Source organism: Natator depressus, chromosome 28 (genome assembly GCF_965152275.1).
Source record: "Natator depressus isolate rNatDep1 chromosome 28, rNatDep2.hap1, whole genome shotgun sequence".
NCBI lineage: Eukaryota > Metazoa > Chordata > Testudines > Cheloniidae > Natator > Natator depressus.
In genome coordinates this window covers 6113975-6397582 of record NC_134261.1, presented here as the reverse complement: position 1 = coordinate 6397582, position 283608 = coordinate 6113975, and the positions used below count along the sequence as shown (strand labels likewise).

Here is a 283608-nt window from a genome sequence, read left to right as displayed (position 1 = left end):
GTCCCATTTCACACGTTTCCGATCCTCCGAGCTGAGGATGAGCCGTGTCTGGATCGAGAATCACATTGGCTGAGGAGAGAGACATTCAGAGAGTTCCAGGCAGAGCTCGGCCCCGGGGGAGGGTTTGATCATGTCCGTGACAGAATCTGCCCCAGCTGGAGAGTGACTCAGGGCCTCTCCTTCCTCAGAGGTGGACTAAGCTAGAGGCCTCTGGGGCCCTGAGCTAGAGGAAGTGCAGGCCTCCTCACCTCACCTTCCACCTGCAGCTCCGGCCCCATTCTGCCTGCCGCCCCACCCTTTCCTGCCCCTTCCCCGGGGCCCCACCCCTGTCCCCCCCATTCTGCCCCCCACTGCAGCCCTGCAATCTTTTTTCTACTTGTAACCCTTCTGCCTGTCAGAGTTGGCAGCAACAAGGGCCGGGTTCAATATCTAGGGGATCCATTCCAATAACACAATGCAAACCGGCTCGAGCCCCCACCCAGTGACCTGGGACAAATATATACCACCCCCGCTGGGCGCCTCCAAGAGGGAATACTTCCCCTCTCGCAAGCACATAGTCTGAGTGTAGCAAAAAGCCTTTTAATAACAGAGAGAAACAATGTGGCATTATGTTGGGGAAACACCACCAACAGGATTCGTAACACAACCCATGAGCAAAAGCCCACCCCAAGCAAATTTGGGGCATGCCCTTTCCCTTTGGTTCTTGAGTCCAGCAACCCCAAATCACCCAAAGTCCCAAAAGTCCAATGACCCAAAAGTCTCTGTCCCTGGTCAGGGCAGCCCCAGAGTTCACAAGTTTATCTGCAGAGCTTTACCTCCCAACCTGGGTGGAGATGGGGCGGGGGGGGAAGAGAGGTAAGGGGCACCTTACATGATCTGAAGCTGACCACCCCACAGCTCCATAGGCCTTCTCTCCGCTCCACCAGCTGCCCCACAAACTGCTTTGCTCAGCTCCGCGGCCCACAAACAGCTCCTGCCGTCCCACGAACTGCTCCACCAGCCTGTCCACAAGGCACTCCAGCCATCCCAGAAACTGCTCTACAATATATCTTCAGGCTCCCCCACTACCTAACACAATGCTCAGTGATTTCAGCTCTTAGGTGAAGTCAGCTTGCAATAGGGGAGCCTCAGTGCTGGTGCACCATTAGCCCAAAGTGAGCTCAGCAGCCTGTAACTAGACTCCTAACAGAATCAAAATTAGCTCTGATATTCCCCAGTGGAGAGAAGAAGAAGCACAATTAGCATGTAAGGCCCTTACCCAAGGGCCCACACCATCAAACATTAATACTTATCCCCAGCCTCTCTCAAGTCACAGAGTTTTGGAACCCATGTCCCTTGCCTAGCGAGTGCTACTTAGTTGATGGTGAGTCCCTCCATCATAACAAAAGGCCCAGTACAGTTCCAAGCACAGTTCCCATAATCAGGGTAATAACAATTTATTCTTCCTGCCCCAATAACAGAGACACTGGGGATCCCACAGCAGCCAAAGTGACCATTTGGACAGCTATGGCCTCATTCTAGGCGGGGTGGGTGTGCCTATGCAAATGAGATCAGCTCCTGAAGTTCTTTTCCACAACTTGCCACACCTCACCACCAGATGTCAGGGTGAAGCTTATTCTGACACTGCTTACATACTTTCTGCCCGCCACCCCACAGCGGCCCCAAGACCGGAGAAGCTTCTGTCCCCCTGCCATGGCCCCAGGCTGCAGTGGGGAGTGAGAGGCCCCCCAGTCCTGAGGCCATGGCGGGTAGCAAGACCTCCTCCAGTCCTGGGGCTGCCGTGGGGGTCCGGGCACTGGGGCTTCCCCTGCCACCCCCAGCACTTTGGTGGGGGACCAGAGTTGGGGCACTGGGGCTTCTCCTCCTCATGCTTCTGCTGAGGACAGGATCAGGGGGCACTGGGAACTTCCCCAACACCCCCTGGCTCTGCCAGGGATGTGGTCAGGGGGCATGGGGGGCTTCCCCTGCTCCCGGCTTCTGCTGGGGAGCAGGACGGGGGGCTTCCCCTGCCACACCTGCCCACCTGGTGTAGGCATATTCTTAATATTTGTGATTCTGTTCATAATAAATTGTAAACCTGCAATATTGATTTATAATGTTTGTAAATCTGCATTTATAATTCTTCTATTTGACATAATTGTAAACCTGCAATATTGATTTATAATATTTGTAAATCTGCATTTATAATTCTTCTATTTGACATAATTGTAAACCTGCAATATTGATTTATAATGTTTGTTAATCTGCATTTATAATTCTTCTATTTGACATAATTGTAAATCTGCAATATTGATTTACAATTCTGTATTAAAGCTTGCAAACCGTACCTTGCAAACTGCTCAATTGGCTCTGCTTTCTCTAAATTGATACTTTCTCTCACCTGTTATTAAGATTGACGCTTGTAAAACTAAATGGCTTAATTGATTCTGCTTTCTCTGTATTGACGCTTTCCATTGATTGTAATTGAGATTGAAGCTTATAAATGTAAACCAATCAATTAACGTGACTTTCTCAAATGGTTATGTTCCATTGGCTTTACTTTGCAAACGGATACTTTGTGATAGAGATTGACATGCTTTTTTGTAACGCCCGCGAAGAGCCGCGAATTGGAGCGGCGCTCATCGAAATGTCACATAGAGACTCCCACCCTCTATAGTTTGGATCAGGAATGTTAAAAAACGGGGAGTCTCAAATAAATAACACCTTTGTATGATAAAAGAAAGTCAATACCGAAGGAATGTTAAGAGACAGGGAGTCTCAAATAAATAACAATACTCAGTGAAATGAGAAATGTGTTTTTATTAATGTAAGGAATGTATGTGAGTGAATGGTGGGTTTTGAATAATCAGGGAAGTGCCAGCCTAGGAATTTAACATCAATTGGCTGAAGAAGACACCAGGTGGAGACAACCAGAGAACCCCACCGGAGGGCAAACTGGGATCCACCCGACCAATTCAAAGGATGAAGAAAGCTGATGAGCACCTGACAGCCGTCCTGGAGCCGTCATGACGAACAATATGACAAAGCAAATTCCACGGACTGGCATAGGAAGAAATTCCTATAAAAATGGACACTAAGGACTGAGAACTTTGAGTCTCCAGTTCTGCCACTACCCTTCAGGAGCATCGGATGCGTATCTGACACGGACTCGGCTCCACTCTCGTGTACAGGTTACCTGGCCAGTACTCTGTCACGAGCAACTTCTAGGCTGGTAACTATAATCCCTATGCAGAACTGGTATGAATGAATGAATATATATATATATATAGTTAAGTAAGGAATAAGTAACAATACGACAGTGTGAGTTTTATATTTCTTTTTATTATATTTACAATAAATGTGGCATTTTGCCTTGTCCCTTTAATAAGATCCTGCTGGTTTTTATTTTATTGGTATAACACTGGTGCTGCTGCTGGGGAGTGAGGTCGGGGTGCGGGGGCTTTCATGGCAGATTTTTTCCAGGGGCCCCCATTTGGCTGGGGTCCCTGGGCATGGGCCCTGTAGGCCCAGTGGCTATTCCACCACTGTCCTTCCTCCAGGATTTAGCCAGCTCTGAATAGGGAGCAGCTCTGAGATCTCAGCAAAGTGCAGGGAAGAGTCACTGCCCTGGCAGAGATGGGCCAGCCATGGTACAAAAGGATCAGTTGGGCCAGGACTGAGACTCAGGCTCTTTCATCTCCTGTCCCCCTTTCCCCAAGGAGGGGACTAGAGACCTAGGTGCCATGGGGAGCCCAACAGAGTGGCCAGAAGCTGAGACCCCTCTGGTCTCATTGGCACGGCTTACCTCCCCCTGCCATTTCTAGTCCCAATCTTAAACTCTCACCTGTGTCTGAGCTATTGAAGACCTCAAATTGTGGTTTAAAGACTCCCAGGAGCAGAGAATCCTCCAGCAAGTGACCTGTGCCCCATGTTACAGAGGAAGGCCAAAAACCTCCAGGGCCTCTTCCAATCTGCCCTGGAGGAAAATTCCTTCCCGACCCCAAATATGGCGATCAGCGAAACCCTGAGCACATGGGCAAGATTCACCGGCCAGACACCCAGGAAAGAATTCTCTGTAGTAACTCAGATCCCACCCCATCTAACATCCCATCACAGGCCATTGGGCCTATGTACCATGAATAGTTAAAGATCATCACTGTGGGGAGAGAAAAGATATCCCTGCACCCTCAGCCTAGGTGACAGCAAGGGCAGTCAGGGGGAAAGGGCAGGAGAAGGATGGAGAACAAGCAGAGAGGTGACTGGAGACCCGAAGGAAGAGATGACAGATGAGAGGAGAGAGAACAGTACTGAATGAGGAGGGGATTGGGTCAGGGAAGGCAAAGGGCAGTAGCAAGAGGAAGATTATAGACAGTTTGCTGTGTGGCTGTGAAAACAGCAACTCACCTGCCCATTCCTTCCAACCAGCCACCATCACCAAACCTCCAGTCCCATCCACCTGCCTCCTCTCCTGATCCCTCCACAACAGCCCCATTCAACTGACTGCCTGCTGCTCTCCCCCCGACCCTCCTGTTCCTGCCGGGCACTGCCTGCCTTCCGGTCCCTTCCAAATGCCGCCCCACCCCTCAATTTTCTGGTCCCTTCTCCCCAGTCTTGATGTGTCACCCTCTTTGCACTGTCATGACTTTCCCACTGTGCTCTCTCTGTCTCTAGCACCCAGGTCCATGTCTCTGTGCACAGTTTATTTCCCCCATGTCTCCCCATTTGTTACTTGAAATGTCTTTGTCTCTCTCTAATCTCTGAATTTTAGCTTTTATCTTTCATTTTACTCTGTTTCCAGTCTCTGAATTTTTAATGCTGAGTTGTTGGGCATTTAAGGTCAGGCGTTTAAGGATTCCGTTTTCTCCTGTTCCATGGTCCATGGCTCTGTTCCCCAGTGGGATGTGTGGAGGAACGGCCCTGGGGAGCTGGAGGGTAGGACAGCTGTCTGGGACACATCAGTGGCTGGGTGGCCAGGCTGGGTGGCGTGCCAGGAACCTCTGCAGGTGGGACGGCACACGAAGGCAAAGGAGGGACAGGAGGAGGAGATACAATACTGTCCAGATTCGTTGCTGTACGTCAGGACATGTCTGCACAACCTCCCTCCCCTCACGATGTGAAATGCAGGATGTTGCCCGGCTGCCTCCATGAGCCCAGCTGGCTCTAAGCAGGTCAGGTGGAAGATACCGGCGCCCCCCTGGGCCATGGCACCCTGAGCGGTGGCTGATCTCGTCCACCCCTCATCGAGCCCGGCTTGTGAGCTCTGCCCTGAACGCTGACATCCCCTCCCATGGCCACAGCCAGGGGAAAGAAGCGACACGTTCGAACTGGAGGTGAGATTTGGACATTGATAGAATCTGAACTTTAGTTGCCTTCTTCTACAGGTGCTGCAGTTCTTCCCAGACCTGAAATCAGCGTTGAGGGCTCATCTGAACACATGTCTTAACAGAATTCAGTGTTGTTGAGAGGTCACTCGTCCGGAATGAAAACGGACCATCGTCTTTTTGAGAGGTTTGTCCCCTGTCTAGCACTCGGTCAAAACCAGACCTGGTTTTGTTCAGTGTTGAATGCCCCCTCCATCTTTTAACAATGGTGTCCCACAGGTGGTGTGAGCTTGCACTCACTATCACACCGGCAGGGGTGTGGTCACACCAGACGGGGTGGGCCCACGCCATTCCCGGCAGTCAGGAAATGTACAGTATCACGTGAATGTGTGAGTGGCAACATTAATGACATAAATAAATAAAATCTCAGTAACCCCCAGTACCCAGCGTGTGAGCATTTCTCTGTCAGCGGCCACACTGTTACCAGACTCTTTTTTATGATCAGAATAGCTAGTGCCTATACGGGTGTTAATAATTATAAATTAGACTTTCCCTTCTGTCCTGACATTGCAAGCCTGCTAACAAAGACCCGGTTCTCTTGCCATTCGTGTCACTGGCCAATCTCCCCTTGAATTCCATGGGAGCAGGTCTGGGGCCAGGAAGGGGAAATTTGAAAGGGGGTAGGAGGAAAGTGTTTTCTTTTGGCTCCTCTGAATATGATATGAAGGCTAGAGGGCAGCTGGGGCATGGGAGGAGATGGGATATTTCCCCTCCAGAGTAGCAAGTTTTTGTCCCTGAAGACAGTCTGTTGGGGTTAGGGGTCAGCATCCTTAACCAAAGGCAGAGAATGAGCATGAATGTGTTGGCTCCGGGTGCAATTTTCAAAATCTCCAAAGTGCTTAAGCCCTATTTTCCAAAGGCACCTAGGAGACTAAGTCCAGTAGAAACCCAGTCTTCTCTCCCCACCACCAAACTCATGCCCATGTTACCCTTCATCTAGTCTACTGACCCTGAATAGAAGCAAATGATAAAGGAAACATTTCTTTTGCTCCCATTCCTCTGCTGGCTTGTTGATTTCCCAAGCTGGATGGTTCATCTTCCTGTCTGACACTGGCCAAGGCCTGACTAACTCAGCAGACACATGTTAACACACATCACACACCCTTTGGCTCAGCCTGATGCAAGATCAGCCCCATCACACATTGACTGCAAAGATCACAGTGTTTCTGGGGTTGGACCGTTAACCAGTCCCCCTCGTGTGTGTGTATTATGATACAATCTCCAATTACATGATCACACACTGGTTTTGGCCACAGGACCCCTGCCTTATTCTTTCGCTGCCCTGGATGGAGGCACTAGGGGTGAGAATTAAGGCTGTAAAGGGAAGGATCAAACTGCCATTTCCTAACTAGCAAGTGTCTGACTCATTGTAACCTAAATCATTTTCTGTTCAGGGGTTTTGTGTAATATTCTATACGTTTACCATGTCCCCTCTCGCTCCTCTCTTTTACCCAGGACTTGACTAGCCTGAAGAAGTTTGTATCAGAGGGAAATTTTGCTACCTCACTTCTTGTCATGTCCTCCTTGTGCACAGTAGGTTGTAGGGCTCCTACTAACAGGTCAGGCTTCTGTACCAGATATGGCAAGACGTGTCTTTTCTTAAGAGCGAGTCTGCCCTTGAAACGTTGCATATATGCTCACTCGGGAGGGGCTTTCCCTTCACTGTGGTTAATTCAACTCCCCAGCTAGGGTAAGCAGACATCCCGGTATTATCGGGACAGTCCCGATTTTAGAAGATTTGTCCCGCCTCCCGACCTCACATCGGCCGGGACGCCCTTCGTCCCGACATCGGGACCGTCCGGGCCGCAGCCGCGGCGCCGCCGCTCACCGCTTCCCAGGGCAGCTCCCGCCACCTGCCCGCCCGCCGGCAGGAGCGCCGCATGCTGCAGGGGCGGGTCTTGCAGGCGCCGGGCGGGGGCAGAGAGCCCTCCCCCCCGATCCAACCCAAGAGCCCTCCGCCCCCCCCCACCCCGACCTGACCTGACCCGTGACCCTAGGAGCCAGAGACCTCCCAGCAGGGCTGGTGAGTGCGGCCAGGGAAGGGGGCAGGGTCAAGGCTGGTGCAAGAATGTTTTGCACCCTAGGCAAAACTTCCACCTTGCGCCCCCCCCTGAGCCCTGCAGCAGCTCCCCACCCCCCCCTCCACCCTGAGGCGACCCCCCTGCTGCAGATCCCAGCTGCCGCCCAGCCTCCTTCTCTCCCCCACTTTGGCCTGGGCAGCCGTGCGGCAGCTCCCTGCCCCAGCTCACCTCTGCGCCGCCTCCTCCCCGAGCACGCTGCAGCCGCCCCACTTCTCCCACCTCCCAGGCTTGTGGCCCAGTGGTTGCACCGGCCCTGGGCAGGGTGTGATGGTGAGTGCCCGGGAGGTGTGTGTGGGGTGCTGGGCTGGGAGGGTGTGGAGGGCACTGGGCAGTGTGGGAGGTTTGTGTGTTTTGGGGTGCGAGGCAGTGGGGGCCTGTTGGGGGGTGCTGGGAAGTGGGGGAGATCTGCGTGTGTCAGGGCACTGGGCAGTGGGGGGGTCTGTGGGCGACATTGTGTCGTGGTGATGGTGGGGCTGTGGAGAAGGGCACTGGAAGGAAGGGAGGGGAAATCTGTGTGTATTGGGAATCTGTCTCTTCTTCCCCCCCCTTCCCGGTCGCCCAATGTGTCCTGATATTTCATTCTTGCAGTTTGGTCACCCTATCCCCAACAGGCGGTACCTGGTCAATGGAAGAATTCTTCCACTGATCTAGAGCTTTCTACGCTGCCGGTTAGGTCAGCTTAAGAACGTTGCTCAGGGCTGTTCACACCTGAGCATTGTTTCTGGGTCGACTTAGCTAAGGGCAGGTCTACACTGAAAAGCCACTTTAATGCACGGCTAGCTTGGCTGTTACCCGCTCCGGTAAGCGACCTTACCGCTGGCACCACCTAGTAGCTCAATATTACAATCGTTTTATCATTCAATTACACGGCTCCTGTCTCTGGGCTCCACGATCATTAATAAATAAATTAAACAACACTGGACCTAGTATCTATAAACTTGAGGAACCTGCTGTTAACCTTTTCTACGATAAGTGATTATTTATTTCTGTTCTTTGGTTTCTGTCTTCTGCACGTTTTTTACCCTTGACAATACTTTGTCTCACTCCATTACTACTTAGGTTCTTGAATAGCCTCTTGTGAGGGACTTCCCCAAAAGCCTTTTCAAGGTCTAAGTATAGGATGTCACCTCATTCTCCTTTACACACTAGTTTACTGATATGATGAAAGAATCCTAAGAGATTAAAAGTGAGTCATGATTTTCATTTGCAGAAATGTTGCTGACTCGAACCTATCTTATCATGATCTCCCGGGTGTTTTGTGATTCTCTTTTTAATTATCGTTTGTAGTGTTTTGCCAGGTACAGTTGCAAAACCTCCCAGTGTGTCATTCCCTGGAGCAATCCTAGGTTCCTTTAAAAATATAGGTATCATGTTTGCTGCCCTACAGTTCTCCAATCCATCTCTTCAGACACCTGATCTCCTTCAGAACTCTTGGATGTGCCATATGCAGCTGGTGAAATTTTACTTTATAATATCACTTTCTTCTGCTCATACTTCAGTCTCTGATAGTACCTGATGTAAAGAAATCTTTTAGCTTCTTAGCAACATCCTTCATCTCCTCCCTTCCCTCAACCCCAACCACACCCGTCTCTCTCACACTTCCCCATTGAACATCAGTGACATGATGATTGCATGGTTGGTGCCAACCTGAGTTGCAGCCCCCTGGAAGAAGTATCATTCCTCTCAGGGCCCATGCTCATGATCTCCTGTGCATCCCTCCATTCTTCTCCCACTCCCTAGCCCTAAGCTTACTCATCCCCCATTACACTCCCTTCCTGTCCAACCTACTCCAAGAAATTCCAGAACTGTAATTACCTGGACAGACTATGATCCTTCTCCAGTCTGAAACCAAACACAGAGAGAGGGATGAGAACTCCGCTGAGCAAATGCAACAATATCAAGGCTTTGCGATGAAGAGCAGCAGGCTTAAGCTGAACCCAGGCAAGACCAAAGTGATTCTGGTCAAAAAGAGGGAAATATTTTGAAGAACTAGATGAGACACTGCCCCTTCACTCCATTGAATTTCTACAGCCCCCATTCACGAAAGAGGTGCAAAGCCTCAGGGTCCTATCTGACCCCTCCCTATGCTTAGGTGACCAGATAGCGTCAGCGACTAAAGATACCAGCTTACTAGGATGCTCTGCATCTTCCTGTGGACAAGGACCTGGCCACAGTGATCCCGGCCTCTGCCACCTCCAGCCTGGATTACTGTAGTTCACTGTATCTGAAGCTGAAAGTGAAAGCTCCAGCTGGTACACAGTGAAGCTGCCTGCCTTTTCCAGGGCTTAGGCCACTATGAAAAAATCAGCCCCATATTCAAGTCGCTCTGCTGGCTCCCAGTCACCTTCTGATGCCGTGCCAATTTCAGGCCTTGGTCCTAAGCAGCAAATCAATTAAAGAATCCAGCCCCAGACACATTAATGATCAAACTTCTATGTTAGAACCGCTGCCAGAGCTGTGCTCCTCTGAGCCGGTGCTGATCACAAATCCCAGGACAATGTGCACGAGAGCTGGAGACGAAGCATTCTCGGCCAAAGGGATCTGGCTCTGGAACAAACTTCCAGAGGAGATCAGGAGAATCGAGAATCTGGCCACCTCTAGGAACGGCTGCAAAACCTTCCTGTTCCAAAATGCCTTTCCACTACAGCAAGAATGAAACTCTCAACTCTGATACATCTTCTAACCAAACAAAAAAAGCAAAAACCCTACCCCAAGCAGAGTTTTTACTGTCAAAAGGAGAAGAGCCAGCGACTCCAAGAAGTTGTCCAGGGACTTTGTTATCTGTATCGAATTTCTCTACAATACCTCACTCACCTTGACATGACTGCAACTGCACTAGAGAGAGAGAGAGAGAGGTTTCAGAGTCCCAGCCGTGTCAGTCTGTATCCGCAAAAAGAACAGGAGGACTTGTGGCACCTTAGAGACTAACCAATTTATTTGAGCATGAGCGTTCGTGAGCTACAGCTCACTTCATCGGATGCATACTGGGGAAAGTATAGAGAGAGAGGTGTATGGGGATAGATAGATAGACAGATATTCAATACAGACGGCCCCTGGGTTAGGCCAGACCTGACTTACACAAATCCACACGTATAGAAAAAGTTCCGTAAGCTAGAAATAGCAGGGTTTTTTTTTTTTGTTTTTTGTGGTTTTGTGTGTAATGGTCGGGTACACGTTTCCTACTTACACAAAATGTGAGTTACGCAAGGTGTTCCGGAACGGAACGATTGCGTAAGTCGGGGGGAGCGTCTGTACCATGGAAAAGGCTGCATTAAAGAAAAACTTACCAAGTTCTCTTTGAAGGTCACCTAAGTAATACAGAAAGAAATATACACTAATTACATGCTTCCTTTAGAGGATAGAATTAGCACCGGTGCTGACTTTCCAAAGTGCTGGGGGGTGCTCGACCCCCGGCTCTTCCCCAGGCCCCACCCCCACTCCACCCCTTCCCCCATGGCCCCACCCACATCCCACCTCTTCCCACCCCCGCTCCACCCTCTCCCCTGAGCACACCGCATCCTCGCTCCTCTCCTTCCCTGTCAGCCTCCTGCACGCTGCGAAACAGCTGATTGTGGTGGGCGGGAGGCGCGGGGAGGGAGGGAAGAGGCGGGCAGAAGGCACTGGGCGGCTGGGGGAGAGCTGATAGGGGGGCTGCCGGTGGGTGCTGAGTACCTACCATTTTTTCCCTGTGGGTGCTCCAGCCCCAGAGCGCCCACGGAGTTGGCATCTATGAGAATTAGCCCCAGCCTCCCATTTACAGCCTATCCCTCCCAAATCCATTTATCCCCTCTATGAGCAGGGAAACTACGGAGGTCTGGGGGTCCCTTTCCGACGCACGGGCAGGGCACAGAGAACCTCTAAAAGCCTTCCGTAGCTGCTATACTCCCCTTGATCTGAGGGCTTGTCTACCTGGGCACTTTACAGGGCTGCAACTTTCTCGCTCAGGGGTGTGAAAAAACACACCCCTGAGCACAGCAAGTTCAGCGCTGTAAACTGCCAGGAGAAACAGTGCCCCAGCGCTGGGAGCTATTCTCCTCATGGAGGTGGGTTGGTTTTTTTTTATAGTGCTGGGAGAGCTCTCTCGTCCCCTGCAAGGATTCCACAAAAATCTGCAAAAAGAAAAGGAGGACTTGTGGCATCTTAGAAACTAACCAATTTATTTGAACATAAGCTTTCGTGGGCTACAGCTCACTTCATCGGATGCATTCAGTGGAAAGTGTAGAAGATCTTTTTATATACACACAAAGCATGAAAAAATACCTCCTCCCACCCCACTCTCCTGCTGCTAATAGCTTATCTAAAGTGATCACTCTCCTTACAATATGTATGATAATCAAGGTGGGCCATTTCCAGCACAAATCCAGGTTTTCTCACCCCCCCACCCCCCACCCCCACACACAAACCCACTCTCCTGCTGGTAATAGCCCATCCAAAGTGACCACTCTCTTTACAATGTGTATGATAATCAAGGTGGGCCATTTCCAGCACAAATCCAGGGTTTAACACGAACGTCTGGGGGGGGGGGGTAGGAAAAAACAAGGGGAAATAGGTTACCTTGCATAATGACTTAGCCACTCCCAGTCTCTATTCAAGCCTAAGTTAATTGTATCCAATTTGCAAATGAATTTCAATTCAACAGTTTCTCGCTGGAGTCTGGATTTGAAGTTTTTTTGTTTTAATATTGTGACCTTTAGGTCTGAGATCGAGTGACCAGAGAGACTAAAGTGTTCTCCGACTGCTTTATGAATGTTATAATTCTTGACATCTGATTTGTGTCCATTTATTCTTTTACGTAGAGACTGTCCAGTTTGACTTCACTCCCATTTCTCTGATGCCCTGATATGTGTCATAACGTATGTTACAACAGTACAGCATATCAGAGAGTCATTTTCTTTGTCACTGAACAAAGAATGTCATTATAATGAGAACAGGGTTGTCCATAAATCCACACGGTCTTGCTCTCTGTTGTTCTTTTTCTCTATATTTCACTGTGGATCTTTTGCAAAAAATCCTCTGTAGTCCCAATTCCTGCCACCTGTTGAAATGAAGGGCACCGATATCCTCACCTCATCAGCCTCTCTCAGAGATTGCTGATGCTATGCTGAAAGTGCTAATGGCTACCATGAGGGGGTCCTTTTGATCCAAAGAGAATCACAGCCCCTGTTAAAGCCAGGGGGTGTGCGCAAACACCCTCTTTGGGGCTCAACAGGAAGAGCAATGAAGCCTCTTCATGTATCAGAGTAACAGCCGTGTTAGTCTGTATTCGCAGAAAGAAAAGGAGGACTTGTGGCACCTTAGAGACGAACCAATTTATTTGAGCATAAGCTTTCGTGAGCTACAGCTCACTTCATCGGATGCATACTGCGGAAAATACAGAAGATGTTTTTATACACACAGACCATGAAAAAATGGGTGTTTATCACTACAAAAGGTTTTCTCTCCCCCCACCCCACTCTCCTGCTGGTAATAGCTTATCTAAAGTGATCACTCTCCTTACAATGTGTATGATAATCAAGGTGGGCCATTTCCAGCACAAATCCAGGTTTTCTCCCTCCCCCCTGCCCCCCCCCCCCCAGAAACCCACTCTCCTGTTGGTAATAGCTTATCTAAAGTGAGACATGTAGTGAGAGAGCTGAAAATAATAGGAGCTAAAATCCAAGGCACTGGGCCGGGTGGCGTGGCTATCTGGAAGAGGCGCAGAATCCCTCTGGTCTCCCACTTCATGGGGACTGCAACACTAGGTGAATTTCACCCTCAGTGAAGATGAAGTGAGCTGTAGCTCACGAAAGCTCATGCTCAAATAAATTGGTTCGTCTCTAAGGTGCCACACGTCCGCCTGTTCTTTTTGCGGATACAGACTAACACGGCTGGGACTCTGAAACCTATTTTAAATAATGTTTTCTTTATGATTTGCTGCTACCTACATACTGGATTGTTATCAATTCCGTATCTCTGATATTTCATGTGACTTTCAAGTTGATGTAACCTTTTAATTATTATTTATAATTAATACGAATAATAGGGGGTCAATTAAGAGAAAAACTGAACTAAATATTTTAAAAGATATTTCCCTAAACATTGGTATATAAAGCAAAGAGAAATATGTAAAAGTGAATTTGGAATATTTTCAGTTAATGCAGACTGAAAGGAGTGTTTTCATTATATCAATTCCTAGAACCAAGTTACTAATTAAACATTTTATTCATGCTGAATAATTTTGTGTCTACACGACAGATAAGGATCAAAAAGTAACTTGTCATTTGCAAGGATTTATCATTCTAAAGTTTTGAATTCCTTATGAGATTAGGGCCAGATTTTTAAAGGTGTTTGGGGCCTACCCCGTTGATTTCAATGGGAGTTCCGTTTCCAAATATCATAAAAAAGCTAGCCCTTAGAGCCCAGTCCTGATTCCTTCTATGTGATGTATTCCCATTCACTTTGCTGGGAGATGTAGGGGTGCAAGGAATGTAAGAGCCGTTTCTAAAATTATCAACATTATTCTTTTAGTGATATGACTTGTGCTTTCCAACACCCACTGAAATCAAAGTCACAGCTCTGATTGATGCGAGTGGTCCAGCATCAGGGCTTCAAATGTCTTCTGGGTTAAAAACATGAAATTTGAGGACAGAAATTTGTACAAAAGGTTTCATTGCAGGAGGAAAGAGTATGACACTTACTAATTACTGCATCGTGTGCCTCTAAAAAATAAACAGAAATAAAGATACATTCTTATTAGGAGCATTTTTCCTTGGTTATAGGGTTGTCTGAGTTTTGTGAAAGTTGCACAGTGATTATATGCTTCATGAGGCTTCGATGGGTTTAATGTTTTCAACACCAAGAGAAAAACATTTTCCTTTCTCCGTCTCTTAGGTGTTATTTCTCACTAGTGCCAGCACTACATTTAAGGCTGAAATTTCACGTCTATTTGAACTCCTGTTTTCTACGGTGTATAGCTTTTTCATATGACCTATTGGGGTAATTTATCAGGCTTAGTCTCACCCCAATTCCTTTTTAACATTAAATGAAAGGACAAACAACTGCTCCCAAAATGAACTTACCCACAGTCTCTGTGATGATTCAACTTTGACCAAACTATTTACTTGTCAGATGAGGACATTTGGGGGCACGCAGCCTTCCTGGTCTCCCACTTCCTGGTCTCTCCAGTGCTGAGAGAATTTCACCCTCAGTGAAGATACATTTTAAAGAATCTTTTCTTTATGATTTCTCATTATCTACATACTAAGCTATTATCAATACGTTATTTTGTGTCTACACTAGAGACAAATATCCAAAAGTAACTGATTATTCTTAAGGACTTATAGTTCTAAAGATTAGAATTGCTTATGGAATTAGGGCCAGATTTTTAAAAGTATTTAGGTGCCCAACTCCCACTGATATCAATGGGAGTTGGGTGTCCAAATATTATTAAAATGCTAGCCCTTAGAGACCAGTCCTCCTTCCTTGCATATCACACAGTCCTGTTGGCTTTGCTGGGAGTTTTAGGCATGCAAGGAAAGTAATATCAGGCCCTAAAATTATCAGTATTATTCTTTTAGTGATGAGAGTTGTGCGTTTAGTGTTTGATCCCACACCCACTGAAATCAAAGTCACAGCTCTAACTGATGTTCGTGGTGCAGTATCTGGGCTTCAACCTTTGTCTGGATTAAATAATTAAACTTGAGGAGACAAACTTGTACAAAAGATTTACTTCTTAGGAGGAAAGAATACGAGACTTACCAATTTCTCTACCCCGTTCCCCTAAAATAAACAGAAACAAATATAAATTATTAAGATTTTTTCCCCTTTGTTACGCAAGTGTCTGCATTTTGTGAAAGTTGCACAGTGATTATATAATTCATAAGCCTTTGAGAGGTTTAATGTTCTCAACACCAGGGGGAAAAAGGGTTTCCTTTCTCCATTTGCTACATGTTTTTTCTCACTATTGTCAGTACTCAAGTTTAGGATGAGAGCTGATGTCTATTCAATCCCCTGCTTTCTACGGTGCATAACTTTTTCATATAACCTTTTGGGGTGAAATTTATCAGGCTTTGTCTCATCACAATTCCTTTTTAACATTAGATGCAATGACAAACAACTGCTCCCAAAATAAAATTACACATACTCTTTATAATGACCTGACTTTGTACCAAATATTTACTTGTCAGTTGAGGAAAAGGATCTTTACTAATTCATAGTGTCTACTGGGACTGAGGAGGGTTCCCCTGCATTGCCCAGTGGAAAATTTCATTCTTGTTCTTTTTTCATTTATTAGAAGAACATTTCTTGCTAATTTCACTATATTTTCTCCTATAACATTTACCTTTTATTTTCAGTAAATAAACAGAGAGGCCAAGGACACCAAAAAAACCCACCAGGATCACACACAGAGCCACCAAAAAGAACAGGAGGACTTGTGGCACCTTAGAGACTAACCAATTTATTTGAGCATAAGCTTTCGTGAGCTACAGCTCACTTCATCGGATTCACCCTTGGGAAAAAGTGATCTGAAAAATAAAACCCCAGGATTTGCATTAGTTTGGAAGCAGGGACAAAGTCAATTTTTTTTGGATTGCACACATAAATAAAAACTCCCCAGCAACGCTTGAGTGTCATAAGAGTGAAAACATGACGTCATCTACACTAAAGACCAGAAACAGATTTTAAAAATGACTCCAACCAACACAGCTTTAACAATGATTTACCTGTGAATGAACAGGCCTGATCTGATTCATTGGTATTCAGAGATTCATAGAGTTCAAGGGAAAATTCTTTGCTCATAAAACACTGTTGACTTCAGCGGAGTTATGCCAGCAAATAATTTGGCCCTGACTATTCAGCAACTTCCAGAAATTGCCAAATTAATGAGAATATTTTTGCCATGCACTACTTTCTCCAAATATTTGGATGAATCATAATCACACTTAATCCAAAGAGTAAATGCAGCAAATGAATTAATATTCATTTGTTGTTCTTTAGTTTACAACATTTAAGTCATCTCTGTAGGGTGGACATTTCAAACATGCCTAGGACCTTCTCCACACATGATTTGTGCACTGGTTTACTGAAATTGGTGCAACATTCGTGCAGTCATTCTTAAATTAGTCAATAGATGACCACATAAAAAGACTGCCCCAATTTAACTAAACTAATTAACAGAACCTTAAATTGCAAATCAGCTTCATAGTGTTCTATACCCATTTAGCATAAATCAGTAAGGAACTGACTTAAGCTAAATATATAGGACACTCTGAAACTGAAATAAGAGTGTTCAGACAAGAGGTATCATCAATAACTAAATAGATAATCAGGGCAACTTCTGTGAGTAGACAAAGGCAAAGTGAGTGATGAGCACAAGTCCCATTGAATGCCAATAGAAAGAGCACCACATAAGTTGTGGACATTTCATGTAGTGAAAAGAGAGCAAACAAACCATATTATAAAAATTGCTACATTCAAAAACTGATTGAGGTGAAGTTAGGTTTGTAGGAACAAACTGCTCCAATGGTTTGATGAATATTCATTCTCAAAATCATTCTTTTTTTTTTTTTTAAGTAAGAGTTTCAGGAGATGCAGAGTTAAGATTTAATTTACATGAAACCCAAAACACTGATAACTCCGAATATTCAAAATGAAGGTAATTAGATTGCTTAAATTTTGACCCTGTTAAAATACCAGTCTCCCATCTTCTTTGTTTGTATGTAGATTGTAAAACAGGGGTGGGCAAACTTTTTGGTCCGAGGGCCACATCTGGGTGGGGAAATTGTATGCAGGGCTGGGGCAGGCGGTTGGAGTGCGGGAGGGAGTGCGGGGTGTGGGAGGGGGTGCGGTGTGCAGGAAGGGGCTATGGGCAAAGGGTTGGGGCCGAGAAGGGATGCGGAGTGTATGAGGGGGCACAGGGAAGGGGGTTTGGGTGCAGAAGGGGTGCAGAATGCAGCAGGGGGCTAAGGGAAGGGGGTTGGGATGCAGGAGGGGTGCGGGATGCGGCCGGGGGCTCAGGACAAGGAGTTGGTTTGCGGGGTGCAGGAGGGGTTTGGGCTCCAGCCTGGCGGCACTTATCTGGAGCAGCTCCAGGGTGGCAGGGGTGCGCACCAGGGCCAGGGTAGGCTCCCTGCCGGCCCTGGCCCCGGCCGCAGCCTGCTGCTGCTCCGGGAAGCAGCCGGCACCACACCCTGTGGCCCCTGGAGTAGGGGGGGCAGAGGGCACCGTCCCCCGCAGATCCCATTGGCCGCGGTTTCCTGTTCCTGGCCAATGGGAGCTTCGGGGGAGGTACCCACAGGCAAGAGCAGCATGCAGAGCCCTCGCCCAGGGCTGCAGGGACTTGGTGCCAGTCGCTTCCCGGAGCGGCAGGGCCTACAGCGCCATAGGGCTGGCAATCCCACAGGCCGGATCCAAAGCCCTGAGGGGCCGGATCTGGCCCACGGGCCATAGTTTGCCCACCCCTGCTGTAAAATCTGTACCACAGATGCTTCTGTTCTTTGTTTCCTATCTTTTGTTTTGTTTCAGCGGTGGTGATTTCTGTGTGGGTTTGGCTGGTAACTGACCTGCTATATAAATTGTTGCTTCCTTTTCTTGATTGAGAAAGGTGTTCCTGATCCAACGGGACAAGTTTTGGTTTGAATGTTCTTTTATAATAACAGAATTTTCTCTTTCAAACAGGCCATTATCCCCCAGGGATTTTGCTTCAGAGAGTGATGGTAATTCTTGCCCACTGAGATCTCTCCACAGCACCTCGGGCTCTGGATACCACCCAGTTGATTGACAAACCACCTGGATCCCTCCATCCTGGTAACTCTCCACAGAGATAAGAGGATTGGAGCCCAAACCCAGAAGAAAATTACATCAATGTGTGTTAATTCCATGACTTAGCCGTGAATTCCCAAAACTCACGTACACAGAAAAACAAGTAAACGAATATTTAAAATAATTTCACTGAGTCAGTGAGACATATTGCCCTCTCAGCCCAAGAGCAATGGAATGTTGAACACATTGGGAAATCTGGCCACTTCATTTAAATATCGAAATGGGCTACGATTTTTTTCAAAAATCCATTTTTAGTGCCTTGGATAGACATTTTGTTGGCTTGCTTTTGAAATTAATAAATCTAACTTGCTCCATGGTTACAGGGTCAAAGCAGCAGGGGACAAATGCTCAACCTTACCTCCTAGTGGTAAATACAAAACTTCTATCCCCCACCCCCATTATTTGGCCTCCGCCAATCACAGAGCTGCAGGTGATTTTGACTGTACCCCTAAATAACAACCAGCAGTGACCACATCAGAAGGCCATATAAACCTAGCAGTCCCACCTTAGCCACAGGTCCTCAAGATGCCTGCAGAGAAATTGGAAGGCCATGAGCTTGTCTACACTTGAAAGGTTACAACAGCACAGTACCTATATGGAGGACTTCTCCTGGCATCAGAGGTAATACACCTCCCCAAGAGGCAGTAGCTAGGTGCACAGAAGATTTCTTCTGTTGACCCAGTGCTGTCTGCATGGAGACTTAGGCTATGTCCACACCTGCAAAGTTTTTTCACTGACAGTTTTGTCAGTGATGGAAAAGCTCTGAAATAAAAACACTGGTTTGTGTTCACATGGTTTCCCACAGGCAGCCGAGCGCGTTTACATAGGCAGCGATTGCATCACCATGAAAGGAGTGCACTGCGGTAGCTATCCCGCTATCCACTGCTCCAGGACGCAAAGCACCTCGTTATTGTGGCAGGAATGGATGTGTGTGTGTGACAGCCACCGGAAGCAACCAGTCCTGAGGCAGGGGGACAGGGAGACCCCGACCTCAGCCCCCGCCTCCTTCCCTGACTCTGCACAGCACTTTCTGTCTGCCTGCCTCTGTTCGCATTGTGGGAGGCAGCAGGAGCATTCCACAACAATAATTTGTTTTATGTCCTGGAGCAGGGACAGCACCGGCTGTCAGAACAGAGTTACAGGAGAGGGGTGCGTACCTACAGGCTGAGTTGCAAAGAGCAGCCACTCCCGCTCTGCATTGTGAGACAGTTCCTAATTGTCTAGTGTAAATCAGACCCATATTTGTCTAGAAGTCCTTTCCCTCCTAACTAAGGGCCCCTTTTGGAGTCAATCAAGAACTTCTTTTGGGCAAGGAAATCTCTTGACCATTCTGCAAATGTCTTTAACGAAATGTTGGAAAAGTTTTCAACATATTTTCCAAAGTATATGTCTGTGGTCGTGTGGTGAAATCTAGACACCCTGTGTTACTCTGCAATAATTCACAAGTTCTTAGTCACAATTGTTGCACTAGGAAAGAATAAAACCTGCAGCCCATGCTAAGATAATACAGGCATGAGCTGCTGACCTGCTACCTTCAGTTCCAACAAAGCTTCTTCATAAAAAAGACCATCTTGAACAAAACAGTTGTATTGTCCTTCATCAGAGCTTCTGATATTAAGAATCTGCAAGGAAACATTCCCCCGCAGAATGCCATCTTTCAAAATCTCCGTCCTTCCATGATATTCTGCCATCTGCTGCCCATACAGACCCTTGCCCTCATGATAGCGGTGAACAACTGAAGAGAACTCAGATCGGAAGCATCTCACCTCCATGTTCTCAGCACTAATCCTGGGGGACAGGTAACAGGGTAACACAATGGCCTTAACCACAGTGGCAGACAAGCTTTGGTAAAGGTGTCACTGGCAACTCCACTTATATTCATTTTAATATTCCATAGAGACATTTCAGTGCCCTATGAATGGGCGGAATGATCTGAGTACACAGACTGTAAACCTGAGCTCTGTGATCTGTTCTGGCTTTCAGTGTATTTCTGTCGTGATTCTCAGTGCTGGTTTTAATGCAAGAATGATGATAAGGGTGAAATCCTGACTCCACTGAAGTCAATAGCGAAACTCCCAAGATTTCACTCTAGTGTTTTGAGACCCAGCTACTTTGGAGATCAGCTCTCTCCTCATATGACACAATTTTCTCTGAGATCAGCTGAAGTTCCTAAGCTAACCGTTTTTCTCCTCTGCCCCCCTCGTCCTGTTTTTAGTGGGACTGGGTCGCTGCCAGGATACTTTCAGTAAAGGGTCTTGACTTGTTCTCACTGAGCCCAAATCTCTTCAGCTTCAGGCCAGGCCTCCTGGGTGTTTGACAAAGGGTTAGGTCACAGAGGATGTAAGCATGTAACGTAGGGTGCTCAGATACTGTGGTGATGAGAGCCGTGTAAGTACCGAGAGAGATAGAGATACTGAGTTGCATTACGTGCAAGTGAGTAGAGAATTACTCCTCCTGAAGGGCTGGGGAGGAAGTGGAGACTTATTCTTGACCAGTATTGATTGAATCTGGAATTTGTAGTTTTTGTTCAGTTTTGTATAAAGGAATAGAATAGGCATGGCTACTAAATCACTGCGATGAAACAAATCCTATAAGCAGCAGTAGGAGCAACGGGATTCCGACCTGATTCCAGCTTGTGAATGTGACAAGTAACGAAGAAAATGATCAAACCGGGCAGAGAAGAGCTGCCTATGGAACTAGGAGAGAATGAGAGAAGCGAGCTGTAGCCCACGAAAGCTTATTCTCAAATAAACTGGTTCGTCTCTAAGGTGCCACAAGTCCTCCTGTTCTTTTTGCGGATACAGACTAACACGGGTGTTACTCTGAAAATTCATCTTCCCTGTAACTTGATCTAGACACCAGGACAGGGAAGAAAAAAAACATTTTACAGTTAAAACCGATTTGTTAAACAAAGTAACTAATATCCATAGTTAGTGAATCGAATTGATTGTTTCTGGTGACCCTGTTCTTCAAGATTTTAGAGCTGGTGTAGATCATCCTCTCACACCTTATTTTTATTGATAGGTTGGAAGAGGAAAACAAGCTTTCCTGCTTTTTCAACTCCCAACGGGTTTCTCACCTTTGAATGAGCTAGTCCTTGAACAGAGCTAGTTGGGTTCACAGAAATGAAGAAAATGTTTTCTCTGCACCTGCAAAGAAGAGGCTATTACTGTCCAAAGCTGTTTGAGCCCTTCAACAAATTCCAGTTCCCGGAGCTTAGCCAGTGACCGCCACCAGTTTATCCATCTGACTTTCTTTGAAACTTCTGCAGCAAACATGTGCTCCTTGAATATTATTTTTATATATAAATACAAATGATATTGTTAGGCAAGAGTTAAAAACTCAGTTAGCGGCTACGGCAGAAACCCACGTAACCAACAAGCAGGCCTACCAGAGGCCCAAGGACAATGGCAGCTGTAAACACTTGATAACTTAAATGGTCAGATGTCCACCCAGTAACTCAGCCTCTCAGTGAGAAAGAACAGTACAAACCCTCCACAGCTCTCCAGATACCTGTGAACACTCACCCCCACCCCCACCCCCCACCCCTACCCGTGCCCCTTCACCCTAAGGGTAGTCATAGGTAATTGAATCATAGAATCATAGAATCATAGAATATCAAGGTTGGAAGGGACCTCAGGAGGTCATCTAGTCCAACCCCCTGCTCAAAGCAGGACCAATCCCCAACTAAATCATCCCAGCCAGGGCTTTGTCAAGCCTGACCTTAAAAACCTCTAGGGAAGGAGATTCCACCACCTCCCTAGGCAACGCATTCCAGTGTTTCACCACCCTCCTCGTGAAAAAGTTTTTCCTAATATCCAACCTAAACCTCCCCCACTGCAACTTGAGACCATTACTCCTTGTCCTGTCCTCTTCTACCACTGAGAACAGTCTAGAACCATCCTCTCTGGAACCACCTCTCAGGTAGTTGAAAGCAGCTATCAAATCCCCCCTCATTCTTCTCTTCCGCAGACTAAACAATCCCAGTTCCCTCAGCCTCTCCTCATAAGTCATGTGTTCCAGACCCCTAATCATTTTTGTTGCCCTTCACTGGACTCTCTCCAATTTATCCACATCCTTCTTGTCGTGTGGAGCCCAAAACTGGACACAGTACTCCAGATGAGGCCTCACCAATGCCGAATAGAGGGGGACGATCACGTCCCTCGATCTGTTCGCTATGCCCCTACTTATACAATTATTGTAATCAGAATGGTTTCTATGCGTATGTTCTGTTCCTGTCATTATCATGTTTCAGAGGAGCAGCCGTGTTAGTCTGTATCCGTAAAAAGAACAGGAGGACTTGTGGCACCTTAGAGACTAACCAATTTATTTGAGCATAAGCATTCGTGGGCTACAGCACTGAATGCATCCGATGCAGTGAGCTGTAGCTCACGAAAGCTTTTGCTCAAATAAATTGGTTAGTCTCTAAGGTGCCACAAGTCCTCCTGTTCTTTATACAGAAAGCAGTTTCACACACCTAATAGTGTAAGAAACTGCTATCTGTAGGAATTAGCTACGTCAGATTAAAAAAAAACCAAGGCGTCCTTGTGGCACCTTAGAGACTAACCAATTTATTTGAGCATGAGCTTTCGTGAGCTACAGCTCACTTCATCATGTTAAGTGTTCTCTCTCTCTCTCTCTCGCTCTGAACCAATGTTTGTCTCTGTAAGCACAAGATAAATGCAAATGAATTGATAAGAAAATGTATATAACTGGTCACTGTTAACACCATACTTTTAAAGCTGTCTATCAGTCTTCCCAGTGCCGTGAATAAACCTCTTCAGTATTGTCTCTGCTGCCTGATTCTTGCGGAAAAGAATCTCCTTGCTTCACAATATTAACAGATTATACTGAATTTAGGCCTTAACATCAGTTGTCATCATTTTAAATTAGAAAACGAAACCAGTATTTAACTAAAATTTAAAAATCCAAGGTAAAGAAAAACCTCTGGTCTAAATTAAAAACATCATCTTTTAAAAATCAATTTTCATCCACTCTGAGCGTCTGATCTTTTCTTCGGACCCCTTTTGCCAAAGAACTACAGCACTTTGAGCAGTTAAATTAATAGGTGTGATTCCTTGGTTTGCGTAGATTGCATGAATTATTGTAGAAAGCTGAAATTTGTTTGTTTGTCGCTTTCAAAAACTGAGCAGCAGCGCTGCCAACCCCAATATTCAAAAATCAAAAGTCAGTGTAACTCCCACCCTAATGTATTATGTCTGTGTGGTATAGTCTGGTTTTGTATGGTCTCGTCTTGTAGCCTTCATTAGCCGTAAAACTGCAGAATGCTATTCGAGTATCCACAAAGAATGTGGTATGTGGCAAGATATGTATGCTGTAATTAATTTTAAAATGTACGTTTGTTTCTTTATGAAAATCAATACCAAAAAAAAATCCCCCCCCCATACACACACACTAATTTGTAAAAAAAAATTACAAAGTGGGTCAAAAAAGATACGTGATTGACTTAAAAATCAATATAAAAAATAACCATTTTAGTTCCTATTTCTTGCTTTTGGTTTCTGAGCCCTGAGGGTGCACTCATGTCATAGTCTTAAACTTTCCTCTGCAACCAGAGGGGCTAGAAATTTACTTTTACTTTAAATGATATCTGAGATTCAATAAGGAGAAATGCAAAGTACTCCACTTGGGAAGGAACAATCCGTTGCACACGCACACAATGGGAAATGACGGCCTAGGAAGGAGCCCTGCGGAAAGGGATCTGGGGGTCATAGTGGATCACTAGCTAAATATGAGTCAACAGTGTAAAGCTATTGCAAAAAAAGCAAACATCATTCTGGGCCGTATTAGCAGGAGTGTTGTAAGCGAGACACGAGAAGTAATTCTTCCGCTCGACTCCGCGCGGATCAGGCCTCAACTGGAGGATTGTGTCCAGTTCTGGGCGCCACATTTCAGGAGAGATGCGGAGAAATTGGAGAAAGTCCAGAGAAGAGCAACAAAACTGATGAAAGGTCTAGAACAGGGGTCGGCAACCTATGGTACGCATGCCAAAGATGGCACGGGAGCCGATTTTTAATGGCACGCAGCTGCCTGCCGGGTCCCAGCCGCCGGCCCCGCTCAGCCCGCTGCCGAACCCAGGCCAGCCACGGGCTGAGCGGGGCCGGCGGCCGGGACCCCGGCAGGCAGCAGCGAGCCATTAAAAATCCTGCCCCCTCCCGCGCAGGGGCAGGGTGAAGAAGCTTGGTCCTGCTGGCTGCCCCCTCCCCAGCCTCTTCCCACAGCGTGCTGGGGTCCTGCCCCTCCTCTGCTACCTCCCTGATGCCAATCAGCTGATGGCCCTTGTGAGGGAGGGGGAGAAGCGTGCTCCCTGCTCCGGGGAGGGGGCAGAGACGAGGTGGGGACAGGGCCGTGGGGAAGGGGGTTGGAATCAGGGCATATCCCCTCCAGCCCCCTGCCATGAGCCGCTCTGGGCAGGGGCCTGGGAGCACCCCCACGACCCTAGCCTACACCCACACCCCCAGCCCTCTGCCCTGACCCCTGCACCCCTTCACACACACCCAGCCCTCTGCCCTGACCCCTGCATCTCCCACACACCCCAGCCCTGACTCCAGCACCCCCCTCACATGCCCCCAGTCCTCTGCCCTGACTCCTGCACCCTCCTCACACACCCCCAGCCCCCTTGCCCTGACTCTTGCACCCCCCCACATTCCCACCCCCACCCTGAACACCAAACGGGAGCTCCTGCACCCCCCCCCCCCCCGCATTCCCACCTGCACCCGTCGCACCAAATGGGAGCTGCCCAGGTAAGCACTCCACCCCCAAACCTCCTGCCCCAACCCTGAGCCCCCTCCCTCATTCTAGCGCCTGGCCAAACCCTGCACCCCAACCCCCAGCCTGCTCCTTCACCCCCAGCCCTGTGCTCAGTGCACTCCCACCCTCAGCTCAGTGCAGAGAGAGGGGAAGAGAAGGGGGTAGAAAAAGGGAGAAGGTAGGTAGAAAAAGGGACGCCAGACCGGCTGCGGGCTGAGCGGGGCCGGCAGCCGGGACCCTGGCTGGCAGGAGCCGGCGGATGGACCCCAGACCAGCAGCGGGCTGAGTGGCAGCAGGCTGAGAGGGGATAGCCTCAATCCATTTAGTAAAAGGATCAACAATCACCAGACAATACTGATTTCCCCTTGTTGTCCTGTTGCCCAATAAAAATCAATTTGCAGTCTGGCCCATGGTCCCTCTAATTCTTTCCTGGGTATCTGGCTGGTGAATCTTGCCCACATGCTCAGGGTTCAGCTGATCGCCATATATGGGGTCGGGAAGGAATTTTCCTCCAGGGCAGATTGGAAGAGGCCCTGGAGGTTTTTCGCCTTCCTCTGTACAATGGGGCACGGGTCACTTGCTGGAGGATTCTCTGCTCCAGGAAGTCTTTAAACCACCATAATTTTTACTAGTTTTACTCCCCTCCAATGGCTTTTCACACACGAGGAGATGCTCTGTCACACAGTGTATAAATTTGACTTTTTTTAGTTATGTCCTGATGTTATACCAATAAAATAAAAACCAGCAGGATCTTATTAAAGGGGAAAAGGCAAAATACCACATTTATTGTGAAGACAGACAGAATCCTAGTAAGCAGTTAGTTATAGCTATAACACTCCATTCAATCTCATATTTATTCACACATTCATTCATACACACACACAGACACACACAGGTTCTGCAAAGTTGTTATCATGTTACCAGCCTTAGAGTTGTTCATGCCAAGCCACTGGCCAGGTGGCCTGGACATGAGGAGGGAGCAGGGCCTCGTCAGATGCTCATCTGATGCTCCTGGAAGTTGGTTTGCAGAATCAGGCCCCAAAGTTCTCACTTTCTAGAGGCCATTTTTATAGGAATTTCTTCCTGTGCCAGTCTATGGGAATTGTTTCATCATGCTGTTGCTGAATCAATCAGCAGATGTCACATTCCTGACGGCTCCGTGCTGCCAGATGTTATCTTGTTCTTTGGTTCTCCCATTCTTGAGGCTGTTGGGTGGATTCCAGTCTGCCCTCCGGGGGTCCTCGGGTTATTTCCACTTGACGCCTTCTTCAGCCGATGGACCCGGGATTCTTAGGCTGGCACCTCCCTGATCATTCAGTTATCAGCCACACCAAGCATCCATCCACATACATCCTCTATCTCTATTTTAATCCCAATTGTTAACAAAGCGAGATGAATACAACAAAAGGGCGGGGAGGCTCTGGGTGCTGTTTCTGTTGTTACAGAGTATTGCTTTGAGTCTCTCTCTGTGCGAGTGGTTGTTATTACAAAGAATTGCGTTGAGAACAGACTCTGTCTTAGAATGTACTAACCCAATTAGCAGCTTGCAAGTTTCACACACAGAGGGAGAGAAACAGGACCAAAAACCAAGAGACCTCTTCATTAGTAATACCCTGGAATTTAAACTATGGGGAATCAAACTCATTTGTGATTTTAATACAGAACTTCTTTAATATGATCCAACATTGAAGTCCCTACTCAGCAACACTCTTAAACACGTGACCAGCTTTAGGCACATGCTTAATTCCCACTGATTTCAAAGGAGAAAAGGATGCAGTTTTCTGTTTTGATTGATTCTGGACATAATTTTATTTTATATGGAAGCAAAAGGATTCAGCCCCACCGTCAAGAGACAGAAAACTGCAATGACAACAGGCAGAAAACTGGACTGATGACAGCTAGGTTTGGTGCAGTAAAGTTCTTCCCTTACTCAAAATATAGGAAGTTGTTTGTTACAAATCTTCCCCTGAAAACAGTATGGGGCCCAGTAATCTTGAATAAAGCACAGTAGCAAAAGAAATAGATTATTAATTCAACAAGATGTAAAAATCTCACATTACATTGCTGGGAAAATAATCTGCAGTGTATTTGACAGTGAATCATTTTTAAGGTACATGTCATGTAAATCTTGGATGAAGGATTACAAATTATCACAGGATTATTTAATCATTTTTAACAATCTGTCCAAGCAATAAGAAGCATGTATGAGCGGTTATAAGCAGTTATTCTGAAGCAAAGTTAACCCACCTGGTTGGTTCTTCCAACAAATTTTAAGTCTTCAGGGTGTGGTCAGACCTTATTCCTTTTGTTGAGATAGTTACATGTTAATTGACTACTCCAGTTTATTAAGATGCTCAGCTAATTCTGGCTATAAAATAGCTGCAGAGTTTTCTCATCGCTTCTCCCTACTTTTTAAGAAACAGGTTTTTGTTCCAAACTGATAAAATGTGCTTTACCCTTGCAGCGTTTGCCGAGTTGGAAAGTGAAAGTAACACCGTAACCTGAAAGTTGCATAGTTTCAGACCCTGTCATGGGAGGAGATTAGAGTCTTCTCTTAAAGAAACAAGAAACTGCCACAGTCCTGCTGAGCTGGAATTGCCTGCAGACTCAAATATTCAGGCATCCGAAGTTACCTGACGCCAGTAATGATTTCAAAGAGAATCTTCTGTCTGCTTTTTTGTGGATTGCAAAAATACCGTTGTTAATATAGAGTTAAGGTTTCCCGATGAAGCTCACATGCCCTTCCAGAAGGTCAAGTGCATCAATAGTTATTTCCTGGGTTGCTGTAGCTGTGTGGGTCCCAGGAGATAGAGAGTCAAGGTGGGGGAGTGGGACACTCTGTGCCTCTGGGGAACATCCTGCGCCCCCTTGTTCATCCTTATAATAAGATTGTGTGGCATCCAATGCAAAGTTGGTCATGTCGGGTGTCTTTGGAAGGCTCATGATGCACTGAGCATCGTTGTTATAGTGATGTTATAGGTTGTAATTTCATGTATGTATATGAGGCTGAAAATGTGTCCTCATGGCTTAAGCAAGCCCAGGCAAAACTCTCCAGGAACAGAGGGGCAGTTCACACCTCATCAGGGCAGGGATGGGACAAACCCAGCCCAGCCTCACAGAAACAAAGGACACTGGCTTAGGCAGCAACAAAGGATCTGTTGGACTCTCAAGTGAATCACCCCCCTTCCCTTGGTCAGTCAGGGACTATGATGAGGTAATGCTCACCTGACCCTGAAAGGGCGGGGCAAAGCCAAGAGGGAAGAAAGAACATGATAAAAGGGAGAGACGTTTGCCATGCTCTTCCTCCTCTATCTACAGTCATCACCACCAAGCGACTCAAGCACGGATCAAAGGGGAGGGCCTGGCTGAAGGGCAACCAGCCAGCCTGTGGTGAGAAGCATCTAAGTTTGTAAGGACGCTGAAAGCGTTAAGATCAGCTTAGAATGTGTTTTGCTTTTATTTCATTTGACCAAATCTGACTTGTTATGTTTTGACTTATAATCACGTAAAATCTATCTTTTATAGTTAATAACTCTGTTTATTCTACCTGAAGCAGTGCCTTGGTTTGAAGTGTGTCAGAGATTCCCCGTGGGAGAACAAGCCTGGTACATATCAATTTCTTTGTTAAATTGACAAATTCATATAAGCTGGCACCGTCCAGCGGGCATAACTGGACACTGCAAGACGGAGGGTCCTAGGGTTGTGTCTGGGACTGGAGATATTGGCTAGTGTCATTCGGTTGCACAATCCAAGCAACTTACATGCCAGAGGCGTGTGTGAAGATCCTGGGAGTGGGGGTTCTCACAGCAGAGCAGGGCCAGGCTGGCTCCCAGAGTCGAGGATCAGAGTGACCTAGCAGATCACAGGTCCAGATAACACCAGGGGAACGTCACAGTGAGGTAATGTCTTTTATTGGACCAACTTCTGTTGGTGAAACCAAATGCAGATGGAGTGTCTATTCCACAGAAACAAGCCCACACATGTCAAATGTTATAACCCCCACCCCTTCACAACCCTTTCATCCTTACTCACAAGAGTGCATTCAACACTGTACTTTCACTTACTTATAATTAAACACACAGCCAGCTCTCATATCCCACCACCCTGCTGCCAATCTGCATGGCAAGAAGACCCCTGTCCCCTGCTGCTATCTCAGCCTCAAGTCAGCTTTCAAGCTACACCCAGCAGAGTGGCGCAGCGGAAGCGTGCTGGGCCCATAACCCAGAGGTCGATGGATCGAAACCATCCTCTGCTACTTGGTTTTTGGGGGAGGGATAGCTCAGTGGTTTGAGCATTGGCCTGCTAAACCCAGGGTGGTGAGTTCAATCCTTGAGGGGGCCATTCAGGGATCTGGGCCAAAAATTGGGGATTGGTCCTGCTTTGAGCAGGGGGTTGGACTAGATGACCTCCTGAGGTCCCTTCCAACCTGATATTCTATGTTACACAGTCCTGAAGAATAGCTCAGAAGCTTGTATTTTTCACCAACAGAAGTTGGTCCAATAAAAAATATTACCTTCCCCACCTTGAGTCTCTAAGTTCATCAAAACTCAAACGTCTGAAAACTAGGAAATGCAGAGTTAAGGTACACACCATCACCACCTTAACCCTGCCCCTCTGTTGCTGGGAATAGTCACTGGGAATTATCTGCATGCCCTCCAGCTGCATTCACTGTGTTAGGTGTAGCTGTATCGAATGGTGGAGGAATTAGTTGGAGCATCTTGGGCAAGGTGTAATTGGGATATGAGGAGATTGGGGGATTAGTCTGAGGACTGTCTCAGAGCTGTGACAGTGATATGAGATCGGAGTTTGAGGCCCCCATGTCTGTTATCAAAGGGCAGAGGTGCAGGTGTACCTTGAGGGATCCAGTTACCCAGTATGCATCATTTCACCACTGAGTTGGGTAGGTGGAATCAGCAGTGGGGCACAGGTAGGGCTCTACCAAATTCGTGGTCCATTTTGGTCAATTTCATGGTTATTGGATTTCAAAAATTGTAAATTTCATGATTTCAGCTCTTTAAATCTGAAATTTCATGGTGTTGTAATTATAGGGGTCCTGACTCAAAAAGGACTTGCATGGGGGTCGTTAGGTTATTGGGGGGGGGGGGTTTGCAGTACTGCTATCCCTTACTTCTGTGCGGCTGCTGGGCGGTAGCCCTGCCTTCAGAGCTGAATGCCTGGCCAACAGCTGCCACTCTCCAGCCACCCAGCCCTCAAGGCAGTGCAGAAGTAAGGGTGTCGATACCGTGACCCCCCTATAATAACCTTGCAACCTCCCTGGAACACTCTTTCAGGTCAGGACCCCCCAAGCTGAGAAGCACTGATTTCCCAACGAAATCTGTACAGTATAGGATAAAAGCATGCAAAAGACCAGACTTCACAGGGAGAGACCAGATTTCACAGTCTGTGATGTGTTTTTCATGGCCGTGAATTTGGTAGGGCCCTAGACATAAGAGGCCTTCTTGCCATGGGGATTGGCAGCAGGGTGGTGGGGTACGAGAGCCGCCTGTGTGTTTAATGATAAGTCAGTGAAAGTTCAGTTTTGAATGCACTCTTGTGAGTAAGGGTGAAAGCGTTTTAAAAGGAAGAGGGAGGGGAAGGATTTCACAAGTGCGGGCTTGTTTCTGGGGAGTAGACTCAGTGTTTGAGTGCAGAGAAGGTGCAGGGAGCTCCTGGCCAGGACAGCTCATCTCAAACCATTTCTTCGCAGAAAGAAAGTGTTTTGTTCTGTGCTACAGTTATGTGCCCTATGCCCTGAATGCTATGCACAGTCTGCAAAGGCAGAGTGAACGGGTGTGTGCGATGGGTGTATTAGATCACCGCTCAAAGAGGTCAGAGTTAACGCTGTGTTGCCAGGTACATTAACTCTGTATTTCCTGGGTTTCAGAAAGTTTATTTCTGATGAACTTGACGTTCGGGAAGGGTAGGAGAAGTCACTGGGGAACTTTAACTCCATGTTAACAACATTGTAGAGTTCTTTAGTTGGTTGGTTGGTTTTGTTTGTTAGTTTTGCTATTTAATTACCTAGTTTCTTTTTATAATTGAAAGAGAAAGGCTTGTGGTAAGAGTTTGAGGTGATTTAGGCAGTTTTACTTCTCACCCGTGTTTTGTAACAGATACCCTACTGTGGCTAGGAAATAACAAAAAGGCCTAGGAAGAATTTGAGGTTGACATCCCCCTCCTCCCATTCCTAACCCCACAAATTCCTCTGCCACCCTCCCCATATCACCACTCACATTTCTCCAAAATAATAACAAAAGAATAATAAAACTTAGACAGAGGTGGATGTTACCCACATGATTACAGATTTTCACCCAGGGTGGGGTCCAAACTTCAAAGTTGGTAGAATCGATGACTTTTATGAAATGCTGTGTTTTTCTTTTGCTTTGTGGGGTTTTTTTTAAAGTGGCCTGTATCTCAGGAACCCTTGATTAAATGGCTCTAAATTTGATTTACTAACCCTTCCCTACCCTGCCTTCCCACAAGGCATAGTAAAGTTCAGGACAATCCACATAAGCACACAATTTTGGAGAGCTTAGAAGAGTCTTCGTTTTTAGAGGCAGGATGGATAGAAATGGCGTCTCCACCCATCCAGCTGCAGCATAGCAGGGGCAGAGAGATGTGAAGCAGCCCATTGAATTCAGTGTGATTGTCTCAGCTAAATGAGAACACCATGTGGAGAGTCTGAAACAATAGGTCTACAATAGGATAAAGAGCTGTAGGCTTTTGTTGTTGTTTGATGGGCTGGTTGGGGTTTTTTAAGTGTATTCAGAACAGAATAAACGCGAACAATGATATAGGTCTATCAGTGGATGGCGATGGTAAAATTGTTAATAATGATGCAAAAAAGGCAGAAGTGTGTTCAATAAATATTTCTACTTTGTATTGGGAAAGAAGCTGGACGATGTACTCATATCACATGGGGATGATAAAGTATTTTCCAGTCCCTAGATGTTGTTCAAATCCATCCCTAGTTATTATGGAGGATTTTGAGCATCTAGGAATAAATATGTTTAAATCATCAGGCCCAGTTAACTGGAACCCAAGAGTCCTCAAGGAGATAACTGAGGAGATTGCTGGCTCCCTGATGCTGCTGTATAAGAAATATCGGAATATCTGGGAAGTTCTAGAAGACTGGGAGTTGTGACAATAATGTTGTGACAAGATTCAGAAAGGGCAAGTGGGTAACTATAGGCTGGTTTGCCTAACATCAATACAGAACAAAATAATGGAACAGCTGATTTGGGTTCAACTACTAAAGAATTAAAAGGTAGGAATATAATCAATGCCAATCAACCTGATTTTATGGGAAATAGGTCATGTTAACCCTGATTTCATTCTTCGATGAGATGATAATTTGGTTGATAACAATACCTGTGTGGCTGTAATAGGCTTTTTTAAGGGTTGTGACTGAATCACATGATCGTCTGAGTTTTAAAAATGCATTAGGCAATATAAATAAAGCCTCCATTAAGTGGATTGGGAACTGGCTAACTGGCAGATCTCAACAAGTACTCGTCAATGGGGAACGACCATTGAATGGGTGTGTTTCTAGCTCTGCGGGGATCAGTTTAAGGCCCCATGTCTGTCAACATTGTCAGTAATGAGCTGGAAGTAGACATCTCATGCCTCTCCGTACTGGTGAGGAGGGCACAAGCTAAAGAAGGAGGACACATGACCACCCATCTGTCTCCTCCCCGGCCCTGTGCCCAGCCACGCTATCCCCGCCCCACGTGACCTGTCGGGGCTTCTATCCTTCTCCCGCTGTGCCTCCCACCACCGCCAGGACATTCGCCCACTCTCCCTGGCCTCGGGGCCTGGGCAGGGAGAGGGACAGGGCCACTTTTCATGCAGCTGAATCTGGCCGCTCCTAATCGCTGCCTTTGTTGGAGAGGGGCAGCAGCCCACTCCCTCCCCAGGTGCATGCGGGGGAAGGAGGGGCTCCGTCTCACTCGACCCCTGGCCCTCGCAGCCAGTGCAATACTGTGGCAAAAAGGTGCTAAAGAGAGCTTTGAATGTGTAAGCAGTGTGACAGACCCAGACCAGTGGGGTGCAGGAGTCTGGTCGTATTGGGATGCAGGCAGCGGCCAGGCAAAGCCTGCCCACTGTGAAAGGATCCTCCCACAGCCTAAGAGGGGGGTCCACAGGACCTGGAAAACCAAATAATTACGGGGGACAACTAACGAACAACAGGGACGGGAGTGCGGTCAAAGGGTCAGACGGAGGGAACCGGACAGGGACACCGAGCAGAGGACCCCGGACAGCGCCCACTGCTCCTCGAAGGCATGAAGGGAGTCAGTGGATGCCGCCCAGAGGAACTCTGCCTGGAGGCGTGAACCGACCGAGGATCAGAAATAGGCCCCGCAGTCACAGGAGACTCCATCGGCCAACCTCCTCACCCTGGTTTTATAGATGGCCACTTTAGCCAGGGCCAGGAGGAGGTTGACCAAGAGGTCCCACTCCTTAGTGGGGCCACGGACAGGGAGTGTGTAGATAAGGAGGTGAGGGGGAAAGTGCAACCAAAACCTTAACAAAATATTCATGAGGAGCCGGAATAGGGGCTGCAGCCTGGCGCACTCCAGGTAGATGTGTGCCAGGGTGAACCGCTCCAAGTACACGCCATGCTCATGGCCCCGTGAAGGAGCCGTCAACCGATATCCCCAGCGGGCCTCGGGACCAAGGTGGAATAGAGGCCGGCTCACCGGGGTTCCTCACCCTCTAGAGGTGGCAGGAGGTCCTGCCACTTTGTGTCAGGGCGGGACACGAGGGTGAGGACATGAAGGGTGTGGAGTACGAGCGTGTAGAGATGTTTCTTTGGCATGGTCTGGAACCGGACTGGCTGCAGCTCATGTAGCCAGCTCACGGTGAAGGGGCAGGGGGGTCAGTCAGGTCCGGAGGGCCTGGCATGGAGGGTGGGCAGGGCACGCCCTCCCATAGGACCCGGTCGAAGTAAACCCGAGCAGCGGGCGGCAAAGTGGCCCTCACCTCCTGAAGTACGCGCAGGGCAGTACGAGGTCTGGAGAGCCCCATGCGCTGAGCGAGCGTCAGGGGATCCAGCCAGTCTCCCCGGTCGTAGTCCAGGAGGTCTCTGACTTTGGTGACTTCTGCCAGAACCAACCTCTGGCGCACTGAGGGGGACTCCGCCACCCGCAGACAAAGCTGGGGGTTGTGTAGCAGGGGCTCTGCGAGGAGATCTGTCCCCTCAGTGGCCGCCACGGACCTGGTCGCCGAGAATAGTTTCCAGGTCTGGAGGAGGTCCTGGTAGAAGACCGGCAGCCCGGAGAGGTCTCGCAGAAGACCTCTCGGATGGAGATAAAGGAGCTGCCGGTTGTATCGGAGCCCTCGGAAGCGGCGCAGGAAGGCGTGCGCCAGTACGCTCCACTCCGGACTACCTGCACCATAAAGGAGCCTCTGCAGGGCCTGGAGGCAGAAGACATGGACCTGAGTGTGGAGACACTTCAGGCCCTGCCCTCCCTCCTCCAGGGGTAGATGGAGGACCCCTGCAGAGACCCAGTGCATTCCTGACCAGAAGAACTCCAGAATCAACGTCCGGAGGTTGGCCAGGAAATCCGGGGCCGGGACCAGGGTGTTGAGCCAGTACCAGAGCATGGACAGGACTAGTTGATTAAGCACCAGTGCCCTCCCTCGAAGGGAGAGACACCGGAGTAGTCCTGTCCATCTCCAGAGCCGCTCTACCACCCTGCCCTCTAAACCGTGCCAGTTCTCTGGCGGAGACAGATGCGTGGCAGAAAGGTAAATGCCGAGAGAGAGCAGCGGACCCGCGCTCCACCGGATGGCCTGAAGCGCGGGTGGGAGGGAGCTCGCCTGCCACCCATCCCCGACCACCAAGCAAGAGCTCTTGACCCAGTTGACCCGGGCAGAGGAGGCTGCTGAGTAAACGGGCCTGGCAAGCCTTCACCCACGCCAAGTCACCCGGGGCCTGGACCATGAGGAGCACATCGTCAGCGTATGCCGACAGGACCAGCCTCAGCTCCAGGTCCCGCAGCACCAACCCTGTCAACCTCCTGTGGAGGAGACAGAGGAATGGCTCGATCGCCTGACGTACTCCTCGCCCGAAGCTGACCGGTTCAGTCAGGGTCCAGTTGAGCCTGACCAGACACTCTGCGGAGGCGTACAGCACCTGGAGAAAACTCACAAACTGGGGTCCGAAGCCAAAAATTCTCAGAGTGTTCAGGAGATACCCGTGATCCACCCTGTCGAACGCCTTCTCCTGATCCAGGGACAGGAGGGCGAACGACAGACCGTCCCTACACCTGAGTTCCAAGAAGTCCCGGACCAGATACAGGTTGTCGAAGATGGTGCGGCCCAGGACTGTGTAGCTCTGGTCTGGGTGGATCACGTCCGCCAGCACGGACCCTAACCGCAGCGAGATGGCTTTCGCTACGACCTTGTAATCCGTGCTGAGGAGCGAGACGGGACACCAATTTCGTAAATCGCAGAGGTCCCCATTTTTCGGCAATAAGGCGAGCACGGCTCGCCTGCACGAAAGAGGGAGGACACCGCTCTGCAAAGACTCGGCCCAGACGGTGACTAGGTCTGGGCCGAGGACGTCCCAGAACACGCGGTAAAACTCCACGGTCAGCCCATCCATGCCCGGAGATTTATTGGTAGGCATGCGATAGAGGGCTTCCGAGAACTCGGCCAGAGTGGAGAGGCAGCTCTAGCCGGTCTCGGTCACCCGCGCTGACCGTCGGGAGTTCATCCCAGAGCACTCTGCAAGCGTTAGGATCCGTTGGATCCGGGGATAAAAGGCCTGTGTAGAAGGCCCTGGCCCTCCCGCACATCTCCGCCGGATCCGTGAGGGGGGTGCCGTCCTCTGCGAGGAGGCAGGTGACGTGCTTCTTGGCCTCCCTCTTTTTCTCCAGGGCATAGAAGAAGCGGGAGCCGCAATCTATCTCCCGAAGGAGGCGGATGCGGGATCGAACAAAGGCACTCTGGGCCCGATGGTCCTCGAGGGCCTGGAGCTCCTCCCGCTTCTCCCAGCATGCCCCGCAGAGGAACGGGTCCTCGGGGCTGGCGGCCAGACGCCTCTCCAGCTCTAAGACCTCCCATTCCAACTGCCCTATCGCCGCATCCCTCCGTCGGCTGGCGCCCCGGGTGTAGTCGCGGCAGAAGAGCCGGGCGCGCACCTTCCCCAGGTCCCACCACCGCCACACCGAGGGAAAGGCATGCAGCTGCCCTCGCCAGGCCAGCCAGAGCTCCCGGAAGGACGCCACGAAGCCCACATCCTCCAACAAGCTCTTGTTAAAATGCCAGTAGGCCGGCCCCGGCCTCTCCGCGCAGAGGGAGGCCGTCACGGTGGCTAAATGATGATCGGAGAATGGGGCCGGCTGGATGCTGGAGGAGTGGGCCCGGGAAAGGTGGAAACGTGATAAGTAGATGCGGTCCAACCGGAAGTGGTGCAACCGATGGGCCTCCACCTGGACAAAGGTGAACGTCGAGACGTCGTCCGGGTGGTGGTCGCGCCAGACGTCCACCAGGGAGTGATGGTCGACTATCTCCTGGAGGATGTCCACGGCGGCCGGGCACTGCTAGGTTCCCGAGCGGTCCCGCTCCTCGAGGGTAGTATTAAAGTCCCTGCCCAGGACCAGGCACTCGTGAGGATCCAAGGTGCCGAGAAAGGCGGACCGCCTGCTGAAAGAAACGCAGCCGCTCTGGGCCCGATGTCGGGACATAGACGTTGACAAGATTGACCACCAGCCCCTCCAGGCAAGCTAATCAAGACACCGGGAGCCAATTAAGAACTTTCTAGAATCAATTATGGCAGGCAGGCGAATCAGGACACCTGGTTTAAAAAGGACCTGCCATCAGTTAGTGAGGGGGTGTGCCAGGAGCGGGGAGGGAGAAGGCGGGCTGCTGGAGGACTGGGGAGTACAAGCGTGATCAGGCTTCAGGAGGAAGATCCTGCAGGGAGGATAAAGAAGGTGCTGGGGGAAGACCATGGGGAGGTAGCCCAGGGGATTGTAGCTGTCGCTCAGCTGATACAGGGGACATTGTAGACAACTGCTACCCACAGGGCCCTGGGCAGGAACCCGGTGTAGCGGGTGGGCCCGGGTTCCCCCCAAGTCCTCCTAACGCCTGATCGGACACAGAGGAGTTGACTTGGTCTGTGAGAAACACCAGAAGGGAAGGTCTACACTGGAAAGGGATCTGGCCTGTCCCCGACCCACTAGGTGGGACATAGAGGCTGTGGGGATTGTTCTCCATTTCCCCCATGCTGACCAGTGATGAGGTTAGCTGGGTGAATGGCAGGTTTGAGCCTCCAGCAGAAGCGGCCAAACTGGGGGCTGCCGTGAACCTCTGAGGCGAGCAAATCTGCCAAAAAGCGCAGGACCCACCAAGGCAGAGGAGGAATTTTCTCACAGCAGGGACTCGATTACAGTGAATAATTATCTTCCTAGGGAAAAAATAGGGTTTCCTAAAGGGCTATTTGATCTAGCAGAGAAAAGCGTAACAAGAATTATTAGCTAGAAAGTGAAGATGACATACTCAAATTAGAAATCAGGCACAACTGTTTAACACGAAGGGTGATAAACCTCTGAAACAAACTGCCAACGGACGTGGTGGGTTCTCCATCTCTTGATGTTTTAACTTTTGGACTGGATGTCTTTCTGAAGAGATGACTTAGTCAGACACAAGTTACTGGACTCAACAAGGGATAACCGGCTGAAATTTAATGGTGTGTAAGGTCAGAATAAATGATCTAATGGTTCCTTCTGGCCTTAAACTCTGTGCATCTCTGAAAGTAGATGTGGTTATATTTTAGCTACACTGTTATCATTAAAAGCTCAGCATATCACCAAAACTGCCCATCCTCACTGGAGGAGGTAAGAATAAGCAGGTTCAGCACAGGGACATGTGCTGAGATCTGGTGAGTTGAAACTTCCCAGCGTGGACAAGCTTAAATTTGCTGTATGTTAACTCTTGATATCCTCAAAAAGAAAAGGAGGACTTGTGGCACCTTAGAGACTAACCAATTTATTTGAGCATGAGCTCTCACGAAAGCTCATGCTCAAATAAATTGGTTAGTCTCTAAGGTGCCACAAGTCCTCCTTTTCTTTTTGCGAATACAGACTAACACGGCTGTTACTCTGAAACCTGTCTTGGTATCCTGGATTTCCACGGTTTTCGTGGAGGAGCACTCAGCACTTGGGAAGGGAATGAGGCAGCCCTGGACAAGTCTAACTCAGCATTAATGAAGGGTTTTGTTAGTGAATTTTCCAGTTGTTTGGTAAAAATCGAAATAGTTAGAACTTGTCACCGGCTCCCCCCCGTCCCCTGCACCCAGGCCAGACACTGACTAACTGTGGGAAGGAGTTGAGGATGGGCAGTGGCATTCCCAAGGATGCCTATGGCTGTGTCCCCCTCGGAGCTGGCTCTGGGCACAGTTTGCACAGGGCAGTGCAAAGAGGTGCCAGGCACTGGGCTGCTCCTTGCAGGTCGTGGGGGGCGGGGGGGGGGGAAGAGCAGAGGAAACCACACCCACAGCACAGGGATTCCCAGACAGCTGCATCCCCTTTGGGAAGGACCCAGGTGTCCCCTCCCTTTCCCCTTCCCCCCACCCTCCTTCAGCTTTCCCTTCCCTTGTCCTGCTCAGCTGTGAGAGGTGTGCACTGCCCTACTCACTGCAGTGGGTAGTGTCTCCCCCTTCCACCCATGTGCCTGGGCCCTTTTATTAAAGATACAAAAAAGAAGAACAAACAGTTGAAATATTTGCAAAAGGAGAGGGATAGGACAGAGAAAGGGAAGGTAGGGAAGGAAAAGGACACAGGGTGTGTGTGACAAGGTCACATATCCTGGGGAGTGTCTGGGATTTAGCCAGAGTCAGTGGAGGTGGTCCAAAGGAGGCGGGTATAATAGTCCAGGAGAGGCTAAGCCATCCCTGCTGCCAGACACCTGGGCTGTGACGGCCTCGCCTCTTCCCCTCCTTACTGGGAGTGGGTTTCCTTCCACCAGGGAAGTTTTCACTTATTTATTATGAGCCAGGCAGGTTCCTGGGCAACTGAGGAGGTGGTATCTGCTCTTCAGCTTTCTGGGTCCCTAGGACTCCCCAGGGAAATTGGCTTTGGGGAGGGGCAGAGAGCATGAGTGGCAAGGATCTCAGGGGAATGGGGGGTGTGGAGGAGAGGAGGGGTGCTGAGCGGGGAGGGTGGGGGAGGAGGGACAGGCTAGCAGCACTGCGGGGGGGCTGAGCAGGGAGGAGGGGGAAGGAGAGGAGGGACGCATGCAGTGAGCAGGGAGGGGGCTGAGTGGGGGAGAGGGGAGGAGGGACTGGTGAGCAGTGGCGGGAGGGCAAAGTGGGGAGGAGGGGGAAGTAGAGGAAGGATGCCCATAACTCATGGGAAGGGGGCTGAGCGGGGGGAGGGTGCAGGGCCTGGGACCATAGGTGCCGACTCCATGGGTGCTCCGGGGCTGGAGTACCCATGGGGAAAAATTAGTGGGTGCTCTGAACCCACCGGCAGCCAAGCTCCCCTCCCCCCCCGCCCCACCTCCTCCCCCCAGAGCACGCTGAGTCCCCGCTCCTCTGCCTACCTCCCAGTGCTTCCTGCCGCCAAACAGCTGTTTGGCGGCGCTTAGGACTTTCCAGAAGAGAGGGGGGAAGAGCAGGGATGCGGCACGCTCAGGGGAGGAGGCGGTGAAGGGACACAAGGTGATGTCATCTGTTCTCTCCCTGGCTCAGTCTGATCAGTGCATCTCTCTGGATCAGGACTATGAAGGCCCAACAGTGTAATGGTGGATTCTGAGGTCCCAAGAGAAAGTGGGGGTGGCAGCCATGATGGTGAAGTTCACTCTTTCTGGCCCACACATCTCCCAGGCAGCCAGCATCTCCTAATTTTCCCCAAAAAATTTCTTCAAGAAAACCCCAAGGGGAAGTGGTGGGTGGAATAGCCCATCCCTTCATTATTTTGTTCACCAGCTAGGTCTAATTTAAGAGACACCCGTTCTGGTCCATTGATTTCCCATCCCACACTTCTCATGTTTACCAGGCATAATCTTAACACAGTCCTTGACTTACATCAGGAGGCCTGTCTGTTTGGATTGATTAAGTCTGCCTGTTTCACACTAAAACCGGCTCTAGACATAAGCAGACTAGACAATTGCTTTGGGCCCTGAGCAGCTCAGGGGCCCCCCAGTTGTGGAAATAATGCAATTCGAATTCTCAGGGGGTGGATAAGGGCCACCCCTTCCAGTCCTGCTTAGGGCCCCCAATGGGATAGCACCGGCTCTGTTTGCAGCTTTTCCTGTCAGCATTTATTGTTATAGGTTATTGTGATATTTATTAACTTTCGCTCGCTTCTCACAGCTCAGCTCACAATTTGGGTACATTTGTAGCCCAATTATCACAACATTCCACAGTGAGGGAATTTAGCATTTTTCCAAGATCCCAGAGAATTCAGCAGGTTGTTGCATGCAGCCAGGCACCATCTTGTTTTTTGTCTCCCTGGCTTGCTGGAACCTGTTTCTTGCGGAGAACAGCACAGAAGCTGGAGTCCAGAAGATGAGAGTCTGAGCCAGGCTGTCTGAACAACATTGGAGGAGCTGAGGCCCAGAGAGTGGGGCTGGGCCACTGGAGAGCAGAGCAACCAACCCTGTCCCCCAAAGAATCACTGGTTAATTTTGTGTCAATGAGTCTTTTCAGCCACAAGTCCTGCATGTGTTTGGAGGGCGGGGATGGGAATGAAGAATAGTTCAGGTTTCAGAGTAGCAGTCGTGTTAGTCTGTATTCGCAAAAAGAACAGGAGGACTTGTGGCACCTTAGAGACGAACCAATTTATTTGAGCATAAGCTTTAGTGAGCTACAGCACTGCATGCATCCGATGAAGTGAGCTGTAGCTCACGAAAGCTCATGCTCAAATAAATTGGTTCGTCTCTAAGGTGCCACAAGTTCTCCTTTTCTTTATACAGAAAGCAGTTTCACACACCTAATAGTGTAAGAAACTGCTATCTGTAGGAATTAGCTACATCAGATTAAAAAAAAAAACAAGGCGTCCTTGTGGCACCTTAGAGACTAACCAATTTATTTGGGCATAAGCTTTTGTGGGCTAGAACCCACTTCATCAGATGCATGCAGTGGAAAATTCAGTAGGAAGATAGATAGATATATACACATGCATCTGATGAAGTGGGTTCTAGCTCACGAAAGCTTATGCCCAAATAAATTGGTTAGTCTCTAAAATGCCACAAGGACGCCTTGTTTTTTTCTTTTTTTTTGTTTTTTTTGCTGATAGGGACTAACACGGCTACCACTGAAGCCTACATCAGATAGCAATTTTTAGCAAAGTAGTACCTGTCGCTGCTACAGGTAGCAAATTCCTACCGATATAGCTGTAGTGTAAGACGCTGCTACCCATAGAAATTAGCTACATCATATCGCAGTTTTTAGCAATTTAGGACAAGTCAGCAAATAAGAACAAACCTTATGTTCTTGGTGGTGATGGGGGACTTCAACTCCCCAGACATCCGTTGGGAAAACAACACAGCAGGGCCCAGATTATCCAACAAGTTCTTGGGACGCACTGGGAACAATTTTTTAGTTCAGAAGGTGGAGACAGCTACCAGGGGAGAGGCTGGTCTAGATTGGATTTTCACGAATAGGGAGGAACTGGTGGAGAATTTGAAAGTGGAAGGCAGCGTGGGTGGACGTGATCATGACATGGTCGAGTTCATGATTCTAAGGAACGGTAGGAGGGAGAACAGCACAATAAAGACAGTGGAGGCAGACGTTAGCAAACTCGACGAGTTGGTAGGTCAGATCCCATGGGAAGCAAGTCTAAGGGGAAAAGCAATTTAAGACAATTGGCAGTTTATCAAAAAGACATTATTAAGGGCACAAGAGCAAACTATAACACTGCATAGAAAAGATAGGAAGAGACCACCTTGACTTAACCAGGTGATTGTCAATGGTCTTAAAAAAAAAAAAGAGTCCTACAAAAAGTGGAAACTCGGTCAAATGACAAAGGATGAACATAAATAAATAACACAAATATGTAGGGACAAAATTAGAAAGGCCAAGGCACAATACGAGATCAAACTAACTAGAGACATAAAGGGTGACAAGAAAACATTCTGCAAATACATTAGAATCAAGAGGAACACCAAGGACAGGAAAAAAAGAACAGGGGGACTTGTGGCATCTTAGAGACAAACACATTTATTAGAGCATAAGCTTTCATGGGCTACAGCTCACTTCATCGGATGCGTAGAATGGAACATGTAGGAAGCAGATAGATATATACACAAACAGAGAAGGTGGAAGTTGCCATACAAACTGTGAGAGGCTTCTTGTCAACTGTCTAAATGGGCCATCTTGATTATCACTACAAACTTTTTTTCTCCTGCTGATAATAGCTCATCTTAACTAATTAGCCTCTCACAGTTTGTATGGCAACTTCCAACTTATCTGTATGTATATATATATCTTCTTACTACATGTTCCATTCTATGCATCCGATGAAGTGAGCTGTAGCCCACGAATGCTTATGCTCTAATAAATTTGTTCGTCTCTAAGGTGCCACAAGTCCTCCTGTTCTTTTTGCGGATACAGACTAACACGGCTGCTACTCTGAAACCAAGGACAGGGTAAGCCCATTACTCAATGAGGGGGGGAAAACTAACAGAAAATGTGGAAATGGCAGAAGTGCTCAATGACTTCTTTGTTTCGGATTTCATCAAGAAGGTTGATGGTGACTGGACGTCTAATGTAGTGAATTCCTGTGAACATGAGGTAGAATCAGAAGAGGCTAAAATAGGGAAAGAACAAGTTAAAAATTACTTAGACAAATTAGATGTCTTCAAGTCACCAGAGCCTGATGAAATGCATCCTAGAATACTCAAGGAGCTGACTGAGGAGATATCTGAGCCATTAGCGATTATCTTTGAAAAGTCATGAAAGATGGAGAAAAAACGAGGAGTCTGGTGGCACCTTAAAGATTAACTGGTTCATTTGGGCATAAGCTTTTGTGGGTAAAAAACCCACTTCTTAAATTCCAGAAGACGAGAAAAGGACAATTATAGTGCCGATGTACAAAAAGGGAAATAAGGACAACCCGGGGAATTACTGACCATTCCGCTTAACTGATGTACCTGGAAAGATAATGGATCAAATAATTAAGCAATCAATTTGCAAACATCTAGAAGAAAATAAGGTGATAAGTAACAGTCACCATGGATTTGTCAACAACAAATCTGTCAAACCAACCTGATAGCTTTCTTTGACAGGGTAACAAGCCTTGTTGATGGGGGGGGGGAGGAGGGGAATTTGTCGACATGGTAGATCTTATTATATGGTATATGGTATAAACTGTGTCACATGACCTTCTCATAAACAAACTAGGGAAATGCAACCTAGATGGAGCTACTATAAGGTGGGTGAAAAACTGGTTGGAAAACCATTCCCAGAGAGCAATTATCAATGGTTCATTGTCACGCTGGAAGGGTATAACGAATGGCGACCTGCAGAGATCAGTTCTGGATATGTTTCTGTTCAATATCTTCATCAGTGATTGAGATAATGGCATAGAGAGTACATTTATAAAGTTTGCAGATGAAACCAAGCTAGGAGGGGTTACAAGTGCTTTGGAAGATAGGGTTAAAATTCAAAAGGATCTGGATAACCTGGCGTTAATAGGATGAAATTCAATAAGGACAAATGCAAAGCACTCCATTTAGGAAGGAACAATCAGTTGCATGCATACACAACGCCTGACTAATCTAATTGCCTTCTATGACAAGATAACTGGCTCTGTGGATGAGGGGAAAGCAGTGGACGTGTTGTTCCTTGACTTTAGCAAAGCTTTTGACACAGTCTCCCACAGTATTCTTGCCAGCAAGTTAAAGAAGTATGGGCTGGATGAATGGACTATAAGGTGGATAGAAAGCTGGCTAGATTGTTGGGCTCAACGGGTAGTGATCAATGACTCCATGTCTAGTTGGCAGCCGGTATCAAGTGGAGTGCCCCAAGGGTCGGTCCTGGGGCCGGTTTTGTTCAATATCTTCATAAATGATCTGGAGGATGGTGTGGACTGCACCCTCAGCAAGTTTGCGGATGACACTAAACTGGGAGGAGAGGTAGATGCGCTGGAGGGCAGGGATAGGATACAGAGGGACCTAGACAAATTGGAGGATTGGGCCAAAAGAAATCTGATGAGGTTCAACAAGGACAAGTGCAGAATCCTGCACTTAGGACGGAAGAATCCAATGCACCACTACAGACTAGGGACCGAATGGCTCGGCAGCAGTTCTGCAGAAAAGGACCTAGGGGTTACAGTGGACGAGAAGCTGGATATGAGTCAACAGTGTGCCCTTGTTGCCAAGAAGGCCAATGGCATTTTGGGATGTATAAGTAGGGGCATAGCGAGCAGATCGAGGGACGTGATCGTTCCCCTCTATTCGACATTGGTGAGGCCTCATCTGGAGTACTGTGTCCAGTTTTGGGCCCCACACTACAAGAAGGATGTGGAAAAATTGGAAAGAGTCCAGCAGAGGGCAACAAAAATGATTAGAGGACTGGAACACATGACTTATGAGGAGAGGCTGAGGGAACTGGGGATGTTTAGTCTTCAGAAGAGAAGAATGAGGGGGGATTTGATAGCTGTTTTCAACTCCCTGAAAGGGGGTTCCAAAGAGGATGGATCTAGACTGTTCTCAGCGGTAGCAGAGGACAGAACAAGGAGTAATAGTCTCCAGTTGCAGTGGGGGAGATTTAGGTTGGATATTAGGAAAAACTTTTTCACTAGGAGGGTGGTGAAGCACTGAAATGCGTTACCTAGGGAGGTGGTGGAATCTCCTTCCCTAGAAGTTTTTAAGGTCAGGCTTGACAAAGCCCTGGCTGGGATGATTAGTTGGGGATCGGTCCTGCTTTGAGCAGGGGGTTGGACTAGATGACCTCCTGAGGTCCCTTCCAACCCTGATATTCTATGATTCTATGAAAATGGGAAATGACTGCACAGGAAGGAGTACTGTGGAAAGGGATCTGGGCGTCACAGTGGATCACAAGCTAAATATGAGTCAACAGTGTAACGCTGTTGCAAAAAAAGGAAACATCATTCTGGGATGTATTAGCAGGAGTATTGTAAGTAAGAGGCGAGAAATAATTAATCCGCTCTACTCCGTGCTGATTAGGCCTCAACTAAAATATTGTGTCCACTTCTGGGCGCCACATTTCAGGAAAGATGTGGACAACTTGGAGAAAGTCCAGAGAAGAGCAACAAAAATGATTAAAGGTCTAGGAAACACGACCTGTGAGGGAAGCCTGAAACATGATAACAGTTTTCAAGGACATAAAAGGTGGTTACAAGGAGGAGGGAGAAAAATTGTTCTCCTTAACCTCTGAGGATAGGACAAGAAGCAATGGGCTTACATTGCAGCAAGGGTGGTTTAGGTTGGACAACAGGAAAAACTTCCTAACCGTCAGGGTGGTGAAGCACTGGAATAAATTGCTTAGGGAAGAGAATCTCCATCAGTGGGGATTTTTAAGAGCGAGCTGGACACACATGTGTCAGGAGGAAAGGTCTAGATAATACGTTGTCCTGCCATGAGTACAGGGGGAAATCTGCTATCTGTGGGCATTTGCTACAGCAGATATCAGGTTCTTACGCTCTACTACGTATTGATAACTGATACCAGTAACACATTCCTACAGGGAGTCCTCCTCTCTGGATCCAGCCAGGGGCAGCCTGCCTGCACCCCAAACTCCTCATCCCCGGCCCCGCCACACCCCAGAGCCCTCACCCCCCCACACCCGAACCCTCTGCCCCAGCCCTGAGCCCCTCCCACCCCCCAAATCCCTGAGCCCCAGCCAGAGCCCTCGCCCCCCCACACACTCCAACCTTCTGCCCCAGCCCTGAGCCCCCTCCTGCATCATGAACCCCTCATTACCAGCCCCACCCCAGAGCCCTCACATTTTTACATTATTTAAAATATATATATATATATTTTATATATATATATATATAAGCAGATATATCTGCTTACAAGGCAGGTGTGTGTGTGTGTGTGGGTGTGGGGGGGAGACTTGGACCTGTTCTGGGCACCACCAAAAATTATACAAACTTGCCACCCCTGGGGATTTGGAGGACAAAGAGTAACGTTCCTACTGGGAAATCAGCTATGGCTGTAGAAATACCCACACAGATTCAGAAGACCTGTCCAGTCACTTCTCCACTGCCAGGTTCAGATTCGTTTGCCAATCTGCTTTATTTACTGACAGCTGTAGGAACCGATAGCCAGGAGTAATTTCCCCTTAGGGCGTTCTTGCAGGTGTGCAGGTGTTTTCACCCGGAACTCACTCCTGTGAAGCTCCAGAGTGAGAGAGTGAAAGATGGAAGGCAAACACGTGAGGCCAGAGTCGGTGCAACTGATGCAGGGAGGGGGAGATTTTCTAAAGCTTCTAAGGGATTCAGGAGCACAAGCCCTGTTGATCCTAACTCCCCTGGGTTTATGAAAATCTCCCCCTCTGAGTGTAAATTGCACCTGTCTGTGCCCATGATGCCTTTTGCATCCCAGACGGGAGGGAGCTGACCCCACGGGAGGGCAGGTGAGGCCGCTACTGCCCTCAGGGCGTTTCTGGCGGGGAGAGGGTAGCTTTACCTCTCACTGGCACTCTGTCAGCGGCCACCACTGATTGCAGGTGCTCACCCACCAGCCCTGTTCCCTCCTCCCCTCTCCACCATGCACACTGATGGCCTCCATTCACTGACCCCATCCCTGGACAATGCACAACCCAGGGCAATGCAGACAGCCCCCCTGGCTGCTTCCCTTACGTCACTTCATCTATTCTCCTACCCCACACATGGCCGCTGATTCTGTGGGCATTCAGCCCCAAAGTGTCATGTGTGATGCTCACATGTGTCGACACACTCATTTCACCATGGCCTCTCCTGGACCTGCCCACTTGGTCTCTCCTTTCCGGTACCCCGAAAGGGGACAGTCATGTCCCTCATCACTGTCAAAGAAGCCGGCCACACCTCCTCCATCCCCATCCTCCTCAAGGAGGCTGGCCATGCTCCCTCCATCCATCCCCCTCCGTCTCCATGTACATCCATCCTAAGTGCTCTGCTTCCCTCTACTGGGTCCAGGCGTACCCTGTGCACCAAGATTTGAGGACTTCAGTTACTCAGCCAGAGGTTCGGGGTCTATTACAGGAGTGGGTGAGTGAGGTTCTGTGGCCTGCGATGTCCAACAGATCAGACTAGATGATCGTGATGGCCCCTTCTGGCGTTACAGTCTATGTGAGGGTTCAGCTTGGCAAGAGCTGGGGCTCTGCCAAGCCATGCTGCCAGAGAGTCCAGCTTTGCTCACTGTCTCCCTGTCCCTTTTTTGTCTTTGTTCCTGTGTTCCTGTGAGCCCAGTTCTTTAACAAAGACAACTGACACCTTCCTCCTTGCTCTCCAGCTCCATGCTTTTGTTCCACTTCACTGCAGAGAGATGAGGGGAAGAAACTTGCTCTAGGAGTTGACGTTCAGGCCCTGAAGCTTCCCATTGATCTAGGTTGATTCAAGCCCAGACAGTCCAAGTGTTTCTATGTTTCAAAAACTTAGTCTGATTTCATGTCCATGGGAAATTAGATATAAAGCATGAAATTTTACTATGAGGGTGATTAATCATTGTAACAAACTACCAAGGGAAGTGGCGAATTGTCCAGCTCTTGTTGTCTTCAGATCAAGCTTCGGTGCTGGGGTGCTGTCTACAGGGGAAGGTGACCATCTACTCTCATATGGTCACCACTTTTACAAAATTGTGATAAATCTTGTACAAAGAATACCTTGTACGGTAAGTCGTAATCTGCTGCATATTATTATTTTGTTATAACGTGTGTATCAACGCTGCGTAGGGAGTTATGAAATTTTGCTGTATGTTTGTAACTCAAACGTATTGTGAGTCTGAGAAACGCCCAAAGGCCTTTGCCTTTCGTATAACTATGAATAACTGATGGCAAACCACGTACACCAAGGAACTGTCTGACCCCTGATGTGCTGGCCGCCACTTCCCACAGCTCCCATTGGCCAGAAACAGTAAACCGCAGCCCCCGGGAACTGCGGGCGGCCGTGCCTGCGGATGGTCGATGTAAACGAACTGTCTCACGGCCCGCCAGTGGATTACCCTGACAGGCCACAAAGATTGCCAACCGCTGCTCTAGATGATGTTACGTTGATGTGTGTGACCAGGAAGCAGAGAAGGAGCTTGTTCAGAAAGACGAAGGGCAGCCCAGCAAGCAATGCTGTGACGCCCCCGCCCCGCCCCGAGGTAGCAAGATCCCCAGAGAACCCTCACCTGAGACAGATGTTACAGGGAGAGGGAGCTGCTTTCCCCAAAATAATAAGTGGCCTAAGCCTACCACACTCAAGGGCTTTGCCTGAACCAGCTTCTTTTCCTTAATATCGCCATTCTTATTTATCCGTTCACTGGGAGTATGGTAACACCTAAATGCCCCAGCCGAGATGGGGGCCCCATCGTGCTGGGCCCTGGACACTCCAATAGTGAGAGACCATCCCTGCCCTGGAGAGTTTCTTACAACCAGACAGCAGCTCTGGGGTTTTAGCCACAGCAACCTCTAACCCTGCTCAGAACCGGGGCAGACACGAACTGTGGAGGAAATCCCTTCCCTTTCGGTGTATGGTAGGCAGCCGTAAGGCTGGTTACCTCCTCCCCCCTGCCCCACGGCACTATCGCTGCATCACACTCACTCACCGTCTGGTTTGTTATTTCTCCTGTTCCCCAGACCCAGCTACGATGACGGGGAAGAGTCCCTCGTTCTCCCCCGGCTCCACAGCGAGCTCCGCTCTGCCTGGCTACGTCGCTCTCTGCCTCCTTCTGCAGGTTCACAGGCTGGTGTCAGGTGGGTGCACGGAGACCCCCCATTCTGTGCAGTCCCACAAGGACCAGTTCTCTGCCTCCTGCCCTTGTCCTCCCTCTCCATCGTCTCTAAGTTTTTGCCTTTCGAGTGACCACCTACGTAGTGATGATCTGTTTGCATATCTTTACACTTTGTAAGCCCTTACACCATCCCTACAGCAGCTGGGGCGGTCCCTGAGTCGGCGTATCAGAGAATCAGGCCCCCCATGCCGTTGCCCCCAGGGCGTCCATGAGAAGCGTTGAGCCATATTCAGAACTAACACAAGTAATGCATAACATTCACATATGAACCCTGTCCTCATCCACACGTGGAGGGCACTGCATGGGTACCTGCCATGCGTTCTAATACAAGATACTCTCTCTTACTGTGTGTCTTACTGCGGAATTAACGCACCTCTCAACCCCTCTTTGATTTAATTTACACGTTTCGCAGCACAGTTCACAGTGACCGGACCTGATCATCCAATCACCGCATCTGTCGGTGGGGAGGCCGCCCTGCCCTGCCACCTCTCCCCCAGGATGGACGCTCAGAGCATGGCGGTGAGATGGTTCCGATCCCAGCACTCTGCAGTTGTGCACCCGTACCATGATGGGCAGGACTGGTACGGAAATCAGATGTTGGAATATCAAGGAAGGACGGAGCTGCTGAAAGATGACCTCACCCACGGAGGTGTTTCCCTGAGAATATATGATATCCGACCTTCTGATGAGGGGCAGTACACTTGTTTATTTCAATCACTTACCTTTTTTCACGAAGCCTCCGTGCTCCTGCAGGTGGAAGGTTAGTAACTTGTCTCAGAGCTGTTTTTACTTCAGACACATTGAAGGGCTTGCTGAAATGCTCGGTACTCTGAGAATGCTTCTAAACTTTGGTTTGCAAGTGAAGGTTACGGAAGAGTTCAGCTTTCATGCGTGTCCATTAGGTGGTTCTTACTCCTGCTCAAACTATCAGTCCCCTGGGATACGTAGCAGTTTATCCATGGTCCTTAGAGACAATGAAGGATATGCACATATGATAAAACAGCAATCAATAAGAGACAGTGGGGCCAAAGGGACTGGGAGTCAGGAGCCCTGGGCACTGTTCCTGGCTTTGCAACTGAACCGTTTTGTGACCTTGGGAAAATCTCTCTGCCTCGGTTTCTCGTCTGTGAGCAGTGCCCAGCACACTGGCATCATGATCTCAGTTTGGGCCTCTAATCTCTGTCATAATTAAAACTGGCTGAGCTTGTGCAGGCTTTAGACTCCAGAACACAGGGTTTCTCCGTCCATCGGTCTGTCTGTAACACAATAACTTCTGAATGCCACCTCTGATCAATTCCAAAATTTTAGGGAATTTTCTTGGCATCAAAGGCTAGAATTCTGTTGATCTTGGGGACAATCAGAAAACAAAAATGGGGGACATATGGGGCTGCTATCTGTTGATGGCACCCATTAACACCTTGAAGCATAACAGCCCTGCTCATCCTGCCAACAGAGTTTATCATGTTGACACCTCCAGTGATAGAAGAGAAATGATTGTTCTCCCTCCATGGGGTGGATACTCAGCCAGCAGGGGCAGCCAGAGGGAGAGTAGAGAGGTGGAGACTTCCTTCCTTCCTTCCTCCTTCCCAATGTCCTGCCTCCTCAACACCTGCTCCAGATGGCGGAGAGGGCACCAACCATCCACCCTACCCTTCCAATCTATGGGGGAGAAGAGACACCCAGAAACCATGGCATGATGGGAAGGATGAGGACCCAGTGTGGAGGACATGGAAATAGGACAGTAAAGGGACAGCGTGGGTGGAAGTGGGAATGGGATTGTGCAGACAGAACCCCTGGTATGTGGGAGATTGGGGGGAGTTGCAGGGAGTCCCTGAAATAGAGGGGGATGGGACAGTGACTTGTGGGGGGTATGGAGGCATGCAAGGAGCCCCTCATGCAGGCGATGCACTCAGCCTAAACAAGATACAAAGTGTGTGAATTAACACCTTTGTGATTTCAGTGCAAGTCTGTGTGTGTGTCTTTTCAGATTAACAGTGTCCCATTTCACAACTGATTTAAATTAAATAAAAATTAGACACTCTTCATCCAAAAGAAGAGTGTTACATGCTGACTTGCACTGAAAGAACCAAAGATGTGAGTTGAAATTGGTTTAGTTTCCCTGGTGCCAGTTTGTGAGTCGACTAGCCCTGAGACTCAAATACTCTCATTAACACAAGATTTACTGAGAATGGAGAGCATCGATCTATTAAAACAAAAAGAAATGGTCTCTATAACCAATCTAGCCTGACACTACAGAGCTCTTCTAGGCCTAAGCAAAGCCCAGAGCGTCAATGTGAGGCTTTACGCTGTCTTCAAGGGGCTCTGGATCAAGCCTTGAGAGTGGATAGAACAATACCATACATCGGGGTGGCCAACTTGAGCCTGAGAAGGAGCCAGAATTTACCAATGTACCTTGCCAATAATATGTCAGCAGCCCCCCATCAGCTCCCCCCACCCCCGTCTCTCCCAGTGCCTCCCACCCACCAGCAGCCCCGCCGATGAGCGCCTCCCCGCACCTCCCGATCAGCTGTTTCGTGGCGTGCAGGAGGCTCTGGGGGGAAGGAAGGAGGAGCGAGGGCACGGCAGGCTCAGGGGTGGGGGCGGGAAGGGGCGGAGTGGGGGCAGGGCCTGTGGCAGAGCCAGGGGTTGTGCAGTGAGCCACCCCCCGACACATTGGAAAGTTGGCACCTGTCGCTCCAGCCCCGGAGTCGGTGCCTAGACAAGGAGCCGCACTTTAACTTCTGAAGAGCCGCACGGGGCTCCGGAGCCCCAGGTTGGCCATCCCTGCCAAACATCATCTCCTCCTTACCTTGGTCAGTGCTCTTACATCTTCCAGGTGTCCCAGACTTTCCTAGTTTACAAGAATCCATGTCCTCCCCTGATTCCCAAAGGGGTGTTCTCCCAAGCTGTCCCCAACTCTGGTAAGGGTTCACTGCTTAACTGGCCTATCACACTCATGGACTCACATTCAGTTATTAGTAAATTTCTTGAAGATACTGTCATGAAACATTTGGCTTATAACACATTATTGTAGAATTAACATCGGTTCATTGCATTCCCCTCCAGGTTTGGGCTCTGGCCCGGACATCTCTGTAGAGGGACATCAGGATGGAGGGATCAAGGTGGTGTGTCGATCATCCGGATGGTACCCACAGCCCGAGGCTCAGTGGAAAGATCTCCATGGGCAGCTCTTACCATCAGCCTCTGAAAAAATATCCCAAGAGGCCAACGGCTTGTTTCAAACAGAGATTGCCATTGTTCTAACAGAAGAGTCCAACCAGAAAGTGTCCTGCTGTGTCAGGAACCCGCGTGTCAACCAGGAAAGAGAGTCAACAATTTCCATAGCAGGTCAGTGCCCGTCCATGCCGCACATGGATAGACTGAGACACTGCAGATGTTAGTGGGGAGTACTTACTAGAGTGTCTCCTATTAGTGAAATCTTGAGCATCCTCAACTCTCTTTGGATGTATCTGGTGACTAAAAAATAGTTCTGTATAACGTTTGTGGACAATCTAGACTGACATGTAAAAGCTACCTCGAGTTAACTGACAGTTTACTCCAGGTAAAAAACTCTGGTGTAGACAAACCCTTGACTTCAATCGTAGCTGAGGGTGTTTAGCCCCTTGTGGGCTTGAACTCCATTGGCCAGAAAAAGTCAGCAGCCAGCAATCTCCTTTCTTCTCCGTGGGGCTGGAGGGGGAATTCTCCTTTGTTCCCAACGGGAGTTGCTGGGTGTTGAGCATTTTTGAAAAAATCTAGCCACTAATCCTGGCTACCCTTTCCTGGCTACCCTACGGCATGCCCAGTGTATCAGTTTCACAGAGTCACCTTTGACTCCCTTCCTGGTCTTCCTTGAGGGCACCCAGTTAAGGTTTCCAGCTCCCAGTTGTCATCTCTTTTAGGCAGATACCTGCATCTCTCTCCCTCCAGACTGGGGGCTTGGACTTGCAGTCCCCTCTGCACCTCACTGTGATTCCCCCAGCAGGTCTAGTCAGGCTCCAGCACGAGTGTAAAGAAGGTGCTGTCCATTTGCTCACCCAGGAAGAAAGCCCTGTCCCTTGAGTCTGTTTTAACTGCCTTTTATTCCAAAAGTCTCACTTTGTCCCCCAACCTCCTGGAAACAGGTAAAACCAGTCCCTCCCCCTATTCCCCAGAAGGTCAAGCTTCAAGGACTGGGGAATTTGCAGAGCCACTGTTGGGGAATATTGTATGAATCACCTCCTAGTGATTCTAGATTCTGTAGGAAACCCCTGCCCCCAGTGAGCAAGGAACGCACCGAGTATGTCTACACTGCAATGTAAACCCACCCTGAGACTCAGGCTTTGTTGTTATTAAAATCCCTGTGTGGTTGAGCTTCCCTGAGCACAGGAGAGTGTGGAGCATCAGTAACTGGTTACAGCATTCTGATCTCGAGGGCCAGTCTGCACTGATTGCAGCCCTGACATCCGTTAGAGAAGCCTAGGGGCTGCTCTAAGTTACACCCGTGGCAGATGGGTGTAATGGAGCTCTGCCATGCCCCCTCCCTACCACTAATATCCCCATTCTCATTAATTAACCATATTTAGTAACCAGATTAGCACCTGGAATTTCATTGGCTTAATAATAAAACTCAAAGGAGTCACATTTCACGTTGTATTTCCCTGTGAGATTCTTTTAACCAGTCACAGTGTCACCATTTTCTCAATGTCCTGTCTTCATTCTACATGCGTTTGTTCCTAAATCAATCTTATCTCTTGCAGATCTCTTTTTTCCGCGGGTCTCTCCCTGGGTGGTGGCTCTGGGAGTGATCCTGGCTCTTCTCATTGCCCTGGCCATCTATTGCATCTGGACACAACACAGAGCAAAAGGTAAAGTAACAAGAAGGGAGAATGCAGTGCGCTAGGGGAAAGATTTGCCTCAGCCATTACTGGGCAGTTGCCATCCACAGCCAATTATCTCCAGCCGCGAGGATTGCTGGTGCATGCATCAGTGTCATCCCGAGAGGGATTTCTGAAAATGTGCCTCCAGAAATTCTTTCTGATGACATGGAACCACACCCTGGGTCCAATGCAAAATTAGGCATCATTCCCAGAACACCTCTGTATGCCCCTTGTGGAAAGAGAACAGGAGGACTTGTGGCACCTTAGAGACTAACAAATTTTTTAGCGCATAAGCTACAGCCCACTTCCTCGGCATCAGAGAAAGGTGTGGAAAGGTAAGTACAAGCAGCATGCTGAAGCCACTCTGCTCTGATTCCACATGGCCACAGTCTCAGAGTATTTAATTCATGTCATTAGCTCTGTCAGTGGTGTCTGGACAAAAAACAACGGCATGACCATACGGAATCAGACCACAGGTCCATCCAGTCCAGTGTCCTGTCTCTGACTGTGGCAAGCACCAGCTGCTTCAAAAGGAAGGTGCAAGAAGTCCTGCAGTGGCCAGTTATGGAATAACTTGCCACAAGGGAAGCTTCCCTCTGCCTGCCATCAGTTATGCTGAGGCTCTGAAGCGTGAAGGTTTGTAGTCCTTCCAAAATGAGAGAATAACCAGAGAGCAAAGATTCTCTTGTAGGCAATGGCAATAGTGTAAAGAAAGAGCTGAAGTCCTCCTCCTAGTCCTTCAGGGGCTCAGAAGGTACTTTGGACTCAATAGACAGTCAAGAAATCTCCGCTGCACCTTGAGGCAGGAAGTCCATCTTCATATGGACTCGGATGACCTACAGTTAACAGCATGGGCATCGCAGGAGACGTGCAAGTCTGCAGGGAGTATCCAGACAGATCTCAACCTGGGAATTTCATTGTATTACATTTCAGAAGTGGGGGGAAGAGAAAGCTCTCTGCGGCAGGTTCTGTCTCTTTGTTTGTGACGTGCCCAGCACAATGGGGCCTCATCTCTGGATGCTACCACATTACAAATAATAAAGACCACAATGTTCTAGTAATCTCAGCTACACGAGCGTTCTTCCAGGGTGATTATAGGGGTCCTACAACCTAGCACCACAGAAAAGTGGGTAACAGCCTGAGTGGGGCTGTGTAGGCAGGCATATTGGACTCCCCAGCTGAGTATTGTCAGGTGTCAAGATTCTTCATATTGGCCAGATGACACAAGCCTGTGGCTAGCCTTTCTAGCTGCCACTACCTCAGAAAGACAGCCTCCAAGTTCCTGCTGCATGTCCCTTATGGGCTCAAGATGACATGAGCAGCCAGCTAGACAAAGGCACCTCCACTCCCTCTCTGAGCTAGGGCACCCACCACCTGCCCCAGCCCTACGGGGGGCTGTTTCCCAGGTATCACTAGGACCAGGGGCAGGCACCAGCCACAAGGTCAGGAGCTGGCCTAGGATGGAGCCAACCAGATCCTATCCCTTATCCAGCCAGATCAATGCCCCATTACCATTGCTCACTTCCTGCCCCCATCCCCACAGTCAGGAGGTGGGGGGAGCGGTGGCCATTCAGGGGATGGGTACAGAGGGGAGCAGACAGGGAACTGGATAAACAGAGACCTTCTCTACCCCACTCCCACAACAGCCAGATCTGACAGGAGTGTGACGGGGCCCAGGCAGTGAGGATGGCCCCTTGGGGAGACACGCAGAGCAATCCCTAGAAGTGATAGTCAGTGGGGCCCAGACAGTAGGGATGCTGAGTGAAGGAACATCAAGACAGATCTGTCTGTGTGTCCTGTTTGTCTGTCTGCCTCGCTTGCATAAATTACATGAATAGCGGGAACTGCACCATGAGCACAACAAGGTGAAATCTCACCTCTTTTTCTCCCTTCTCTCTTAGAGACCCTGCAAACTGATATGAAGAAACAGAAGGGTAAGTGTCTGGACCCACTACATTACCTGAGAGTAGGGTCATCTCAAACAGAGCAGGGCGAAATCTCACCTTTATTAACGAAGTACTCGAACAATTTACCAAGGGTTGTTTGTGGTGGATTCTCCATAATTGGCAGTTTATAAATCAAGACTGGATGTTCTTCTGTAAGAGCTGCCATAGGAATTACTGTGGGGCAGTTATCTGGCCTAAGTTATATAGGAGGTCAAACTAGATGATCACAATGGTCCCTTCTGGCCTTAGAACCTATATATCACCTCTGCCCTTTTATCCCTCTAGGGATTCGCTAACTGAAATGGAGAGTGTCACGGAGTGTGGGGGAGTCCAGGCCCTGCACCCCTCTTCCTGGGATTCACTGAGACTCTCAGCCAGCCAGTAAAACAGAAGGTTTATTGGACAACAGGAACACAGTCCAAAACAGAGCTTGTGGGGACACCCAGGACCCCTCAGTGAAGTCCTTCTGGGGGAGCAGGGAGCTTAGACCCCAGCCCTGGGGTTCCCTGTCTTCCTCCACCCAGCCCCAAACTGAAACTAAACCCACCGAGCAGGTTCCCTGCTGCAGCCTCCATCCACATTCCTGGGCAGAGGTGTCACCTCCCCCTCCCCCTCCTGGCTCAGGTGACAGGCTCTCAGGTCTCCCGTCCCCAGGGCACATTCCCAGGTCAACACTCCCCCCTCCCTGCTGCGTCACATCGTCACATCTCTCCCCCCTTCGAGACTGAACTGAGCGGGGTCACTGTGACCAGTGACCTGGGGAAGTTCGGGGCCCCCTCTCCGGGACAGCACATCCGCTATCAGGTTGGCACTTCCCTTCACATGGACCACGTCCATGTCGTAATCCTGCAGGAGCAGGCTCCACCTCAGGAGCTTGGCGTTGGCTCCTTTCATCTGGTGCAGCCAGGTCAGGGGAGAGTGGTCGGTGTACACGGTGAAGTGTCGCCCGAAGAGATAGGGCTCCAGTTTCTTGAGGGCCCACACCATGGCCAGGCACTCCTTCTTGATGGCCGCGTAGTGTTGCTCCCGGGGTAGCAACTTCTTGCTCAGGTACACGATGGGGTGTCTCTCCCCCTTTTTATCCTCCTGCATTAACACCGCCCCCAGTCCCGTGTCGGAGGCGTCGGTGAACACCACAAAGGGCTTGTCAAAGTCTGGGTTTGCTAGAACTGGGCCACTGACCAGAGCCTCCTTCAGCGCCCGGAAAGCCTCCTGGCACTGCTCGGTCCAGACCACCTTGTCTGGCTTCCCCTTCTTGCATAGCTCAGTGATGGGGGTGGCTATGGCGCTAAAGTGGGGCACAAATCTTCGGTAGTATCCTGCCATCCCAATAAAGGCTTGGACCTGCTTTTTGGTGTGGGGAGCGGGCCAGTCTCTGATCACCTCCACCTTGGCCGGTTCCGGCTTTAGGCGGCCGCTCCCCACCCAATGGCCCAGGTAAGATACTTCAGCCATCCCCACCTTGCACTTCTCCGCTTTGACAGTCAGCCCAGCCCCCTGGAGTCGGTCCAGCACTTGTCTAACCTGGGACACGTGGTCCTCCCAGGTCTGGCTAAAGACACAGATGTCGTCAATATACGCCACGGCAAAACTCTCCATCCCCCTCAGGAGCTGGTCCACCAGGCGCTGGAAGGTGGCCGGTGCTCCCTTGAGGCCGAAAGGCAGGGTCAGAAACTCAGAGCCCCAGAGGGGTGATAAAGGCCGATTTCAGCCGGGCATCTGCATCCAGCGGCACTTGCCAGTAGCCCTTTGTAAGGTCCATGGTGGTAAGGTACCGAGCTCCTCCCAGCTTGTCTAGGAGCTCGTCCGGCCTGGGCATGGGGTAGGCATCCGATACAGTGATGGCATTGAGCTTCCGATAGTCCACACAGAACCGGACTGACCCATCCTTTTTGGGGACCAGCACCACCGGCGAGGCCCAAGGGCTGGCCGATGGCTGGATCACCCCCAAAGCCAGCATGTCCCGGACCTCTCTTTCCAGGTCCTGAGCAGTTTTCCCTGTGACTCGGAAGGGGGAGCATCTTATCGGCGGGTGCGACCCTGTCTGCACCCGGTGGACAGTCAGATTAGTGCGTCCAGGCTGGTTGGAAAACAGCTGTCGGTACGGATGCAGCACCCCCCTGACCTCAGCTTGCTGGGCAGGGGTGAGCTGATCCGAGAGGGGGATTGTTTCCAGGGGGGAACCAGCTCTGGTCCCAGGGAATAGATCTACTAAAGGGTCATCTCCCTGCTCCTCCCACTGACCACACACAGCTAACACCACCTTCCCCCTGGCATAATATGGCTTCATCATATTCACATGGTACACCCGGCGGTGGTGGGCCCGGTTCGACAGCTCCACCACATAGTTTACCTCATTGAGCTGCTTGACGACCTTGAACGGGCCCTCCCAGGCGGCCTGTAGTTTGTTCTTTCTCACGGGGATGAGAACCATCACCTGATCCCCGGTGGCGTAGGCACGGGCCCGCGCCGTGCGGTCATACCAGACCTTCTGCTTCCTCTGGGCTCTGGCCAGATTCTCCCTGGCCAGGCCCATGAGTTCAGCCAGTCTCTCTCGGAAGGTCAGGACATACTCCACCACTGACTCTCCATCGGGAGTGGCCTTCCCCTCCCACTCGTCTCTCATCAGGTCCAGGGGGCCCCTCACCCTCCTTCCATATAACAGTTCGAAAGGCGAAAATCCGGTAGACTCCTGGGGCACCTCCCTGTACGCGAACAGCAGGTGAGGTAAGTACTTGTCCCAATCCTGCGGGTGCTGGTTCATAAAGGTTTTCAGCATCATCTTTAGCGTCCCGTTAAACCTCTCCACCAGCCCATTGGACTGGGGGTGATACGCTGAGGCCCAGTCATGCCGGACCCCACATTTCTCCCACAAGCACCGGAGCAGGGCCGACATGAAGTTGGAGCCTTGGTCTGTCAAGACTTCCCTGGGGAACCCCACTCGGCTGAAAATGGTCAGGAGCGCATCTGCCACGGTGTCTGCTTCAATGGAAGCTAAGGGCACTGCCTCGGGGTAGCGGGTGGCGAAATCTACCACCACCAGAATGTATTTCTTCCCCGACCGGGTCGTCTTGCTGAGAGGCCCCACGATGTCCATGGCCACCTTCTGGAAAGGCTCCTCTATGATGGGCAAAGGTCTCAACGCCGCTTTCCCCTTGTCCCGGGCCTTCCCCACCCTTTGACAGGGGTCACAGGATCGGCAATACTGCCGGACGGTGGTAAAGACCCCGGGCCAGTAAAAGTTCTGTAGCAACCTCTGCCGGGTGCGCCGGATTCCCTGGTGCCCTGCGAGGGGGATGTCATGGGCCAGGGACAGGAGCTTGCGGCGGTACTTCTGGGGGACCACCAGCTGCCTCCTGATCCCACAGGACTCCCCTTCCCCTGGGGGAGCCCATTCTCGGTACAGGAACCCCTTCTCCCACAGGAACCTCTCCTGGCAGCCTCTCCTCATGGTCCGTCCCTCACTGAGGTCGGCCAGGTCCCTGAGCTTCTGCAAGGAGGGATCTTTCCTCAACTCGGCCTGGAACTCAGCGGCTGGGGAAGGGATGGGGCCCGGTTCCCCCTCCGTGGCCAGGTCTGAGGCCGCAGCCTCTCTGAGCCGTGCCCCTCGGCGCTCCCTCCCCACCCGAGTAGGGTCTCGCGCCTCCAGTGTGGTACCCTCCCCAGGGTCAGGTCGCAGTGCCCCTCGCCGGCTCTGGCTACGGGTCACAACCAGGGCGGTCTGGGGGTCGCTTGGCCAGTCCTCTAGGTCTCCCCCCATCAAAACTTCAGTGGGCAAATGGTGGTGTACCCCCACATCCTTGGGGCCCTCCTTGGTCCCCCATTTCAGGTGTACCCTTGCCACGGGCACCTTAAATGGGGTCCCGCCCACCCCCGTCAGGGTCAGGTAGGTGTTGGGCACCACCCGATCTGGGGCCACCACCTCGGGCCGGGCCAGCGTCACCTCCGCGCCCGTATCCCAGTATCCATTGACCTTCCTCCCATCCACCTCCAGGGGAACAAGGCACTCTGTCCGGAGGGACAGCCCCGCACCCACCCTGTAAACCGAGCACCCTGAGTCCAGAGCCTCCAGCCCTCTGGCGGGGCTGGCTGGGGGTACTCTTCCCTCCTGAGCAGGTGGCAACCTGGTAGCCCCCCTTTCCTGGGTCGCCTGCCCCTCGTCCAGCTGAGTCCCTACCCAGTTAACCCTGGGTAGGTTGGGTCTGCTCAGTTTGTCCCGGAGCCCGGGGCACTGGGCCTGTACGTGGCCTCTCTGGCCACAGTGATAGCAGCTCAGGTCACGTTGGTCCCCTCGAACGGGTCGGAGGGGCCCGACACCAGGCGTTCCCCTTTGGAGGGGGTTCTCCCTATTTCCCCGCTGGGAGGCCCCATGGTGACTCTCTCTCTGCATCGGGGGGGGCCTGTTCTTTTGGGACTCCTCCCGGCTACCCCCTGACCGACTGTTCACAAACTCGTCGGCCAGCTGCCCTGCATGCTGGGGGTTCGCGAGCTTTTTGTCCACCAGCCACAGCCTCAGGTCGGAAGGGCACTGTTCATACAGGTGCTCCAGTACAAACAGGTCAAGCAGGTCCTCTTTAGTTTGGGCCCCCGCTGTCCACTTGCGGGCATATCCCTGCATCCGGTTGACCAGTTGTAGGTAGGTGACCTCAGGCGTTTTACGCTGACTCCGGAACCTTCTCCGGTACATCTCGGGGGTCAGCCCAAACTCACGGAGCAGGGCCTGTTTGAACAGTTCATAGTCCCCTGCCTCTGCCCCTGTCATCCGGCTGTAGACCTCCACGGCTTTGGGGTCCAGTAAGGGGGTGAGGAACTGGAGCCTGTCTGCAGGGTCAACCCTGTGCAGCTCGCAGGCATTCTCAAAGGCCGTCAGGAAGCTATCTATGTCCTCCCCCTCCTTCCGCTGGGCCAGGAAGCACTTATCAAAGCTCCTTGCAGTCTTGGGTCCCCCCTCACTCACCGCAGCCGGGGCCCCACTGCTCCTCAGCCTGGCCAGCTCCAGTTCATGCCGTCTTTGTTTCTCCTTCTCCTGCTGCTCATGTTGACGTTCCCTCTCCTTCTCCTGACGCTCCCTCTCCTTCTCCTGCTGCTCATGTTGACGTTCCCTCTCCTTCTCCTGACGCTCCCTCTCCTTCTCCTCCTGCTCATGTTGACGTTGTTTCTCCTCATGTTGACGTTGTTTTTCATGATCCTCCAGCTCCCTCATTTTCCTCTCCCTCTCCCATTCCAGCCGCATCCGCTCCAGGGATGGGGAGCTCCGCTGGGAGGATCCCCTGCTGGCTGCTGGGGTCAGGGGGCCCTCGGTATTCGCTGGGCTTCCCACAACCCCTCCCCCAGGCATAGGTAGGAAGGGTCTCGGGGTGTCCTGGGCAGCAGTCTGACCCCTCCCAGCCTGGTCAGGCCCCAGGGCCCACGCTGCGTCCGCCGGGCGGCTTCCCTCAGGGACAGGGATCGGGTCATCCAAGCGATCCCTCTCCTCCAGCTGGGCAATCAGCTGTTCCTTGGTGGACCTCCCGACGCGCAGCCCCCTCTGCCTGCACAGCTCCACCAGGTCGCTCTTAAGGCGTTTAGCGTACATCTCCCGGCTGGCCACTCGCAGGCCGGGCAGCTGTCCACGGTTTCCAGGAAAAGCCCCTAGTGTGCCAGTCCTTCTTGAGGTCACCACCTCTTTGCCAGGGTCGAGCTGCAGACTCCTCCGCCCCTGGGACCGCTCGCTGCAATCCCCCGGGGGACCCTGTTACTGCAAAAGTCCTTCTCTCTGGTCACACACTCCCAGGGGTTAACCGCCCCCTGAAACCGTCTCTCTCTGAATCTTCAGCACGCCTGGTCCCCGTCAATCCCCCTTCGTTTTACTGTTCCCCAGTCACTTACTGCAGGAAGCGCCGTTCACGGGGTGCAGTAGATCCCACCGCTGCCACCAGTTGTCACGGAGTGTGGGGGAGTCCAGGCCCTGCACCCCTCTTCCTGGGATTCACTGAGACTCTCAGCCAGCCAGTAAAACAGAAGGTTTATTGGACAACAGGAACACAGTCCAAAACAGAGCTTGTGGGGACACCCAGGACCCCTCAGTGAAGTCCTTCTGGGGGAGCAGGGAGCTTAGACCCCAGCCCTGGGGTTCCCTGTCTTCCTCCACCCAGCCCCAAACTGAAACTAAACCCCCCCAGCAGGTTCCCTGCTGCAGCCTCCGTCCACATTCCTGGGCAGAGGTGTCACCTCCCCCTCCCCCTCCTGGCTCAGGTGACAGGCTCTCAGGTCTCCCGTCCCCAGGGCACATTCCCAGGTCAACACTCCCCCCTCCCTGCTGCGTCACATCGTCACAGAGAGTGAGAAAGGTGAGTGTCTGGGCCAGTTACATTCGCTGGGGGCGGGGGGTGGTCACCATCATTAACACGGCAGGATGAAATCTCACATCTCTCCCTTTTCTCCCCCTAGAGAAACTGCTATCTGAACTGGAGAAACAGAAAGGTCAGTGTCTGTGATCCACAAAACCCCTCTTGGCTGACGCCTAATCCTGTAGGCATCTAAACTCACCCAGGGCATAAACCGGAGCTATAAAAGTTCTCCAGTTTGTTGTCTAAGTTTCTGTCTCTGGGCATGCATGCGGCTGTCTCAGTCTAGGCATCTGAGCACCTATCTCCCTCCTGAGCCACAGCATGATCGACGAACCAGGGGAAGACGGGTGGAGAAGTGTCTCTCTCACCTATGGGGCCTGATATGGTAGTGGTGGGAGCAGAAGAGGACCTCCCTTATAACCTTTAACCCAACAGTTAGGGTACCCACCACGGTTGTGGGAGACTTTGGGCCAAGTCACCCCTCTGCCGGATGAGAAAGGATTTGGACAGGGATCTGCCACCTCTCGGATGAGTGCCTTAACCACTAGGCAATGGGATATTCTGACATGGGGCTCGCTCTATCCCTTTGGCTGAAGTTGTTAAACTTAATTCAATATTAAAGGGGAATCACTATAATCCTCCTTCCCCCTGACCATTTTGTGTGGAGTAACAGCTTCCATACTGACCAGCGGTAATTCGACCTAAGTTACGCTACTTCAGTTACGTAAGTTATTGTAACGGAAGTTGACGTAACGTAAGTCAACTTCCAGCGGTGTCTACCCCGGGCTATGTCGACGGGAGATACTGTCCCCACTGACTTACCTGCCACCACTCAATCACCAGAGCCGCTAAATCGATCATTGATACATTGATCACAGCAGTGCCGATTTAGCTGGAAGTATAGACAAGCCTATCGGCATGAGCCATACTATCTTCCATGGAAAGACTTAGTAACCTAAGCCACCTGACTGCGGGAAAGGGGTTCCCAGCTTTGGGTCACTAGCAGTGATGGGCCTCTCTCTCCAGCCCAAGGCACCAAACCCCTGAGAAAGGCAAACACCCCTGTTATTGGCATCTGCCATTGGCTATCTTTGGCAGCTGCCTACCTCGTGTGCTGGCTTTTGTGGATCCCATTCTAAAGGGCCGTCTCTTGCCATTCATTGTACAGGAAGCCTGGGGTCAATGACGACCACCGGCTTACAGTGTGAGCCTTGTCTGTGCGCACCAGAGGAAACTCTCCCCCAGGTTCTGGCAATACCAACACTGTGACCTGGGCTCTGCAAGCCCCACTCTCTCTCTCTCCCTCTCTCTCTGCGGACTAGCAATTTACACACCCCAATTTGATACACTCAATTGCCCAGTCCCTTGTCATCTGGACACCTGTAATGCACACCAGTCCACTGCCTCTGTGGAATCAGGGCGCCCCAGTTAACTGGCTTCACCTCAGTTCAACGCTCGTTACCACAAGGCACTTAGAGTAAAACCAAACAAGTTTATTTTACAGATCTTGAGATAGAGGTTCAAATAAAAGCAAGTAAAAGGATTTGCAAATATAAGGTTACAGGTAAAAGAAAAATATAAAATGCAATCTTATGGTCTGTACATCTTAAAATACTTTCTTAACCAAAAAGGTATTTCTCACTCAGTGGTCAATCCAAACAGTGCTTATCCAATCCATAAAGCCCGGATCCACCCTTCATGAGACACTCCTGCTAGCAGAGTCTCTCTTCCATAATGGATAAGATCTTGTGCACTTTCTTCTCCTCTTATACAATCCTAAACTATAGTCTTTTCATAATCAGGGAGTTTCATTAACTTCAGCTCAACTCTGATGGTCCCCTAGTCAGAGTCTTCTCTTGGGGTCCATTTGTCTTTGTAAATGCTCATGCCTGCATCTGCCCCAGACTGTAAACATAGGGATGGCCTGGGATGTTAGTTGTTCTCCCTGCTGAATGAGTGAGTTTTCAGTAGTTTTGGTGAACATAATATTCTACATGTTACAGAACTATTTTTTTCCCTTGTACAGACATCTCACAATAACTATGAGAATCATCTAGGTGTTAGCTTTAGGCAGAGACCACATGTGACCCTCTCTTTGATGAACTATCAAGAAGATCAGAGAATATCAGGGTTGGAAGGGACCTCAGGAGGTCATCTAGTCCAACCCCCTGCTCAAAGCAGGGCCAATCCCCAATTTTTGCCCCAGCTCCCTAAATGGCCCCCTCAAGGATTGAACTCACAACCCTGGGTTTTAGCAGGCCAAAGCTCAAACCACTGAGCTATCCCTTGTCAGACACTTGTAATACGCCTGCTTGGGCACAAGCCAAGGCCCCTAACTCAGGCTTTGTGGATCTCATTGTTTTCCCTATGATTTTTCTGGACACCTAGAAGTTAGGCTCTGTGATGCTCAGCCTCACAGCACCTAAGACCCCTTGTGGATCCAGGCCTATGGCCTCAATATAATATAGACAAGGGGAACAGATAGGAAGAAAGTCTGTGTGTACAGTGATCCATAGGGGAAAAAATACGGCTGTACGTTTGCCATCACTTAAGTCAACTGTGTCACTTTATGTCTCTCTTGTTATTTATTTTTAGAAAAGCAACTTTCAGACAAAGGTAACATTTCTTCATTACATTTTAAGGGGGAGGGATGGGGAGGAGAGGGAAAAATCTCAAACTTTGCAATGAATTTCTTGGATCTTCCAGGCAGCTATTAAGGGATCTCACTATGAGCCGAAATTTAGATTGGTTTGTTCTGTGTGCAGAGACGTTCTCCATCTTTGCCCCTTACTCAGTATGTCCAGAGTAAAGTGTGCAGTGCTTTAGGAGCCAAAGTCCCAATGATTTTCGGCAGAACTTGGCTGCCTAAGTCACTTAGGCGGTTTTGAAAATTTTACTGACAGTGGCTGGGAGAAGGCTGGTGCTGGGAATGGAGTTATGAATTTCCAGCCTGTCAGACAATGAGGCTGAGATTTTAAAAGCTATCTAAGAAATCTGGGTGCCTGGAAAACTCCTGTTTGAAAAAAACACCTTTTTACTTGTTAAAACTTTATTTGCTATATATAACAATTTATAGGTAGTTTTCAAAAAACCCTTAACTTCAAGCTAGCAGCTTTTATTTGGGGATAGTTATCTGTGATGAACTGTCCCTTAAATGTATATTCACTAAATGTCCCAATTAAGCAAAGTACTTAAGAATCTGCTGAATTTCTTTGCTGAACTAAGCCCTAAAAACCTGTGCTCTTAAGAATACAGACGTGGCCAGCGCAAATCAGACCAGGGCCCACCTAGCCTGGGATTCTGTCTCTGACCTGCACTACCAGCTGCTTCAAAGGATGACGTGAGAAACCCTAGTGGCCAGTGATGGGGGTCGATCTGTAACCCCTTGCCCACCTGTCATGGGGAGGAGGAGGGGGACATAGAGCTATCTCATGGAGCCAGGAAGCCCTGATCTCTGGTCCAGCTTTCTCTGTGCAGTATCTGGTGTGTGTAAAATATTACATGTAACAGCTGGGACAAGAGAAGTTGGGTGACTTTCCCCACAAGTGCTGTGCTCTGCTTAGGAAAAAAATCTCTCAACGACAGTAATAATACCAGTGAGCAGAGATGAAAGTAAGCCGGTATGGTCCAGTACGCTGTGCCGGACCGGACCAGCTTCCCCAGGCTGGCACTTTAAAGGACCCGGGGCTCCCCGCAGTGGCCAGAGCCCTGGGCCCTTTCAATCACCCCTGAGCCCCAGGGGTGATTGAAAGGGCCTGGGTATTTAAAGGCCCCGCCTCTTCCAGTTGAGGCCACGCCTCTTCTGGTCGAGGCCACGCCCCCCTGTGCAGGACTCCGGAGTACCGGTAAGTCCTTTAAGTTACTTTCACCCCTGCCAGTGCGGGGGGATATTACTTGTATCTTGACTATTGCACATTAACTTTTGTGACTCAGGATTAATTCACATTGTCTTACTTTCCAGCGGAATATGAGGCACTGGCAGGTAAGTGTGTTTTTACTAGGTTCCATAAAGCGCAGTCTTGGAAAGTGAACACTGAAAATGCTGTATGCAAAGACGCTTAGTATAAAGTAAACTAATGTGTGTTACTTGTTACAGTGACACACAATACAAGGGGAAATCCAGGCCTAGGACTGATAACATACAAATATACAGATATTAGCTAGAAATAATAAACGGAAAATTTGTGGCACTGAAATATGAATATTAAGTTTTATTTTTCACATTAACCCTTGAAAAATCGCAAACAAACTTCACTTTCTGTCTTCCGAGAGCTCTTGTAATAGTAAGCAGAGGTAAATAGTGAGGTGGCAAAGTTTGCAGAGGATACAAAAGTACTCAAGATAGTTAAGTACAAAGCAGACCGTGTTAAAAAGGGATCTCACAAAACTGGGTGACTGGGCAACAAAATGGCAGATGAAATTCAATGTTGATAAATGCAAAGTGATGCAAATTGGAAAACATCATCCCAACTATAGATAGCTCTGGTCACCCCATTTCGAAAAAGATACATTAGAAATGGAAAAGGTCAGAGAAGGGCAACAAAAATGAATAAGGGTACGGAACAGCTTCCGTACAAGGGGAGATTAAAAAGACCAGGACTGTTCATCTTGGAAAGCAGATAACTAAGTGGGGAGATATGATCGAGACCTATAAATGGTATTCAAATGGGTTCACCCAATGAAATTAACAGGCAGCAGATTTAAAACAAACCAAAGGAAGTATTTCTTCACACAGCACCTCTGGAACTCACTGCCAGGGGATGTTGTGAAGGCCAAAACTATAACTGGTTTTAAAAAAAGAACTAGATAAATTCATGAGCTTATGTCCATCAGTGGCTGTTAGCAAAGATGGTCAGGGATGCAACCCCATACTCTAGGCCTTTGACTTCCAGATGCTGGGCCTGCTGACAGGGGATGGATCACTTGATGATTCCCTGTTCTGTTCATTCCCTCTGGGGCGCCTGGCACTGGTCACTGTTGGAAGACAGGACACTGGGCTAGATGGACCTTTGGTCTGACCCAGTATGGCCGTTCTTAACATCAATAATTATCTCTGACACAAAAGGCTCAACCCTCCAAATTTATTAGTTTAGTCTCTAAGGTGCCACAAGTCCTCCTTTTCTTTTTACGGATGCAGACTAACACGGCTGCTACTCTGAAACCTGACAAAAGAAGAGGAGGTCTTTGAACTGGAAGCCAGAATCTCTCATGTGCCAAGATCTGCTTGGAGTATTGTATTGGGGGAGGGAGCCAGTTAGGGAGTTGGTTATGGCCCCTGAATTCTCAAGACGACCCAGCATCAATCACTGCAGCCCCTCTTCTAATTTACTCCAGCTGTCTGTGGTCCCTGAGTATTGGCTGTGTGATCCAGTTCTGCCCCTCCGCCCAAACCCTATGATTCCTGACATGCCCCTATGCCAGAGGAATTCTCGGATGTCCTGTTAGGGCCCAGTTCCCTGCGTGAAGTGACCAGAGCAGGGGAGGGAACCTGGCCCTTTTTCACTAAAGGCCCAATTCTGCCACCCTGACTCACATGAGTGATCCTCACAGGTGCAGTCCCATTGGTTTCTAGGATATAGGTTATGCAAGATTGGGTACAATAAAGCAGAAGCCCTGATTAATAATTAGGGGTCCAATCCTGCTGTCCTCACTCAGGCAAAATTCACACTGAAGCCAATGTAATTTGGGTTTAGAATGGGGTAGTTTTCTCATTGATAATCTCTACTAATGGCTTATTTGTGCTTTTGTTCCTTTTTCTCCCTTTTCATTCCCATTGACCCCTCCGGCAGAACAAAGTAAGCTCTGGTTTTAGGTTTTGTAGCTTAATTTTTTAGCAATTTTTCTCTTGTTGAGTTTGTATTTTTGGTGTAAATTCCCATTTCTGTTTCTTTCAGCACGTGACAAAACCCAAAGATTCACAGGTAACTAAAGCTGATACCAAGTGATGCTCAGCCCTGTTTCCCCAGGATATTCCCTCCCTCCCAGGGCGGGAGGAGCGTCAGTGACAATTCTTTAACTGCTCTCTGTTTCTATTTTGTAGCACCTAGTTAATGAATTGTTTATTTCACTGTGAACCATTTCTGGCAGAACATCCAGCTAATGAACTTATCCAGCCCTGCTGAATGCGATGGCAGATACTGGATGAAGAGGGAAAGGGCAGCTGGTGGCTCTAAAAGGGTTGCTGGGGTGAGGAACGAGGGAATCAAACCTCCTCCCACCAAATTTAGGGCTCCTTGCCATGGAGAATTCACAGGGAAGTTTGTGTGAAATAGCTAGGGTGTGGATTTAATACACAACAGCTACTCTGTACTGATGCCCCTTGTGGACACTCTTATTCCAAACTTCTGTTCTTCCAAAGTGGATTAACCTAAACCAAACAAGAGTGTGCTTAGTATGCAATGAGAGGGTCCAAACAGACAGCTAGTGCTGAATAGCTATTCCACACTAGCTACGTTAAGGGCTTGTCTACATGGGGAAAAGCCAAAAGTTAGTTCCGAGGAGATGCATCTCATCCTGTCCAGTGGACCACAAGCCCTGACTACCCCCTGCTTGGCTGTCCAGGCTCAAACTCCCCCATGACGGCTCTTCACTGCAGGGGCAGACTGCAGCATGAACAGCTGCTGCACCTGGGAAATCGGAGAGCAGCATAAAATGACCTGAATTTCATACAACATGAAAAGCCAGATTCTGCTGTCCTTGAGCAATGGGACGCTGAGCAGTCTCACGCCTCGAGTAAGTGTGGCAGAATCTGGTCCTAATACACTTATTAGCAGTGGAGTTCGGCCTAGAGTTTCCAGCTAGGCTAAGGGCCCCAGTGCTGGAAGCTGTAAAGATACATAAGAGAAGACCATACAATCATAGAAGATCAGGGTTGGAAGGGACCTCAGGAGGTATCTAGTCCAACCCCCTGCTCAAAGCAGGACCAATCCCCAATTAAATCATCCCAGCCAGGGCTTTGTCAAGCCTGACCTTAAAAACTTCTAAGGATGGAGATTCCACCACCTCCCTAGGGAACCCATTCCAGTGTTTCACCACCCTCCTAGTGAAAACGTTTTTCCTAATATCCAACCTAAACCTCCCCCACTGCAACTTGAGACCATGACTCCTTGTCCTGTCATCAGCTACCACTGAGAACAGTCTAGAACCATCCTCTCTGGAACCATCCCTTCCCCAAAGAGCTACCAATCTAAATAGACCAGGCGGACACAGGGTGAGGGAGAGGACGGACAATTCCTCCCATTTCACAGGTGGGAAACTGAAACACAGAAAGATTCAGTGACTTATCCAAGGTCACAGGGAGAGTCTGTCACAGAGCTCCAAACTGGACCTACATCTGCTGGTTCGTAGATCAGTGCTTTAACCATGAGAGAATCTGTTCACTATTCCAATAACCAGAAGGACACTGGGCTGGAGTGAATGTAGAGGGGCAGGGACAGGGAGAGGGCTTGGGGAGCTGAGTCTCACAATGTCAGGGGACTGTCACATAAGTTGGTCTCATGTGCTGTGATTGGACACATGGTGCATATGTGCAAGGACCGGTTAGTGCAGGAGTAATGGGAGGGGCAGTCGGTGCTGGGAAGCCAACCGAGAGCAAGGGATTTTTGAGGAAGGAAGGTGGAGGTCGCTTGATGCTTAACAGCAGATGTAGGGCGTGCTGGTGGGAAGAAGACAGCCGTGTCCCCCCAGGCATGGCCTCAGGCCCTGAGAGACTTGCTGGCTGCTCCAGACTGGCCCAGCTCAGGGTCTCCAGCAGGACCATTGATGCTGATGCCCCACTTGCTGCCAGAGCTCCCAGCCTCTGACCCAGCCCAGCTCCCAGCCTCCCCTGCAGGCTCAGCCCGTGCCAGGGCCGATGCGGCGCTGCTGGGGCTGCTCCTCCCCTCAGCCCCCAGATTCTCTGTGTCTGGGACAAACAGACGGGCAAGGGGGCAGGGATTTGCTCAGAGGCACACGCCCTGGGCTGCACCCAGAGGGCAGAGACCAGCCAGGGCCGGGCAGCAAAGTGCCACCACGCTGGGATTAACCCTTTCCTTCCACCCCCTCACCCCCAGCCGGTCAGTGCCACTCGACTCCCATGCTCCGTCCCAGGGAGCTGCCAGAGACAGACCAAAGGGCTGCTGGCCCCAAAGGATAGCAGCAGGATACGGACCCTGGACTTCAGGAAAGCAGACTTCGACTCCCTCAGGGAACAGATGGCCAGGATCCCCTGGGGGACTAACATGAAGGGGAAGGGAGTCCAGGAGAGCTGGCTGTATTTCAAGGAATTCCTGTTGAGGTTACAGGGACAAACCATCCCGATGAGTCGAAAGAATAGTAAACATGGCAGGCGACCAGCTTGGCTTAATGGTGAAATCCTAGCGGATCTTAAACATAAAAAAGAAGCTTACAAGAAGTGGAAGGTTGGACATATGACCAGGGAAGAGTATAAAAATATTGCTCGGGCATGTAGGAAAGATATCAGGAGGGCCAAATCGCACCTGGAGCTGCAGCTAGCAAGAGATGTCAAGAGTAACAAGAAGGGTTTCTTCAGGTATGTTGGCAACAAGAAGAAAGCCAAGGAAAGTGTGGGCCCCTTACTGAATGAGGGAGGCAACCTAGTGACAGAGGATGTGGAAAAAGCTAATGTACTCAATGCTTTTTTTGCCTCTGTTTTCACTAACAAGGTCAGCTCCCAGACTGCTACGCTGGGCATCACAAAATGGGGAAGAGATGGCCAGCCCTCTGTGGAGATAGAGGTGGTTATGGACTATTTAGAAAAGCTGGACGTGCACAAGTCCATGGGGCCGGACGAGTTGCATCCGAGAGTGCTGAAGGAATTGGCGGCTGTGATTGCAGAGCCCTTGGCCATTATCTTTGAAAACTCGTGGCGAAAGGGGGAAGTCCCGGATGACTGGAAAAAGGCTAATGTAGTGCCAATCTTTAAAAAAGGGAAGAAAGAGGATCCTGGGAACTACAGGCCAGTCAGCCTCACCTAGTCCCTGGAAAAATCATGGAGCAGGTCCTCAAAGAATCAATCCTGAAGCACTTACATGAGAGGAAAGTGATCAGGAACAGTCAGCATGGATTCACCAAGGGAAGGTCATGCCTGACTAATCTAATCACCTTTTATGATGAGATTACTGGTTCTGTGGATGAAGGGAAATCAGTGGATGTATTGTTTCTTGACTTTAGCAAAGCTTTTGACACGGTCTCCCACAGTATTCTTGTCAGCAAGTTAAGGAAGTATGGGCTGGATGAATGCACTATAAGGTGGGTAGAAAGCTGGCTAGATTGTCGGGCTCAACGGGTAGTGATCAATGGCTCCATGTCTAGTTGGGAGCCGGTGTCAAGTGGAGTGCCCCAGGGGTCAGTCCTGGGGCCGGTTTTGTTCAATATCTTCATTAATGATCTGGAGGATGGTGTGGATTGCACTCTCAGCAAATTTGCGGATGATACTAAACTGGGAGGAGTGGTAGATACGCTGGAGGGGAGGGATAGGATACAGAAGGACCTAGACAAATTGGAGGATTGGGCCAAAAGAAATCTGATGAGGTTCAATAAGGATAAGTGCAGGGTCCTGCACTTAGGATGGAAGAATCCAATGCACCGCTACAGACTAGGGACCGAATGGCTCGGCAGCAGTTCTGCGGAAAAGGACCTAGGGGTGACAGTGGACGAGAAGCTGGATATGAGTCAGCAGTGTGCCCTTGTTGCCAAGAAGGCCAATGGCATTTTGGGATGTATAAGTAGGGGCATAGCGAGCAGATCGAGGGACGTGATCGTTCCCCTCTATTCGACACTGGTGAGGCCTCATCTGGAGTACTGTGTCCAGTTTTGGGCCCCACACTACAAGAAGGATGTGGATAAATTGGAGAGAGTCCAGCGAAGGGCAACAAAAATGATTAGGGGTCTGGAACACATGACTTATGAGGAGAGGCTGAGGGAGCTGGGATTGTTTAGTCTGCAGAAGAGAAGAATGAGGGGGGATTTGATAGCTGCTTTCAACTACCTGAAAGGGGGTTCCAAAGAGGATGGCTCTAGACTGTTCTCAATGGTAGCAGATGACAGAACGAGGAGTAATGGTCTCAAGTTGCAATGGGGGAGGTTTAGATTGGATATTAGGAAAAACTTTTTCACTAAGAGGGTGGTGAAACACTGGAATACGTTACCTAGGGAGGTGGTAGAATCTCCTTCCTTAGAGGTTTTTAAGGTCAGGCTTGACAAAGCCCTGGCTGGGATGATTTAACTGGGAATTGGTCCTGCTTCGAGCAGGGGGTTGGACTAGATGACCTTCTGGGGTCCCTTCCAACCCTGATATTCTATGATTCTATGAAAGGGCTCCCAGTCTGAGTGCAGACAAGGCCCAGGAGGAAAGCAGCAAATGCTTTGCCGGAGGGGGGCGGGGTGGTGAGGGGCCAGGGGGAGTGAGAGTCCCAGTATTGAACCAGCTGCTCCCTGGGTCTGTCTGCCTGGGTCTGACAGAGTATCGTAGTGACCCTGCTGGCTTCGTGCTGGGCTGTGGGGAGGTGGTCACTCCCCGTTCAGCATTGAGTCGGGGGGTCACTATGATACTTTGTCAGACCCAGCCAGACAGGCCCAGGGAGCAGCCTGACGTTAGGAGAAAGCAGGCTCGGGGGAGCGGGAGGCTGTGGGGGAGCAGGAGCTGCCTGGGAGCTGGGGTGGCTGGATACAGGGCCAGGAGCCCCAACACCGTCTGCCCACTTAGAATCATAGACTATCAGGGTTGGAAGGGCCCTCAGGAGGTGTCTAGTCCAACCCCCTGCTCAAAGCAGGACCAACCCCAACTAAATTCTCCCAGGGGATCCTGCCCATCAGTTCCCTGAGGGAGTCAAAGTCTACTTTTCTGAAGCACAGGGTCCGCATTTTGCTGCTCTCCTTTCTTCCTTTTGTGAGGATCCTGAACTCGACCATCTCATGGTCACTCCTGCCCAGGTTGCCACCCACTTCTACTTCCCCTACCCATTCTTCCCTGTTTGTGAGCAGCAGGTCAAGAGGAGAACGACCCCTGGTTGGTTCCTCCAGCACTTGCACCAGGAAATTGTCCCCAACCCTCTCCAAAAACTGCCTGGATTGTCTGTGCCCTGCTGGATTGCTCTCCCAGTGTCCAGTCGCTCCTGGTGCTCACCCGTGGGTCACCATTGGGTCAGACCCTGCTGTGAGGGTCCCACCCAGACAGACTGGAGAGAGCGAGGCTCTGTCTGCATGGGGAATAGGCAGTAGTTCTGTTAAATGGGCGCCAGTTTTACAGACTCATCATAAGATGGTACCCTTGTCCCCCCCCCCCCCCAGCTGGCTCAGCGTGGCCTGGCAAGCACCCTCCCTCAGTTTCCCCTCTTGAGGACTCCTTAAGTTACTCCACACGCCCCAAAAGGTGGGACACAAAAGTGCCCTGCTGAGGTCTACTTGATACGAGTCCAGATAAACCAGAAAATAAAATCTCTTCCTTCTCTGTGCTCCAGCCACTGGCTCTCACTCTAACTCCTCAAGTCAGGAGCCCTCAGCCCTCCTTCGCAGAGCTGGGTTCAGTTCAGACTGTACCGTCCTTCTCTATAGCCACTTTCCCCAGCCGGGAGCAGCTCTCCAGCCTTCAGTCCTGCTGCGGCTGCCACTGCTAGGAGCTCTTAATTCTCCCTGAGGGGAACCCCTCTCTCTAGGAGCCCACCTTGCAAGCCCCTTGCTCTGGTGAGCTTCTCCCAATCAGCTCTCCTGGGAGCTCTTCTGGTAGCATCTTTGTGTCTCTAGGATGTGTGCCCTTGTTGCCAAGAAGGCCAATGGCATTTTGGGATGTATAAGTAGGGGCATTGCCAGCAGATCGAGGGACGTGATCGTTCCCCTTTATTCGACATTGGTGAGGCCTCATCTGGAGTACTGTGTCCAGTTTTGGGCCCCACGCTACAAGAAGGATGTGGAAAAATTGGAGAGAGTCCAGCGAAGGGCAACAAAAATGATGAGGGGATTGGAACACATGACTTATGAGGAGAGGCTGAGGGAACTGGGGGGGTTTGTCAGTCTGCGGAAGAGAAGAATGAGGGAGGATTTGATAGCTGCTTTCAACTCCCTGAAAGGGGGTCCAAAGAGGATGGCTCTAGACTGTTCTCAGTGGTAGCAGATGACAGAACAAGGAGTAATGGTCTCAAGTTGCAGTGGGGGAGGTTTAGGTTGGATATTAGGAAAAACTTTTTCACTAGGAGGGTGGTGAAACACTGGAATGTGTTACCTAGGGAGGTGGTGGAATCTCCTTTCCTAGAAATTTTTAAGGTCAGGCTTGACAAAGCCCTGGCTGGGATGATTTAGTTGTGGATTGGTCCTGCTTTGAGCAGGGGGTTGGACTAGATGATCTCCTGAGGTCCCTTCCAACCCTGATATTCTATGGTTCTATGATCCCTTCAGCTGAACCCTAGTAATCCTTTATTAGGCTTGTTAGCTAATTAGCTGCCAACCAACCACCTAGGGTGGGTCTGAGTCGGCTCCTTCTCCCTTATAGGAACCGGTCAATGAGCCAGCCCGCATTACACTCATATTTTGCTGAGCGTGTCTGAGCTCAGTTCAGGTCAATTCCTCACCTACCTGGAGCTAAATGCAATCAGCTACTTCCACAGGGAGATGGGAGAGTCACACAGCAGTGCTCAAACCAATTTAAGTCAACCCAGTGTACTTTCCTCGTGTAGACAAGCCCGGAGGCCCTCATGAGTGGAGCAGGCTCTGCAGGGAGCTTGCACTCATCACCCTGCTTGTCTCTGTTGGAGTGAGAGTCACTTAATAAAGATTTGTTCGACCCATCTGCTTAGTAAGGCAAAACACTCACCACGTGGTTATCAATTACTTATAAGTAATTGCTCATTAGGATGGTCTCATCAGTCTCCTCCAGCACCAGACAGTACAGCTTTAACCTCCCTTTGTTATACAATTTTTATCTTTTTGTTCTCTTCACTTGTACATACATATTAGTCTCATTTCCATGTTAACTCTCCTCCCCAACATTAGGTATCATAAAGACCAGGGGCAGGCACTACTCTCAAAGTCAGGAGTTGGCCTACGATGAAGCCAACCAGACCCTGCCTCTGACTCAACCCAGGTCAATGCCACGTTCCCATCGCTCTCTTCCCTCCCCTATCCCCGCCCATTGAATTGTGGGAAAGGGGTGAGCGTGAGCCCACCCCGATCAGAAGGCCCCTCCTCCAGCCTAAGGGGAGGAGCCACTAAACCTAGGGTTCAACTCATCCGTGGGACAACCAATAATTAAACAGGGACAGTAATGAGGGTCAGAGGTTCAAAATCAGGGATGCAGAGGGGGACACCAAGCAGAGAATCCCAGACAGCGCCCGCTGCTCCTCAAAGGTCCGCCACCCCCAAAGTCAGGAGCTAGGGCCTTTCAGGAGATAGGCTCAGAGGGCAGCAGAAAGGGAACTGGATAAACAGAGACCTTCTCTCCTCCCTTCCCGTGACAGCCAGATCTGATGTGAGTGGATCTGGGGCTCAAGAAGCAGGGATGGCTGCCATGGCCCAAAGAGTGCATGGCACAGGGGACAGGTTGAATCATCCACTACTGCAGTTCGGGCTCAGGCAGCAGGGATGCTGAGTTCAGGGACCTCCACAGACAGATCTGTATGACCCACGTGTCTGGCTCTGTGTTCTTGTTTCTCTATTTCATAACTACAGCAGAGCTGCATTAAACAGTAATAGGAACCTCTTCATCAATGTGATGGAATGAAATCTCACCTCTCCCCCTTTTTCTCCCCCTAGAGACCCTGAAATCTGAACTGGGGAGAGAGAAAGGTCAGTGTCTGGTTCCGTTACATTAACTGACATGAGGCTTATTCTCCAATACAACACGGTAAAATCTCACCTCTCCCCCTTTTCTCCCTCTAGAGACCCTGGAATCTGAACTGGAGAGACAGAAAGGTCGGTGTGTGGGACCAGTGCCGTGGGTTAAAGGTTCTATGTGACTGGTTCCCAAAAATGTGGCTCAGTGTAAAGATCTTCATAGGGCACTCACCCCTGGGACATGGCTGGGCCTGGAGGGCCCATGGGAAGTGATGGCTCGGGCTGCGGCTATGGGGCTGTGTGGACTGCAGTGGGGACATGGCAGAGCAATGGGAAGCAGGGATGGGTGGGAAATCAGCAAACCCTCATTTCAGTCGGGGTTGTGGGGGAAGGTATTTGCACAGAGACAAGTCTGATGGGGTGGGAGGGGGCTACACGTGTGATCTGGAGAAAGTGCAAAACACACATTACAAATAACCTACTAGTGTCTGAATGGGTGATGTACCAGCACCAGAGCCCAAGCGGTGAGATCAGGGCTGCTCATGCTGACACAGACAGGTTCTTAGGGGGAAGGGGCCAATTGTCCTAATAAACCCCATGGAAATGATAGAAACAGCACCCTGAGCCTAGGGCCTGAGTAGCCCTAGACCAGCCAGGCCAGGGACATTGCTGGTGACTGAGACTTGTCCAGTGTTTAGCAGGATCCCTCCCATATTCTGGCCCTTCTGTGGCCACGTAAAGAGGGAAGGGGCAGGATTTCACCCGAAGTGACCATGGGCTGTGTTTCTTTGTTTTGGTATCCAGGAGGCATTTTGTATTGGGGCAGGGAGGGAAGGGGGAATGTATTTCCTCTCCCTTTCCCATTTTAGCATGAAGAGAGGTTACTCAAGATTTGGATAGAGGTGTGAGGGAATTGAATTCACTGTCCCCCACCCCAGTATCTGCCCTTGCATCCCGCTATAACAGAGAAGCGCATGACCTGGATGTTTCTGCTAAAATGATCAGCACTAAGATAAGAAAAGTCACTCATTAGTGTCAGCATCCCAACCCCACTGTGATGAGTGTGAGCAGCAAACAGCGCTGCTTGCAGATCTCCCTGGGCTGGGGCACTGCTTACACCCAGGTCACTTGCAGAATGCTACCTTCATACCCAGAAAGCCTGCACACTTATTAATACATGGCGGGTGAGATTTTTCACCCCCGCTTCAATCCTTTATGTGCAGTAAAAAGACCAGAGCAGTGTAAAAGGGCTCCAGAAGGCTTGGATCCAACTCTGGGAGGCACTGCAGAGAACCCACTCGAAAGCCCGATTGTACGGGTGTATGGGAGATGGGACTGGGAACAGGAGGGGTATTCGGGGCCACAGCACACAGTGAAAGGCTGCCATAACTGAAGGCATCTGCTAAGCCACAAAAATACCCAATAAGAGCGCTGACATAGTGCACTGTACCCATAAAACAAGAGTGGTTTAAATTCCCACCTTACCTTACACTGGTGTAATCTTCCCCTGCAGAGAAGCCTCGAGTTAAACTGGGGGCTGCTTTGGCATCCAGAGCACCCAGGATCAGGAGGATGTGGGTGGGGTGACTTAAAGTCACCTTCGCCCTCACATGCCCCTGGGCTGCAGGTTCCAAGCACAGAATCTCACCCTAAGAGTTTAAACCACGGAGCACAATTATGTGGCAATTCTTTAACTAGAGGGTTGCAGACTTCATTGCTTACGTAGGCCCAGGGGAGTATCCAGCTGGGCTCCTCAGCCCCCCCACTTCAACTGGGTCCCGCTCCCTCTGCCCCCAACTCTGGCCAGAATCCCATTGATTTTGGAGAAAAGCAGAAAACTGGAAAAACTAATTTCCATTAAAATCAGGCTTTTCTGATTTTCACCCAAATAAATCACTAGGGTTCTGACCAGAGTGGGGAGATGAGGGGCCTGGCTGGAATACAGAGGTGAGGAGCCCAGCTGGCAGGGGCTGGCTAAATAGGAGACAAGAAGTCCAGCGGGGGGAGAGGGGGGGAAGACTGACTGGAGTGGGGATGAGGGGCCTGCTAACCCTAACTCTAACCTCACCCTCACCTTAAACCCAAACCTTAACCCTAAGGTCACTGCCTCATCCTGTATCTTGGGGGATCAAACAAACAGTGATTTTAGTGGAAATCAGGCTTCTACAGATTTCCAGTTTTTACCAAAACCATGAGGATTCTGCCTATTGATTCCTAAAACATGCCCTGAAATGCTGGCTCTGATGGGATGTTTTTTTCAAAAGTTATTCTATCACAGACAGAAATGCCATCGAGTTCAATGTGGGGCCTTGCTTCACTCAGCCAAAAGGGAAAGGAAACAGCCATTTACTCAGCATTTCAAATGCACTAGTCATTGAGTCCCCAGTATCATGCTGGCAGTGGGAATAGCTAGGCTTATGTAAGCAGGGGTGTCAAGGTTCCTTCCCCACTCTGAACTCCTGGGTACAGATGTGGGGATCTGCATGAAAACCCCCTAAGCTTATTTTCACCGGCTTAGGTTAAAACTTCCCCAAGGTACAAACTATTTTACCTTTTGCCCTTGGACTTTATTGCTGCCACCATCAAGTGTCTAACAAATATATAACAGGGAAAGAGCCCGTTTGGAAACGTCTTTTCCCCCCAAAATCCTCCCCAAGCCCTACACCCACTTTCCCGGGGAAGGTTTGATAAAAATCCTCACCAATTTGCATAGGTGAACACAGACCCAGACCCTTGGATGTTAAGAACAATGAAAAAGCAATCAGGTTCTTAAAAGAAGAATTTTAATTGACGAAAAAAAGTAAAGGAATCACCTCTGTAAACTCAGGATGGTAAATACCTTACAGGGTAATTAGATTCAAAACATAGAGAATCGCTCTAGGCTAAACCTTAAGTTACAAAAAGACACAAAAACAGGAATCTCCATTCCCTCCAGCACAGCTTATTTTCTCAGCCATTTAAAGAAATCATAATCTACCACATACCTAGCTAGATTACTTACTAAGTTCTAAGACTCCATTCCTTTTTCTGTTCCCGGCAAAGGCATCACCCAGACAGACGCAGACCCTTTGTTTCCCCCCACCCTCCAGCTTTGAAAGTATCTTGTCTCCTCATTGGTCATTTCGGTCAGGTGCCAGCGAGGTTACCTTTAGCTTCTTAACCCTTTACAGGTGAAAGGGTTTTTCCTCTGGCCAGGAGGGATTTTAAAGGTGTTTACCCTTCCCTTTATGTTTATGACAGGGGGAATGGTCCTGCTATTGTGGGGAACTTTCCTGGCTTATACACGACCCTGGTGAAGTGGGCTATTAAAAGGATCTGAGTCCTCGCTCCCACTTCCTTACCCAGAGGCCTCCCTGCCCTGGAGGACTCCCCTTCCACCGTCCTGTGTGGCAGAGTCCTCGTAACCCCAACAAGGCTGGGCCTGGGATTCCTGGGAGGCTCGACCCCCAACCTTGCTGTGGTCACTTAGAACAGGAGTTAGGGTGTCCCCACTCCGGGGGGCTCTCTCTGCCCTGGGCTCTTCTCTGACCCACTGACTTGATAATTCCATAAAGTTCAAAGCAAATACAATTTATTAAACAGCAACTAATAAAAAAAAAAAAGGAAAAAACGGGAAAGGTTAAAGGAAAACCTGTCACTCCGCTCTGTGGCACGGGGACATCACAACCAGCCATCTCTGGGTTGCAAGGGCAGTTCACAGTCTGTTCTTCACACGTCCCAGGCCTCCTGCCCAGGCCCTGGCTGTGCTCCAGGTCGACACATGCTCTGACGGTGGCCACCTCTGCTCCCCAGCTATTCTTCGGCTCCTGCCCTCTCCTTAGCTTAGCCCCACGCTGGCCCAGGTAGTGCCAGCTCACAGGAAGGATGGGACCCGCTGGCCTGGTGATTCCTTCATTGGCCTGCCTGCCCTGTCATAGAATATCAGAGTTGGAAGGGACCTCAGGAGGTCATCTAGTCCAACCCCCTGCTCAAAGCAGGACCGATCCCCAACATCCCTAAATGGCCCCCTCAAGGATGGAACTCACAACCCTGGTTTAGCAGGCCAATGCTCAAACCACTGAGCTATCCCTCCCCAGGCTGATCTGTTGCGCCGGCCCCTCCTCATTGTCCCTGGGAACTGTCAGTCTCAGGATCTCGATTTCTCATTGGACTTTCCCCCCTTTTTTTGCGGGGGGGGGCGTTCTGGGAGAGGGCCAACCAAAAACCCCCATTACATTTCAGTAAGGGTCCAACAGTCCCCTTACGCAGAGCACTCTTGGGTGTACTCCACTTCCTACCAGTAGGAAAAAAAAATATTCCGATGAGTTTGCAATAACTGAAGTTAAATTTTCTACTGTGTAATGCATCTGTCTTATTGACTTTCAGAGGCACACCTTGCAGAGAAAGGTAAGGTCCCTTTGTTCACTGCGGGAAACCTGAGACTTTGCACCAAGTTTCATAGACCTCCAGGGGAGCTATTCAGAACTCTCCCTATGAACAGAAAGTCAGTTTAGCGTGTGCCGTGCGCAGAGACGCTCTGCCCCTTGTCCCTCGCAGTCAGGACATGGACTGAACAGACCCAAGCCCCACTCACAGGGGATTTATCACTCCCACACAGCCCGGGGAGGGAGCAGGTTTGGGTTCACTCTGCTGTCCGGGTAGCCAGCATGATTGTTAAACGGTGGCACTGATGGGCCGTTTCGGCCCTCGCTGTGGTCATTCTGCTTGTATGCTCTGCCCCTTCCCCACCCTGTGTCTGTCTTGTTTGGTTAGACTGAGCTCTGTGGGGCAGGGACTGGGGCCCACGTAGGCTGAGCTGTACACCCAGGTGAGCCCTCAGTCCTACTGTGGCCAGGTCCTTCACACACACACACACACACACACCCCGGGCAGATCCATTTCCATTTTTCTGATTCTCACCAAAATCAGTAGGGTTCTGACTGGGGGAGGAGGGGAGTGGTGGAGTGAGGTGTCTGGCTGCATGGGGGCTGGCTGGATTGGGGACAAGATACCTGGCTGGACGGGGAAGGCTGGAGCGGGATGAAGGGCCCACCCTAAGCCCTCACCCTAAACCCTGAGGTCACTGCCCCACACTGGATCCTGAGGGAATCAAATGGTGATTTTAGTGGAAATCAGGCTTTAACAGTGTTCCAATTTTTACCAAAAATCAGGAGGTTTCTGCCCACTGATGCCTAGAGCACACCCTGAAGCCTTGGCACTGATGGGATGTGTTTTAACTTCCAGAAGTTATCACGTTACAGACCAACAGAAACACCACTGAGCTGAGTGTTGGGCTTCACTTCCCTCAGCCAATAATAATCGGTTGTTTTCGTAGGAGCCGGGGATCATTATCTAGACAGGCCTTTAAGTGTGTTCTCACTAGTGCCCCAATTCAGCAGGGTAATTAAGCACATGCTGCATTTTAAGCCATGAGTCAGTCCATCCCCATTCAGCATGTGCTTAAGTGTTTTGTTGAATCAGGCTCTAAAACAGAAGCTTTTCAGAACACATGAATTGTTGCCGGAGCAAATCGGACTCGGGCTAAGCTAGTCTGGGATCCTGCTTCTTACAGTGGCCAACACTTGCTGTTTCAGGGGAAGGTACGTGAAACCCCCCTAATGCCCGATGGACTAACCTGCCCCCAGGGAAAGTTCCTTCTTGACCCCCATCAGTTAGCGCTTGCCTTGTGCCCAGAAGCAGGAGGAGGCTTCTCTCCCTTAGAGAATGCTTGTGTTTTTGAGACCGGTCACAACTCTGGATATTTGCATTTCCATATCAATGCCTGGGCCTTTTTGAATCCTTTGTCCATTTGGGTTTTTTTTTCTTTGCTTGCCTGTTTTGCTTTTAATCCTACCCAGTGTAAATCTTCATCTTCTCTTTAGCCATGTAAATGTCCTTTTGTTTTACTGCTTAGCCTCAGTGCTATCTTGTGGTAAGGAGTTTCACAGGCTAATTATGATTCCTATAAAATACCGTTTCCTCTTATAGTTTGAGATTTGCTGCCTTTCAGTGTATTTGAGTACCCTCTTGTACATACACTTCACCTGATGTTCTTTTCTTCTTTCTGCTGACTTCACAGGGCTAACAACCTCTTGCAGCTGGCCAGGTGGCAGGATGGGCTTACTGTATTTCTCCCCTTGCTGATTCCTTTGTTGCCCAGGAGGTGCCAGGCTCTGGTTGCTGATGGAGCCCCCTGGCTCAGTCTAAGGATTTTAACTTCTCTGCTTTAAAGTATTTTTGGCTCGCTTTCCTTCTTCAACAAAATGCGATACTGACCTGTTTCTCTGTGTTTTATTTTTAGCCAAACTCGAGGCTGAGATCAGTGAGTTCCATTCCCCCCAGCATCACCCTTGTGTGACATTGTTTCCTGTCCAGTGTGTCTGGGCATTCTCACCCCTCTGTCTGTGTTTGGTTCCAGGGTGGAGAAGCGCCCAGATCTACGCAGGTACTGTACGTGTGGCTGATATTTTGTCCATGGTGAGACCCACCTCCCCCTGGGAGCTCTCTGCTCCGTTCCCTACAGAGCATTTCCCTATGACAGGCAATAGGCTAGAAACAGCAGTGTCACTGGGAGCAGATTACACCCCAGGTCTCTTGCAGGGCAGGGACACGCTGCCTTTGGGAAAGTGCTGATTATGAGGTAATACTCCCTGCTGTCACTTTTCCAGGGTGGTACCTGGGTTCTGCAGGCTGGACTTTCTTATCTGCCCATAATTTCATAGAAGATCAGGGTTGGAAGGGCCCTCAGGAGGTCACCTAGTCCCACCCCCTGCTCAAAGCAGGACCAACCCCAACTAAATCATCCCAGCCAGGGCTTTCTCAAGCCGGGCCTTAACAACCTCTAAGGAAGGAGATTCCACCACCTCCCTAGGTAACACATTCCAGTGCTTCACCACCCTCCTAGTGAAAAAGTTTTTCCTAATATCCAACCTAAACCTCCCCCACTGCAACTTGAGACCATTACTCCTTGTTCTGTCATCTGCTACCACTGAGAACAGTCTAGAACCATCCTCTTTGGACCCCCTTTCAGGTAGTTGAAAGCAGCTATCAAATCCCCCCTCATTCTTCTCTTCCGTAGACTAAACATCCCCAGTTCCCTCAGCCTCTCCTCATAAGTCATGTGTTCCAGTCCCCTCATCATTTTTGTTGCAATCCGCTGGACTCTTTCCAATTTTTCCACATCCTTCTTGTAATGCGGGGCACAAAACTGGACACAGTACTCCAGACGAGGCCTCACCAATGTCGAATAGAGGGGAACGATCACGTCCCTCGATCTGCTGGCAATGCCCCTACTTATACAGCCCAAAATGCCATTGGCCTTCTTGGCAACAAGGGCACATGGTTGACTCATATCCAGCTTCTCGTCCACTGTCACCCCTAGGTCCTTTTCTGCAGAACTGTTGCCTAGCCATTCGGTCCCTAGTCTGTAGCGGTGCCTGGGATTCTTCCGTCCTAAGGGCAGGACTCTGCACTTGTCCTTCTTGAACCTCCTCAGATTTCTTTTGGCCCAATCCTCCAATTTGTCTAGGTCCCTCTGGACCCTGTCCCTACCCTCCCCTCATTTTGCATTGAACTGCTCAGCTCTCTCTTCCCAACAGCAGGGTTTCCATGCTCAGACTGAGCTTTAGTCCCCAATTTCCTTCTAGTGTAACAGGACCAGTAGAGGGCTGTTCAGAAGGAAGACCTGTCCCCACTCCAAGGGCAGACATGTTTTTATAACCAGTTTAGGACACTCCCCGTCCAGTTACAAAAAAGTGTGCCCACACGGCAGCTCTTCTGCCACACAACTGTGGCTGAGCTGTGTGTGTGTGTTTGTACCCAGCATGCTGCCAGACCACGTGCGTGTCCTGGTGCACGCTGGGAGAGTCCAGGCCGCCGGACCGTGTGCGTGTCCTGGTGCATGCTGGGAGAGTCCAGGCCGCCGGACCGTGTGCGTGTCCTGGTGCGTGCTGGGAGAGTCCAGGCCGCCGGACCGTGTGCGTGTCCTGGTGCGTGCTGGGAGAGTCTAGGCCGCCGGACCGTGTGCGTGTCCTGGTGCGTGCTGGGAGAGTCCAGGCCCCTGGACCGTGTGTGTGTCCTGGTGCACGCAGGGAGAGTCCAGGCAGTTCCAGCAGGGATTAGAGACCCTAAGGGACATGCACGCACATTGCAGCACCATGGCCCAGGGCTCCATGTACTCTGGGGTATCCTACCGCACACAGCCGGAAGGGAGGGGGGCTCTCAGGTCAGTTACACAAACAGTGTGGGGGGGTCCTGTTGCGGTTGCCCCCTCTGAGGTGCAAAAAATGGCACATCTGTCAGCTCCACATACACCCCCTGTCTCTTCACCCTAAGCACTGTGTCCCAGCCCACCCTGGGAGAGGACACCAGCCCTCTCAGGCTTCTCTTCCTCTCACTGCCCTGGGCACCAGCCTTGGCAAGCAGGACCTGGCACCAGATCCACCCCACTGCCGTCCGGCAGTTAAAGGTCACAGCTGGTACTTCCACAGTGGTGACTGGGCCCTAGCGGCCCTGAGCTCCTCGTCTCCCGCTTACTGGTCCCGAGACGCTCTGGAGCTGGAGCTCCCTTTGAGCAGTTAATGCCACCCCACAGCTTCCCCCCCTCCCGGCCCCCGCCCCACTGCAGCCACTGACAAACCCAGGACTTTTAACATCTTGCACGGGCTCACAGATTTCCCAGGAGAATGAGCTGAACAATGGGGTGATCCCATGAAATCCGGGACAGGTGGCAAGCCTAGCTCCTGTCCACACAACCCAGGAACACCCAGCTGAGCCGTACTGTCAATGCCCCTACTTATACATCCCAAAATGCCTGGCAGGGACGCTGAGCTACCAGCTGCTGTGATCACTAACACTGTTAACTCCAGCCCCCAGGGCCCTGGACCCAGCACCAGAGCTGTAACCTAGACTCATAGCAATGCAGGGCTGGAAGGGACTTTGAGAGGTCGCCTAGTCCAGCTCCCTGTACTGGGGCAGGACCTAGACCATCCCTGACAGGCCTTTGTCCAACCTGTTCTTACAATCTATCAGTGATGGAGAGGGATCGCTCAGTGGTTTGAGCTTTGGCCTGCTAAAGCCAGGGTTGTGAGTTCAATCCTTGAGGGGGCCATTTAGGGATCGGGGCCAAAAATTGGGGCTTGAGCAGGGGGTTGGACTAGATGACCTCCTGAGGGCCCTTCCGCCCCTGAGATTCTACGATTCCCTTGGAGCTGGATCCAGAGCTTCACTGCCCTGAGAGTGGGAAAGTGTTTCCTAATCTCCAGCCTCCGCCTCCCTTGCTGAAGATGGTGCCCATTGCTCCTTGGACAGGCCCTCGCCCTTCCCATGGGGGGTGTCACCAAGTGTGAGCACTGCAGTTTCCGCACCGCAGGGGGGAAGCAGGACGGGCGGGTTTGGCGGGGGGGCAGTGATGGGAGCTGAGACCTTTCACTTCCCAGCCACCTATCTCAGTCCAGCCTGAGTCCAGGTCTTTGTGGACAGGCGCTCACATCATAACTCACATTACTGGCAACCTCACTGGCCGTCTCCACAGGGAGCCCAAGGCCTGCGTGGGCCGCAGGGACGATTCCTCCCCAGGGACGATTCCTCCCCAGGGGTCAGGGCTGAGCCATGTCAGCTGCCCACAGCCACTGTGACATCCTTGCCCACTCAATACATGGAGCTCCAGCTGCCAGGTTGTAAACACCCCCTCTTGAAGCAACATGTGGGGCGGGGGGGCATGTGGGGTCAAGTGCCCCCAGATTGGCCTGCTGCGGGGAGAGGGAGGAGTTCCCTTCTCCCGCTGTGCCTGCCCCCCAGCACACCCGGCCCCTGGCCCTGGCGGTGGAGAGCAGAAGGTGCTGGACCAGCTGCTTCTGATGCAGTTGCTCACGAATGCCTGCGCTGTGCAGCGAGCCTGGTGGCTTCCTGAGAGAGCCTGGCTGGGGCGGCGGGAATGCCCGAGCTCTCCCCCTGCCCCCGCAGGTACCATGGGGCAGGGAGAGCGTGGCGGCCCGGGGCTGAGCTCAGGGGAGAAGAGACATGGGGTGGCCACGTGTCCTCCCCTTTAGACTGGGCCTCCAGCATGGGGAGGCAGGAGTCATCGGGCCCCAGCAGTGAACTCACTGACACTGCCCCGAGGCCCCCTCTCCTCCAGAGGTAGGGCGAGGGGGTTAGTGCCAGATCCAGCACCTCATCCCAGGGGCATCTTTGTATTTGCTGGGTGTGCAGAGCTCTCCGAGTAGAGACACTTTCACGCTGACCTAGGAATCTCTGCCGGGAGGCCCCAGTGCCCAGGAGGCCAAGGGCTCTCACTCCCCTGCCCGAGGCAGGGTAAAGGGAGGGACCTTGCTATTCCCCATCCCAGGAATTAGGGGGAGGGAACGTGGACACAGACAATATCCCTGCCTGCGCGGTGAGGGGCAGACCCGGTTCTCCCAGCGGGTGCAGCCTGTCAGCACCACGGGGCAGGAAGAGCTGGGCCAGGAGCAGAAACGCTGTCAAAGCTCAGGGACCCAGAGAAACCTCTTCCTATCGGGGCCTGCAGGGCCTGTAAACTCTGGGAGGAGTGTCTGGGCAGCCCCAGCCTGGAGCAGCTGTTTGAGGCGTGCACGAGCCCTGAAGAGTCACTGGGAAGCACGTCAGCTCCATAGGCCAGAGATCTGCACGGAGGGGACTCACACACTCTGCTGGCAAAGCCGGGGTGCCTAGATTCTCGGGGGGGAGCAAGGGAGGTTGTCATTATGGAGCCTGGTTGTGACTCCAGAGCTAAGGCCAGGAGATGCTTCCCATATTAACCCCGATCATCCCACCTTGCTCCTTCCCTCCTATAATGTCTCCTTAGCGCTCTCCAGCCTGGGGAAAAATCTCTGGATATTTTAGGCCAATCTGGCTGAGTGCAGGGAGAAAATCAAGTGTTTGGCTTTGAGCAAAGTCTCGTGTTTTAAACCCAAAGGGTTCATCTCCACAACCCGCGGCAGTGACTCTCAGAGCTGGGGCGACAGACCTGGGCTCCCAATATTGAGGTAATGTGAGCGAAGTAGGCGTTGCCGCTCAGGGAGGGGGTTCACCAAAGCATGCGAAGTGAGATCTTACATGAAAGCCAGCCTGAGCCCAAACATCTACACAGCGATCTTTAGCCCCATGAGCCCCATGAGCCCAAGCCTGTCAACCCAGGTGAGAACCGCGAGGAGTCCTTGTGGCACCTTAGAGACTAACCAGTTTATTTGGGCACAAGCTTTCGGGGGTAAAACCCACTTCATCCAATGCATGAAGTGAATTGGTGAATTCCACTTCACCAAGGAAAGGTCATGCCTAACTAATCTAATCACCTTCTATGATGAGATTACTGATTCTGTGGATGAAGGGAAAGCAGTGGATGTATTGTTTCTTGACTTTAGCAAAGCTTTTGACACCATCTCCCACAGTATTCTTGTCAGCAAGTTAAAGAAGTATGGGCTGGATGAATGGACTATAAGGTGGGTAGAAAGTTGGCTAGATTGTCGGGCTCAACGGGTAGTGATCAATGCCTCTATGTCTAGTTGGCAGCCGGTGTCAAGTGGAGTGCCCCAGGGGTCGGTCCTGAGGCCGGTTTTGTTCAATATCTTCATAAATGATCTGGAGGATGGTGTGGATTGCACTCTCAGCAAATTTGCGGATGACACTAAACTGGGAGGAGTGGTAGATACGCTGGAGGGCAGAGATAGGATACAGAGGGACCTAGACAAATTGGAGGATTGGGCCAAAAGAAACCTGATGAGGTTCAATAAGGATAAGTGCAGGGTCCTGCACTTAGGACGGAAGAACCCAATGCACAGCTACAGACTAGGGACCGAATGGCACGGCAGCAGTTCTGCAGAAAAGGACCTAGGGGTTACAGTGGACGAGGAGCTGGATATGAGTCAGCAGTGTGCCCTTGTTGCCAAGAAGGCCAATGGCATTTTGAGATGTATAAGTAGGGGCATAGCGAGCAGATCGAGGGACGTGATCGTTCCCCTCTATTCGACATTGGTGAGGCCTCATCTGGAGTACTGTGTCCAGTTTTGGGCCCCACACTACAAGAAGGATGTGGATAAATTGGAGAGAGTCCAGCAAAGGGCAACAAAAATGATTAGGGGTCTGGAACACATGACTTATGAGGAGAGGTGAGGGAACTGGGATTGTTTAGTCTGCAGAAGAGAAGAATGAGGGGGGATTTGATAGCTGCTTTCAACTACCTGAGAGGTGGTTCCAGAGAGGATGGTTCTAGACTATTCTCAGTGGTAGAAGAGGACAGGACAAGGAGTAATGGTCTCAAGTTGCAGTGGGAGAGGTTTAGGTTGGATATTAGGAAAAACTTTTTCACCAGGAGGGTGGTGAAACACTGGAATGCGTTACCTAGGGAGGTGGTAGAATCTCCTTCCTTGGAAGTTTTTAAGGTCAGGCTTGACAGAGCCTTGGCTGGGATGATTTGATTGGGGATTGGTCCTGCTTTGAGCAGGGGGTTGGACTATATGACCTCCTGAGGTCCCTTCCAACCCAATGCACCGCTACAGACTAGGGACCGAATGGCTAGGCAGCAGTTCTGCAGAAAAGGACCTAGGGGTTACAGTGGACGAGGAGCTGGATATGAGTCAGCAGTGTGCCCTTGTTGCCAAGAAGGCCAATGGCATTTTGAGATGTATAAGTAGGGGCATAGCGAGCAGATCGAGGGACATGATCGTTCCCCTCTATTCGACATTGGTGAGGCCTCATCTGGAGTACTGTGTCCAGTTTTGGGCCCCACACTACAAGAAGGATGTGGATAAATTGGAGAGAGTCCAGCGAAGGGCAACAAAAATGATTAGGGGTCTGGAACACATGACTTATGAGGAGAGGTGAGGGAACTGGGATTGTTTAGTCTGCAGAAGAGAAGAATGAGGGGGGATTTGATAGCTGCTTTCAACTACCTGAGAGGTGGTTCCAGAGAGGATGGTTCTAGACTATTCTCAGTGGTAGAAGAGGACAGGACAAGGAGTAATGGTCTCAAGTTGCAGTGGGAGAGGTTTAGGTTGGATATTAGGAAAAACTTTTTCACCAGGAGGGTGGTGAAACACTGGAATGCGTTACCTAGGGAGGTGGTAGAATCTCCTTCCTTGGAAGTTTTTAAGGTCAGGCTTGACAGAGCCTTGGCTGGGATGATTTGATTGGGGATTGGTCCTGCTTTGAGCAGGGGGTTGGACTATATGACCTCCTGAGGTCCCTTCCAACCCTGATATTCTATGATTCTAGGATTTTAGGATTCTATGGAGTGGAAAATACAGTGGGAAGAGATATACACACAGTACATGAAAAGATGGGAGTTGCCTTACCAATTCCAATGAGACAATTCAATTAAAGTGGGCTAAATTCACTGCCCTGGGCAGCGTAGATGAAACTGCCTGCAGAGTCTGGGTGGGAAAGTTCCCAGAGTGACAGGCAAGGGGCGGGCCTGGCCGTTTGTGGTGACTGTAGGTCCAGCTGGCATGGAGAGTCCCACTTCCCCCCGGAACAGGGCTGCCTGACCAGTGTGTGTGGAGAGGGCCCTGACCTGCTCTTCGTCCTCACACGGTCTGGTCTGTGCTCAGACTGTAACCAGGCACCTGGCGGTGATCCCTTCCACGTGCCAGGCCCCAAGAACCCACACAGTTGCATTGGAGCAGGCCCGTGGCCTCCAAAGCTCCAAGACTGGGCCAGCGGCACCAGCCATCTCTGACTCCCTCCGTTGCTCGCGGCGGTGAATCCAGCCCAGCCAGATGGCTGCCGGAGGCTTGTACTGGGCCCTTTCAGGGCTCCGTGCTGGCAGTGAGTATTCGTGGTGACATGGGCAGCCTTTGCAAAACAAGGGAGCCACCCTGCAGAATCTGGGAGCCGTGCAGGTGAAAGCATGTGTCCATTCGGTACAGCCCAGAGCCCACCAAGCTGTAGTGAACCCCATGTTCAGGCTCTGTCTGACCTCCTTAGTCCATTCCCAGGTCAAAGAACCCTCAACTTCCTCCCAAAGCCAACACTTTATCCCCCCACCTCACGCCTTCACTCCTTTGTTCTTGAGCTGGGGTCTGCTCAGCTTCCCTGCGAGCGGTGGGAAAATCCATCTGCCCCGGGTCCTTGGGTGTTAGGTGTCAATGTCCTGGTTTTCCATTGTTTTCTCTGATTTTCCACTGATACGGGGAGAGTCTCAGCCAGTCCTTTCCAACGGCCCAGTCAGGCTCAGACAGCCGGGTGACACACATCTCCTGTGTCTCGCAACTCAGTCCTTTCTCCCCCACTGGGTAGTCATGGAGAATACAGGGGAAAGTGAGGCACAGATAGGAGTTACAAAAATATTACAGGTTTCAGAGTAACAGCCGCGTTAGTCTGTATTCGCAAAAAGAACAGGAGGACTTGTGGCACCTTAGAGACGAACCAATTTATTTGAGCATAAGCTTTCGTGAGCTACAGCATTGCATCCGATGAAGTGAGCTGTAGCCCACGAAAGCTTATGCTCAAATAAATTGGTTCGTCTCCAAGGGGCCACAAGTCCTCCTTTTCTTTTCACTTGGTCACAGTAACAAACCAACCACACACGGCCTAAAGCAACGGAGATTCCTTGGGGCCTGGCTGTCTCTCACCCCACCACCCCACTGGAGCATGCTCCTCCTGAGCTCCCTTGGCACCTGCCCCTCTCTTCACCCCCTGCCTCCTACAGCTTGGCCCTTCCCTCACCTCCCTCTGTCCGCCTAGCAGCTGCCCCCTCCTCATCCCAATCTGCCCCCTTGCAGCTGAACGTCTCCTCACCTTCCCTCTGCCTCCGATTTACCCCTCTCCTCTTCTCCTCCCACACTGTGGCCCCCTTCCCCTGCCCCTCAGGTGCTAGCCCCTTCCCTCCTCTGCTGTCCCCAATGCCTGCCCTCCCCCCACCTCTGCCCCATCATTCCCCTCAAGTTCTCTCTTCGGAGGAGGCCCTGCCCCCCCTTAATGCGCAGCAACCCCCCAACGCTGATTCATGGGAACTCAAGTTAATTTCCCTTTGATCCCAGTGACCAGCCCAGCACTGACTGTGACTTTCTCCCCAGTGGATGTGACTCTGGATCCCGACACAGCAAATCCCTACCTCGTCCTGTCTGAGGATCGGAAACAGGTGCGACACAGAGACGAGCACCAGGATCTGCCTGACAATCCTGAGAGATTTGACACTATGGCGGTTGTCCTGGGTGCAGAGGGATTCACGGGCGGGACACGTTACTGGGAGGTGGAGGTCGGAGACAAAAATGTCTGGTCTCTGGGGGTCTGTAGGGAAAATGTGAGCAGGAAGGGGCATATTCTATTTGTACCTGCAAATGGATACTGGACAATATGGCAGCAGGGTGATCAATTAAGGGCCAACACCTCCCCCCCGACTCCCCTCCCCGTGAGTGTCCGGCCCAGCCAGGTGGGGATTTTCCTGGACTATGAGGCGGGCGAGGGCTCGTTTTACAATGTGACTGACAAGTCCCATCTCTTCACTTTCCCTGACAGCATCTCTGCGACGCTCCGCCCTTATTTCAATCCTGAATACAATAAAGGGGGTACAAATATGTCTCCCCTGATAATCTGCCCAGTCCCAGCTCAGGCCAAAGGGAGTATGTGTCCCTGACAGTGACACCCGCAGCAGAGACTGTCCCCTCCCAGCACTGACCAGCCCCCAGGCCTGTTCCCCTGGGGGTAAAGGGCATTACCTGCCTTTCTCCTGCCATCCCTTCCCCTTTCAGTTCCCAGCATCAGGCCTATGAGCTGGGGAAGGGGAGGGGGCAGAGAAGTGGATGGGGGATAGGATTGCCAACCCCCCAGGATTGTTACGCAGTCTCCGGGAATTAAAGATTAATCTTTAATTAAAGATTATATCACGTGATGAAACCTCCAGGAATATGTCCATCCAATCTTGGCAACCAAGCAACCCTAGAGGGGGAGGTGGCTGCAGGGGCAGAGGGGTGTATGGGTGCCAATCTCATGGGTGGCTGCTTTGGCCAAGGGTGGGGAGGAGGCTGCAGCAGCAGGAAGGGAAGAGCCCAGATCACAAGATGTGCGGGGTGGGGGAGATGAGAGAGGTCTATAAAATCATGCCTGGTGTGGAGAAAGTAAATAAGCAAGTGTCATTTACTCCTTCTCGTAACACAAGGACTGGGGGTCACCAAATGAAATGAACAGGCAGCAGGTTTAAAACAAAGAAAAGGAAGTATTTCTTCACACAACACAGTCAGCCTGGGGAGCTCCTTGCCAGAGGATGTTGTGAAGGTCAAGACCATAACAGGGTTAAAAAAGAACTAGACAAATTCACGGAGGATAGGTCAATCAATGGCTATTAGCCAGGTTGGGCAGAGATGGTGTCCCTAGCCTCTGTTTGCCAGAAGCTGGGAATGGAAGAGAGAGGATGGATCACTTGATGATTCCCTGTTCTGTTCATTCCCTCTGGGGCACCTGGCCCTGGCCACTGTCGGAAGACAGGACACTGGGCTAGATGGACCTTTGGCCTGACCCAATAGGGCTGTTCTTATGTTTAGTCCCAATGCTTTATGGTGTCTTAGAGCCTCATTCAAAGCAAACTGAAGTCAACGGGAGCCTTCACCTTGAATTCCGGGGACTTTAAGTCCATCTCTCTCGAGAGTAATCCAGCTGGGAATTCAGGAGGGTCTGGTTTGGGAATAGATGTTTGGGAGGAGCTTGGGCAGTGGGGAAGTTCAGTTTGAGAGGGGTTGGTTCATAGAGAGGTCTAATCTGGTTTGAACTGGAAGGGTCCAGTTTAGGGATTTTGGTCTGGGGAGGGAGGCCGGGTCTGGTCTGGTTCGGGGAGGGGCATTCTGGGGAGGGAGGCGGGTCTGGTCTGATTTGGAGGGTTGGCCTGGTCTTTTGGGGGCACAGCTGGTCCTGATCCTCTTCTGTGTGCCCCTCTGCCGTGGGGGAAGGGCAAGCAAGTCTAGTATGAATAATGACGCTGTCAATAAAATGTATTAAAATGTTTATACTTTTTTATTTTAACAATATTTTAAAGCGTTTTAAATTCACCCCAATTTCATACGCAAATGTAATTCAAGCACTGGCAGTTCCTATGAGAAATGTGAATGGTGAGAAAGTGGGAATGATCCTTTTTAGTGAGAGGAGCACATGGCTGGCATTTTGGCTGCTTTTGCTTTTGTTCGCTGCTTTTCCCGCTGTGTTTTATTTTGTATGGTTTTTTTTTTATCATTTATTTTATGTCCACGTCTGTGTGTATCTTTTTGCCGCCGGGCTACCACTGCCACCTCGTGGCAGCCACCTCCATCTGCAACTTAAACTTGTAAATAAAACCTGTGTACCTGTGTGCTGTGTCAAACTCTGCGTAACCCCATGGGCTACAGGAAAGGGATCAGATGAGTGGGCATCCACTGATACATGGGCCTGCATGTTGTCATGGAAGCCGCGTATAAGGTTGATTAGTTTGTCTGGGCAGCCAAACTTTGCAAAAAAGCACCCGACAGACGAGCATCTGACATAGTCGAACACCTTACTGAGGTCGACAAAGGCAAGGCACGGAGGCATTTCTTGTTCAGAAGCTTTCTCCTGTGATTGGCGGAGGGTAAATAGCATGTTGGCAGTGCTGTATGATAAACGAACACCACACTGGGATTCAGGGAGTACATCATCTGCAATAACCGGAAGCCTTTTCAGCAACAGTTTACCAAGGGACTTACTAGCGATGGAGAGAAGTGAAATGCCACGATAACTGCCGCAACCATGTCTCTCCCCTTTACACCAGTAGATTGTAACTATTTTGGCCGCTTTGAAATCCTGGGGGAAAACCTTGTTTTCCCAGCAGAAAGTAAATAGATCTGGTAAAGCTTTGTGAAGTGGAGAACCACCGTGTTTCAGCACGTCAGCTGGGGTTACATAATTACAGCAGCTTCTATTACCTTCTTGGAACCCACAATTCATTCGTGCATGTTTACCTGCTTTACCCTTGTAAATAACTTTCATATTTATTTTCTTAGTTAATAAATCCTTAGATCATTTAATATAGAATTGGCTACGAGCGTTGGCTCTGGTGAGAGATCTGAGGTACAACTGACCTGGGGTAAGTGACTTGTCGCTTGGGACTGGGCATAACCTGAATATTGGTGTGATTTTTGGTGTAAGGGACCCTCGATCACAAAGGCAGGCTTGCCTAGGTGTCAGGATAGACCGGAATGCCCAAGGGGACTGTCCGTGACTCCATGTTAAGACTGTTACAAGTATCAGTCACACTTGATACTTGGCAGGTGAAATCTAAATAGAGAACACACAACCAGTGTAGATTGTGTAGGGTTCGTACCCTGGTTTGTAACTGTTTGGCCTGAGGTTGGTACTCACGTTCGTCAGCTATTCCAGACGGGGGAACTGAACCTGGGTCTCCCACAGCTCTGGTGAGTGCTCTAACCATGGGGCTAAAAGTTATAAGGCAGGTGATGTGACCAAACCCACCTCTTCCTTCCAGGAGTTTAGGCACCTGACTCAGCTTTGTGGCTCTGTTATTTTCTAGCTGCCTAAAAGTTAGGTCCTGTGATGCTCAGCATCGCAATGCCTAAGTCCCCTCTTATGCTGCGCCCTGTGTAAACCAGTCAGCTCTCCGCAGAGCACAGCTGAGCAGTTCCTGCTTGACATGGATGTGTACAGGACAAGAGACAGCACAGGCTGGATAGTGACATACCACAGTAAAACCCAAACTCTCCTCCTAGAGGCATGATATTCCCTGTGGGTGCTGGGGGGACACACATCCCATGACTCTACCTCCAGCAACTGGACCTAGGACAGTAAAGTGGAAGAAACAAGAAGAATTGTTTGTAATGTTTTATTTACAGCAAGTAGCTGGAAGGCAGGAAAGTAAAAGGATCTTTAATAACCCTGTTAGACCAACAATAGTTGTCTCCCTACGGGGTGGGGAGCAAGCAGATACCGGACACGGTGTTGGTATATAATACTCTAAATGCTCTTTATTGATTACAAAACTAACCTTACTCACTCCACATTCACACCCCAAACACACTATACCAGAGTCCAAAGGTCAGAATGGTCCCGATGGCCAGTCAAGGTTCCTTCCATCAGGATAAGATCATAAGATGTGGGGAGCCAGTGAAAACCACATTTATGCTCACACAGGACTCTTGATTAAAAATAACTCCAATTTGCAGCAATCATAGGCATCCCTTTATAGTCCATTCCATTGCGTCATCGGTTCTTGACCTTTGTTTACTAGGCCTTCTACCCACACAGTTCCAAAGAGACAATCCTGGGTGGGCTGCCATGATCCAAGACATGCCTTTCCTCCAATTTTTATACAATTTTACATCAGTCCATCTGGCATTATTTCCTTTCCTGATGATTTTCTGTGTTTCCTCTCTGTTCTGCAGTAACTTACTGGGAGAAATAGCTGCATCTCTTTCCTGATTCATAAAAGAGCTCCCCCGGCTGGAACTTCCCCGTCTCATACCTGGACAGAAAATTTCAGTCTTATATTTCATTTAGCAACCCACTGTAATTTGTTGTTCTTCTTCAAATGACTGCTCAGGTGTATTCCACAGTAGGTGTGCGTGCTCGCCGCACGCACCGGTGCCGGAAGTTTTTTCTCCTCGCAGTCCCGGTAGAGAAGTGCCCCTAGCCACCCCTGGAGCATGGTCTGCGGGGAGCTGCGCGCTCCCCCGACCCTCAGTTCCTTCTTGCGGACAGTGAAGCTGCTTCGAACTACTATGCTCCAGCTCTCTGCTGTAGCTTTCCCGGTTTGGACTGTCGTTTAGTGCATAGAGAGTTCGTACCCGTAGTTAAAAAAAGAAAAAAAGTTAAAGCTATATAGATAGAGTAGAGAAGCGCACCCGAGAAGCATGCCCCACACCCCAGGCTTTAAGTCATGTGAGACTTGTAAATGGCCGATGCCCATAAGTGATCCGCACACTAGCTGCTTACGCTGTTTGGGGAAACCCACCTCAGTGATCGCTGCAAAATTTGCAGATCCGTCAAGCCTCGGACTAAGAAGCAACAGGACATGCGGCTCCGAGTCATATTGATGGAGTCGGCCCTGGCCCCGACACCTCTCCGGGTTGGCACCGAGCACCACGGCATCAGTGCACGGTGATCCAGCGGGGCCTTCCACCAGCCGGCACCGCTCCCCATCCACAGGACACTCTAAGACGACGAAGAAGTGATCCTCTCCATCAAGGCACCAGGGCAAGGCTGGGGATGAGACTGGACCGCACTGGGCAGCTCTCGCTCCCCCTCGACCTCACGGCCCCCAACTCAAGTTGAGCAGAGCAGCCCAGCTCATTCCGAGCTGGCCTCCACAGATGACAGTGGCCACATACGGGTGCCCTCCGTGCCGGAGGCCCTGCGGGCAGCTCGAGATGTAATGTCTCCCCTGGTACCAACTGCACCAACCCTGGCAGCTCCCCGGTCCACAGGCAAGCCGGCGCTCGCACCACGGTACCGCTCACGGTCGAGGGAAGGCTCCCAAAGCCATTCTCCGCAGAGTGGCCACCCCGCTCGCAGACCGCGCCAGTCCCCATCAACCCCGACCAGATGGTCTGGCTGGGTGTCAAGCCGCAGGGAATCAAGGTGCCGGTTGACAACGAGGGAGCGCAGTCCTCGAGGTTGGAGCATGCCCTGCCGGGACCGGGACTGACGGCTCCGAAGATGGCTGACCCTGGGAAGCCACCGTAGCCCCTTGCTGTACCGACGTCGACGCCACTCACACTCTTCATCCCGGCGAAGGTCCCCGGCACGGCACCATTGTGGATCTGCCCGACAAAGCCGTTTGCAGAGCAGCCGTTGCAGACGGTACCCCCGCTCCTCCACCGGACGCAAGGCCTTGAGCCCGGCACCTCTCATGACGCCCTTACTTGTTCCTATCCCAGGATAGCGGTCACTCGTACGCCAGCCCAGCCTCCCCTCAGAGCCAGCAGCCAGTCCAGCGGGGAAGTACCAATGGACCCCATGAGCCCCAACGCAGCCCCCGGTGGTGGCTTACTCAGTAGCTGGGACCTCTGAAAGACCGTCGGCCTCCCTCTCTCAACCCCCCAGGAAGGGGTCAGCGGAGCGCTCTTGCCCAGCCCCGCGCTCCGAAGGGGACCAAGCGTTGGGTTCTGCGGCACCGGTGGGGATGCAGAGCACCCACGCCCCCATCCTCACCCTCCCCTGATGAGGCCATCACAGCACCTCCTCCTCCTGTTCCCCAGGAGGACACCAAAGCCCACCAAGAGCTCTTGAAAAGGGTGGCTTCAAGACTCAATCTACAGGCTGAAGAGGTGGAGGAGCCTTCGGACTCCCTCTTTGATGTCCTCTCAGCTACAGTGCCGGCCAGGGTGGCCCTCCTGCTCCATGAAGGGGTGGGGAAGATCTCCAATGCCCTGTGGCAGACCCTGTCTTCCTTGCTCCCCATATCTAAGAGGGCAGAGCGGAAGTATTTTGTGCCCGCCAAGGGGCATGAATATCTATACACCCACCCCACCCCCAGCTCCCGAGTGGTTCAGGTGGTCAACCACAAGGAGCATCGAGGCCAACCCACTCCCACCCCTAAGAATAAGGACTCAAGGAGTCTGGCCCTGTTTGGTAGAAAGCTTTATGCTTCCTTGCGCTTCCAAATGAGGGTGGCAAACCATCAAGCCCTGCTGGGCAGATCTGATTTTAATTTGTGGGGCTCAATGCCAAAGTTTACAGACTCTCTCCAGAAGTGTGATAGGAAGGAGTTTAAGGCCCTGGTGGAGGAGGGAACAACTGCCACCAGATCAGCCTTTCAGGCAGCATCGGACGCAGCAGACACGGCTGCAAGATCTATGGCCTTTGCAGTGTCCATGCGGAGGGCGTCGTGGCTCCTCTTGCCCAGGTTGTCCACCAAGGCACAGAGCTCCCTGCAGGACCTCCCCTTCGACGGCAAGGCCCTGTTTGTGGAGCAAACGGATGTGAAATTACACGGTCTCAAGGACTCTCGCATGACCTTGGACTCTACGTGGACCAAGTTTAAGCCTCAGCAGTCCCCCAGCCAACTCTCCTACTCCAGATACGAGCCTCCTTATAAAAAATCCAGGGATTATAAAGAAATGCCCACAGCAGCAGTCTCGGCCTGCCCCCCAGCCTGGCCCCTCTAAGGGCAAGCAGGCGGGTAAGCGCCAGTTTTGAAGGGACGCCCTGGGATAACTTACCAGTCTGCACCAGGGATCTGCCCTACCTACACTTCTCCAGCCTCCTATGTACTTTCCTCCCGGAGTGGTTGCTACTGACCTTGGCCTGATGGGTCCTCAACACCATCTCCTGGGGCTATACCCTCCAGTTTCTCTCTACCCTTCGAACCCATCCTCCCTCCCCATCCCTCTTCAGGGACGAGCGGGGGAGGTCCCAGATGACTGGAAAAAGGCTAATGTAGTGCCCATCTTTAAAAAAGGGAAGAAGGAGGATCCTGGGAACAACAGGCCAGTCAGCCTCACCTCAGTCCCTGGAAAAATCATGGAGCAGGTCCTCAAAGAATCAATTCTGAAGCACTTAGAGGAGAGGAAAGTGATCAGGAACAGTCAGCATGGATTCACCAAGGGCAAGTCATGCCTGACTAATCTAATTGCCTTCTATGACAAGATAACTGGCTCTGTGGATGAAGGGAAAGCAGTGGACGTGTTGTTCCTTGACTTTAGCAAAGCTTTTGACACGGTCTCCCACAGTATTCTTGCCAGCAAGTTAAAGAAGTATGGGCTGAATGAATGGACTATAAGGTGGATAGAAAGCTGGCTAGATTGTCGGGCTCAACGGGTAGTGATCAATGTAGTGTCGGGCTCAACGGGTAGAGATCAATGGCTCTGTGTCTAGTTGGCAGCCAGTATCAAGTGGAGTGCCCCAGGGGTTGGTCCTGGGGCCGGTTTTGTTCAATATCTTCATAAATGATCTGGAGGATGGTGTGGATTGCACCCTCAGCAAGTTTGCAGATGACACTAAACTGGGAGGAGAGGTAGATACGCTGGAGAGTAGGGATAGGATACAGAGGGACCTAGACAAATTAGAGGATTGGGCCAAAAGAAGTCTGAGGAGGTTCAACAAGGACAAGTGCAGAGTCCTGCACTTAGGACGGAAGAATCCCAGGCACCGCTACAGACTAGGGACCGAATGGCTATGCAGCAGTTCTGCAGAGAAGGACCTAGGGGTGACAGTGGACGAGAAGCTGGATATGAGTCAGCAGTGTGCCCTTGTTGCCAAGAAGGCCAATGGCATTTTGGGCTCTATAAGTAGGGGCATTGCCAGCAGATCGAGGGACGTGATCGTTCCCCTCTATTCGACATTGGTGAGGCCTCATCTGGAGTACTGTGTCCAGTTTTGGGCCCCACACTACAAGAAGGATGTGGAAAAATTGGAAAGAGTCCAGCGGAGGGTAACAAAAGTGACTAGGGGACTGGAACACATGAGTTATGAGGAGAGGCTGAGGGAACTGGAGATGTTTAGTCTACGGAAGAGAAGACTGAGGGGGGATTTGATAGCTGCTTTCAACTCCCTGAAAGGGGATTCCTAAGAGGATGGATCTAGACTGTTCTCAGTGGTAGCAGATGACAGAACGAGGAGTAATGGTCTCAAGTTGCAGTGGGGGAGGTTTAGGTTGGATATTAGGAAAAACTTTTTCACTAGGAGGTGGTGAAACACTGGAATGCGTTACCTAGGGAGGTGGTGGAATCTCCTTCCCTAGAAGTTTTTAAGGTCAGGCTTGACAAAATGATTGGATGATTGACAGGATGATTTAGTCAGGGATCGGTCCTGCTTCGAGCAGGGGGTTGGACTAGATACCTCCTGAGGTCCCTTCCAACCCTGATATTCTATGATTCTATGACCGCCTCACAAGAGCCTACTCGAGCAGGAGGTGAGCCGGCTCCTTCACCTGCGGAGTTCAGCTACAAAGGATACTATTCCCGCTATTTCCTTATCCTGAAGGCCAAAGGAGGCTTCAGGCCCATCCTGGACTTGCGAGGCCTAAACCAGTATATGGTAAAACTCAAGTTCCGCATGGTCTCCCTGGCCTCCACCATTCCCTCCCTGGATCCTGGAGACTAGTACGCCACCCTCGATCTCCAAGATGCGTACTTCCACATTCACATATTCGAGGCCCACAGACGTTTCCTCCGCTTCACAGTAGGACAGGAACACTACCAGTTCACTGTCCTCCCATTTGGCCTCTCCACAACACCCAGAGCCTTCACAAAGTGTATGTCTGTGGTGGCCACCTACCTCAGGCATCGGGGGGTCAAGATCTTCCCCTGCATGAACGACTGGCTGGTCAAAGGCAGCTCCAGATCACAGGTACAGGCCCACACATCACTCCTCCTGTCCACATGCACCACACTGGGGCTGCTGGTAAACAACCCCAAATCCACATTGGTACCAGTACAACATATAGAGTTCATTGGTGTGATTCTCAGTGCGACGGCGGCCAGAGCTTCCCTCCAGCTGGACAGGTTCGAAACCTTGAGGGAGCTCATCAGGGGGACCAGGAGGTTTCCCATGACAACTGCCAAGGCAGGTCTCCAACCCCTGGGTCCCACGTCAGCGTGCATGTACGTGGTGCTGTTCAGGGAGATTTTGGCAAACCAGTACAGTGCCCATACCCCTATTGTGTGTTGTTGACAGTAGTCAAGTTATCAGGGCCACACGGAACCATTCTTGCTTATTGCTAATGGTAGCCAAGTCAGCAGGTTGTAAATTGGTCATGCAGAGGCCTCAAGACAGGAGGAGAGGGGGTTTGGGGTGCCACAGGGCACAGGGCAACTTGACCCCGTGCCCTTCCTGCTAATTGCTGATGCATGTATTTTCGAAAAACAAGAAGTCTGTTTCTATGTGCCCCCGGAAATGTCTGTCAGGGCCCAAAGGCATGGACACTCTGAAAAACAAATATCTCTGGTTAATTCACAATCATAAGGTGTTTGACCTTTTAACCCTGCTTGCTTAGCAAGTTTTCTTTAAGGGATATGTCATTATATTACTAATAAGGGGGGGAAATTTGAGGTCATTGGACTTCTCAGGAGGGGCTCTTCAGGGACACTCCCTCTGGACACATCTTTGCGTCCCCACCGACAGACGGAAGCCTGGCCAGCAGAAGCCTGTCACGGGGCCGCTCAGCTCCAGTAATCATCGAGGGTTGGGGGTATTTTACTAACCTGTTGCGGACGCGTTCGGGACCCTGGTCTAAAGATCTGACACACTAAAATTGGAAGAAAATGAAAATCTGTCTCAGAATGCGTTTCAGAGCACAAGGAAGTATTCGAAAGTTTTTTAAAAAAAAACAGGAGAAAAGGATGAAGCTGAGTGTATGTGCGGCCCGTGGTGCAGCCCAGTTATTAAATGCACGTATTGATAGGTCCTTCAAATGAAAAGCTTTATTTGGGGATTTGAGAGAGATTGTTTCCTTAAACGCATTTTGTTTTGAGTTCTGTTTTAGTTCTGCAGCAAACCACACTGATTAACAGAATTCAAAGCATTCATCGACTGAATATTTTCCCCCTGTCTTTCTGTCCATGAAAATAAACCCCAATATTTACCCAGAAACAGTATGAATCATTTTTTGCACTGATTTTCACCTGTTTTTTGTGGTGGTGGTAATAAACACTGATCAATTCCCGGGAAAAATTAAATAAAATAGAACCTGAAAATGAAGGACCCTAACAACATTAGGTGTGGTGCAGGAGATACAGATGTGTTGGTTGACTGTTTTTCTCATTTAAAAATGTACTTGATGATTTCCATGGCAAAAATATTTGTACCCGACCATGAAAAAAGGAAGAAACCGTGAAAATACCCAAGGGAGAGAGGGGGTTTCTGAGAGCCGGGGTAGAGACGGGGATTTTCATGAAATGGGGAGAGGCCAAAGTAGGGCCTTTCCCTGAAGCAAAGCAGGAGTTTTTTGTGCAGTTTCATTTTAACCAGAGCCCGCATCCTGTAGCCCCTACTGACACCTGCCCCCCAACATGTGACCTAGAGCCACTGGTGCGTCCTGAGACAGCCCCACTAGTCTGGCCCTCCTCCCCAGTGCGAAAACTGCAGATCCCCCAGCACTCCCTCTCCTAGGGGTCTGTTGAAAGGCAGCTACCTGCTTGGTAAGATAGCGGTGAGTATCCCTGCTCCAATTACAGGAGACCAGAGTTTGATTTCCCTGCCCCCCTGGAAGGCTGACTGTCTGACACACTTGGAAGTTTCATGCTAATTCTGACTCAGCTGCTGATCAGCCTGGAGCTCGCTTTCAATGCTGCAAAGTGATTTGAATCCCTGGGAGCAGAACCCCTGGGTCCTACAATCCCAGCTCCTTTGTCTCACTGTGACATGATACAATCAAGTCTGTTGGTGTCCAGTTTGTCGTGAATCTCTTTCTATTTTCTTCCTTGTTCCTGGGGAGGGGAGTTTCCCCATTCATCACATATCTTGATGGGAGGGGAAAGGGAGAGAGAAGAGGTATTTTCCTTGTTTCTTTCTCTCTCTCTCTCTCCACTTTCTGTTCTTTCCTTCCCATCCAGAAGCACCCCTTTCATTTCAGATGGTGGAGTGACCCCCCTTCCCCATTCTCAGCATTCAGGAGCCTTTGGAGCAGAAAAATTTGAGGGGCGGGTGGAGCAGGAGGTGCGAATTGTTGGCAGGAAGGAGTCCTAGCAGCTCTTCTAAGAAATGGCTCGCCCTTCTCTACATTCTCTCCTGTGGGCTCTGAGAAGCAGGATGGGGCCTGTGTGGTAAAGTCCACACAACATTCCCCTTTCATCCCAGCCCTGGGACGTCACCAGTTGCCACCTATCCCCTGGCAGCAGTGAGGGATGTTTCCCACTGTCCAGGAGACACCAGCCTTGGACCAAAGGCAGCTTGAGGCTTCTTCTCTCCCCCTTCTTGGAATCAAGTTCATGTTTTTTCCAAGAGTTAAAGCAGCCCAAACCCCCAGGGTCTGGATTAATGTCACAAGTTTGCAATCTCTCCCTGGAAGACAATTTCTTAATGAATGGAGTTAAATGAGATGAGTAGAGTTAAATCACTTCTCAGCCAGAGTCCTTTGCTCTTAATCCTGAGGATATTGTCCCAGCGTGGGGCCATTTCCTGCCTCTCTTTCACACAGAAGGACAATTTTCTTTGCACAGACGCAGGAACATCAAGATCTTTCTCTGTCCCTTGTGCAAAGCAGGGTGTCAAATTCCAAGGAACCCTCCTCGTCTGCGATGGAAACAATGGAGAAGCAGGGGGCCCGGGGCACCTCCAGCCCTGGCCGGGAGATGTTCCCTCCCCGCTTTCTTTATGCTGCTGTTGTTATTTCATGGAATGTCTGGGATGGGGAAAAGCTGAGTTCACTCCAGGTGGAGGGAAAAAAGGACCCTGAAAATCTCAGGGCCTCAGGAAAAACCCAACCCCTGCTACCGGGATCACTGAGGTGCCGGGGATTTGAACAGGAAAGGGACTGTGTGAATTGTCCAGGTGGGGAATGAATAACAATTTACAACTAGGTTTCAGAGTAGCAGCCATGTTAGTCTGTATTCGCAAAAAGAACAGGAGGACTTGTGGCACCTTAGAGACTAACCAATTTATTTGAGCATAAGCTTTCGTGAGCTACAGCTCACTTCATCGGATGCATTCAGTGGAAAATACAGTGGGGAGATTTATATACACACACAACATGAAACAATGGGGGTTACCATACACACTGTAACCAGAGTGATCACTTAAGGTGAGCTATTACCAGCAGGAGAGCGGGAGGCAGGGGGAGAAAACCCCTTGCAGTGATAATCAAGGTGGGACATTTCCAGCAGTTAACAAGAACGTCTGAGGAACAGTGGGGGGGTGGGTGGGGAATAAACAAGGGGAAACAGTTTTACTTTGTGTAATGACTCAACCACTCCCAGTCTCTATTCAAGCCTAAGTTAATTGTACCCAATTTGCAAATTAATTCCAATTCAGCCGTCTCTCCTTGGAGTCTGTTTTTGACGTTTTTTTGTTGAAGAATTGCCACTTTTTGGTCTGTAATCGAGTGACCAGAGAGATTGAAGTGTTCTCCGACTGGTTTTTGAATGTTATAATTCTTGACATCTGATTTGTGTCCGTTTATTCTTTTACGTAGAGACTGTCCAGTTTGACCAATGTACATGGCAGAGGGGCATTGCTGGCACATGATGGCATATATCACATTGGTGGATGTGCAGGTGAACGAGCCTCTGATAGTGTGGCTGATGTGATTAGGCCCTATGATGGTGTCCCCTGAATAGATATGTGGGCACAGTTGGCAACGGGCTTTGTTGCAAGGATAGGTTCCTGGGTTAGTGGTTCTGTTGTGTGGTATGTGGTTGCTGGTGAGTATTCGCTTCAGGTTGGGGAGCTGTCTGTAGGCAAGGACTGGCCCGTCTCCCAATATTTGTGAGAGTGATGGGTCATCCTTCAGGATAGGTTGTAGATCCTTAATAATGCATTGGAGGGGTTTTAGTTGGGGGCTGAAGGTGACGGCTAGTGGCGTTCTGTTATTGTCTTTGTTAGGCCTGTCCTGTAGTAGGTGACTTCTGGGAACTCTTCTGGCTCTGTCAATCTGTTTCTTCACTTCCGCAGGTGGGTATTGTAGTTGTAAGAATGCTTGATAGAGATCTTGTAGGTGTTTGTCTCTGTCTGAGGGGTTGGAGCAAATGCAGTTGTATCGCAGAGCTTGGCTGTAGACAATGGATCGTGTGGTGTGGTCAGGGTGAAAGCTGGAGGCATGTAGGTAGGAATAGCGGTCAGTAGGTTTCCGGTATAGGGTGGTGTTTATGTGACCATCGCTTACTAGCACCGTAGTGTCCAGGAAGTGGATCTCTTGTGTGGACTGGTCCAGGCTGAGGTTGATGGTGGGATGGAAATTGTTGAAATCATGGTGGAATTCCTCAAGGGCTTCTTTTCCATGGGTCCAGATGATGAAGATGTCATCAATATAGCGCAAGTAGAGTAGGGGCATTAGGGGACGAGAGCTGAGGAAGCGTTGTTCTAAGTCAGCCATAAAAATGTTGGCATACTGTGGGGCCATGCGGGTACCCAGAGCAGTGCCGCTGACTTGAAGGTATACATTGTCCCCAAATGTGAAATAGTTATGGGTGAGGACAAAGTCACAAAGTTCAGCCACCAGGTTAGCCGTGACATTATCGGGGATAGTGTTCCTGACGGCTTGTAGTCCATCTTTGTGTGGAATGTTGGTGTAGAGGGCTTCGACATCCATAGTGGCCAGGATGGTGTTATCAGGAAGATCACCGATGGATTGTAGTTTTCTCAGGAAGTCAGTGGTGTCTCGAAGGTAGCTGGGAGTGCTGGTAGCGTAGGGCCTGAGGAGGGAGTCTACATAGCCAGACAATCCTGCTGTCAGGGTGCCAATGCCTGAGATGATGGGGCGCCCAGGATTTCCAGGTTTATGGATCTTGGGTAGTAGATAGAATATCCCAGGTCGGGGTTCCAGGGATGTGTCTGTGCGGATTTGATCTTGTGCTTTTTCAGGGAGTTTCTTAAGCAAATGCTGTCGTTTCTTTTGGTAACTCTCAGTGGGATCAGAGGGTAATGGCTTGTAGAAAGTGGTGTTGGAGAGCTGCCGAGCAGCCTCTTGTTCATATTCCGACCTAGTCATGATGACGACAGCACCTCCTTTGTCCGCCTTTTTGATTACGATGTCAGAGTTGTTTCTGAGGCTGTGGATGGCGTTGTGTTCCGCACGGCTGAGGTTATGGGGCAAGTGATGCTGCTTTTCCACAATTTCAGCCCATGCACGTCGGCGGAAGCACTCTATGTAGAAGTCCAGTCTGCTGTTTCGACCTTCAGGAGGAGTCCACCTAGAATCCTTCTTTTTGTAGTGTTGATAGGGTGGTCTCTGTGGATTAGTATGTTGTTCAGAGGTGTGTTGGAAATATTCCTTCAGTCGGAGACGTCGAAAATACGATTCTAGGTCACCACAGAACTGTATCATGTTCGTGGGGGTGGAGGGGCAGAAGGAGAGGCCCCGAGATAGGACAGCTGCTTCTGCAGGGCTAAGAGTATAGTTGGATAGGTTAACAATATTGCTGGGTGGGTTGAGGGAACCATTGCTGTGGCCCCTTGTGGTATGCAGTAGTTTAGATAGATTAGTGTCCTTTTTCTTTTGTAGAGAAGCAAAGTGTGCGTTGTAAATGGCTTGTCTAGTTTTAGTAAAGTCCAGCCACGAGGAAGTTTGGGTGGAAGGCTGGTTTTTTATGAGAGTCTCCAGTTTTGAGAGCTCCTTCTTAATCTCTCCCTGTTTGCTGGAGAGGATGTTGATCAGGTGATTCCGCAGTTTCTTTGAGAGCGTGTGGCACAAGCTGTCAGCATAGTCTGTGTGGTGTGTAGATTGTAATGGATTTTTTACCTTCAGTCCTTTTGGTACGATGTCCATCTGTTTGCATTTGGAAAGGAAGATGATGTCTGTCTGTATCTGTTCGAGTTTTTTCATGCAGTTGATAGATTTCCACTCCATGCGGCTAAATGCAGTGCCTTGCGTAATGACGGGTTTCAGAGTAGCAGCCGTGTTAGTCTGTATTCGCAAAAAGAAAAGGAGTACAACTCGATCCACCTCATTAACCACCGACACAGGCTAATCGTGCTGCAGAGAGAAGGGAAACCGGGAGCGATTCTTTGCTGTCAGCCATGGAAACAGTGACCCGAGTGCACTGCAGTGAATGTGCTGGGGAAAGCTGGACTTTACAGGCGGGTGGAAATAGCAGATCCGAGAAACGCCTGGAGCCCCCCCCACCCCACTTCTTCCTCCTCCAGGGTGAGGTGTTGAGCGACTCACAGCTCCCCCCAGCACCGTTCCCTTTCAGCAGGGGGTGGCAGCTCCAGCCAGTCAATGGAGGGGAGAGGGCCGAGTGTATCTCTGCACCCTGAGTCCAGCGCAGGCCCTCTCTCTCCCCCACATAGAGAAACTGGCCCTGCTGCAAAGTGACCCCTAAGAACCAGCAACATCCAGGACAGAGGGTTTGGCCCTCAGAGCAGGGAATGTGTCCCCCATGCTGCCGTTAGGCCCCTGGAGGCTCTGGAAACAGGAGGGCTCTGAGTGTAACTCACCCCAAACAGCTGGGGATGTAGCTCAGTGGTAGAGCGCATGCTTCGCATGTATGAGGCCCTGGGTTCGATCCCCAGCATCTCCAAGTTCTCTTTTCACCCTGCTGCTTTGCTCAGGCCCAGCAGGGATGTGGCCCAGCAGGATTTTCAGTCCTGCTCAGTGCGGGGCAGGTGCCCATTGCATGGAAGGTCTGTGGGGGTTTCTGCTCCTCAGTCACCTTGGTACTTTTAAGATTCCCACCCTATGGGTGGCTTGGGACAATGGCGGATGAGAAGGGGGAATCCTCCAGCCCTGGAGGGAAAGGTCCCCTCTGCCCAGACTGAGGGGCAAGGAGACGGAGGGGCAGTCAGTGTTCAGAGAGGAGAGAGGTCAGTGATTTACACCCACCAGGGGACACTGTCTTTTTGAGGCGGGTGCAGCTGGCTTGGGATGGTGCTGACAATGGATAGAAAACAGGCTGGAGTCAATGACAGATGGGACCACAGAAGGGGAAGGCGAAGGGCAGCTCCACAGAAGGTCCTGGGTGCTCAGATGCTCCAGGTCTAGGCACCCTGGCCTGTCCTAGAGAGAGAAAAGACAAAGGGGGCCCAGCCCCCCGACAGTCATCCCATGGACAAGAATCCGGTTGGGATTGGGGTGAAGGTTCCCGCTGGACAAAGAGGAGCTGAAATCCCCCAGCGTCCTGGAATTTAAGCAATGCAAGCTTCAAACCCTGCACGGGTGGGAGCTGAGGGGCACCCGCAGAAGGTTGGGCTGGACAGGGGCGGCAGGCTTGTATAATTTTTGGTGGTGCCCAGAATGGGACCAAGTCCTGCCCCTGCCCCCCCCCCCCCCCCGCCCCACACACCTGCCTAAGGCTCTGGGAGGGAGTTTGGCTGTGGGAGGGAGAGGAGTTGGGCTCTGGGAGAGAGTTTGGGTGCAGGGTCTGGGCTCGGGCAGGGGCTTGGGGATGCGGGAGAGGGTGAGAGGTGTGGCGCTTACCTCGGGCATCTCCCGAAAGTGATCCGCACCCCCCTCTGGCAGTAGCCCCTAGGTGTGTGGGGGGGCTCTGCCCACCGCTGCCCGCAGACACCACCCCAGCAGCTCCCATTGCCACAGATGGCCGAGTCGGCCCTCGGGGCGGGGGCAGCATGTGGAGATCCCCCCACCCCCGGGGCTGCAGGGACGCGCCAGCCGCTTCGGAGACTGGCACGCCACGCGGAGCAAGGGTGGGCGGGAAGCCGCCTCAGCCCCCTTGTGCTGCCGGTGATGGCGGTGGGGGTCCCCGGGCCCTTTTAAATTGCCCGGGGGCGGCAGGTGGGACCCGGGCGGGGCAGGACGCTCCCAAGGGCCTGACGTTGCTTTGCCCAGCCACGAATCTCGGAACAGACCAGCACTGAAATGACGGCAGAACCTAAGGAAGGAAAAGCCTCCGGGTTCGTCTGTGGGCCTTGACGCCGAACGGGAGCCGTAATTCGACTCGCTTTGTGGCTGCGGCCGGTAAAATACCCGGGCAAAGTCGTTCCAGTGACTGTGACACTGGGTTTGAGGACTCTTTGGTCTTATTAAAATGTAATTAGCATGGTACTCTCGTGTTTTTAAAGGTGGCTTCCCCAAGCAATCCCAAGTTGTCCTTCCCACAGCTGGGTGATGGTGAGCAGCAGGGGATCTCCCCAGTCTGTGGGGGAATCTCTCTGGGCCCCACTGTTAGTTCTCCAGCCTTTCTCCCCCTAACCACGCACACCCCTCCCCTCCCCATTATCAATGCTTTACAGCGACCCCTCCCTCCCCTTATGGGATAGAGACTCTCGGTGACAGAGGCTGCCTGGGGCTCCCCTCTGCATGGCCCCAATGGGGAAGGAAAGAGACTGACAGGGGAGAGGAAGGAGACGGGCCGAAGGAGTCAAATGGGGCTAGACGAGAATAGAGGAGATTTTCTTCCTGTTAAAATGGACTGGTGTCTCATTGCTGGAAAGCCACACCTTGAGTGAGGTTTGAACCGGCAGCCTTTCAATTGCCAGGCAAAGGTGGGAACCACAGAGACCGATCACAGCCGACTTCCCCACGCTGTCCAAGGAGCCCCTGCAGTGGTGCAAGTGGTTAGTGCAAAGGGCAATATTGCTGGGGTTGTGAGTTCAAGCCTTCCCTGCAGCCCTGGTTTCTATCACCCCGTGGAGCTTCCCCAGCTTGCTTGTCCTCATTCACATGGAAAGTGCCATGAGAGGAAGGTCTAAAATGGGGACGTTGGTGCAAAGCTTGGGACCCCCTACCCATGCTGGCACTAGCTCCGGGTGGGTTGCTCAGGGGCAGGGATAATTGATTTCGTTGCTGCGGAGAAAGCTGCCAGGACAGGTCTGTGGGCACCAGAGCTCCCCGCTTCTTCCCGCACACGCCAGGCTCCGTCACTCCTGGAGGAGGGTCCTATAAGCACCGAGCCTAAAGCTCTTCCAAGCCTTCTTAGCGCAGTGGGCAGTGTGTCAGTCTCATAATCTGAAGGTCCTGAGTTCAAGCCTCAGAGAGGGCAATGCTTCTTGCTTCCTGCTTCAGATTTTCTAACGGAAATCGTGGAAAAGGGACTAGAGCAGAGTGGTTTCTAGACACCTCCCCATCCATCTAACACACACCCAGAGACTTTTCTAAGGCATTCACTTTTCCTTCTCCTTTATGACTCCGGAAATGCCGATTCCTAGAAGCCCCTTTCCACAGAGCACACAGAGCAAGCTGCGGGCTGCCAGGCTGTTGTGGGCAAGTAGCGAAAGGGATGCACAAAAAATCCAGGAGGGCCATTGCTCCCCATGCTCGCCCCCCAAGCAGCTTGGACTCTTGATGACTGTGATGCTCCAATTCCACCTCCTCCGCATCCTCGACCCCCATTGGAGGCAAGTTCCTTCGACCCCTGTTCATATTCCAGACCCCAGCTGGTGCGGCATCCCTGCCCAACCACTCACCATCTGCCCCCGCTGAACCAGCTGGGGGGCTGCCCCCAGGGGCAGACAGCTTATGCCGCTCCCCTCAGAGCAGCCGCCGCAGCTGTTGGCGGCTAATCCCCACCTAAAGCTCGGGGGAAGATGCTGGGGATCACTTGCTATTTCTTCCATACGTCCAGTCTCACTGTGTTTGAACACATTTCTCCCAAAAACTGATTCACATTTAGAGCCCCTCCCCCCAATTCTGCTTTATGCCTCATTCCTGTGCAGATGTGAACGCAAAGAAACTTTTGGGGACCACTTGCAGCTACTCCCCTGAAGATTTTTTAATTCAATCATTGCTGACTCCTACCCCCGTTCAGAACAGTGGATTTTTTTGCCCAGGAGCTGGGCTAAAAGCAAAATAATGTGCAAAGGTTTGTTACCCCCATGCCCGGTGCTGGAATTCGCTATATTATCCCAGCACAAAGGCCGAACTATGGCACAGAGGTTCCTTTCCCTGCAGAGAAACGCGTTTCCCTGTAAAACCACCCCAGCGGGGAATGGTTAAACCAGCCACGTGGTGGCGCCATCCCTTCAGGGCTGGAGCTGCAGGTTCAGCCCTGCACAGGGGCTCAGTCTACGCTGCAATTAAAAACCCCAGAGCTGGCCTGTGCCAGCTGACTCGGGCTCCCAGGGCTCAGACTATTTAATTGCAGTGTAGATGCTCAAGCTCCGGCTGCAAGCAGAGCTCTGGGTCCCTCCCATCTAGCAGACCCCAGCTGGGATGGAATTTGGGATGGGAGCAGGTTCCCCTGAGCTCACAGGGTCTTTCTGCTCTGAAACCTCCTGCATTCTCAGTAACCGTCTTGTCTGAAATAGAAGCCGCCATCCTGGCAGGGAAAGGAAAGAACAGAAAGCGGAGGAGAGAAAGAGGGAAATCCTCCCCCGCAATCTATCTCCCTTCCACCACCCTCCTTAACTCTCATCCCATGTCACTGGGCTCCCTCTACGCTGCAGCCATGGAGAGGACACCAGGGTTTGGTGTGGTACAGAGCATCAGCCAGGAGATCAGGGAGCGTGTCTCTCCAGTGCTCTCCGTGATCCCCATGCTGGCACCAAGCAGGGTGGAATAGGTGGAGTAACCAGTCTGATCCCAATGCAAAGAGGTGAGGAGCAAGGAGGAGACAGAGCCAGGAGCCACTGAGGGTGGAAGGGAGTTAGGAGCATGTGTGTGGGTGATGATCAGGGGGAGGGATAGCTCAGTGGTTTGCGCATTGGCCTGCTAAACCCAGAGTTGTGAGTTCAATCCTTGAGGGGGCCATTTAGGGATCTGGAGCAAAAATTGGGGATTGGTCCTGCTTTGAGCAGGGGGTTGGATAAGATGATCTCCTGAGGTCCCTTCCAACCCTGATATCCTATGATTGGAGATGCATAGAGATACTGCAGGGGTTGGATAGTGCATTTTCTACATTCCCCAGCTGATAGCAAATAGCTGTGAAATTCCCTGGAAGTTTGTGTGTGTGTGTGTCTCATTCCCCTGTCTCCAAACCAATGGGCAGTCTACATACAGGATAACAACCTACTAGGGCTGCTATGCTATTAGTTAACGTGGCAGACGTCTGTGCAGTGGACCTAAAGGCCCTGCTTTGCTGATCACACACTGGCTGGTCAATACGGCTGATCAGAATGGAATTTCTATTGCTCAATTTTCCTTTCTAAAAAACTAGAGGAAATGCCATATAAAAGTGTCCATCCCCTTTTCTAGATGTAATTTGCTGGGTCTGAGAAGGCAGCCTTTGTCTCATGAGAAGAATCGGCAGTGCTATCGGTCAGTGCTGGATGGGCAATGAGCCCAAATGCTTCTCACTCGGCTTCTCTTCCACAGCAATCTGTCTGCCCTTCTCTTTCCTCATCCAGCCAGCCCCAGACTAGATTGCCTCAGAGACAAACAAGGGCTCTTTGTCCCGTGACAAACCTACAGCTCTTACTGGTCCCAAGAAACCCAACAAGAGGAGGAAAACAAGAGGATTCTGTGCTTGGTTGTTTCCAAGCCCATCTTTAACCATCCCCGCTGCATTGTGAGCCAGGGTTTACATGTGTTTGACCAGGTCTCACAGTCCTGTTACAAGTCTGCCACCGGCGGTGATCCCTCCATTCGAGGATCATCTCTAGCATGGATTTACATGTGGGCCCTGAGAGGACACAGGAGTCCGAGCCTGGAACCACAGAGCCGCCCACAGTAGGTACAGACCTTTCCTGGCAGGTCAGCTGCCCGCTGGGAGAAAGATTTCTTTTTCCTTCCTTTTCTCTCCCTTTTCGGCTTCCAGGGCAAGGCGCTTCTCCTCAAAGCAGGCCACTTGCCTGCGGGAGGATGTGGGGCCGTTGAGGTCAGTTGGTGGCTTGCTCCTCCCAACTTGTGAATAGGTGACCCGTTAGCAAGTGTGAAAAACCAGGACAGGGGGTGGGTGGTAATAGGCACCTATAAAAGACAAAGTCCCAAATATCGGGACTGTCCTTGTATTGTCAGGACATCTGGTCACCCTACTTGGGATGGCCACGGCAGTTTTCTTGAGAGACGCCTTCAGGGCGTGCTAGATGCCTGCGGGTGTTTTCTTTGACCGTGGGCCAGCGGGTAGGCCGGCAGCGACCGCACGGTCCTGACAAGCAGGCGGTCTGGGGCCCAGCGGCAGGGAAAGTCCGAGACGACGGGAGATCCCAACTCGCTGCAGCCGGCACCCGCTTTCACAGCCGTTGGGATCCAACGATCCTCTTCTGCCTGATCCACCACTGAGGACTTGCGGGGGTCGTGCTACATGCCCGCACTGCACTACGCAGCCATTCTGAGATGGAGCAGAGGATTAATCCCAAAGAATGGGGAGGTACAAAAGAGAAAAACGGGCAACCCACCTAGGGGACCCCAGAGACCATGTGACACAAATAGTTCGAAGAGCTTTTAAGACGGAATTAGCAAAAACTAGTAAAGAGCAAAAAAACCCAAAAACCTGTTGTCAGCCTTTGATAAAGTCCTCATCGTGTTTATTTCCTTTGCAAATTCTCTGATGAGAAGTAAGGGCTGAGTTCTGAGACAAGCTCTCCCACACTCAGAGCATCTGTCTCTCTAGGCTGTGTGGACCCTCTGATGTCTCATAAGGTCTGAGCTCCGAGCCAAGATTTTCCCCACACTCACAGCACTCATAAGGTCCCCACACTCACTGCGTGGGTTATTTCTCTCTCCCGTTTGGATTTTGTGCTGGGCTGTGGTTTCCTCAAGGTACTCGTGAGGCCCCCCAGGAATGAATGGAGCTCTTTGTTTTCTCCCTTGGCTTGTTTCTCTGCCTCCTCTCTGGCCTGTGCTGACTCTCACGACCTTCTCTCTGCTCGTGACTCGGGGACACATCCTCCTGAGGTATTTGCAGCAACGCCCTGCATGGTTCCACTTGCTCAGCATCTTCCTGAGGAGGTTTCTTCTCCTCCTCCTCACCCACCATCCCATCACCTGCTGGGATAGAGAGAGACGCCTCAGAAACAGGGGAGAGCAAACCAAAGTAAGTGCTGGAGAAATGGGAATTAGTCAGGAACTGAATTTCCCCAAAGTCTTTCCCACGGGACGGGAGGGGATCAATTCTGCCTGTAAATCCCATCCAAGCACTCAGGGGGAAGGGAGGCCAAGGAGGGAGCTACTGCCAGGTGTCACTCACAAAGGGCAGGACATCATGAGCGACATCTGCCCTGAGGATACAAACCTGCTGGGGACAATCCTGAACACGGAGAGCTCACAAGGTCTCGGTCAGGAATCCCAGCTGTGTCCTTCAGACGCGGACAGGTTTCAAATTGATTTCGTGATTCCTCACCTGTGTGTGCGCCCCTGAGGCTCTCTGTCTCCTCTGAATCAGAGATCTCTGGTTCGTCCTCTTTGTTTCAGACGGGAGATCGCGTCAGGTTTGAAAACCGGGAACTCTGCAGAGGGAAAGGAAATCCGGTGGGTTCGTGGGAGATTTGTCACACACAAAAATTCTAGTATTTTAACCCCAGCCCATTCGGAAGTTGCAATATGCCGGGGCCAGCTCCCCAGAGGCTCAAACGTGTCGGCGGCTCGGCCGAAAGAGGGATTTAACTAACCCCATCTCTGCTGGGAAAACACACCGCCCGACAATCCTCCTCAAAGGGAGGCCTAGAACACGGAGACCGTAACTCCACAGCCTAGAAAGGGAAGATGGCTCCGGGCAAGAAAACCACCTGCTTCTTTCTGAGAAAGAGAGTCCCAGGGAAGTTGGGAACAGCGAGCATGGGCTGGTGGAAGTCAGAGGGTGTATTAGATGTCAGGGAAGCACATCTTGAGGAATCAGGCAAGGGGAGCAGGTGTCACAGGCCGAGCCCACACTCTGCCCCCAGGCTGCTGCCTGCCCGTGCTCTGGGGTCTTCCCTGGCCCCGGGCTGGGGCTGGGTGGGGGGCCCAGGCTGCAGGCAGGGGCTCCAGGGGGATGGAGCCAGTGCTCACGACGCCTGGTGCTCTGGGGCTAGAGGCGCTTGGGTGGCCCAGGGATGGGGGCAGGAGAACAGGCCGAAGGGGCTGGCTGGGCCGGGGGGCTAGCCTCCCCGAGCCGGCGGTTCATGCCCCACACATGGAATTAGGGACTCTAGCAAGTCAGGTGAAATGGGAGGGAGTCTGAAAATCCCCCAGGGTCTGGAGAAGGCTGGGGAATTACATGCTATAATTTAGGAGCAACAGACTCTAGTTCCTCTGGAAAAGGAGAATATAAAAAATATTAAATGGTCAGGAGGATGGCGTGGATTGCACACTCAGCAAGTTTGCGGATGACACTAAACTGGGAGGAGAGATAGATACGCTGGAGGGTAGGGAGAGGATACAGAGGGCCCTAGACAAATGAGAGGATTGGGCCAAAAGAAATCTGAGGAGGTTCAACAAGGACAAGTGCAGAGTCCTGCACTTAGGACGGAAGAATCCCATGCACCGCTACAGACTAGGGACCGAATGGCTAGGCAGCAGTTCTGCAGAAAAGGACCTGGGGTTACAGTGGACGAGGAGCTGGATATGAGTCAACAGTGTGCCCTTGTTGCCAAGAAGGCCAATGGCATTTTGGGGTGTATAAGTAGGGGCATAGCGAGCAGATTGAGGGACGTGATCGTTCCCCTCTATTCAACATTGGTGAGGCCTCATCTGGTGTGCTGTGTCCAGTTTTGGGCCCCACACGACAAGAAGGATGTGGATAAATTGGAGAGAGTCCAGCGGAGGGCGACGAAAATGATTAGGGGGCTGGGGCACATGACTTACGAGGAGAGGCTGAGGGAACTGGCCTTATTTAGTCTGCAGAAGAGAAGAGTGAGGGGGGATTTGATAGCTGCCTTCAACTACCTGAAGCCTTCAACTGCCTGGATGCTCTGGGACTCGAGCACCCACGGGAAAAAAAATAGTGGGGGTGGGGGGGCGCTCAGCACATGCCAGTCACAGCTGTGGGGCGGCCCCAGGGCTGGCCCCTGATCAGCTGTTCGGCAGCTGGCGGGAGGTGCTCCGGGGAGGGCGGAGAGGAGCCAGTGGGGGGCAGGGGGACTTTGGGGGAGGGGGCTGAGAGGAGCAAGTGAAGGGTGGGCGTGGTGGGGGGCTAGGAGGAGGGAGTGGAGCAAGGTGGGAAGAGGCGGGGCATGGGCAGGGCCTCAGGAGAACTGTGTTGGGGCGGGGGGCTTCGGGGTGGAGCACCCACCGGGAAAAATACAAGTCAGTGCCTATGGTTGGGGAGCAGGAAATTTGGGATAACTGGGAGCGAGCAGGGCTGGAAGACGTGGGAAAGGATAAGCCAATATAAGGAGTGAGTGTTTCCGGGGTCCCAGGAGGTGGAGAGGGGTGGGAGGAAGGGGGTGGGTGTATTAGTGAGGGACAGGACAGCTGAGTCTCCATCCCCTTCCTCAGCTCTTTGAGTTCCCCACCCCAATCAGGCCTTGTGCCTTTCTCTCTCCTGGAGTGGACTTCTGCAATTCTCCTAGGCCAGGCCCGGGGCTACAATACCCGACAGATGAACCATTCTTACCCAGCAGGCCAGGCTGAATGCAGACACCTTTGTCAGTCTGCGATCATTTGTGTACGCTCGCAAAACAGCCTTCTTCATGCCAAAGTCGGGTCTATTTTGCAGCCGGACTCAAGGGTAAGAAAAAAAAAGGATTTTCAAATAATCTTCATGCCTGCTTGTCTTACCCTCAATGGTCAGCTAGGCAGGTGTGACCCACGGGGAATTGCGGTGATAGTTTTCTGGTGCCGATGTCTGCCTCGGTTTCCCTCTGTACTTTGCATTGCTCCCCAGGGTGAAAAGCGGGTTGCTCCGCTCTTGGGGCAGGGCTGGAGATTTGAGGTGTGTGTGCCAGGTAGGCAGCTGGGGTGGATCGAATGGATCGTTAAAGGACACGCTGAAGCAGATCAATGCAGAATCCAAAGAGACAAAGTCGCCCCCCATGGCTAGGACATTTCCACATGGCAACAACCAAGGGCGAGGAAAGAGAGTCCCCCACCCTCTCCTCTCAGCCGGGAAGCAGAGCATCGGGCCGAGCTAGAGAAGAAAGGGAAAAGGTGAGAGGCAACTGGGCCCTCACAGAGAGACTGAAATGGATTTCAAACCGGCCTCGCTGGCTACTTGCACTGGCCCCATAGACCAGACCCTGTGGATCGGTGAGAGCAGATCTAACTTCTTCAGACACCCCATTGGGCCCCCCCGGGTCTCCGTCTCTTTCCCCTTGCCAATTACCGCCGATAGCTCCTGCTTTGTCTCATACCAATTGTCAAGGGTTTGCCAAAGGGTGGCTAATTTTGACCCATTCTTCTTCCCTTCCTGCTTGTTTTCCATACAGCCCCCCTATTAAACTGAACCAACATATCCATCCCCACAGCCAGGTCAACATACAGTATTCAACAATATTACAGGGCCGCTCCGACTCCCATCTCAGGGGTTTGGAGCTACCGGGGAGGGCCCTACCCAATTCACGGCCATGAAAAATACATCACGGACGGCGAAATCCCATCTCCCCAGTGAAATCTGGGTCTCGCAGGGGGGCTGTGCTATGGCACCCTTACTTCTGCGCTGCCTTCAGAGCTCGGCTCCTGGCCAGCAGCTGCTGCCCTCCGGCCGCCCAGCTCTGAAGGCAGCGCAGAAGTAAGGGTGGCCATACCGTGGGCCCGCTGCAATAGCCTTGCGACCCTCCCTCCCCCATGACCCTCTTTTGGGTCAGGACCCCCACGGTTACAGCGCCGTGAAACGTAGGATTTCTACATCTGAATCTGTGAAATTCAAGATTTTTAAAAAATGGAGTGGAGGGAAGGTTTGGGGGGGAGCTGGAGCTGCCGGGAGCCTACTCCCATTAACACAGAGTCCCCACAGAGCCCTGGCCGATTTAGGGGCTATGCCCCGTTCTTATTGCTGCCCAGTTTCTCTTTATTCTGTCGACATTTTCAAATATTACCGTTTTCACTCTTCCTCCTCCATTGCTAAGTGGCCACCCCCCCTCCCATCACACTTGCCTCTTCCCTGCCTAATGGGTCACTAGCCACCATTTCTCAGGCCTTCCATTCCTCCCAGCCACAAGATCACCCCTTCCCTGCGAAAAGCGGGCTATCTTGGCCGTGTCCTAGGTTGGGAGTGACTCTGGGGATGCAGAAGATCGTCCTTCGTCCTCCCTATCTGCATCAGCCACAATCTCTCTTGGCTCTTTGAGTCAGACCTGCCTGATGTCACATGGCCCAATTCCTATTCGAATCATAGGAGATCAGGGTTGGAAGGGACCTCAGGAGGTCATCTAGTCCAACCCCTGCTCAAAGCAGGACCAATCCACAACTAAATCATCCCAGCCAGGGCTTTGTCAAGCCTGACCTTAAAAACCTCTAAGGATGGAGATTCGACCACCTCCCTAGGGAGCCCATTCCAGTGCTTCCCCACCCTCCCAGTGAAATAGTGTTTCCGAATATCCAACCTAGACCTCCCCCGCTGCAACTTGAGACCATCACTCCTCGTTCTGTCATCTGCCACCACTGAGAACAGCCGAGCTCCCTCCTCTTTCCAGGTAGTTGAACAATAGTTGAGCCCCAGAGCATCCAGGCAGTCGGCGCCTATGCCCCCAACCCTTTTGCACCCCACTCTCCCAAGCAGTCCTTGCTCCTGCCTCCCAGAAGCTCCGGCCAAAAAGCACCCCTTCCTTCCTTCTCCCTCCCCAAACCCATTTCCTGGAGCACCCACCCTGCCTTTACTTCCACAACCATGTGCAGTTCAAACTGGAGACTGGGAAGCACAAACGCTGAAACAAGCATTAAAAATAAAGCTTTACCAGAAACTCATATTCTCGCTAAGATGTTCCGGGTTAGGGTTAGGGCATACATGGCCGGCTTGCCACCAAAGGCCTGGGATAAAAATCTCTCTTTGCCATCCAGGAACCACAAGAACGGTTGTGTCCTCCAAAATGTGGAATGCTTGAAAGGATAGAGAAGGCCTATGGAGCAGGTCATGGCCATGTCGCTTCCCCCAGCGCCCCAGATGTTCTGTAATTTGAAGCAGAATTGGGATTTTCAAGTTACCATGCTCTGTATGGACTTTTCACTGCGATTAACCCAGTAGTGTCCATGGAGCTTCTGGGATCTGCGGCATTCCTCTCACACTATACCGAAGGTCAGTTTTACAAAAGATCCGATTTTTCTTTCAGATTCCACCAGTATTTCCCCCCCTACCCCCCGAGCTTTTGCACTGAGCCGTTTCGGACAATAACGTTTTGCTTTAAGTCTGCTTGCGGGCAGCTCGACCTGTCCTGGCTGTCATATCTCGGCAGCCCATGAACACTCCAGCAGAAGCTTGGGTCTCTGCACCGTCACAGACCTGTCCCAGAGATGGCGTGTCCACAATGAACTTACGGTTGACATCCTGGAGAGGGCCAACAACCCTGTGCAATATCAAAGAGGGAAGGATTCATGGCAAATGGAAGCCGGAGGACAGGGTTCCAGCACGGGAGCAGATATAAGAACATAAGAACGGCCACACTGAGTCACACCAAAGGTCCATCTAGCCCAGTGTCCTGTCTTCCAACAGTGGCCAATGCCAGGTGCTTCAGAGGGAATGAACAGAACAGGGAATCATCAAGTGATCCATCCTCTCTCTCTCTCATTCCCAGCTTCTGCAAACAGAGGCTAGAGACACCATCCCTGCCCACCCTGGCTAATAGCCATTGATGGACCTATTCTCCATGAACTTATCTAGTTCTTTTTTGAACCCTGTTATAGTCTTGGCCTTCACAACATCCTCTGGCAAGGAGTTCCCCAGGTTGACTGTGCGTTGTGTGATGAAATACTTTCTTTTGTTTGTTTTAAACCATTTAAATTCGTTTAATTGGGTGACGCCCAGTTCTCGTGTTATGAGAGGAGTAAATGACACTTCCTTATTTACTTTCTCCACACCGGTCATGATTTTATAGACCTCTATCATATCCCCCTTTAGTCGTCTCTTTTCCCAGCTGAAAACTCCCAGTCTTATTAACCTCTCCTCATACGGAAGCTGTTCAATCCCCCTCATTGTTTTTGTTGCCCTTTTCTGAACCTTTTCCAATTCCAATATATCTTTTTTGAGATGGGGCGACCACATCTGCACGCCGTACTCAGGACGTGGGCGTACCCTGGATTTATACAGAGACCATGTGATATTTTAGGTCTTTCTATCTATCCCTTTCCTAACGATTCCCAGCAATTGCATTGCAGTTCCTGCAACAGGAATGCCGGTTGAGGGAGGAAGGCAGAGTGCAGCAAAAAGATCTGTCTGAGTGGCTGCTTTCATTAATCACCGCAAGTGGGCAGGCTCCTGCTGCACCCCCACCAAAAAAGAGAGATTTTTATCCTAGGCCTTTGGTGGCAAGCCGGCCACGTATGCCCTAACCCGGAACATCTTAGCAAGAATATGGCCCGAGTCCCCTCCATGGTACCATGCAATGCATCCCAGGAACACTTTGGCCAGCACCATGGTTGGGTGGCCCATGTAACCAGGACTTAAAAGTAGCTGGACAGGGCAAACCTGCCTCTTGCCTACTTTCCAGGGCAACCCCCTGCCCCCTTCTGGGCCACTAGGGCTGCTGTCAGGGGTGCGCCACGATGCTGGAGGATCAAGCCGAGCTGCTCAGAAAGCTCCAGAAACGTAGCTTTCTTCACGCAAAAACTCTGCGCCCATCGCTGGTCACCCCAGGTCTGCATGACGATGTGATCCCACCAGTGTGCTCCAGAAGTGCCCGCCTACGGAGGGGACAGCGGCCGCTCCACCGGGAGCCATGGGTAGCAGCAGCCAATCTGAGTATTCCCTGTCCGTGTCATCCTCCTCCTCCTCCTGCACCATCCTTAGCTCTACCAGGTGCGTTCGGCGGGTCAGAAAACGCTGCCAGAACGTCCACCAGCGGTTCCCAGAAGCTCTGCCCATTTTGTGAGACAGGAGCAAAAACCCAAGAGCAAGAGAAGTTCTTCCAACGGCGAATCCTCCGTTTTGCTGGGTTCCGGTCGCTGGGAGCGTACAGACCACAAGGAGAGCTCGTCGGGACGAGTGTCCACGGGATGCGAAAACTTGCCATGACGTGCGGGGAGGACCGCCACGGTTTCCCCCACATTGCTCCACAAACAAAGGGCTGGAGCCGCCACAATTCGGGAAGGGACTAGGAAGTCTGGGATCCGGCTGGTTGGACTCGGACCTGCACACTGCCGAGCGGATGCTGGAGCCCAGCTATTCAGCCTGGTCTCAAAAATTCTTAACCTAGGGTCACCAATGAGCCTAGATGCTCCCGCCTTGGCTTTCAAACCCACGGTCAGCAGTCTCGAGGCCGCGAGTAAGGCTGGGATTACGCTGCAATATAGCCAAACCCTGAGGCTCTGCTGAAGTGTTTCCAGCCACCTCCTCTCAAACTAACTGGGGTAACTCAAGAGGACACACGGTGGCCACTGCACCAGAGATGCGTCATGCATCGGAGTGCGAGCCCTCCCACGGATCGCTTTCTGACAATGTCTGTCATGCATTATTTCTTTTTTTTTTTTTTGCATTCTCCAGGAGTTCCTCTTGGGAGTTTTGCCCTGAACGAAAAAAAATTATAATCAGGCCCAGCGAATTAACTTCTTTAACACAGAGTTAGGGTTGCCAAATGCTGCCGTAGGCCCTTCCAGAACATAAACGGTGAGTAAACTTAGAGCTCTGAAAACCAGGAAATGAAGCATGAAAGTTCACACCACCCCTGTAACACAACCTTAACTCTACCCCCACCCCGTAACCCTGGAGCTAGCATTAGCCACTGACTATGGTGCAGTAAGGTTAATAAACTACCAAAGAAATGGGAGATGATTTAGTCAAACCCAAGGTATTCAGCTCAATACATCAGTAACTGGATGAAACTCGATGGTCTGTGTGATACAGGAGATCAGACTAGATGACCTAACCATCCCTTCTGACCTTACAAATCTATGACTCTACAATAGACACGAGGAAGGACTAAGAACATGCCATTGTTTGTGTCGTGTGCACTGGGTCAGCTGTAGCTGTCATCGGATGGGGGAGGGATTCGTTGGAACAGCTTGGCGGAGCTGGGACTGTGATATAAAGGGAGGTGCCCGTGAACCTTGGAGGACTAATGCCTCATTTCAGTGCTGAAGGTCGCAACAATAAATGTGCACGGGGGTGGGTACTTTCCACGAGCATCTTGGGCACTAGTGGTCTCCGGGGCTTAGAGAGGGGTAAGTGACGGCAAAGACTCAGAAGGACTCCTCAGAGGGAGGGAAAACGCAGGGTAATATTCTGAAAGTCGGTGATGGTTCGTGCGGTGTAGGCTCAATCTCTCAATCTCTCAGTGCAGGCCAGGGATTGGAAGCTTCTGTTTGCTAGGCGAGACCTAAATCCAAGTTTTGCCTCAGCAAAGAGAAGCTGTTAGACTTTGCGCTGTTCTGCTCCTGTGCCCTGTTCCCAGAGCGTTGTGTAACAGCAGAGGGCTCGCGTGTGTGTCACTGGCATGTCGGGGTCATGCTGAAACAGGGCAGAGTTAAGGTTACATTGTGGGGGTGACATGAACCTTAACTCTGCATTTCCCCTTCTAAGAACCGAGGGGACGGGAATCCTTACCCAGCGAGGTCACGTTCTCATAGGTCTCCTGCATGACGTCTCTGTAGAGGGCTCTCTGAGCGGGGTCCAGCAGGGCCCCCTCTTCCCTGGTGAAATACACAGCCACCTCCTCGAAGGTCACCGGCCCCTGAAAGAGCAAGAGCCCCCCACTCAGGACCTGCTGCCCCACTCACAGCCCCACTATTCGTGGGGGAGAGGGGCCAATCAAATGGATATACAGTCAGCATAGCCCTACCCACAACCAGCTCGAGCACCCAGGAAGCAATAGAGTGAGGGGAGACAGAGAGAGCCCCTCGTCCTTCCCAGCAGATAGAGGGGGCAGGGTCTTCACTTTCATCAGACACGGACTTACCAGAGGCTGATAGAAGAGATGGAGCCCCCAGCAGGGCCCAGGGAGGTTCCCTGATAGGAAGCCCAACTCCCTCCCCATTTCAGGCAGCTGGATGTCAGGGGATGGGGCATCTTCCCTACATCCCTCTGCTGGGTGTCCCCTTCATATCTCATAACAACTCCCCTCCAGCACTGGGAGTCTGGGAAGTTTTCCCAGCCCAGGCCAGGTTGTTCCCTCTTCCACAAAGAGGGGAATTTCCACACCCAACCCCCATGGCTCTATTCCTAGAACCGAGACCCCGGATTTATCAAGTCCCAGCAGGTTCATCGCACCTTGCCCCCCTCCCTTTCTCCACCCTGTGCACTTCCTGCACCCTCCCATCCTTAGATCAACCCCCCACTTCCTGTGTATTCACTGTCCCTCCGGCTCCTGCGGGAACCCCCCAGCATCCCCACCTGAGCCAGCTCTGCCACGCCCATTTCCCTTCCCCGGGCAGGCTGGGAGAATCTGGAGGGACCCGGGGATGTTATTCTGCAGCCTGTCAGGGGGAGAAGGGTTATTTGGGGGGGGATTTCAGAACAGACTTTAGGTCATTTCACGTCACGTGTCTCACGGGCGATTTCTCTGCAGAGACGTTTTAGATTCTCGCGCTGGGGAAATGCTCGGTCACTCCAGTGTAGACCCCTCCCCTCCCACCAGGACTAAACCCGCTGAGACCCTTTAAACCTGATATTCCCCAGGACGGCGCGTTCCCCCAACAGAGGGGGGACTATGCAGAGCTAGGGACCAGGCAAAATCTGGCCAGTGCTGAGACAGGACCTGGATCTGAGCAGGTTTCGGAACCATGGCCTCTCTCCCCACTTATTCCTCCTCGGTTTTTCTTTCCCCTCCTGGCTCAGAGACTTGGTTATTGTCTATTCCTGGAGGCCTTCCCTATCCTGCAAGAGCTAATGCCATTTCGGCTCGACACTCTGCCTCATCCCCATCGCTACGAAACACGGGTGGGGTGTCAGTCCCTCTGGTTGCGATACAGACAGAGCAGCGAAAGGGTTACCGGGCCCAGCTTCAGGCTGCCCAATAGCTAAGCCCCTTCGTTTTCAGTTTAAACCGATTTTTCCGAAAAATAAAGCATTATTCATTTTTTTTCTGGTTGTCACCCTACTTTTGTATCATTCAAATACACAAACAACAACTTGTTTTGTTAGGAAAGTACACTCCATTAAGAGAGATTCATGTATTCTGAGAATACATGAGTCTCTGTGTATACGCAAAGCTGCCGGTTGAAGAAAGGCTCTGTATTAGTCGTGAAGATACACACAATAAACAAACAGGCACGCACGCCCGATCTGAAGTGCTTGCACATCTGAATGTACTGATCATAAATGATCTGGAGGATGGGGTGGATTGCACCCTCAGCAAGTTTGCAGATGACACTAAACTGGGAGGAGAGGTAGATACGCTGGAGGGTAGGGAGAGGATACAGAGGGCCCTAGACAAATTAGAGGATTGGGCCAAAAGAAATCTGAGGACAAGTGCAGAGTCCTGCACTTAGGACGGAAGAATCCCATGCACCGCTACAGACTAGGGACCGAATGGCTCGGCAGCAGTTCTGCAGAAAAGGACCTGGGGTTACAGTGGACGAGGAGCTGGATATGAGTCAACAGTGTGCCCTTGTTGCCAAGAAGGCCAATGGCATTTTGGGATGTATACTTAGGGGCATTGCCAGCAGATTGAGGGACGTGATCATTCCCCTCTATTTGACACTGGTGAGGCCTCATCTGGAGTACTGTGTCCAGTTTTGGGCCCCACACGACAAGAAGGATATGGGAAAATTGGAAAGAGTCCAGCGGAGGGCAACAAAAATGATTAGGGGTCTGGAACACATGACTTATGAGGAGAGGCTGAGGGATCTGGGATTGTTTAGTCTGCAGAAGAGAAGAATGAGGAGGGATTTGATAGCTGCTTTCAACTACATGAAAGGGGGTTCAAAGAGGATGGCTCTAGACTGTTCTCAGTGGTAGAAGAGGACAGGACAAGGAGTAATGGTCTCAAGTTGCAGTGGGGGAGATTTAGGTTGGATATTAGGAAAAACTTTTTCACTCGGAGGCTGGTGAAGCACTGGAATGGGTTCTCTAGGAAGGTGGTGAAATCTCCTTCCTTAGAGGTTTTTAAGGCCCAGTTTGACAAAGCCCTGGCTGGGGTGATTTAGTTGGGGATCGGTCCTGCTTTGAGCAGGGGGTTGGACTAGATACCTCCTGAGGTCCCTTCCAACCCTGATAGTCTATGATTCTATGAATCTCACGCCCATCACGTACACATTTCAAGCTGTTAGTAGATACAGGTTTAAAGATTTGACACACTAAAACGGGAAGAAAACGACAGGCTGTCTCAGAATGCGTTTCAGAGCACAAGGAAGTATTCGAAAGTTTTCAGAAAACCAACCCAGAAGAAAAGGATGAAGCTGAGTGTATATGCTGCCAACGGTGCGGCCCCGTTATGAAATGTAAATATGTATCGGCGAATAGTTGTAAGATTGGAACAGTAAGCTGCTCATTCAAATGAAAAGTTTTATCTGGGGATTAGATTGTTTTCTCAAACTCAGAGGTGGCATTATGTTTCGAGACCTGTGAATTCTGCAGCAAACCACACCGATGAACAGAATTCAAAGGATTAATCGAGTGAATGCTTTCCCCCCCCGCTTGCTTTCCGTCCACCCAAATAAACCCCGCTATTTGCCCAGAAAAATGAATCCGTTTTTGCACCGATTGTCTCCTGTTTTTGTGGTTGGGGCAATAAACACGGATCACGTCCCCCGAAAAATTTAATCAAATGCAAACTGGAAACGAAGGGCCCGACTAATAATATCACAGCTGGGATTCCGAATGATTATGAAGGTGGCTTGCATTGAAAACAATATTTCTCAGGGTTGGGCCATATCTGCTCTAGCCGCTAGCTGCCCAATTCAGACTACGACAGGTTTCAGAGTAGCACCCGTGTTAGTCTGTATCCGCAAAAAGAACAGGAGGACTTGTGGCACCTTGGAGACGAACAAATATATTTGAGCATGAGCTTTCGTGAGCTACGTGCATCCGATGAAGTGAGCTGTAGCTCACGAAAGCTTATGCTCAAATACATTTGTTGGAGGACTTGCGGCACCTTAGAGACGAACCAATTTATTTGAGCATAAGCTTTCGTGAGCTACAGCTCACTTCCACAGTATGCATCCGATGAAGTGAGCTGTAGCTCACGAAAGCTCACGCTCAAATAAATTGGTTCGTCTCTAAGGTGCCACAAGTCCTCCTGTTCTTTTTTCATATAAAATGTAACACTCTCTTCCCATTCATAGGCAACAGGGATACAAAATCATGAAGGATCCAGCACAAGGTTTCTCAGCTGGTGGATTGCAACGCCCAGTGGTTCATGACAGGCAGTCAGATGGGCCGTGAGATACTGACAGATTTACTGTGACCTTAAGCAAAGAAAATCTCCCTCCCCCACTTCCTGGACTTTTAGCCCTCAAGGACATCTACTTTCTGGCAGCCGTTTGAAGCGCAGACATGCAGGTTGTATAGGATCAGGCTTGATACGTGTTTTATTCTCACGTCATAGTAAATGTCGGGGGATCCCAAAGGGAAAAGAAGGATTTCAAATAAAGGGTCGCCGACGTGAAAAGCGTGAGAAACACCAACATGCACTACGGCAGCTCCATCTCTGTTCCAGACGAACATTCAAAGCCAGTCTGCATGCCGTAAACCAGCCTGTGATAAGGCCTTCAGTGGCCGGGCGGCCTACTGGCAAGATTGTCGGCCAGAGGGAGCGCAGGGGGACCTGGGCACTCCCTCTCCACCAGGTCCCAGCCCAGGGCCCTGTGTAGTTGAACCCCTAAACAGGGGAGATGGGTATCCTCAGGGTCTGGATATTTTGTCCTGGTCTCATCCTAGTTCAACCATTCGGGCAGTTGTTCCTTTCCCCAAAGGGAAACACCCCCCTGAGATCTGGATTTGCTCTGAATCCCCACCAGACGTCACAGCAGGAGTGAATCAGTCACGGGGCTCACCCGGCTTCCCATTGTTCCACCCTTCCCAGGTGCACATCGGGGCTGGAGGCCGTGATGCCCTGTCGCGAACATGGTTATTGGTGTGAAATCTCCCCCGGCCCGTCAGAGACAGACACGTACCTGCGTCACTCCCCAGCTCCCGTCGCAGCGTCTCTAGGGGAAGGAGAGGACGGGAGAGGTGAGGATTCAGGCCCTTGCGATCCTGGGGAGGTTCCCCTCGGTTACGAATGGAACCGCTGTTAACTACGGGACGGTGACACAGACCGAGGCCCACAACGCAGCCGCTGCAGACAGAGCCAGCCCCACAGGGCGACTCCATGGGGAAGGGCAACTCGCAGAGCTGGGGCTGCGAGATGGAGCCCGGGGTCAGTGACATCCCGAGAGTCCCCGACTCCTCCCCAGGGCCAGGGTCGCTCTAACCAGAGGAGACACCACCCCCAGACTCCCACTCACCTTTGAATCCCCGCAGGACCTGCTGCAGGACGGCACTTGTCAGAGAGAAATCGCTGAGTCTCCTCTCCAGCTCCGAAAAACCCCGGCTCCGGCTCCCGAAACGCCCCGTCCTCCCTGCCGGGGAAAGAGGGAGGGGTGAGAAATGGGCCTGGATCCCCAATCCCTGAGCCCAGCAACCCCCAAACTCCAGCAAACCTGGATCTGTGCTTTGCAGCCCGAGATGGGCACTGTTCTAGTGAGTCACCTGCCTTCAGCCCTGTGCTGGCCATGGGCTCAGAGAAGTGGGACACGGGGAAACATTGGGGCACGGAAGGGAGACAAGTTCAGGAGCTATCTCCGGGACGCCCTAGTTCTGTGGGGAGCCGGGCCACCTCCCACACTGGGATATTCCAGCAACAAGGGGCTCCAGCACTGGGATTACATGGAAAGGGAGGAGACACAGACCAAAGAGTGGGTGTGTCCCACAGACAGAGCCCAGATCTCCAGCAGGGAATGAACGTGGGCCCTTAAACACCACAAGCCCTGAGCCCTTCAGCTAAACCAGTAACCCTGGGGTGTCCAACTCATTTGGAGGAGAGGGCCGTATTCCACTTTCCGTCATGGTCAGTGGCCCGGGGCATCTATTTAGGACTCCGTCCCCCACCTCCCTTCACAGCAGGACACCCGCTGCTCTCGATGGGACACCCAGGCGCAAAGGACAAGGGGAGACGCTGCCCGGGGAACAGGAGATAACACTGCTATTTACAAAGTCCTTCACTGTCACAATCAATATCACTCCACCAGAAAACAGCCCCTCCCACACACCCCTTTACGGCCCCTGCTATTTCTACCCTTCCTTTGCCACCCTCCTTCCTCTAGTTATCTCTTGCTTCCTTGTCCTTGCGTCTCTCCACTGTCCTCCCGAAGACAACCCCCTATTCCCACCTCTCGAAGGCTTCTTCCCACCCGCTCAAGCGATTAGCCAGGGAACACTGAATGTTGACATCAAAGTGTCGGCAGGCCAACGAGATTAACGGAGGCCAAGGGCATTCACACCCCTCTGAGCCACTGTTTCAGGCTGTCTGCAGATGCAGGAAGGCAGCATTGTCTGTGTCCATTTGGGAGGGATTCTTTGCAACCAGGAGGGCTAGAAACTTACTTTAAAAAAAAAAAAATCGAAAGCTGAGATTCTGCACACACTGCGTACGTGATGTGGCCTCATAAATACGTCAGACAGCCCGGGTCTGGCCCCTGGCCCATATGTCTGACAGCCCTGGTGGGACGTATCAGCCTTCAGGCTCTTCCCCTTGCTGAGGCAGCCGCGAGGGGACACAGAATCACAGGCTCTAAGCCCATGTGTCACACTGCAGGGGGAGGGGGACGCCCTGTATTCAGTGCGGTTAGCAGACCTAACACGCCATGAGGGGAGGGAGACAGAGCCCAGGACTTACCTGCCCCCAGAGCTCCCAGCACCCTGGGAGGGGCAGCAGCCGCTGAGCCAGCGCTCTGCCCCTCCCTGTGCCTCAGTTTCCCCTTTGTCCCATAGGGATAATTGCCCCAACCCCCCTTTGTAAAGTGCTTTGGGGTCTGGGGCGGAGACGCTCCTATAGGAATGCTGAGTGTGATCATTGCAACGACAGCATGACCTGCAGGGGTTGGCTCAGCGGCAGCTGCCCCTTCTCTCCTCCCCGCTCCCCGAGCAGGGAAATCTCCCGGGACCCGCGGCAGACGCCCGCATCCCTTCTCTGGACAATGGCTCTCTCTAGCTCTTCCAGCCGGGACAGCAGCCGCTGCTCCTGCTCCGCCAGAAACCCTCGCAGCTCCTGCCACTCCCAGACCATCTTCTGCCTCTCGGCTGCCGTCCGGCTCTGCAGCCACAGGGAGAGGGCGGGTGGGTACCGGGGGAGAACCATAAATGCCCCTCCCGGCGGGTGGGGGAGTTATTTCCCAGAGCGTGGGATCTCTTGCGCTGGGGGATGGGAAGGTTATTTACCCCAGGAAGGGTGGAGGGATCAGGGCAGGGGTGAGCTGTACATCGCTCATGGGGGGGGACTGTTCTCCCCAAAACCTCATCCGATTCCCCTGGGCCAAACTCTCCATCTCCGCAGCCCACATTTCCTCCCCATCCCCCCAGGTGTGGGAAAGGCTCCCCGGTCACTGTGACACGCAGACAGCCCGTGGGCAGGGGCTCTGGGCTCACACAGACTGACCCGCTCCTGCCCAGCAGCCTCCTGCACCCTGCGGGCACCGTGCCACCCCCGTGTCGGACCCTGGGCTCCGGTGGGGACGGGTTCCTGGCTGAGGCTGGCAGGCCGGGCCCTGCATTCGCCGTCACTCGGGGCACCGGGATCCCAGGCGAACCTGGGCCCTGGGCACCTACCAGCAGCTCCTGGCTTTGTTCCTTCTCCTCGGCTTTGGCTGCGTCTCTCTTTTTTCCCAGAGGGGCCCGACGCTCTCGGGGGGGCTCCTGGAAGAAGCAGGGGAGGGGGGTTACAAACGGCCTCACAACTGCCCAATTTCAGGGCCCGTCCTGCCCTGCCGAGCCCCTAGGACTCAAGGAGACTTTTGTTCCAGGTCTCATTCAACCTCCGTGAGGAGGATCTGGGAAGCGATGGTAAAGCCGGGGGGGAGGAGGGGGGTTCCAGAGGAAACACAGAACCCCGTGGTGAAGTGACAGGGGTGCAGGCCGACCCCCAAGATAAAAACCTGCGATCTGACCTAATTTGCTACCAGTAGCCGTTACTCATGAGGAAGTTTGTCCTTATTTGCCGACTTGCCCCAAGTTGCTACCTCTCCCCTTTCCCGTCTCCTGGTCCGCGGGGAGCAGACGGGGGGGACCTCGGTCACAGGCTGATACCTCTGACATTGTGGAACTCTTTGGGTTGCATTGGGCCCGGGGGCCCTACTTTGGCCCTCCCTGCCACCAAATTACAAATCCCAGGTGAAAAACCACAGCAAGTGCGACACGAGAAACAACCCAGATGCCAGTGCTACGACTCGGACCGACCGACTTCGAGAGATTTCCCAGGAGTATTTGTGATTAAACTATAAATTAAACCCCACCTGTATCTGCTCAGTGACAGGACGGGTACGTGAGGACGTGCTCAAAGTAACGAAGAGAACCTTTCAAAAAAGGGATCGGTAAAAAGGGGCAAATGGCTCTTGCAAACGGAGCCCAAGGAAGGGAGCGCCATTCGGGGACTCCCGGCAGCCGACCAGACAAATCTGGGGACCGCGCGGAGACTTTACGCGGCCAGATGCCCTGATCCAGGAGTCTTTGTTTCTGAGGGGGTGTATGCAAAATATTTCCCTGAATCCAGTCCCTGGCAGCCCCCCCGGTCGGTGACTGGCCAGGGGGCGGCCCGGGCCTTGAAGCACCCGCCCTGGGCAGCCCGGGCTGAGAGGTGCCCTCTGGGGGAGGGGAAATAAAAAATCTCCTCTGCCCCCCCGATTATTGCCAACATGGGGGGCTCAGCCCACCACGGTGACTGCCCCACCCCCCGCCTGGGCCGGGTTTTACCCTCTGCCAGCGCCTCGCCCCGCCCCAGCCCTGACTCTGCCCCCCAGCACCCCCCCTCCGAACCCTGCCTCCAGCTGCTGGGCCCCCCGGCCAGTCAATTGCCACCCCCTGCTCAGACCCTGGGCGCCCCCCTTCACCTCTTTTTAACCCCCTGTAAAAAGCGGTACACAGGCTGGGATGGCAAGTAAGGGCAGGGAGAAGGGTGGGGGGGGGCCGTGGCTTCAGCGGATGTTACTGAGCACGCACAGCACAACCCCAGTAGCAAGTTCTGCCAGAGAGCAGATTGTCCCCCCCCCCACTTCACACGTTCCCACGGCTCCAGCCCCAGCCCCCAAAGCTCCCACAGGGCCAGATCTGAACACGGACCCTCCCCCCACCCCAACTCCCAGCTCTGGTCCCCCACCCCCCAACATCTCCCCCCAAACTCCCAGCTCTGCCCCCACCCCCCAACATCTCCCCAAACCCCCAGTTCTGTCCCCCACCCCCCAACATCCCCCCAAACTCCCAGCTCTGCCCCCACCCCCCAACATCCCCCAACCTCCCAGCTCTGCCCCTCCACCCACCAACATCCCCCCAAACTCCCAGCTCTGGTCCCCACCCCCCAACATCCCCCCAAACTCCCAGCTCTGCCCCCACCTCCAACATCCCCCCCAAACTCCCAGCTCTGCTCCTCCACCATCTCCCCAGCTCTGCCCCTCCACCCCCAACCTCCCCCCAAACCCCCAGCTCTGCCCCCACCTCCAACATCCCCCCCAAACTCCCAGCTCTGCTCCCACCTCCAACATCCCCCCCAAACTTCCAGCTCTGCTCCTCCACCATCTCCCCAGCTCTGCCCCTCCACCCCCAACATCCCCCCAAACCCCCAGCTCTGCCCCCACCCCCCAACATCCCCCGAAACTCTCAGCTCTGCCCCCCCAACATCCACCCAAATCCCAGCTCTGCCGCTCAACTAAACACCCCCCCCAAATATTCCCCAGCTCCGCCCCCCCACAACTAACCCCCGCCCCAACATCCCCCTGCTCCAAGCAACATCCTGGCCCCAGCACCAGCCGTTCCCCCCAGCGCCACCCCCCCGCTCCCGGGCCCAGCCTGGGCTCCCCGCGTGTCTGCCCCACGCGTATCCCCGCCCGCTCCGCGCTGCCCCCCGGCCCCACCGCGCCGCTCCCGGCCCTGGCCATGGACCCGCCGCTGCTGGGGGGGGGCAGGAAGGGGCGGCCCCTCCCCGGGCCTGCCCCTGCCAGCCCCCGCCTCTCCCCCCAGCTCTGCCCCCCACATTGTCACGTGTGTCCTCCCCCTCTCTGGCTGCCCGTGCTCGGGGTCTCCTGCAAGCGGGGGGGTTTCCCCACGTGTCCCAAACACCCTGCGTGGGGCCCGGCGGGGCAGGGCCAGGCCCGGGCAGGAGCCACCCCTTCCTGCCCCCCCCCGGGCCCGGGACCCCTTTGTGAGTCCGCAGCGGCGGGGCCATGGCCGGGGCCGGGAGCGGCGCGGTGGGGCCGGGGGGCAGCGCGGAGCAGGCGGGGACACGCGTGGGGCGGACACGCGGGGAGCCCAGGCTGGGCCCGGGAGCTGGGGGGTGGCGCTGGGGGGAACGGCTGGTGCTGGGGCCAGGATGTTGCTTGGAGCAGGGGGATGTTGGGGGGGGGGTTAGTTGTGGGGGGGCGGAGCTGGGGGATATTTGGGGGGGTGTTTAGTTGAGTGGCAGCGCTGGGGTTTGGGGGGGATGTTGGGGGGCAGAGCTGGGAGTTTGGGGGGATGTTGGGGGTGGGGAGCAGAGCTGGGGGTTTGGGGGGATGGTGGAGGAGCAGAGCTGGGAGTTTGGGGGGGGGGGGGATGTTGGGAGTTGGGGGTAGAGCTGGGAGTTTGGGGGAGATGTTGGTGAGGGGTGGGGACCAGAGCTGGGAGTTTGGGGGGATGGTGGAGGAGCAGAGCTGGGAGTTTGGGGGGGATGTTGGGGGGTGAAGGGGCAGAGCTGGGAGGTTGGGGGATGCTGGAGGAGCAGAGCTGGGGCTCCTCTATCATGGACAAAGGTCTCAAAGGCGCTTTCCCCTTGTCCCGGGCCTTCCCCACCCTCTGACAGGGGTCGCAGGATCGGCAATACTGCCGGACGGTGGTAAAGACCCCGGGCCAGTAAAAGTTCTGTAGCAACCTCTGCCGGGTGCGCCGGATTCCCTGGTGCCCTGCGAGGGGGATGTCATGGGCCAGGGACAGGAGCTTGCGGCGGTACTTCTGGGGGACCCCCAGCTGCCTCCTGATCCCACAGGACTCCCCTTCCCCTGGGGGAGCCCATTCTCAGTACAGGAACCCCTTCTCCCACAGGAACGTCTCCTGGCAGCCTCTCCTCATGGTCCGTCCCACACTGAGGTCGGCCAGGTCCCTGAGCTTCCGCAAGGAGGGATCTTTCCTCAACTCGGCCTGGAACTCAGCGGCTGGGGAAGGGATGGGGCCCGGTTCCCTCTCATTGGCCAGGTCTGAGGCCACAGCCTCTCTGAGCCGTGCCCCTCAGCGCTCCCTCCCCACCAGGGTAGGGTCCTGCGACGCCGGTGTGGTACCCTCCCCAAGGTCAGGGCGCAGTGCCCCTCTCCGGCTCTGGCTATGGGTTACAACCAGGGCAGTCTGGGGGTCGCTTGGCCAGTCCTCTAGGTCTCCCCCCATCAAAACCTCAGTGGGCAAATGGTAGTGTACCCCCACATCCTTGGGGCCCTCCTTGGCCCCCCATTTCAGTACCCTTGCCACAGTCACCTTGAATGGGGTCCCGCCCACCCCCGTCAGGGTCAGGTAGGTGTTGGGCACCCCCTGATCTGGGGCCACCACCTCGGGCCAGGCCAGCGTCACCTCCGCGCCCATATCCCAGTATCTATTGATCTTCCTCCCATCCACCTCCAGGGGACAACGCCGCGCCCACCCTGTAAACTGAGCACCCTGAGTGCAGAGCCTCCAGCCCTCTGGCGGAGCTGGCCGGGGGTACTCTTCCCTCCAGAGCAGGTGGTAAGCTGGCAGCCCCTCTTGCCTGGGCTGTCTTCCCCTCATCCAGCTGGGTCCGTACCCAGTTAACCCCGGGTAGGTTGGGTCTGTTCAGTCTGTCCCTGAGCCTGGGGCACTGGGTCCATATGTGGCCTCTCTGGCCACAGTGATAGGCGCTCAGGTCACATTGGTCCCCTGGAGGGGCTCGGAGGGGCCCGACGCCAGGCGTTCCCCTTGGAAGGGGGTTCTCCCTATTTCCCCACTGGGAGGTCCCATGGTGACTCTCTCTCTCTGCATCGGGGGGGGGGGGGCTGTTCTTTTGGGACTCCTCCCAGCTACCCCTTGACCGACTGTTCACAAACTCGTCGGCCAGCTGCCCTGCGTGCTGGGGGTTCTCGAGCTTTTTGTCCACCAGCCACAGCCTCAGGTCGGAAGGGCACTGTTCATACAGCTGCTCCAGTACGATTAGGTCAAGCAGGTCCTCTTTAGCTTGGGCCCCAGCTGCCCACTTGCAGGCACATCCCTGCATTCAGTTGACCAGTTGTAGGTAGGTGACCTCAGGCGTTTTACGCTGACTCCAGAACCTTCTCCGGTACATCTCGGGGGTCAGCCCAAACTCACGGAGCAGTTCGTAGTCCCCTGCCTCCGCCCCTGTCATTCGGCTGTTCACCTCCACGGCTTTGGGGTCTAGTAAGGGGGTGAGAAACTGGAGCCTGTCTGCAGGGTCAACCCTGTGCATCTCGCAGGCAATCTATGTCCTCCCACTGGGCCAGGAAGCACTTATCAAAGCTCCTTGCAGTCTTGGGTCCCCCCTCACTCACCGCAGCCGAGGTCCCACTGCTCCTCAGCCTGGCCAGCTCAGTTCATGCTCTCTTTGTTTCTCCTTCTCCTGATGTTCCCTCTCCTTCTCCTCCTGCTCATGTTGATGTTTTTTGTGATCCTCCAGCTCCCTCATTTTCATCTCCCTCTCCCATTCCAGCCGCATCCCCTCCAGGGACGGGGAGCTCCGCCGGGAGGATCCCCTGCTGGCTGCCGGGGTCAGGGTGCCCTCGGTATTCACTGGGCTTCTCCCCACCCCTCCCCAGGCTTAGGTAGGAAGGGTCTCGGGATGTCCTCGGCAGCAGTCTGACCCCTCCCAGGCCGGTCAGGCCCCAGGGCCCACGCTGCATCCACCGGCAGCTTCCCTCAGGGACAGGGATCGGGTCATCCAAGCGATCCCTCTCCTCCAACTGGGCAATCAGCTGTTCCTTGGTGGACCCCCCGATGCGCAGCCCCCTCTGCCTGCACAGCTCCACCAGGTCGCTCTTAAGGTGTTTAGCGTACATCTCCCTGCTGGCCACTCGCAGGCCGGGCAGCTTTCTATGGTTTCCAGGCTTGGTGGGGCTCTGGATTGGGCATGGTAGGAAGGAGCTGGGCATTTGGGGGGCTTAGGAGGGGGCTCAGGAGTGGGCAGGGGGCACTCAGGTGGGGGAAGGGGCTCGGGGGGGAGCAGGGCTGTCAGGAGGGGGGCTCAGGAGGGTGCAGGGGACTCAGAATGGGGGCTCAGTAGTTGGGCGAAGGGGGCTCGGGGGGGAGCAGGGCTGTCAGGAGGGGAGCTCAGGAGGGGGCAGGGGACTCAGAATGGGGGCTCAGTAGTTGGGCGAAGGGGGCTCAGGAAGGGAGCTCAAGAGAGAGAGGAGCAGGTTCTCAGGACAGGGCTCAGGAGGGGGAGGGGGGCTCCGGACAGGGGAGGCAGAAGGGGGGCAGGGGGTGAGGAAGGGTGCTCAGAAGGGGGCTCAATTGGTGGCAGGGGACTCAGAGGGGGGCAGAAGGCTCAGGAGGGGGGCTCAGGAGGGTGCAGGGAGCTTGAGGTGGCACAGGACAGAGGCTGAGGAGGGGGAGGGGGCAGCTTTCTTAGGGGTCTCAGGAGGGGGGAGTGGAGGCTCAGGATGGGGAGGCAGGGCGCTTTGGGGGACTTAGGAGGGAGCATGAGACTCAGGAGTGGGCTCAGGAAGGGGCAGGGCACAAAAGGGTGCTTAGGATGGGGGAGCTTAGTCTCAGGATTGGGGCTCGGGAGGGGGCAAGGGGCTCAGGAGAGGGGGTTAAGAGGGTACCGGGGGTCAGGAGGCCGTGAGGGGACTGAGGAGGGGACAGAGGACTCAGGAGGGGGCTCAGGAAGGTGAGGGTTTAGGAGGAGGGCTCAGGAGAGGGTCAGGGGAGCCAGGAGGGGGGCTCAGGAGGAGGTAGCAGGTGGCTTAGGATTGGGGAGCAGGGGGCTCAGGAGGGTAATTGGGGGCTTGGAGGGCTCAGGAGGGGGAGGGGGTCTTAGAAGGGGGCAGTGAGCTCAGGAGGGGAGCTCAGGAGGGGCACGGGGTCAGGGGGCATCAGGAGCGGGGCTTAGGAGGGGCAAGCAGGGAGCTCAGAGGGTGGCAGCACCCTTAGCGGGGCTCAGGCAAGGGCTCAGAGGGGGCAGGAGGCTCAGGAGGGGGGAAGGTGCTTAGGGGGGCTCAGGAGGTGGGAGCGGGGCGGATGCTTAGGGGTGCGCAGGGGGGAGCAGGACTCAGGAGGGAAGGCAGGATTGCTCAGGAAACGGAACCAAGGGACTCAGGAGGGGAGAGCAGGGAGCTGAGCAGGGGGGCTCAAGAGAGGGGCTCAGGAAGGGACAGGGGGCTCACGAGGGGGCTCAGGGGGAGCAGGGAGCTATGGATGGGGGCAGGGGGGTAGGATTGGGAGTGAAGGCTTAGGAGGGGGGCGGGGGGCTCAGAGGAGAAGAGCAGGGCTCAGGAGGGGGCAGGTGGCTCAGGGGGGCAGAGCATATGGGGGGTGAGGAGGAGGAAGTGGGGGCTCAGGAGGGGGGCTGAAGAGGGGACAGGGGGCTTGGGGTGGCTCAGGAGGGGCAGGAGGCTCAGGAGGAGAGCTAAGAAAGGGGCAGGGCACCTAGGGGGGCTCACGAGGAGGAGCAGGGGCCTCAGGAGAGGGGTCAGGAGGGGGGCTCAGGAGGGGGCAGGGGGTTTAGTGAAGCTCAGGAGTGGGGAACAGGGGCAGGGCACTTATGGGGGCCCAGGAGCTGGGAGGGGTCTCAGGAAGGGGGGAAGGGTGCTTAGGGGGTCAGGAGGGGGGACCCTGGGACTCAGAAGGGGGGAGCAGGGGGCTCAGGAGGGGGGAACAGGGGGCTTTGGGGAGCTGAGGAGGGGGGCTCAGGACGGGGGAGCGGGGAACTCAGTATGGAGCAGGGGGCTCAGCAAGGGGGAGCGGGTCGCTCAGGAGGGGGGTCAGGGTCCTCAAGAGAGGGGGTAGGATGCTTAGGGGGATCAGGAGGGGGAGCAGGAGGGGCTCAGGAGGGTGCAGGGGGCTTGGGGTGGTTCAGGAGAGGGGAACAGGGGGGCTCAGGACGGGGGTCAGGCGGTGGGACCATGGGGACTCAGGAGGGGGTAGCAGGGGGTTCTGCAATGATCATACACCCTGGACTCAGGGTTCTTGGTTTATGGGGTGGGCGCGGGGTTGTCCCTCCGGAGAGAGTGCCCCTTTCCCCTGGAGGTGGATGGGAGGAAGGTCAATGGATACTGGGATCATAGAATCATAGAATATCAGGGTTGGAAGGGACCTCAGGAGGTATCTAGTCCAACCCCCTGCTCAAAGCAGGACCGATCCCCAACTAAATCACCCCAGCCAGGGCTTTGTCAAACTGGGCCTTAAAAACCTCTAAGGAAGGAGATTCCACCACCTCCCTAGGTAACGCATTCCAGTGTTTCACCACCCTCCTCGTGAAAAAGTTTTTCCTAATATCCAACCTAAACCTCCCCCATTGCAACTTGAGACCATTACTCCTCGTTCTGTCATCTGCTACCATTGAGAACAGTCTAGAGCCATCCTCTTTGGAACCCCCTTTCAGGTAGTTGAAAGCAGCTATCAAATCCCCCCTCATTCTTCTCTTCCGCAGACTAAACAATCCCAGCTCCCTCAGCCTCTCCTCATAAGTCTAGACCCCTAATCATTTTTGTTGCCCTTCGCTGGACTCTCTCCAATTTATCCACATCCTTCTTGTAGTGTGGGGCCCAAAACTGGACACAGTACTCCAGATGAAGCCTCACCAGTGTCGAATAGAGGGGAACGATCACGTCCCTCGATCTGCTCGCTATGCCCCTACTTATACATCCCAAAATGCCATTGACCTTCTTGGCAACAAGGGCACACTGTTGACTCATATCCAGCTTCTCGTCCACTGTCACCCCTAGGTCCTTTTCCGCAGAACTGCTGCCTAGCCATTCGGTCCCTAGTCTGTAGCGGTGCATTGGATTCTTCCATCCTAAGTGTAGGACCCTGCACTTATCCTTATGGAACCTCATCAGATTTCTTTTGGCCCAATCCTCCAATTTGTTTAGGTCCTTCTGTATCCTATCCCTCCCCTCCAGCGTATCTACCACTCCTCCCAGTTTAGTATCATCCGCAAATTTGCTGAGAGTGCAATCCACACCATCCTCCAGATCATTTATGAAGATATTGAACAAAACCGGCCCCAGGACTGACCCCTGGGGCACTCCACTTGACACCGGCTGCCAACTAGACATGGAGCCATTGATCACTACCCGTTGAGCCCGACAATCTAGCCAGCTTTCTACCCGCCTTATAGTGCATTCATCCAGCCCATACTTCCTTAACTTGCTGACAAGAATACTGTGGGAGACCGTGTCAAAAGCTTTGCTAAAGTCAAGAAACAATACATCCACTGCTTTCCCTTCATCCACAGAACCAGTAATCTCATCATAAAAGGCGATTAGATTAGTCAGGCATGACCTTCCCTTGGTGAATCCATGCTGACTGTTCTAAAGCACTTACACGAGAGTAAAGTGATCAGGGATTGATTCTTTGAGGAACTGCTCCATGATTTTTCCAGGGACTGAGGTGAGGCTGACTGGCCTGTAGTTCCCAGGATCCTCCTTCTTCCCTTTTTTAAAGATTGGCACTACATTAGCCTTTTTCCAGTCATCCGGGACTTCCCCCGTTCGCCACAAGTTTTCAAAGATAATGGCCAAAGGCTCTGCAATCACAGCCGCCAATTCCTTCAGCACTCTCGGATGCAACTCGTCCGGCCCCATGGACTTGTGCACGTCCAGCTTTTCTAAATAGTCCCTAACCACCTCTATCTCCACAGAGGGCTGGCCATCTCTTCCCCATTTTGTGATGCCCAGCGCAGCAGTCTGGGAGCTGACCTTGTTAGTGAAAACAGAGGCAAAAAAAGCATTGAGTACATTAGCTTTTTCCACATCCTCTGTCACTAGGTTGCCTCCCTCATTCAGTAAGGGGCCCACACTTTCCTTGGCTTTCTTCTTGTTGCCAACATACCTGAAGAAACCCTTCTTGTTACTCTTGACATCTCTTGCTAGCTGCAGCTCCAGGTGCGATTTGGCCCTCCTGATATCTTTCCTACATGCCCGAGCAATATTTTTATACTCTTCCCTGGTCATATGTCCAACCTTCCACTTCTTGTAAGCTTCTTTTTTATGTTTAAGATCCGCTAGGATTTCACCATTAAGCCAAGCTGGTCGCCTGCCATGTTTACTATTCTTTCGACTCATTGGGATGGTTTGTCCCTGTAACCTCAACAGGGATTCCTTGAAATACAGCCAGCTCTCCTGGACTCCCTTCCCCTTCATATTAGTCCCCCAGGGGATCCTGGCTATCTGTTCCCTGAGGGAGTCGAAGTCCGCTTTCCTGAAGTCCAGGGTCCGTATCCTGCTGCTTACCTTTCTTCCCTGCGTCAGGATCCTGAACTCAACCAACTCATGGTCACTGCCTCCCAGATTCCCATCCACTTTTGCTTCCCCCACTAATTCTACCTGGTTTGTGAGCAGCAGGTCAAGAAAAGCACCCCCCCTAGTTGGCTCCCCTAGCACTTGCGCCAGGAAATTGTCCCCTACGCTTTCCAAAAACTTCCTGGGTTGTCTATGCACCGCTGTATTGCTCTCCCAGCAGATATCAGGAAAATTAAAGTCACCCATGAGAATCAGGGCATGCGATCTAGTAGCTTCCGTGAGTTGCCGGAAGAAAGCCTCGTCCACCTCATCCCCCTGGTCCGGTGGTCTATAGCAGACTCCCACCACTACATCACTCTTGTTGCACACACTTCTAAACTTAATCCAGAGACACTCAGGTTTTTCCACAGTTTCGTACCGGAGCTCTGAGCAGTCATACTGCTCCCTTACATACAGTGCTACTCCCCCACCTTTTCTGCCCTGCCTGTCCTTCCTGAACAGTTTATAACCATCCATGACTGTACTCCAGTCAGGTGAGTTATCCCACCAAGTCTCTGTTATTCCAAGGACGTCATAGTTCCTTGACATCACCAGGACCTCCAGTTCTCCCTGCTTGTTTCCAAGGCTTTGTGCATTTGTATATAAGCACTTGAGATAACCTGTTGATCGCCCCTCATTCTCAGTATGAGGCAGGAGCCCTCCCCTCACAGACATTCCTGCCTGTGCTTCCTCCCGGTATCCCGCTTTCCCACTTACCTCAGGGCTTTGGTCTCCTTCCCCCGGTGAACCTAGTTTAAAGCCCTCCTCACTAGGTTAGCCAGCCTGCTGGCAAAGATGCTCTTCCCTCTCTTCGTAAGATGGAGCCCGTCTCTGCCCAGCACTCCTCCTTCATGGAACACCATCCCATGGTCAAAGAATCCAAAGCCTTCTCTCCGACACCACCTGCATAGCCATTCGTTGACTTCCACGATTCGACGGTCCCTACCCAGGCCTTTTCCTTCCACGGGGAGGATGGACGAGAAGACCACTTGCGCCTCCAACTCCTTTATCCTTCTTCCCAGAGCCACGTAGTCCACAGTGATCCGCTCAAGGTCATTCTTGGCAGTATCATTGGTGCCCACGTGGAGAAGCAGGAAGGGGTAGCGATCCGAGGGCTTGATGAGTCTCGGCAGTCTCTCCGTCACATCACGAATCTTAGCCCCTGGCAAGCAGCAGACTTCTCGGTTTTCCCGGTCAGGGTGGCAGATAGATGACTCAGTCCCCCGGAGGAGAGTGTCCCCGACCACCACCACCCGCCTTCTCCTCCTGGGAGTGGTGGTCGTGGAACCCCCAACCTCAGGACATCGCATCTCATGCCTTCCAACCAGCGGAGTCTCCTTCTGCTTTCTCCCCCCAGACATATCATCTGGTCCACTCTCCGCAATGATACCTGTGGAGAGAACATGAAAGCGGTTGGTTACCTGTGTCTGTGTTACTGGAACCCGGACATTCCGCTTACCTCTTCTGGAGGTCACATGTTGCCAAGCTTCTTCACTGGCCTCTTGGCTCCTCTGTGCAACCTGCTCTATATCTTTAGAGCTTTGTGCCCCTAGAAGCCTATCCTGAGTTTTGTCCAGAAAATCCTCAGTTTCTCGTATACAACGCAGGGTCGTTATCTGTTGCTCCAGACCTTCAATCTTCTCTTCCAATATGGAGACCAGCTTGCACTTTGTACAGACAAAGCCGCTTCTGTCCTGTGGAAGAAAGACAAACATGGCACATCCAGTGCAGGTCAGCGGGGCGGATATACGGGGGCGGGGATACGGGGGCGGAGGTGACATTGGCCTGGCCCGAGGTGGTGGCCCCAGATCGGGTGGTGCCCAACACCTACCTGACCCTGACGGGGGTGGGCGGGACCCCATTCAAGGTGCCTGTGGCAAGGGTACACCTGAAATGGGGGGGCCAAGGAGGGCCCCAAGGATGTGGGGGTGCACCACCATCTGCCCACTGAAGTTTTGATGGGGGGAGACCTAGAGGACTGGCCAAGCAACCCCCAGAATGCCCTGGCTGTGACCCATAGCCAGAGCCGGTGAGGGGCACTTTTCCCTGACCTTGGGGAGGGTACCACACCGGCGTCGCAGGACCCTACCCTGGTGGGAAGGGAGTGCCGAGGGGCACGGCTCAGAAAGGCTGTGGCTTCAGACCCGGCCAATGAGAGGGAACTGGTGCCCATCCCTTCCCCAGCCGCTGAGTTCCAGGCCAAGTTGCAGAAAGATGCCTCCTTGCAGAAGCTCAGGGACCTGGCCGACCTCAGTGTGGGACGGACCATGAGGAGAGGTTGCCAGGAGAGGTTCTTGTGGGAGAAGGGGTTCCTGTACCAAGAATGGGCTCCCCCCAGGGGAAGTGGAGTCCTGTGGGATCAGGAGACAGCTGGTGGTCCCCCAGAAGTATCGTTGCAAGCTCCTGTACCTGGCCCATGACATCCCCCTCACAGGGCACCAGGGAATCCGGCGCACCCGGCAGAGGTTGCTACAGAACTTTTACTGGCCTGGGGTGTTTATCACTGTCCGGCAGTATTGCCGATCCTGTGACCCCTGTCAGAGGGTGGGGAAGGCGGCTTTGAAACCTTTGCCCCTGATAAAGGAACCTTTCCAGAAGGTGGCCATGGACATAGTGGGGCCTCTGAGCAAGACGACCCGGTCAGGGAAGAAATACATTCTGGTGGTGGTAGATTTCACCACCCGCTACCCCGAGGCAGTGCCCTTAGCTTCCATTGAAACAGACACCGTGGCAGATGCGCTCCTGACCATTTCCAGCCGAGTGGGGTTCCCCAAGGAAGTCTTGACAGACCAAGGGTCCAACTTCATGTTGGCCCTGCTCCGGTGCTTGTGGGAGAAATGTGGGGTCCGGCACAACTGGGCCTCAGCTTATCACCCCCAGTCCAATGGGCTGGTGGAGAGGTTCAATGAGACGCTAAAGATGATGCTGAAAACTTTTATGAACCAGCACCCGCAGGACTGGGGCAAGTACTTACCTCACCTGCTGTTCGCGTACAGGGAGGTACCCCAGGAGTCTACCGGAGTTTCGCCTTTTGAACTGATAGATGGAAGGAGGGTCAGGGGCCCTCGGGACCTGATGAGAGACTAATGGGAGGGGAAGGCCACTCCCAATGGAGAGTCAGTGGTGGAGTATGTCCTGATCTTCCAAGAGAGACTTGCTGAACTCATGGGCCTGACCAGGGAGAATCTGGCCAGAGCCCAGAAGAAGCAGAAGGTCTGGTATGACCGCACAGCAAGGGCCCGTGCCTACGCCACCGGGGATCCGGTGACGGTTCTCATCCCTGTGAGAAAGAACAAACTACAGGCCGCCTGGGAGGGCCCTTTCAAGGTTGTCAAGCAGCTCAATGAGGTAAACTATGTGGTGGAGCTGTCGAACTGGGCGCACAACCACCGGGTGTACCATGTGAATATGATGAAGCCATATTATGCCAGGGGGAAAATGTGGTGTTGGCCGTGTGTGGACACTGGGAGGAGCAGGGAGATGACCCTTTAGTAGATCTATTCCCTGGGACCAGCGCTCGTTCCCCCCGGAAATGATTCCCCTCTCGGATCAGCTAACCTCTGCCCACCAAGAGGAGGTCAGGGGGGTGCTGCATCTGTACTGACAGCTGTTTTCCAACCAGCCTGGATGCACTAATCTGACTGTCCAGTGGGTGTGACCCTGTCTGCACCCACCGATAAGATGCTCCCCTTTCCAAGTCACAGGGAAAACTGCTCAGGACCTGGAAAGAGAGGTCGGGGACATGCTGTTTTGGGGGATGATTCAGCCATCTGCCAACCCTTGTGCCTCGCAGGTGCTGCTGGTCCCCAAAAAGGACAGGTCGATCCGGTTCTGATGCCACATCTGATGCCTACCCCATGCCCAGGCCTGATGAGCTCCTAGACAAGCTGGGAGGAGCTCGATACCTTACCACCATGGACCTTACAAAGGGTTACTGGCAAGTGCCACTGGATGCAGATGCCCGGCTGAAATCGGCCTTTATCACCCCTCTGGGGCTCTATGAGTTCCTGACCCTGCCTTTTGGGCTCAAGGGAGCGCTGGCCACCTTCCAGCGCCTCGTGGGCCAGCTGCTGAGGGGGATGGAGAGTTTTGCCGTGGCGTATATTGATGACATCTGTGTCTTTAGTCAGACCTGGGAGGACCACATGTCCCAGGTTAGACAAGTGCTGGACTGACTGTAAAAGCAGAGAAGTGCAAGGTGGGGATGGCTGAAGTATCTTACCTGGGCCATCGGGTGGGGAGCAGCCACCTAAAGCCGGAACCAGCCAAGGTGGAGGTGATCAGAGACTGGCCTGCTCCCCACACCAAAAAGCAGGTCCAAGCCTTTATTGGGTTGGCAGGATACTATTGAAGGTTTATGCCCTCCTTTAGCACCATAGCCACCCCCATCACCGAGCTATGCAAGAAGGGGAAGCCAGACAAGGTGGTCTGGACCGAGCAGTGCCAGGAGGCTTTCCGGGTGCTGAAGGAGGCTCTGGTCAGTGGCCCAGTTCTGGCAAACCCAGACTTTGACAAGCCCTTTGTGATGTTCACCGACGCCACAGACTCGGGACTGGGGGTGGTGTTAATGCAGGAGGATGTAAAGGGGGAGAGACACCCCATCGTGTACCTGAGCAAGAAGTTGCTACCCCGGGAGCAAGACTACGCGGCCATCGAGAAGGAGTGCCTGGCCATATTGTGGGCCCTCAAGAAACTAGAGCCATCTCTCTTTGGGCGACACCTCACCGTGTACACCGACCACTCTCCCCTGACCTGGCTGCACCAGATGAAAGAAGCCAACGCCATACTCCTGAGGTGGAGCCTGCTCCTGCAGGATAACGACATGGGCATGGTCCACATGAAGGGAAGTGCCAACATGATAGCGGATGCGCTGTCCCGGAGAGGGGGCCCCGAACTTCCCCAGATCACTGGTCAGAGTGACCCTGCTCAGTTCAGTCTCAAAGGGGGGAGAGATGTGATGCAGCAGGGAGGGGGGAGTGTTGACCTGGGAATGTGGCAGGGGAGTTTCACTGGGGATGGGAGACCTGAGAGCCTGTCACCTGAGCTGGGAGTGGGAGGTAACACCTCTGCCGAGGAAACTGGACAAAGGCTGCAGGAGGGAGCCTGCTGGGGCAGTTTTGGTTTTAGTTTTGTGCTGGGTGGTGGAACGCAGGGAACCCCAGGGCTGGGGTCTAAGCTCCCTGCCCCCCCCCAGAAGGACTTGACTGAGGGGTTCTGGTTGTACCCACAAGCTCTGTTTTGGACTGTGTTCCTGTTGTCCAATAAACCTTCCGCTTTACTGGCTGGCTGAGAGTCACAGTGAATCCCAGGAAGAGGGGTGCAGGGCCTGTACTCCCCCACACTCAGTGACAGCAGGGGGCTCAGGAGGGGGGCAGAGTGCTCAGGAGGGGGGCTCAGGTGGCAGATGCTGGGAGGTCCCTTCCAACCCCGATATTCTATGAAAGGAGAGTGGGGGTTCAGGTGGTGGGCTCAGGAGGGGGCAGGGGGCTCACAATGGGGGGCAGCGGGGTAAGGAGGGGGGCTCAGAAGGGGGTGAGAGCACTTAGGGAGACTCAGGAGGTGGGACCGGAGGGTCAGGGGGCTGAGGAGGGGGGCGAGGGGGCTGAGGAGGGGGGCTCAGGAGGGGGCGTGGGGGCTCAGGAGGAGGTGGGGCTTCAAGGGGGAAAGAAGGGGCTCAGAAGGGGGCAGGGCGCTAACGTGGCATCAGGAAGCGGGAGCGGGGATGCAATAGGGTGGCTCAGGAGGGCGCAGGGGGCTCAGGAGAGAGGGCACAGGGTGGGGAGCAGGGGACTGAGGAGGGGGAAGGGGGCTCAGGAGGGGGTCTCAGAATGGGGTCTCAGGAGGGGGATCGCAGGCTTTGAGGGCTCAGGATGGGGCAGGGTGCTTATGGGCGCTCAGGAGGGGAAGGGGGCTGTGGAGGGGGGACAGGAGTGTCAGGTGGCGGGCTCAGGAGGCAGGGCCGGGTGCTTAGTTGTGCTCAGGAGGGGGGGGAGCAGGGGACTCAGGAGTGGGGAACAGTGCTCAGCAGGGGGCAGGGCGCTTAGGGGGGCTCAGGAGGGGGAGTAGGGACTAAGGTGGGGGGCTCAGGAAGCAGCAGAGGGCTCAGGAGGGGGCATAGGGGGAGGCTCAGGAGGGGGCATAGGCCTAACAATGGGGGATTGGGGCTCAGGAGGGGGGGGATCAAGATGGGGCAGGGGGCTTTGGGGCTCAGGAGGCTCAAGAGGGGCAGGCAGCTCAGGAGGACTTAGGGGGCACAGGAGGAGGCTGAGGAGTGGGGCAGGGGGCATGAGGGGGACTTAGGAGGGGCAAGCAGAGCTCTTGGGGGGCTCAGGAGCAGGCTCAGGAGGAGGAATGAGGACAGGGGCTCAGGGGAGGCAGGGGGTTCAGGAGGGGCAGGGCCCTGAGGGCCTCATGAGGGGGCTCAGGAGGGAGGCTTAGGAGGGGGAATCAAGAGGGGGCAGGGGGCTCAGGAGGGGGGTTGAGGAGAGGGGAGCCTGTGCTCAGGGGGTGCTGGGCACTTGGGGGGCTCAGGAGGGGGGAGCCTGTGCTCAGTAGGGGAAAGCAGCTTCAAAGGGGGGTCAGGAGGGGGCAGGGGTCTCAGGAGGGAGGGGAGCAGGGGCTCAGGATATGGCAGTGGACACAGGAAGGGGCAGGGGGCTCAGGAGGTGGGGGTACAGGGGGCTTATGGAGGCTCCAGAGGGGGAGAAGGGCACTCAGGAGGGGAGTGCAAGCAGGGGGGGGGCAAGGCACTTGGGTGCTGAGGAGGGTGAGCAGGGTCAGGGTGCTAAGGAGGGGGCAGGTGGCTCAGGAGGGGGGCTGAGGGGGGAGCAGGGGCTCAGAAGGGGGTTCAGGAGGGGGGCAGGGTGCTAAGTGGGGCTTCACTCTCCCCCTTCTCACTTGAACAGAGAGCAACAATACCTGAAGTCCGAAGGTGCAAACAATTCGATGTTTATTGGGGTAAACTTCCAGCAAGCTTCAATCCAAGTTCCTTCTTCCTTATTTTCTAATCCCACCTTACTTCCTGTTTGCCCCTAATTTATATAGTAATATTCTTAGCTCTACCTTAACCAATCAGTCTACTGAAATTTAACTAACCAATCCTAACATATTGCAACATGATTCTGTAACCAATTATATCCCACCCCCTTAATTAATTTACACCCAGCAAAATTAATTACACAGCCGCCAGAAACAATCACAGCACCAGACAGAGATGATACAGACAAACAATAGCAAGGTGGGACCTATAATGACAAGACAAGACAGAAGTGAGGATTTCACAAGGACATCTATAAAGACATAAGGGTTTCCCAGCTGTGTCTATTGATAAGTGAGTTCTTACCAGCCAGAAAACTATCAACCTCAATTTCCTTTTACATCTTCTAGGCTCTTCCCTTTCTCTGGAGGCGATCAATCGGATCACCTTGCTAACAGCCGCAGATTGACTAGTTTGGGATGGGAGGAGGTGACCGGTCGCTTCCCAGCTTATGGCTGCCTCTGCTGCTTGGCCAAAGGCCTTAGCCCTAAGCACAGGGCCTCCGACTGTCACAGGAAGAGAAGGCCCTTACACCAGCAGACCATGATTTTGATTCTTTCTTTTATACCTCTGACTAGCCAAGTGATAAGAATACACCTGAATTCTTAGAGTACAGGCCTTTACAGACAGGCCTGAATATCTATATCCTAACAAGGAGGCGGCGCAGGGGGCTCAGGAGGGGCCTCAGGAGTGGAGAGCTGGGGCTCTGGAGGGGGCAGGGGGCTTGGGGGCTGAGGAGGGGTTCAGGGCACTTAGGGGGCTCAAGAGGTGGGACCGGGGGCTCGGAGGATCAGGGGGCTCAGGAAGGGGCTCAGGAGGTCCCTTCCAACCCCGATATTCTATGATTCTATGAAAGGAGAGTGGGGGTTCAGGTGGCGGGCTCAGGAGGGGGCAGGGGGCTCACAATGGGGGGCAGCGGGGTAAGGAGGGGGGCTCAGAAGGGGGTGAGAGCACTTAGGGGGACTCAGGAGGTGGGACCGGAGGGTCAGGGGGCTCAGGAGGGGGCAGGGGGCTCAGGAGGGGGGCTCAGGAGGGGAATAACGGTGCTCAGGAGGGGGCTCAGGAGGGGCAGGGTGCTTAGGAGGTCTCAGGAGCAGGGAGCGGGGTCTCAGGAAGGGGCAGGGGGCTTAGGGGTGCTCAGGAGTGGGGAGCAGGAGGTGGGCTCAGGAGGGCGGCCAGGGCGGTCAGGAGGGGCGCTCAGGAGGGGGCAAGAGGTTCAGAAGGGGGGCAGGAGGGGGAGCATGGTGCTTTGGAGGGTTCGGGGGGTCTCAAGAGGGGGGATCAGGATGGAACAGGGGGCTCAGGGGGAGGGAGCCGGGGGCTCAGGAGCGGGGCTGAGGAAGGGGGAGCGGGGCTCAGGAGGGGGCTGGGTGCTTAAGGGGGCTGAAGAGGATGCATGTGTCAAAGGAGTGGGGGCAGGGTGCTTAGGGGGGCTCAGGAGGTGGGAGCGGGGGCTCAGAAGAGGGTCTCAGGAGGGGAGAGCAGGGGCTCAGGAGGGGGGAGCAGACAGCTCAGGAGTGGGGTCTCAGGAGGGGGGAGCAGTGGGCTCAGGAGGGGGAGTGTGCTTAGGGGGGCTCAGGAGGGGGGATCAGGAGTGGGGAGTAGGGTTCTCAGGAGGGAGCAGGGGGTTTAGGAAGGGGACGGGGCTTTTCGGGCTCAGGAGGAGGTGGGGCCTCAGGGGGGGAATAAGGGGCCTCAGGAGTGGGCAGGGTGCTCAGGGGGGCTCAGGATGGGGAGCAGGGGCTCAGGAAGGGAGCTTATGAGGGGGACTCAGGAGGGGGCCTCAAGAGGGGCTCAGGAGGGGTGCTTGGGGGGCTCAGGAGGGGTAAGCAGGGCCTCGGGTGGGGAAGGGGGTTCAGGAGGGGGGCTCGGGAGGGAGAAGGGGGCTCAAGATGGGGGAACGGGCTTGGGGGCTTGCAGGAGGGGGCAGGAGGCTCATTGGGGGGCTCAGGAGAGGTCAGGAGGTTTGTGGGGGTTCAGGAGGAGGGAGCAGGGAGCTCAGGAGGCAGCAGGGTGCTTAGGGGGGCTGAGGAGGGGGTTGCAAGAGAGGGGCTCAGATGGGGGGGGTCAGGTGGCAGAAGCCGGGAGTCCGGAGGGGGCAGGGGACTCTGGAGGGGGGAGCAGGGTGCCTAGGGGGGCTCAGGAGGGGGGAGGTGGAAGCATGGGGGCTCAGGAGGGTGGAGCAGGGGATCAGGAGGGGGGCTCAGGAGGGGGCTGAGGGGGGAACAGGGGGCTAAGGTGGGGGTTCAGACACCCCTCTAGGGTTCTGCAATGATCATACACCCATACCCCACCACCTAGATACTTAAGAACTGCCTAGGGGAAACTGAGGCACCCCCACGCTATTCAGAGGAGACATTAAGAACAGTCCCACTTCGTCACAACCACCTCTTTGTCAGGGTCAAGCTACAACTCCTCCGACCCTGGGACCGCTCGCTGCAATCCTCCTGGGGACCCTGTTACTTCAAAAGTCCTTCTTTCTGGTCACACACTCCCAGGGTTTAACCACCCCCTGAAACCGTCTCTCTCTGAATCTTCAGGATGCCTGGTCCCCATCAATCCCCCTTCGTTTTACTGTTCCCCAGTCACTTACTGCAGGAAGCGCCGTTCACGGGGTGTGTAGATCCCACCGCTGCCACCAGTTGTCATGGAGTGTGGGGGAGTCCGGGGCCTGCACCCCTCTTCCTGGGATTCACTGTGACTCTCAGCCAGCCAGTAATACAGAAGGTGAGCTGTAGCTCACAAAAACTTATGCTCAAATAAATTGGCTAGTCTCTAAGGTGCCACAAGTCCTCCTTTTCTTATTGGACAATAGGAACACAGTCTAAAACAGAGCTTGTGGGTACAACCAGGACCCCTCCGTCAAGTCCTTCTGGGGGAGCAGGGAGCTTGGATCCCAGCCCTGCGGTTCCCTGCGCTCCTCCGCCCAGCCCCAAACTGAAACTAAACCCCCCCAGCAGGCTCCCTCCTGCAGCCTCTGTTCACATTCCCGGGCAGAGGTCGGTGTCTCTCTCTCTCGCTCTCTTTCACACACACACACACACACACACACACACACCCTCTCTCAGGTCTCCCATCCCCAGGGCACATTCCCAGGTCAACACTCCCCCCTCCCTGCTGCCTCACAGGAGGCTTAGGAGGGAAACTCAGTAGGGGGAGCAGGGGGCACAGGAGGGGGAAAGGGGGGCAGGAGGGAGGCTCAAGAGGGGGCAGGGGGCTCAGGAGGGGGTTGGGGATGTGGGCTGAGGATGGGGGCCGGTCGCTTATAGGGGCTCAGGATGGGGGAGCAGGAGCTCATATGGGAATGGGGGAGCAGGGGCCTCGGGACATGGCAGGGGGCTCAGGAGGGGGGAGCAGGGCACTTAGGAGGGCTCAGGATGGGGGGGTGAATCAGAAGAGGGGCTCAGGAGGGAGGAGTGGGGGCACGGGGCTCAGGATGGGGACTCAGGATGGGGGCAGAGGGCTCAGGAAGGGCGACCGGGGGTTCAGGTGGGTGGCTCAGGAGGGGGCAGGGGGCTTAGGAGGGGTAGGGTGCTTAGGGGCTCTGGAGGGGGGAGCAGGGGGCTCCGGAGGGGGGATCAGGGTTCAGGAGGGGGAGAAAGGTGCTTAGGGTTTCTCAGGAGCGGGGGCAGGATGCTTGGGGGACCACAGGAAGGAGCATGGGGCTCAGGAGATGGCAGGAAGTTCAGGGGGGTCAAGAGGGGTCTCAGGAGGGGCAGGGCGCTTACTGTGGCTAAGGAGTGGGGAACGGGGCTCGGTGGGGAGCAGGCGGTTCAGGAGGGAGGTCAAGGCGCTTAGGGGGGCTCACAAGGGTGAAGCAGGGGAATCAGGAATGAGAAGGGGCTTGGGGGGCTCAGGAGGGGGCAGGGCACTTGGCGGGGCCCAAAAGGGGGGCTGAGGAGGGTGATCGGGGGCTTGGGAGGGCTCAGGAGGAGGAAGGGGTTTCAGGAGGAGGGGCAGTGGGTTCAGGAAGGCAGCTCAGGAGGGTGGAGCGGGGGGCTCAGGTGGGGGCAGGTTGCTTAGGGGGGCTCAGGAGGAGGGAGCAGCGCACTCAGGAGGAGGGCTCAGGATGAGGAAGCAGGGGATCAGGAGGGGGCAGAGGGCTCAGGAGGGAGGGCAGGGCATTTAAGGGGGCTGAGGAGGGAGCAGGGGGCTCGAGGGAGCAGGGTGTTTAGGGGGGTTCAGGAGGGGGCAGAGGGCTTGGGAACTCAGGAGGGGGCAGTTGGCTCAGGAGGGGGGGCAGGATGCTTAGGGGACTCTGGGGGACGGGGGGGCAGGAGGAGGACAGGGTGTTTAGGGGGGCTCAGGAGAGGACAGCGGGGGATGAGGAGGTGGCAGGTTACCTCTGTTGATGCAGGCGCTCGGGGGGGCAGGGTGCTTTGGGAGCTCAGGAGGGGGCATGGGGCTCTGGAGGGGGGCTCAGAATGGGGTAGGATGCTTAGGGGGGATCAGGAGAGGGAAGGGGGCTCAGGAGGGGTGGCAGGGCCTTTTGGGGGGCTCAGGAGGGAGCAAGTGGCTCCAGAGGGGGCTCAGGAGGCGGGGCGGGGCACAGATGGGGGCTCAGGAGGGGGGAACTGGTACTCAGGAGGGGGGCAGGGCATCAGTAGGGGGGCTCAGGAGGAGCAGGAGACTCAGGAGGGGCTCAGGAGCAAGCAGGGGGCTTAGTAGGGTGAGTTGGCCTGGGGGGGCTCAGAAGCAGGTCAGGGTACAGGAGGGAGCCTCAGGAGGCTCAGGAGGGGGCAGGGGGCTTATGGGGGCTCAGGAGGAGGAAGCAGGGGACTCAGAAGGGGGCAGGGAGCTCAGGAAGGGGGGCAGGAGGACGGCTCAGGAGGGTGGCTCAGGAGGGGGGTAGAGGATTGAGGAGGGGGGCTCAGGAGGGGGCACGGGGCTTAATAGGGGGGTGCAGGGCACTTAGGGGGGCTCAGGAGGTGGGAGCAGGCGGGAGCTCAAGAGGGGGATGGTGGATTAGGAGGGAGGAGGGAGCTTTGGGGGCTCAGGAGTGGGGCTCAGGAAGTGGGCTTGGGGGGCTCAGGATGGGGAGCAGTGTGTCAGGAGGGGGAGCGGGGGACTCAGGAGGGGGCACAGGAGGGGGAGCAGGGGGGCAGTTGGGTCTTAGGAGGGGGGAGCAGGGGCTCAGGAGGTGGAGCAGGGGCAGGAGGAGGGCTCAGGAGGGGGCTTAGGGGCTCTGGAGGGGGGAGAAGGAGGGGGCCTCAGGAGGTGGGAGCAGGGGGCTCAGGGGGGGGCTCAGGAGTGGCAGGGGGATTGGGGGCTCAGGAGCAGGGCTCAGGAGGGGAGATAGGACGCTTAGGGGGGACCTGGGGACTAAGGAGGGGAGAGTGGGGGCTCAGGAGGGAGGAGCAGGGTGTCTGGAGGTTGTGGCGGGGGGCTCAGGAGTGGCTCGCAGGGATCTTAGGGGGGCTCGGGAGCAGGGGGGCAGGAGGGGCTCAGGAGGGGAGAGTGGGTTAGGAGGGGGTGGGAGGCAAGAGGAGGGATCAGGAGGGGTCAGCAGGTCAGGAGGGGGGCTCAGGAGGGGGGAGCAGGGGACTCAGAAGGGGGGAACTGAGGAGGGTGGCTCAGGAGGGTAGCTCAGGATGGGAAGGGGAATCAGGAGGGTACAGGGGGCTCAGAACGGGGGACTCAGAAGAAGAGCTCAGGAGGGGGGCAGAGGGCTCTGGACGTGGCAGGAGGCTCGGGGGGGGCTCAGGAGGGGGGATCAGGGTGCTTAGGGGGGCTCAGGAGAGGAGAATGGGTGAATCAGGAGGGAGCTCAGGAGGGAGGAGTGGGGGGCTAAGCAGGGGGGCATGGGGTTCAGGAGGGGAGAGGGAGCTTAGTAGGCAGCAGGGGGCTTAGGGGGGATGAGGACAGGGGAGCAGGAGGGTGGCGGGGGGCTCAGGAGGGTGCTCAGGAAGGGGGACCGTGGGTTCAGGTGGGGGCAGGGCACTTAGGGGCTCAGGAGGAGGGAGCAGGGTCTCAGGAGGGGGCTCAAGAGGGGGCAGGGGGCTCAGGAGGGATGCTCAGGAGCGGACAGGTGGGTCAGAAGAGGGGCTCAGGAGGGTAGAGTGGGGGGGTCAGGAGAGGGGCTCAGGAAGGGGAAGCGGAGGTTCAGGTGGGGGGCTCAGGAGGGACAAGGGGGCTCAGGAGGGGGGCAGGGCGCTTAGGGGATCTCAGGAGGGGCAGGGGGTGTGGACGAGGGGGCAGGGGGTTCGGGGGGCCAGGGCGCTTAGTTGGGCTAAGGAGGAGGGAACAGGGGTCCTGCCCCTTCCTGAGCCCCCCGCTCCTGAGCCCCTTTCCAGAGCCCCCTGCTTAGCCCCCACTCCCCCCTACTGCTCCCCACTCCTGATCCCCCACTCTCCCCTCCTGATCTCCCCCAATCCCCCTGCCCCCTCCTGAGCCCCCGATCCCCCTCCCCAGCCCCCCTCCTGAGCCCCCTGCCCCCTCCTGATCACCCCCTGAGGTCCCCACCTGAGCCCCCTGCTCCCAAATCCTGAGCCCCCCACCTGAGACCACTTCCCCCTCCTGAGCCCCCTAAGCCTGACCCCTCCTCAGCCCCCCTCCTGACCCCCCTGCTCTCTGCTGAGTCCCCGCAAGCCCCCTGCCCTCTCCTGAGCCCTTGCTTCCAGCTCCTGAGGTCCCCAAGCCCCCTGCCCCCCATCCTGAGCCCCCGGGCCCCTCCTGAGCTCCCCTCCTGATCCCCTGCTTGTTAGGGGGCTTATTCCTTCACCCACTTACTTCCCTGGTCCTTCTCACATGAACAGAGAGCAACAATACCCAAAGTCCAAAGGTGCAAACAATTCGATGTTTATTGGGGTGAACTTCCAGCAAGCATGATTCCAGTTTCCTTCCTTAGTGTCCCCCTTCCCAGCTCTGACACCACAGAGCCTTACACCTGTGTCCTTGTTCCCATTCCTGCCCTTAGCCAAACATGATTCCAGTTTCCGCACCCCCATTCCCTGTTCCTCCACCCACCCCCTCCACTTACTTCCTGATTGACTGCTGACTATATAGTAAAACTTGAGTTCTGCTTAGCTCTACCTTAACCAACCATTTTCCTGAAATTTAACTAACCAATCCTAACATATTGTAACATGATTATGTAACCAATTATATCCCACCACCTTAATTAGTTTACACCCAGCAAAATTAATTATACAGCAGACAGGATCAATCACAGAACCAGACAGCGATGATACAGACAAACAATAGGGAAATGGGGACTACAGTGATAGAGCAAACACAGAAGTGAGGATTTCACATCCCAGCTATTGATAAGTGAGTTCTTGCCAGACAGGATGCTATCAAACTAAGTATCCTTTTTCATTTTCTAGGCACTTCCCTTTCTCTGGAGGCGACAGGCACTATCAGGACAGGATTGTATCCTAACAGCCCCATAGCACCTTCTTTCAACGTGACTAGTTTGGGATGTGAGGAGGTGACCGGTCGCTTCCCAGCTCATGGCTGCCTCTGCTGCTTAGCCAAAGATCTCAGCCTAAGAACAGGGCCTCCGACTGTCACAGTAAGAGAAGGACCTTACACCGGCAGACTGTGATTTTGATTCTTTCTTTTATACCTCTAACTAGCGAAGTGATAAGAATACACCTAAATCCTTAGAGTATAGGCCTTTACAGACAGACCTGAATATCTGTATCCTAACACTCCACCCCTTTTTTTTTCTTTTGGGATCCTCCTGCCCAGGTATCCCTGGAAAAGCATAGGACATATGGCGACACATTTCCTGATAGGGCCAGGCATCAAGGTGGAAGGTGTCGCTATTCCATTTGTCCCACTGCCCCGTGTGTAGTCTAGTGCCCTGCACCTTCTCTCGTACGGGCACACCACACCTATTCCAATTAGTGTTCCAGACTTCCCATTAGAGTGGGCCCGAGAAGGTTGGGTCCGGGTTGTCTAGTACACTGTAGGGTTTGGAGGGCTTATTACATTCCTTATAGGTTATCTCCCTATGCAACGTAACACAAGTACAGTTAACAATACAAAATCCACAGCAACCCTGAGTCCTGACCACTGCAGTACGGTCCAACATCCGAGACACCCCCAAAACAATGTCTCTCCTCCTTTGACGAGGTCACGATCTTATGTGTCCAGGTGCTGGCAGTTGCAACAAGCTGCCCCTGCAGGTTTTGCTTGCTTTTGTCCATATCATAAGTCCATTGAATGTTCACAGAGAAATGGGATATTGTCCAAACCAGCTTGACCACTTGGTGTGGAATCAGGCAGTAGGCCCTGGCTTATTCACAGCAATAAGATTCACAGATCCATTTGTGCACCAAAGTCCAGATAGCAGCATGTAGATGTGTGTAGCTTGGTTATGGGCTGGTGTAATTGTGCCCCCAGTAATATGTACATTCCCAGCAAAACACCTTATACACAGTACCCCCAATTGTCCACCCCTTGCGTAGGCCATTGATCCTGCTCCTCTGTAGTCATAGGAGAGGGGCACATCCAAACATCTTCTATTGATTTACACTATTTTACACACCCCTCCATTGATTCCCAGTGAGCCTTCTCATTATTTCCATAGGGCTTGTGGGGGCCACCTTAGTTGCCATTCCATTTCCAGGTACCACGGTAGCTATTACACAGGTGCTGGCCTCCTAACTGAGGATTTTGCATTCCCATACACATCTCCCACCCCCAAGGTCAGCCTTCTGAAGCCATCCCCCACCCACATCATGAGATTTTCTGTTCATTAAAACACAGCAATGCTAGCAACAAGACAAACACCACAGACAAACAACACAAAACACAGATCCATGGTATTCTGGGTTATTCTTCCACTGGCGCCAGCTTGCTTGTAGAGTGTCTGAAAAACAAAAGAAACAATTTCCACCCCCCTGGTGGGGACAGATTATTGCTTAATAATAATACCACTTTCTTTTACAAATTTCCTTGCTAATTGCAGGAAAAAAAGAATTACCTCCAGGCTGTCCTTATTTTGTTCTATAGTCAGGCTAGTGAATTACCCCACTCACTGGTCATTTATGAAATTCATGAGGTGGTGTACCTCAGTTTCCCCTCTTGTACAACAGACCAAGTTTGCAATAGTTTCTCTGCTGTACCAAGCTTTAAGTTTATTCTCAGGTAATAGCTGAGACACAGCTTCAGATTTTAGCACTGTACACACACACACACACCCTTAAGGTTAACCTGTCCCCCTTATTTTCAGGCTTGACTTGTTTTTTCAGCTCCCTTTCCTGGAGGGCCATAATCTGAGTCGTCTAGTAGCTTGTTTGCTGACCAGATGTATTCGTTATTTGCAGCTCCTTTGTGCCCATCAGCTAGGTAATTTGCATTTACACACAGAGGCTTACTAGCTTGCTTTTGGATCCAAAGCTGTTAGCAGTTTAGAGAGTGTCTTAAAAGGGAAATATTCCACTTCCACTAGAGTTCTGATTACTTTCCACTTTCATCTCCTGCTCCAAAACACACAGAGATCTGAAAAAGAAAGCACAACCTATTGTGGCTCCTTTTGGAGCCCTAATAGGATTTTAATGAAGTACCATGTTTTATTTGCATTTCTTTTACCCCTTCTCCAATATACACTGCACACGTCCTGGGAAAATGCACATTCCTTCCATATAGTTTAACCTCCATAACATTATATTAGCCATATTAATTTTACACAAGGTGTAACTGCCTCCCCCATGCCCACAGAGTTTTCATGCACACCCACCCAAAGCAACAATCTGATCCCCCAGAGCCATCCCAAGGCTCAGTGTTCCCATCATTCCTCCCCTTTTCCTTTTCTTCTACCTGTGCGCACACACAAAACTCTCTTTTGCCTAACATCCCTTGCACTGTGATTACTCTTTTTACACAACTGTACCCCGATTACACTTCCATCTTGTACAACTAGATGTAAGCAGTGTCAGGATGAGCTCCATCCTGACATCTGGTGGTGAGGTGTGGCAAGTTGTGGAAAAGAACTTCAGGGGCCGATCTCATTTGCATAGGCACACCCACCCCGCCTAGAATGAGGCCACAGCTGTCCAAATGGTCACTTTGGCTGCTGTGGGATCCCCAGTGTCTCTGTTATTGGGGCAGGAAGAATAAATTGTGATTACCCTGATTATGGGAACTGTGCTTGGAACTGTACTTGGCCTTTTGTTATGATGGAGGGACTCACCATCAACTAAGTAGCACTCGCTAGGCAAGGGTCATGGGTTCCAAAACTCAGTGAATGGAGAGAGGCTGGGGATAAGTATTAATACTTGGTGGCATGGGCCCCTTGGTGAGGGCATTACATGCTAATTGCACTTCCTCCTCTCTCCACTGTAGAATATCTGAGCTAATTTTGATTCCATTAGGAGTCTAGTTACAGGCTGCTGAGCTCACTTTGGGCTAACAGTGCACCAGCACTGAGGCTCCCCCTACTACAAACTGAATTCACCGAAGAGCTGAACTGACTGAGAACTGAAATCACTGAGCGTTGTGTTAAGTAGTGGGGGAGCCTGAAGATATATCGTGGAGCAGTTTGCAGGACGGTTGGAGTGCCTTGTGGACAGGCTGGTGGAGCAGTTCGTAGGACGGCAGGAGCTGTTGGTGGGACGTGGAGCAGTTCGTTGGACAGTGGGAGCTGCTTGTGGGCCGCGGAGTGGAGCCGAGCGAAGCAGTTCGTGGGGCGGCTGGCGGAGCGGAGCGAAGGCCTATGGAGCTGTGGGGTGGTCCGCTTCAGATCATGTAAGGTGCCTCTTACCTCCACCCCCATCTCCACCCAGGTTGGGAGGTAAAGCTCTGTAGATAAACTTTTGAACTCTGGGGCTGCCCTGACCAGGGACAGAGACTTTTGGGTCATTGGACTTTTGGGACTTTGGGTGATTTGGGGTTGCTGGACTCAAGAACCAAAGGGAAAGGGCACACCCCAATTTGCTTGGGGTGGGTTCTTTGCTCATGGGTTGTGTTACGAATCCTGTTGGTGGTGTTTCCCCAACATAATGCCACATTGTTTCTCTCTGTTATTAAAAGGCTTTTTGCTACACTCAGACTATGTGCTTGCGAGAGGGAAAGTATTCCCTCTTGGAGGCGCCCAGCGGGGGTGGTATATATTTGTCCCAGGTCACTGGGTGGGGGCTCGAGCCGGTTTGCATTGTGTTATTGGAATGGATCCCCTAGATATTGAACCTGGCCCTTGTTGCTGCCAACTCTGACGGGCAGAAGGGTTACACATGTTGCAATATGTTAGGATTGGTTAGTTAAATTTCAGTAGACTGATTGGTTAAGGTAGAGCTAAGAACATTACTATATAAATTAGGGACAAACAGGAAGTAAGGTGGGATTTGAAAATAAGGAAAAAGGAACTTGGATTGAAGCTTGCTGGAAGTTCACCCCAATAAACATCAAATTGTTTGCACCTTCGGACTTCAGGTATTGTTGCTCTCTGTTCATGCGAGAAGGACTAGAGAAGGGGGAGAGTGAAGCCCCACTTAGCACCCTGCCACCCCCCCTCCTGAGCCCCCTGTAGCACCCTGACCCCACTCACCCTCCTCAGCACCCAAGCGCCCTGCCCCCCCTTGCACCCCCCTCCTGAGTGCCCTTCTCCCCCTCTAGAGCCTCCCTAAGCAACCTGCCCCCCCTCCTGAGCCTGCTCCCCCCCTGAGGTCCTCCTAAGCGCCCTGCCCCCCCGTACCCCCACCTCCTGAGCCCCCTGCCCCTTCCTGTGTCCACTGCCATGTCCTGAGCCCCCCAAGTGCCCTGCACCCCCTGAGCACAGGCTCCCCCCTCCTGAGCCCTCCTGGTCCCCCTCCCCCCTCCTCAACCCCCCTCCTGAGCCACCCCTAGCCCTCTCCCCCTCCTAAGCCTCCCTCCTGAGGCACCTGCCCCTTCCTGACCCCCACTCCCCCCTCCTGAGCCCCTGCCCCCTCTTGATCCCCCCCTCCTGAGCCCCCTTACCCCCTCCTGAGAGCCCCAAGCCCCTTACCCCCTCCTGAGCCTGCTCCTGAGCCCCCCCAAGAGCTCTGCTTGCCCCTCCTAAGTCCCTCTCATGCCCCCTGCCCCACTCCTCAGCCTCCTCCTGTGCCCCCTAAGTCCTCCTGAGCCCCCTGCCCCTCTTGAGCCTCCTGAACCCCCCTCCTGAACACCCCTAAGCGCCCTTCTCCCTCTTGAATCCCCCACTCCACCCTCCTGAGCCCCCCTTCTGAACCCTCCACCCCACTTGAGCCCCCCTTCTGAAACCCCTGCCCCCTCCTGAGCCCCCTGCCCCATCTTGATCCCCCTCCTGACAACCCTGCTCCCCCTCCTGAGCCCCAATCCCCCATTGTGAGCCCTCTCCTCCCTCCTGAGCCCCCTGCTGCTTCCTGAGCCCCCCACCTTAGCCCCTACTCCCCCTCCTGAGCCCCCCTAAGCATCCTACTCCCCTTCCTGATCCCCCCCAAGCGCCCTGCCCCCTGCTGAGCACTGTTCCCCACTCCTGAGTCCCCTGCTCCCCCCTCCTGAGCACAACTAAGAACCTGGCCCCGCCTCCTGAGCCCCCCACCTGACACTCCTGTCCCCCCTTCACAGCCCCCTTCCCCCTCCTGACAACCCTCCTGAGCTCCAGTAAGCACCCTGCCCCATCCTGAGCCCTCAAAGCCCGCGATCACTCTCCTGACCCCCCACTTCCCCTCCTGAGACCCCATTCTAAGCCCCCTCCTGAGACCCCCTCCTGAGCCCCCTTCCCCCTCCTCAGTCCCCTGCTCCCCACCCTGTGCCCTCTCTCCTGAGCCTCCTGAGCTGCCCTATTGCATCCCCTCTCCCGCTTCCTGATGCCACGTTAGCGCCCTGCCCCCTTCCGAGCCCCCTGTTTCCCCCTTGAAGCCCCACCTCCTCCTGAGCCCCCACTCCCCCTTCTGATCCCCACTCCTGAACCTCTTGCCCCCCCCCGCGCCCCACTCCTCAGCCCCTGCGCCCCCCTCCTGGGCAGCCTGCCGCCTCCTGAGCCCCCACTCTCCTCTCCTCAGCCTCCAAACACCCAGCCCCGCTCCTTAGTCCCCTTTTCCCCCTCCAGAGCCCCCCTAAGCACCCTATCCCACCTCCTGAGCCCCCTGCTCCCCCCTCTGGAACCCACCTCCAGAGCCCCCATAAGCACCCCGCCTCCCCTCCTGAGCTCCCTGCCCCCTCCTGAACCCCCTTCTGAACTCCTGATCCTCCCCTGAGGTCCCCACCTGAGCCACCTGCTCTCAAATCCTGAGCCCCCTAAGCCTTCTCAAACCTTCTGAGCCCCCCTGAGCCCCTAATCCTGCTCCTCAGCCCCCCTATTGCTCCCGCTTCTGAGCCCCCTCCTGAGCCCCCTTCCCCCTCCTGAGCCCCCGTAAGAGCCCTGCCCCTCCAACTCCCTGTCCCCTCTTGAACCCACTCCTGAGTCCTGCTCCCAGCTCCTGAGCCCCCTACTTCCCCCTTCAGCTCCCCTCCTGAGCCCCCGAAGATCCCACCTCCCCCCTCCTGAACCGCCCTAGGGACCCTGCTCCCCCCTCCTGGAGTCCCCTGCCCCCCTCCTGACTCCCAGCGTCTGCCACCTGATCCCCCCTCCTGACCCCTTGACCACCCTCCTCACCCCCCTATCCCCCGCCTGAGCCCCCCTCTTGCTCCCCCTCCTCAGCCCCCCTAAGCACCCTACTGCCTCCTGAGCCCCCACAACCCCCCTGACCTCCCCTGAGGCCCCCTTCTGAGCCCCATTCCCCACCCGAGCCCCCACTTCCGCCTTGTGAACCACACTAAGCGCCTTGCCCCCCTCCTGAGCTCCCTTCCTGAGCCCCCTGCTCCTCTTCACGCCCTGCCCCCCTCCTGAGCCCCCTGCTGTCACTGAGTGTGGGGGAGTCCGGGCACCCCTCTTCCTGGGATTCACTGTGACTCTCAGCCAGCCAGTAAAGCGGAAGGTTTATTGGACAACAGGGACAGTCTAAAACAGAGCTTGTGGGTATAACCAGGACCCCTCAGTCAAGTCCTTTTGGGGGGGGGCAGGGAGCTCAGACCCCAGCCCTGGGGTTCCCTGCGTTCCACCACCCAGCACAAAACTAAAACCAAAACTGCCCCAGCAGGCTCCCTCCTGCAGCCTTTGTCCAGTTTCCTCGGCAGAGGTGTTACCTCCCACTCCCAGCTCAGGTGACAGGCTCTCAGGTCTCCCATCCCCAGTGAAACTCCCCTGCCACATTCCCAGGTCAACACTCCCCCCTCCCTGCTGCATCACATCTCTCCCCCCTTTGAGACTGAACTGAGCAGGGTCACTCTGACCAGTGATCTGGGGAAGTTCGGGGCCCCCTCTCCGGGACAGCGCATCCACTATCATGTTGGCACTTCCCTTCATGTGGACCATGCCCATGTCGTTATCCTGCAGGAGCAGGCTCCACCTCAGGAGTTTGGCGTTGGCTCCTTTCATCTGGTGCAGCCAGGTCAGGGGAGAGTGGTCGGTGTACACGGTGAAGTGTCGCCCGAAGAGAGATGGCTCTAGTTTCTTGAGGGCCCACACCATGGCCAGGCGTTCCTTCTCGATGGCCGCGTAGTGTCGCTCCCGGGGTAGCAACTTCTTGCTCAGGTACACGATGGGGTGTCTCTCGCCCTTTACATCCTCCTGCATTAACACCGCCCCCAGTCCCGTGTCGGAGGCGTCGGTGAACACCACAAAGGGCTTGTCAAAGTCTGGGTTTGCCAGAACTGGGCCACTGACCAGAGCCTCCTTCAGCACCCGGAAAGCCTCCTGGCACTGCTCGGTCCAGACCACCTTGTCTGGCTTCCCCTTCTTGCATAGCTCGGTGATGGGGGTGGCTATGGTGCTAAATCGGGGCATAAACCTTCAATAGTATCCTGCCAACCCAATAAAGGCTTGGACCCGCTTTTTGGTGCGGGGAGCAGGCCAGTCTCTGATCCCCTCCACCTTGGCTGGTTCCGGCTTTAGGCGGCCGCTCCCCACCCAATGGCCCAGGTAAGATACTTCCACCATCCCCACCTTGCACTTCTCTGCTTTTACAGTCAGCCCAGCCCCCTGGAGTCGGTCCAGCACTTGTCTAACCTGGGACACGTGTCCTCCCAGGTCTAGCTAAAGACACAGATGTCATCAATATATGCCACGGCAAAACTCTCCATCCCCCTCAGTAGCTGATCCACCAGGTGCTGGAAGGTGGCCAGCGTCACCTCTGTGCCTGTATCCCAGTATCCATTGACCTTCATCCTATCCACCTCCAGGGAAACAAGGCACTCTCTCCGGATGGACAACCCCGCGCCCACCCCATAAACCAAGAACCCTGTGTCCAGAGAATCCAGCCCTCTGGCGGAGCTGGCCTGGGGTACTCTTCCCTCCTGAGCGGGTGGTAAGCTGGCAGCCCCCCTTGCCTGGGCTGTCTGCCCCTCGTCCAGCTGGGTCCTTACCCAGTTAACCCTGGGTAGGTTGGATCTGTTCAGTCTGTCCCTGAGCCTGGGGCACTGGGTCCGTATGTGGCCTCTTTGGCCACAGTGATAGCAGCTCAGGTCACGTTAGTCCCCTCGAGTGGGTTGGATGGTCCTGACGCAAGGCGTTCGACTTGGGAGGGGGTTCTCCATATTTCCCCACTGAGAGGTCCCATGGTGACTCTCTCTCTGCCTCCTGTTGTTTTGGGACTCCTCCCTACTACACCCTGACCGACTGTTCACAAATTCGTTGGCCAGCTGCCCTGCTGTCATAAATACAAAGGGAAGGGTAAACCCCTTTAAAATCCCTCCTGGCCAGAGGAAAAATCCTCTCACCTGTAAAGGGTTAAGAAGCTAAAGGTAACCTCACTGGCACCTGACCAAAATGACCAATGAGGAGACAAGATACTTTCAAAAGCTGGGAGGAGGGAGAGAAACAAAGGGTCTGGGTCTGTCTGTGTGATGCATTGGCCGGGGACAGAACAGGAATGGAGTCTTAGAACTTAGTAAGTAATCTAGCTAGGTATGCGTTAAATTATGATTTCTTGAAATGGCTGAGGAAATAGCTGTGCTGAATAGAATGAATATTCCTGTCTGTGTGTCTTTTTTGTAACTTAAGGTTTTGCCTAGAGGGATTCTCTGTTTTGAATCTAATTACCCTGTAAAGGTATTCACCATCCTGATTTTACAGAGGTGATTCTTTTTTACTTCTATTAAGCCTTCTTGTAAGGAAACAATGTTTTTTCATTGTTCTAAGATCCAAGAGTTTGGGTCTCTTTGGTCACCTCTGCAAATTGGTGAGGATTTTTACCAAACCTTCCCCAGGAAGTGGGGTACAAGGGTTCGGAGGATTTTGGGGGGGGGGAAAGATGTGTCCAAACTCCGTTTTTTCAGGAACCCAGATAAAGTTTGGTGGTGGCAGTGGAAGTCCAGGGGCAAAAGGGTAAAATACTTTGTACCTTGGGGAAGTTTTAACCTAAGCTGGTAAAAGTAAGCTTAGGAGGTTTTCATGCAGGTCCCCACATCTGTACCCTAGAGTTCAGAGTGGGGAAGGAACCTTGACACCTGCGTGCTGGGGGTTCTCGAGCTTTTTGTCCACCAGCCACAGCCTCAGGTCGGAAGGGCACTGTTCATACAGTTGCTCCAGTACGATTAGGTCCAGCAGGTCCTCTTTAGCTTGGGCCCCAGCTGCCCACTTGCGGGCACATCCCTGCATTCAGTTGGCCAGTTGTAGGTAGGTGACCTCAGGCGTTTTATGCTGACTCCGGAACCTTCTCCGGTACATCTCGGGGGTCAGCCCAAATTCATGGAGCAGGGCCATTTTGAACAGTTTGTAGTCCCCTGCCTCCATCCCTGTCATTCGGCTGTACACCTCCATGGCTTTGGGGCCCAGTAAGGGGGTGAGAAACTGAAGCCTGTCCTTGCAGTCTTGGGTCCTCCCTCACTCACCGCAGCTGGGGCCCCACTGCTCCTCAGCCTGGCCAGCTCCAGCTCATACTGTCTCTGCTTCTCTTCATGCTGCCTCTGTTTCTCCTTCTCCTCCTGCTCATGCTGGCGTTGCCTCTCCTCCTCTTCCCGCTCATGCTGATGCTGCTTTTCATGATCCTCCAGCTCCCTCATTTTCATCTCTCTCTCCCATTCCAGCCACCTCTGCTCGAGGGATGGGGAGCTCCGCCGGGAGGATCCCTAGCTGGCTGCCGGGGTCAGGGTGCCCTCGGTATTCACTGGGCTTCCCCCAACCCCTCCCCCAGGCTTAGGTAGGAAGGGTCTCGGGATGTCCTCGGCAGCAGCCTGACCCCTCCCAGCCCGGTCAGGCCCCAGGGCCCATGCTGCGTCCACCGGGCGGCTTCCTTCAGGGACAGGGATCGGGTCATCCAAGTGATCCCTCTCCTCCAGCTGGGCAATCGGCTGTTCCTTGGTGGACCTCCCAATGCACAGCCCCCTCTGCCTGCACAACTCCACCAGTTCACTCTTAAGGCATTTAGCGTACATCTCCCTGCTGCCACTCGCAGGCCTGGGCAGCTTCCCACAGTTTCCAGGAAGAACCCCTAGGGTGTCAGTCCTTCTTGAGGTCACCACTGTCACGGCGTCCCCGGGCGATGCTCTGGAACTGCTCCCCATGAAGCCAGGCAGGACTCTGGGGAAGTCTCCTCTCTGTGAGCAGCCTGTCTGCAGGACACACAGCTTCCACCTTCCTGGGTCTGACCTCCGAGCATTCAGCATCCTCTGCCCCTCCGTGCGCTTCCTACAGTGAGTCCGTCCAGGCGGGATCTTGGGGAAGCCAGAGGGTCCTGCCCCCCAACTCCACAGTCAGACGTGACTCTCAGACCATGTTCCTGTCGTCTAATAAACCTCTGTTTTACTGGCTGGCTAACACAGAGATGTAGGTGCAGAGAACAGGACCCCTCAGCTGGGTCCATTTTGGGGGGCAGTGAGCCAGACAACCACGTCTGTACTTCACTCCATGTAACCCTCCAGCCCCAAACTGAAACTCCCTCCAGCCCCTCCTCCTCTGGGCTTTGTCCCTTTCCCAGGCCAGGAGGGCACCTGATTCCTTTGTTCTCCAACCCTTTAGCTCTCACCTTGCAGGGGGGAAGGGCCCAGGCCATCAGTTGCCAGGAAACAGGGTGTCGGCCATTCTCTGTGTCCAGACCCCTGCACACACCTGCCCTCTACGGTTCTGCAATGATCATACATCCATACCCCACCCCCTAGATACAACTGCCTAGGGGAAACTGAGGCACCCCCACACTATTCAGAGGAAACATTAAGAACAGTCCCACTTCGTCACAACCACCTCTTTGTCAGGGTCGAGCTGCAGACTCCTCCGACCCAGGGACCGCTCGCTGCAATCCACCGTGGACCCTGTTACTGCAAAAGTCCTTCTCTCTGGTCACACACCCCTCAGGGGGTAACCAGCCCCTGAAACCGTCTCTCTCTGAATCTTCAGGATGCCTGGTCCCCATCAATCCCCCTTCGTTTTACTGTTCCCCAGTCACTTACTGCAGGAAGCGCCGTTCACGGGGTGTGTAGATCCCACCTCTGCCACCAGTTCTCATGGAGTGTGGGGGAGTCCGGGGCCTGCACCCCTCTTCCTGGGATTCACTGAGACTCTCAGCCAGCCAGTAATACAGAAGGTGAGCTGTAGCTCACAAAAACTTATGCTCAAATAAATTGGCTAGTCTCTAAGGTGTCACAAGTCCTCCTTTTCTTATTGGACAATAGGAACACAGTCTAAAACAGAGCTTGTGGGTACAACCAGGACCCCTCAGTCAAGTCCTTCTGGGGGAGCGGGGAGCTTGGATCCCAGCCCTGCGGTTCCCTGCGCTCCTCCGCCCAGCCCCAAACTGAAACTAAACCCCCCCAGCAGGCTCCCTCCTGCAGCCTCTGTTCACATTCCCGGGCAGAGGTCGGTGTCTCTCTCTCTCGCTCTCTTTCACACACACACACACACACACACACACACACACACCCCTCTCTCAGGTCTCCCATCCCCAGGGCACATTCCCAGGTCAACACTCCCCCCTCCCTGCTGCCTCACGGGAAACTCAGGAAGGGGAAAGGGGGGGCAGGAGGGAGGTGCAAGAGGGGGCAGGGGGCTCAGGAGGGGGCTGGGGAGGTGGGCTGAGGACGGGGAGTAAGCTCAGGAGGGGGGCAGGTTGCTTATAGGGACTCAGGATGGGGGAGCAGGAGCTCATATGGGAATGGGGGAGCAGGGGCCTCCGGACATGGCAGGGGGCACAGGAGGAGGGCTCAGGAGGGGGGAGCAGGGCACTTAGGAGGGCTCAGGATGGGGGGGTGAATCAGAAAGGGGGCTCAGGAGGGGAGAGGGGGCTCAGGATGGGGGCAGAGGGCTCAGGAAGGGCGACCGGGGCTTCAGGTGGGTGGCTCAGGAGGAGGCAGAGGGCTTAGGAGGGGTAGGGTGCTTAGGGGCTCCGGAGGGGGGATCAGGGCTCAGGAGGGGGGCTCAGGAGGGGGAGAAAGGTGCTTAGGGTGTCTCAGGAGCGGGGGCACGGGGGGGCAGGGCCCTTGGGGGGCCACAGGAAGGAGCATGGGGCTCAGGAGGGGGGCTCAGGAGATGGCAGGAAGTTCAGGGGGGTCAGGAGGGGTCTCAGGAGGGGGCAGGGCGCTTACTGTGGCTAAGGAGTGGGGAACGGGGCTCGGTGGGGAGCAGGCGGTTCAGGAGGGAGGTCAAGGCGCTTAGGGGGCTCATGAGGATGAAGCAGGGGACTCAGGAGTGAGAAGGGGCTTGGGGGGGCTCAGGAGGGGGCAGGGCACTTGGCGGGGCTCAAAAGGGGGGCTGAGGAGGGTGATCGGGGGCTTGGGAGGGCTCAGGAGGAGGAAGGGGTTTCAGGAGGAGGGGCAGTGGGTTCAGGAAGGCAGCTCAGGAGGGTGGAGCGGGGGGCTCAGGTGGGGGCAGGTTGCTTAGGGGGGCTCAGGAGGAGGGAGCAGCGCACTCAGGAGGAGGGCTCAGGATGAGGAAGCGAGGGATCAGGAGGGGGCAGGATGGGGGAGGAGACTGCTTGGGGGGCTCAGGAGGGGGCAGGGGGCTCAGGAGGGGGTAGGGCACTTAGAGGGGATCAGCAGGGGGCAGGAGGCTCAGGAGGGAGGGCAGGGCATTTACGGGGGCTGAGGAGGGAGCAGGGGGCTCAAGAGGGAGCAGGGTGTTTAGGGGGGTTCAGGAGGGGGCAGAGGGCTTGGGGACTCAGGAGGGGGCAGCTGGCTCAGGAGGGGGGGCAGGATGCTTAGGGGACTCTGGGGGGCAGGGTGTTTAGGGGGGCTCAGGAGAGGACAGCGGGGGATGAGGAGGTGGCAGGTCACCTCTGTTGATGCGGGCGCTTGAGGGGGCAGGGTGCTTTGGGAGCTCAGGAGGGGGCATGGGGCTCTGGAGGGGGGCTCAGAATTGGGTAGGATGCTTAGGGGGGATCAGGAGAGGGAAGGGGGCTCAGGAGGGAGCAAGTGGCTCCAGAGGGGGCTCAGGAGGTGGGGCAGGGCACAGACGGGGGCTCAGGAGGGGGGAACTGGTACTCAGGAGGGGGGCAGGGTGCTTAGGGGTTCAGGAGGGGGGCAGGGCATCAGTAGGGGGGCTCAGGAGGAGCAGGAGACTCAGGAGGGGCTCAGGAGCGAGCAGGGGGTTTAGTAGGGTGAGTTGGCCTGGGGGGGCTCAGAAGCAGGTCAGGGTACAGGAGGGAGGCTCAGGAGGGGGCAGGGGGCTTATGGGGGCTCAGGAGGAGAAAGCAGGGGACTCAGAAGGGGGCAGGGGGCTCAGGAAGGGGGGCAGGAGGACGGCTCAGGAGGGGGGTAGAGGATTGAGGAGGGGGGTTCAGGAGGGGGCACAGGGCTCAATAGGGGGGTGCAGGGCACTTAGGGGGGCTCAGGAGGTGGGAGCAGGCGGGAGCTCAAGAGGGGGATGGTGGTTTAGGAGGGAGCTGTGGGGCTCAGGAAGTGGGCTTGGGGGGCTGTCAAGGAGTGTGGGGGAGTCCAGGCCCTGCACCCCTCTTCCTGGGATTCACTGAGACTCTCAGCCAGCCAGTGAAACAGAAGGTTTATTGGACAACAGGGACACAGTCCAAAACAGAGCTTGTGGGTACACCCAGGACCCCTCGGTCAAGTCCTTCTGGGGGGGCAGGGAGCTTAGACCCCAGCCCTGGGGTTCCCTGCGTTCCTCCGCCCAGCCCCAAACTGAAACCAACCCCCCCAAGCAGGCTCTCTCCTGCAGCCTCTGTCCACATTCCCGGGCAGAGGTGTCACCCCCCCACACCCCTCCCCGCTCAGGTGACAGGCCCTCAGGTCTCCCCTCCCCAGGGCACAGTCCCAAGTCAAGACTCCCCCCTCCCTGCTGCCTCACATCGTCACACCCTCCTCCCCCCTCCTGAGCCCCCTGCCCCCTCCTGAGCTCCCTGCTCCCCCCTCCTCCTCCTCAGTCTCATCCCCCATCCTGAGCCCCCAAACCTCTTCTCCCCCTTCCTGAGCCCTCTTCTCCCCCTTCCTGTGACCTCCCAAACCCTCTGCCCCCTCCTGAGTCCCCGCAACCCCGCTCCTGAGCCCCCTCCTACTCCTCCTGAGCCCCCCCAAGCAACCTACCCCCCCGAGCCCCACTAAACGCCCTCCTGATACCCCTCTCCCCCTCCTGAGCACCTCTTCTTAGCCACCTACTCCCCATCCTGAGCCCCCCTCCTGAGCCTCCTGACCCCCTTCTGAGCCCCCCTTAGAGCCCTGCCCCTGTCCTGAACCCCTGCTCCCCTCCTTAGCCCCCAAATGCCCTGCCCCCCTCCTGAGCCCCACTCCTGAGTTCCCTTCTCCCCCCTCCTGAGGCCCCCTCCAGAGCCCCCATAAGAACCATCCCCCCTTTCTGAGCCACCTGCCCCACTCCTGCACCCCCCCAACATTCCTGACCCCCCCTCCTGACCCCCCCAAGTGTCCTGCCCCCCCTCCTGAGCTCCATGCCCCCTCCTGACCCCCTTACTGCCCCCACTCCTGAACCCCCTCCTGAGCCCGGCCCCCTGCTAAGCCCCCTGTTCCCACCTCCTGAGCCCTACTCCTGAGCCTCCTGCTCCCCCTACTGAGCCCCCCTCCTTGAGCCAACCTCCTGAGACCCCTGCCCCATTCTTAGCCCCCATCCTGAGCCCCCACTCCCGCTCCTGATTGCCACTCCCGAACCTCTTGCCCCCTCCTGTGCCCCCTCTTCATCCACCTATCCCCCCTCCTGATCCCCCTCCTCAGCCCCCCTACTACCCCCCCTGCCCCGCTCCTGAGCCCCCCTAAGCACCCTGCCCCCCTCCTGACCCCCCTACCCACCCTCCTGAATCCCCAGTCCCCTTTCCTGAGCCCTCACTCCCCTGTCCTTAGCCCCACACCTTAGCCCTCTTCTCCCTCCTCCTGAGCCCCGCTAGGCCCCCTGCTCCCACCTCCGGCATCCCCTGCTCCCTCCTCCTCAGCCCACCTCCTGAGCCCCCTTCTCCCCCCCTCTGCCGCCCTCCTGAGCCCCCTTCCTCATCCTGCTGCCTCCTCTCCTCAGCCCCCTCCTGAACCACCGCTCCCCACTCCTGCACTTCCTCCCACCTCCTGAGCCCCCCTTTCACGGACTCCCCGGGCGATGCTCTGGACCTGCTCCCCATGAAGCCAGGCAGGACTCTGGGGAAGTCTCCTCTCTGCAGGACACACAGCTTCCACCTTCCTGGGTCTAACCTCGGAGCATCCAGCCTCCTCTCTGCCTCTCCGTGCGCTTCCCACAGCGAGTCCGCCCAGGTGGGCTCCTGGGGAAGCCAGAGGGTCCTGCCCCCCAACTCCGCAGTCAGACGTGACTCTCAGCCAGCCAGTAAAACAGAGGTTTATTAGACGACAGGAACATGGTCTAACACAGAGCTTGTAGGTGCAGAGAACAGGACCCCTCAGCCGGGTCCATTCTGGGGGGCAATGAGCCAGACAACCACGTCTGCCCTTCGCTCCATGTCCCCAGCCAGCCCCCAACTGACTCCCCCTCCAGCCCCTCCTCCTCTGGGCTTTGTCCCTTTCCCGGGCCAGGAGGACACCTGATTCCTTTGTTCTCCAACCCTTTAGCTCTCACCTTGCAGGGGGGAAGGGCCCAGGGCATCAGGTGCCAGGAAACAGGGTGTCGGCCAGTCTCTGTGTCCAGACCCCTGCCCACACCTGCCCTCTAGGGCTCTGCAATGATCATACACCCTTACCCCACCCCCTAGATACTTAAGAACTCCATAGGGGAAACTGAGGCATCCCCGCACTATTCAGAGGAAACATTAAGAACAGTCCCACTTCGTCACAACCCCTGAGTCCCCATCCTGTGCCCCCTGCCCCCTCCTCAACCCCCCTCCTGAGAACCCTGTTCCTGCCTCCTGAGCCCCGCTAAACCTCCTGCCCCTGCCTGAGCCCCCCAATCGCCCTGCCCCCTGAGCCCCCCAAAGCCCCCTGCTCTCCCCTATTGTTCCCCCCTAAGCACCCTGCCAACTCCTCATCCCCCTGCTTCCCCCTCCAGAGGCCACACCTCCTCCAGAGCCTCCTGAGCCCCCTAAGCGTCCTGTCCCCTCCTGAGCCCCCTGCTCCCAAATCCTGAGGCCCCCTCCTGAGCCCCCTGACCCCTCCTGAGCCCCCTAAGCCTCCTCATACCTCCTGAGCCCCCCTCCTGAGTCCCCGATTCCCCTTCTGAGCACCATGCCCCCTCCTGAGCCCCCCTAAGCACCCTGCCCCCCTCCTGAGCCCCCTGCCCCATCCTGATCCCTGCTCCTGAGTACCCTGCTCTGCCTCCTGAGCCCCTGTAAGCACCCTGCCCCCCGACCCCGTGCCCCCTCCTGAGCCCCCTCCTGAGTCCTGCTCCCAGCTCCTGAGCCCCTGCCTTAGCCCCCTCCCCCCTCAGCCCCCCTCCTGATCCTCTAAGCCTCCTGCTCCCCCATCCTGAGTCCCCTCCCACCTCCTGAAGCCACTGCTCCCCCCTCCTGAGCCCCCCTTGTGACACCCCTGTCCCCTCCTGAGCCTCTCCTCCTGAGTCCCCTGGTGTCCCCTCCTGAGCCCCCCTGAGCCCCCTAAGCACCCTGTTCCCCCTTCTGAGCCCCCTGCTCCCCCCTTATGAGCCCCTCCTGAGCTCCCCCGAGCCCCCTGCTCCCCCGTCCTGAGCTGAATGCTCCGTCCTGAGTCCCCCGCTCCCCCCTTCTGAGCCCCTCAAAGCCCCCTCCCACCTCCTGAGCCCACTGCTCCCCCATCCTGATCCCCCCTCATGACACCCTCTCCCCTCCTGAGCCCCCCACTCTCCCCTCCTGAGTCCCCTGGTGTCCCCTCCTGAGCCCCCAAAAGCGCCCTGCCCCCTCCTGATTCCCCCTCCAGAGCCCCCTGCCAACCGACTCAGCCCCCATCCTGAGCCCCCTCCTCCCCCCTCATGAAGTCGCCTCCTGAGCCCCCATAAGCCCCCCTCCTGAGCCCCTGCTCTTGAGTTCCCCCAAAACCCCTGCCCCCTCCTCAGCCCCCTTCTAAACCACCTGCTCCCCCCTCCTCAGCCTTCCTGCAGCCCCCTGTTCCCCCCTCCTGAGCTCTACTCCTGAGCCCCCTGCCCCCTCCTCAGACCCTCTCCTCAGCTCCTGCTCCCCCTACTAAACCCCTAAGTCCCTGCTCGGCCATCAGGTCAACCCCGTTCAAGCTAATGGGTTGACCTGACGGCCGGTAGTCTCCCGGATGTCCAGAAGGGGTCGCCAAAAGTCACCTCTGCCGACCGAGGGAACCGCAAGGTCGGACAGGATTCCAGGTTGGTCCCGCTGAAACGGGGGGTGGGATTTTTTGACTAGTTCATTCTGACGGGTGCGAGGAGATTTGTGAGGACAGGTTTCTCAGGACCTGTGAGAACCGGGGATGAGTCTCCGGGACCGGTCTGCGCATTGTACCCGATCTTGCAGGGGGGGAAAGGGGCACGTTTGTAGGCGGGGTGGGGACGAGGAGTGAAGTGCAGATGGGGTTGTCTGGCTTCACTGCCCCCCAAAATGGACCCAGCTTTAAGGGGGTCCTGTTCTCTGCACCGACAAGCTCTGTTTTAGACAGTCTTCCTGTCATCTAATAAACCTCTGTTTTACTGGCTGGCTGAGAGTCACATCTGACTGTGAAGTTGGGGGGCAGGACGCTCTGGCTTCCCCAGGACCCCGCCTGGGCGGACTGGCTGTGGGAAGCGCACGGAGGGGCAGAGGAGGCTGAATGCTCCGAGGTCAGACCCAGGAAGGTGGAGCCGGGGGAGCTGTGTGTCCTGCAGACAGGCTGCTCCCAGAGAGGAGACTCCCCAGAGTCCTGCCTGGCTTCACGGGGAGCAGTTCCAGAGCATCGCCCGGGGACTCTGTGGCAGCGGTGGGATGTACTGCACCCCGTGGATGGCGCTTCCTGCAGTAACTGACTGGGGAGCAGTAAAACGAAGGGGGATTGACGAGGACCAGGCGTGTGCTGAAGGCTCCAAGAGGAGCGGTTTCGGGGGGCAGTTAACCCCTGGGAGTGTGTGACCAGCGAGAACGACTGAGCAGCAATGGGGTCCCCCCCTGGGGACTGTGGTGAGCAGTCTCAGGGGTGGAGGAGCCTGCGGCTTGGCCCTGGGAGAGAGAAGGACTTTTGAACTAACAGGGTCCCCCTGGGGATTGCAGCGAGCAGTCCCCAGGGGCGGAGGAGTCTGCCACTCGACCCTGGCAAAGAGGTGGTGACCTCGAGAAGGGCTGGCACACTAGGGGTTCTCCCTGGAAACCGTGGGGAGCTGAGAGCACACAGGCCTGTGAGTCCACAGCAACTTGGGAACAGCGGAGTGACGGCCTGTCACCGTCTCCTTAAGAAGGACATTGTAACCCTGTGCAGAAAGAGGGTTGAGCATTGGAAAGTTCAGCAAGGCACAGTTCATCGTGCAGCTGGAGGACGACGACCGCTCTAAGGAGCAGATTCCTGACCCCAAAGGGGGCTATAGCAGGATCTGGAAGCAGCTGGAGTGGTAGCCAGGCATTCCCAAGACTCCTGTCCACGACCAGACGGGGGTCTTCACGATCGGGTTCCCCATCGGGGGATCGGAGACGGACGGGATTGGAGCTGAGTCCGAGAGAGCAAGAGGACTGTGAGAGACAGCGAGAGCCCGAGAAAGAGCTGCAGGAGATGCAGCAGCATGAACTGGTGGGTGGGGGAGCGGAGAGGCCTAGGGGACCTCCCAGGGGTGAGTGGGGATAGACCCTGGGGTGCCAGTTCCGCAGGCAATCCCATCCATCTCCAATCCCCCTGTTACTGCAAAAGTCCTTCTCTCTCCCAGGGCCAAACTGCAGGCTCCTCCACCCCTGAGAGTCTGCTCACCGCAGTCCCCAGGGGGGGACCCCATTGCTGCTCAGTCGTTCTTGCTGGTCACACACTCCCAGGGGTTAACCGCCCCCTGAAACTCCTCCTCTCTGAGCCTTCAGCACACCTGGTCCTTGTCAATCCCCCTTTGTTTTACTGCTCCCCAGTCACTTACTGCCGGAAGCACCATCCACGGGGCGCAGTACATCCCACCGCTGCCACCAGTTGTCCCGGAGTCCCCGGGCGATGCTCTGGAAATGATGCTCCCCATGAAGCCAGGGAGGACTCTGGGGAAGTCTCCTCTCTGTGAGCAGCCTGTCTGCAGGACACACAGCTCACACAGCTTCCACCTTCCTGGGTCTGACCTCGGGGCATTCAGTATCCTCCGCCCCTCCGTGCGCTTCCCACAGAGAGTCCACCCAGGCTGGGTCCTGGGGAAGCCAGAGGGTCCTGCCCACCAACTCCGCAGTCAGGCGTGACTCTCAGCCAGCCAGTAAAACAGAAGGTTTATTAGACGACAGGAACATGGTCTAACACAGAGCTTGTAGGTGCAGAGAACAGGACCCCTCAGCTGGGTCCATTTGGGGGGGGGGGGGTAGTGAGCTAGACAACCACGCCTGCCCTTTGCTCCATGGCCCCAGCCAGCCCCCAACTGACTCCCCCTCCAGCCCCTCCTCCTCTGGGCTTTGTCCCTTTCCCAGGCCAGGAGGGCACCTGATTCCTTTGTTCTCCAACCCTTTAGCTCTCACCTTGCAGGGGGGAAGGGCCCAGGGCATCAGGTGCCAGGAAACAGGGTGTCGGCCATTCTCTGTGTCCAGACCCCTGCACACACCTGCCCTCTAGGGCTCTGCAATGATCATACACCCTTATCCCACCCCCTAGATACTTAAGAACTGCATAGGGGAAACTGAGGCACCCCCACCCTATTCAGAGGAAACATTAAGAACAGTCCTGCTTTGTCACACCCTCCTCCCACCTCCTGAGCCCCACTAAATGCTTTGCCCCCCCAACTGAGCCCCCCAAGCGCCCTGCCCCCCTGAGCCCCCAGCTCCCCTCCTGAGACCTCTGCCCCCTCCTAACCCCCCTGCCCCTTCCTGAGCCTCCTGCTGTCCCTCCTGATCCTGCATAAGCCCCCTGCTCTCTCCTGAACCCCATCTCCCCCCACCTGAGCACCCCTCCTGAGGCCCCTGCTTCCCCTCCTGAGCCTGGTGGTCCCCCTTTCTGAGCCCCCTGGCCCCTCCTAAGCCCCCTTAAGTGCTCTGCCCCACCTCCTGAGCCCCCGCTCCTCCCCTGAGCCCCCTTAAGCACCCTGCTCTCCCCTCCTCAGCCCCCTGCTCCCTCCTGAGTTCCCGTCCTGAGCCCCGGGAGCCTTCTTCCCCCTCAGGACCCCCCATCCTGAGCCCTCTGCTCCCCCTTCTGGAGCTACCTTCCCTCTCCTTTGCCCCCCTCCTGAGAAAACCCAAGCCCCTTGCCCCTTCTGAGACTCCCTCCTGAGCCCCCTGCCGTATCCTGAGCACCCTCCTGACCCCCTGGCCCACCTCCTGAGCCCCTAAGCGCCCTGCCCCCTCCTGAACCCCGTGCCCCCTCCTGCGTCCCTCCAAGCCCCTGCCCCCTCTCCTGAGCCCCCTCTTGAGCCCCACTAAGCTCCCTGCCCCCCTGAGCCCCCTTTCCCCCTCCTCAGCCCCCTGCTCCCTCCCCAGCCCGCCTAAGCACCCTGCCCCATCCTGAGCACCCCCAAGCCCCTTACCCCATCCAAAGCCCCCGCTCCCCATCCTGAGCCCCACTCCTTGTTTATTGGACAACAGGAACACAGTCCAAAACAGAGCTTGTGGGTACAACCAGGACCCCTCGGTCAAGTCCTTCTGGGGGGCAGGGAGCTCAGACCCCAGCCCTGGGGTTCCCTGTGTTCCTCAGCCCAGCCCCCAACTGAAACTAACCCCCCCCCCCCAGCAGGCTCCCTCTGTTCACATTCCCGGGCAGAGGTGTCACCCCCCCACACCCCTCCCGGCTCAGGTGACAGGCTCTCAGGTCTCCCCTCCCCAGGGCACAGTCCCAAGTCAACACTCCCCCCTCCCTGCTGCGTCACATCGTCACACCCTTGAGTTCCCCCAAGCCCCCTGCCCCCTCCTCAGCCTCCTGAGCTCCCCCTTCGAAACCAGCTGCTCCCCCATCCTCAGCCTCCCTGCAGCCCTTCGCACCCTGCTCCTGAGTCCCTGCTCCCCCCGAGGCTCCCCAAGCCCCTTCCCCACTTGAGTCCCCTGCTCCCCCTCCTGAGCCCCCTTCTGGAGGCCCTGCTACCCCCTTCTAAACCCCCATCCTGAGCCCCCCTCCTGATCTCCCTAATCCTGCCTCCAGAGCCCCCCAGAACCCCCTACCCTCTCCTGAGCCCCCCGCTCCCCTTCCTGCTCCCCCCTCCTGAGCCCCTCTAAGCACCCTGCCCCCTCCTCAGCTCCCTGCCTCCTTCTGAGCCCCCCTCCTGAGACCCCTGCCCCATCCTCTTGAGCCCCCTCCCCCCTCCTGAGGCCCCACCTCCTCCTAAGAACCCTGCCCCCTCCTGAGCCCCCCTCTTGAGCCCCTGGTTCTGCATCCTGATCCCCCCTAAGCACCCTGCCCCCCTCCTTAGCTCCTGCTCCCCCTCCTGAGCCCCCCTACTTACCCCCCTTGCCCCGTCCTGAGCCCACTCCTCCCCCTCCTGAGCTCCCCTCCCCAAACCCCGTGCCCCCTCCTGAGCCCCCGGTCCCACCTCCTGAGCCCCCAAGCCCACTACCCCTTACTGAGCCCCTGCTCTCCCCTCCTGAAGTCCCTCCTGAGCCCCCTGCTCCACCTCCTGACCCCCCAAGCTCCTTACCCCCTCCAAAGCCCCCGCTCCCCGTCTTGAGCCCCCTGCCTCCTCCTGATCCCCTCTCCTGACCCCCCTGTGCTCCCTCCTGAGGCCCCGTCCTGATTCCCCCTCAGCCCACTGACCCCTCCAGAGGCCCCCTAACTGCCCTGCCCCCTCCTAACTCCCTGCTCCCCCTCCTGAACTCCCTCCCCCCTCATGAGCCCCCTGTTCCCCACTCCTGGCTCCCCTAAGCCCCCTGCCCCCTCCTGAACCCCAGCTGCCCCTCCTGAGGCCCCGTCCTGATTCCCTCAAGTGCTCTGCCCCCCCAGCCTATGCCCCCTCCTGAGCCCCCCTAAGCACTCTGCCCACCAAGCCCCCTGCCCCCTCCTGACCTCCACTCCCCCTCCTGAGCCCCCATTCCTGACCCCCCTGAAGCTCCCTGCCCCCTCCTGAGCTCCCCTGCTGAGCCCCCTGCCCCCACCTGAGCCCCCTGCCCTCCTCTGAGCCCCCGGTCCCACCTCCTGAGCCCCCATAAACGCCCTGCCCCCCTGAGCCCCCACTTCCCCATCCTCACCCCCCCCAATGCCCTGCCCCTGAACCTCCTTCCCCCTCCTGAGCCCTGCTCTTCCCCCAACCCCCCCACCTGAACCCCCTCCTGAACCCCTGCTCTCTGCTCCTGAGCCCCCAAGCCCCCTGCTCCATCCTGAGCACCCCTCCTGAGCTTCCTGCCCCCCACCCCCCTCCTGAGCCTTCGCTCCCCGTCCTACCCCCTGCCCCCCATTCTGAGCCCCCTGCCCCCCCTCCTGAGCCTCCCCTAAGTGCCCTCCTGAGGCCCCTCCTGCCACCCCGCCCCCCCTCGTGAGTCCCCTGCCGAGCCGCCCTCCTGCCCCCCCTAAGCCCCCCTACTGAGCCACCCTCCTGCCCCCCTGCCTCCATTCCTGAGCCCCCGATCCCCTCTTGAGCCCCCCTGCTGAACCCCCTGATCCCCCTTCCTGAGTCCCCTGGTCCCCCCTCCTGAGCCCCCCGCCCCCCCGAGCCCTTCTCCTGAGCCCCCCCTTCTGAGCCCCCAAGCACCTTGCCCCCACTCCTCAGACCCCTTCCCCCTCCTGAGACTCCCCACTCCTGAACCCCTGCTCCCCCTGCTCCCTCCTCCTGAGCCCCCCCGAGCCCCCAGCTCCCACTCCAGAGCCCTCCCCAAGCGCCCTGCTCCCCCTTCCTGCCCCCTGCCCACCCTCCTGAGCCCCCGCTCTCCCCTTCTGACCCCACTCTTGAGCCCCCATAAGTGCCCTGCCCCCTGAGCCCCCCACCCATCCTGAGCCCCCCCTCCTGAGTACCCTGGTCCCCCCCCCCGAGTCCCTGAAACCCCCTGCCGAGCCCCCCAACCCCTCCTGAGCACCACCAAGCCCCCTGCCCCCTCCTAAGCCCCCCTCGTGCCCCCTGCCTGCCCCTGTTCTGAGCCCCCTGCTCCCCTCCTGAGCCCTCTCCTGACCCCCTGACCCCTCCTGAGCCCCCCTAAGCTTCCTACCCCCTCCTGAGCCCCCCTCCTGAGCCCCCTGCTGCCCCCTTCCTGAGCCCTCTGCCCCCTCCAGAGGCCACCCAAGCCCCTTCCCCTCCTGAGCCCCCGCTCCCCCTCCTGAGCCCCCCTAATCCCCCTGCCCCCTCCGAGGCCCCACCTCCTCCTGAGCCCCCTACTCCACTCCCTGCAGCCCAGCCCAGCCCCCCAATTTCCCCCCACCCCCTCCTAAGCCCCACCCCACTCCCTGTAGCCCATCACCCCTCCTGAGCCCGCCGCCCCCTCCTCAGCCCCTCAACCTGCTCCCTGCAGCCCATTGCCCCTCCTTAGCCCCTGTCCCCTCGTGGACTGATCCCAGCCCCTCAACTGATCTCCTGCCCCCTCTTGGCTCCCCCACCTGCCCCCCCAGCACAGTCCCCCTGCCGGTCCCCCCCAAGGATAGAGTCACCAGCCCTAAAATAAAATCCATCTCTGTTTACTGGCGGATCGTTCTGGTTTTACACCCCAAGACGCAGGGCGGGTCGGACAGACAGAGAGACAGACAGCCCCCCTGCCGGGCCCCTACCGACGCCATCGGTGCCCCCCTCCCAGACCCAGCCGACGGTGGCTCCTGGACGAGCCCAGTGCAGCAGGGCCTGATCCCGGGGGGGGGGGGAGAACTCCCTGTGCCCCCCTCCAAGCCCCTCACACCCAGCCCCACTGAGACGCCACCGGTTCCGGGCACCAGGAGGCGGGTGCCAGGATCCCAACCCTCGCGGCGGGGGGGCTGTCTCTGTGTTTGGGGGTCTTGCCTGCTAGCCCCCGAGACAGGAGCCTGGGGGAGGGGTCTGCCTTGGACATGGGGGCAGGCAGGGTGTGGTCTGTGGCACTGGGAGCCAGGGGTGGAGAGAAAGTGGGTTGGACTGAGGGGGCAGGGTTGGGGGGGGGTCTCCCCCCGGCCTCCCCCCCCCCCTCTTCCTGGGACCCTGCCCAGAAAAATGCCAGGCTGAGCCAGGAGGGGCCACTGTGCCACCCCTGGGAGCCATGAGGGGGCTAGGCCCCACTGAGTTTTTGTGAAGCCGGGGCCCCATATCGCTTGGCTGGATCCCTGCTCCCACCCCCCCACCCACCAATTGGCACAAAGTGGTGGGGGGGCCGGTTTGGGTCTGGTGCCTTCAGGGGCCGTTCTCCCAGCATCCCACAAACCAGTGTTCCCCCCTGCAGCCCAGCATGCCCACAATAGGGCAATCCCTTGCACACTCAGCCACAACCACTGTGCACACAGGCTCACGCTCAGTGCACATTCACCTGTGTATGCTCATGCTGCTCACACTGACACGAACACTCATTACACACACTCCTCCCGTACTCCCGCTCACAGATCACACACGCTAATGCACGTACTCACACACACACAAATGCACACACACACAAATGCATGCACCAACACACGCTAATGCACACATGCACACAAATGCATGTCCTCACACGCACACTAGCACACACACGCACAGACACGCACGCACACACTCACACACACAGACATGCAAGCACACAGACACTAATGCATGTACTCAGACACACACTAGCGCACACATACACTAAAACAAACAGGAATGCACACACAGACGCACACACACAGACACAAATGCATGTACTCACACACACACACTAAAACACACAAGAATGCACACACACACGCATGTACTCACACACACACTAAAACACACAAGAATGCACACACGCGCATGTACTCACACACACACACTAAAACACAAGAATGCACACACACACACACACATGCATGTACTCACACACACACACACACACTCTAAAACTCACAGGAATGCACACACAGACGCACACACACAGACACAAATGCATGTACTCACACACACACACTAAAACACACAGGAATGCACACACAGACACAAATGCATGTACTTACACACGCACACAGACACACATACTCTTCTCAGCTCTCCCCTCCCTGTGCTCCCCCCCCCCCCCCCCGGCTCACTGACCCGGGTACTGGATGCGGAAGACATGAACGGTGCCGTTGCTCAGCACCACGGTGAAGTGCCCGTCCCCAGTGACGGTGGCCACCCGGGCTCTCTCGATGCCGTGCCGGGTGGTGAGGAAGGGCCCCAGCGCCTCCCCGCCTGGCCCGAATGCCATCACCTTGTTCAGCTCCCGCAGGGCCACGTACAAATGGCCCCCGTCGTCGGCGCAGACGGCCCCCGGCTGGCACCAATCCTTGCCCAGCTCCGCCAGCAGCTGCCCATGGCCGTCAAACGCCACCATGCTGCACCAGTGCCAGTCCGAGAGGCCTCACCAGAGCGCATCCACGCCAGCAGCACTTGCATCGGCAAACAGAGCAGTGCACTGTGGGTGGCTATCCCCCTGTGCAACCGGCCGCAGGGTCTTTTGGGAAGGGTTTGCACGGTCCCATGGGCCTGCGCGGCATCACGAGGCGGGTTTCTCTGTCCCTTTGTTCCATGGGCATCCGACTCGCTCGCCAGCTGCTTTTCACCTGCAATGAGCGTGGCGGGGTAGAGACTGTGTGTGTGTGTGCTGGGGAAGAGTGAGTGTGTCGGCACGCTGTCTGTAAGTTCAGAGAGCTGCTGGAAGCAACCAGTCCTGAGGCAGGGGGAGGGGGACACCCCAGTCCTGAGGCAGGGGGAGGGGGACAGCCTCAACGTCAGCCCCCACTTCCCTCACTGGCTCAACACAGCAGTCTCTCTCTCACACACACACACACACACGCTGCTGCCTGCCTAGCTCTGTGTCAGGGGCACCAAAACAGGGGGGTTTCGAGGGCCCCACACTCTTTACCGGCTGTTAGGACAAAATGAGGGGCCATTGTGGGATACTAGTGGGGACCAGTTATGGTAATATAAGGAACAGCAGTGTTTACACTGGTGATTTCTTGCTTTAAGTTTGCCTCAAAAATTTCTTGGCCTTTCACTGAGGTGGTTTTATTTGGTCACCAAAACAGGGCAGTTTTGTCACCAGAAGTGGCACTGAAGCGTGTACACCAGCCAAAAGCTGCTGACCAAGGGAGCGTAGGGTAAACACGCAATACCGATTTTCTTATCATGTTTTCCAATTGTCGACACGTTCTTTCCCGACAATACGCTGCAGGCCCTATTGGAATCACTGATGTGCTGGAGATATGAGTGGGAAAGGGACTGTCTGAATTGTCATGGCAGGGAATGAACAATCTACAACGATGTCACTAACCCCAGACATACTCGAATCAAGAACATAAGAACGGCCACACTGGGGAAGACCAAAGGTCCATCCAGCCCAGTATCCTGTCTGCCAACACTGGCCAATGCCAGGTGTCCCAGAGGGAGTGAACCTAACAGATAATGATCAAGTGATCTCTCTCCTGCCATCCATCTCCACCCTCTGACAGAGGCTAGGGACACCATTCCTTACCCATCCTGGCTAATAGCCATTCATGGACTTAGCCTCCATGAATTTACCCAGTTCTCTTTTCAAACCTGTTATAGTCCTAGTCTTCACAACCTCCTCAGGCAAGGAGTTCCACAGGTTGACTGTGCGCTGAGTGAAGAAGAACTTCCTTTGGTTTGTTTTCCCATGAATTTCATTTGGTGGCCCCTAGTTCTTATGAGAACAAGTAAATAACTTTTCCCTATTCACTTTCTCTACACCACTAATGATTTTATACACCTCTATCATATCCCCCCTTAGGACTTTTCAGCTTGGAAAAGAGACTAGCCTCTTTAATCTCTCCTCATATGGGACCCGTTCCAAACCCTTAATCATTTTAGTTGCCCTTTTCAGAACCTTTTCTAATGCCAGTAGATCTTTTTTGAGATGAGGGGCCACATCTGTACAAAGTATTCAAGATGCTGGCGTACCTTGGATTTACATAGAGGCAATATGATATTTTCTGTCTTATTCTTTATCCTTTTTTTAATGATTCCTAACATCCCATTTGCTTTTTTGACTGCCGCTGCACACTGCATGGACATCTTCAGAGAACTGTCCATGATGACTCCAAGATCTTTCTCCTGATCAGCTGTAGCTAAATTAATCCCCACCATATTCTATGTACAGTTGGGGTTATTTTTCCCAATGCGCATTACTTTACATTTATCCACTTTAAATTTCATTTGCCATTTTGTTGCCCAATCACTTAGTTTTGTGAGCTCTTTTTGAAGTTCTTCACAGTCTGCTTTGGTCTTAACTATCTTGAGCAGTTTAGTATCATCTGCAACCTTTGCTGCCTCACTTTTTACCCCTTTTGGATCATTTATGAATAAGTTGAATAGGACTGGTCCTAGGACTGACCCTTGGGGAACACCACTAGTTACCCCTCTCCATTCTGAAAATTTATCATTTATTCCTACCCTTTGTTTTAATCTTTCGAAGTAGGACGAGGTAAAGAAGTAATGTAAATGCATAAAACACAACAGAAAACTAAGGTCTGGTCTACACTAAAGACATTTTTTCAGATAACTATATTGCTCAGGGGTGTGAAAAATCCACACAGCTGAGCAACATAGTTACACAGCCCTAACCCTCGGTGTAGATAGGGCTACAAAAGCAGGAGAGTTTCTCCTGCCAACATAGCCACCACCACTTGCGGTGGCTGGACTACAAGTCCGACAGGAGAGCTCTCTTCCATTGGCTTATAGTGTCTGTAATAACAGTGCTAGGGCACAGCAGCTACATCGGTGCAACTGCACCAACATCAGCTTTATTGTGTAGCCATCGCATCAGACACAAAACCAGAGAATGGGGGCTCAATATGCATGTATCCCAAAGTCTGAAATTGGAGCCTGACAAATTCATTGCCTTGTTGGTTACCATCATTTCTACAGCCTGAAAGTCCTTATTACCCAATCAGGCAGCCAGTTTGGGATCCAAACTGTCCTATGAAGCACTCTCTCTTTGCATCCAAACAGGGAAGGATGATTGGTCTCAATCTAACCCTGGCATCCTTTGGAACTGTAATCAGTGACACTGCACTAGGAAGTGGAGTTGTACAAACAATTTTCCTTGGGTCATCGGTCACCATCGCTTCCTTTACTGGGGTGGAAACCAAGAACTGGGTGTGGACTCTTTCAACCCCAGTTCTTTCCAAATCCTTGGCCTTGGCGAGGGTAAAATTTACACTTCTCTGAAGTAGAATCCTTTACAAAACCACTCAAAATCTCAGCAGTGTTAGTGAGGAATGGCTTCCCAAACCATGCCCAGCTTTTCTTTAATTCGGTAGCACAGGTCCAGGCAAGGGACTGGATACAGGGCTGGATCAGAATCTCCATTAGTTACCAGAGCTGGAGTTTCTATTCAAAAATAGCTATTTTTCTGAATCTATTACATTTTCAACACTGATTTCATTTTATACACATCTTCAGCACCTACAAAGGATAAATTCAACAAAAAACCCACTTCTATTTCCTCAACATCTTCATCATGAAAGGTTGCATTTCCCATACCATAGGATTAGCTAGGAGAGATCTTCTGTAGGGCCTGGGTTACAAGTGCTTTGGGAACCAAACACATGGGCATTTAGTCTAGTTCAAAATCACTTACCATTGAATTCTCTCCCCAGATCATCTGAGACAATATTGCCTTATACAATTGAACTACACTGTGACCATATGCACTTCCTTCAATTAGTTGGGGTTCTGCTGTTCTTCACCATTTCCGAGTGGAGATTTTAAAGCACGGCTGCGTCTTTGTTAGCATGTCCAGTAAATTGGAGAGTTCTCTCTTATTGACAGAACTGCACTTGAACCTTCTCCATGTCATCATGGATGGATGGGGAAAAAACAAAGCTAAAGTGATAAATGAGGACTTTACCAAATGGTCATTTGTCTTAAATTCTCCAATAATTCTGGGCTACATCCTGTCAGAACTGAATATCCAATTGGGTGGCCAAAAAGCCTTCAGGAAAGATAGAAACCCACATCACAGAGAGAGAGAGAATAAATGACAATGAAAGTGTCAAGTGAAATTCCAGAGCAGGTTACATCGGATTATTCAGAATCAGGACAAGAGATTCTCCCATCACATTCTCCTCTGATCCATTCAAACCTGCTTCACTCAGCACTGTCTCAATGGTCAGTTATGTTATTTACAAAAATTTTAGTATCCTAAAATCCCCATAATGAGGGGAAAACAGCCACCTTGCCAGAAGTGGCTTTACCAATATATAGAACCTGGGATTTAAACTCCAAATGATCACACTGTTTGGGATCCATTTGAATTCCCCTTCCAGGTCTTTGACACTTTCATCTCCAGTCATAGCAACTCTGATATAGGATTAAAGAAGTCAAAGCATCATCTCCAAGCACAGACAACAAAGAATGCTTCATCACTGGGGAGTGACAGCTCAGTGGTTTGAGCGTTGGCCTGCTAAACGCAGGGTTGTGAGCTCAATCCTTGAGGGGGCCATTTAGGGATCTGGGACAAAAATGGGAGATTGGTCCTGCTTTGAGCAGGGGGTTGGACTAGATGACCTCCTGAGGTCCCTTCCAACCCTGATGTTCTATGATTCTATGATCACATGACACTTTGAGACGTGGAGGGATAGAATGTGATGAAGATAAACTCTGCCTGGCTCAGACAGGAGGTAACAGTTCTGCAGTGATGGGGAAGGAGGGAATCTCTGAGACATCCTGTCTCCTTCCAGTGTCACAGAAGCTGAAATTATACTTTTTTTTCCCCACCCCTGCTCCTCTTCATTTACATGTAATTTGAAAAGTTCCCAATATAACTGCTCCTCAGCACAACCCAGAGCAACGTGAGAACTGGCAATGATAGAGTCACCAATGACACAGATTTAACAATAACTTTTCAATAGGAGGAAGGGTATAAATGTGATGCTCCCTGGTTCCTGATAGGAAGGGCACACTCAAATTACTTATGGGACAATAGAAAGGACAAATGGGTCCACCACAAAAGAGGGCGAACTGCAAAAGGCAAAAATGGCCCACTCATATGGACAAGTTGAGGGATAATGGTACTGCAAACAGCTCAAACGGCTTTAAAAGTTACTGTGTGTGGGAATCAGGAAAAGTATTAAAGGGAAAAAAAGTACGGATAGCCCTAGAGGTTTTTATGTGGTTTATCTCCCTTGCAGATTCTCTGATGGCTAACATGGGCTGAGTGCCGAGAGAAGGTATTCCCACACTCAGTGCATTCATAGGGCCTCTCACCTGTGTGGATTCTCTGATGAACAGAAAGGGCTGATCTTTGAGTGAAGCTTTTCCCACATGCACTGCATTTGTAGGGCCTGTCCCCTGTGTGGATTCTCTGATGAACAGAAAGGGCTGATCTGTGAGTGAAGTTTTTCCCACACTCAGTGCATTCATAGGGCCTCTCCCCTGTGTGGATTGTTTGATGACTAATAAGGTGCGAGCTGCATTTGAAAGTTTTCCCACATTCACTGCATTCATAGGGCCTCTCCCCTGTGTGGATTCTCTGATGAAGAGAAAGGGCAGATCTGTGAGTGAAGTTTTTCCCACACTCACTGCATTCATAGGGCCACTCTCCTGTGTGGACGCTCTGATGACTAATAAGGTGCGAGCTGCAATTGAAGGTTTTCCCACACTCACTGCATTCGTAGGGCCTCTCCCCCGTGTGGATTCTCTGATGGTGAAAAAGGCGTGACCTGTGAGTGAAGCTTTTCCCACACTCACTGCAGTCATAGGGCCTCTCCCCTGTGTGGATTCTCTGATGAACAGAAAGGCCTGAGCTTCTAGTGAAGCATTTTCCACACTCAGGGCATTCATAGGGCCTCTCCCCCGTGTGGACTCTCTGATGGTTAAAAAGACCTGATCTTTGAGTGAAGCTTTCCCCACACTCACTGCATTCATAGGGCCTCTCCCCTGTGTGGATTCTCTGATGACTAATAAGGTGCGAGCTGCGATTGAAGCTTTCCCCACACTCCCTGCATTCATAGGGCCTCTCCCCTGTGTGGATTCTCTGATGTTGAAAAAGGCCTGATCTCTGAGTGAAGCTTTTCCCACACTCCCTGCATTCATAGGGTCTCTCATCTGTGTGGGTTCTCTGATGTTTAGAAAGGTGTGAGCTGCTAGTGAAGCTTATCCCACACTCACTGCATTTGTAGGGCCTCTCCCCTGTGTGGATTCTCTGATGAACAGAAAGGGCTGATCTGTGACTGAAGTTTTTCCCACAGTCACTGCATTCGTAGGGCCTCTCTCCTGTGTGGATTCTCTGATGAGTAATAAGGTGCGAGCTGCGATTGAAGCTTTTCCCACACGCACTGCATTCATAGGGCCTCTCCCTTGTGTGGATTCTCTGATGTTGAAAAAGGCCTGATCTTTGAGTGAAGCTTTTCCCACACTCCCTGCATTCATAGGGTCTCTCATCTGTGTGGATTCTCTGATGTTTAGAAAGGTGTGAGCTGCTAGTGAAGCTTTTCCCACACTCACTGCATTTGTAGGGCCTCTCCCCTGTGTGGATTCTCAGATGAACAGAAAGGCTTGATCTGTGAGTGAAGTTTTTCCCACACTCAGTGCATGTATTGCTCTTCCCCCCGAGGATTTCCTGCTGTGTTGTGGTTTCCTTGAGGCCCTTCTGAGTTCCCCAACAGGAAATAAATTTACCCACTTTCTCCCCTGGCTGGTTTCCTTGCTCTCTTTCTGGTCTGTGCTGAACCTCACAGGATTTTCCCTGCTCATGACTCCTGGACACATTCTGGTTTGGTCTTTGCGATAAGTCTCTGTGTTTATCCACTTGCTCAACATTTTCCTGCTGAGAATTCTGCTCCTCTTTCTCACATACCATTGCATCACCTCCTGTGATAGAGACAGAAACCCCAAACAGGGATGGAAAGGGGAAGACCAAACCAAAATGAGTGCTGAAGACAGGTCAAATAAAAATCAGGAACTTAACTCCCCCAAACTCTTCCCACAAATAGGAGAGAGGAGGGGGATCAATTCAGCCTTTACATCCCATTCCAATTCTCAGAGGAAAGAGAGGAAGCTACTGCCTGGTGTCTGCTAGGATCTACAGAGCGCCATGAGCTATATTTACCCTGAGGATACGACCCCTGCTAGGGACAATAATGAAATGAGAGACCACCCAAGGGCTTTTTAGGACATCCCAGATGTCTCCTTGAGGCACTTAAAGATTCTGAGTTGCTTTAATGTTTCCTCACCTGTGCAGGGAGCTCTCAGGATCTCTTTTTCCTCCAAACCCTGGAGGTCTGGGACCCATGGCTCTTCCCCTTGTTCCAGCCGGGAGATCACATCAGGTTGGGAAACTGGAAACCCTGCTCAGATGAAAGAAAACAAAGGAGTTCAATTGATTTCATAAAAAACTGTCATAAAAAACATATTAATTTAACTCTAGTGCTTAGTATGACCTGGTGTGCCGGGGCAGTCTTCACTGAAAATGCCAAGGTTAAGACAGGCTGAAAAAGGGAGAGCAGATGCTCCCAAAACTGGTGGTTAACACTGAAGTTAAACTCACTGACTAGTCACAACCTGCGCTACTGATCACCTACACTGGTTATCGAGAAGCTGAAAAAAGAAATCACACAGCCCCCTTTATTGCATTCCAGTTCTCCGACTCCCAATCAACACCTAAGTCCAGTATAGTGAGAGGTTATTTAAAAACTCTGCGCAGATAGACAAAATGTTCTTCTGACCCCAAAGGGTCAGCCACAGTACCAGGTCACTATAGGTTTGGATCTTACCCAAATAACATGCTGCCAGCCAAACCTTTAGCATCTAAACTAAAGATTTAAATGAAAGAAAGAGAGAAAGAAGTTAAATGGAAAAGCAGTCAGATACATTCCGAAATGAATATATCAAGTTCTTCGTAGTATTGGTGAGTTGCTGGCTTGAAAGTCCGTCTGGAAAGCATCCACAGCTTGCATGGGTCATTCAGTCCTTTGTTCAGGCTGCAGTTTGTAGAGAAGTTGCTCCAGAGATAGGAAGAGGGATTGAAGACAAAATGGAGATGATACAGCTGCCCTTTATATTCCTTTTGCCATGTGGCTTGTACTTCCTGTGTCCCAAACACAAGCTTCACAGCACATGGCATGGAAAAGCCTTGGAGTTCTCAGTACACAGGCATACCCCTGCATGTCTTGGTGACTCAATAGGTGTATCCCCTTGGTCCTTTCTACGGGCTCATTGTACAGCTGATGACCCTGGATGGACCATCGAACAGGCTAGACAGTGCTGAGGCCAATATGTCTGGGTGCGTCACCCAGAAACACTGCACAAATCTGGAAACACAGATATACCCTACATATCTATAACTCACAATACAAAGGTGATACAAACAGAAACAAAATTATCATACTTGGAAAATCATAACATTTTCACTTACACCTTACATGGCATATCTAGCACGATTCATTGCAATCTTATCATATTAGTGTTAATAATAAAATAATAATAATATAATATAAAATGTCTCAATTCCATACAGTGTCACACTTAGTAAACCAGTGAATTCCCAGGTCCTTTAAGATGCCAAACACTACTTATGAGGGATTGAAATCCCCACATATCTGCTGGGAACACACACAGACAGACACTGTGTCCATCTGTACCCCTACGTTCACTCTTCTAGAAAATTATGACCAATTTTGTACACAATCTGGCTTGTGAGGTATCATTTGAAAACGCATAATCGACTGAATATTATCCTCCTGTTAAAATGTGTAGCAACACTGAATGTGAAGTTATGAGATTTTACTGTGTGATATTACTGAAAAAGTTACAATTCTGGGGAAAGCCCACAGACTAGTTCCTCAGAGACAGCAAGGCAAACAGCTAGTCAAAAAGCCATTCTCCGGCCAGGGAAGGTGTGAAGACGACATTTACATTCCACCACAGGGACCACTTGAAGCTCATATTTACAACAGACAGCCTGTCACCATGACTCAGCTGAGAACTGAAGTTGTTTCTAGTACAAAGGACTGAATTATAAAAAGAGGGGAGGAAAATGCTTGGGACTCTCTCTCTCCCCCATTTCCCTCTGCTCATGACAACTCCTGGAAAACTGAACTTGGGCAGCAGGGGTGAGTTAGGAGGAGTCCTGCCTGAAAGGAGAGTCAGCCTGTCTCAGCATATGGTGAGAGAAACATTTCCTTTGAATCCATTTTGGCTTGTTAAGTTAGACGTTAGTTTGTGTTTTATCTTGCATTTCTTTTGTAAACAATTCTGACTTTTATGCCTCATTACCTGTAGTCACCTAAAATCTTTTTCTTTTTTTTTTGGTAGTTAATCTTGTTTTATCTAACCAGTGTGTTTGGATTAAAGTGCGTTGGAAACTCCATTTGGGATAACAAGGCTGGGGCATGTCATTTTCCACTGATGAAATGACAGACTTCATATGAGCTTGCGTTGTTCAGTAGAGTACTGGACAGTGAAAGATGCACATTTCTGGAGGAAAGTCTGGGACCAGAGAATTTTCTGGGGTTCTCCGGTGGTGCACTGTAATTTGTGAGTCACTGTCTATCAGCACTCAATACTGTGTAGCTGGGAACGAGATACATGCTGGAGACTGTGTGTTTGTGATGAAGCGAGACTGTTCTTAATGTTTCCTCTGACTATTGTGGGGGTGCCTCAGTTTCCCCTATGCAGTTCTTAAGTATCTAGGGGGTGGGATAAGGGTGTATGATCGTTGCAGAGCCCTAGAGGGCAGGTATGTGCAGGGGTCTGGACACAGAGAATGGCCAACACCCTGTTTCCTGGCAACTGATGGCCTGGGCCCTTCCCCCCTGCAAGGTGAGAGCTAAAGGGTTGGAGAACAAAGGAATCAGGTGACCTCCTGGCCCCGGAAAGGGACAAAGCCCAGAGGAGGAGGGGCTGGAGGGGGACATGGAGTGAAGTACAGATGTGGTTGTCTGGCTCACTGCCCCCCAAAATGGACCCAGCTGAGGGGTCCTGTTCTCTGCACCTACAAGCTCTGTTTTGGATTATGTTTCTGTCATCTAATAAACCTCTGTTTTACTGGCTGTCTGAGAGTCACGTCTGGCTGCAAAGTTGGGGGGCAGGACCCTCTGGCTTCCCCAGGACCCTGCCTGGGCGGACTCGCTGTGGGAAGCGCACGGAGGGGCAGAAGATGCTGAATGCTCCGAGGTCAGACCCAGGAAGGTGGAAGCTGTGTGTCCTGGAGACAGTCTGCTCACAGAAAGGAGACTTCCCCAGAGTCCTGACTGGCTTCGTGGGGAGCAGTTCCAGAGCATTGCCCAGGGACTCCGTGACAGTGTTAACTGCCCAGGAGTGGCTGTTCTCACAGTAAAGCAGTGTAAAAGGCACTCCAGCTTGGGGAACTGAGGGGAAACAGCTGTTCAACAATACAGATTGTACTGTGGGTAATGTCACAGACACTCAATTTCAAAGAGTCTCCTAAAACACAGAGAAAGTAAATCCATGTCCCAGAAATCGAAGACTCCAGACAGAGGGCAAGTCTCCCTTGCACTGCTTCTTGCTGACACAGAGGTCCAGAGACAATGAGAAAGTCCTGGGGAAGCTGGGAACAGTAAGCATGGGCTGGTGGGTTCAGTGGAGAAAAGGAATAGGAAGGGCAGGGATATTACTGAATGCAGGATCTCAGCAGTCCTAGATGTCAGGATAGCACATATTACAGCCCGTTGGAAAACATAATCCCAACTATACATACAAAATAATGGGGTCTAAATTAGCTGTTACCAATCAAGAGAGGGATCTTGGAGTCACTGTGGATAGTTCTCTGAAAACATCCGCTCAATGAGCAGCGGCAGTCAAAAAGCGAACAGAATGCTGGAAATCATTAAGAAAGGGATAGATAATAAGACAGAAAATATCATATTGCCTCTATATAAATCCATGGTACGTGCACATCTCAAATACTGTGTGCAGATGTGGTCGCCCCATCTCAAAAAAGATCTGTTGGAATTGGAAAAGGTTCAGAAAAGGGTAAAAAAATGATTGGGGTGTGGAACAGCTTCTGTATGAGGAGCGATGAAAAAGACAGGGACTTTTCAGCTTGGAAAAGGGACAAATGGGGGATACGAGAGCGGTCTATAAAATCATGACGGGTGTGGAGAAAGTAAACAAGGAAGTGTTATTTATTCCTTCTCCTAAGACAAGGACTAGGAATCACCAAATGAAATTAATAGGCAGCAGGTTTAAAACAAACAAAAGGAAGTATTTCTTCAAACAACACACAGTCAACCTGTGGAACTATTTGCCGTAGGATGTCATGAAGGCCAAGACAAGGGTTCAAAAAAAGAACATGATAAACTCATGGAGGACAGGTCCATCAATGGCTATGAGCCAGGACAGACAGGGATGGTGTCCCTAACATCTCTTTGCCATAAGCTGGGAATGGGCGACAGGGGATGGATCACTTGATGATGACCTGTTCTGTTCATTCCCTCTGGGGCACGTGGCGCTGGCCCCTGTCGGAAGACAGGATACTGGGCTAGCCGGACCTTTGGTCTGACCCAGTATGGCAGGATTTATATGCTAGGGAACCTAAGGAGTCCAGTGCAATGGGAAGGAGTAAGAAAATCCCTGGCTGTGGAGAACACTGGGAAATTAGAAGCAATAATTCAGGAGCAACAGACTAATTAGCCTGGAAAAGCAGAATGTGAAAAATGAGAATTGGGGCATGTGACTTTGCAATGAGGGACTAAAAAAATCTAAGATGCCTGCAGAGAAGAGAGATTGTGGCTTTTACACATGGCGATGGGGGGGCAAGACTCTCCATGTATCAAGAAGCTTCACTACCAACCTAAGGCATTTTCACACGCTGGGGTACAATCCAGAGCAGTGAGGAGTTGTGTCATCTGTAATCCTGGGTGAGATTCAATGTTTGCGGCTGGAGCTCCCCTCTCTGGATACCCCCCGCCAGCATTCAAGGACGCACTGAGTGTCTGCGTGATCAGTAACCCTGGACCAGCAGCTCTGACTCCAGCAGCCTGCTTGTTACACCCCAAGCACATTCTGGTCTGGGTGGAGTAGGCTCAGGGTTTCAGAGAAGGCCAGAGGTCAGAAGCTTCTGTTCATTATGCTGAACCTAACCCCCAGTTTTACTTGGGCAAACAGGAGATCTTAGACACCGTGTGATACTGCTCCTGTGCTCTGTTCCCAAAGTGTTCTGCAGCAGGGGAGGGTCGCTGGTCGTGCGTGTGTCACTGGCATGTTGGGGTGATCCTGAAACAGGACAGAGCAGAGCAGAGGTGGCATTGTGGGGGTGGCCTAAACCGTATCTCTTCACTTCCCCTTCCAAGAACTGAAGGGACAGGAATCCTTACCCAGCGAGGTCACATTCTCATAGTTCTCCTGCATGACGTCTCTGCAGAGGGCTCTCTGAGCGGGGTCCAGCAGAGCCCACTCTTCCCTGGTGAAATACACAGCCACCTCCTCGAAGGTCACCGGCCCCTGAAAGAGCAAGAGTCCCACACTCAGTACCTGCTGCCCCACTCACAGCCCCACTAGTCGTGGGGGAGAGAAGCCAATCAAATTGGAGCTCCGGGAGGCTCGCTGTCAAAAGAGTTCCAACCCCCCACAACGCTCAGAGCATCCAGGAAACACCAGGGTGAGGGGACGAAGAGAGAGCCCCTCCTCTAGATTGTCGGGCTCAACGGGTAGTGATCAATGGCTCCATGTCTAGTTGGCAGCCGGTGTCAAGTGGAGTGCCCCAGGGGTCGGTCCTGGGGCCGATTTTGTTCAATATCTTCATAAATGATCTGGAGGATGGTGTGGATTGCACTCTCAGCAAATTTGCGGATGATACTAAACTGGGAGGAGTGGTAGACACGTTGGAGGGCAGAGATAGGATACAGAGGGACCTAGACAAATTGGAGGATTGGGCCAAAAGAAACCTGATGAGGTTCAATAAGGATAAGTTCAGGGTCCTGCACTTAGGACGGAAGAACCCAATGCACAGCTACAGACTAGGGACCGAATGGCTAGGCAGCAGTTCTGCGGAAAAGGACCTAGGGGTGACAGTGGACGAGAAGCTGGATACGAGTCAGCAGTGTGCCCTTGTTGCCAAGAAGGCCAATGGCATTTTGGGATGTATAAGTAGGGGCATAGCGAGCAGATCGAGGGACGTGATCGTTCCCCTCTATTCGACATTGGTGAGGCCTCATCTGGAGTACTGTGTCCAGTTTTGGGCCCCACACTACAAGAAGGATAAATTGGAGAGAGTCCAGTGAAGGGCAACAAAAATGATTAGGGGTCTGGAACACATGACTTATGAGGAGAGGCTGAGGGAACTGGGATTGTTTAGTCTGCAGAAGAGAAGAATGAGGGGGGATTTGATAGCTGCTTTCAACTACCTGAGAGGTGGTTCCAGAGAGGATGGTTCTAGACTATTCTCAGTGGTAGAAGATGACAGGACAAGGAGTAATGGTCTCAAGTTGCAGTGGGGGAGGTTTAGGTTGGATATTAGGAAAATCTTTTTCACTAGGAGGGTGGTGAAGCACTGGAATGCGTTACCTAGGGACGTGGTAGAATCTCCTTCCTTAGAAGTTTTTAAGGTCAGGCTTGACAAAGCCCTGGTTGGGATGATTTAATTGGGGATTGGTCCTGCTTTGAGCAGGGGGTTGGACTAGATGACCTCCTGAGGTCCCTTCCAACCCTGATATTCTATGATTCTCTCTCCCAGCTGATCCATCATACACCTACTAGCCACAGACTGATACAGGAGATGGAGCCCTTAGCAGTGTCCAGGGAGAGCTCCCTGGTAGGAAGCCCAACACCCTCCTCATTGTGAGGAGCTGGATATGAGGGAGGGGTATCTCCCCTAAGTCTGACTGGTGGGTGCCCCCAACATATGTCTCAGCAGCTGCTGGTTAGTCGGGTCAGGCTCCAACACTATGAGTCTGGTCAGTTTTCCCAGCTCCATGTAGGTGGGTTATTTTCTGTTTCACAAATCATGCCATTTCCACCTCCGAACCTCATGGGTCTGTTCCTAGAATTTAGGCCACTTATTAAACAACTCCCAGCAGCTTTGCCACCCTCTGTCCTCCTCCCTTTCTCCACCCTGTGCATTTCCTGCCCCGCTCCAACCTCCAAACCAGACGGTGCAAACCTTCCCATCTCCGGTGTATTTGCTGTCCCTCTCCCTCCTTCAGGAACCCAGCAGGAGCCCCCTGATAATCCCTACATGACCTGGCTCCTCTGCAGCCATTTCTCTCCCCTGTCCCACAGGAGGATGGGATGAGCTGGAGGGAAACATGGACGTCATTCTGCAGCCTGGCTGGGTGAGAAGGGACATTCTGGACGTTTCAGAACAGGCTTTAGTTAATTTCACATCACGATTCCCCCAGGCCCTTTCCCTGCAGACAGACATACCTGCTGCAAAAATGCTTTATCACTTTATTACAGTGTGGACCTGGCCCCTCTTGCCAGGCTAAGCCCAGAGAGAATTTTTTAACCTTCCTTCCCTCACCCCGTAACAAAGTCTCTGAACACAATGCTAGAAAAGAGCAGAACCAAAGGAGTCACTGTGGGGGATTCCCTCGGACATGGACCCCAGGGCAGCCACACCCCAGCAGGGGGAATATGGAGTCAGGAACTGGCTTTTCCTCTTTCTGATCCTTCCCTGGGCAGAATCACTTTCCAGTGAACAAGAAATGCTGCAATACATGTGTCTGGGTGGACTAGAGAGCTGGAAATCTCTCCCCCCACTCATTTCTACCACTGCCCCTTTCAGTCTCTCCTTCCCCTGCCCTCTCTCCCTGCCCCTCTGGCTGAGAAAGTCCCATTCCTGGGTTCTTTGCTCTCCCATGCTGGATTTACTTCTGGCAATTGCTAATGGGAGGAAAAATGAGGAGGGGCTGTTTGTGGAGAGTCAATTTCATGCCAGTCCCCAGCACTTTCCCTGAGGTCTTTCAGTTACCTGTAGTCCGTGGCTGAGAATTTAGTATTAACGGGCCCAGGACTGCCCTACGGTGCTAGTACCGGCTGGAGAAAGGTATCACCTGGGCTGGACAGAGAAGAAGCTTTAACATCACTTCCCAGCACAGAACCCCCGCTAGGGGAGAAGCAGCTCCGAAGCCTGGTCTCCCAGATCAAAATGGAGGCTGCAGCGTGTGACCCAGGGAGCTGAACCCCAATATCCTGAGCAGAGAGGGACAAAGCGTTTGAGCAGCCTTCCCTCCTTTAGCTCTATGGGGAGAGCAGCGAATGAGACCACCTCCTCACAGGGAGAATTGCTCATCTCATTTGCCCCACTGTCCATCTGGAGTCACTCCTTGTCTTTCCATGCAGTGACTCTGGAGTAACAATGGTCTCAATGAAACCAGATTTCAGAAAGAGTGAGTCCACAACACTGTGGAAGAGATCATTGTGTGGCAATGCTAACCCCTTTCCCACCTCCCTCACCCCGCAGATCTAGGACAAGGACGCAGGGAACGAATTTTCCCCACAGAACCAGAAGTTCCTGCAGTTTTCAAGAGAGGAGAAAAGCAAAATCTGTGTTTGATAAGTGGATAGAAAGTTATCACAGTGACTGGGCATGGCTGAGAAATGACAGGCAGTGCTTGGAGCCAGGATTCTGACACAAGCTGATCAGGGAGAAGGAGCATGTTTGGAGCAGCCCCCACAGCCAGGGTCCCCCAGACACCCCCCAGTACCAAGAGCCCAGACCCCCCCAGCCAGGATGCCACCAGATATTCCCAGGGACCCAGCCCCCAGAGTCCATGACCAGGTACCCCAGATGCCCCTCAGGGCCCCAGCAGCCAGGGAACCCTCACCAGACCTTCACTGCAAGCCTCAGAATCCCAAAGGGTTCCCTCACCAACAGCCCCCAGCAGCCAGGGGACCCCACCCCAAAGGGACCCCCCACTGGGAACTCAGCCTCTCACTGCTTGCCTGGGATTCCCCCACTGCCTGCTAGGACCCCTGCCTGTCCTCCATCAGGATCTGCCAGGCCGTTTGCCTGGGACCCCCTCCTCCTCCCAGCGGGACCACCTGATGCTTTACAGTGGGACCCCTCACGCTGTTTGCCTGGCATCCCCTGACCTAGCACTGGAGATTCCACCCTCCCACCTCTGTGTACTGGGCATGGCAACGATCCCAGGAGCCAGCGGGTGAAGCTCAGACATAGCCCTTGGCACAGCACCAGGCACCATCTAACCCCCTGCCCCAACTCCCCAAGAGTCGCCCACCCCCACTGTTTTGTGGCCAACAGGCCTCCTGCAACACCCACCTCCAGGACCCATAGCCTTAGCGCTGGACACATCAGAACTACCTCCTGAAACCCCAAACCTCCAGAACCCACCAACCTGACTAGGGTACCCCCTGCCCAGTCACCCAGAGGCCTCCCACTACCACAATGCCCCTTCAGCTCCAGCTGCAATCTCCCCACACAGACACGCATTCCCCCCGCCCCCCGAACAGTGTTAACTCATAGAATATCAGGGTTGGAAGGGACCTCAGGAGGTCATCTAGTCCAACCCCCTGCTCAAAGTAGGACCAATCCCCAACTAAATCATCCCAGCCAGGGCTTTGTCAAGCCTGACCTTAAAAACGTCTAAGGAAGGGGATTGCACCACCTCCCTAGGTAACGCATTCCAGTGCTTCACCACCCTCCTAGTGAAAAAGTTTTTCCTAATATCCAACCTAAACCTCCCCCACTGCAACTTGAGACCATTACTCCTTGTTCTGTCATCTGCTACCACTGAGAACAGTCTCGAGCCATCCTCTCTGAAACCCCCTTTCAGGTAGTTGAAAGCAGCTATCAAATCCCCCCTCATTCTTCTCTTCTGCAGACTAAACAATCCCAGTTCCCTCAGCCTCTCCTCAGAAGTCATGTGCTCCAGACCCCTAATCATTTTTGTTGCCCTCTGCTGGACTCTCTCCAATTTTTCCACATCCTTCTTGTAGTGTGGGGCCCAAAACTGGACGCAGTACTCCAGATGAGGCCTCACCAATGTCGAATAGAGGGGAACGATCACGTCCCTCGATCTGCTGGCAATGCCCCTACTTATACACCCCAAAATGCCATTGGCCTTCTTGGCAACAAGGGCACACTGTTGACTCATATCCAGCTTCTGGTCCACTGTCACCCCTAGGTCCTTTACTGCAGAACTGCTGCCAAGCCATTCGGTCCCTAGTCTGTAGCAGTGCATTGGATTCTTCCGTCCTAAGTGCAGGACTCTGCACTTGTCTTTTTTGAACCTCATCAGATTTCTATTGCCCCAATCCTCTAATTTGTCTAGGTCCCCCTGTATCCTATCCCTATCCTCCAGCATATCTACCTCTCCTTCCAGTTTAGTGTCATCTGCAAACTTGCTGAGGGTGCAGTCCGCACCATCCTTCAGATCATTAATGAAGATACTGAACAAAACCAGCTCCAGGACCGACCTTTGGGGCACTCCGCTTGATACCGGCTGCCAACTGGACATGGAACCGTTAATCACTACCCGTTGATGTAGCCAGCTTTCTATCCACCTTATAGTCCATTCATCCAGCCCATACTTCTTTAACTTGCTGCCAAGAATACTGTGAGAGACCATATCAAAAGCTTTGCTAAAGTCAAGGAACACCACGTCCACTGCTTTCCCCTCACCCACAGAGCCAGTTATCTCATCATAGAAGGCAATTAGATTAGTCAGGCCTTGGTGAATCCATGCTGACTGTTCCTGATCACTTTCCTCTCCTCTAAGTGCTTCAGAATTGATTCCTTGAGGACCTGCTCCATGATTTTTCCAGGGACTGAGGTGAGGCTGACTGGCCTGTAATTCATAGAATCATATAATCAAAGAATATGAGGGTTGGAAGGGATGTCAGGAGGTCATCTAGTCCAACCCCATGCTCAAATCAGGACCAATCCCCAATTTTTGCCCCAGATCCCTCAATGGCCCCCTCAAGGATTGAACTCACAACCCTGGGTTTAGCAGGCCAATGCCCAAACCACTGAGCTTTCCCTCCCCCCAGAGCCTCCTTCTTCCCTTTTTAAAGATGGGCACTACACAGTCACAGTGTGTGACTAGTGGATAGGATGTCATCACTGCCCACTGCTGGCCATTCACACAGGCAGAAGGAGCCCTGGGGGATGCTTCTTTAACAGGGTAATGGAAGGCATGGAGGGCCAAAATAGGTAAGAAATTTCCATGCCCTGTCACTAGCAAATAATAGCCACCAGGGATCCACCCCAGAAGTGGCTACATCTTAGCACTGTGGGAAGCAACCTCTCACGGAGACCATTTGTCATGGGGTTTGGGATACTTCTGGACCCACGCTGCACTCCGAATGACCTCCTCATCTGGTGCCAGCTGGAGAAAAGAAAAGGGTCCAGCCAACTCTCCTACCAGCAGCTGATCCCCCACACAGGGGGAGGCCTCTGGCTTTGATGTGTATTAAATACGTGGCTGGTCTCTTTCATCGGCAAACATTTTAGCTGACATAAAGGGGGGAACAAACGATTCTCAAAGAAGAAGGGGGGGATGATCATCACCGGGCAATTTAACCCCCAGGTTGGAGAACGACTCAGGGCAACAGGTTCCCTCCAAGGAAGGAGAAGTTGCTGGGATTTAGGAACATGTGGAAGAGCCCCAAACCCAAGAGGATTTTTAATTGATATTTGATAATGACATAGAAAGAGGCGAAACCTGAGATAGGAGATCAATGTTCAGAAATGAATGAGGAAAAAGGGTGGAAATCGGAGGGATTTTGAATGCATTTTTGTAAATTAGAGAGGGGAAAGTGGAAAATCAGAGGGATTTTATATCAGTTGTTGATATGAGGTAAAATTGGAGCGTGTTTCACATGAATATTTGATAAATGAATAGAGAGGATATGGGCAACATTGGCAAGCATTTTATATCCATATTCAAGAATCTGACAAAAGATATAAATCTGAGATTTTCTTAGTATTTTATAAGTAGAGAGACGGGAAAATCTCAGGGCATATTCAATTAGAAATAGACAACTAGACAAAAGTAGGGAAAATGTTTAGGGTATTTTATATGGATCTTTGAGATTTGCAGAAAAAAGTGTCAAACTATGCAATTGAGAACATGAGGGAAAAACACCAAGATCGGAGGGGATTTTATATTGCTATTAAATAATTAAAGGGAAAAGGGGGGCTGTTTGAAGGGATTTTATATGACTGTCCAATACATAAACAGAAAGTGATGGTGTCCCCCCCCACCACCATTCACGTGGGCAGCAGGGAGCCCTCTGAGGAGCTGATTGAAGAGGGCAAGGGAGGGGGAGCTGGAGGCTGGTGAGGGGCCAGCAGTGGGGGATGGGCAGGTGACTAGCAACTGATGGCTGGGGGCAACTGTGTTGGCAGTTCGGGGGCAGCGATTGGGAAAGCGGGGTCTGGGGCTGTGCCCATGGGGGACACGTGCTCCTCCCTTCCCCGCCCACCCCCACTCCGGGGGCAGCCATGTTTTGGGGAATGACTCCAGGCAACAGTTTCCCACCTAAACAAGGACAAATCGCTGCAGATAAAACGGGTGGGAAAATCCCCCCACATCGGAGGAGATTTTAAACGGACATTTGAGAATTAGGGAGAGACCGGGGGGGATGAGGAGAGACGAGAGCGCGGATCATTTGAGGGGAAAGGGGGGGAATCGCCCCGGAGTTTGCAGCCACGTGTGAGATGCTGAGAGAGAAAAGGGGCAGAACCGGAGGGAATTTGTACCCGGGCTGAGAGGCAAGTGGCACAAACAGGGACAGGATCCAATTAACCCCCCCCTTCCCCCGCCCGCCACTTCCCCCCCGGGAATTCAACCCCCCCCCGACCTTCCCCCCCCCGCAACTCCGGCTTCTCCCCCCCCGCCCGGCACCCCCCAGGGGACCCCCCGCCGGGCCCCAGTCTCTGCCCCCCCATCCCAGCGGGCCGGGGGCAGATCCTGGCGGCGGCTCCGCTGGGGCTGAGGCGGCTCCGAGGCTTCTCCCCGGTTCCCGGGGGCAGAGAGTCGGTTTCCGGCCCCCCCCCCCGGGGTCTCTCACTCACCGGGGGGCTCCGGCTGGGGGCGGGGGCGGGCAGGGCCCGGGGCTGCCCAGGGGGCTGGTCCCGGCTGGAGAGAGCCCCCCCCGGCCGGGCACGGGGGGGTTAATGACGGGCCCCCCAGCAGGGACCCCAGGGCAGCCGCTGCCCAGCCCGGGCTCCCGGGTCCCACGGAGGCAGCAGCGGAAGTGACGTTGGTCTTGGAGGCGGACGAGCAGGGCTCCCACGGAGCATGCGCAGTAACAGCTGCTGAATCTCTCCCTTACCTGTGCTGGAGACGGCAGAAGCCGCCCCCCGGCGCAGGCTGGGAGAGGAAGTTTCTGAGTTCCCAGGAGCGGAAGTGACATTGGGCAGGGGGGGCGGAGGAACCCGGCTGCGAAGGCGCGGGGCGCTGCGGCTCTACCTGGCTCGTGCGGGGCCGTTGGAGCCTCTCCCGGACGCGGAGGAGGGTTTTGTGTCTCCCGGCTCTGGGCATGCGCAGAGGCAGAGCTCACCCGCGGCGGCGGCCGGGCTGGGCCGCAGGGGCTGTGCCGGGGAGACCGTCATTCACCCCCCCGGGCCCGGCCCGGGCCCCGCGCCCGCCCTGGGGCCGCCCCGCTGCGGAGCTGCAGCCTCCAGGCCCCGGAGCGAGCCCCGGGGCCGGGCGGTGACTCTGCCCCAGTGTCCGGGGGGGGGGACCAGCCCCCCCGGGGTCCCTGCGTGGGGCCGGGCGGGGGGAGCCGGCGGGGGGGGACCTGGGGACAGGGGCGGGGGGAAAATGTCGGCGCAGCCCGGGCATGGCCGGGGGGTGGGGGAAGAGCCGGGGCCCCCCGAGGGGCGGGGAGGGAAAGGGGGGGCTGAGATCCCCTCGGATTTACCGCTGCCCCCCCGGGGCTCCCCCGCTCCCGCCCTGCCCCCTTTCTCTCCCGGCAGCGACGAGCAGCAGCCCGGGTGACCCCCCCCCGTCCCCCCTCCCTGAGACGGGCTCTGCCCCCCCCGTACCCCGTTTCCTCCCCACCTCGCCCGTGGCCAGTTCAAATCTCAGCCTTGGGGGGGGGGTGTCCCCCCCACTTTACCTGCAGTGACTTGTCCCAGTTTAGGGGGGAATCGTTCCCCGGGGTGATTCTGAAACGGGCAGAGGCGGGCAGAGCCCGAGACAGGGACACCGCTGGGCTGGGCTGGGCTGGAGGGGCCGTGCTCTGCTGGCCACAGAAAGGCCCAGGAAGGGGAGGGAGGAACAAGATAGCTCAGGGGTTTGAGCATTGGCCTGCTAAACCCAGGGTTGTGAGTTCAATCTTTGAGGGGGCCGTTTAGGGCTCTGGGGCAAAAATTGGGGCTTGGTCCTGCTTTGAGCCGGGTATGGGACTAGATGACCTCCTGAGGTCCCTTCCAACCCTAATAGTCTATGCTTCAACCCCCAACTTTGTTGTGGTCGCTTAGTGCAGGGGCTAGGGTGTCCCCTCTCCGGGGACGCTTCCCTGACCCACTGATCATTACATGCACTTGAAAGCAAATTTATTCAACCAAAATCAATTTTTAAAAATAAGGAAAAAATAGGAAAGGTTAAAGGAAAACACATCACCCCACTCCGTGGAACGGGGACATCACAACCAGTGTGCCTGGAATGCCAGGGAAGTTCAGTCTGTTCCTCCAAAGTCCCAGGCTCCTTCTCAGGCCCTGGCTGTGCTGCAGGGATGCTGCAGCTCAGACACTTGATCTGGCTGTGGCCACACGCTCTCAGGCTCTAGGTGGCAGGACCCTTCTTCCCAGCATCGCCACCGCCCCTCCCCCCCCCCGTCGGGGTTATGATCCTCCCCCTCCCCCAGTCTGACCTGCAAGGCCTCTTGGCTGGGGGCATCTCCCTACGCTGGGCCCGCTGCCCAAGGTCCCCCTCAGTGCACCCGGCTCCAGACTGTTCCAGCCCCAGCTCCACCACTGTGCCACAGCTCCAGTTCTACTCTTACTTACCGCTGCTGCTGCTCTGTCTCCAGCCCCCCTGGCTATGGTTCCTGCAGCTCTGCTCCCCACAGAGGTCTGACTCTGCTCCCAGAACTGACTTCCTTCATGGGCTGCTTTCCTGGCCCCTCTGGCTCTGGCACAGCTCTGCTCCCCAGCCCAGCCCAGGACCCTGCTTTCTCCTTAGCTTGGCCCCACTCTGTCTGACCCAGGCAATTCCAGCTCACACGGAGGACGGGAACCCCAGGCCTCCTGACTAGCCTGGCCCCCCTGTCACTCAGGCTGACCTAGAGCATTGGCCTTTCCCCGTTGTTCCAGAGGGCTGTCAGTCTCAGGGTCCTGATTTCCCATCGACCCTTCCCCTTTCTTTTGGTACTGGGAGCTAGCTAACCAAAACACCCCCACTGAGTTTTAGTGAGGGGACTACAGTCGCCTTACATATGAAAACTTAAAGAAGTAAGAGACAACCATCTGAAACCCAGAAATACACTGGGTACTTTGTTCTGTGACTGCAGAGGTATTAACAGAGCATTGAACATGAAATGATCTTTAACAATGTGGTCTCACTACTTACATTAAAGAAATCCATTCCACCTTGGTTTAGTAGAGGGACCTCTGATTGACCAATAAGAATCTGGTGTTGCAGGTCCCCATAGTGCAATCTATATTTGCTTCTCCCTTGTCAGTGTAGCTTTTATTTTGGTGAGTTTTGCACAGAGATGCAGGAATATGGACTTGAGCATCCAAAAGTTCTGTAGCCACTGTTCATTAGCCCAAACCTTCATTATTGCAGAAGATTTTTGCCATTTGGAAGGATGTAAGATGACACAATATTAATACACACACTGAATATTTGTGAGTCAACTTCTACACACAAGCAATGATGTGTGAACATGGGACACTAAGGGCTGGATTAACAGTCAAAATAAATGCAGCAAAAGGCAATTCTCATTGCTGGATCAAATGCAAAGGAATTGTTGAAAACAGGACAGGAAATCAGTTATACTGGAAGTCACATGGCCAAACAAAATAAACTTGTGCTATTAAAAGAAAAAGAAAGGTAGAATTAAAAACTCCTAATTACAAATCAAAGTACAAAAACCATACCAAGTGCTATAATAGAAACACAGATGGAATTCCTAAAACCAATAACTACTTAATTTTTTTTGATGAGCATTAGCTATTAAAATAAGAAATAAAGAGCACCATGACATGCATTGCACAATGATAATACAGATAAATGACAAAGTGTTCAGAGTAATAGAAATAACATTTTTAAAGGAGCAAAACTATAATTAAAATGGATTACAAGGAAGAGAGCACAATTCAGGGAATCACAGCAGCAAATAAGACAAATTTGTGAACTATTATGAGACTTCATGTAGACATACAATGATAAGAGACTCTCTTAAATACCCAAAATGTGTTTCACAGAGTTTGAGGGAACGGAGGTAATTTATTTCACTGCATCAAGTCTCTGTAGTACTAAAGTAGCACCAGGGACAGCAGGTTTTTATATTTTTTGGCGGCGTCCAAAACAGGTCCAAGGAAGCTTTGCTGTGGGAGGGGGTTTGGGGTCAGTCCTGGGTTTACAATGGTGCCAATGGCACTGTGGCACCAGGCCCACACTGGGAAGGGGTCCATTATGGACCCCTCTAACCAATCCACACAGCCGGATCTGGCCCCTCACCTCCCATTGGGGCTGGCTATTGTGGATGGGGGGAGGGGGGTCAGGGTGTGGGAGAGTAGGTCTCTAGAGGCTCTGGGGGGGGATGCTCGGAAGTGGGGAAGGTTTGGATGTTTTGGGGGGGCTTTGGGGGGCACTGGGGAGATTTGTGTGTGTTGAGGGGCTGTGCAGTGGGGGAGATCTGTGTGTGTCGGGGTGCTGGGAAGTGGGGGGGGGGTCCGTGCAGTTGTGGCAGTGCTGGGGCTGTGTGGGGCAGAGCACTGGGCCGTGAGGGGATCTGTGGGGGGCGGTTCTGGGTGGGGGGGCTGCAGCAGGAACGTGGCCCCGCAGCACTGGGATAAGATAGGTCTGAGCACGGACAGTCCAGGGATGGGGACCCCAGGAACCGGCCCCCTGCTCCCGGGCTGACATGCCGCGTCCTGGGGGGGACCTAAAAACGCCCCTGCCCCCGCCCCGCCCCATCGTTGCGAGCACAGCAGCGGGCTCATCCCATGGGGTAACCATGACCCCCTCTCCCCCTCCGGAAACGGGGGTTTTGTCCCGGCACGGGGCCGGGCAGCGGCTCCCCCCCAACCCCGACTTTTCCCCTTCAGCCCCTCTCCTGCAGCTCCCCACAGTAGCTTGATCCTCCCCCCGGCCAGAAAATTTCTGCCCCTGCTCAGCCCCTGCACCCGCCCCCTTGTAATCCCTCCGAGGAGCAGGCGGCCGCGCGCCAGGAGAAGTGAGGGCAGAGAGCGGGCAGGGGCGACAGCGAGGGTCACTGCGCATGCGCACTTCGGGTGAGCCGAGCCAGCGTCGGGAGGGGCCAGCAGCGGAAGGGGCGGGGCCTGTGCCTCTGCCGGCTGCTCGCGCGCTCTCCGGAGCTAGAGTCCTTGTTCCAGGCGGTGCAACTCCCCCCCCCCCAGCTCGGCTGGCCCCGGGGCCCTCCCGTACCTGGGCTGGAGAGGGCGGAGGTACCCCCCTGGGGCAGGCTGGGAGGTGCAGTTCCTGAGTCTCATTGGAGCGGAAGTGACGTTGGGCGGGGGTGGGAGGAAGACCCGCGCTGCGGCTCTGCCCGGCTCGTGCGGGGGCGTTGGAGCCTCTCCCAGAGGCGGAGAAGGGTTTTGTGTCGTCCGTCTGTGGGCATGCGCAGATCCGGGCCGGGGCGGGGGGGGGAAGAGGAGAGTCGGGCATGCGCAGAGGCAGAGCTCACCCGGGGCTGCGGGGCCGGGCTGAGCCGCAGGGGCTGTGCCGGGGAGACCGTCATTCACCCCCCCGGGCCCGGCCCGGGCCCCGCGCCCGCCCTGGGGCCGCCCCGCTGCGGAGCTGCAGCCTCCAGGTACCGGAGCGAGCCCCGGGGCCGGGCGGTGACTCTGCCCCAGTGTCCGGGGGGGGACCAGCCCCCCCGGGGTCCCTGCGTGGGGCCGGGCGGGGGGAGCCGGCGGGGGGGGACCTGGGGACAGGGGCGGGGGGAAATGTCGGCGCAGCCCGGGCATGGCCGGGGGGGGGGGGAGAAGAGCCGGGGTCCCCCGAGGGGCGGGGAGGGAAAGGGGGGGCTGAGATCCCCTCGGATTTACCGCTGCCCCCCCGGGACCCCCCCGCTCCCAACCTGCCCCCTTTCTCTCCCGGCAGCGACGAGCAGCAGCCCGGGTGACCCCCCCCGTCCCCCCCCTCCCTGAGACGGGCTCTGCCCCCCCCCCGGACCCCGTTTCCTCCCCACCTCGCCTGTGGCCAGTTCAAATCTCAGCGTTGGGGGGGGGTGTCCCCCCCACTTTACCTGCAGTGACTTGTCCCGGATTAGGGGGGAATCGTTCCCCGGAGTGATTCTGAAACGGGCAGAGGCGGGCAGAGCCCGAGACAGGGACACCGCTGGGCTGGGGGGCCGCGCTCTGCTGGCCACAGGGCCTGGAAAGGCCCAGGAAGGGGAGGGAGGAACAAGCCCCCCCCAGCTCAGCCCCAGGTGTCCCAGTCCCAGCTACTTCCCCCTCCCCCACCCTGCCCAACCCAGCAGCCTCCCCCCCCCCCACCTGCTAGTCATGTTCCCAGACCCCACTGCCAGCCCCTCCCCACAGCCAGTGAGATCAGGTCCCCCAGTGTGTCAGGCAGTGCACAGACCCTGACCAAGTTTGGGGCACTTGTGCCAGGAGCTGCACAGACCCTGCAGAGAGCAGGGACCTTGTTGTGCCCGGTGCTACAGTGACCCTGACTGAGATCTGGGTCCCTGTTCTGCCAGGCACTGCATCAACACCCACTGAAATCGGGCTCCCATTGTGCCAGATGCTGCAGAGACGGCAAACAAAATCAGGGACCTTGTTGTTCCTGGAACTGCTGAGACCCCAACTGAGATCTGGCTCCTGTTCTGCCAGGTGCTTCAGAGACCCCAACAGAGGTCAGATCCCACTGTTGTGACAGGTGCTGTGGAGACCCCAATTGAGATATGCACTCTTGTTGCGCTGGGCATTGCAGAGACCCCAACTGACATCAGGCCCCCCATTTTCCCAGGTAAAACTGAGACCTGGACCGAAATCACAGCCCCCCTTGTGCCAGGCAGCGCAAGACTGCGGCCCAGATTGCTGCCTCCATTGTGCTGGGCACTTCAGAGACCTCCATTGAGACCTGTGTCCCCGTTGGGCCTGGCACTGCATTGACCCCTGACCAAGATCACACCCCACCACTGTACTTGGCACTGCACAGACCCTGACAGAGACCCTACCCCCACATTTTGCTAGATGCTGCAGGGACTGCAAACAAAATCAGGGATCCTGTAAAGCCAGGAGATGCAGAGCCCTCGACTGAGATCAGGCCCCCTGTTGTGCAGGGCTCTGCATAGACACTGACAAAGATCAGGGTCCCCATTGTGACAGTGCTGAACAGACACCAAGGGTATCTCTACACTGCCATTATAAACCCACTCAGGCTCACAAGGCTCAGGAAAGGGGCTGTTTAATTGCAGTGTAGATGTCTGGGCTTGGAGCCAGGCTGTAGGACCCTGCAAGGTGGGAGGCTGCCAGATCAAGCCAGAACATCTACACCACAATTAAACAGCCCCGCAGCCTGAGCTGTGTGAGCACAAGTCAGGGGGCAAGGGCCAGCCACCGGTGTCTAACTGCAGTGTAGACATGCCCACAGTGACAGAGAGTCCTTGCCACAAAAAGCTCAAAGGCTAAATATGCAAATGGTGGGCGGCTACTCTCTGTTTTACAGATGGGGAAACTGAAGCTCAGAGAGCTGAAGTAATTTGCTCAAGTTTGCATTGAGAATTTGGGGCAAAACTGGGAACTGAACCCAGATTGTTTGATTCTTGCTTCTCCCCTTAACCCCAAGCTCACCTTGTGTGTGTACAGCCTTGTTTTGGTCTTTGTTTGCATCTCATTGGCTTCCAAAGGCGGTTGTGGAATTTCCTTCATTGGAGGTTTTTAAGACCACATTAGAGATACACCAGTCTGGGAATGTCTAGGGATACTTAGTCCTGCCTCATCACAGGAGGCTTGAGTAGACGACCTCTCAAGATCCCTTCCATGCCTACATTGAAATAATTCTGTTTTGTGCTTTCGTGTTCTATGCTGAACTGTTTTGCATCATGCCATTTGGAACTGTGATCGCACCATGCTGTGTTGCATGATTTTATGGTGCTTTGTTTTGCCTCAGCTTGTTTGGTGTCTGTGTTGTGTTGGTTTGAGTTGAGCTCTTTTCCATTGTGTACTTTTGTCCTAGGGTGTGTTGGTTTGCATTGTGTTGCTTTCTTCTTCTTTGTATTGTATCATCTTATGATGTGGAGTGTAGATTTTTGTTTTTCTGAATTGCCTGACATTATGTTGTGGTGGGATTTTTTTCTGTATGTTGTGTTTTATAGGTATATATTGCATAGCATCAAAGAAATGTAGGGCTGGAAAAGACCTCAAGATGTCATCAAGTCCAGCTGTCTCTGCCGAGGCAGGACCAAGTATATGTAGATGATCTCTGACAGAGGTTTGTCCTACCTGTTCTTAAAAACTTCCAGGAAAAGAGACTCCGCAGCCACCCTTGTAAGACTATTCCAGAGCTGAACTACCTTAGCTCTGGTGACACCCACACAGATTTTAGTGGTGAGCAGCTCTGGAGAGAGAGGAGACCCCAGTGAGTGCCAGGCTAGGGAAATCGAGGCTCAGGTGATCTTCAGTGGGATTCTGCCTGTTCCTAGAGAAGGGCAACAAAGATGTGACAAGATTATGACTATCAACAGATGGCTCGGGGCGTGTTGCTCTAAGGAGGGCTTTGGGATGTATGGCCACTGGGAGGCATTCATGGACAGAGGACAGTTCTCTCGGGATGGACTTCATCTGAGTAGGGAAGGAAATAGACTTCTAGGATGGAGGTTGGCACAACTCATTAAGAGAGCTTTAAACTAGGAATTTGGGGGAGATGGTTGGGAGATGTTCAGGTAATCTCCACACTGGATTTTAACATTGAGAGGGAAGAAAACAAAGTAGAAAGGATACAACCATGGGTAGGAGAATGGACATAAGGAGGAAGGGCACGGTCTCCCACAGTATTCTTGTCAGCAAATTAAAGAAGTATGGGCTGGATGAATGTACTATAAGGTGGGTAGAAAGTTGGCTAGATTGTCGGGCTCAACGGGTCATGATCAATGGCTCCATGTCTAGTGGGCAGCCGGTGTCAAGTGGAGTGCCCCAGGGGTCAGTCCTGGGGCCGGTTTTGTTCAATATCTTCATAAATGATCTGGAGGATGGTGTGGATTGCACTCTCAGCAAATTTGCGGATGATACTAAACTGGGAGGAGTGGTAGATAGGATACAGAGGGACCTAGACAAATTGGAGGATTGGGCCAAAAGAAACCTGATGAGGTTCAATAAGGATAAGTGCAGGGTCCTGCACTTAGGACGGAAGAACCCAATGCACAGCTACAGACTAGGGACCGAATGGCTAGGCAGCAGTTCTGCAGAAAAGGACCTGGGGTTACAGTGGACGAGAAGCTGGATATGAGTCAGCAGTGTGCCCTTGTTGCCAAGAAGGCCAATAGCATTTTGGGATGTATAAGTAGGGGCATAGCGAGCAGATCGAGGGACGTGATCGTTCCCCTCTATTCGACATTGGTGAGGCCTCATCTGGAGTACTGTGTCCAGTTTTGGGCCCCACACTACAAGAAGGATGTGGATAAATTGGAGAGAGTCCAGCGAAGGGCAACAAAAATGATTAGGGGTCTGGAACACATGACTTATGAGGAGAGGCTGAGGGAACTGGGATTGTTTAGTCTGCAGAAGAGAAGAATGAGGGGGGATTTGATAGCTGCTTTCAACTACCTGAAAGGGGGTTCCAGAGAGGATGGTTCTAGACTATTCTCAGTGGTAGAAGAGGACAGGACAAGGAGTAATGGTCTCAAGTTGCAGTGGGGGAGGTTTAGGTTGGATATTAGGAAAAACTTTTTCACTAGGAGGGTGGTGAAACACTGGAATGCGTTACCTAGGGAGGTGGTAGAATCTCCTTCCTTGGAAGTTTTTAAGGTCAGGCTTGACAAAGCCCTGGCTGGGATGATTTGATTGGGGATTGGTCCTGCTTTGAGCAGGGGGTTGGACTAGATGACCTCCTGAGGTCCCTTCCAACCCTGATATTCTATGATTCTATGAGGGCAGTGTGGAGGCCAGTCTAATAGGTCATAGTGGTGGTAGAATGCTCAAATAAATTGGTTCGTCTCTAAGGTGCCACAAGTCCTCCTTTTCTTTTTGCGAATACAGACTAACACGGCTGTTACTCTGAAACCTGGTAGAATGTCTGTGCCTAATCGGGTAAAGAATGTGAGCGAGGCCAAACAACAAAAATTAAGATGTTTGTACACCAATGCACGGAGCCTAGGTAACAAAATAGAGGAACTAGAGCTACTGGTGCAGGAAGTGAAACCAGATATTCTAGGGATAACAGAAACATGGTGGAATAGTAGTCATGACTGGACTACAGGTATTGAAGGGTATGTGCTGTTTAGGAAAGACCTAAATAAAGGTAAAGGTGGTGGAGTGGCATTGTATATCAAGGATGAGGTAGACTGTAAAGAAATAAGAAGCGATGGAATGCATAAGACAGAGTCCGTCTGGGCAAAAATTACATTGTGGAAGAAAACTATTAGAGCCTCCCCTGGGATAGTGCTTGGGGTGTGCTATAGACCTCTTGGATCTAATTTGGATATGGATAGAGTCCTCTTTAATGTTTTTAATGAAGTAAATACTAATGGAAACTGCGTGATCATAGGAGACTTTAACTTCCCAGATGTAGACTGGAGGACAAGTGCTAGTAAGAATAGTAGGGCTCAGATTTTCCTAGATGCGATAGCTGATGGATTCCTTCAGCAAGTAGTTGCTGAACCGACTAGAGGGGATGCCATTTTAGATTTGGTTTTGGTGAGTAGTGAGGACCTCATAGAAGAAATGGTTGGTTGTAGGGGACAATCTTGGTTCAAGTGATCATGAGCTAATTCAGTTCAAACTGAACAGAAGGATAAACAAAAACAAATCTGCGACTCGGGTTTTTGATTTCAAAAGGGCTGACTTTCAAAAATTAAGGAAATTCGTTAGGGAAGTGGATTGGACTGAAGAATTTGTGGATCTAAAGGCAGAGGAGGCCTGGGATTGCTTCAAGTCAAAGCTGCAGAAGCTATTGGAAGCCTGCATCCCAAGAAAGGGGAAAAAATTCATAGGCAGGAGTTGTAGACCAAGCTGGATGAGCAAGCATCTCAGAGGTGATTAAGAAAAAGCAGAAAGCGTACAGGGAGTGGAAGATGGGAGGGATCAGCAAGGAAAGCTACCTTATTGAGGTCAGAACAAGTAGGGATAAAGTGAGAGAGGCTGAAAGTCAAGTAGAGTTGGACCTTGCAAAGGGAATTAAAACCGATAGTAAAAGATTCTATAGCCATATAAATAAAAGAAGAAAAAAAAAGAAGTGGGACCGCTAAACACTGAGGATGGAGTGGCAGTCAAGGATAATCTAGGCATGGCCCAGTATCTAAACAAATACTTTGCCTCAGTCTTTAATGAGGCTAATGAGGAGCTTAGGGATAATGGTAGGATGACAAAGGGGAATGAGGATATGGAGGCAGATATTACCATATCTGAGGTAGAAGCGAAACTCAAATAGCTGAATGGGACTAAATCGGGTGGCCCAGATAGTCTTCATCCAAGAATATTAAAGGAATTGGCACATGAAATTGCAAGCCCACTAGCAAGAATTTTTAATGAATGAATCTGTAAACTCAGGGGTTGTACCGTATGACTGGAGAATTGCTAACATAGTTCCTATTTTTCAGAAAGGTAAAAAAAGTGATCCGGGTAACTATAGGCCTGTTAGTTTGACATCTGTAGTATGCGAGGTCTTGGAAAAAATTTTGAAGGAGAAAGTAGTTAAGGACATTGAGGTCAATGGTAAATGGGACAAAATACAACATGGTTTTACAAAAGGTAGATCATGTGAGACCAACCTGATCTCCTTCTTTGAGAAAGTAACAGATTTTTTAGACAAAGGAAACACAGTGGATCTAATTTCCCTAGATTTCAGTAAGGCGTTTGATATGGTGCCACATGGGGAATTATTAGTTAAATTGGAAAAGTTGAGGATCAATATGAAAATTGAAAGGTGGATGGATAAGGAATTGGTTAAAGGGGAGACTACAGCGGGTCCTACTGAAAGGTGAACTGTCAGGCTGGAGGGAGGTTACCAGTGGAGTTCCTCAAGGATCAGTTTTGGGACCAATCTTATTTAATCTTTTTATCACTGACCTCGGCACAAAAAGTGGGAGTGTGCTAATAAAGTTTGCGGATGATACAAAGCTGGGAGGTATTGCCAATTTAGAGAAGGCCCAGGATATCATACAGGAGGATCTGGATGACCTTGTAAACTGGAGTAATAATAATAGGATGAAATTTAATAGTGAGAAGTGTAAGGTTATACGTTTAGGGATTAATAACAAGAATTTTAGTTATAAGCTGGGGAAGCATCAATTAGAAGTAACAGAGGAGGAGAAGGACCTTGGAGTATTGGTTGACCACAGGATGACTATGAGCCGTCAATGTGAAATGGCCGTGAAAAAAGCTAATGCGGTCTTGGGATGCATGAGGCGAGGTATTTCCAGTAGAGATAAGGAGGTGTTAGTACCATTATACAAGGCACTGGTGAGACCTCATCTGGAATACTGTGTGCCGTTCTGGTCTCCCATGGTTAAGAAGGATAAATTCAAACTGGAACAGATACAGAGAAGGGCTCCTAGGATGATCCGAGGAATGAAAAATCTGTCTTATGAAAGGAGGCTCAAGGAGCTTGCCTTGTTTAGCCTAACTAAAAGAAGGTTGAGGGGAGATATGATTGCTCTCTATAAATATATCAGAGGGATAAATACCAGAGAGGGAGAGGAATTATTTAAGCTCAGTACCAATGTGGACACAAGAACAAATGGATATAAACTGGCCATCAGGAAGTTTAGACTTGAAATTAGGCAGAGGTTTCTAACCATCAGAGGAGTGAAGTTCTGGAACAGCCTTCCAAGGGAAGCGGGGGGGCAAAAGACATATCTGGCTTCAAGACTAAGCATGATAAATTTATGGAGGAGATGATATGATGGGATAGCCTAATTTTGGCAATTAATTGATCTTCGACTATTACCGGTAGATATAACCAATGGCCTGTGATGGGATGTTAGGTGGGGTGGGATCTGAGTTACTACAGAGAATTCTTTCCTGGGTATCTGGCTGGAGAGTCTTGCCCACGTGCTCAGGGTTTAGCTGATCGCCGTATTTGAGGTCAGGAAGGAATTTTCCTCCAGGGCAGATTGGCAGAGGCCCTGGGGGTTTTTCGCCTTCTTCTGCAGCGTGGGGCACAGGTCACTTGCTGGAGGATTCTCTGCACCTTGAAGTCTTTAAACCATGATTTGAGGACTTCAATAGCTCAGACATAAGTTAGGGGGTTGTTACAGGAATGGGTGGGTGAGATTCTGTGGCCTGAGTTGTACAGGAGGGGGGTGGTCAGGGTCTGATCAGGGGGCGGAAATTGACTGGTCAAGGGGGTCAAGCAGCTGGAGGCAGGATTAGGAGAGGGGCTGAGGGGTAAAATCAGGGCTGGGGGGAGGAGTGGGAGTTAAGCTCCTGGTGAGGCACTGGCAGAGGGTGTCCCCTTTGGTGTGGGGGAAGGTGTCAAGAATGGAAGGGAGGGGAGGGGAGAAGCAGGAGTTGCAGGGAGGGGAAGGTCATTGGGGCGGGAGGAGAGGGGTTGAACTATGTCTGTGCAGCTTGGAAATTCCCAGGGGAGAAGTGGTGGGCAGGGGAAGGGGGGAGGTGAGTTAATTGGATCCTTTCCCTGTTTGTGCCACTTCCTCCCACATACAAATTCTCTCTCAAGTTTTTCCCCTTTTCTCTCTCATTATCACCTGTGGCTATAAAATCCAGGAAGATTTGCCCCCAAATGATCAGCTCTCTAATCTCCCCCCATTTTGTCCTGTTCGCTCCATAATTCTCAAATGTCAATTTAAAATCTCTCTGATGTGGCAGGTTTTCCCACCCGTTTTATCTGCAGCGATTTGTCCTTGTGTAGGTGGGAAATTGTTGCCTGGAGTCATTCCCCAAAACCTGGCTGCCCATGGAGTGGGGATGGGATGAGATGCCCGTTCTCTGCAAGGGTGGGGAAGGGAGTTGCACGTGTCCCCCATGGAGACTGCCCGGACCCCGTTTCCCAATCCCACCTGCTGCCCCCAAACTCCTAACACAGTTGCCCCCAGCCCTCAGTTGCCAGTCACCTGTCCATCCCCCTTTCTTTGTCCAGGGAGCCTTCCAGCTCCAGCTCCCTCTCCCTTGCCCTCTTAAAGCAGCTCCTGAAAGGGATCCCTTCTGCCCATGTGAATAGTGGCAGTGGGAGGAACCGTCACTTTATGTTTATGTATTGGACTGTCATATAAAATCCAGTCAAACAGTCCCCCTTTTCCCTTTAGTTATTTAATAGCAATATAAAATCCCCTCAGATCTTGGTGTTTTTCTCTCATGTTATCAAATACGTAGTTTGTGACACGTTTCTCTGCAAATCTCAGATTGATATAAAATACCCTAAACATTTGCCCCACTTCTCTCTAGTTGTCTATTTCTAATTTAATATGAGGGATTGCTTCCCAATGTGTTAAGATGTAGCCACCTCTGGGGTGGATCCATGGTGGCCATTATTTGCTGGTGACAGGGCATGGAAATTTCTTACCTGTTTTGGCCCTCCAGGCCTTCCATTCTCCTGTTAAAGAAGCATCCCCCAGGGCTCCCTCTGCCTGTCTGAATGGCCAGCAGGGGGCGGTGATAACTTTCTATCCACTTATCAAACACTGTGAGGCAACACTGTTTCGGGGGGGGGGGGGGGGATTGCAGCTGGAGCTGAAGGGGGAGGCCTCTAGGTGACTGGGCAGGGGTTACCCTAGTCAGGTTGGTGGGTTCTGGAGGTTTGGGATTTCAGGGGGTGGTTCTGATGTGCCCAGCCCTGAGGCTATGGGTCCTGGAGGTGGGTATCACTGGGGGCCTGTTGGCTGCAGAAGAGCGGGGGTGGGGGTCTCTTGGGGAAGCTGGGCAGGGGGTTAGAGGGTGCCTGGTGCTGTGCCAGGGGCTCTGTCTGGGCTTCCCCTACAGACTCCTGGGATCACTGTCATGCCCAGTGCACAGAGTAGGGGGGACGAGGGAGAAGGGAGGTTAAAAATCTCTCCGTGGGCTTAGCCTGGCAGGAGGAACCAGGTCTGCGCTGTAATAAAGAGATCAAGCATTTTTCCAACATGGCAGAATCTAGGGTGTCTGTCTGCAGGGAAAGGGCCTGGGGGAATTCTGATGTGAAATTAACGGAAGCCTGTTCTGAAACCCCCACAACTGCCCTTCTCACCCTCCCAGGCTGCAGAATGACGTGCATGTTTCTCTCCAGCTCATCCCATCCTCCCATGGAACAGGGAAGAGAAATGGCTGCAGAGGAGCCAGTTCAGGTAGGGATTATCGGGGGGTTGCTGGTGGGCTCCTGCAGGAGTAAGAGGGACAGCAAATATGCCGGAGATGGGAAGGTTTGCACCGTCTGGTTTGGAGGTTGGAGCAGAGCAGGAAATGCACAGGGTGGAGAAAGGGAGGAGGACAGAGGGTGGCAAAGCTGCTGGGAGTTGTTTAATAAGTGGCCTAGATTCTAGGAACAGACCCATGAGGTTCGGAGGTGGAAATGCCCTGATTTGTGAAACAGAAAATAACCCACCTAGATGGAGCTAGGAAAACTGACTCATAGTGCTGGAGCCTGATCCGACTAACCAGCGACTGCTGTGAGATATGAAGGGGGCGCCCACCTGTCAGGCATATTGGAGCTGCCCCTCCCTTCATATCCAGCTCCTCACAATGAGGAGGGTGTTGGGCTTCCGACCAGGGAGCTCTCCCTGGACCCTGCTAAGGGCTCCATCTCCTGTATCAGTCTGTGGCTAGTAGGTGTGTGATGGATCTGCTGAGAGAGAGGAGGCGCTCTCTCTTCGTCCCCTCACGCTGGTGTTTCCTGGATGCTCTGAGCGGGGTGGGGGTGGGACTCTGTTGACTGCAATGCACCCAGAGCTCCATTTGATTGGCTCCTCTCCCCCACAAATAGTGGGGCTGTGAGTGGGGAAACAGGTACAGAGTGTTGGACTCTTGCTCTTTCAGGAGCCGGTGACCTTCGAGGAGGTGGCTGTGTATTTCACCAGGGAAGAGTGGGCTCTGCTGGACCCCGCTCAGAGAGCCCTCTACAGGGATGTCATGCAGGAGAACTATGAGAATGTGACCTCACTGGGTAAGGATTCCTGTCCCCTCTGTTCTTGGAAGGGGAACTGAAGAGATGAGGTTCACACCACCCCTACAATGCCATCTCTACTCTGTCCTGTTTCAGCATCACCCCCATATGCCAGTGAGAGAGACACGACCAGAGACCCTCCCCTGCTGCAGAACACTTTGGGAACAGAGCACAGGAGCAGTATTGCAGAGTCAAATATCTCCTGTTCGCTCAAGTAAAACTGGGGGTTAGGTCTGGCATAACTGTTCCATACCCCTAATCATTTTTGTTGTCCTTTTCTGAACCTTTTCCAATTCCATGAGCTTTTGTGGGTGGCAGGCATAAATATGCAAGCAAGAATCAGGCTAGGGATAATGAGGTTAGCTCAATCAGGGAGGATGAGGCCCTCTTCTAGCAGTTGAGGTGTGAACACCAAGAGGGGAGAAACTGGTTTTGTGTTGAGTAGCCATTCACAGTCTTTGTTTAATCCTGAGCTGATGGTGTCAAATTTGCAAATGAACTGAAGCTCAGCAGTTTCTCTTTGAAGTCTGGTCCTGAAGAGTTTTTGCTGCAGGATGGCTACCTTTAAATCTGCTATTGAGTGTCCAGGGAGGTTGAAGTGTTCTCCTACACGTTTTTATATATTGCCATTCCTAATAGCTGATTTGTGTCCATTTATCCTTTTACATAGAGACTGTCCAGTTTGGCTGATGTACATAGCAGAGGGGCATTGCTGGTACATGATGGTGTATATAACATTGGTGGACGTGCAGGTGAATGAGCCGGTGATGGTGTGGTGGATCTGGTTAGGTCCTGTGATAGTGTCGCTGGTGTAGATATGTGGGCAGAGTTGGCATCGAGGTTTGTTGCATGGATTGGTTCCTGAGTTAGAGTTACTGTGGTGCGGTGTGTAGTTGCTGGTGAGAATATGCTTCAGATTGGCGAGTTGTCTGTGGGCGAGGGCTGGCCTGCCTCCCAAGGCCTGTGAAAGTGAGGGATTGTTTTCCAGGATGGGTTGTAGATCACTGATGATGTGTTGGAGAGGTTTTAGCTGAGGACTGTATGTGATGGCCAGTGGAGTTCTGTTGGTTTCTTTCTTGGGCTTGTCTCGCAGCAGGAGGCTTCTGGGTACACGTCTGGCTCTGTTGATCTGTTTCCTTATTTCCTCATGTGGGTATAGTAGTTTTGAGAATGCTTGGTGAAGATCTTGTAGGTGTTGGTCTCTGTCTGAGGGGTTGGAGCAAATGCGGTTGTACCTCAGTGCTTGGCTGTAGACAGTGGATCGTGTGGTGTGTCCGGGATGGAAGCTGGAGGCATGAAGGTAGGCATAGCAGTCAGTGGGTTTTTGGTATAGGGTGGTGTTAACGTGACAGTCACTTATTTGCACCGTGGTGTCTAGGAAGTGGACCTCCCTTGTAGATTGGTCCAGGCTGAGGCTGATGGTGGGGTGGAAGCTGTTGAAATCATGGTGGAATTCTTCCAGGGTTTCCTTCTCATGGGTCCAGATGATGAAGATGTCATCAATGTAACATAGGTAGAGAAGGGGCGCGAGTGGATGAGAGCTGAGGAAGCGTTGTTCCAGGTCAGCCATAAAAATGTTGGCATATTGTGGGGCCATGCGGGTGCCCATAGCGGAGCCACTGGTCTGGAGGAATATATTGTTACCAAATTTGAAATAATTGTGCGTGAGGATAACGTTACAGGGCTCAGCAACCAGTTGTGCTGTGGCATCATCAGGGATACTGTTCCTGACAGCTTGTATTCCATCTGTGTGGGGGATGTTTGCGTAGGGAGCCTCTACGTCCATGGTGGCTAGGATGGTGTTTTTTAGAAGATCACCAGTGCATTGTAAGTTTTCTCAGGAAATCAGTGGTGTCACTGAGATAGCTGGGAGTGCTGGTGGCATAGGGTCTGAGTAGAGAGTCCACATATCCGGACAGTCCTTCAGTGAGAGTGCCAATGCCCGAGATGATGGGGCGCCCAGGGTTTCCGGGTTTGAGGATCTTGGGTAATAGATAGCATAACCCTGGTTGGGGCTCTAAGGGTATGTCGATTTGTTCCTGTGTTAGTGTAGGGAGTGTCCTGAGTAGATGGTGCAGTTTCTTAGTGTATTCCTCAGTGGGATCTGAGGAAAGTGGCCTGCAGAATTTGGTATTGGAGAGTTATCTAGCAGCCTCCTTTTGGTAGTCAGACCTGTTCATGTGACAACAGCACCTCCTTTATCAGCCTCTTTGATTATAATGTCAGGGTTGTTTCTAAGGCTGTGGATGGCCTTGCATTCTGCACGACTTAGATTATGAGGCAAGCGGTGTTGTTTTTCCAGAATTTCTGCCTGTGCACGTCGGCGGAAGCATTCTGTGTAGAGGTCCAGGCTATCATTTCGACCCTCAGGAGGAGTCCATGTGGAGTTCTTCTTGTGCTGTTGGTGGGAGGGTATCTGTGTATCAGGGTGCTGTTCAGCGTTATCTTGAAAGTATTCTTTGAGTTGGAGACGGCGAAAGTAGGCTTTCAGATCACCGCAGAACTGTATCATGTTTGTGGGGGTGGCAGGGCAGAAAGAGAGTCCCTGAGATAGGACAGACTCTTCTGCCGGGCTGTGTGTGTAGCTGGATAGATTGACAATATTGCTGGGTGAGTTCGGGGTACCACTGTTGTGGCCCCATGTAGCAGGTAGGATTTTAGACAGCTTACAGTCCTTTTTCCTTTGTAGAGAGGTGACGTGTGTAATGTAGATCTCCTGATCTCCTGTCTTATTTTAATAAAGTCTGTTTGTATGGAAGGTTGGTTATTTATGAGAGTCTCCAGGTTGGAGAGCTCTTTTTTGATGTTTTCCTGTTTGCTGTATAGGATGCTGATCAGGTGGTTCCTCAGTTTCTTTGATAGAGTATGGCATAATCTCTCACTGTGGTCTGTTTAGTGTGTAGATTTGGTATGATGTCCATCCGTTTGCATTTGGAAAGAAAGATGATATCTGTCTGTACTTGTGCAAGTTTCTTCATGAGGTTGATGGATTTCCACTTCTTACGGCTAAATGCAGTGCCTTGCATGGTGTCAAGTATCAGAGGGGTAGCCATGTTAGTCTGGATCTGTAAAAGCAGCAGAGAGTCCTGTGGCACCTTATAGATGGCTTAAGGTAAGAGAGACAAGGATTCTTTTCAGAGTAACAGCCGTGTTAGTCTGTATTCGCAAAAAGAAAAGGAGTACTTGTGACACCTTAGAGACTAACCAATTTATTTGAGCATAAGCTTTCGTGAGCTACAGCTCACTTCATCGGATGCATCCGATGAAGTGAGCTGTAGCTCACGAAAGCTCATGCTCAAATAAATTGGTTAGTCTCTAAGGTGCCACAAGTACTCCTTTTCTTTAAGGATTCTTTTAACAACATAATTCTTTTGGCGTGTTGTAGGTATCTGAAAACTGTGATCTTAATGATTCTTTTAAAAATATCCTGTTACTAATTAATACATGGTAGATAATTAAGCAGCATCCATGGTAAAGTTCTTCCAGTTTTATTTGTTTGGCCTTTCAATTAGAATTGGATTCCAGACAAGTGATTTCCATTAAGTTTTAGAATTTGTTTAGGGAGAGGTATTGGAAACCATTAAGGCCTGATCTTTGCTATCTGGTGGTGTTCCGGCTCTTCCGAGTACTCCCATTGACTCGGAAGTAGCAAAGCACTAGGTGTGGTGCTAGGTATTTTGTAGGATGAAGACCTTATTTGCAAGCTCTTTGAAGCAGGAATCTGTCTGCAAACTCCAAAGCCATGTGTTAATGTGCTCCAGGGCTTCTACTCTGAAGTTTTTGAGTTGGTCACACACACACACACACACACACACACACAATGTGAAAACAGGAGAACTTTGCCTGTTTCTACAGGGCTCTGTTGCACTTGCACAGCGTGGGTCCTAAACACTCATTTAAAATACCCATCACCAGCCAGTTGATGTTTTACTTCCCTTCATATTTTCAGTGTTGTCGTTTGTTTGTTTGGGGTTTTGTTTGCTGTCTGTGTTGCTTTATTACTTATTTTTACTGTTCCGTGCGTGCAGTATTCATCCAATTAAGAATTGACATCCCATAGAAATAGTATAAGCCTGAGTTGAATACCTTCTACTCTCCTTTCCAGTATCAGACAATATTGTATTAATATTTGCAATGAGAGCATGACTGTTTCTAGTTGACTCATAGATTTGTTTAGCATCTTAAAGCTGAGCTGTGTGCGCAGATAATATGCATGCAAGAGGGATAGTTTTGTGAACTGCGAAAGTCGGTAGCTTGCTAGTGTTTTGGCAGATGCTTCATTTTTTGAGAGCAGCTTTCCCTGAAGATGTAGTGGTCTGTGGTAGGAGGAGGTTATTAAATTGGGCCTCTGGTGCATGTTTTTTATGCTTAATGCCCATGACTGTGTTTTATTTCTATAGCTGTTTTCAGTAGGCCACATTTGGGTGTGTTTACTAGCTTGAGTTGTTAGAAAGGATAATAAAATACATGTACTCCAAGGGCAGTGTCAATTTTCTTTTTATTTGATTTCATATTAAATACACATCTTAAGCAGTGCACCTTGTTAATTATCCCTTGTTTTAATATTCTTTCTTCTTCCATACCTATGAACTGTTTAAAAAATATATATCATATCTAGGGTTTTTGTTTGTACTGGTGGCTCACATCCACACATTACCTCAATATTGGTGGAGCACATAACAAAATTCATTCCGCACATGGATGGAAAAATTTAGAGGGAACATTGGTGGCTGCTCCCTCTTGGGTGGATGGGCCAGTCCTGGGGCCCATTACCTCTCGGTGATTGATTTTCCATTCCAAGTCCATAAAGTAGATTTTCAATATAAATGCTTTGTTCCTTACAAACGACACATATGTTGACCTCTCAGTCGTTATGAGTCTTAATCAGTAATGAGCTTTTTGTAAATGCCTCTGTCACAGAGTCACCGGGTCAGTGCTCTGGAACTACTCTGTATGAAGCCAGTCAGGACTCTGGGGGAGCCTCCTCTCTCTGAGCAGACTATCTCCAGGGCAGGAGCTTACACAGCTTCGACCTTCCTGAGTCTGACCTCGGAGCATTGAGCATCCCCTTCCACACCATGCGCTTCCCGCAGTGAGTCCACCAGGACGGGGCTCCTGGGGAAGCCAGAGAGCCCTACACCCCAACTCCGCAGTCAGGCGTGACTCTCAGCCAGCCGGTAAAACAGAAGGTTTATTCGGTGACAGGAACACAGCGTGGAACAGAGCTTGCTATCACAGAAATCAGTAAAAACAACAGGAAGTCCCGTGGCACTTTAAAGACTAACAAATTTATTCAAATAAATCTGTTAGTCTTTAAAGTGCCACGGGACTCCTTGTTGTTTTTGTGGCTACAGACTAACACGGCTACCCCCGATACTTGTCACAAAAATCAGTGACTTTCAGCCAAGTCCATCTTGGGAGTCCTCAGCCAGACACCCTGGACTCCCCCTCTTCCAGTCCCCCCCATACAGACTGCCTGCTTCCACCAGCCTGACCCCCGACACCCTCCTGTTGCTCCTCCTCCGGCTCTTTGTCTTGCGTCCTGGGTAAAAGGTGTCACCTGGTCACATCCCTCTCCTGGGTCTCCGGTTATATAAAGTGCAGGCATCTGGGAAGCTTCATCTGCCCCAAGGGCCTCAGCAAAAATCATACACCCAGTTCCCACCACAGAAGTATTGGTGCAGTACACTGGGAAACTGAGGTACACACAGGATTAGTATAGGAAAGTAAGACTCACATGCAACATAACAAGATGAATAAATCCCCACTTTATCACAGCCTCGCATGCTCTCCCCTATGGATAAATACCCTCCAAGAGATGTTTGGTGTGATGGGTTTGTCAGGTCTCAAGTGAGAGCTGCTGGCAAAGACCAAGTGACCCTTTGCCAAGGGATCTCTGTGTCACTGTCTGACCTCCGTAGGCCAGGGAGAGGACAACTTTCTGTCAATGGCCTTCAGGACGGGGGCTGAGTTCTCTGCAGTGCCCCTTGTCCCCTCTCCATTTCCCTTCTCGGTGTGCAGTCTGGGATGCTGCCCCGCTTCCTGCTCCCCAGGACACCCTGTATCTACTCCATGTGCCAGACTTCTTGCAGCCTGCAGTGAGAGGCCATCCAACCCATCAAACTGGTGCCAAAGTGCTGGGCCTCAGGCCTTCTGGGGTGCACCTCTGTGAGTCCAATTGACCCCTGCCCCGGGGTGCTACAGGGGCATGTCCTCCTAGTGCGTCAGGGCTCCCCCCTCTGGCTGAGACCTCGGGGCATTTTCTTCCTCTCTTGGGTACCAGCAAAAGAGATGACTGTCAGTAAATAAAGGAATGAAAATAAAGAAACGGGGGGAGGGGGAAACTGTGGACAGATCCCATCAGGATATGGGCCCCTCTTACTTCTGGGGGCCCTGGGAGCATCTCAGTCCCCTTCAGAGTTTACTGGGTCTCCAGGGCAATTTTCAGCCTGCTCCCCCTTTGAGCTCTGGAGATCCCCACCCTCCCTCAGTGAAGGCCAGAGCCCTGAATGCTGCCAGCCCTCTCTTTGGGGCTGGAGATGCTCCATAGACTGCTGCCTTCCCAGGGTTGTCCCCCTCCGAGTAGGTCTCTCCTGTTAACTCCTGCTCCAGTCCTGGAGGAGCTGGGCCAGTCCAGCCTAAAGCAGCAGTTTAACCCCTTCTATGCCAGTGTGGGGTTTATATAGCCCTTCACAAGCACCCAGGCCCAGGGAATGGCCCCCTATCAGCCCCATGCCTGATGTGATGGGGTGACTCACTGGCAGCATTGCCTTTGAGGGTGCTGCTCCCTCCTGCTCCCACTCCCTCCCCTCCCCCTTTACTGCCATCACAATGCCTGTCACCTTCATCTCCTGAGGGGTGACCCCCAGAAGGTGTGTTTTGTTTTCCCTTTCCCTACCCTCCCAGGATCCGTTGTGCACCCTCTGTCACTCACGTTTGTCTCAGGAGATAAGGCGGGTCATGGGGTGCGGGTGATGCTATGCTGGAGATCCATCATCACTGAGGGAGTGGCAGCCTTGACCCTCCTTGAAGGTTGCTGGGATGCTGATGTGCACTGGAGGAGAACTGGGGCTTGACTGAGTCCATAGACCATTTGGCCCACACGGTGCCACTGTGAAGTCTGCTCTGCGTGGCTGCCAATTGCTGCTGGTGGCGTTGTGCCCATAAGTCTCTCTAACACTGTCTTCAGTGACCCGAGAGCATGAGCACCAGCCTCAGGCAGACTGGTAAGAAGCAGGGCACAAACCCCAGATTGGTTTTGAGGTCGATATGTAGATTTCACCAACCAAGTATCCAGTGTAAATGCATCAGGCACTGTAACAGCATTAACATGGAATCACAGACAGTCCCCTTGAGTCATCCCATAGATCTCACCACGTAGGTGAGCTCACCTTTGTGAAAGATTGTCCCTTACACCAGGAGTTCTCAACTTTTTCTTTCTGAGTCCTCCCCAACATGCTATAAAAACTCCACCGCCCACCTGGGCCACAATGACTGGTTTTCTCAATATAAAAGGTAGGGCTGGTGTTAGGGGGTAGCAAGCAGGGCAACTGTATGAGGCCCCATGCCACAGGAGTCCTCATAAAGCTACATTGCTTAGACTTTGGCTTCAGCCCCAGGTGGTGGGGCTAAGGACCATGGACTTCAGCCCCATGCACTGGGACTTCAACTTTCTGCTCTCGACCGCAGCAAGTCTAATGCTGGCCTTGCTTGGCAGCCTCCCTGAAACCCGCTCATGGCCTCCCAGGGGGCCCCAGACTCCTGGTTGAGAACCACTGCCTTACACCACGAATCACAGCAATGTTCAGGTTACTCCCAGTCCCAAAGGATCAGTCACTTATATCAGTTGAATCTTAGACATCACAACCAAAACAACACTTGTATCCAGTCGTGTAATAACCTGTATTAAAATTTATTTAAAAGGAAACGAGTTGTTTACAAAGTTAAAGTAGGTCATCATAGAGATGTAGAAGTGTTACAGTTTAAATTTCAAAAGGTAATAGAAGCTTCTATAATAAGCAAGCTCTACATATCCTTTAGGACTAACCTAGGCTAAGCAATGCAACTAGTCAGATATTAACCCAGGCAGCGGCTCACAAGCATTCAATAACATCTAAACACTAAACACATTCTTATAATTCTCATACATGTTTTAACAATACTAACACAAGTGAGCCAGACTGATTCCAGCTCTGCGTTTGTCCATGTTCAATTAAGATACGGGGGCTTTGTGCAAGAGCTAACACCTCATCTGCCAGTGTCACGGGCAGGGATGGTGTTTCTAGCCTCTGTTTGCCAGAAGCTGGGAATGGGTGACAGGGGATGGATCACTTGATGATTACCTGTTCTGTTCATTCCCTCTGAAGCACCTAGCATTAGCCACTGAGCTAGATGGACCATTGGTCTGACACAGTGGGCTGTTCTTATGTTCACAGTCTCTGTCAGGAGTATCTACTCATTTGGTCTCACTGGGGAGCCACAGAAGGAAACAAGGTGTGCTGAGGCAAGAAGCCCCAGTCACAGAGCCCCCGGGTTCACTCTTGCCAAAAGCTAAAGCTAGGCCCAGCCCATGAAAGGGGGCACTCCAAGAAGAGACTGTATAAATGCTGGAGCATCAAACAACTATGTAAACTTAAGACAGCTGCCTTGGAGAAAATGACAGGGAGAATCCCACAAAGTGACCCCTTGGATTCCGTTCTTCTCTGGCCTTTAGTTCACAGAATGATGGAACTGGAAGGGACCTTCAGAGGTCATCTAGTCCAGTCCCCTGCACTCAAGGCAAGTATTATCTAGACCATCCCTGACAGGTGTTTGTCCAGCCTGCTCTTAAAAATCCCCAATGATGGAGATTCCACAGCCTCCATAGGCAATTTATTCCAGTGCTTAAACATTCTGAGAGGAAGTTTTTCCTAATATTCAGCCTAAACTGCCCTTGCTGCAATTTAAGCCCATTGCTTCTTGTCCTATCCTCAGAGGTTAAGAAGAACAATTTTTCTCCCTCCTCCTTGTAATCTTTTATGTACTTGAAAATTGTGATCATGTCCCCTCTGTCTTCTCTTCTCCAGACTAAACAAACCCAATTTTTTCAATCTTCCCTCATAGGTCATGTTTTTTAGACCTTTAATCATTTTTGTTGCTCTTCTCTGGACTTTCTCCAATTTGTCTACATCTTTCCTAAAATGTGGCACCCAGAACTGGACACAATACTCCAGTTGAGGCCTAAGCAGTGAGGAGAAGAGCAGAAGAATTACTTCTCATGTCTTGCTTACAGTACTCTTGCTAATACATCCCAGAATGATGTTTCCTTTTTTTGCAACAGTGTTACACTGTTGACTTATATTTAGCTTGTGATCCACTATGACCTCCAGATCCCTTTCTGCAGTACTCCTTCCTAGGCAGTCATTTCCCATTTTGTATGTGTGCAACTGATTGTTCCTTCCGAAGTGGAGTACTTAGCATTTGTCCTTATTGAATTTCATCCTCTTTACTTCAGACCATTTCTCCAGTTTTTCCAGATCATTTTGAATCTCAGTCCTATCCTCCAAAGCACTTGCAACCCCTCCCAGCTTGGTATTGTCCGCAAACTTGATAAGTGTAACAGAGAGACTCTGTTACTGGGAGGGTTTCACCCAGTCTCAGAGGGTTACACCCTGGTGGGAGGGGGCTAGACCTGTACTGGAATAAGGTCACTCTGTGCTTCACAGTTTGGCAGAACCTAGGATGTCCATTAGCAGGGAAAAATCCTGGGGGGAGTCGGCATGTGGAATGGACGAAAGCCCCATCTGAATTCTCTCACATTGTCCTTCTCTTCCTGTCAGGCTACAGAATAACATCTACGTTTTGCTCCAGATCATCCCATTCTCCCAGAGGGAAGGAAATGGCTGCAATGGAGCTGTCTCAGGTAAGAGATTATCAGGTTGCTGATGGTGGGTTCCGCTTGGAGGGAGAGGAACAGTACAGGCATAGGAAGGTGGTAGCTGCTAGAGATGGTGAGAGGCAGGAAATATCTAGGGTGGAGAAAGGGAGGGGACAGGATGTGACAAACCTGCTGAGACTTTTGTGTAATTTAGGATGTAATGGGTTGTCACCCCCGGGGTGCAGTCTGGGGGACTTCTGGGAACCGCTGTGCCCTCTAACCTTCAAGCTGGGCTGGTCCTTCTCACACTGCTTTGCTGGAGATTCAGCCAGCCTCTCCAGGCCCTGTTAACACAAAAAACTACAGCAGGTGGCGCCATACACCCAACTAAGCTACCTGAGTGCTTTACCTAAACCACTCAAGGACAGATAGAAGACAACATCCAATTTTCCAGCTCCCCAACCTTTCACACTTGCTGTAGTATAAATCCAGAATTATACCATCGTATAGTGCTCAGGGGTCTCTATAATGTAAGCTCATTAATATAGTTTGCCTTCCCCTTGATATGGGAAAGATATGCACAACAAGCTTGTGCTAACCAAGCTGAGATTTTCCCCAGACAATTCACTCAAAATATTTAACACTGGTTAAGATAAAGCATTAAACAAGTTTATTAACTGCAGAAAGATAGCTTTTAAGTGATTATTGCTAGAAGAAAAAAGGAGCAGGTTGACCCAGAGGCGGATATGAGTACAGGCTTCTTTATTGTGATACTTGTTCCCCTCAACCCAATTGTCAAGTAAGCACTGCATTAGTTACATCACACTCCTTTTATCTAAGTTAGTATGTACACGCCTACATCCATTACAACACCCCAAAACTCCTTATTAATAATAGAAACACCCATTCTGTTAGTATATCCGCCCCTATTGCTATTATTCACAGCATTAGGCATGTCATAGAGGCATTTTTACCTTGAAAATGCAGTTCTTTGCAATAATGTGTTGCTACAAATTTCCCTAATCAGCCGTTCTCAGGGGAGGGAGGAAGGGGCCATAAGTCAGTGCTTGTTTATGTATCTGGGAAAGGAAGGGAGGGGGAAATAACATTTCTTTTACCTTTTTCACACAGAGGACATTCATTCCGACAACTTCATTTCTCATGCAGCTGCATCCTTATCAATTCTTACAAGCAACAGGGAAAGGAAAATTATGGCAACTTTATTTCTTTCTTTCTTTCTTTCTTACTTACTTATTTATTTATTTAAGCAAAGAATTACTGCTTGCTTATGCCTTTGTCCCCTAATGCCATGTCAGCACGTTAGCAGCTTCCCAGCTCTTTTACTTAACCCTTAACATATCCCAACAATTATAAGTGATAGCAAGCAGATCAAAGCAGATTACTTAGGAAATAACCAAAAACTCAGACTAAGCCTTACACACTAGATGGATAGAATTTGAATTAGCAATTTCTCACCCTGACTGATGATACAAGCAGTCCAGCAAGTTTCCATACACAAGCTAGAAATCCCTCTACCCTGGCACCAGCACTTCCCCCAGTTCAGTCTTTGTTCCTCAGGTGTTTCCAGGAGTTCTCTTGTGTGGGGAATGAGGCCATGAGATGATGTCACACCCCACCTTATGTAGCTTTTCCACATGGCGGGAACCCTTTGTTCCAAACTCAGTTTCCAGTTCAATTTGTGGAAAAATACAGGTAGCAAAATGGAGTTCATTGTCATGTGGTCTGGTCACATGTTGTAGCATGCCCTGCTGAGTGCTAAGCTCTTCCACGGTCCATTGTCTTTGTTGATGAGCCATCAGCACTGTCTGGCTTCTTCATTGTTGTACCTGAAAGGCTAGTTGTGGGTGTTACTCAGAGTAAGCACATTTGAAATGCAGATACATAGTCAATATCCATAACTTCAGTACAAACATGATCTGTGCAAAAAATAGGATAATCATATTCAGCAAATCATAACTTTTCCAATGAGACAGCACATGATGCATCTTGCACAAATTGCATCATAATTATGTCCCAATCATATTATAATCATATCACTATGCTGAATATGGGGTGTAGTGTCCGATAGGGCCTAATTTCAAGGCACAGGAGTTGGGAATGGAACTTCCCCTCTTTGTGGAACAGGAAATAACCGTCCAGCAAGGGCTGAGAAAACTTCCCAGACTGCCAGTGCTGGAGCCTGAGTCTACTGAGACTTCATTAATTACCACCACCCCCAATCTTTGTGGCAACTGCAAACTTTATCAGTGATGATTTTATATTCTCTTCTAGGTCATTGAAAAGAATATTAAATAGCACAAGGCCAAGATCCAATCCTTGTGGGAACCCACTAGAAATAAATCCACTCGACCATGGTTCCCCATTTACAATCACAATTTTTAATCTATTTAATGAGTGCCGTGTTTATTTAGTATCATTCTAGTTTTCTAGTCAAAATATTGTGCTGAACCAGGTCATATGCCTTACAGAATTCTAGGTATATTACATCAATACTATTTATTGCAACCAAACTTTTGATCTCATCCAGTAAGGATATCCAGTTAGTTTGATAGGATCTATTTTCTCTAAACCTTTGTTCATGGGTACTAATTATATTACTCTCCTTTAATTCTTTATTAATAAAATCCAGTATCAGCTGCTCCATTATGTTGTCCAGTATCGATGTCAGACTGACACTCCTGTAGTTAACTGGGTCATCTCTTTTACACCTTCTAAATATTGGCACAGCATTAGCTTTATTCCAGTCTTCTGGAATTTCCCCAGTGTTCCAAGTTCTAATTAAAATCAACATTAACAGTTGACCTTTTAAAACTCTTGGATACCAGTTATCTGGACATGCTGATTTAAACATGTCTAGCTTTAATAGCTGCTGTTTCACGTCCTCGTGAGTTCTTGTTGGAATGGAAAGAGTGTCGTCGTCATCAACATCTTATGATATAAGTACATCATCTGTTTTTCTCCAAATCTAGGAGGGAAATATTTATTGAACACTTTTACCTCTTCTGTATTATTTTTGATAATTCTGCCATTTCCACCTAGTAATTTACCACTACCATTGTTAGGATTAATTTTGTACTTAATATACTTTTAAAAACTTCCTTCTTATTTTCATTGATTGGTTATTGATTTCTGATAGCTTCCCTTACCAATTTTCTACAATTCTGACCTTCTCACTTATATTCTTTACTATTGACTTCCCCTTTCTTCCATATATTTTATTTGGAGTGTGTTAGGATTCCTACCAGAGAGCCACCAGCAGGGTCCAGAGGCAGCCCCATCTCCTATATCAAGCTCTGGCTAGTAGGTATGTGATAAATGTGAAGACCCTGCCTCCGTCTGTCAGCTAGAAGACACAAAGGTTCTCTCTTTCTACCCTCCGATGCCTCCGGGCTGCTCTAAGCAAAGTGTGGTGGAACTCTGTGCCTCGTGGAGCTTCCATTTACCTGGTGCTGCTGTTCTATGACTAATGGGGTTGTGACTGGGGCAGCAGATACTGAACGTTGGACTCTTGCTCTTTCAGGGGCCAGTGACTTTCGAGGAGGTGGCTGTGTATTTCACCAGGGAAGAGGAGGCTCTGCTCGACCCCACTCAGAGAGCCCTTTACAGGGATGTCATGCAGGAGAACTATGAGACGGTGGTCTTTCTGGGTAAGGAGTCCTGTCCCCTCGGTTATTAGAAGCTGTGGGGTCTCTAAAGAACCTGAGTAGTAATAACTTTATACCTTCATTTGTCATACAAGTTTCCTTGGCCCCCCTTTTTTTTCCTTATCTCCCACCCACTAGAATAATTTTTGGACATGTGCCTTTTTGGTGCCGTCAGTTATTTTAAAATTGCATTTAATGTATCCTTATTTGATACATTCATAACTGCAGCTTTCATGCCTTTTCCTCACTTTAAGAGGAAAATATGCCACCTGTAGAATTCTAAATTGAGTAAATAGGTCGATGACTGATGCATGGCTTGTGTGACCGTCAGATGAGCCCCTCTTTTGATAGGAGAGCGCATAATGTTGCCATTCAGGACCCCACAGGTGAAGGGGAGAAGTGGGGAAGTAGATAATTCTGGGGTTCCAGGAAATGGCGAGGGTGTGTGCAGGGTTACAGCTAAGAAGCAGCAGGGAGGGAGGAGGTAGTGAGAGACAAGGAGGGAACACAAGAAGCTCCCAAGGTGCTGGGAGGTGGTGATGGCTGAGAGTAATGGGAAGAAGAGGGAGGGGAGTGTGGAGGAAGGGTACCCAGGAAGTGGGCTGCATGGGTCAGTGGGAAGGAGGAGATGTTTTGGGATCTAGAGCTGTGGGGGATCCCAAACTTTTAACCCCAAATCCCTACCCAAGTCTTGTTGCTTTAGAGCCTTCGCTCGTTTTATTTCTGTTGGTTTCACTTCTTTTTACATTTTTTTCCCCCCAAATATTATTATTTTAACTCCTGACCTCCCTCTCCCACTCATTACCCCCCTCCCCATATAACCTCCCCATCTCTATGCACAGCGACCCTGGCCACCGTTCCTGAGTCCTTGCTGCACTCCTCCGTCCCATAGCAGTGCCATTACCCAGGCACAAATGGGCACTGTTTACACCTCTGAGCCCTGGTCTACACTACGAGTTTAGGTCGAATTTAGCAGCGTTAGATCGATTTAACCCTGCACACGTCCACACAACAAAGCCATTTTTGTCAACTTAAAGGGCTCTTAAAATTGTTTTCTGTACTCCTCCCCGACAAGGGGATTAGCACTGAAATCAACATTGCTGGGTCGAATTTGGGGTAGTGTGGATGCAATTCGACAGTATTGGCCTTTGGGAGCTATCCCAGAGTGCTCCATTGTGACCACTCTGGACAGCTCTTTCAACTCAGATGCACTAGCCAGGTACACAGGAAAAGCACCGGGAACTTTTGAATTTCATTTCCTGTTTGGCCAGCGTATCATGGTGTGACCATGCAGAACTCATCAGCAGAGGTGACCATGCAGTCCCAGAATCGCAAAAGAGCTCCAGCTTGGACCTAACTGGAGGTACTGGATCTGATCACTGTATGGGGAGACGAATCCGAGCTATCAGAACTCCGTTCCAAAAGACAAAATGGCAAAATATTTGAAAAAATCTTGACAGGCATGAAGGACAGAGGCTATAACAGGGACCCGCAGCAGTGCTGCATGAAACTTAAGGAGCTCAGGCAAGGCTACCAAAGAGGCAAACGGCTGCTCCGGGTCAGAACCCCAGACATGCCGCTTCCATGATGAGCTGCATGCAATTCTAAGTGGTGCCCCTACCACTACCCCACCCCTGTACTTGGACTCCTGCAAGGGCGGAGTCTCATGCAACAGGGATGAGGATTTTGGAGACAAGGAAGATGATGATGATGATGAGGCGGAGGATGAAATCTTTCTCCCCGACAGCCAGGAACTGTTTATCACCCTGGATCCAATACCCTCCCAAGGTGGGCTCCCAGACCTTGAAGGCAGAGAAGGCACCTCTGGTGAGTGTACCATATAATAGATGGTTTAAAAGCAAGCGTGTTTAATGATTAATTTTCCCTGAAGATTTGGGATGCATTTGCGGCCAGTACAGCTCCTGGAAAAGTCTGTTAACGTGTCTGGGGATAGAGCAGAAATCCTCCAGGGACATCTCAATGAAGCTCTCCTGGATGTACTCCCAAAGCCTTTGCAAAAGTTTTCTGGGGAGGGCAGCCTTATTCCGTTCTCCATGGTAGGACACTTTACCACACCAGGCCAGTAGCACGTAGTCTGGATTTATTGCGTAACAAACCATGGCAGCATATGGTCCCGGTATTTGCTGGCTTTCAAGCAACATCTGTTCTTTATCTCTCTCTGTTATCCTCAGGAGAGTGATATCAGTCATGGTCACCTGGTAGAATTAGGGGAATTTTATTCAGGGGACATTCAGAGGTGGCCGTTCCTGCTGGGCTGTTTGTGGCTGAAAAGAAATCATCCCCGCTTTTAGCCACGCGGTGGGCGGGGGCCCATTCACGCTGAGCTGTTCGCATTTGGCTGGCAGAGATCTTCCCTGATACTAGTCACACAGTGGGAAGAGGGGTGAAGCGATCATCCCAGAGAATTGGATGAGGGGAGTTAGTTGGGTTTGTGCTACACATTAACCCGAAAACCGCAGCCCCTCCTTTTAAGGGGCAAATCCAATGGGTGCTTGGTATGGGAAAGGAGGGCGCTGCTGTTTGAAACCATTCACCGTGAAAGTGTCTACCCATTGTTCTCTAAAATGTCTTTTTAAATACTACTCTCCCTTTTCTTTCTCCTGCAGCTGCAAATGTTTCAATGCTCCCCCTATCATCTCCATCCCAGAGGCTAGCACAGATAAGAAGGCGAAAAAAATGCACTCACGATGAAATGTTCTCTGAGCTCATGCAGTCCTTCCGCACTGAAAGAGCTCAGCAGCATGCCTGGAGGCAGACAATGGCAGAGTCCAGGAAAGCAGAAAATGAACTTGAGGAGAGGTGGCGGGACAAAGATGATAGGTGGCAGCAGCATGATGAGAGGATGCAGAAGGCAATGCTGAGGCTACTGGAGGATCAAACTGATATGCTCCGGTGTGTGGTTGAGCTGCAGGAAAGGCAGCAGGAGCACAGACCGCCGCTGCAGCCGCTGTGTAACTGCCCGCCCTCCTCCCCAAGTACCATAGCCTTCTCACCCAGAAGCCCAAGAACGCGGGGGGAACCCTCCGGGCACCCAACCACTCCACCTCAGAGGACTGCCCAAGCAACAGAAAGCTGGCATTCAATAAGTTTTGAAGTGCAGTGTGGCCTTGTTCGTCCCTCCTCCCCTTCTCCACCACCCCACCCTGTGCTTCCCTCCTCCCCCACCCCTCCCTGGCTACCTTGGCAGTTATCCCCCTATTTGTGTGACAAATTAATAAAGAATGCATGAACTGAAACAACAATGACTTTATTGCCTCTGCAAGCAGTGATTGAAGGGGGGAGGGGAGGGCGTTTGGCTTACAGGGAAGTAGAGTGAACCAAGGGGGCGGGTTTTCATCAAGGAGAAACAAACAGAACTGCCACACCATAGCCTGGTCAGCCATGGAAGTGGTTTTCAAAGCTTTTCTGATGCGCAGCACACCCTGCTGTGCTCTTTTAACCGCCCTGGTGTCTGGCTGCGCATAATCAGCAGCCAAGCGATTTGCCTCAACCTCCCACCCTGCCATAAACATCTCCCACTTACTCTCACAGAGATTGTGAAGCACACAGCAATCAGTAATAACAATGGGAATATTGGTTTCGCTGAGGTCTAACCGAGACAGTAAACTGCGCCAGCAAGCTTTTAAACATCCAAATGCACATTCTACCATCATTCTGCACTTGCTCAGCCTATAGTTGAACAGATCCTGACTGCCGTACAGGCTGCCTGTGTACGGCTTCATGAGCCATGGCATTAAGGGGTAGGCTGGGTCCCCAAGGATAACTATAGGCATTTCAACATCCCCGGTGGTTATTTTCTGGTCTGGGAAGTAAGTCCCTTCCTGCAGCTGTTCAAACAGACCAGAGTTCCTGAAGATGCGAGCATCCAGGCTCCTTTGATCTTCGAGCCTGTCCCTCCTGAGGTTGCATGGCCCAGTTCTTGTTTCTTACATTCTCCTTTTCCAGAAGAATTAGAGGCTGCTGCTCCTGAATTTTAGTGTTTAATTCCCAAACCTTCTCCCCACACTGGGGGAGTTTAATTCTCCCTCCCATTGCACATGAGTCATTAGATTTCCTAATTCCCCAAAATGTGCTTTTGTGATATCGCAGTTCTGGGGTAGCTAAGTCTTTGGCCTGCCTCCATGCTCTGCTCAAGGAATGCCCTCTCCGGTATCAGGACTCTACCCAGCCCCTCTCTATGAGTAGGGACCCACATGCCTCTCCTTTTTGGCCAGGGTTTGAGGATTGCAGCTTGTCCTCCACTGTGTTCACTGGACTAATGTCCAGTTCCTGTGCTTTCCTTTCTCTCCAAGGGCTGTGAGCAGTGTGTGTGAGAGAGAGAGAGAGGTGGGAATTTTGGTGATACTTCTATGATGCCAATATGCACCTCAGTTTCCTTCTGTGTTTGGTATTGCTATGATTATAAAGAGGCATGAGGTGTTTTGTCACGTAGCTGTCATGGGGTGATACGAATGGGTCATTAAGGACAGGCTGGGACCAACCTACGTCAATGGAATACCCGACAGAGACAAGAGAATAATTGTCACCTGTCCGTGGGAGGATCTCCGCTTGGCTAAGTGAAGCATACGTGGACTCATTATGTTATTGGGAGCAGGAAGAACTGGGCTCGCAGACGCAAGGAGCTCTACCGGAGCAAAGACAAATGGACAGGCAAAGTGAAAGGAAACAAAACTGTTTTCAACAGCAGTGTGGCTCAAGAGCATGGGCCAATATGAACTATATTGTCTTCTTTGCTTCTCTGTCCTCATCTAAGGACTTTCCAATGCTGTGTTTCGGTTGACTAATAAACCCTGCTATGTTTTAAAAGTCTGCCCAGTGTGACAGCAAAAGCTTGCTGAGGTGCACTGAAGCATGAATGAGGAACAGTCTCTGAACAGGAGTGTAGTTCAGCTGGACCTGCTGGCAGAGTTCACGGGTTGAAATAGGAGTGTTGAAGCCAGAGGCTCAGTCTCAGGTGTTGAAGCTGCATGGCCTATCCTTGTGAAAGAGTGGGACCCCTTGGGGGTCTAGCGCACTCAAGAGGCACCTCCCAAGGACTGTTTAAAAGCCAGGGCATTGCACAGGTGCTGTGCATCTATGACAGTGTGCCAGAGGTTAAGCCTTATGGGAAAAGATATAAAACAAGAAAAGGATCTAAATGCATATTTACCATCGCCCCCTCATCGGTCCTCATGGGAAACACTTTGGAACTGATCAGGGAATTACAACCTTCCTCTAAGGCTTACCTCTTGGTTATCAGGTCACGTCAGTTTTGTTAGAGGGCTTTCCCTTCGCCCTCCCACTTCCCTGGTTCTCGTCGCGCAGACCACAAGCAACATAAGACCAGAAGTCCGAAGGGTAGATAATGCGAAGTTTATTGGGGTTAATTTACAAGCAAACATATTCCGAAGCCGTTCACACCAGTCGGGCTTATCGCTATACGCACATAATCTGTTCCCCATTGTTCCATTCCCAGCTGTGATGCAGCAGAGCATATACCCCGCATCCCCCTTCCCAGCTCTGATACAGCAGAGCATTTCCCCCACGTCCCCCTTCCCAGCTCTGCTGCCGCAGAGTGTTGCCTGGGTCCCTGTTCCCGTTCCCCCATTAATAAACCTGATTCTAATTTCCCTTCCCCTTCCCGTTTGACCCCAGTTTATATAGTCATATTCTCAGCTATACCTTAACCAATCATTTTACTGAAATATAACTAACCAATCGTAACATATTGTGACATAATTCTCTAACCAATTATATCCTACTACCCTAATTAACTTACACCTAGAAAAATTAATTATATAGCAGACAAACAGAGAACCAGACAGATTAACAATAGAAAAATGGTGGCCATAAAGACAAAACAATACAGAAATGAGCGTACCACAACCATTGATGAGTGATTTCTTGCCAGATAGGATGCTATCAAACTAAATTTTCTTTAAGTGTCTTAAGATCTATTTCTTTATCTGGTGGTGATGGGCACTATCTGGACAGGATCGTCTTCCTAACAACCCAATACCACCTTATTTCAGTGTGACTGGTTTGGGCTGTGATGATGTGACCATACGCTTCCCAGCTTATGGCTGCCCCTGCTGCTTAGCGGAAGAACAAGGCCTCAGTCTATCCTAGTGAGAGAAGGCCCATACACAGGCAGACTGAAATTTTGATTCTTTGTTTTTATACCCCTGTAACTAGCTAAGTGATAAAAATACACCTAAGTTCTTAAAGTATAGGCTTTACAAGCAGGCCTGAATATCTATATTCTCACAGAGGGTTCTACCCCTTCCCCCATTCTGTGTCTGTCTTGTCTATTGAGATAGTAAATTGTTCAGGGCATGAGCCATCTAATATTCTGTGTTTGTACTTGTCCTAGCACAATGGGGACCCACTGTTAGTTGGTCCTTAGGCACTAAGGTAATGAATATGATTTAGAATAATAACAACTCCTGGGCTGAGCTAAGGAAGCTGGCCTTGGGATGTTACTGCTTAAAAATGAGCTGGGCTTAAAATCATGGAATATTCTTTGTGACAGGTATCCCACAAATTCCACTGATCTCCCTTGTTTTCTTTGCCTTGAGCAGGGTTTCCAGTTTCCAAACCTGATGTGATCTCGCAGCTGGAACAAGGGGAAGAGGCATGGGTCCCAGACCTCCAGGGCTCTGAGAAAGAAGTGTTCCCAAGAGCTGCTTGCACAGGTGAGGAATTGGTTAAAGCAATTCAAAAACTATCCATGAACACAGGAAACATTTGGGATGCCCTATAAAGACCTTGTGAGCTCTCCAAGTTCAGGATTGTTCCCTGCAGATGTGGAATCATTAGGCAGAGGTCACTCATGGCTTCCCACCTATCCTGACTGAAAACTGGCAGCAGGTCCCTCCCCGATCTCACTTTCCCCTGAGTGTTCTGGTGAGATGGGGACCAAAACTGATCCCTTCCTCTCTCCTTTGGGGAAAGGTTTGGGGAAAATCAGCTCCTGATAGGTTTGATCTCTCCCACACATATTTTAGTTCATCCCTTTTTCCATTCCTGTCTCTGAGATTTCCTTTCTCTGTGGTGCAGGGAGTGACCGATGTCTGGATTCTCTCCGTCTCCCATCAGGTGTTGGGATGGTGAGTGAGAATGAGGAGAAACCCCAGCAGGCAGATGCTGAGCAAGTAGAACCACATGGGACATTATCAGGAAGACCCAAAGGGAATGTTTCCGGGAGTTGTGCACTCCCAGAAAAAGCAAACACCTGTGAGACTCAGCAGAGGCCAGAGGAAAGCTTCAGTAGCCTCTCAGACCTTATTAGACATGAGAGAATCAACTTGGAAGAGACACGCTACTCATGTCGTGAGTGTGGGAAAAGCTTCAATGGGAGCTCAGACCTTTTCACACATCAGGGAATCCACAGAGAAGACAGACCCTACATATGCTCTGAGTGTGGGAAACGCTTCAATCGGAGCTCACACCTTATCACACATCAGACAATCCACACGGGTGAGAAACCTTATGGATGCTCTGAGTGTGGGAAACGCTTCAGTCGGAGCTCATACCTCATCACACATAGGAGAATCCACACGGGTGAGAAACCTTATGGATGCTGTGAGTGTGGGAAACGCTTCAGTTGGAGCTATGCCCTCATCGCACATCAGAGAATCCACACAGGAGAGACGCCCTTCACTTGCTCTGAGTGTGGGAAAAGCTTTAATCGGCACTCACAGCTTACCACACATCGTAGAATCCACACAGGAGAGAAACCCTACATGTGCTCTGAGTGCGGGAAATGCTTCAGTCGGAGGTCTGCCCTTATCACACATCGGAGAATCCACACAGGTGAGACGCCATACACATGCTCTGAGTGCGGGAAAAGCTTCAATCAGAGCTCAAACCTTATCACACATCGTAGAATCCACACAGGAGAGACACCATACACGTGCTCTGAGTGCGGGAAAAGCTTTAATCGGCACTCACAGCTTATCACACATCGTAGAATCCACACAGGAGAGATGCCCTACACATGCTCTGAGTGCGGGAAAAGCTTCAAACAGAGCTCCACCCTGAGCAGACATCAGAGAATCCATACAGGAGAGAGACCCTACACATGCTCTGAGTGCGGGAAGAACTTCATTGAGCGCTCAGACCTTGTTAGACATCACAGAATCCACCGTGGAGAGAAACCCAACACATGCTCTGCGTGTGGGAAAATCTTCAATCAGAGGTCATTCCCTATTAGACAAGAGAAAATCCACATGGGAGAGAACTGTAAGAAATGCCTTGATTTGGGCTGACCAAAGATTTGTGTTTAAAAAAATCACATTGCTAATTCCAATATGTAACGTTATTGACATACGCCGGGACCGTACAGATCATTGTTGCAACCAAGGTCCTGTAGTAGCATCAAATCTTATATAAAAGGGGTCAAATGAGGTGTCTAAGACAAGGTGATGCTTTGCTGATTATGATTATGCTATCTGTATGTGTGTACCATTTTTGTAGTTGAAGTTATGAATATTGGTTCTATATTGTCTGTAGTTCAAACTTATGTTATGCTTCTCGGTGACACCCCAGACAAGTTGGTGTCAGCTCTGCCTAGCCTGCTTGATGGCCCATTAAGGACCATCAGCGACACAACTGACCCATTGAGAGAAGGCAGACACGCCTTGGGACTCAGCAAGGTGTGCAGGGACCTGCCTCTGGATAGAACCCTGAGGTGTTTCCAGGCCATGTGATGGGCAGCTTGTCTTTGGGACAAAGAGAAAGACCACATGGCAAGAGACTTTAAAAAGCTGCTGCAGCTCCTCCATCTTGTCTTCAGTCCTGCTTCATACCTCTGGAGGGACTTCGCTGCACTGAAGCTTTGACCCAAGGACTGAAAGACCCATCCCAGCTGGGGTTGTTCTCCAGAGACTAGATTTGAACCTGCAGTTTATTCTATCACAGCTACAAGCCAGAACCAAGAACTTTGCCATCACTGTATGGAATTGATTCCGTTTAACCAATTCTAGCTCTCATCTGTATCTTTTTCCTTTTATGAATAACCCTTTAGATTTTAGATTCTAAAGGATTGGCAAGAGCATGATTTGTGGGTAAGATCTGATTTGTATATTGACCTGGGTCTGTGGCTTGGTCCTTTGGGATCGAGAGAACCTTTTTTTATTACTGGGGTATTGGTTTTCATAACCATTTGTCCCCATAACGAGTGGCACTGGTGGTGATACTGGGGAATTGGGGTGTCTACGGGAATTGCTCATGTGACTTGTGGTTAGCCAGTGGGGTGAAACCAAAGTCCTCTCTGTCTGGCTGGTTTGGTTTGCCTTGGTGTGCACAGAAACCCCAGCCTTGGGCTGTAACTGCCCTGCTTGAAGCAGTTTGTCCTGAATTGGCACTCTCAGTTGGGTCCCGCCAGAACCAGCATCGTTACAGTGGTATAGTCATGGCAGGATCCACAGAACCAGGTCAATTAAGCTTTGGGTCAGAACTCCACGGCTATCCAAATTTGAATGTTGGTATTGAGAGTTTGGTTGGTTAAAGAGTAGTTGCAATGGGCGAGCAAAGAGCATATTGACAAAAAAGCCCTGAAAGATTTGTGTTCAGAAAAGGGGATCAGCTTTAGAAAGAAAGCTACAAATCAAGAACGGAGAGATCTGTTAATGGCCGGTTATCAGAAGGCCGGAGCACAGGGCTTACCTGGTACTACAGAAATAATGAAACTGCATGCCCCGAGAGACGGCCTGCAGTTAAAACATGAACAAAATCTGGCAGGAACTGGAATGAGAGAGAAAGGAGCCTTGGCCCAGCTGGAGAAGGAGGCTGATGAAAGGAAGGAACGGGCTCATAAGGGGCATCTGGAGCGGCTGGCTGCTAAGGAGAGGGTCCGCCAGATGCAACAAAAACTGACCGACTTCAGCTCCAAATCAAAAAAGCAAGAGAAGAACAGCAGAAAGTGTATCCTCTTGAAAGTCCAGTTTATAACAATGTTAGTATGTTGTATAACTCTGAGCAGTTGTCTGAGTGTAACCAAATGTACCCCAACACTGCCACCTTTAATGTAAATGCTGTTACTATGAGTTCAGTAGAAGGTAACTCCGTAAATTGTGTCAATGCTCTGTATGGGAGTGGTAGTGAAAAATTCATAGAGAGTGTAAAAGTCAATGGTAAAAGCTGTTTGGGGCAAATTATGGCTTCTAACATCACTGCTAAACCCAGGGTTGTGAGTTCAATCCTTGAGGGGGCCATTGCGGGATCTGGGGCAAAAATTGGGGATTGGTCCTGCTTTGAGCAGGGGGTTGGACTAGATGACCTCCTGAGGTCATAGAATATCAGGGTTGTAAGGCCAAAGTTCAAACTACTAGGCTATCCCTCCCCCCAGAACACACTTTATGTTAAAAGGCCTTGTTATACTGCTGTTTCACAGTTAATGCCTGTAAACAGTTTTGTAACTTTTCACAGGGGAAAAGACAGTCCAAACCGGATGTGCTGTATGAAAAGGGAAACTGAGGCACAATACCATATTGCTTTCATAGCTACATGCCAAGATTCCTGTACTATAAAGAACAGTAATGTCTACATTAAGTTGATGTTAATTAGGCTCCAGACATTTGCCAGAGCTTGTATGGATAAAGTAGCTATGTTCTTTAGCTCTTGGCAAGATCACATGAGACATACAGGAACCATGCTGCAAGAGCAGATCCAATCCACTATTGTTCTAACCAAGTTTTACCTTGAGTTTGTAAAGAGATTCAATCCTGTTATTGAACATGACTTTGATAAACCATTTTATTATACACGGATACAGCTTCTAACCCAATACTTCCTGTAGTAGGAGTGAACCAAGGATGGGGAGCTCTTGGGATGCAGCCAGTGATGTTTGTGTCATCCCTTCCTGCATCGATTTTGTGTTGGGGGTGTCACGTTACTGACATGAACTGGGCCCGTATAGATCATTGTTGCAATCAAGGTCCTGTAGTGGCACCAAATCTTATATAAAGGGGGTCGAATGAGGTGTCTAAGACAAGGTTATGCTTTGCTGATTATGATTATGCTGTCTGTATGTGGGTATCATTTTTGTAGTTGAAGTTATGAATATTGGCTCTCTACTGTCTGTATTTCAAACTTCTGCTATGCTTCTGGGTGACACCCCAGACAAGTTGGTGTCAGCTCTGCCTAGCCTGCTTGATGGCCCATTAAGGACCATCCGCGACACAACTGACCCATTGAGAGAAGGCAGACACGCCTTGCAACTCAGCAAGGTGTGCAGGGACCTGCCTCTGGACAGAACTCTGAGGTGTTTCCAGGCCATGTGCTGGACAGCTTGTCTTTGGGACAAAGAGAGAGACCACACGGCAAGAGACTGTAAAAAGCTGCTCGAGCTCCTCCATCTTGTCTTCAGTCCTGCTTCTTACCTCTGGAGGGACTTTGCTGCACTGAAGTTTGACCCAAGGACTGAAAGACACATCCCAGCTGGGGATGTTCTCCAGAGACTGGATTTGAACCTGCAGTTTATTCTATCACTGCTACAAGCCTGACCCAAGAACTCTGCCATTACTGTGTGTCATTGATTCCATTTAACCAATTCTAGCTCTCATCTGTATCTTTTTCCTTTTATGAATAACCCTTTAGATTTTAGATTCTGAAGGATTGGCAAGAGCATGATTTGTGGGTAAGATCTGATTTGTATATTGACCTGGGTCTGTGGCTTGGTCCTTTGGGATCGAGAGAACCTTTTTTCTTTTACTGGGGTATTGGTTTTCATAACCATTCGTTGCCATAACAAGTGGCATTGGTGGAGATACTGGGAAACTGGAGTGTCTAAGGGAATTGATTGTGTCAGCCAGTGGGGTGAGACCAAAGTCTGCTCTGTTTGGCTGGTTTGGTTTGCCTTAGAGGTGGAGAAACCCCAGCCTTGGGCTGTAACTGCCCTGCTTGAAGCAATTTGTCCTGAATTGGCACTCTCAGTTGGGTCCCACCAGAACCAGCAGCGTTACAGGGGGGAAGAATGGGAACATTGTGCACTCGGGAGGAGGCGGGGCTGGGGTGGGGATTTGGAGAAGGAGTTGAATGGGGCAGGGAGGGGGTGGAGTTGGGGCAGGGACTTTGGGGAAGGGGTTGGAATTGGGGCAGGACAGGGATGGAGTCAGGGTGGGGCCGGGGGCAGAGGGGGGTTGAGCACCCACCAGCGCCAGAAGAAGTTGGCGCCTATGTCCAAGGCCACCATAGCACATCATCTTGGCCAGAAAGGAGCCCACTGGGAGTCACCATTGCTTCTTTTCCTTCCACCCTGAACCCCGCTTCTTCTCCTGGGCTGCAGGTAGCCATCCGTGGGCTGCCAAGAGACGGTCACAGGATTCTAGCTCTCAGCGGCCAACACCATCTCCCCAGGCTTTGGCAGAACGAATGGTGGCATTCTACTAACCCTACTTAGCCGCACTGAGGCACTTAGCTTCTACCCTGCCTTCCTCAGCATGACTTTCCTCTTTTGCCCCATTCCTGCCTCCCTTCCTCCTTTGTCAAGTCACGCCAAGGAGGGCAGCCGGGAGAGCCAGACTTCATAGGCCAAACTCCCAGGGCAGAGGAGGCCAAGCCACAAGACTCCAAAAGGTGACTGGCCTAGACCCTCAAGCTTTCCAGGTGCTTTCTCTGCCGATGTCACCACTCTCTGTCATGCGGGGGTTGGGGTTATCCCAGGAACTGGCCAGTGGCAGAAGGAGGAGAGCCTTACCGGACAGCTGGTAGATGCGATACTTTCCCCTCTTCTTAACCAGCATTAATACTAGGCCAGGCTACGGCTGGGAAGAGCATGAGAGAGAGCAGCAGGTTTCCCCTATTCTTTCCGGCTCTCTTTTTCTTGACTAGTTTCTCCTCTGCATCAACTTGCTCTCTTTCTTTGTGAGCCTGGCTAGCTCGGTTGGTAGAGCGTCAGATTTTAATTTGAGGGTCCAGGATTCAAGTCCCTGGTCAGGTGATGAATTCTTCACTAAGCTCTTAAGGTATCTCTCTCAAGTCCTGTTTAACATTGCTTTTTCTCTTCAGGATTTTGCCTTTGCTAAGAAGGGCCTTTTGTGTGTGGGACTGAAGGGGCAACTTCCTGACATGCCATCTTTCCTTGCAGGCTGGAGGAATAAAGGCCTCTGGGCATATAGCAGGTTCCTCCCAGATGGCTGCATTCTCACGTGGTGGAGGTGGAAGCTCTGTCTCCTTGTCTCTGTTTCTGCCTTCACCTGAATGTGCTGATCTGGCTGCCCTGTCTGAGACAGGATGTGCCGAATGTTTGGAGCCTTAGGTGCTCACCCAGCACTTGGCTTTCCTTCGAGGGAGTGGGGAGCAGGGTGGGGCTCAGGCCCCCAGCTGGAGAGAGGTGCAGGTCTCGGGGCTGCTGGCTGGGACCTTGAAGAGTGTGAGATTTCTGCAAGAGGAGTGGAGTTGGAGGAGGAGTACGTGTCTGCAGTGCCTTGGGGGAGGCCTGTGCCTCTCCCAAGCAGAAAGTATTTGTGTGTTTTCAGTCCCTGGGAGGCTTGGGTCCAGCCCAGCGTTGGGGCCTGAATTGTCATGAGACCGGGGGGAGGAGAGTGCAGAATTGGTGGACCTAGGGAGTGGGGCTCCGGAGCCACTCAGCCCACCTTGGGAGCACTTGAGGGGACTGAACCGTCTTTGGGTACGGGTAGTGGTGGGACCCCAGGGGATGGGGAGCACCATTCTGGGGGCCATAGGCACTGACTTGGTGCTCCGGGGCTGGAGCACTCACGGGGGAAAATTGGTTGGTGCTCTGTACCCACTGGCAGCTCCCCGCCCCAGCTCCCCTCCGCCTCTGCCTCCTCCCCTAAGTGCACCGCTGCATCCTGCTTCTCCCCCTGGCTCCCAGCGCTTGCACTGTGAAACAGCTCTTTCATGCGGCAAGCGCTGCGAGGGCGGGGGGAGGAGGGGAACATGGCTTGCTCAGGGGAAGAGACGGGGCCGGGGCAGGGATTTGGGGAGGGGTCCAGTAGGGGCATGGAGGGGGAGGAGACTTTGGGGAAGGGGTGGGCTTATAGATAATAAGCCTTAGCTCTAGAATTACCACAGTTATCCAAGTAAGGGTTGGAGCGACCAAAGGAACCATAACTGATTTAATGAGCCATTCGCAGTTTCACTGTACCGGCCGTGTGTACTTAGACATGCATGGCTTAATCTTTGAGACAAGCATATGCTACTGGCAGGATCAACCAGGTAGCCGCGCTCCGCGGAGGAGGAGCGGGGGCCCCGCCGCTGGCACCGGAGGGCACCCCCGCCCAGCGGGCCCCACCGGCCTTCCCCCAGGAGGGAAGGAGCGGGACCCGCGACGCAGCGAGAGGCGGAGGACCGACGGGGATGGCGATCCCCCGAGATCGGCCCCGGGCCACCCGACGGATGGCGGGGAGAGACGGAGGGCCCTCGGGACCCCGACTGCCTTCTGTGCTCCGGGAGCCACCTGGGAAGGACGGCGAAAGAGATGGGATGAGCCTCCGAAGAGAGCCCCCCTTCTCCCCGCTTTCCCAGGCGGCCCGGATTACACCCCCCCGGGGGGGTTAGGGTTGAAGCTGGCGGGGGAGAGAGAGAGACGGTGGCAGGGCGAGAGGGGCCGTAAAGACCCCCTCGGCACCTCCCTTGAACCTCTCTCCCCCCGCATTCCCCGGTGCTCCAGGTGACACCCGGAGAAGTCCAGCAGTAGAGCGGGCGCGGGGGCCCTCTCGCTGCTTTTCTTCCCCCCAGTGCCCCGACCGACACCGAAGAAGGACGGCGGGAGCCAGATGGGGCGGGCCCCCTCGACCCCCCTTCGCCCCGTTCTTCCTGGTGGCCCTCGAACGTGGCGACGCGGCGCGGAGGAGGCCGCGGCCGCCTTCCAGGCAACCCGCTAGAGAAGAAGTCAGCGACCCAGACAGGGAGGGCAGCAGGGGTTACTGGGGCTCCAGCGAGAGGGCGGTACGTGGGTCCCACCGACAGCCGACGGAGGCTCCAGCACCCGGGGCCCGCGCCCCGGAGCGTGCCTGGAGAAGGACCGTCGGGCACGGCGGGGGACCGCAGCGCGCCCCTGCTCGCTCTCGCGACGTGTTTGGCCCTGCCGAGCCTCGCGGCTCCCTGGGTTTTCGGACCCCTGGGTGGGCTGCCGGAGCCGCTCGACCTCGCAGGGCCGAGATCTCGGCCGGCTGGCCCCACGGCGCGGAGGGCCGGGCACGCGCCCGGGCCCCCCCCCAAGGAGGGAAGTCCCAATCGGCCCCAGGATCCGGGGACGCAAGGAGGAAGAGGGACCCAATCCGCCTGAACGCCAGACGCCCCCTGCGGTCGGGGGCGCTGGCCCGCGAAGGGCCCTTCCCGTCGCAAAAGTGAGCGCCACATCGATCGGAAGGCGAGAGAGGAGCGGGCCCCCCCTCCCTATGGGGGGCGCCGACAGTCGGACTTCGCATCCCGGCCACCGGGCCTGCACCGGGGGTGCGAGGGGACGACGGGGTCCCTGGAGGAAAAGAGCCGGAAAAGGGGGGGGCCTCGGAGGGCCGGGGGCCGCCCCACCTGCCAACGTGCCCCTTTCCCCCCTCACAAGATCGGGTACAATGCGCAGATTGGTCCCCGAGGCTCATCTCTGGTTCTCACAGGTCCTGAAAAACCTGTCCTCATAAATCTCCTCGCACCCGTCAAAATGAACTAGTCGAAAAATCCAACCGCCAATTTAGGGGGACCAATCTGAAATCCTATCCGACCTCGTGGTTCCCTCGGTCGGCCGAGGGGACTTTTGGCGACCCCATCCGGACTTCCGTGAGACTGCCGGCCATCAGGTCAACCCATTACTTTGAATGGGGTTGACCTGATGGCCGAGCAGGGACTTAGACATTTTTTCAGCCTTTTCCTCGGGGTTGACCTGGTGGCCCGGGGGGACTTAGAAATTTTTTCAGCCTTTTCCTCAGGGTTGACCTGGTGGCCCGGGGGGGACTTAGAAATTTTTTCAGCCGTTTTTCCTCCGGGTTGACCTGGTGGCCCGGGGGGGACTTTGCCACTTTTTTCAGCCGTTTTTTCTCCGGGTTGACCTGGTGGCCCGGGGGGACTTTGCCACTTTTTTTCAGCCGTTTTTCCTCCGGGTTGACCTGGTGGCCGAGCGTCTCTCCGTCCGCGGCTGGAGAGAGAGAAGGCCCCCAGGCCAGCCTGCGACGCCGCGGCCAGGATCGGGCCCATGGAAGTCTGAAAAAAAATTTTCACCGACTCCAAAAGTAGTTTTAGGGGGGCTCATCCAGTCTCCGGAGCGGGAAAAAAAAAGGGGGGGGGGGGAAGGATCGGGCCCACCCGAGGCAGGGGAGTCAGTAAGGGAAAGGGGACGAGGCGGCCCGGAGCCGGGTGCCTACGGCCAGGATCGGGCCCCTGGAAGTCTGAAAAAAAAATTTTCACCGAGTCCAAAAGTGGTGGGGGGGCTCATCCAGTCTCCGGAGCGGGAAAAAAAAAGGGGGGGGGAAAGGATCGGGCCCGCCCGAGGCAGGGGAGCCAGTAAGGGAAGGGGGACGAGGCGGCCCGGAGCAGAGTGCCTACGGCCATACCAGACTGAACGCCCCCGATCCCGTCCGATCTCGGAAGGTAAACCGTCCCGGGCCTGGCTAGTACTTGGATGGGTGACCGCCTGGGAATCCCAGGTGCCGTAGGCAGCTTTTCCCGCTCCGAGCCAGCTCTCTCGTTTTCTGGGGAACAAGGGCGGGGTCGCCCTGCCAGGGGCCCTGGGCCTTAAGTCCCTTCCGGCCACAAGGTCAACCCCATACAGGCAACAGGTTGACCTGGTGGCCCGAAAGCAAACCGGCCACCAGGTAAACCCGGAGCTCGCATGGGGGAGAAGAAGCCGGGCGCACCCTCCTCTGCCCAGGGCCGCTCTTCTCCGAGCCGGGGCTTAATATCCGGCCGGCCGCCAGGTCAACCCGGAGCCTGTCCCCGCGGGCAGGGGCCGGGCGGATCCTCCTCCGCCCGGGGTCGCCCTGCTCCGAGCCGGGGCTTAATTCCCGTCCGGCCACCAGGTCAACCCGGAGCCTGCCCCCGCGGGCAGGGGCCGGGCGGATCCTCCTCCGCCCGGGGTCGCCCTGCTCCGAGCCGGGGCTTAATTCCCGTCCGGCCACGAGGTCAACCCGGAGCCTGCCCCTGCGGGCAGGGACCGGGCAGACCCCCCTCAGCTGAGGGTCACCCTGCACCCGGGCTCCGGGCTTAATTCCTGTCCGGCCGCCAGGTCAACCCGGAGCCTGCCCCCGCGGGCAGGGGCCAGGCAGACCCCCCTCTGCCCGGGGTCGCCCTGCCCCAGGCTCCGGGCTTAATTCCCGTCCAGCCACCAGGTCAACCCGGAGCCTGCCCCCGCGGGCAGGGGCTGGGCGAATCCTCCTCCGCCCGGGGTCGCCCTGCTCCGAGCCGGGGCTTAATTCCCGTCCGGCCACCAGGTCAACCCGGAGCCTGCCCCCGCGGGCAGGGGCCAGGCGGACCCTTCTCCGCCCGGGGTCGCCCTGCCGCGAGCTCCGGGCTTAATTCCCGTCCAGCCACCAGGTCAACCCGGAGCCTGCCCCCGCGGGCAGGGGCCAGGCGGACCCTTCTCCGCCCGGGGTCGCCCTGCCGCGAGCTCCGGGCTTAATTCCCGTCCGGCCACCAGGTCAACCCGGAGCCTGCTCCTGCAGGCAGGGACCGGGCGGACCCCCCTCAGCTGAGGGTCACCCTGCACCCAGGCTCCGGGCTTAATTCCTGTCCGGCCGCCAGGTCAACCCGGAGCCTGCCCCCACGGGCAGGGGCCAGGCGGACCCCCCTCTGCCTGGTGTCGCCCTGCCCCAGGCTCCGGGCTTAATTCCCGTCCGGCCACCAGGTCAACCTGACGCCTGCCTCCGCGTGCAGGGGCCGGGCGGACCCTCCTCCGCCCGGGGTCGCCCTGGTCCGAGCCGGGGCTTAATTCCCATCCGGCCACCAGGTCAACCCGGAGCCTGCCCCCGCGGGCAGGGGCCAGGCGGACCCCCCTCTGCCCGGGGTCGCCCTGCCCCCTGCTCCGGGCTTAATTCCCGTGCGGCCACCTGGTCAACCCGGAGCCGTCCCGGGGGGGAAGGGGCCGGGCAGACCCTCCTCCGGCGAGGGTCGCCCTGCCCCGGGCCCAGGCTTAATTCCCGTGCGGCCACCTGGTCAACCCCTGGTCCCGCAGAGGGGAGAGGAAAGGAGGTGGCCGGACCCTCCTCTGGCGAGGGTCGCCCTGACTTAGAACTGGTGCGGACCAGGGGAATCCGACTGTTTAATTAAAACAAAGCATCGCGAAGTAAACGGCGGGAGTAACTATGACTCTCTTAAGCTGTGTCAAGAGCGTGGTTGCTGGGCCGCAGTATTGAGACCTCAACCTCCCCGTGGTCCCGCTGGACAACTCTCATGGGAACCTCAATATTGGGAGTTGACTGACTGAGGCTCAGCTGCTTTCTTTCCTGCCCTACTGTCCTGGTACACCGGCTAGGCAGTAGAACACTACGGTGAAAAACACTAATGATGGCGGCACTGGCCAGTGCCCAGATACGCCCAAGTCGGAGTGCAAATTCGACAGGGCTGAATATGGAGATCGTACCCTGGGGTAGGTGCATCTTCAGACCCTTCGAACCCCTGGCTCGTTACCGAGTCCAAGTCTCATCAGTGGCTACTCAGACTGAGAGCCCAATAACTACCGACGGCGAGAGACTCCCAAGTCTGGGGTCCTCGCAGACTCTCACTACTGCAGGTGAGGTGTATCCCATCTCGGGTCCCTCACAGAGAATCACCAACGCTGGTGCGATCAGTAGCGTTACTGTCGCACAGACTGAGGCTGAGGACATGCTCCCGGCCTTACCTCTGGAGATCCTCAACTCGGTGTTCGGTGAGACTGTGAGGCCTGACACATGTCCCGGACCTTGCATCCCAACAACTCCTGCCAGTGAGAAGGAAAGAGATGCGGAAGGCTCTGAATCACTGGTAGATGACAGAAACGATACCATCAGCGTTTCTCCCACGACATCCACTGTCGCGGTGACAGATGGAAAAGGCGAGACCAGGGTGCAGGGAAAGGTTCTGGTGAGGTTACCAAACGATAACCCAACATGTCCCTTTTGTGGGGATCACGTGGGGAAACCAACCGCTCTGCAAGTACATCTGAAATGTCACCACGGAGGGAAGGATGTGGAATTTCAATGTTCCTTGTGTGATAAAATCGATCCTAAAGCATACAGCATCCTATGTCACATCCCCAAGTGCAAGGGGCTGACATCCCAGGAACCGGCCCGTGACTGGGAGTGTGAAGTTTGTGCCAAACGATTTGGCACCAAATCAGGTCTCTCCCAACATAAGAGACGGGCCCACCCCGTGGTACGTAATGCAGAGAGAATCCAAGCCAGTCAACCTAAACAAAACTCGCAGCGTGGGAAACACAAAAGTTGTTGGTCGGCCGAGGAAGAGCTGCTCCTTATCGATTTTGACAAAATGTACTCGGGCGAAAAGTACATTAACAAACTCATTGCTGAAGCCATAAAGACCAAAACGACTAAGCAAATTAGTGACAAACGTCGACTGCTGAACCTAAGCAGTAAAAACAAATCTGAGTGTGCTGACCCAGGACCTGGAGCAAACGCTTGCCACCTGGAAGTCCGATCTGATGAGCCGCCTACCATCACAGGGCTCGAGAGTATGTATATGCGCGAGGTTAAGCAACGCCTAAGTGACCAAAGCAAAGGACCACAACATCTGGGCCTTGCTCCGTTTGAGTCTGAGATCCTTAGCGCATGGGTCAGGGGGGACCCCAATATCAGATCGCGTGTTGAAACAACTTCCATCGATGTTCTCTCCTCCTTCCTAGCACCTGAGCATGAGACTAAAGAAAAAGGGAAGAAAACGGCCCAAAACCCTAAAAGTGGAAAGAACAAATCTTGGATGAAAAAAAGAGCGGCTAAGAAAAGTACCTACCGGAGGTACCAGCACCTCTTTGAGAACGACAGGTGCAAACTCGCCTCCATCATCCTTGATGGCACTGAACGCCTCCAGTGTCAAATTCCACCCGAAGAGGTCTTCCTCGCATACAAAGACAAATGGGAGACTCGAACCCCCTTCGAAGGGCTCGGCCAATTCAAATCTCATGGTACAGATGATAACTCAGCTTTCGATCTTTTCATAAGTGCTAAGGAAGTCTTGAAAAACATCAAGGAGATGAATATGAAAACGGCTCCGGGTCCTGATCAAGTCAGCTTGAGAGATCTGATCCGTGTGGATCCTGAGGGCGATACACTGGTGGGGTTATTCAGTGCATGGCTGGTTACAGGTGTCATACCTGACGATATTAAGGAATGCAGATCCTTACTGATCCCAAAAACGATGGACCCAGAGGCACTGAAAGAACTAGGGAACTGGAGACCTCTTACCATCGGGTCCATCGTGCTGCGGCTATTTTCGAGAATACTGACAAACAGGCTGGCTAAAGCGTGCCCATTGAATGCAAGGCAAAGGGGGTTCATTGCGGCACCTGGCTGCTCCAAGAACTTAAAGGTTCTCCGCCTTATCACCAAGCAAACCAAAAAAGAAAAAAAGCCCCTGGGCGTCGTGTTTATAGATATAGCCAAAGCTTTTGACTCAGTATCCCACGATCACATCATGTGGGTGCTGCAGGAAAGGGGCCTGGACCAGCACATAATCAACATCATCAGTGACTCCTATAGGAACGTCCATACCCGTATGGAAGTAGGGAAGGAGCTCACCCCGCCAATTGCCATTGAAGTTGGGGTTAAACAAGGAGACCCAATGTCACCTCTGCTCATTAACCTAGCGCTTGATCCTCTGATTTCAACGCTAGAAAAGACTGGCAAGGGATTCCCAGTTGGTGCGCAAAGAGTAACTGCACTCGCCTTTGCTGATGATTTGGTCATGCTCAGCGACTCATGGGAAGGTATGAATGCAAACATCCAGATTCTCAAGTCCTTCTGCAAACTCTCGGGACTCAAGGTGTAAGCCAGGAAATGCCACGGATTTCTCCTGAGCCAACCCATGACTCCTTCACTGTCAACAACTGTGAGGCCTGGAAAATTGGTTGCGACAGCCTGAATATGATTGCTCCAGGCGAGTCTGAGAAATATTTGGGACTCAAAGTCGATCCATGGATCGGATTCACCAAACCGGCATTATCCGACAAACTTGACACCTGGCTGGAGAGGATCAACAGGGCCCCTCTCAAGCCTTCGCTCTAGATAATTAAGCCCGGGGCAGGGTCAGGGGTGGGGCCAAGCCAGGGGCAGGGGGCGCGAGCACCCACCTACCTCGGGAAAAGTTGGCATCTGTGCTGGGGGCTCATTCACCCAGGAAAGGAAACGTCCCTATGGGGGGATCACTGACCCAGCGGTGAGCATTGGACCTGTTGGTGAGTCCTGCAGTGTCCTTGGGTCTGACATGAGCCCGAGGCCACTTGCCGGTGTCCAAGCAAGGGGAGCCACTCGAGCTGCAGATGGCAGAGGTCAGGGCTGTGAGATGGCAGAGCTGGAAGGCAGGAGAACAGAGCGGCCTTCCACATTGGTGCCAGCAGTGGGGTTTGGACCAGAGGGTCCCCTGCCATCCAAGAGGAAATCCTACACAGCAGCTGCAGCCTGTCTTTCAGCAACCACAGCATGTTTGGTGGCAATTGAGGGACTGCAGCCGTCCGTCTCCTTGCAGCAACAGCAGCGTCGCATGGCTTGACTACGGTACATGGGGGGTTCGAACAGGTGCCCCACGTGGGACTTTGTATTGGGCACTTCGCTGCTCCGCTCTTTGAGCTTTCTCCCTCAGCAGCTGCGGTCAGTGATGGAGTGTGGACGGGTGAATTTCGGGGGACAGTTGAGCTTTTAAGGGATGAGGGTAACCAGTTAAGACATGTTCCAAATATGTTTTACGTTGGGTCGGAGCGGGTCATTGCCGGTATGCGGGACAGTCTAAAGCCTGCTTCAGCTGCAGCTCATATGAGCACTTCAGTTACGGGGGCGGGAGCCGGCACGGTCTGCACAGTGAGTCCTCGGAGTACAGCACAGAGGACTGCTGGCAGGGGATCTGTTGCAATTTGTGTGGGAGGCAGGGACACATACTGCAATTGTCCAGAGGCATGGCATATCCGAGAGGAGGGACTCTGGTGTCAGCACAGAGCATGCATGCAGACGGAGAGTGCTCAGGAAGCAAGGGAACAGGGAATGGGAGTGGCAAGCGGACACCTGCCTCGGATGTCAAAGGAATGGAGGGTTCATGCCCCATGGATGGGGAAAGCAGTGGAACCGGGGATTGCATAGCTAGCTTGGAGGAGTTAGTGCAGACCAGTGAGGAAAGCAGTGGGGTAGGCACAGGAGTACATAGGAATATAAGAATGGCCGTACTGGGTCAGACCAAAGGTCCATCTAGCCCAGTGTCCTGTCTTCTGACAGAGGCCAGTGCCAGGTGCCCCAGAGGAAATGAACAGAACAGGTCATTGTCAAATGATCCATCCCCTGTCGCCCATTCCCAGCTTCTGGCAAACAGAGGCTAGGGACACCATCCCTGCCCATCCTGGCTAATAGCCATTGATGGACCTATCCTCCATGAATGTATCTAGTTCTTTTTTTAACCCTGTTATGGTCTTAGACATCACAACATCCACTGGCAAGGAGTTCCACAGGTTGACTTGCATTGTGTGAAGAAATACTTCCTTTGGTTTATTTTAAACCTGCTGCCCATTAATTTCATTTGGTGCCCCCTAGTTTTTGTGTTATGAGAAGTAGTAACACTTCCTTATTTACGTTCTCTACACCAGTCATGACCTCAATCATACCTCCCCTTAGCTGTCTCATTTCCAAGCTGAAAAGTCCCAGCCTTATTAACCTCTCGGGATATGGAAGCCGTTCCATTCCCCTAATGATTTTTGTTGCCCTTTTCTGAAGCTTTTCCAATTCCAATAGATCTTTTTTGAGATGGGGCGACCACATCTGCACGCAGTATTCAAGATGTGGGGGTACCACGGATTTATATAGAAACAACATATTTTCTGTCTTATCTATCCCTTTCTTAATTATTCCCAGCATTCAGTTTGCTTTTTTGACTGCCGCTGCACATTGCGTGGATGTTTTCAGAGAACCATCCACAATGACTCCAAGATCTTTCTTGAGTGGTAACAGCTCATTTAGACCCCATCATTTTATGTGTATCATTGGGATTAAGCTTTTCAATGTGCATTACTTTGCATTTATCAACATTCAATTTCATTTGCCATTTTGTTGCCCAGTCACCCAGTTTTGAGAGATCTTTTTGTAGCTTTTTGCAGTCTGCCTGGGTCTTAACTATCTTTAGTAATTTTGAATCATCTGCAAAATTTGCCACCTCAGGTTTACTCCTTTTTCCAGATGATTTATGAATATGTTGAATAGGACTGGTCCCAGAACAGACCCCTGGGGGACACCACTATTTACCTCTCTCTCTCTGTTCTGAAAACTGACCATTTATTCCTACCCTTTTCCCCCTATCTTTTAACCAGTTACCAATCCATGAGAGCACCTTCCCTCTCATCCTGTGACAGATTACTTTGCATAAGAGCCTTTGGTGAGGGACCTTGTCAAAGGCTTTCTTTGTACAGTCAGGTGAGGCCATTGGTGAAGTGCTGGCTGGGGTAACAGGGCCCGCACGATCCCCATGTGACCAGGAACAGGTTGACGGGGACCAGCTGGATTGTGAGATGCCTGAACCTACCATGAATAGGCTGGAGCATAGCAGAATTACTGGGGAGACTTGTGTGAAGGTTTCCCAAAGGGAAAGGCAGGCAAGAAAGTGTTCTGGAGTTGTTAATGTCTCTCACTGGCTATGCGGGGGTCATGTGACTGCACATTGCCAGCTGCGGCTGCAGTAAGCAGCAAGGTACTTCCCCAGAGCAACCATTTTCCAGTGTTGGATCAAGCAGAGACAGCCGAGGAGGGGAAGAAAGGGGAATCTGCAGCAGAAGTGGGGCATGCTAAGAGTGGGGAGAACGTTGGCCTATGGAGAAAGGCACTTGGGCGGATCAAGGTAGCAGGGAGGGCTCCTCCCATCTGAGTTTCTCTTCCATGCTTTTGGAGGGCAATGTGGGATGGGAGCCATCTTTCCCACGTGACTTATTGGTTGACCCAATAGGGTGGGAAGGGAATGAGGCAGGGCAGCCCTTGGGGATGGTGCCAGAGGGGTTGCTGGGCAGGGCAGGGATTGGGGATGAAATCTCCTCTGCACAGGTGGGAGAGGGCAGTACCGGGGAAGGGGCATATGTGAAAGTGGCCACATGGAATGTGGGAGGGATTTGGGAGCCCAGGAGGAGGCGTTTGATATTCAGTACCTTGGAGAAGCTGGACTTGGACATGGTGGGCATTCAGGAAATGCACATTAATGGCTTCAGGTTAGCTCAATGGGCAGAGGGCAATTGGAGGAAGGGCCCATCTTTCTGGTTCTCTGGGCCAAGGAAGAATGATTGGTTTGGAGTTCTTGTTCTTTACATCCACGGTGCAAGTACAGAAGGTGGTGGAGCTCTGACCAGGGAGGGCATTATTTGTGGACTTTGTGCTCCGTAGCACTGGTTATTGCTATATTATTTTGTATGGTCCCCAGATAAGGCATGAAAGGAAAGATCTATGGAAAGAACTGACTCCCTTCCTCTGGACCTCATGGTGTTTGGTGGGGGGGGGGAGGGAGGGGGGATTTTAATTCTGTCAGTTGGCCTGAAGACCACTGGTCCTGTTTTCCTGACCATCAGAGGAAACTCTTTTACAATGAGCGCTACCTGGCACAGGTCTGTAGCGTGGTCGGTTTAGAGGACGTGTTTCTCCGTCGTGAAACCAGCAGCAGGCAGGCGGTAGCCTCCTATTCCTCTGATCCGAGCTCACACCAGCCACAGATGGGATACACCTTTCTCCGGGGACAGGCCAGGAGTCGCATTGACTGGATTTACGTGAAAGAGAGCAGGTTGACAGCCCAGTGCAGGGTAGTGCCAATGGACTGTTCGGATCATGCAACTCTCACCGTGTGCCTCAATGTGGGCTATTCCCTGGTCGTTGGCAGAAGATATTGGAAGCTGAACATCCAGAGCTTGCAAGATAAAGGGGTGGGGTGGTGTTGGCAGAACGGGAAAGCATAAGAGGGTTCTATGCCAACCAGGCAGATTGGTGGGAGTTGGTGAAGGACGAGTTGGCTGCTTTGTTCCGGCAGCCAGGGAAACACCACAACATTAAAGAATAGCAACTGCGCCAAGTCCTGCAGCGTTGTCTGTGGGATTTCTACAAGACCGTCCAGACAGGGGAGCCTGTGTGACTGTATGAACATATCAAGTGACAGCTGGCTGAGTTCTGGGAGATGAGGCTGCAGCTGGCCTGATTTCAGTGGGACCACCGAGTAAAGGGAAAGGCTGTCTTCCCAGACATTTTTGTGGCCTGCAGAGACCAGAGACAAAGCAGGAGGATGCGGGGACTCAGGGTGGGACCCACGGATCTGGTAGTGCAGGACCACAGGCGAATGCTGGCCATCATGGAGGCCAATTATGGGGAGCTGTTCCTGGCCCGGGATATTGCTCAGCCAGGGAAGGAGCAGTTTCTCTACTTAGCTGGGGACTGCTCACAGCTGGTCTCAGGAGACGAGCAGAGGAGTTTGCTGGAGCCCATGCAGGAACATGAGATGAGGGAAACGACTTTGTCCTTGAAGACTGGCACATCTCCTGGCTCAGATGGCCTGCCTCCAGAACTCTACTGGGAACTGCTGGAGCTTCTGACGCCAGTGTTGACTAATGTCTTCAGCAGCTCCCTGCACCACGGGGCACTGAGTCCATCACAATACGACACTATCCTGGTATTGCTGGCCAAGCTGGGAGTCCTCACTGATATCCGAAATTGGAGGCCCATTGCTCTATTAAATACCGACTACAAGATCTTGGCCCGAGTACTCAAGAGGAGGCTGGGAGAGGTAGCAGACCGACTGGTGCATTGTAATCAATCCAATGCAGTGCGAGGTCGGACAGTTGCAGACTCCTCATGCAGCGTGCGGGAGGTCTGTGAATGTGCATGCTGGAAGCAGTGGGAAGGTCACTTGTTGGCTCTGGATCAATCCAAGGCCTTTGACCACATCAACCTGAACTATCTGTGGAAAGTGCGTAAACAGTACTGACTTCCGTGGGACTTTATCAGATGGCTGCAGGTGCTGTACAAACAGGCCTCGGTCTGCCCATAGGTGAATGGCTGGCTAGGGAATAAAGTCCCCGTGCACATGGACGTAAAACAGAGCTGTCCCTTGAGCCCCTTCTGTATGTGCTATCTTTGGACACTTTTCTGAGAGCACTCCACAGAAGCAGAGCAATGCGGGGCATGGTTTTCCCTGACCAGAGCCTGGGAGGACTGATCAGGGGAGTTGTCGCATTGAAGGCGGTTGCCCATGCATATGATATGAGCATCATAGTGAGCTCCCTGGGCAACTGCCGCACTTTGGTGACACTAAAGGAGGGGTACTTGGCTGCAGCCGGAGCCATGATGAACCTAGAAGAGAGCAGTGCCCTGTGGGTGGGATCGGACCCCGGTGGGGGTTTTCCCTTACTTATCAGGGATTTGAGATTAGTAAGCAGCTAAGACAGGAGCACCCCAAGGGTGGTGAACATCTAGGGGATATTGTTTGGGGTCGGGGACAAGGTGGGGAAAGCGAACTGGGAGAGGCAGCTGCTGGCCTCTGAGGAACGTCTCAGCTGATGGCATAAGTGGACCTTGTCATTAGCCCAGAAGGTTGTGATGCTCAAGACTTATCTTTTGGCTGCGGGAAATTGCCTCAGCCATGTATTTCCCCCAACTCCACGAGTGCTGCAGTCACTGAACATGATGGCCTTCCACTTCTTGTGGGGTAATAGGAGATCCTTAGTCAGGAGAAGTGTGGCTTTTCTGCCAGTGACACAGGGGAGGTTGGACATGGATTCACCAAGGGAAGGTCATGCCTGACTAATCTAATCGCCTTCTATGATGAGATTACTGGTTCTGTGGATGAAGGGAAAGCAGTGGATGTATTGTTTCTTGACTTTAGCAAAGCTTTAGCCATGGTCTCCCACAGTATTCTTGTCAGCAAGTTAAAGAAGTATGGGCTGGATGAATGCACTATAATGTGAGTAGAAAGTTGGCTAGATTGTCGGGCTCAACAGGTAGTGATCAATGGCTCCATGTCTAGTTGGCAGCCGGTGTCAAGTGGAGTGCCCCAGGGGTCGGTCCTGGGGCCGGTTTTGTTCAATATCTTCATAAATGATCTGGAGGATGGTGTGGATTGCACTCTCAGCAAATTTGCGGATGATACTAAATTAGGAGGAGTGGTAGATACGCTGGAGGGCAGGGATAGGATACAGAGGGCCCTAGACAAATTGGAGGATTGGGCCAAAAGAAATCTGATGAGGTTCAATAAGGATAAGTGCAGGGTCCTGCACTTAGGATGGAAGAACCCAATGCACCGCTACAGACTAGGGACCGAATGGCTCGGCAGCAGTTCTGCGGGAAAAGGACCTGGGGTGACAGTGGACGAGAAGCTGGATATGAGTCAGCAGTGTGCCCTTGTTGCCAAGAAGGCCAATGGCGTTTTGGGATGTATAAGTAGGGGCATAGCGAGCAGATCGAGGGACATGATCGTTCCCCTCTATTCGACATTGGTGAGGCCTCATCTGGAGTACTGTGTCCAGTTTTGGGCCCCACACTACAAGAAGGATGTGGATAAATTGGAGAGAGTCCAGCGAAGGGCAACAAAAATGATTAGGGGTCTGGAACACATGACTTAAGAGGAGAGGCTGAGGGAACTGGGATTGTTTAGTCTGCAGAAGAGAAGAATGAGGGGGGATTTGATAGCTGCTTTCAACTACCTGAGAGGTGGTTCCAGAGAGGATGGTTCTAGACTATTCTCAGTGGTAGAGGAGGACAGGACAAGGAGTAATGGTCTCAAGTTGCAGTGGGGGAGGTTTAGGTTGGATATTAGGAAAAACTTTTTCACTAGGAGGGTGGTGAAACACTGGAATGCATTACCTAGGGAGGTGGTAGAATTTCCTTCCTTAGAAGTTTCTAAGGTCAGGCTTGACAAAGCCCTGGCTGGGATGATTTAATTGGGGATTGGTCCTGCTTTGAGCAGGGGTTGGACTAGATGACCTCCTGAGGTCCCTTCCAATCCTGATATTCTATGATTCTATGACATGGTGGGCTTTGAAGCCTTTTATTGTTCCAGTTTCTTTTTTTTCAGTTTTCAGTGGGTGACTGAACTGGAGGGCAGGCCAGGCCAAGGGAGAATGGTGGGGCAACCACAAAATCAACAACCAACTCTTTGGATCTGGCCGTATTTTTTTGAGCCCACGGGGTGCAGCACTGGGTTTGGGGTGGCCGATGGTGACAGAAGAGGGAGGAGATTAGGAGGGCCCCCCACTCTTTCCAGTGCCCATCCACTGCCACCTTATGTCCGATGGGCCTTTCAGTGTGTGGCTAAGTGGAAGGTGTTCGCAGGATGGTTTAAGCCACAGCAGTGGCCTCCCTCACAGCAGCAGTGGCCACACTGGTTTGCTGCAAAGCCCTGGAGGCCCCTCCACTTGGGTCCCCAGTTGCACAAGAATCTTTTTTTTCCCTACTTCCGTGTTACTCATGCCCACTCGAGGAAGGTCTTTGGTCTGGCTGGCTTGACAGGATGAACCCATGCAATAGCTTGGGGCCCCACAGCTTGAGAGTCTGTCTAGAGATGTCTGAAGTTCTGTGGGTTGATCTCATGTCTGTGTTTCTCTCTGTGTCACCTAATGCCGAGAGGCTTTTGCCCTTGCACTTGTCTTCGTGCTTTTTTTCTTGCCCACCTCATTCTTAAAAGGAGTGCCAGGACCAAGCTTCATAGTCAAGGAAAGAGAAGCAGGAGCAGGAGTTCCAGGCTGGAGCCCAGCACACCTCTGAGCACCGAGAACAGGGGTGGTTCTAAGGGAAGCCTTAAAAGTCATAGAGCCCCAGAGGGTGGGGCAAGAGGAGGGGAACCATGACTAATCATGATCTGTGGAAAGCCACAAAGACACACGGCCAGTCTGCTCCCTGCCTCCTGGCTCACCCAACACCCGCTGCAGGCCACCTGCAGACCAACATGCCAGACGGCTGTTGACATTCAGCGGCCAGCATCAGAATGTTGTAGGAAAGCAGGGCCAGCCCCCCAGGTCAGGCCCCTTACTGTTCCCACTCAGGGTGCTCCTTTTGGCGGTGGGGGAGGAAATTTTTCCCTAAGCAGCTTTTCACCAACTGGCAAGAGGCAGAGAAACACCCAGGCTCCAAAGGCGCTATTCAACAAGCCCCCTCCAGCATAAGGACAGGCACAGATTTGAAAGAGGGGGACTGCTCTGCATGCTAGCCCGGGTGTCAGCCCACTTTCTTTGGCAAGCTGGGAAGGCCAGAGGCTAGCTTGGGACTATCTAGGGCTCGCATGCGAATCTTTGCTCTCCCCAGCCCTGCTGGAGCCAGAGCCTTTGCCCCAGTGGCCAAAGGGAGGATTTGGCCGTAAAGAGAGCAGGGCTTTCAGCTGAAGTGAAGGCTAAAGAAGCAGAACTGCACTGGGACTTGAACCCTCAATGATAAGACAGCTTATTTTTAGGCCACACAGTAACAGGCTGCTCTCTTTTGTAGCAAATTTTTAGAACCATAAATGGATTCCGCTGAGAGGACCCCTAAATTGTTGCTGAGATGCATGACCTTGTTCTTTCTCTCCCTCATTCCAGGCCAGGAGGAGAGCTGGAGGAGAGTCAGGCTCAGCTTTGTAGCAGGGGAACATGGTGAAGCACAAGGAACTCAGGTGTGGGTTTTACATGGGAAAAGGCAGGTAACTGTTGGAGTGAATCTAGGGGGCCTGCTAGGAGATGGCTGGCTGTTGCCCTCTTATTTGTGCATCCCCCCTGCCCCTTACCCTTCTGCTGTGCCCTCTATGCTGCAAACCAGCCAGGGGAGTTGAATCACTGCCTCTTCATGTACACGGGAGAAACATCGTTACTTAAGTCCTCCTTGTTTCCAAGCCCCATGTGAATTCATGACATGCCTGGACTCTGTGACTGCAGCATTCATGTGCATGAGACTGTCTCAGGAGATGACCCTTGACATGTGTGAAAGGAGCTTTTTCTATGCTGCTAGGGAAGGGAATGTGAGAGTCCATTCACAGCCTGGCTTCCTATGAGCTCTGAGGAAGCTTTGGGATCTGCAACAGAATTCTCTGCATCCTCAGGTTATCCTGGTCATCCAGGGCTGCAGGATTTGGCCCATGGTCAGTCAAGGTGCGACAGCTCCTGCGCTCTTACATGGTGAGTCCTGCAGCCTCTCTCGAAACTGCTCTGCCATGTTCTGCAGGGCGGCCTCACTGGTTGAGAATCTGGCAGAAGAGAGACCCTGGAGTAGAGAAGGAAAATGTCCTCAGCAGTCACAGCCGGCAGGAGCAGGAAAGGCTGGGTTTGTTTTTAAACGTCTCTCCCTGCTCAAGCCTTTAATCATTCCTGTGGCTCTTCTCTGAACCCTCTGCAATTTATCAGGGAAAACAAACAAACCAACCAACCCAGGCTGTTCGGACTGATGTAACAATCTGTTGCCTTGCAAGGTTCAATATAAATCAGATCATTCCATTCACCTAAGAGTTCAACTTTAAGGGCTTTTGGTTAACTGACCACCTAGTCACTTAACATTAACCAGTTCAAAAAGTTGGCAGGTCAAATTAGTCTTTCCTCCCAAATCAAAATGAAAAAATAAATCAGTGAAAGATAATAACCTAAAGCACCTTTGTTGCTTTTCACAACGGCCTGGGGGACTACACAAGGGAAAATGCTTCTCTCTCCTGACACTGAGTAACATTTCTGTCTGTCCTTGAGATCCTGTCACAGGGACAAGGGTTGAGGATGCAAATGACATGTTGAGGCTACATTGGTTTGTACATTCCTTTACTCCTTCATTAGTGATAAGGGTGCATGAGTTCAAAATAATCCAGTTCTGACTTTCACATCCTAGGTTAGTTCCAGGCTGGCAATTACCAAAAAAATTTCTTTCTAACCTGAGCAGGTTGAATCTGGAGTCACTGAGAGATGATAAATAGCTAAGAAGTGTCTGTCCAGTGGCAGCTCCCCCTGTATTCTCCCCAGTTTATGAACTCATCTTCATTATATAGGCCACTGAACCTAATGAGTGGGGAGGGTCCCAGTACTTGGGCTCCAGCCCAAGTAAGAATTTCTACACTGCAATTAAACAGCCCCCAGAGCCCAAGCCTGACAAGCCCAAATCAGATGGCCTGAGCCAGCTGTGAGTTTTTAATTGTACTGTAGATATACCCTTGGTGTCAAAATCCCAGTTTTCTCACCAGGGAATCAAGCCCTAGTTCCCCATGTGACGATACTCACCACTCTTACTCATGCGGCAAGAACTGCATGGAGACGTAGGGGAACATCCTGGGCAGCTCCTTGGACCGCTGTGGCTGTCAGGAGACCCAGCTAGGCAGGAGCTGCTCTGGGTTCTATGCAGGGGGAGATTAACTGGTCTGCTGACTCTCAATTGCCTGCCTACCCTGTCAATCAGGCTGATCTGGAGCTTTGGCCTCTCCCCATTGCCCCTGGGGACTGTCAGTCTCAGGGTCCTGATTTCCCATTGACTCTTCCCCTTTCTTTTGGAACTAGCCAACCAAAAAAACCCACTAATTTTTAGTAAGGTGCCAACAGTCCCCTGACACAAGCCATCCCCGTGAGGGTCACAGATGTCTACAGAAGACAGCACAAGCTGGTCCCATGGTGTAACGGTCAGCACTCCGGACTCTCAATCCTGCAATCTGAGGTCAAATCTCAGTGGGACGCCATGTTGGTTTATGGCAAAGCTCAAAGTGCTCAACTTTCCTATCTTCAGTTGTGCAAGCGCAAATCCTTTCCCTTCTGCCGGGTGATTCATGCCCAATGGAGCCAGGACTTTGGTCTGGATGGCCGCAATGGGTTGGGGCTCTAAAACTTGCCACTCTGGCTACCAATGCCTGCAGTCCTGCATTTTGACCTGGTGGTTGGGATTATCACTGGTTCACCTGATGCCCACAAGTTTGGCCCTTATACTTGATGCCACACTTTTCCTCTTGCCCACGTGACACTTAAGGAAAGGAGTGCCAGGGCCAGGCTTCATAGTCAGGGCTAGGCAGGAGGGAGGAAGTGTCCCAGGCTGGAGCCCAGCACACCTCTCCTCCTCTGGGCACTTAGAGCAGAGGCAGCAGCTCCAAGGGAAGGCTTAAAACCCATAGAGCAACTGAGGGCAGGGCAAGAGGAGGGGAAGACCATGCCTAGGCATGGCCAGCTAGCCCAGGCATCCACCCAATTTCTTTGGCAAATCAGAAATGGCAAAGGCTAGCCTGGAAGCACATAGGACTCACACCCTAGCCTTTGCGACGCCTGACCCCCAACTCCTTCCTGGGGCCCAGCTCTTTCCCGGGGCTCTAGCTAAAGCTCAGAGCATTGGTCTGAGCAGCCAAGAAGAGGCTCCAGCCCTGAAGAAAGCAGGACTTCCAGCACAAAGGGAAAACTGCACAAGCACAGCCCCAAAGAGACTCTGATCTGAAGTCAGAAGCCTTATTCTTTAGGCCATGTGGTCATAGGAGAAAAACCTTTTCAAGCACTAAGAAAAGAAGGACACTGTGTTTCTCAGGTCATCTACTGGGGGTGCAGAGAGTCTCCGGGCACAAGAAGTCGAGTTTCCAGCGAGATGTGAGACTTAATTCTATGGAGCCAGGTGCAGGACTTGGGCAGGGAGGCATCAACATGGGGGATTAAGGTGCAGTGGAGGAATCCTGCTGGTAGGCAGAGGCTGTGGAGAAAAAGAGGAGGGGTTTCTGGGACTTTTTTTGCCTCTCTTTTGCCTGCCTGCTTTCTCTTGTCATGGCAGGAATAAATACTTTTAGCAAGCCTGGCTAGCTCAGTCAGTCATCAAGCTCTGAGGGTCAAGAATTCAAGCCCCTGCCCCGGCAGTGAGCTTTTAAGTTGCCTTGTGTGCCAGGAGCCAAATGATTGCTGGTGGTGTCCAGAGCCACACACGGATTCCCAGAAGCAGCGACAGTTTCCTGGAAAGGCCCCTTTCTCCTGCTGAGTCCTTAGGAATCATGAGAGAGGCTCACGTCCACAGAAGCAGGCCCAGAAAGTGAAGTCTCCGACTGGCAGGCAGCGCTGTGGGGTCAGGTACTGAGACAGCCAATGGGAGAGAGGGAGCAGCTGCAGTGAAATAATGAGTACAGAGTGCAAGTGTAAAGTGGGGTATGATCCTGTTATTGTGACAAACTTTCCTGGCTTATGCACTACCCCAGTTAAATTGGCCAGAGAAAGGATCTGAGTCCTCGCTCCCACTCCCTTACCTGGAGGCCTGCCTGACCTGGGGAGTCACTTTCTACTCTTGTGTGTGGCAGAGTCCTTGTAACCCTGACAAGGCTGGGCCAAGGATTCCTGAGGGGTTCAACCCCCAGTCTTGCTGTGGTCACTTAGAACAGTGGCTGGGGTGTTTCTTTTATCCTGAGGCTTTGCTTATCTCTAGCTGTCATGGACGAATGGTTAAACTGTTGGCCTGATCAAAGATACCTGAAGTACCTCCAAGTTATGGAAACTAGGCAAAGCAGAATGAAAGGGCTTCACACCCCACACAGCTCAGCCGGGCAGGCATGAGCAGATTTTGGGGGCTGGGATTGAGCTCCATGGGCAGCAGCACCACAAAAGGCAGCCAGGGATCGACAGGCCTAAGGAATATTTCAATCCTTTTTTTGTAGGTACGATGAATGCAACTGTGCCAGTGCACCCCATAATGCTTTATGGGAATATGCTTATGAATGTACATATGACATAACTGGAATATATTTTATGCTACATATGCCATGTAACATGTCTCTGTAAAGGTTATGATCTATTGAATCTATTCCTCCTATTTGTATGCATGTGTCATTTTCGTAGTTGAAGTTATGAATATTGGCTGTGTACTTGCTTGATTTTAAGTAGCCTAGTAGAGCATTTGGTCAGCTTCGTGAGAAAGGAATGTGTAAATTAAGTGCCCCATCAAGAACCATTTAAGCCAACCATGAACTGAAAGGCGTCAATCCACATCTGAGCTTTCCCAGGAATGTGACTCGGCTGTTAAGAAACTCAGTCGTGCATGGACATGTGACTTGCCCATGTGACTCAAACTCCATTTTGTAGCTGGATTCTACAGCGGGAGGGAGGGGTCTCCACCCACAAAAAAAGTCTATTTAAACCCCTGGGAGACCCCTCCATGTTGTCTTCAGCTGGCTCAAGAGAGAGCCTCTGCATGCCCAAGGATACCTAAAAGAAACTGGAACAAAGGACAGTGACTACAGGGGGTGTGAGTGATTGCTGGACCCAGACTAGAAGGAGACTCATCTGTAAAAGGAAGTTCACTAAAACCATAGGCGCTGACTCCGTGGCTGGAGCACCCACGGGGGAAAATTGGTGGGTGTTCTGCACCCACTGGCAGCTCCCTGCCCCCTCGCCCAGCTCACCTCTGCCGCCTCCTCCCCATAGCGTGCCACATGCCTGCTTTTTCTCCCTAGCTCCCAGCACTTGCGCTGCAAAACAGCTGTTTTGCGAGGCTGGGAGGGAGGGGGCAGAGGGGGAATGTAGCGCACTCAGGGGAGGAGGTGGGGCCCTGGGGCGGGGATTTGGGGAAGAGGTCCAATGGGTCAGGGAGGGGGTGGAGTTGGGGTGGGGACTTTGGGGAAGGGGTGGAGTTGGGGAGGGGCCAGGGACAGGGGGGCATAAGCACTCACTTGCACTGAGGAAAGATGGTGCCTATGATTGAAACATCTTTGAGGGTGAGGGTATTACCTGTATTCAGTTTTATTACTGTATTAGAGAGAGATTTGCATGTTTTATATTATTTTACTTGGTAATTCACTTTGTTCTGTCTGTTACTACTTGGAACCACTTAAATCCTACTTTCTGTATCTAATAAAGTCACTTCATTTATTAATTAACCCAGAGTATGTATTAAATCCTGGGGGGGGGGGGGAAACAGCTGTGTCAGTTTTAAAAAAGGCAAACAATCTATAAATTTGCCCTGTATAAGATTTATACAGGGTAAAATGGATTTATTTAGGGTTTGGAGCCCATTTGGAGTTGAGCATCTGAGTGTCAGAGACAGGAACACTTCTTAACCTGTTTTCAATTGAGTCTTCAGCTGTTAGGGGACATGGTTCAGACCTGGGTCTGGGTTTGCAGCAGGCTAGTGGGTCTGGCTCAAATGGGGCAGGGTACTGAAGTCCCAAGCTGCCAGGGCAGGAAAGCAGCGGCAGAAGTAATCTTGGCACATCAGTTGGCAGTTCCCAAGGGGGTTTCTGTGATCCAACCCATCACGGCAGCCTCCGCTCCTGGGTCTTCCCCAGGGACAGAATATTTCATTGCAAAATAAAGCTTTTAATTGAAAGGAGTAAAATGAAATGGGCACCCAATGGTGCCAGAGACTATGGAATGAAAAGCCCATGTTTCCTAAATCGTAGAAGATTAGGGTTGAAGGGACCTCAGGAGGTGTCTAGTCCAACCCCCTGCTCAAAGCAGGACCAATCCCCAACTCAATCATCCCAGCCAGGGCTCTGTCAAGCCTGGCCTTAAAAACCGCTAAGGATGGAGATTTCACCACTTCCCTAGGTAACCCATTCCAGCGCTTCACCACCCTCCTTGTGAAATAGTTTTTCCTAATATCCATCCTAGACCTCCCCCACTGCAACTTGAGATTATTTCTTCTTCTCTTACCTGCCACCACTGAGACCAGCCTAGCTCAATCCTCTTTGGGACCCCCCTTCAGGTAGTTGAAGGCTTCTATCAAATCCCCCCTTGCTCTTCTTCTGCAGACTAAACAAGCCCAGTTCCCTCAGCCTCTCCTCATAAGTCATGTGCTCCCCTCATCATTTTCATTGCCCTCCACTCTCCCCAATTTGTCCACATCCTTTCTGTAGTGGGGGGGGGGGGGCAAAACTGGATGCAGTCCTCCAGATGTGACCTCACCAGTGCCAAAGAGGGGAATAATCAGGGGAGGGTATGGGAAGGGGCAGAGTCAGGGCAGGCTCTGTGGCAGAGCCAGGGGTTGAGCAGTGAGCACCCCCCAGCACATTGGAAAGTTGGCACCTGTAGCTCCAGCCCCAGAGTCGGCACCTACACAAGGAGCCGCATATTAACTTCTGAAGAGCCACATGTTGGCCACCCCTGGAATAATCATTTCCCTCGAGCTGCTGACAAAACTCATATTAATGTAGCCCAATATGCCACTGGCCTTCTTAGCCACAGGGACACACTGTTGACTCGTACCCAGCTTCTTGTGCACAGTAATCCCCAGGTCCTTTTCTGCAGAACTGTCAATTAGCCAGTCGGTCCCCAGCCTGTCCCCAGTAGGTCCCCAGCCCCAGAACTGTCAATTAGCCCCACCCCAGTGCACGGGATTTTTCTGTGATAAGTGCAGGACTCTGCACTTCTCCTTCTTAAGCCTCCTCAGATTTCTTTTGGCCCAATCCTCCAATTTGTCTACATCATTCTGGACCCAATCTCTACCCATCAGAGCTTGGATTCTTTCCATGCTTTCACAGAGCGAAGAGCACATGTTCCATGACTTCATAGGGCAGAGTTTTAGGGCTATTGTGATTCAGGGAGCTATGCTATAAAGCGTCTTCCCTGTGTGGATTTGACAGGTGGATCAACCTAGATGCACATTTCAGAGTAGCAGCCATGTTAGTCTGTATTTGCAAAAAGAAAAGGAGTACTTGTGGCACCTTAGAGACTAACCAATTTATTTGAGCATAAGCTTTCGTGAGCTACTGCTCACTTCATCGGATGCATATTGTGACCCTTCTCAGGGTGCTGAGGGCTGTGAATCTTCTTGTTGCCACCTGCCACGAGGAAGAGGGAGTTTTGGATTTGGCAACCAGATGTTAGCGACTCAACTCATCCAGCCTGTTGGCCACTCAAGGACCCTCCTCTGAGCTGCAGCAGCCCAGCCAGTTGACAATAAAGGCACCCGAACCCCTGAGTTCCTTCAGTGTTTCCCTCTCTGGGGTCCAACCCCAGTCACCAGCTACTAAGAGAAATCCAAGATCCTCTCTTACCGAAGCAATGGTACATCCCAGGTTACCAGTTTTACTGTAGATCACTGCTACCATATCACACACAGCACTTGAGTACAGTTATTGAACAAACAGAAGTGTATTTAACAAGAGAGAGAGATTTAAACAGAAACAAATGTGAGTGACGGAAACCACTCGTTACCAACAAAACAAAATCACAAAATGCAACCTACACTTTTTAATAGTTACCTTTCCTATCTAAGTAGATTCTCACCTCACACTTCAGTCTACTGCAGTGATTGCTAGTCCCTAGGAGCCATGGCCCTGCCTTTCATGCAGAACCACTGGTCACTAGGGCTTTCCTTGGTGAATAAACCCAGAGTGTTTTTCTCCACCCTGTTATAAACTGATTAAGTCTTTTGTCTTTATTCACAGAAAGAATGATCTCCTCATTGTCATATTGTCCTTTTTATTTCCACAGGGTTTTGATGTCTATAGTTTGTCTTTGATAGTTTTCATAGAATATCAGGGTTGGAAGGGACCTCAGGAGGTCATCTAGTCCAACCCCCTGCTCAAAGCAGGACCAATCCCCAATCAAATCATCCCAGCCAGGGCTCTGTCAAGCCTGACCTTAAAAACTTCCAAGGAAGGAGATTCTACCACCTCCCTAGGTAACGCATTCCAGTGTTTCACCACCCTCCTAGTGAAAAAGTTTTTCCTAATATCCAACCTAAACCTCCCCCATTGCAACTTGAGACCATTACTCCTTGTCCTGTCCTCTTCTACCACTGAGAATAGTCTAGAACCATCCTCTCTGGAACCACCTCTCAGGTAGTTGAAAGCAGCTATCAAATCCCCCCTCATTCTTCTCTTCCGCAGACTAAACAATCCCAGTTCCCTCAGCCTCTCCTCATAAGTCATGTGTTCCAGACCCCTAATCATTTTTGTTGCCCTTCGCTGGACTCTCTCCAATTTATCCACGTCCTTCTTGTAGTGCGGGGCCCAAAACTGGACACAGTACTCCAGATGAGGCCTCACCAATATCGAATAGAGGGGAACGATCACGTCCCTCGATCTGCTCGCTATGCCCCTACTTATACATCCCAAAATGCCATTGGCCTTCCTGGCAACAAGGGCACACTGCTGACTCATATCCAGCTTCTCGTCCACTGTCACCCCTAGGTCCTTTTCCGCAGAACTGCTGCCTAGCCATTCGGTCCCTAGTCTGTAGCGGTGCATTGGGTTCTTCCGTCCTAAGTGCAGGTCCTTATTGAACCTCATCAGGTTTCTTTTGGCCCAATCCTCCAATTTGTCTAGGTCCCTCTGTATCCTATCCCTGCCCTCCAGCGTATCTACCACTCCTCCCAGTTTAGTATCATCCGCAAATTTGCTGAGAGTGCAATCCACACCATCCTCCAGATCATTTATGAAGATATTGAACAAAACCGGCCCCAGGACCGACCCCTGGGGCACTCCACTTGACACCGGCTGCCAACTAGACATGGAGCCATTGATCACTACCCGTTGAGCCCGACAATCTAGCCAACTTTCTACCCACCTTATAGTCCATTCATCCAGCCCATACTTCTTTAACTTGCTGACAAGAATACTGTGGGAGACCGTGTCAAAAGCTTTGCTAAAGTCAAGAAACAATACATCCACTGCTTTCCCTTCATCCACAGAATCAGTAATCTCATCATAGAAGGCGATTAGATTAGTCAGGCATGACCTACCCTTGGTGAATCCATGCTGACTGTTCCTGATCACTTTCCTCTCGTGTAAGTGCTTCAGGATTGATTCCTTGAGGACCTGCTCCATGATTTTTCCGGGGACTGAGGTGAGGCTGACTGGCCTGTAGTTCCCAGGATCCTCCTTCTTCCCTTTTTTAAAGATTGGCACTACATTAGCCTTTTTCCAGTCATCTGGGACTTCCCCCGTTCGCCACGAGTTTTCAAAGATAATGGCCAATGGCTCTGCAATCACATTCGCCAATTCCTTTAGCACTCTCGGATGCAACTCGTCCGGCCCCATGGACTTGTGCACGTCCAGCTTTTCTAAATAGTCCCTAACCACCTCTTCGATTGGCTTTTCTGGGTTCTTGCAAAGGTTGACAATTGAGCAATAACTGGTTAGCAAGGTTAGGGTGACAATTCACTCCCACTTGAAAGGGCCGGCCTCACCAAGACCTATGATTGGGGTGACTCCTTTTCATGACAATACCATAAGGGCATAATTTTCCATGCACTTACATTACTTCTTGAATATGACTCATACACACCTCTTGCAGCGATTAGAAGTAAGAATAATTTACAAGCTTTCAGTAGAGTTCTCACTGCTATGCTTCCTGGATAAATCATAAAATCAGTGTATTAGGTGTGGTGAGTTTGTCAGTTCTGAGACAGGAGTTGCTTGTGAATGATAGTGACCCAATTGGCATGAATAAGCTTTTGTCACACATGCACTGAGTTATACAGTCACACCCTGTTATAATAGAAAAGCCAGCAGAAAAAAACAGAGAAAGGAACAATAAGGTACTGAGGGCTTGGCTACACTTGCAGATGTAGAGTTCTTTGACTTCCACCAGCCTTCGGAGAGCGCAGTAGGGAAAGCAGTGCAGTCTGTCCACCCTGACAGCTGTCAGCACACTGGCTTGGCCACACTTGCAGTGGCATTGGGAGTAGTGCATTATGGGCAGCTATCCCAGTGTTCAAGTGGCCACAATGTGATTTTCAAATGCGTGGGTGGGCGGGGGGGTGGAGTGTGACAGGGAGGGTGTTGTGTATATGTGGGGGGGGAGAGAATGGGTTTTTGGGGTGCTGAGAGTGTGTCAGCATGCTGTCTTGTAAGTTCAGACCCGCCGCCCCCCCACTCAAAGCGGCTGGCTGTCAGAAGTGGAGCTTTGCAATGGCATTCCCACATTCCTGCATCCAATTGCACAACAACAAGAAGAGTGGCCACTTGACTTAAGGGGATTATGGGACGTTTCCGGAGGTCAGTCAGAGCACAGTAATGCAACACCTCGTTCACCCTGATGCTGGAACGTCTCACCCAATATGCATCAGACATTATCCCTCTCATCGAGGTGGAGTACCAGCAGCGCTCCAGCCAGGGAGTCAGAGCGCTCTACGTGCCTTGCCAGTGTGGACGGGGAGTCAGGTAGAGCGCCCTGGGTGGCTTTATTGTGGTATAACTTGCAAGTGTAACCAAGGCCTAAAATGACAATGGTTGGAACTCTCCATTTCTCTCAGTCTTTGGGTGGATGGGTACTAAGAGCTGTAGCTACAGCTGAGGAACCAGGCGATCGGACAGCTGGCCCAGCCCTCCATACTAGTACCTTTCTCACATACAGGGAGAGGGGTCAAGATCGGAATTGATGTCATGACTTGCTTCCCATAGGGGATCAATCTGTCTAAGGCTCTGTCTACACTTCAAACACTGGAAGTATTCTTCTGACAACCTAACACTGTCTACGCTGAGAGATGTGGCTATGTCAACATAACTTTTCAGCGTAGACCTGCCTTTAGATGGTTTTTTGATATGAAAGGCAATGGACTTCAGCCTTTTCCTTGATATGGACGGTTGACGATTGCAGCTTTCCTACCAGCTGGACACATCCTATGACAGATGTCATGCTTTTCCTTTGCAAATTAGAGAAGTGGGGAAGTCGGTGACCCTAACAGTCTAAGTGGATAAAAATTTATGCAACTTGTCTCCATGAGTAGTTTCCTTTTAATAGAAATTGACTTTGAAATTAATAAAATTAAGTGTCATTTGAAATACAGAACATTAAAATCTATATCGGGCCAATATTCTCTTATACACTCTTTCTCACACACATTCTCCCACCCCAACCTTTGGAGTGAGGTTTTCTACCAGAACTCCTTACACTACAGGAGGTAAATTAAATCAAAGTAACTTTTCAAGATCAGCCATCATTTCCTGTTTGACAAAACAAAAAAGGCGACAACTTTCAGTTTTCCAAAATAATGCAGGTTATCCCACAATGAGTCTCTTACTCTTTAACCAATAACTTCACCTATAATTTCATTTTCATTGGTAACAACAACATATTCAAAGACCACAAATTCCTGCCATATATGTTAGTTTTCTTTTATCCCCATTGCCAACAACTGAACCATGACTGAAGTTGTGGTTTGTCCCAATGTAGGTCCCAGCCACTGCTGTGAGTTCATATATCTCAAGATCTTCTGCCATGTGTGCTGGTGGAAGGGATCTCCTAGGTGGGAATGTTTGCATCATGAGGAAAAATACCTCTCTTTTATTTTCACACTTTTTAATCTTTCAAAGTAGGAGGAGGTAGAGGAGAAGTGATGTAAATGCATAAAACACAGGAGAAAACTGTCTACACTAAAGACATTTATTGGTATAACTATATTGCTCAGAGGTGTGAAAAATCCACCGCTGAGCAGCGTAGTTACACAGCCCTAGCCCCCTGTGTAGATGGCGCTACGTCAGCGGGAGCGCTTCTCCTGCCAACATAGCCACCGCCGCTTGCAGGGCCTGGACTAATCAAGTCCGATGGGAGAGATCTCTCCCATTGGCTTAGAGCATCTGTAACAACAGTGCTACACCAGGGCACCTACATCAGCTTTATTGTGTAGCCATCGCGTCAGACACAAAACCAGAGAATCAGGACTCAGCATGTGTGTATCCAGAACTCTGAAATTGGAGCCTGACACATTCGTTGCCTCATTGGTTTCCATCATTTCTACAGCCTGAAAGTCCTTGTTACCCACTCAGGCAGCCAGTTTGGGATCCATGGGAAGGAATGTCCTATGAAGCACTCTCTCTTTGGATCCAAACAGGGAAGGATGATTGTTCTCAGTCTAACCCTGGCATCCTTTGGAACGGTAATCAGTGACACTGCACTAGGAAGTGGAGGCATACAAACAATTTTCCTGGGGTCATTGGTCACCAGAGCTTCCTTTACTGGGATGGAAACCAAGAACTGGTGTGGACTCTTTCAACCCCAGTTCTTTCCAAATCCTTGGCCCTGGTGAGGGTAAATTTACACTTCTCTGAAGTAGAATCCTTTACAAAACCACTCAAAATCTCAGCAGTATTAGTCAGGAATGGCTTCCCAAACCATGCCCAGCTTTTCTTTAATTCGGTGGCACAGTTTCAAGCAAGGGACTGGATACAGGGCTGGATCAGAATCTCCGTTAGTTACCAGAGCTGGAGTTTCTATTCAAAAAGAGCTATTTTTCTGCAGCTATTACATTTCCCACACTGATTTCATTTTATACACATTTTTAGCACCTACTAAGGATACATTCAGCAAAAATCCCACCTCTATTTCCTCAATATCTGCATCATGAAGGGGAGCATTCCCCATACCATAGAATTAGTTGGGAGCAATCTTCTGTAGGGCCTGGGTTACAAATGGGCCACTCATCTGGACAAGCTGAGGGATAACCCTGCTGCAAACAGTTTGAACAGCTTTAAAAGTTACTATGTGGGAATCAGGAAAATTTTCCCCACACTCTCTGCATCCATAGGGCCTCTCCCCTGTGTGGATTTTCTGATGGAGGAAAACGCCTGATCTGTGAGTGAAGCTTTTCCCACACTCACTGCATTCATAGGGCCTCTCCCCTGTGTGGATTCTCTGATGCTGAGAAAGGTCTGAGCTGCGACTGAAGTTTTTCCCGCACTCAGTGCATGTATTTTTTCTCTTTCCCCTGAGGATTTCCTGCTGGGTTGCAGTTTCCTTGACGCCCTTCCGAATTCCCTGACAGGAAATAAATTGACCCACTTTCTCCCCTGGCTGGTTTCCCTCCTCTCTCTCTGGTCTGTGCTGAATCTCAGAGGATTTTCCCTGCCCATGACTCCTGGACACATTCCTTTCTGATAAGTCTCTGTGCTTATCCACATTCCCAGCATCTTCCTGCTGAGAATTCTGCTCCTCTTTCTCACATGCCATTGTATCACCCGCTGTGATAGAGCCAGAAACCCCAAACAGGGATGGAAAGGGGAAGGCCAAACCAAAACAAGTGGTCAAATAGAGAGAGAGGGGTCAAATAAAAATCAGGGACTGAACTCCCCCAAAATCTTCTCCCAAATAGGAGAGAGATCAATTCATCCTTCACATCCCATCCAAATTTGAAGGGGGAAGGGAGGAAGCTACGGCCTGGTGTTTGCTAGGATCTACAGGAAGCCATGAGCTATATTTACCCTGAGGATACAACCCCTGCTAGGGACAATAATCAACCAAGAGAGCTCCCAAGGGCTTTGTAGGGCATCCCAGATGTTTTCTTGAGGCACTTACAGATTCTGAGTTGGTTTAATGTTTCCTCACCTGTGCAAGGAGCTCTCAGGATCTCTCTTTCCTCTGAACCCTGGAGATCTGGGACCTATGGCTCCTCCCCTTGTTCCATGGCAGGTTGGGAAACTGGAAACCCTGCTCAGATGAAAGAAAACAAAGGAGTTCAGTTGATTTCATAAGACTTGGTCATAAAAAACATTCTATTAATTTAACTCCAGTGCTTAGTGTGACCTGGTGTGCCTGGGGCAGTCCTCACTGAAAATGCGAAGGTCAGGGCAAGCTGAAAAAGGGAGAGCAGATGCTCCCAAAACTGGTGGTTAAAACTGAAGTTAAACTCACTGACCAGTCACAAACTGTGCTTCTGATCCCCCACACTGGTTATCAAGAAGCTGAAAAAAGAAATCACACAGCCCCCTTTATTGCATTCCAGTTCTCTGACTCCCAATCAGCACCTACGTCCAGTACAGTGAGAGGTTATTTAAAAACTCTGCTCAAACAAAATCTTCTTCTCACCCCAAAGGTTCAGCCACGTTACCAGGTTACATGACCTGGCTCCTCTGCAGCCATTTCTCTCCCCTCTCCCATGGGAGGCTGGGATGAGCTGGAGCGAAACATGGACGTCATTCTACAGCCTGGCCGGGTGAGAAGGGCAGTTGTGAAATTAACTAAAGGCTCTTCTGAAACCTCCACATCATGATTCCCCCAGGCCCTTTCCCTGCAGACAGACATCCTAGATTCTGCCATGCTGGAAAAATGCTTGATCTCTTTATTACAGTGCAGACCTGGCCCCTCCTACCAGGCTAAGCCCACAGAGACATTTTTAACCTCCCTTCTCCCTCCCGTAACAAAGTCTCTGAACACAATGCTAGAAAAAAGCAGACCCAAAGGAGTCACTTTCGAGGACTCCCTCTGACACTGACCCCATGGCAGCCAACCCCAGCAGGAGGGATATGGAGTCAGGAACTGGGTTTTCCTCTGTCTGATCCTCATTTTTCCACAGGAAAATGACTCTACCCAGGGTGCAGTAATGCATCTGTCTGGGCAGATCAGAGATCTGGAAATCTCTCTTGAAACTCTTGTCTCTCACGGCCCCTTTCAGCCTCTCTGTCCCCTATCTTCTTTTCTCTGTCCTCTCTCCCTGCCCATCTGGTAGGAAAGTCCCATTCCTGGGCTGTTTGCTCCCCCATGGCTGGATTTGCCCCTGCAATTGCTAATGGGAGGAGAAATGGGGGGAGGGGGGGCTGTTTGTGTAGAGTCATTTTAATGCCAGACTCCAGCATTTTCTCTTGGTTTCTTTCAGTTACCTGGAGTCTCTGGCTGAGAATTTAGTATTCACAGGGCCCAGGGATACCGCATGGGGTTAGTACCAGCTGGAGAAAGTCCCAGCAGAGAAGTAGCTTTAATTAAGGTCACTTCCCAGCACAGAAGCCCCACTGGGGGAGCAGCAGCTGCTAAACCTGGTCTCCCAGATCACAATGGAGGCTGCAGCATCTGACCCAGGAAGCTGAACCCCAATATCCTGAGCAGAGAGGGCCAGAGCGTTTGAGCAGCCTTCCCTCCTTTAGCTCTCTGGGGAGAGCAGCGAATGAGAGCACCTCCTCACAGGGAGAACTGCTCATCTCATTTGCCCCACTGTCCATCTGGAGTCACTCCTTGTCTTTCCATGCAGTGACTCTGGATTAACAATGGTCTTAATGAAACCAGATTTCAGAAAGAATGAGTCCAGAATGCGTGGATGAGACCTTTGCGTGGCAGTGCTAACCCCCTTCCCACCTCCCTCACCCCCCGGATCTAGGACAAGGACTGGGGGCATGAATTTTCCCAATGGACCCAAAAGTTCCTGCAGTTTTCAAGAGAGGAGAAAAGCAAAATTTGAGATTTCACACTCTCAGTGTTTGATTGGTGGACAGAAAGTTATCACGGTGACTGGGCATGGTTGGGGAATGCCCCAGGATTCTGGCACAAGCTGATCAGGGAGAAAGAGCAAGGCCAGGAGCAGCCCCCAGAGCCCTCAGACACCCCCCGACACCCCCCAGTACCCAGAGCCCAGACCCTCCAGCCAGGGTCCTGACAAATATTACCAGGGACCCAGCCAGGGACCCCAGATACCCCTCAGAGCCCCATCGACCATGGAACCCCCACCAGACCACCACTGCCAGGCTGGGAATCCCAAAGAGTTTCCCCCACCAAGAGCCCCCAGCAGCCAGGGACCACCCCCCCCCAGGGGACCACCCCCCCACTGGGAATTCAGTCCCTCACTGCCTGCCTGGGATTCCCCCACTGCCTGCCTAGGTCCCGCACCTGTTCTCCAGCAGTTTGCCTGGGACCCCCTGATGCTTTACAGCAGGACCCCTCACTCTGTTTGCCTGGCATCCCCTGACCTAGCACAGGGGACTTCCCCCAGTTCTGTGCATTGGCCAGGATGGAGCCCCTGGCACAGCACCAGATACCCTCTAATCCCCTTCCCCACCTCCCCATGATATGCCCACCCCCACTGTTCTGCAGAGAACAAGCTTCCAGTGATACTCTCCTCCAGGACCCATAGCCTCAGGGCTGGGCACATCAGAACCACCCCCTGAAACCCCAAACCTCCAGAACCCACCAACCTGACTAGGGTACCCCCTGCCCAGCCACCCAGAAGCCTCCCCTACCACAATGCCCCTTCAGCTCCAGCTCAATCTCCCCACACAGGACCCCCCTCCCGGCCCCCGCAACAGTGTTACCTCACAGCACCTGATAAGTGGATAGAAAGTTACCACACCACCCCCTGCTGGCCATTCAGACGGGCAGAGGGAGCCCTGGGGATGCTTCTTTAACAGGGTAATGGAAGTCATGGAGGGCCAAAATAGGTAAGAAATTTCCATGTCCTGTCACTAGCAAATAATAGCCACCAGGGATCCACCCCAGAGGTGGCTACATCTTAGCACAACAGGAAGCAACCCCCCACGGAGACCATTTGTCATGGGGTTTGGGATATTTCTGGACCCACGCTGCACTCAGAGTGACCTCCTCATCTGGTGCCAGCTGGAAAAAAGAAAAGGGTCCAGCCAACTCTCCTGTTACCAGCTGGGAACCACTGATCCCCCAGGCAGAGGTCTCTGGCTTTGATGTATATTAAATATGTATAGAGAGGAAAGTTGAAAATCAGAGGGATTTTATATCAGCTATTGATATGAGGTAAAATCTGAGTGTATTTCACATCAATATTTGATATATAAAGAGAGCAAACAATTGGAAATGATCACTCAGTGAGAACAGAAGTAGAGTGTCATGAGAGTCAAGTAGTTGTGGCCGAGTGGTTAAGGTGATGGACTAGAAATCTGTTGGGGTCGCCCTGCACAGGTTCAAATCCTGCCAACTATGGAGGAACTTGTGGTTCTTTAGTTTTGTGCCTGAGCATCCTTAGTGACAGGTAGCCTGAGTGTGAGACAAGACCTATGTCTACACTACAGCATTATTCCGCTTTAGTTAAAGCATTTTAATTAAACCACTGTTGCATGTCCACACCACGCTGCTCGTGTTACCAGAGCGCATCCACACGAGCAGCTCTTGGATCGCCACAGAGAGCAGTGCATTGTGGGTAGCTATCCCACGGTGCAACTGGCCGCAGGGTGCTTTGGGAAGGGTTTGCAATGCCTTATGGGTCGGTACAGCATCACATGGTGCAGGTTTCTCTATCCCATTGTTCTAGGGGCATCCTCCTAGCTAGCCAGCTGCTCTTCAAGTGCAGTGTGCATGGTGGGGCAGAGAGCGTGTGTGTGAGGAGAGAGCGTGTGGGTGTTGGGGAAGAGCGAGCATGTCCGCACGCTGTCTCGAACTTCAGACAACTGCTGGAAGCAACCAGTCCTGAGGCAGAGGGAGGGGGACACCCCCGACATCAGCCCCCCCTTCCCTCACGGGCTCAGCACTGCAGTCGCTCTCACATATACACACACACTGCTGCCTGCCTAGCTCTGTGCCAGGGGTGCTGGAACAGGGGGGTGTAGAGGGCCATGACCCCAGCTCTTTTTGACAGCTGTGAGGATGAACAATGGAGGGGGGGCAAGAAGTGTTCTGTGGGTTTGGCCTTGGGGGGTGGGCCAGGACCTCAGGGAGAAGGGGCAGAGTGAGTGAGGGGTCTTGGGGAAAGGGGCATCATGGGGTTCCACAGTTCAGATGCCGGTGGCCACCCTACTGTAAGGAAGCTTCCATCACCCCGCTCTGTGTTTGCGGTGCAGAGGAGCAGCACCCCACAGTAGAGATTTGCTCCTGGCTGCCGTAGGAACTTCCTAGAGCCATGAAAGGGGAGGGGCCCAGCCTCTGTAGGAGGAAGGCAGGGCAGGCGAGTTCACGGCGGGCATTGTGGGATAGTGGTGGAGGCCAGTTATGGGGATATAATGACCAGCAGCATTTACATAGAATATCAGGGTTGGAAGGGACCTCAGGAGGTATCTAGTCCAACCCCCTTCTCAAAGCAGGACCAATCCCCAACTAAATCATCCCAGCCAGGGCTCTGTCAAGCCTGACCTTAAAAACCTCTAAGGAAGGAGATTCTACCACCTGACACTTTGTCGCTTTAAATTGGCTGCAAAAGGCTCTAGGCCTCTTGTCGGGGTGGTTTTATTTTGTCGCCAAAACAGGGCAGTTTTGTCACCTGACGGGACAGTGCAGTGTGTACACCAGCCAAAAGCTGGCAACTGAGGGAGCCTAGTGTGTTTTTCACACGCCCAAACAATATAATGATGCTGAAATAACTTTGTAGTGCAGACCTGACCAAAGATTCACACACACACAGCTTGCAAGGAAAACTTCCTTCCTTCACCTGCTCCTCTGCTTTGCCGAATCCAAACACAAGCAAAACTTGTCAGGCCCAGGTGGGGTCTGGCAGGGAGTCAGTTGTGGGCAGACACGATACCTTAACCACAGGCAGGCCCTGTGGCTTAGCTGGATAAAACACCTGTTTCATAACCAGTAGATCATAGGTTCAACTCCCAGTGGTACCTTGTTGAGTGCCTTTTGGGGCACCTGGCATTGGCTACTGTCAGAAAACAAGATAGATGGACCTTTGGTCTACTGCAGAATGGCTTGTTCTTATGGTTTAAATTACACTCACAGGCACTGATAAAGTTACTGAAAGTTTGGGAGTTAAGAGCTGATAGGTCAGTGTTCCAGGCCCCTCGTGGACAACCCACTCCCTTTGAGCTCTCCTACCAAATGGCTCATTGTGGTTGCCAGAATCTGTGGGCGGCTCATCGTGGAGTCCTGCTTCATGCACCGTGTCTGAGAATGACAATCATAAATCAACCTTTGCACAAACAAATGCAGCAGGACGTGTTTTTGTCCCTGCCCCAAAGCAGACGGGCCCATGGAGAACTGCCATTGAGTCCAGGGTAATACTCCACGGCCATTTTACCTTTTTTGCTTGCGAAACTCCCTCCCAACCTTGTGGGCTCCCAGAGCCCTGTACTGAGCCTGTGCCGAGATGTCTACACTGCAAATTTATCACCCCACAGCCCAAGCCCTGGGAGCCTAGGCTGGCATGGGACAGCCCTGGGTGTTTCATTGCAGTGTGGACATAGCCTAGCATTGTGTCTACACTGTTATTAACACACCCAAGTCACTCTTCTCAAACCCTGGATCAGCTGATTCAGGCTTGGGGGGGCTTGTGCTGCAGGTTTATAAAATTACAGTGTAGATGTTTGGGCTTGAGCCTAGCCTCTGAGACCCCACGAGGGGTGAGGGTGTCTGAGCCCAAATGTCTACACTGCAGTTTTTAGCCCCACAACCTAAGCCCCAGGAGCCCAAGTAAGACGATCCAGGCCAGCCAGGCCGCAGGGCTTTTATCACATTATAGATGCACTCTAAAGGTATGTCTACATTGCAATGTAAGCCCAGGGTTAGTCATGTCAGGAGCCCCAACACATAAACATAAACCCTGAGCAAAAGACCCACCCCCAAATAAGCTGGGCAATGTTCTTTTCCCTCAGGTTCTTAAATCCAGTAACCAAAATTCCCTTAACATGAGCCGTCCCCTCTCTGCACCCCACTCACAGTTGTTGTCCTTAGTCCGTGCAAGCCCAGAGGTGCATCTGTAGAGTTCACCTCCCATCCTGGGTGGAAAAGGGGGAAAATAAGAAGGTACCAAGCTCACTATGCTGTCTAGAGACTCACTTATCCCTCCAGAGCCACCCCATCCTAAAGTTGATCTAACACCTAAATTTCAGTGGCCGTGGCCCCAGCCCCCCCATTCCTCAACCCATTTGGCTTTGGAACCCAGGTCTCCTGCCTAGCAAGTGCTATTCAGTTGAGGGTGAGTCCCACAACTGGGGTCAGCCAAGCACAGTTCTGCTGCCCTCGATTCACACAACAAGGATAACCACCCTTTATTACTCCTGCCCCAATAACAAGGAGACTGGGAATACACCACCAGCCCAAAGTGATCATTTCAGCAAGCAATCCCATCATGCTAAGCACCTAGACACAGTGTCTGAGCCCACACAAACGAGATCAGCTCCAGAAGTCCTCTTCCACAGCTCATCATTAGATGTCAGGGGAGAGCTCATTCAGACCCTGCTTACATATTTAATATAGAAATTTCCAACATACTGTAAAATCCACATGCAGAGTCACACAGGAAGTTTTTCTTGCAAGGTTTCATGAGGGGGTTTGGAGCACCTGCTGCTGGAGGCAAGGAGGGAGCTGTGGGTTGGGATTGAGGAGCACTGGAAATAGGAGGGGGCTGTGGGTTGTGACAGAGGAGAAGGATGAAGAAGAGTAGGCTCTGGTTCAGAGTGAGGAGATACGTGCATAGGAGGGACTGAGGATTGGGATTGAGGGGTACTGGGAATAGAGAGGACATGGTTCAGGCTGAAGAGCATCCTCGTTTGGGGATCCAGCAGGACAGGGGAAGGCAGCAGGTGATTCTAATTTCTTAGGGATATTTTGCACGCGCGTGCGCGCAGAGGAGGAACATGCTATATGCCCAGAGGCCTTTATTCCTCCAGCCTGTGAGGACGGAGGATGTCATGAAGTTGCCCCTTCAATCCCACACACAAAAAGGCCCTTCTTAGAAAAGGAAAAATCCTGAAGAGAAAAAGTAATATCAAAGAGACAGATATCTAAGACCTTTGTGAATAGTTTATCACCTGACCAGGGACTTGAACCCTGGACCATCAGATTAAAAGTCTGATGCTCTACCAACTGAGCTAGCCAGGCTCACACATGGAAAAGAAAGCAAGTTGGTGCAGAGGAGAAAAAAAGTAGGAAACAATAGGGGAAACCTGCTGCTCTTGCTCTCTCTCCCCAGCCCTAGCCTGGCCTGGTATTAGTGCTGGTTAAGAAGAGGGGAAAGTATCTGTATCTACCAGCCTTTTACAGCTGTAGAAGAATCAGGCACAATACAGAGGTACCCATCTGCAAGTGCCAAATGGCTGGATTGGCTAACGCAACCTGTAAAAGTCCACGGTACATCATCATTATTTCAAAGGGATAATGATAGGAAGGATCACAATTGACTAAGTAGTTACATACAAAGATCATTGGCTATTCATGCTTAGTGTCACTGTGGACTGAGCTTTCTTCTTCTCTGTCTCCCTTCTAAAACATCAGAAGCACCTTGAGCAGGGATGTGGTTCCTTCAGATGCCCACTTACATTTCAGGCCGCTAGGAAGGTGTTTGGAGACTGTGTGAAAATCAAAGCTCTGTCCAGTGACGAATAGCAAACTGTGGGCATGTTCCCACTGTGCACCTTAAATCCCAGGATTTAGACCTTTTTATACAAATAGACCCTTGCAAATAATTTAATGTTTTGCTTGCTAACTAGCCAAACCAAAATTATAACAATATTGCAGGTTGACCCAAGATGAACTTTTTAGAGAAAGTTGCTTGAAAAAGGCTAGTATGAATGACAAGGTAGCACTTTGCTAGTAGTCGAGTGGTTAGAATTCAACGTTCTCACTGTTGTGCCCTGGGTTCAATTCCTGGTCAGTAAAAGGAACGTTTCATCAACGTGAATCAAACTTTCCTAGAGCCTCAGAGCAGAAATTAGACATGTTCCCACTGTGGACCGTTTGTACAAACAGAACTGTTCAAATCATTTGTTTTACTTGCTATTAGGTTATTGGTTTGGCTAGATAATTATAATATTATTCAGGTAGACTCCAGATGAATTTTTTTTCAGTTTTCTTGTTGAAACAAAACCAAATCATTTTTGGTCAAATGAAAATATATCGGTACATAAAATATTCATCCAGAAAACCTTTCCTCCAGGTCTATAGACAAGTCTTTGGAATTAACCATCTGGAGAGAAGGCTCATTAACCTCTTAATTGTCTGTTTGTGGCAGTTCTATTTCATAGAATATCAGGATTGGAAGGGACCTCAGGAGGTCATCTAGTCCAACCTTCTGCTCAAAGCAGGACCAATCCCCAATTTTTGCCCCAGATCCCAAATGGCCCCCTCAAGGATTGAACTCACAACACTGGGTTTAGCAGGCCAATGCTCAAACTACTGAGCTATCCCTCCCCCCCGTCTAGCCCTCTGTCCAAATGCCCCCAGAGGTGTGTTTCACCTTGCATAGAAAACAAACGTTAATTAAGTTGAAACCTAAATCTGCGAGCACAGTACAACATTGTGATTGTAACTAAGGGAGAAAATTTCTCCTGAGTTCAACAGAAGGAAGGTTCTCTCATCAGCCTCTAGCAAATGCTCAAAGTTCTGGTGGTTCTTGGAACTTCCAGACGTATCAGCCAGAATTTTCAGGAGATCTGCACTGGCCCCCCACCTCTAGAGCCAGATTTTCAACACTCCGAGTGCTGAGCTATTTTGAAATAAAGCTGGTACAGATCGTGGGTGCTTGACTATATGGTTCACAGTGCAGGAGTCGGACATTCACCGTTACCTTCTCATAAAGCTGGATGTCTGGATTCTGCCTCAGCCCTGGTGCACGTCTTTTCTTCACATAATAAGTCAGCGGTAAGACGGGAACACCTCGCTCAAGGGACTCTAGGAAGCCTGCAAATTTCACTCCGGGTAATTGTGTATAAAAATGAACTGTGTGTAGAAGGGCCCTAGAATTTGAAAGAAATATGGCATGTTGGCCTCCCTGAACAGCTCATAACACTAAAAAAAAAACAAGGCGTGTTAAAAGCCACTTTTGTGGTGTCTGAATGGTTTAAGTCACCAAACATCAAACTTAATTTTCTCCTCCCTTGGGTGTTCTGGTCTCTGGATGGAGCCTTGGGTTCCAATCCCACATCTGAAAAGTGAAATTCTTTCAACCCCCAGCAGTGTGTGTGTGTGTATAGTTGTGGGATCGTTTCAACTCAAGAACTAGCACTAAAAGACAAACTTACCACCGAAGTGAAAGATGCACTGAGGTGATGGATTACAGGGTTTGTAGAAACAAGCTGGGAAAAACCAGCCAAACAAACATGATTGCACAAACTTCCCATCTGAGAGACTTGTTGCCAGATTTCTACTGCATTCATAGCCAGAGTCACTTCAAAACTAGCCCGGTCTGTTTATTGAACCAATGTGTTAATGAAACATCTTTGATCTATACCTCTGAAAAGCATCACGTATAATTAGATAGTGGATGTGAGCAGCTTTGCCATATTCTTTTTGTAACAGACACCTGCCCACCTCCAGTCTTGTTTTCAGTCACACACCAACGCAACGTACTTACCAAATGTCGTACAGACTTGTCCATTCCTCCCCGTATTCAATCTATGACCAGAATGTTGGAATGAGGCAGAGCCCTGTGAAAGTATCACAATAAGAATGAATTAAAAACTTGGGTTAATCAAAGCTGAGATGCAGACTCAGCCTATCGTACAGCTGGTGAGGTCACAGGGACACACTCCTGCTAGTGCTGGTTCTGACATAACAGCAGAAGGAGATAAAACAGAATGAGCCCATGTAGGAAATATGGGCAGCTGCCTTCTCAGTGCATCACTTACCTGGGAGGTGTTCCGCAAAACACATCACGTCCTCTCTGGAAGAGAAAAACTCCCCCCCCTCCCCACACGCACCCCAGTTACTGTACTTTCCATGGGGCTGTTTGTCCTGAGGGACCTTGATCTCTCTGGCTAGTCCATGATGATTCATAAAGACCCATTTGGGGAGCAGGAGTCATCCCAATGGAAATGTCTTCATTTCTTTCTCTGTGCAACCTTCTTAGACCTGTCTTTGGGTGCTTTGGAGTTAGCTTTAGACTTGCTCTCTCCTGTCTTGATTTTAGGTGGGATCTTGACCACAGTCTGGGGCTTGGCAGCTTACACCTTTTGAAGGCTTTTCTCTTCCTTTTTGGTCCCTGCTGCAGACACCACCTTCTAATGAATATTCCTGGGCATGGGATGGTGGCATTTCCAGGGATCCTGGCAGCTCTAGCCAACATCGTGGTGGCTATTTTCCTGGTCCGAGCCACTAGCTTCTCATGCCTTGTTCCGGGGGCCCAGGTGTTACCTGAATGTGAAGGAGCCAAGATGCTGGTGAAATTTCCCTCACCAAGGTGTCTTTGCTCATCAGACTCTTGAACCTCAACTGGATGTGGTTCTTGTTCTTCTGACAGCTTGTTCTTCTTGTACTTCTGCCCAAGGAGAACAGGGATCTACAAATGTGCATTCATGTTATACTTTTGTTGAATTGATGAAAACAAACTAGACACTTAGAGAACTGGAACTGATTTCAGCTGCTGGACAGGTTTACTCTGTTTTTATGCATTTACACAGAAAAATCTTGAGTGTTTAAATTCTTTTCAAGCATCCCCATTCAGTGGAACTCATGAACATCCTGAAAATGGATATGAAAATAGTTTCATTTAAGAAAGAGGCTTCTAAGGGGGTACTTTGATTTGAATCAACAACCACTTGAACTGCAGTCTAACATTCTACCACTGAACCATACCCCCACGAAAATGCTATGTTGCAGTCAATGATCTTCAGGACCTTGAAGGACAGTCCCTGCTTCAGGGAGCTTCTGTTCCATTCCCAGACCATGGGTGGTTTTGAAAATGGGCTTTGATGAAACTTTATATATGCAGGTAAACACCACAGCTTGCATACCCACAGCCGTGGCTTCTCCCACTGACATAGCTACCACCTCTTGGGGAGGTGGATTAACTACAGGGATAGGACAGCTCTTTCCCATTCATAGAATCATAGTATATCAGGGTTGGAAGGGACCTCAGGAGGTCATCTAGGCCAACCCCCTGCTCAAAGCAGGGCCAATCCCCAACTAAATCATCCTAGACAGGGCTTTGTGAAGCCTGACCTTAAAAATATCTAAGGAAGGAGATTCCACCACCTCCCTAGGTAACGCATTCCAGTGTTTCACCACCCTCCTAGTGAAAAGTTTTTCCTAATATCCAACCTAAATCTCCCCCACTGCAACTTGAGACCATTACTCCTTGTCCTGTCATCTGCTATCACTGAGAATAGTTTAGATCCATCCTCTTTGGATCCACCTTTCAGGTAGTTAAAAGCGGCTATCAAATCCCCCCTCATTCTTCTTTTCCATAGACTAAACAATCCCAGTTCCCTCAGCCTCTCCTCATAAGTCATGTGTTCCAGTCCCCTAATCATTTTTGTTGCCCTCTGCTGGACTCTTTCCAATTTTTCCACATCCTTCTTCTAGTGTGGGGCCCAAAACTGGACACAGTACTCCAGATGAGGCCTCACCAATGTCGAATAGAGGGGAAAGATCACGTCCCTCGATCTGCTGGCAATGCCCCCACTTATACATACCAAAATGCCATTGGCCTTCTTGGCAACAAGGGCACACTGTTGACTCATATCCAGCTTCTCGTCCACTGTAACCCCTAGGTCCTTTTCTGCAGAGCCATTCGGTCCCTAGTCTGTAGCGGTGCATGGGATTCTTCCGTCCTAAGTGCAGGACTCTGCACTTGTCCTTGTTGAACCTCATCAGATTTCTTTTGGCCCAATCCTCTAATTTGTCTAGGGCCCTCTGTATCCTACCCCTACCCTCCAGCATATCTACCTCTCCTCCCAGTTTAGTGTCATCTGCAAACTTGCTGAGGGTGCAATCCACACCATCCTCCAGATCATTTATGAAGATATTGAACAAAACCGGCCCCAGGACCGACCCTTGGGGCACTGCACTTGATACCAGCTGCCAAATAGACACGTATCCATTGATCACTACCCGTTGAGCCCGACAATCTAGCCAACTTTCTATCCACCTTATAGTCCATTCATCCAGCCCATACTTCTTTAACTTGCTGGCAAGAATGCTGTGGGAGACCGTGTCAAAAGCTTTGCTAAAGTCAAGGAACATGTCCACTGCTTTCCCTTCATCCACAGAACCAGCTATCTCATCATAGAAGGCAATTAGATTAGTCAGGCATGACTTGCCCTTGGTGAATCCATGCTGACTGTTCCTGATCACTTTCCTCTCCTCTAAGTGCTTCAGAATTGATTCCTTGAGGACCTGCTCCAGAAATGCCATTACATAAAAAAAAAAAAAAAAAAAAAAAAAAAAAAAAAAGGAATAATGCAATTGCTAGTACACTTTCTGTGTACTGAGTACCCATTAAGGGCCCTGTGTGCTTACGAGAAGCCTGGAGGAACTGATACAGTGTCTGAACACAAAACTCAACTAGTCCCAGTTGCTGGTGGAAAACCCCTTCTTACTGAGAAACAGACTAGCAGTAGCGAATCAAGGCCCATCCTGATCCCAGAGCCCACCCATGCCCGCCTCTACTTTGCTAGTGACTCACTTTATTTTCCACCACAACCAGCCATTCAACAGCCACATAAGCCACTGGAGGAGTCAGCCAGGGGACTTTCTCCTCTTGACCTGCTGCTTACAAACAGGGAAGAATTTGTAGGGGAAGTAGAAGTGGGTGGCAACGTGGGCAGCAGTGACCATTAGGTGGTTGAGTTCAGGATCCTCAAAAAAGAAGAAAGGAGAGTAGCAAAATACAGACCCTGGACTTCAGAAGAGCAGACTTTGACCCCCTTAGGGAACTGATGGGCAGGATCCCTTGGGAGGCTAATATGAGGGGGAAAGGAGTCCAGGAAAGCTGGCTGTATTTTAAAGAAGCCTTATTGAGGGTGCAGGAACGAACCATCCCAGTGTGCAGAAAGAATAGCAAATATGGCAGGCAACCAGCTTGGCTTTAC

The 283608-nt window shown here is 52.2% G+C and overlaps 4 protein-coding genes, 1 long non-coding RNA gene, 6 other non-coding genes and 3 pseudogenes across 15 annotated transcripts; 7 read left to right on the top strand and 7 right to left on the bottom strand.

The window, feature by feature from the left end:
- The window catches only part of LOC141978794 (butyrophilin subfamily 2 member A2-like), an 11130-nt pseudogene extending 431 nt beyond the window's left edge, over window positions 1-10699 (bottom strand).
- Window positions 10700-15910: 5211 nt separating this feature from the next.
- LOC141978793 (butyrophilin subfamily 1 member A1-like) lies at window positions 15911-47032 on the bottom strand (annotated as a pseudogene).
- Window positions 29196-29267, top strand: TRNAM-CAU (transfer RNA methionine (anticodon CAU)). The gene has a single exon. It is a non-coding gene; the product is annotated as a tRNA-Met (tRNA).
- Window positions 47033-48654: 1622 nt separating the features above from the next.
- On the top strand, window positions 48655-92528 carry LOC141978976 (butyrophilin subfamily 1 member A1-like). The gene is made up of 12 exons (XM_074941410.1): window positions 48655-48866; window positions 49317-49664; window positions 51971-52252; window positions 53644-53751; window positions 55665-55697; window positions 62139-62171; window positions 75782-75814; window positions 75908-75940; window positions 80168-80208; window positions 81308-81330; window positions 82210-82226; window positions 90811-92528. Exons 1-12 carry the CDS (start codon window positions 48761-48763, stop codon window positions 91368-91370), a joined length of 1617 nt encoding a protein of 538 aa, XP_074797511.1. The 5' UTR covers window positions 48655-48760; the 3' UTR covers window positions 91371-92528.
- Window positions 92529-106794: 14266 nt separating this feature from the next.
- TRNAA-CGC (transfer RNA alanine (anticodon CGC)) lies at window positions 106795-106866 on the top strand. Its single transcript has one exon. It is a non-coding gene; the product is annotated as a tRNA-Ala (tRNA).
- A 2345-nt stretch (window positions 106867-109211) lies between these two features.
- On the top strand, window positions 109212-109284 carry TRNAM-CAU (transfer RNA methionine (anticodon CAU)). Its single transcript has one exon. It is a non-coding gene; the product is annotated as a tRNA-Met (tRNA).
- A 3432-nt stretch (window positions 109285-112716) lies between these two features.
- Window positions 112717-116050, bottom strand: LOC141978992 (uncharacterized). 2 transcript variants are annotated; one of them, XR_012636449.1, is made up of 3 exons: window positions 115878-116050; window positions 113521-113626; window positions 112717-113165 (listed from the first exon to the last, which is right to left on the bottom strand). It is a non-coding gene; the product is annotated as an uncharacterized LOC141978992 (long non-coding RNA). The 2 variants fall into 2 exon arrangements; XR_012636448.1 differs by lacking the exon at window positions 115878-116050 and adding an exon at window positions 115714-115816.
- A 62335-nt stretch (window positions 116051-178385) lies between these two features.
- LOC141978792 (E3 ubiquitin-protein ligase TRIM56-like) lies at window positions 178386-182039 on the bottom strand. The gene has a single exon (XM_074941109.1). It carries the CDS (start codon window positions 178671-178673, stop codon window positions 178386-178388), a length of 288 nt encoding a protein of 95 aa, XP_074797210.1. The 5' UTR covers window positions 178674-182039.
- A 2-nt stretch (window positions 182040-182041) lies between these two features.
- Window positions 182042-190765, bottom strand: LOC141978961 (uncharacterized). Its single transcript, XM_074941370.1, has 3 exons — window positions 190639-190765; window positions 185536-185649; window positions 182042-185173 (listed from the first exon to the last, which is right to left on the bottom strand). The coding sequence occupies exons 1-3, from the start codon at window positions 190670-190672 to the stop codon at window positions 183459-183461; spliced, it is 1863 nt and encodes a 620-aa protein (XP_074797471.1). The 5' UTR covers window positions 190673-190765; the 3' UTR covers window positions 182042-183458.
- A 12387-nt stretch (window positions 190766-203152) lies between these two features.
- Window positions 203153-239194, top strand: LOC141978970 (uncharacterized). Of its 4 annotated transcripts, none has more exons than XM_074941398.1 (7): window positions 203153-203236; window positions 212781-212869; window positions 213558-213684; window positions 223503-223585; window positions 227082-227208; window positions 233787-233900; window positions 234265-239193. In XM_074941398.1, exons 2-7 carry the CDS (start codon window positions 212789-212791, stop codon window positions 235473-235475), a joined length of 1743 nt encoding a protein of 580 aa, XP_074797499.1. In that variant the 5' UTR covers window positions 203153-203236; window positions 212781-212788; the 3' UTR covers window positions 235476-239193. The 4 variants fall into 4 exon arrangements, with proteins under 4 accessions (XP_074797499.1, XP_074797500.1, XP_074797501.1 ...); XM_074941399.1 differs by having other exon boundaries at window positions 203188-203236; window positions 234304-239194; XM_074941400.1 differs by lacking the exons at window positions 212781-212869; window positions 213558-213684 and having other exon boundaries at window positions 203209-203236.
- Window positions 239195-243705: 4511 nt separating this feature from the next.
- LOC141979859 (5S ribosomal RNA) lies at window positions 243706-243824 on the top strand. The gene has a single exon (XR_012637248.1). It is a non-coding gene; the product is annotated as a 5S ribosomal RNA (ribosomal RNA).
- Window positions 243825-269569: 25745 nt separating this feature from the next.
- On the bottom strand, window positions 269570-280450 carry LOC141978791 (uncharacterized; annotated as a pseudogene).
- Window positions 273769-273850, top strand: TRNAS-AGA (transfer RNA serine (anticodon AGA)). Its single transcript has one exon. It is a non-coding gene; the product is annotated as a tRNA-Ser (tRNA).
- TRNAK-UUU (transfer RNA lysine (anticodon UUU)) lies at window positions 277609-277681 on the bottom strand. Its single transcript has one exon. It is a non-coding gene; the product is annotated as a tRNA-Lys (tRNA).
- Window positions 280451-283608: the final 3158 nt, after the last annotated feature.

Bases quoted from the DNA above. Each gene is read 5' to 3' on its own strand.
- LOC141978976 (XM_074941410.1), top strand. From the start codon at position 48,761: ATGACGGGGAAGAGTCCCTCGTTCTCCCCCGGCTCCACAGCGAGCTCC. The intron at 52,253-53,643 runs GTCAGTGCCCGT...TATCTCTTGCAG, and splicing joins GTCAACAATTTCCATAGCAG to ATCTCTTTTTTCCGCGGGTC. The intron at 62,172-75,781 runs GTCAGTGTCTGT...TTCTCCCCCTAG, and splicing joins TGAACTGGAGAAACAGAAAG to AGACCCTGAAATCTGAACTG.
- LOC141978961 (XM_074941370.1), bottom strand. From the start codon at position 190,672: ATGCAGGAGAACTATGAGAATGTGACCTCGCTGG. The intron at 185,650-190,638 runs GTAAGGATTCCT...TCATCTGAGCAG, and splicing joins TGAGAATGTGACCTCGCTGG to GGTTTCCAGTTTCCCAACCT. The intron at 185,174-185,535 runs GTGAGGAAACAT...TCTCTATCACAG, and splicing joins CCTGAGAGCTCCCTGCACAG to GAGGTGATGCAATGGTATGT.
- LOC141978792 (XM_074941109.1), bottom strand. From the start codon at position 178,673: ATGGTGGCGTTTGACGGCCATGGGCAGCTGCTGGCGGAGCTGGGCAAG.
- LOC141978970 (XM_074941398.1), top strand. From the start codon at position 212,789: ATGACGTGCATGTTTCTCTCCAGCTCATCCCATCCTCCCATGGAACAG. The intron at 212,870-213,557 runs GTAGGGATTATC...TTGCTCTTTCAG, and splicing joins CTGCAGAGGAGCCAGTTCAG to GAGCCGGTGACCTTCGAGGA. The intron at 233,901-234,264 runs GTGAGGAATTGG...TCTGTGGTGCAG, and splicing joins CCCAAGAGCTGCTTGCACAG to GGAGTGACCGATGTCTGGAT.